The 273,883-nt window shown below is 39.7% G+C and overlaps 2 protein-coding genes and 1 non-coding gene across 17 annotated transcripts; 1 reads left to right on the top strand and 2 right to left on the bottom strand.

Moving 5' to 3' along the window:
- Nucleotides 1–14,049: 14,049 nt before the first annotated feature.
- Nucleotides 14,050–14,122, bottom strand: trnav-aac (transfer RNA valine (anticodon AAC)). The gene has a single exon. It is a non-coding gene; the product is annotated as a tRNA-Val (tRNA).
- Nucleotides 14,123–27,962: 13,840 nt separating this feature from the next.
- Nucleotides 27,963–197,883, top strand: mecom (MDS1 and EVI1 complex locus). 14 transcript variants are annotated; one of them, XM_056243344.1, is made up of 17 exons: nucleotides 27,963–28,431; nucleotides 97,877–98,229; nucleotides 174,527–174,643; nucleotides 179,115–179,217; nucleotides 179,301–179,547; nucleotides 179,826–179,973; nucleotides 180,378–180,558; nucleotides 183,577–184,972; nucleotides 185,074–185,161; nucleotides 186,871–186,897; nucleotides 190,554–190,720; nucleotides 191,693–191,770; nucleotides 193,094–193,263; nucleotides 193,376–193,520; nucleotides 196,864–197,091; nucleotides 197,178–197,349; nucleotides 197,439–197,883. In XM_056243344.1, the coding sequence occupies exons 1-17, from the start codon at nucleotides 28,395–28,397 to the stop codon at nucleotides 197,565–197,567; spliced, it is 3,786 nt and encodes a 1,261-aa protein (XP_056099319.1). In that variant the 5' UTR covers nucleotides 27,963–28,394; the 3' UTR covers nucleotides 197,568–197,883. The 14 variants fall into 14 exon arrangements, with proteins under 14 accessions (XP_056099319.1, XP_056099320.1, XP_056099324.1 ...); XM_056243345.1 differs by having other exon boundaries at nucleotides 180,381–180,558; nucleotides 185,071–185,161; XM_056243343.1 differs by having other exon boundaries at nucleotides 27,964–28,431; nucleotides 185,071–185,161.
- A 14,715-nt stretch (nucleotides 197,884–212,598) lies between these two features.
- Nucleotides 212,599–272,030, bottom strand: megf6 (multiple EGF like domains 6). 2 transcript variants are annotated; one of them, XM_056243341.1, is made up of 31 exons: nucleotides 271,709–272,030; nucleotides 267,827–267,961; nucleotides 259,282–259,391; nucleotides 259,108–259,212; nucleotides 251,413–251,535; nucleotides 241,787–241,909; nucleotides 241,047–241,172; nucleotides 240,815–240,937; nucleotides 239,922–240,044; nucleotides 239,553–239,690; nucleotides 238,356–238,472; nucleotides 237,647–237,769; nucleotides 236,788–237,021; nucleotides 236,561–236,692; nucleotides 235,013–235,141; nucleotides 233,856–233,984; nucleotides 233,618–233,752; nucleotides 233,406–233,540; nucleotides 231,264–231,395; nucleotides 229,430–229,558; nucleotides 226,133–226,261; nucleotides 224,511–224,639; nucleotides 221,787–221,918; nucleotides 221,203–221,331; nucleotides 220,956–221,084; nucleotides 218,490–218,618; nucleotides 218,106–218,234; nucleotides 217,885–218,013; nucleotides 217,306–217,431; nucleotides 217,104–217,232; nucleotides 212,599–213,687 (listed from the first exon to the last, which is right to left on the bottom strand). In XM_056243341.1, exons 1-31 carry the CDS (start codon nucleotides 271,792–271,794, stop codon nucleotides 213,623–213,625), a joined length of 3,942 nt encoding a protein of 1,313 aa, XP_056099316.1. In that variant the 5' UTR covers nucleotides 271,795–272,030; the 3' UTR covers nucleotides 212,599–213,622. The 2 variants fall into 2 exon arrangements, with proteins under 2 accessions (XP_056099316.1, XP_056099317.1); XM_056243342.1 differs by lacking the exon at nucleotides 231,264–231,395.
- Between the last annotated feature and the right edge of the window lie 1,853 nt (nucleotides 272,031–273,883).

Below are 273,883 nucleotides of genomic sequence, written 5' to 3' on the forward strand. Positions count from 1 at the left end.
TGTTAATTAGCCTACCTTAACTTAGAATCTTGCAGTCATAAACAGTGGATCATCTGAGACATTTTTCGTTTCTACATTCTGTTTATGTAATGTATTTGTAGTGTAGCCTACTTGCTAGACACATGTGCTGGAAAAACATGTTGGCAATGTTAAAAAGGCTAAAGTTAACACTGTTGGTTATTCAAATATAATGAATCATTATTTGATTGATAATATCCAAATAACAATATCTGGTAGGAGGGTTAAACTTGCTAGCCATAGGATAGACTACAAAATTAATCAACCATTTTGTATGCAGGAAAGACAGCATGAAACCACAACAGATTTACATTTATTCATTTAGCAGACACTTTTTATCGAAAGCGACTTACAATTGAGAACAATAGAAGCAGTAAACCGTATGGTTGTTCAGCATTTCACATTCCCAGGTATTAACGTGAGTGTGAGTATTTGTTAGAGGTAGGCCTACTGGAGGGTAAAAAGTGTTTATAATAGAAAAAGGTTATTATATTTATTTATTTAGATTTGTTTTGCTCCACAAGTTCTGAAAGTACTTCCTTGTGACAGTAGTTTTTGTTAGTGTAAATACTAATGTAGGCCTACATAATAATTTATGTTAAATAAAATGTTTGGTTGTTCAGCATTACACAGTCTCAGGTTTTTATTTTTTGAGAGTGCATTTTTGAGATTATACAGTTATACTAGCTCTTTATTGACAGTATACAGGATGGTGTATCGGGGTCAGGATACAATATAATGAGATGAAATAGATGGAGGGGGGGGGATGTCCCCACCAAAGCTGAGACCAAACCTACGCCCATGCCTTCATCCAAAGACTTCAGCCTAAACACAGTGAACACATGCTTACTGTAAAAACATTTAGATTAGAAAACAGAGTAATACAATACAAACACACCCGGTAACATACATACACAAGATCACTTACCATATGTATACTGTACACTAGTCACATTTTTTAATTTTAGAATAATTCATGTTTTTAAATGTTTTTGAAAGAAATTATGCATTTATTTGATAAAAAATACAGTAAAACAGTAATATTGTGAAATATTAGTACAATGTAAATGTAATGAAAAGCTGTATTTTCAGCATCATTACTCCAGTCTTCAGTATCACATGATCCTCAGAAATCATTCTAACATGCTGATTTTGAGCTCAATTTTTCACAATGTTACTGTTTTTTTTCTGTATTTTTGATCAAATAAATGTATGAGAGTGGTGAGCTTTTAAAAACGTAAAAAAAACCTTAATTAATCAAACTTTTGACCAGTATACGTATATGTTACAAATCATGCTGTTGCACTTGTACTGAGTATCTGAATATGGTAATTAGGTCACTCTTGCTCAAGTGATATTGCTTTATTGTAATGAAATGTTTGTCTTTGCAATCTGCAGGAACACACTTTAGAAGAGATTGCCTACAAATGAACTGACAGATTGATGGATGGAGGGATGGACAAACCAACAGTTTGATACATGAATCAAATAACCCGAAATAGCAACATACAGTACTAAAAGTGTAAATATTTAATGTCGAACCCCTCTTCTTCCAGAGGCAGTGAACATGGCCGGCAGCCCGTCACCTTTCTCAGCTCATGGGCTGGCGAGTGTTTACACTACTGAAGGAATGTGGATGAATCTCACAAATGATTTAACTCCTGAAATATCCTGTGAGTGTTAATCCCTTCTGCAGGGAGGATGTGTTGGTTTGTCCTCTGGCTGGTACAGCAGGGGAAGGAGTGAAGCTCACGGACAGAGAGGGATTAGGCTATTTCGGGCTCTTATCAACACACTTTGAATCTTTCTGCTCTGATTGAGCAAGAGAAAAACCTGAATAAAAAGGTTTTTAAATACAAAACTGCACAGTAGTACACTAGTCTTTTACAAGGCCATTTCTTTGCAAGTAATAAATACACAAACAAGCTCACTGCACACCTTTTTTTTACATTTTCCAAATTTCACGTGTAATGTTGCTGTTTAAACATGAAAACGGTCTGCAGCTTTCAGAGTAACAAAGTCCAATCTCAAGGGCCTTATTCTTTATATCAATAAGCACTGTTTCTGAAATCCCTGAAACACCTCCATTGTAGTCTTGAGTTTTCTTCCAGGAACGTACACGTATTCCACGTTCAAATAATTTCTGCCCAAGGCATATGCAAAAAAAAGGGTTGAGGTCTGGTTAAGTTGCATTAGTAGTGTGTTGTCGCCATGCCCAAGTGTTAGTAGTGTTTAAACCTGAGAAGCTGAAACTCATCATGGTAAGGGGCGTGACATTTCCGAAACACGCTCAAAGCAATCACAACACACCAATCCAGCTGACCTTTTCGGAAGGAGGGGCTTCATAGACCTTATTTACAGCAGCGCCATCTTTGATTTTTTACGGGAATGAAAGCGAGGCTGTGAGGGATAGACACACATCTCTTCAGTCGGTTGCACCACTGTTATTTCATGTGTTTCTGGATTGTTCTACTGACAAAACACTGCAAAAATGATAAGTGATCTAGGAGCTTCATACAGCTTTTTACCACAGCCATTGAAAACACGGTAAGTCTATCCCTCTCAGCCTCGCTTTCATACATGTCATGGCGCTGCTCTGAATAAGGTCTATAGAGACTGGAATTAAACAGAGCATTTCTGGCAGACTGGGAAGAGAGGTGCTGCAACGAATATGACAAATAGGGATAATAAAATGTATAGACCCCAAAAACAAAACCATGTGTTACATTTGAGAGCTTCATAATGTGACAGTCTGATCATAGACGGTTTATTTCAAAGTGTGTGCACAAAGGCACACATAAAACATGCAGGCACAGGTCGATTGCAAAGTCCGTTCTTCATCCCACATAGATGATCTCATCCTTTGTCGTTCATCATTCCTTTTGCTTACATTTGAACTGTGTCTTGGTCTGGGCAGATATCTGTTCCTCAGCCATTCTGCACTCATAATGAATTGTTTATGGTCAGTGCACTCTCACTGCTTTAGCATAGATCATCCTAATACACATTGCTATCTTTCTCTCTTGTGTCTATAAGGGGAAGAGAGAGAGAGAGAGAGAGAGAGAGAGAGAGAGAGAGAGAGAGAGAGAGTTCCCCCATTGATTTAGTCCTCTTCTTTCTGGACAGCACCTCAAACTGATTCAGTACAGTAATGGCATTAGATAGCTCACATATTAAGCTGACCTTAACTCACCCATTGCACTGAGCTATAAACTGCGATTGGATTGTACATTGATCATATAGATCACTGCTACCTTTCTGCTAAGACGCCAGAGACATTCCCTCTTCTCTTACTTTCTTTTATTTTTTTGTGTTTATGTTTAACTGTTTCTGTTTTCTGTGCCTGTGAGTGCAATTGTATTGAGGGACGGACCTATTTAAACCAAATTCTTGCTTGTTTATTAGGGCTGGGAATTGACACAAATTCCCGATTCAATTCGATTTCGATTCACAGGCTTGCAATTAGATTCAATTCTGATTTCAATTAAATTCGGTTTGATATCGATTAATTGGGCTATTTATCAGGCACATTTTCTCAAGGAAATAAATTATACAGGTAACCCAAGTTGGTACTTTCAAATTTCAAATTAAATGATTTGTATCGGCTACTTACATTTAAATTAATAATAATAACCTTATAATAATAACTTTTTAAATACATTATTATGTTCCTACTGTTTTTTTTTTTTATATATATAAAAAGTGGCTGTTATAAAACCATGACAGATTTATTCAAACATGCATTAAAAATCGAAGAGCATGTTAAGTAAAAAATAATATGAAAATGTAATATAGTGCTTACATTTAGAGTTAATTTTTCTTGCTGAATAATGAGTTTATGGACATTGAATGGCTTCTCTGAGGTAAATGTAACATTACGTGACTGTTACATGTCAGTTTGTTTCTGGACTCCATTTTGTGTTTCTTTTGTTCTGTTTCCCGCCACTCCTTTTGGTCTTTTGGTTCAGCTGTGTGTCTTCAATTATCTTGTTAATCAGTTTAATCAGTTCCTCCCTGTCACCTGTATATATTCCCTGTGATCTCCCTCTGTCTTTGTCGGTTCTCGTTTGTATTTGGTTTGAGTTGTGGTGTTCTCTGTTTTTTCTCCAAGTGATCAGTAAATATTTGTTCCAAGACATTCTCCTTCGTGCTTTCCTTACCACACCAGACCGTAACAGTGACATTGTTTACAAGCTGTTTTATTGACATCTTTTCGTGGTTGAAACACTGATTGAGCAATTATTTGAAACATGATACAGATTTTGGTAAGTTTTACTGTACAGAACATACCTTCTGATGTTCATTCATGATTACTTTGTGCTCTAAATAGTAGAAAAGAGGAAGAGATGATCAGTTCACGTGATTTGATAGAGTGCCAAAACCACTTTTATAGTTTGATTTGCGTAATAAAATTGACTGAATTTGAAAGCTTACTTTGTTTTATATTAAAAATAACAACACAATGCTTATTGTGATTTAGTGGATGGGAGGCACAGTAGCCTACAAAGTTTTGTTGATTCATAAACTGAAAAGACAGCAAGCAAACAAAAACACAGGACACACAACCATGCCCACACAGTCATAAATGATCATAATAACAAATAAATTAATGAATACGTCCTTGGACGTAACACTAGATAAATAAATAAATGAATATGTCCTATGGGACGTAACAACAGCATAGACTAAAAGATTGATTATTTGGGATTTAAGAATCTGTATTTTGCTTCATCAAAATGACAATCGATTAAAATTGAGAAATCTATATTTTTAACCCAGCCCTATAATTTATTAAATCTTAGCCAATGTTCAGAGCTTTGGTTTCTAAAATGTATAATTCAACCAAAAATACATTAAGTAAAAATATACATTTAGGTTTTTGGCATTTTTGGCAGAGATCCCAAGGCAGTGATTACGATGGAAGGAGCCAGGAGCAGGAGTAGCCAGGCGTGGACCCAGAGCACAGCCAGAGCCAGGACGAACTGATGAGGACGAACCAGGAGAGACACCGATGGTCCTGGAGGCCATATAGGGGAGCCATAGTGATAAGCATCCGAGGTGGAGCCAGAGTGCCTGAGGTGGAGCCGTAGGGAAGGCGGAGCCAGACGGAGCCGAACGGGTGGAGAGACAGGGTGGAGTGGACGGCTCAGAAATCCGTGTCATAGGCAAAACGACGTTTGACCAAGGCGGAGCAGGAGGGATGAGGGAGCCCGGTGGAGGTGGGAAGTGGTGTCTGGTGGAGCCGAGGGAGGGAGGAGCCAAGTCGGATCCGACAAGTCGACGGGCCGAGGTGGAGTGACAGAATCAGCAGCTGGAGGCAGAGCAGGGGATCTACTTGGCTGGGCGGAGCTGGAATACACACAATGGCTGATTTTGGAAGAGGATGCAGGAGAGGGAGGCTGAGTGGGAACTCTGGAGACACAGGAGACATTGTGCTGGACGGGATCGGCAGGGTGGGAGAAACAGGAAATTATCCTCTTGCAAATCATCAAATATTAATGCAGAAGCCTACTTCTCCCCCTCAGCAGTGGAAGTGTGGGCGGAGCTTCATTCCATACCTTCGAATTCCACAAGCTCACACAGCATCACACGGTGCTGGCGGCTCACGCACCTGGTTAGGCGTTTTGCGAGGCTCGGGCTTCAGGGCGATGACTGGCTCAGTCCATTTCTTCACTGGTGCTGGCTTGTGCATCGCGACACGCTCAAGCTCTCCGTCTGTGGTGGGCTCAGGCATCCTCTCCGTGCGGCGGGATGATGGGCTCTGGGTATGGAGTGAGGCTGGTGATGTAGCCCTCAGCGGGGCAGATGGTGCATGCCGATCCGTTATTCACCAGCACCCACTCCACTTCTCAGGGACCATTCACTAGAGGCCGTGCCTTGGTCTAGATCAAACGTGCCGCACAAGCCCTCAAAAGTGAAGCCAAAACGTCTCGATCGCCCCCCGGTGACCGGTCCTAGTATAGGTCATAAGCCCTGCCTCCCCATGTTATTCAACGGGACGTGAGACCAACTAAATAATTAAATTACACTTCACATATCTTTTTTCTAAAGATAGTTTCTGTCATTTACTGTAGTTTCTATCACGTTGATGTAATTTCAAGTGTTTGTTTTTAAAATAAGTTAGTTTTTAGTTAGTTATTTGATGCTATAAAAACGGTGCTGTGACATCATGATTGACAGCTGTGATTGACAGCTTCTCTGTGTGAAGTAGTCACTGAAGCACCAACGGACTTTTTTTCATAATGTTGACTATGTGGTTAGTAGTTGTATTTACCTTATTTTAACGAGGTAATGCAATCAGCAGACATCATTGGAGAGGAACGGAGCAGACAAGGCCAAAGTGCAGGGGCGTGTGCTTACGATTGATTCAGCGAGAGTGGGGGCGGGGCCTTGATTTCGCGGCTTTACTTCCTGCTCACGACTGCGCATGACTGGTCCCGAAAACGCTATACTGCGCAGACTCAAGTTCCAATATGTCAGCGCCATATCGGGACACTGGCGGCTTCAGTTCTCTCCAAGGGGGTAATCCACCAGCTGGAAACTGAAGTCTCCCCGGGGGCCGCCATTGGCTAACAAGCCTTCACCTGCTGTTAGCATTTCCATTGACTCCCATTCATTTTTGCGTCACTTTGACAGCGAATAACTTTACATATGAGACGTTTAAAGACTCCATTTGTCCATTATTTATTTCTAAAGAAACACGACAATGTATAAAAGGCTCTATTACCTTGTATCTTATGTTACGGCCCCGTAGAAGCAGTTTTTGTAAAAATAGGCTAACGATTACGTCATAACACGTGACTCTCTGTCGCACAGAAGAGAAATGACCGTAAAGACAGATGTAGAAGCTCACGCACAATCGGGGGACTTGGAGGCATAAAGTCAAGGGAGAAGCCCATATAGAGTCATAAAGTTGCTCCTGCTGCGAGCTCATGAACAGCTAATAGGCCTACTCACGATCTCCGGCTCTGCAAGATTCAGAAGGGAATGATTCAGATTCCTCTTGGCACCGCTACTAGAAGACGTACAACTGTCAGAACGGTTGCTCACATCACATCTACGTCTTCAAGCTCAGTTTGAGCATGCGCAGTGCGCTTGGCAATCAGGAAGTGTGTGCTTCTATTTGACTTCACTTTTCTTCGTTGAAGTCTATGGGGTCGCTGTGTCCATTTCTTTTACTGTCTATGGTTCTCTCCAATGGAAAAGAGCGAAGGGGCGTCGTCCATCTTTTTTTACAGTCTATGGTCTAGTGAGTTTGGCATGCCAAATCCATAAAGTCTCTAGTGTGGTCCTCCAGAGAACGGTCTTCCTGCTTGATGCAGAGCAGTTTGACAGCGGGAAGGTCCATTTGATTTGAGAGGGGCAAAAGAAAGGAAGAAAAAACTCATCTAGAGGGGGGAAAAAGGCCGCAGAAAAAATCTCTTTCAATAAGCAATAAGAACACGCAGGAGTATCAGAATAACAACTACACATTAACATAAACAATACCAGACAAAGAAACACAGGAAATTCCGGGAATAAGTACACGGAGGAATCAAAGATAAAATGGAACAGGTGTGGGTACTAATTAACAAAGAAAGTAAAAAAAGGGAAAAAAATTCAACCAAAACAGAACATAACATAACAGAGCATACATGTTAAATCTATGTTATTTTAGTATTATGTAGATATATAGGACTAATATGTATTAATTAGCATTAATCAGTTTCAATTATAATTTTTGTTTAAGTCTTAGTATTTTTGTTGTGCTTTTGTCATATTTCTAAATAGCTATAAAACATATTTTTTAAAGTTTTAGAAATTTTAGTAATTCAACAAACTTAGTTATTTCAATTAGTTGCAGAGGCAACATTTCTAATTTTCATTTAAGTTTCCTTAAGTTTATGGTTTTAATCTAATATTTATATTTAATTTTCATTGCATTTCAGTTTACAAAAACAATATTTAATAGTTTTAGCTTTAGTGAACAATAACAACGCTGTTAAGAGTTAAGCATAGTGTGAAATCACAGTTAAATTTAACTGGCTTAATTCACAGGCTTAATTTATATTTTATTTTGTGGTGTATATTTTTAGCTTTGTGATAGCCGATTGGAGAACTTCAGCTGAACTTCAATTCATTTCAAGCACTGGAGGGAACACTTTGATAATTCATTAGTGTGGAAATTGTTCACTGATACTGCTCACACTGCTGTTAAATCTCAGGAGATAACGGCCGCTTGGGAATATTAGAAAACGTAGGAATATTGCAATGGCTAAATCAAAGAGACACGGAGAAGTGCAGCTGTGGACTGAACAGAAGTTTCTTGAAAAATTAATCATGTGTGCTTTCTATTAGTGGAATCTGCATCTACCATCCCAAAGGGGATTCTCAACCGCTTTTTAATGGACAGCCTTTATTTAAAGAGGGCGAGAGAGGGTGGAAAGAGACAGAAAGAGATTACTCTAATCCATTCAAACACTTCTCTTGCTCACAGTTGACCTTATAGCCTTTCAGTATATCCAACCGACCCATATCACATTTTAATCTTTGTTCGGACAGTCCATCAAAGGAACGATCATCCTCCTAAGTAAAAGAATCTATTCATTTAAGGAGAAGAAATATGTTTTGCATAATTGTCGATGTGGGTAATGAGATAAGACTAAAGACCAGGAAGTAATCAGTTCAGACTAACGATTAGAGTGTAAGTGGATCTCGTGAGGGAATTGCATCGGGCTTAGTGTCTCCTAGGTTAGTCTGATTCTGTTTGCTCAATACTGTTGTCTTTACTCTGACAGATGCATTAAACCACAGTATGTCCATTTGTTTAACATGGTCTGGGGCTCCGGCTTTCTGAATCAAACCACAAGAGACGCCTGAGCAAAATGGCTCATTATACTGTTCCACAATTGCTGCCATCAACATTAGGAGATGTTTTGTTTCTCCCTTACTTGATTATGCTATATCATTCAAACACACACATACCGTAAAACTTCAAATAATAGCCGAGTCCCAAATAGACGCCTGTCTCTTTTACACGCCTGGTGTGGCTGCAGGTTTGGGTAAATAAAGGCCGGTCTCAAATAGAGGCCGGGTCTGTTTTTTAGTTTCGGGTTGTATTTAATCCTCAAAACCGCCAGATCGCCCGCTTTTTGGCGGCCGCCAAAGCACATTTTTGTCCCTCCAAAGCCTTTTTTTGATCGGCGAGTGATGTAGAATAGAATGACTGCTGCGCTTGACAGGGCGCGTTACGAGCAGAGAGAGAGAGAGAGAGAGAGAGAGAGAGCGCCCCGGCCGCGCGCGCGCACTCTCACGTCAACAACACGAGCGCTGTCTTGCTCTCTCTCCCTCGCGCATATTAATCAAAATCAATTGACGCGATAGTAAAAGGTCGGAAGACCGCAGTTTCACGTGGAGCATTTGGAGATTTTTAGAGATTAGAGACAGGCCTATACACTCAATGAACAACATCTCAACACTAAATTATAAAGGCCTGTCTCATATAGACGCCTGTCTCAAATACAAGCCGGTGCAGTTCGACGATTTGGGTAAATAAAAGCCCGGGCTACTATTTGAAGTTTTACGGTACACTGCTGAATGTAATGGACATGATTTGAAATGTTCTATTTACTATACAAACCAAAGATTATGCAGTGTTTGCACTGTGCACGCGCTTACCATATCAGGACTTCTGTAAGAGTAGACCGTAGAGAATTTCTCCAGGGAATCAAAGGCACCGAATTGGCCTTGGTTATATGTACTGAAACAGAGGTCATGAATCACCCTTGACCCCCATATGCCTCTTCTGTCAAAGCGACCCTTCCTATCGCCCATCCCCCCTTAGCCTATACATTTAGCACAGATGTCTTTACATTGCAGGAATTATATTTTCTCATTATGTAAATGGTGGGGAGAAATTGGGCCCTAAGGATATTGGCATTACTTTAGCATAATATGTATAGAAAATCTTTTAAACCTATAAAGCTTGTCACCCAAATTATTAATTTATGGTGTGCAGCTACTAAATTTTGACAAGCATCTCAAAGGGAAACCCTATAAATCAAAAGACTGAAATATGTTCAATAGTTCATTTGACAGCCTCCAAAATCATAGCTTTGGCATTGTAACCTTATTTTAACAGTGGTATTTAATCCAAGAGCACAGACACAGTAGCCTAACCTAGCCCATCATTACCATGGTTAGATCAATGTTCATTTAGATTCTATAAAACAAAACTATGGTATTTATTATTAATTATTGTTGCCTGAAAGCATTTAGAAACTATTAATGTGATGGCAGTATGTAAATTAGTTTATGTAGATAAGTGTTTCCTTATGTATTATAAACGTATAGCTGCTAGCCTATTTGTTTGTTTTTTAAACTGAAACCATGGTGAATTAAAGTAGGGGGAAGGTCTGGAAAGGTTTAAGTGCAACTCCATATTTTTATTTTTTGTTTATTTATGCTTGGCTCAGAAGGGTACATGGTGACGTTAATGCCAGGTTATGACGCTGTTACTGATACAATTTGCGCCAGATTCAGTGTTGGGGTAGTTACTCAAAAAAGGTAATTAGTTACTAGTTACTAGTTACTTCTGTAAATTGTAATGAGATTACTTTACTAGTTACTGCGTTTGAAAAGTAACTTCACTACTTATTACTTTACTTTCCCGTTTCTTAATTTATGGACAAATATCATAGCCCTATCATCACTTTGCCTGTCTACATAGTGTTTATTGTATAAATATATACAAAATGGCATGTAAAACCATATGAAAGAACAATATCCCTGTCTGCACAAGGAAATATATCTCACTGTAAAATCCACAAACAACAGGATAAAGGAGGCTATGGTGCGGTCATTTTAAAATGGGGTCAACACACAAGTTTTAAAACACAGGCTTTGGGAAACATGAGAATAAACTCTTCTCCTGAGAACAAAACAAGCTTTTTATTCGACTCATGGCAATAAAAATAAAAAATGAAGTGGTCAATGAAAAATAATAAAATAAAGGTCACTTTTACATTTTTGATCTTAATTTAAAATGCATTTTTCTTGGCGATTCAATAGTCGGCAGGGGAAGCATTCCTCTACAATGAACCCTGCAACAAGCCTGTTCATTTTGTTTTGTGTTACCTGCTGTGCTCCAAGACTTGAGAAGAGTTTTTGTAACAGCGTGCGCGGCGCCGAATCCGAGGATGAACGACTTCAAGAAGCCGAATCTGCCCGAGCATGTAGCCTACGTCTCACCGTGACCGCATCGGCACACAGTTTGCGTGTCTAAATCAGTTGCTTATGTTTACAAAATGAGCCTACAATAGCATAATAAGCATTTTTAATAGAAAGATCCATGTTTTATCAAATGTCCACGAAACTTAATGAAATGTTTAGTGAAATTAGAAACCATTTAAGAGATCGTTGATTTAGTTCTATAGTCTACATACATGTTTTTATATCCACATTTTGTTCTAATGTCACAAGTAATAATCTCAGGGTTTACTGGATTTTACGTACACGATTCTTTTTGTAGTGTTATTGGTGGTGATGTAGCCTACTAAAATAAACATCGTCACGTGTGGACCTTTCTTCTTCTCACCGTTGATTCCTGATGGTTAAGAGGACAATTACTCGAGTCGCCCCGTCGTTTCACAGAATAGTACAATGGCGAGCGCGTCGAGTATAAACGCCTCGTCCGTTTGGGGAGGTGCGCGTGCAGTCAGCGGAGACTCGCGCTGCAGAGACCCCCTGTCTCCGTCTCCGTCTCCATTTCCGTCTCTCCTTCGCACCGGCAGCTATGTCACTCAAATCGATCTCTATGGCAACGGTGCGCACGCACCACTAGACAGAACTTTACACACAAGCAAACACGGCTTGGGTAACGCAGGAAAGCGCGTTCCTATAGTATAGTAAAGTAGTGTAGTTACCGATATTTTTAGTGTAATGCGTTACTTTACTTCGTTACCCAAAAAAGTAATATCGTTACTGTAATCCGTTACTTTGTAACTCGTTACCCCCAACACTGGCCAGATTCTATGAAGGAAAACCTGCGTGCTTTGCTAGCTGCTTGCAGCTGTGGTTGCCATGGAAACGGAACTTCTCCCAATCCTTACCTTTTCCCTCGGCGGAAGGGGTGAGGAGGATGACACTTGGGCGTTGGTAAAAGACGGGCGAAGGGAAATAAGGCAACAAATCAGTCACAAAGTTGCTGTGTCAGTAGTCAGTGAGAAAGATAGTCGTTTGTCAGATCAAATAGCGACGTCCGATTCATGAACGAATTGATGTTGAGTCGACTCTTTTTAATGAATCAGTTTGCGGTTCACAAAATCGGTCTGAACCATAGATCTGAACCATGGTCTGAAAGCTATGGTCTGAACGATTAATTATTAGACGAGTCGTTTTTAATCAGTCCGAACAGTTCAACAAAGTCAACAACTCACTCTTAACTTTTAACGTTACCCGATTCTGCAACAAAAAATAACTGTAAAATTAGAGCTGTCTTCCAGAGATAAATAATAAAGATTCCTTTCATAATACCATTTGAATACTATTGTAGATAGCAGTCTTTATACCTTGGTAACAGGTCGTCCTTGTCCTTGCCTCAAAAGTTTATTCTTTACCAATAAAGTAAAATAAATATGTTTACCCAACTAAATCCTTTCTACTGAAATAAATTGCGCTTTTTTGTCACTCTTCTGAAAGGAAAATATAATTCACTTGATTTGGCCATATAACCAGAGAAATTTCAGTTTATCCAATTATGTAAGTGACTTTTCTTTCTGTTGTAAAGATGTTTTCTTTGACTACTCAAAACAAAAGAGAATATATTCAACAATTGATGTTTCCTGATAGCTAAATTTCACATACCTAAAAACTTTCCTTTATACAAAGTTGATTCTAGACAAGTATATGGAAATTATTCAAAGTTCTGTTAATCCTAAAGCAACAACTAGGCCTATATCCTTTGTGTCATCATAAGGTGTAGGGCAGGCTAAATTAATTACATTGTTATTGTTTTTGTTACCCTGGAAAAACGTCTGTATCTGCCTTAGCCTTAATGTTTTGTATTGTTGCTTATGTAGCTATAATAATAAAAAATTACCCGCTTTTTTTAACCAAACAATTCGAAAGAACCGATTCGACAAATAAGTCAGAACTCTCGAATAATGCGCATGCGCAATGATTAGGTCAACATGATTTGGGTTAGTGAGGATTTCAGCGACTGCAACTTGTATCCTTTTTGCCTGAGGTAATTTGGTGTTTACTCTAATACACTGATCCAGATACTAAGTTAAATGTAATATTCCTAATGACTGAAACCAGGAGTTTATGTCGTCGACTAGCCTATGTTCCAACCTTCCGACAATTCTTCCAACTAACGTTATAACTGAGGTAAGTCGATGAATTCTCACGGCGTGGTTTGCTAACTCTGTTTTATTAGATGCTATTTTAGGTTGTTGTTTGGCTGTAGTCATTGTATGTAGTACTTCAAAAGAACAATGATGTTTCAAGATGTATTTTAATTTTCCTATTAACAAATTATTTATGTAGCAGAGTTCATGGCCCAGAATAGTGTTAGCACTGTTCGTTTGAAAAAAGACATAAAGTTAATCAATCATAACGGGGTTGTGTAATTTATACAGAACATCAGATTTTAGAATGTAGAAACATGAAAAATGATTAAGCCTATGTTAGGCCTAAAACTCCCACAAAAGCGGAGTAAATGCTCGCGTGTATTGTGAGGTGTTGTCGCCATCCAGTGACTAAAGTCAGTTACTGCAACTTTATATTTTAACTTTACTTGTAACGTAGCTGTTGAATACGCCTGTTGAAAGGGCCTGCATTTCTCTCCCCGTTGACAATAACCTAACAGCTTATGGCACAACTTAACCTTGTCAACGTTGGTTGGATTTATAATGTTACTTATTTTCATTTATGGGGTCAGTGGGCTGTACGTAGCCTACATAGTAGGAGTGTTTGTTGTATGAAGTCGTCAGTCGGTCCTGTTGTATCATTAACATAGTGTGGTGGTATAAAAAACACAAAAGTAATGCTTGTTCCCGCCCGGTTTCGAACCGAGGACCTTTCGCGTGTTAGGCGAACGTGATAACCACTACACTACGGGAACTGAGCTGTGCGGCCGGCGGGGTGTGACGTCATTTTTGACGTGTGTCAGCGCCGGTGTAAGTTCATGTGGTACAACTGTTTTTGCGCATGAACATATTTCACCTGTCTATCTATCTGAGCACGAAAGAAATGATAGTGTTTACTATTTCAAACATTTAACCTTTCTGAGTGATCTGAAGGCACTCACCGTCAGCCGATTAGGCTATGTGACAGTAGTAAGTTACCCTAACTGTATGTCAAGATTCAGTATAGTTTTATCAAAAAACTTGCTTATGGCAAAACCGTGCAATAACTGAGAAAAGAAGATGAGTGCACATTAAAGTAGAATAACAGTGCAGAAAAGCATGCCATAAGATGTCAGATGTGTAACAACATACCTGTCCCTTGCTACTATACATGTTCAAAATGTGAAGTGCATTTAGGCGTGTTCCTTAATACAGTTGTATTTTGGCAGTTATCTTGATTTTGATACTTGAAAATTTTAAGCGAGTTTTGGATCCTTTAGGATTTTAATATCAATTGAACTTGTATGCATACGATACAATTTCATCCATCCTACTTATTTAATTGTGTTTCCAGTAGCTATTAGCTTAAATGGTTAGTTCACCCAAAAATAAATTAAATTAAAATTAAATTAAATAATCCCATAATTTCCTCACCCTCAAGACAACCTAGGTGTGTATGACTTTCTTCTTTCAGCCAAACAGAATCTGAGGTATATTAATATCCTGGCTCTTCCAAGCTTTATAATGGGAGTAAATAGTAGCTTGTTTTTTTAAAGGTGCAAAACGCAAGTCTCTGAGTTTTTGCAGAACTACGCCCACTCTGGTGACAAGCGAAACTGCAACCAGAGTTGTGCACACTCATGGACCACACGCATCTTTTATTGCAGGGCTCCAGACTAACTTTTTGCCTTGGTTGCACTGGTGCGCCTAACTTTTTTATTTAGGTGCACCAGCACAAAATTTAGGTGCACCCAAATGTTTCCTCGGCTCGCGTCGCCTTTAACGCCACAATTTCAAGCTCAGCTTTTTATCATGCTCCATATACATTCATATATAATATGTAAATGATTTTAAACAAGAATAAGGTGTAGGTAAATACTTTTTTTTTATTTGAAGCACAATTATACTGTATATACATTTTTTTTTTTTTTTAAGTGCTTCACTGAGCTGCCAAACTAACTATTTTGAGTCTCTAGCTCAGGCTCGGTAGGCTCTACCTCTTGAGTCGGATGCCATCTCCGACGAAGGACCAGGGTTTGGCATCTTACAGGGACTGGGGAGACTGGTGGCTGAAGTAGCTTCATGTCTGGGCTGTTGTCGGAGCATTGACCGGGGAGTAGGGATGGGTATCCATAAGGTTTTAACGGTATTAGTACTCTTACCGATACTGCTTATCGATCCGGTACTTTAACAGTATTCTTATCGGTTCTTTTTGTTTTATAAACAAAGATAAACATTATATAGGCCTACACAGTGCTTTAATTTCAGGAAGGTCTACTAACATTATACTGTTCAAGTATGGTCTAAAAAGAAATCTAATAAAGTAATCAAATGTAAAATAACACTGCATATTTTATCATAGATAGATAATGCTTATTAAAGCTGAAGTTATTAATTCAAGAGCTGTGAATACAAGCCGGTCATTCTGACATATTTTTGTGTACATTTGATAGTTTAGACACGCACATGAAACCCAAAGTATAATTTGCTTGTCTCGTTGGTCTGTTTCGGAGCGCGCGTCGCCTTGGGAACAGTATCTCTTGTGCAGACTTTTGTGCTTTTAATAGCTCTTTTTATTATTAAACGCGTCCCGCAATTTAGCAACAGTAGCTGGACTGCATTTTACAACAATCACGAGCTGATTCTGTCGTTAAGTTTGAGTTTTAGGGAGAAATGACAGCGCACTGCTGCGAAGGGAAGGAAGCTGCGCAAGACCGAATGTGGCTGTAGTTTTTAATGGTTTTACCTCTATATATTTTTTTTAATAATCTTTGGAAGCCGAAATCTAAAATAAAATCAGACTAATATCACAGACCTAAAGTGTAACCAGGCTACGTTTGAATATTTAGTTCTGCCGTCGTCACTCATTAAGCAGAGCTGTCGTGTTGTGCGCGCTGTGGCTCCGCGTGAGAGATCTCTCTCTCTTTCTCTCTTGGACTGCGAATAGCAAAAATGGTGTAATATTATTATACACAGAAAAGGCTCGCAAGATAAATTATTTTTTTTAAATAACGTCTTTATAGTAATAATAAATAGTATGTGTATTTTCGATACAGCGGTCTTTCAGAAGTTGAATACCGGGTTTCGGTATCCATCCCTACCGGGGAGAGTGTTGGGGGGAACAGGCCTACTTTTCTTAAAGAAAAAACTCTATGGGTCTATTTCTTTTCATTGTTCGTCGTCTGTTTTCTTGCGTTTCTTTTGCCGATGCTGATTGCCGTAACTGATTCTCTGGTGCTCAGGTCGCAATTTCAGTCACACAGCACGGAGCAGTGTAGGCCTACCACAGCCAATCAGAGGCAAAGACCCGCCCTATCTCCGTCTCTGATTGGTTTAGACCACGATATGATCCAACCATGAGTGTGAGTTCCGACAAAGGAGAACAAGCGCTTCGTTCGTGGAGAGGCAGCAGACGTGAGGACGTTAGGTGCACCGGTGCGACCTTGGAAAAATTTTAGTCGCACCCTTACAAATTTTGGTCGCATATGCGACCAAATTGGTCGCACTCTAGAGCCCTGTATTGGATATGTTTTATGTTTCATGTTGTACTAGGGCTGGGCGATAAATCGATTTTATCGATTAACTCGAATGTGTAGTTTACGCCGATTTTTTTTTAATGAAAATCGGTTTTCTCTTTAACAACCGCCGACGCGCCAATCTGGGCTCCCGTAGTTCCGACCGGGCTCAGCGCTTGCCATGATAGAGATACACAAACAACATGGCAAATGAACAAGCCCGCGGCAGCAGAAGCACACCCGCCGAAAACATTTACAAACTGAATCTGCAGGGCCGCCAACTCTCACGAGTTCACTGTGAGAGACGCAATTGTCACTTTTTACACGCTCTCACGCACACATCCATTTTCTAACGCAGAGAAACATCGCGAAGCAAAGATCAAGAGGACACTGACACCGACAGACTAGACAGAGCAGGTTACTATTGATATGAAACAGATTCTCAGCTCTCAGATTCGGTCAATTTTAATACGAAATTCAAACAATAAACACAGTTTTGGCGCTTGTAAATGTGACGTGAAAGATCGCTGACAGATCTCAGTTCAAGCGGCACATGAACCGATCATCTGTTACTCTTTACTACTAACTTACCCAAATGTAGCTAATAAAATCGATCGATCAGTGTTTTTCAACCGCGGAAAGATGTCCATAAAACAGCTGGAGAACAACATGTGTCACGTAACGTTACATTTACCTCAGGAATGCCTTTTAATGACCCATAGCACGCACGTTAGTTGGACTTAAAATAATTGCTATAGAGAGGAGTATTTTGCTAAATATGATAACTATATTACACATTTATTATATTTTACCTATATCATTAAAATATTATAACATTGTTTGTTATTATAAAAAGTGCATTATGTTTAATTTGAGTTAGTTTTAACCTTTAATAATAGCTGACAGGGCTCTCCATATGTTTACAGCATTAGGTGATTTATTTTTGGAGAACAATTAACATAACACATTAACGTATCTACTGTACCTAATATTTATCCAAAGGAATTGATATTGAATCAATATCAGAATCAAAATCACAAGAATTGAATTGAAATTGTGAAATTTGTGTTAAGCAATAATAAAAACAGTAGCATACCAGTCTTTGTACCATGTAAACATTGTGTTTATAGTTAATAAACTTGATACAATTATGTTTAGTTACCAAATAATTTGACAATCACATTAAACGTATTGTGATGCAAGTTTTTTTTTTTTTACACACCCCCCCAATCCACCCATTTTATGTTATGTTACATTTACACTATTTACAAAGACTATGCCTGCCCTCTTGTCTTTTTGGCTTGTTGTTTCTGATTACACTTTAATCCAGATAATATCCCAGAAGGGAATATCAAAACAAAATCAAGTTAAAACTTGTTTTGAACAATTTCTTTGTCATCTGCAGATTGATTTTAAGTAGGGAGAGAAAAAAAATCGATTTAAATCGTAAATCGGATTTTTTGTGAAAAAATCGGGGATTTTTTTTTTAGGCCATATCGCCCAGCCCTATGTTGTACTATTCTTCCGAACACAATTCCTAGTTTATGAAACTGTTCACTAACAATGGTAGTAAAACCAATTCTGATTGTACATGTATCTAGCTTACGCTAAAGCATTACACATTTTACGCATCGTCATTTGTTGTCATACATAGATTGGCCGTATCAAACATTAGAGACTGGGCTATATCTTACCGTTTTATCAAGAAAAAAGCCAACTGAGGATCCCGTTTGAGACCAAGAGCAGACCGGAGATCTCTCCATTTGTTGAATGCCTTCCCGAGGTTGACTCTCGTCTTACTTCGACGCTTGTCTGACTCCAATTTGGACCTTTTGGTGGCACTAGACACAATTTTTCTTTTCTTTACTTTACGTGGAGTTTGCGTTGGGGTTTGGAATGGACTACAAGCCGGTCTCTTTGAATCCATCTTCTACCTTTGACGCACGAATTGTCTTCGCTGATGCGGAGAATGGCGGCGCCGGCGAATACACAAACCTGCGAGACATAGCCTGGTGAGCGTGAACGCGCATGACGTCACGCCCAGTCTCAAATTCAAGCCCGAATCCCTCTTATATATTTTACTGTACAGGATTATAGAGGCAATCTCAGTGCGCAGAGAAGGGCTCATTCAGCCCATCAGGCAGTTCTTTAAGCATGTATAGGATAGAAAAACAGGTATTTTTAACATGAAAAGTTGCGCAATGCACCTTTAAGCCCAAAAAGTGCATCCATCCATCATAAAAGTAATTCATACGGCTCCAGGGGGTTAATAAAGAAAAAAATCCATATAACTTTATAAACTATAATCACTTGCTTCCGGTAACGGCCATACGTGAGTCTAGTTCCGGCTGAAGAGTGACCTCTGACCCCACGCATGACGAAGGATGTAGGCGTAGCGTAAGCTTTGACGCCTCTCATGGTTCAAACAAACAGGGCTGGACAACAAACTCAAGCTTCTGCGACATTTCTCTTTATAAATTCTCGTTTTAGACTTCTAATTCGTGACCGTGTTTTTTGTTTTGCTCTGTCCTCTGCGCCTCCGCGTTCGTCAATACGTCATATGTCGGGTAATTTACCGCACATTTACCGGAAGCAAGTGATTATAGTTTATAAAGTTCTAAATATGGATGTTAGAGCCGTATGAATTACTTTTATGATGGATGGATGCACTTTTTTGGGCTTTAAAAAACAAGTTAGTATTCACTCCCATTATAAAGCTTGGAAGAGCCAGGATATTTTATAATATAACTCCGATTGTGTTTGGCTGAAAGAAGAAGGTCTTACACACATAGGATGGCTTGAGGGTGAGTAAATTATAGGATAATTTACATTTTTGGGTGAACTATCCCTTTAATGCTTTTTCCCCCTATCATCACTGATTTGAGGATGTTGAAGTGGACATGAAGTTGGTGTAACTACTTTGAGAAAGCGTTGATTAATTTTGACAAGTGAATTTATTCCCTACATTTGTTCCTATAGAAAGAAAGACACAACCGGGAAGTGCCGCGCATCAGAACTGTCCATTTTTACTGGAATTGGGGATAAATAATTCTGTTCGACTGTCCCGATTGATTACTGGTCAAGAAGACTCTTCACGCTGGAGCCCGTGGGAATGGATGAGCACGGTGTTTATGTGCTTTAGGATAAAGGATTGCCTATAAAGCTGGCGAGGCCGCTCTCAGGGCCATAAATACGTCCACAGATTGTCTCGAGAGCGCATCGTAATCCTTGTTGATAGTCAGTTGCCGGGAAGGGTTGCTGCAAGCGGACCGTTCTCCTCCAATAGATGTCAATCAAACGAGTGTCAGTCAGGCTTGCAGGGATGCAACCGTTTTCACCACCCACGCAGGTCAAGTGATTTCTCTTTCAACGCTTATAAAGAGCATACACAGTTCTTATAACAATTATGAAACATTAAAAAGCCAAATGTTTTGAATGCATCTAAAATGATGTGTATTACACCGTGACTATTTCTGTCACTAGATGGCAGTAAAACTCCAATAATAATTCGTGTATCACTTATATCCAAGAGTTTTAAGGAGTTGTGTAGTCAACTCACTCATTGCATAATGGGACAATGCACCTTATGAATTCTGTGGTAAATGTTTAGTCCCAAAAACTCTCTAATCGCTTTTGGAAATGAAAATGCAAAGCGCTTCTCTGCAAACGCTTGATGCATTTGAACCATTTCGTTTATTAAAACGGGCTACTTATTAGGCTATTAAATAGTCATGCATAACACGTGTTGCCTTAAAACGTTTAATAAAAATGAATATTCTTCATTCCATGCTGTTATGATTTTCTTCATCCTCTATCATTATGATTCTGACGCTGTTTGCCTTCGGCGCTGCTTTTGTTTCTGTTTATTAAAATAGTAACTTCTATATTAGTTGATCGATTTAGTCTGACTGTTTATAGAACGATTTATTAATATCTTCAATCTCTTGCACGGTCTATTACAACAATACAAAAATCTTTCAAAATGCACATTAAATAAATGTACAATAATTAGACTAACATTTAAATAATTCCTGATTGCCTACTAGTTTTTCTTTTTCTTTACAGCAAGAGACAAAGGAATTGAAATTCTCTGACTGCACGAGCTCTTTCAGCCTTCAATTTCTCGCGAGCGCGCGCGCGCTCGGTCTAGTGTAGCGTGGGCATAAAATACAGACTTGGCTTGTGCAACAAGCACTTCAATTACTAAATACCCTTTCACTCAAAAGAAGCGATACACAACATATGAATGAATCAGATTTATTATGGTATAGCGATGGATTTTTATGACTGACGAACAGACATGCTAGATCAGCACAATGTCTTTCCCCACAGAGGAGTTTAATGAGAGTTGTTTTCACTGTTGCCCAACGATCAGCGTCTGTGGCTTGGGTCTCGTTTTACTCAGTGCCCGTTTAACGTCCGCGAGCACACCATATCCAGCCTGTTTCTAGAAAATCTGCTACTTTTCCATAACAATTGTCTTGACTATCAACAGTTTTTATTACCTTCAAAAGAAAAAGAAAAAATATGATAAATCATAATTTTGCAGTTGCTGTTGTATAGGGATGGGATGAAAAGTTGCTACTCAAGGAAATTATATGTTCGTTTGACATTGTTGGAAGTTTGTTGATGCCATTCAATTGGATCGGCTTTCCCCCGTTATTTGCCATTTTCATACATTTTCTTGTTAACTCGGATACTTTTAAAACCATTTAAGTTTGACGTGATGTTATTAACGTTGTTTTATTAAAGCCTTTTTCAATCGCCATTGATTTCACAGTAATCACACATTGTTGCTGTTGGACATGAAGCCACACCGCAGATGTGTAAAATACTGCTCGCCAAGCAAAGCCCTATATTTTCTACAGTATGCGAATTATTCAGTAACTTGCAGGGGATCCACATTTGTAAAGGAGTTTCAATAGGAAATCTTCATTGCAATCTGTTGTGGTTCGTCTTTTTGTCTTTTGGCGCCTCTATATTACTGGAACTTTTTAAACAAACACATATTTTCTGATATTTGTAAGTCTGTGATCAATTATGACATTCTGTGTTTTTTCTTTTTTTTTCACTGATGATGTCATTGATCGTCCGATGACGATTATAACTAAAAGTGTTCTAAAGCCTTAGCTGTTAAAATATTTTTCTGCCTTAAATTTTAATTTGACAATCAACTTGGATGTTTAAGCCATTTCAACTTAAACAAATTAGATTAAACTGGCGTAAAAATGAGTTGTCTTGTATGACTTCTAAAAAAAAAAAGTAAAAAATTGCTTAACATATTTTAATGAGTTAAAGCGACGTAAAAACACACGTTGTCATAACTTATTGATCATTTTTATTTATTTATTTATTTTATACAGTGCATGGTTACCGCTTTGCGCATTTCTGTTCGGAAGCATCAATTTATGCAGGCGACTACACTTAGCCTACTAACGTCTGTGGTACCTGAAGTGTTTCAAACTACAAATTAAACGTAGCCTATATATATTTTTTTTTAAAGTAGCCTATTTATAGATGGGCTCGCTTGATGTGGGCGAGACTGCACACCAAACAACCAATGCACAGTGTGCATAGCAGTAAAGTAAAAAAATAAATAATAAAATAAGCACTGAAATGTTTGCTGCAGCCCGGTCTACCCCCTCTCCCAGTGCCGTGAAGCCTGTGGTTTGGGAATGTTTCCGCTTGTTTGGAGCGGAGAGGGAGTCTACACACGGATGTGAAGAATGCGCTCGCGCTCGCTCGGGCTCCCGTTACGCGCGTCTCCTCGGAGGGGCAGTGCGCGCTGGGGCTGCTGGCTTTTCTTCCTCCTGCTGCCTGCATGCTATTTCCCCCCGTAATATTTTATGCCAAACCAACAAGCATTATGACTTCGCCGCGTTAAATAATCCCGATAAGTAATGCCAATATAATTATATTAATGAAATGACTGGGGTGAACGGGTTTTTACGGTCGTAAAAACTGGATTAATATAATTCTCTTACCCTTCTGACAGTGCTCAGCATTTTTTTTTCTGCATCATTTTTTTTTCTTTTCCTTTTTTTCGTGCCCCTCTTTGAGTAATGAAAATATATTAAAATTGCAAGTTTTAATTCGTCATATTTTTACACATTTATTTCTCTTTGGTGTTTGGTTAGTTTTAAAGTATAAAATTGTATCATTTTAAGAAGCCAGTAAGCTACTTTGATGACCACTCTATTATAATCACAAACATTGTAGGCTATAAAATAATTCACCCTATTTCACACGCTCCAATATCTCGACTGTTTTGATTTGGAGTTTGAGGGGCAGCCGACAGGATGTAGCATTGATAAATATCCCTGTTGATCACTTGATTGATTACCTCGCGCAAAGGTCACGCGGGCGCGCGGTAATTTCCTTGTGCCCGCGGCTCCCATTTCACTTTCAGTCTGGCGCGAGAGCACCCGACTTTACAAATTATGTTTTTATTTTAACCCTTCCCTTCCCTTTTTAACATCACCGACTCTCGCCAACGACCTCTGTGTGCCGTACATCAAACGACAGAAGAGGGCAAACCTTTAATTAGGTTGGAGTATTAATCACCGAAGGTAAACTGTATCCTCTCTTTTTGATGGGGTGGTGGATTTAAACCCGACGACAAGCTAATAATTTAGCCGCTTTTCCAAAAGGGCTCTGGCCTCAATTAATTTTCAATAATTACAGCCCACGGGGTCTTGACTGATCTTCACACCAGTGCGCCAGCCATCTCCGGCCGACGGGGTCAGAGTAGCACAATAAAATATGTACTGTGAAAAATAAGGACGGCGAGATCTTGCAAAGTGGGAAAAACAAAACAGGACTATTGACAGCAAGCCCATTCTTTCTCTCTGTTTGTTTGACATCGAGAGAAGTTGCATTGAGTTGTACTTGTTCTCTCACTTTCATATTTTATTTATTCCTTGTGCTACAATTGAAGACTTCTGTTTATTCAGTTTTCTTTGCAGACTTTGTTTCCAGATACAGTTACCTCACAACACGTTAGAATCCGTTTAAGAACATGAGTGCACATTTCTTTTGATTTGCAAGATCAGCCTAATTATTTCTTGGGGATTTTTGCTGAGTTTAAATTACAGACTGTGCCCAATAAATACATAATCAAATAAATATACATTTTTGTCATGATCAGTGACATTTATGATAATGGTGAGCTGTAATTTGGCAAAATATTGAATGACTGTTTTTGTTGTTTGAAGAACCTCTATTTTCTCTCATTTACTGTTGGCTATTCTGGTTTGTAAGTGCTGGTCAGCTCAGAGCTCAGAGGGGCGTGGACGGCAGCTGATGTTTGTTCTGCACCATTCATTTTTATGCAGAGTGATGTCAGATTAATTGGATCCGTTTTAGAAATACTTAGCAATCAATACCGCCAGTGAGAGGAAAGCGACCCTTTTAAAGGTTCACGGGCAAGGTCAACATGATGTCACGCGCTTCTAATTAATGGACAATTAACTTAATGACCCAAGAGTTTACAAAATTTTCACCCATCGTGAAAAACTAGTAATAAATGCCAAATAAAATTAAATAAATTAGATACTATAATGCTGATTTATTCGTTATCCAGGATCATATATCAAGATCATAAAAGGCCTATCCTATCTCGAGGGCTTGGAACCAGAGGGGCGTAAGTGGCATTTTGGGCGAAAATGAGTTCTACATATCAAATTAAAGGTCTTGATGAGCTCTATCTAGTTGTGCCAAAAAGACCTATCTGAGATCAAACTGTATTGAATAAAGCAACAAAACAATACAGACCTAACACAAAAGTGTGAGTAATGTTTGGAGCCAGAAGGGCGTAAGTCCACTTACGCCCTTCTGGCTCTGAAAAATACATGTAGGACCCACATTTTTGTTCAGAGCCAGAAGGGCGTAAGTGTAGTTGGTGCCCTAAAACTGCATTCAAAATGGCTGACACAACTGCAGACATGGAACTGTCTGAGGCAGAAACGATTTTGATGAATATTATGAAACAAACTGATGAATCCTACACTCACCTAAAGGATTATTAGGAACACCTGTTCAATTTCTCATTAATGCAATTATCTAATCAACCAATTACATGGCAGTTGCTTCAATGCATTTAGGGGTGTGGTCTTGGTCAAGACAATCTCCTGAACTCCAAACTGAATGTCAGAATGGGAAAGAAAGGTGATTTAAGCCATTTTGAGCGTGGCATGGTTGTTGGTGCCAGACGGGCCGGTCTGAGTATTTCACAATCTGCTCAGTTACTGGGATTTTCACGCACAACCATTTCTAGGGTTTACAAAGAATGGTGTGAAAAGGGAAAAACATCCAGTATGCGGCAGTCCTGTGGGCGAAAATGCCTTGTTGATGCTAGAGGTCAGAGGAGAATGGGCCGACTGATTCAAGCTGATAGAAGAGCAACTTTGACTGAAATAACCACTCGTTACAACCGAGGTATGCAGCAAAGCATTTGTGAAGCCACAACACACACAACCTTGAGGCGGATGGGCTACAACAGAAGAAGACCCCACCGGGTACCACTCATCTCCACTACAAATAGGAAAAAGAGGCTACAATTTGCAAGATCTCACCAAAATTGGACAGTTGAAGACTGGAAAAATGTTGCCTGGTCTGATGAGTCTCGATTTCTGTTGAGACATTCAGATTGTAGAGTCAGAATTTGGCGTAAACAGAATGAGAACATGGATCCATCATGCCTTGTTACCACTGTGCAGGCTGGTGGTGGTGGTGTAATGGTGTGGGGGATGTTTTCTTGGCACACTTTAGGCCCCTTAGTGCCAATTGGGCATCGTTTAAATGCCACGGCCTACCTGAGCATTGTTTCTGACCATGTCCATCCCTTTATGGCCACCATGTACCCATCCTCTGATGGCTACTTCCAGCAGGATAATGCACCATGTCACAAAGCTCGAATCATTTCAAATTGGTTTCTTGAACATGACAATGAGTTCACTGTACTAAAATGGCCCCCACAGTCACCAGATCTCCAATAGAGCATCTTTGGGATGTGGTGGAACGGGAGATTCGTGCCCTGGATGTGCATCCCACAAATCTCCATCAACTGCAAGATGCTATCCTATCAATATGGGCCAACATTTCTAAAGAATGCTTTCAGCACCATGTTGAATCAATGCCACGTAGAATTAAGGCAGTTCTGAAGGCGAAAGGGGGTCAAACACAGTATTAGGATGGTGTTCCTAATAATCCTTTAGGTGAGTGTATATTGAAGAAGTTGAAGATGAGTCAGAGTTGTTTGAATGCATTTCCTCACAAGAGTGATGACAGTAAGACATAATCATGCCTTGAGAGCCTTACCTTGTTAGCCTAGCCTAGCATGGCTAACGTTAATCCCATTGGTTTGGTCTGATCTGGCTAACTGTGCCTGTGTTCTGACAGAGAATATTCTTTTGAACTTTCTCATAATCTACTTTACCCTAGCCTTAAACTAATAGATTCAGGGCACTCATGTAGGATATTATATTAATAAATATTAATGTGTTAATCATTAAGGGACACAGCCACATGAGGTGAGGAAGAGAGATCAACTTGAGGGACACATGGAGACAGATGGAGGAAGTGAGTTCTGACTTGCATAGAAAATAAGTTAGAACATTACCTTATCTAATCCTTACCCCGAATTATTAATATCAGGGCATTCATGTAGGATATTAATAAATATTAATTATATAATTTAGGGACACAGCATGAGATGAGGGAGAGAGATGAGGGACACATGGAGACAGCAGAAGATGGGGAAAGAGAGACAGGGAGGGACACAGATCATGCAATTGATGAGGGACACATGGAGACAGAAGAAGATCGAGGGACTGAGACAGTATTGAGCCTGTTTAGGAGGGAGGGGTTGAAAGTGGCCAGGAAGAGGATGCCAACACACCACAAAAAGGAAGAAAAAGACAGAGAGATGTTGAAAATTGGAAAAGAAACCAACGTAAAAGGTTAAGAAATTCTGGCCAAGGCTACATTAATTCACATGGCATTCATGTTCCAGGAAGGAAGGTGAGGGAAAAGAACTAAAAAGCAAAAAGAACACGAGAGAACTGTCAATTGAATAGAGTATTGAAAAAAAAAGAATTGTAATGAAATCAATTGAACAACTCATGAATTGCCAATCAGAAGTGTGTTTAGCAAGTTCAGTGACTTTAATTACAGTCTGTAGTGTTCAGCAGATGCCCAGAATGGAAAGGTGAAAAAAAAATAAAAATAATAATAATAATAATGAATGAGTTAAATGAAAAATAATTACTTGTTCAAGTGTGATTCAAGTGTTAATTATTCAATCAATTCCCCTTTTGATCAATTATTTTCTGCATTGTTCAGCAGATACGCCCAATTTGTCCATAGAAGACTTGGAAATGTTTGGTGCCAAAAAGGCGTATCTGACGTTTTTGACATATTTTTTTTATTTTAAAATGTTTTAGAACATGTTCATTGTGTTAATATGCCATACATTTTTTACTTAAATACTCATTCATGTAAGTATGCCTGTGGTTGCAATTTTTGTGGTTTAAGGTTAATGATACAGGTGATTGAAGTGTGGTCAAAATTTTGTTTTGTCTCTCCTGTAAAGTTTGTCAAAAGCCACTTACGCCCCTCTGGCTCCAAGCCCTCGATCTAATGTTTTTAATTTGAGCATTGCTGGACATCGAGAAAAGAAGCGTCCCAAAGGCATCAGTGATCAATTTCCCTTACACATTAACAAAAATGGTCTGCGTTTAGAATATATATGCAGACTTAACTTATAACCTCTTCTTCCTAAAATCACTCAAAATCCATTTATCAACCCAATATTTTACACACCGGAAAATAATTGATTATCGGTTTCACTGTTTTTTTTTCTGTTTTTTTTTTCGTTTTTTTTTCACATCCCGTATGAATATAGTTGGTCGATAACCGATAGGAAATCATGGAGAGCAGAGCCAACTCCACATATTAATAATTGTCAGTGCCGCATGCAAGAAAAAAAAAACTATTCAACGGGCTGCCCTCGGTACCGACTGCCCACGCGCCTGTATGGCTGAGGGAGGGGGCGAGAAGTAAAAGTTTATCATAAATTCACAACGATGGTCAAATCTCAATTAAACAACATAAAACGTTTAATGAAAACGTTTTACAATAGTCATTTACGCGAACAGTGATTAATGCGTCTTCATTTAAAACACAAAAGACCGGGCGCCTTGGACGCTCGAGACTGCTTCATTATAATTAATGTCTCCGGTTCCTCGTGCACCCGGAGGTCGCGAATCGCTCCGTCCCGCGCCCACTGATCTCTGAAGATCTGACACGAGAGGGATCTCGCTGGCTATTGCAATCTGACAAGATCTGTAATACTTGGGTGATGAATCGTTCCAAACTTTTTGACGATGCTGGCAGCTCGGGGGTGTGCGCATGTGCGAAGGTGTCCAAACTGACAATGCTGGAGAGATAGTGCGTCTGGGATTGAGAATCACAGAGGAAAAGGGGAAAAGATTCGAGAAAAAATCCGACAAACCCACGCCGAAAGACTGGCATCATGAGGTCCAAAGGCAGGGCAAGGAAACTGACCACTGGTAGGTGCAACATCTCTTTTTTAGCCCTTTTCAAACTGCCATCTTGTCCATGTGTATGATGCATGGAAACATTTTAGCCACTAAACAGTTACAGTCAGCAGACCCCAGCGGTTTCAGTTGTTAGTAAGTTTGGAAGACAAGCTAAACGCGAACCGTCGCGCGCGCTCTCGGACATTTTAAACCTAGAATCGGAACTGGCTTATAAGTTGCGCGTGCCGCACAAACTTTTTAACTTTCGCATGCTGTAATCGCTCTCTCTTTTCGCGCCCCGGTGTTCGATAAAACAGCACCGTCCGTGCAAGCTTCTGCTGCTCCGGTCACATCAATTTCCAGCCGCGACTTTGAAAGCTTAGCCTCGCCTAGTCGACAACAGAAAGCCAGCTGCGGAGGCACGCTTTTAAATGCAAACAGGTAGCTTTCAGCTGATGTTGCAGCACGCAACCCAAAAAATGTAAATATATGCTAGATTAATAGGACTGTGGTTAAAGAAAAAGCGCTTTGAAGTATTTTGATTTGTAGAATTAATATCCTACGCCTTTTTTTCCCCCCTGTGTAATTGTTCAAACTGGTTGTGCAACAAGTGATCAAATCCCGTTATGATTTTTTTGGTCCGGTATGAAGAGCCCGGAGAAATGTTTTTGTTTGTTATGGCTCTCTAAACGGTCGACTGTAATCTTAGCTTTTGATTACGGGTTGCCTTCGGCGCTTGTTTGAGTTGACGTTCAATGCCACGCCACAACACAAGCTCAAACGCCGCAACTGAACATCAAGTAGTTAGTGGGACGTTGTTCCCCTCCTCATTGGATTTATTCGGAACGAATGTATTTCGCTCAGGTCTGTGAATAATTCGGCCCCCTCGCGCGCAGTAGGCTGCTAACTGCTGATTTGACCAATTTTTTTTTTTTTTTTTTTTTTTTTTGCTGTTTTCCAATAAACTCTCATTGTGGTCCACACCACGAAAATCCATGCAAATATTTCACATTTTATAATCTCAGAGCAGAGCTAAAAGTCTTGTTTTTGAAAGTTGAATGCACTTGATTCAATTAATTTATTTTTAAAGAATAGGTTAGATGGTGACAGCTGGTCAACAACTTTAATGTTGTCAGTATGTGTGAAGTTAACAAAGGAGGCAGTGAAAACAAAGTAAAGGATCATTTTGCTGTTGAATTATTGTTTCCTTTCCTGTCGACAGCACCGTGATGGGCTAGACACTGCGCGCGCTCCGTCTGGACAGAAACAGGGGTCGTGCGGGTCTTATCCGTTCAATAAACTACCTCTCGAGCCCTATGCCCTGCCATTGTACAGTGAGAGGGGTTTTTCTGCGCACAACAGCAACTTGTCAAACACGCTCACGTGCACACGCGCTCTCTCGTCCACACACATCTATGCCCAGACCAACGCAATTTCACTTTTGTATTTTATTTTCCTGTTGCTGCAGGTAGGGCAACTCATCACTTTCTTTAAGATTGCCACAAGTGTGCGGAATTATTATTCGAGAGAGGTTTCAAAACTACCTATATTTAAATAGGCTGTCATTGATATTGACGTCATTTAATAAATCACCATGACTATCACAACTCCACTATTATATGATTTTGCTAGAAAACGTAGGCTATTTTGTCCTCTTATCAAATTATTGATGGCTACTGAAAATCAACCAACCAGCTATACAATCTATGTAATTTTGAACATGTACATTTGCTATAGTAATTTTTTTTAAATTTGACTTTTATTATGCTGTTATACGCCAGCACAAGTTTTGGCTAAAATTCAAGTTGAGAGTAAGATATTCTCCAATATTTTTACAGACTTTCCCACCCTCTCGAAGCTCCAGCATCGTTATTTAGGCTACTATCTGAGAATATCGAGATAATTGTCAGGGGATGTATTTAAAGATTATTATTTACCCAAGATGTAAGAAGATTTCTACCTATTAAGTGAAAGGGAGAGAATGTTCTGGACCGCGCGCGTCCCGCGAGACTATGGCCTCTCTGGCCTAGCGCCAGTCCTGCACTATGTCAACATTGAATATTTAAATTCCCAGACTCCTCATAACGGGGCCCGTCTGCCGGTAAAAGCGCGTTCAGCGTTAGTCTGAGTATCTGCGGACTCGGTTTCCTTGAAGGGGGGAAAGGGGGAAAAAAAGTAATCTTCTCTCCGTGTGGCCTATGTGCGCGCGCGCTCACCGCACATCATTCTGGTTGCACGCGCTCGCACTGATGTGTGTGAGTGCTGGAAAGGTAATAAAAATCGGTCGTTTAGCTGGTGTGTGTGCACGACATGTTTTGTGAATTTGGCCAGCGGTGCCGGACATTTCACCTGCAAGGCCAACAGTCTTAAAATGTCCATAATGTTTTAACACGCCGTGCCAAGTGTCCTATATCCCTCAGCATGATGTTGCAGGTTTACTATGAATGGGGTAAAATTACACTTCACGAACAAGAATAATAACCTTGACCTGCCAGAAATCAGACTGTGCTGTCCGTTGAAACCCTACCCATGACATTCTGACGGATCTTGACACTTTAATTGCACTTTTAATTGTCTAGCACCATTCGTACACTTTAAAGTCTGACATATCTTTTATGAAAATGGTTTCATTGCTCATTGTGGATAATATACTTGTTCATGGATTAGATTAGAACTTTGTTGTCATTGTGCTGAGCTGAGGACAAGGCAATGAGATATGCTGTTAGGCGTTAGCATCTAACCAGAAGTGCAAAATTGTACTTAACTTGCAATTGAGGTAAAAGGTAATGAATGTGGTTCAGGGTAAAATATGCAAGATAATATACATATACATTCAAGCAATATGTAGCCTAAGTGTAAATACATTTATAAAATATAAAATAATTGGTTGCAATCGACATAGTAACTGTGTGGAGGAGCCTATGGCTATTATTTACAATAATAAGCTTGTTGTGAGGGGAAAGACCAGAAATATGCATACTTGCAATATAGTAACGAATGATTTGTGTTCAAGTTCATACAGGAGTAGCATTACATTAGCAACTCCATGCTCTGTGTGAACAATAAAACTGTTGATATATTTAAGATCGTGAAGATTAAAACCTTTTAGAAATATCATCAGTCGTATATTAGGTTTCTAAGACCAACCGTTCATTGTCTCAGGTGTCTGTGAAATTTCAGAATTTAAGATAAATTCAGATGCATTTTCCGTATACTAACGATCTGATTTCTCGTTTGATGATAACTGCATTTGATAAGCTGTACATGTTCAGCAAGACTTTTGATTGTCCCTTTGTCCCATTCAGCGTCTTCGACAGCTCCATCAGTTTCACGCCACGACTTTTGTTTTGACTTTGATGTGACTCACTTCACCGTGAAAGTGTCCAAACAACGGAAAATCAACTCGACGCTGAGAAGAGAGAGAGAGAGAGAGAAAAAAAAAATACCGAGCTCCAAATTTAACAATGTGACATTCCGCGTGAGTGAAGCGCGTGAGAATAAGCCCTGCGCGCGAGCATTCTCTCCGCCTGTCAGCGCGCGACCACAGTCCGCTTCTTCACAGACACGGGCGCGCGTTAGATTCCGCATTGTGCAATGGGCCGTGCTGTTGCGTCCCGCGTCCGACGCCCCCTGGCTCATTATAGAGCCTATTCAGGACGGGGTGAACGGATCGGGCTATTTAAAAAGGTGAGCGCGAACCGTATTAAACGCTCGTTCGTTGTCTGATACTGAATCTTTGGTGCTAGAAAAAAAGCCGTGTCTACCCCAAACACTTTTCAGACTCATTGGAGACGGAAGAAAGCAAGAAAAAGTGATTATATTGTCTTCACTTTTCAGACTGTGGAAATCTACAATGTTAACGTCTCAATTTTTACCTCTTGAGTAAATATTTACTTTACATCTCTCTCTCTCTCTCTCTCTCTCTCTCTCTCTCTCTCTCTCTCTCTCTCTCTCTCTCTCTCTCTCTCTCTCTCTCTCTCTCTCACACACACTCACCCCTGGCATGATATAGCCTACAACGTTTTTAGTTGAGTTCCTGGGATTGTGATGCTTTCCCTTGGAGAATTCCTGTGCCTCGAACTTGCATGCATGTCCACTCTGAAAAGATCAGAGAGTTTAAAACTGAAGACTTTTGTTTTTAGAGACAAAGTCAAAGTGACCGATGAGTTAATCTGGAGTAAAACGGTGAGCCGTGATGGGGTCAGTGTGAAACAAGGCTAGCGTTCCCAGGCATTGAGTGTGTGCATCTGCGTAAGACGGAGAGAGTTGCAGGCCACTGTGGGTCTTGATCATGATTGATCACATGTTTTCAAAGGATTGATTGATTAGCCAGAAGCTACTGGGCTTAGCCGAGAGGTCTGCTTATGTCCTGGGAAATTGTCCTCTTGTCTGTTTGTGTGAGATTTCATCTGAGAGAAAACAGGAGGAGGTGAGATGGAGAAGGAGATAATTATATGATGTATATATGATGATTCTTTGAATCGTGCGTCAGAGTGTCCCATAGACGCCAACGTAAGAAGTGATTTCCTTGTATATGTTAGGAAAGGAAGGACTGGATGTAGGTGACAATAACACAGTTACCCTCATCCATCAACACCCTTATAATACCACTACTTTCTCTCCTTCTCTTTCTTTCTTTCTTTCTTCTGCGCTCTCTCCCTCCCTAATGACTCAACGAGTGTCTGCGTCTGCCGAGAGTGAATTGAAATGGCCGGGTCAGCAGTTTATTTATCTTGTGCTCTGATTGGTCAGGGGTCAGGTCACATGGATGTTTATTTGGAGATTTGATTGGTGTGACTGATGGCTATGTCGTTTGTGTCCCACAGGGAATTATGGGGGTTGTTGTTCAGTACGTCCAGTCACTTTTTATCCCCGAGCGACAGGTCCTGAATCAGTCTACCAAAGCTCAGCCTTGACTGAAGTCAGCATGAACCGCATCAGGCCAGTCGAGTAATAAGTCACTGTCAAGCCAACACCCCCGAAACCATCAGATGTCACTGTTTGACTGGTCTTGACTCATCTTTACTTGTAGAGGCTGGATCTTTCAAGTCTATTTGCTCTGTTCACCATTATATATAAGGGTTTCACTTACAACTCTAAAAGTCTTCATAATATCTGAAAACTAAATATTTATATATATTTTTACATGTAGCCCAAGTTAAAAGAGCCAATATTAAGATTTCAATGCAAGTTTATTATTAGCCATTTTTTTGTATGTAAAATGACTTCCCTCAAAGTATTTTAAAACTAGATTAGAAACATAAGTCCGCCAACATCCAAGTCTCTGCCTTATGTCACATGCACATGAATGCCGCCACAATGTCATAATTACTGGCGAGGAAACTAAAGATTATCTTTGCTGCCCTTTGTTCTGAGTTTGGGGGTGTTTAATTAGAGAATTGTGGCGGAAGCAAATGAAGGAATTGGTCATTAATTAAGGTTTAGTTGTGATTAACTGCTGTTCCTCAAAAAAAGCAGCAATTAAGAGTTAAAACATGCAAGTTTCGTGGAGAGAGGGATGTTTGAGAAAACTACATCTCCCATCATTCTCTGAGGCTTCAGGAGAATGCATAGAGAATACATGCATCGTTTACTCTTCACTTTGCATTTAGGTTTTTTTTAGGTTTCACGCTGTACATTTATAAACTGGATTGACATTCTTATTTGCAGTGGCGATATCATTGATTAGATAAACACCACACGCAACCTTTTTACAAAGCGTCTCGTCTCGCACTTGTTCATCAATCGAGCTTGCATATTGTTCACTGTACCATCCAGATTGTCTTAAATAGACTTCCAATTAACTCATTCTGATTTGTCATCATTTTGATTTCCCTCAAGTTCTTTGAACAGCACTTGTCTCATTAAACATTCATGAGCATTGTAAGGTCAGTTTATGATTGGTTGCTTGGTACTAAAGGACTGGCCACTGCATGGTTTCATACTGTATACTGTTTGGAACAGCAGTGCTGAACCTGCAGAGCAGGTTTTCATAACCCAGGGTCAAAAGTTCAAGTGTTTGAATTCTAAATTACACATGTGAATCATTGCTTTAACTAGGGTAAAAGCAGAGTTTAAAAAGACAAGAGAACCTGGGTTCAAAGCAATGTGAAAAGAGAAAATTTGATGTCCGTAGCACAATAGCCCTTCTCATTTGAGCTGAAGGCCTCCTACAGCACCAGCGGAAGGTCAATGTAGCGTTTACATCCTTAAAGCTCTATAGATTAAGTGGAGATCAGTCTGAACCAGCATGAACAAGTTCCTATAGTGTGGTTTTCTGCAGGAAGAAGCAGGTCGGTCATTAGCAGATTCAGTCTATGGTGCCAGGCGGTCTTCATGGGTGTGTCCTCTATTAGTTAAATGTTTGCACAGAATTAATATTGTGTAGGTGTGTGAAAGAGAGTCCGAATGGGTCTGACGCGCAGCCTGGGTGCCGTACGGACATTGTGAGAATTGTGTGTGTGTGTGTTTGTGTGTGCGGGTTTGGGAGGCCTGGGAACCGTACAGTTGTGTTTACCACAGGGAAACCAGTACCAGCACAGAACAATGAGTAAAGCTCTCCCTGCCCTCAGTCCAAAGGTCAAACTGTCTCTGATAAAGATATGAACACACACACACACATACTCATACACGAACACACACACAAAGGCTCACCAGTGCACTGCCGACAGTCTGCCAAGGGTGTGTGCCAAGGTTGAGGTCATTATCTACAGACGGTCCCAATAGAAACGAAGCATATTTTTGTACTGTGAATGTGTATGTGTGTGTAAATCACACTTTATTAATGGGCATGTGTATTGTTGACTTCATTTGTCTGCTTGTTGGTTGGACGGGCACCTCCCTTGTGCCATTGTCTGTGTGCGTTTAGATGGAATCAGTATTCCTAAGAGTTACCTGCATTGTGTTTTTTATGTCTGTGTGTATTTCAGGTTGCATTGTACAGTATTTGCTGAGGTGCAAACGAGAGTTTTTATTTTTTAACGGATCTCCTTGGGTTCACACAGTTGTTTTTTGTGTTTTCTTGGTTTGCTGTTGTTCCACACATGTTTTATAGGGAGTAGACAACATTAAGATAGCACCTTTTGGCAATGTACGTTAGCTAATGATGTCGACCAACAGTCTTGTAGCAGGTACTAACCGCATTTGCATTTCCTGAAGGAAGTACCAGTTCTTGCAAGGCAGGAAAAGACTAGTTAGTTTTAGGTAAGGTCAGGGTTAAGGCTTTGCTTTTGTGTAAATGAAATGTCATGACATTGACGCTCATCTTTTTCTGTGCATGAGAATCAATAGGCTACATGAATGAAATGTCTACAGAAAACAGAAATAGAACAACAGCTGAATTCAGAATAGAATGCTAACATACCATTTCTACCATAAAGTTTGAATTGAGTAGGATCTTTGTGTGGTTGTACGGATCGGTCAGATAATATTCTGATGGTTTAATGGGTTGGTTCACCCCAAAATGAAAATTAATTCATTAAAGGTGCCATATGTAAAAATTGAGGTAAAAATATCCAACAAATGAGCTACACGTATCAAAAGAATGAGAAGAAATAAATGCAATGATGTCATTAAAAAAATGACAAGTTATAGTGCTGCCGAGATATAAACCTGAATTAGCATGCTAAATTACTAGCCCCGGCCCGGCCGGTGTCATAATACCAGTTTCGGCCATGGGAGGCGGTATGCGGGCAACATACATAACCACCAGCCAAACTCCAATACACGAATAACTCGCACGGCTTGTGGGCGTACTTGAACCTGTCAATACCGTCTATATGAGACCGGCCTTTATAATTTAGTGTTGAGATGTTTTCATTGAGTCTCTAATCTCTAAAAATCTCCAAATGAACTGCGGTCTTACGATCGTGTCAATTGATTTGATTAATATGCGCGAGGGAGAGCAGGAGGACAGCGCTCGTGTTGTTTGAAGACGTGAGAGTGCGCGCGCGCGGCCGGGGCGCTCTCTCTCTCTCTCTCTCTCTCTCTCTCTGTCTCTCTCTCTCTCTGCTCGTTATGCGCCCTGTCAAGCGCAGCAGTCATTCTATTCTACATCACTCACCGATCAAAATAGGCTTTGGTGGGACAAAGCGGACGATTTGACGGTTTTAGAAGATTAACAACCCGAAACTAAAAAACAGACTAGAGTAGGCCAACTTTCTGGAGGTATACTGCCCCCATCTGGTATGGAATATGTGGATTTTGAATTGATTTTTTTACACAAGGCACCTTTAAAGGGGTCATATAATGCCATTTTTGTACAAGCTAATATGATTCTTTAGGGTCTAAATTAAAAGTTTGTAATATACTTTAATTAAAAATTCTCATTAGTATTGTAAGAAAACACTTATTTTACCTGGTCAAAAACAGCTCTGTTTTCAGCACGCCGTTTCAGTGCATATGACTTTAAATGATAATGAGCTTTGCTCACTCCGCCTCTCTGTGCTGTGCGTACACCGTTTGTAACACAATAACCATAACGCGTTGTTCATTATAAACGTGGGATTATGAATTATATTGAGAACGTTGTACATAGAAAACATGCCGTAATGTACCCTGAGTGTAAACCGACTCATTCATCGTGAAGCATGCAAGCGATTTGCAAAGATTAATATAAATATTAATATAAAGATTAATAAAACGTTACACTCACTTTAGTTCTTCTGAAGGTTCAGCAGGAAGACGAATAGGTTCCGATCCTTTATTCAGGTGCAGCTTCTCAGCAAAACCAGCTTTACACTGATCCTCGTTTATAAAGCAGTCTGCTGAGAAATGATTCGGCAAACATGAGAGCATTGACGTTGCTCCTGGGGAATATTCCCTTCGAAAACAAACTCAGCCACTGCGTCTTCAGCGGTTCGGATTTAGGAACATTAAAATGACTGCTGTGTTCGTTATTGCACTCAAGAACAGAACACCACAATCGCTTAGACGCCATTCTGCTCATAGACAGTGCTCCAGCATATCAACAATGACTATGACTATGGACTATGATTGACAGCTCGCTCACGAGCGAGGGCGGGTCTGTGTTGAATCACTGCTGTCAATCAACAATCGCGGGAGGGGCGTCCGTTTTATTGACGTCACAAAAACGAACGGCTCAATTTGAGGCAGGGGAAAACATATAAGGAGATTAAAACAAAAACACTGGATGGATTTTTATCATTATATGATGGTTGCGTACAGGCACTGCCAACACACATTTCAGTACAATCAACTTGTAAAAGTGCATGTACCATTATATGACCCCTTTAATGACTCACCCTCATGTCGTTTCAAACCCGTAAGACCTTCTTTCATCTTCGGAACACAAATTAAGATATTTTTGATGAAATCCGGTGGCTCAGGAGGGGCTCCGTTGATAGCTATTTAATTAACACTTTGAAGGCCCAAAAAGGTAGGAAATACATGGTTAAAATAGCCATGTGACTTCAGTGGTTCAACCTTAATTTTATGAAGCGACGAGAATACTTTTTGTGCGCCAAAAAATATTGACTTTAGTCATTTCTTCTCTTCTGTATCTCCTACACGCGTGGTGCTCTCGTGAACGCGCGTCGGAGACTGATACAGAAGAAAAGAAATGACTGAATAAAGTCGATATTTGATAATGTTACAAAAGATTTCATTTTCAAATAACTGTTCTTTTGAACTTTCTATTTTTCAAAGAATCCTGAAAAAATTGAATCACGGTTTCCACAAAAATATTTTAAATAAGAAATGTTTCTTGAGCATCAAATCAGCATATTTGGATGATTTATAAAGGCTCATGCGACACTGAAAAGTAGTTGACTAGTCAACCATCTTAACCCATTCCTAATACGAATGTATGTACTGTATGTGTGTGTTAGTAATTATTGGCAAGGGTCTCCTCTCTGTTTGCCCGTCTGGATTCCAGCCATCAACAGGAATTAGTCAACAATTGCTTTGTGAGTGGCCTGATAACAGCCTGTTACACACTCTTTTTCAGAAAGTCCCCATCTTTATGTTCCAGCATGGTGTGATATCCAGAGGGTGTGGGTCTCTCTCTCTCTCTCTCTCTCTCTCTCTCTCTCTCTCTCTCTCTCTCTCTCTCTCTCTCTCTCTCTCTCTCTCTCTCTCTCTCTCTCTCTCTCTCTCTCTCTCTCTCTCTCTCTCTCTCTCTCTCTCTCTCTCTCTCTCTCGGTTGTGATGAACTCAAGTGAGAAGTTTAAGCACATATTGTTCGAGAAGGTCAAGGAACAGGAAAGACAAGAGGACATTTCAACACACCTTTTCATCTCTGTCAATTACACACACACACACACACTAAAGCCTTATTTGTACATGCCTATTATTCAATTGGAGGTCTGGTAAAGTTTTCACAAATTGATTCAATTCACAATTTATTTGATTAATTTTCTCATAAACCGCTGTTACACCTACAGAGCAAATGACTGTTTTTTTTTTCTTTACTAACTCAATCCCAATCCATTAAATAACAGACATCCTCTATTAATGGTAACTCAAACTTTGTTTGGAAGACTAATCCCATTTGAAAAGTGCTTAACTCTTTGTTTCTATAAGCCTAATTTGCTCTCTCTTCATACATGACCTTTCAGTTTGCTTTTAAGACATGAGAGCAAATATGACCTGTAGATAAACTAATTGAATAAATGAACAAATGACTTGAACCTTTTTGAGCACAGATGAAATATTTGCTCTATAAGCCAGTTTATTGTAAACCGTAATACAAATAGGCAGAAAGGTTTCCTCCATTGCTGTGCATTTTAACAATGGTGAGGAAGTGCTCCCATCAGCCTGTGATGATTTATCAATCCACTAACTTCAATGGACATTTTGATTGTTAGTCACCATAAAATCAAAATGGACTATTCTTATTTTTTTAAATGGAATTTTGAGGTATTATAAATAATTTATCTGTGCACGTCTTTTTATTATTATTCATGTGCCCTCGTAATCTTTAATCAAAATAACTTCCCCTTCCTCTTGCAACGACATCTATTCTTTTTTTATTATGATGCGGCGTGAGGGTGGGAAACCTGTCACTCGCATGGGATCGACCAATAGCGAACCACAACCATCCCGTGATCTAATCAATAGAGTGTGGCAGGGATGACATCAGAACACAGAAGACTTATTCACCGCTGGGTCCTTCGACATTTTCCTGTGGGGTTTTATTATGAGGTTTTTCAATTTATGTGTATAATAAAGCAATAGGTAAACATAACTTGACGATACTTTGCCGTTTTGTTGTACAACGTAAACTGCAAGCACTCACACCCCAAACCGTCTTCTCTAGTTACTTATTAGAAACATACGTTTTCAAATCTAAACATAACTGCTTCAAAATTCGCATTCTTGAGACAAAACATCAGAGTATCGTCAAGTTATGTTTACCACAGGCTTTATTTTACTCCTAAATTGAAAAACCTCATAAAACCCCACAGGAAAACCTTGAAGGAGCCACTGCCGAACTGGTCTTCCGGGTTCTGACATCATACCTGCACCACTCTATTCCCAATGGACAAAAACAAGTAGTTATTTTTTTTCTGGTTCGAGAAGTCGTTTCACTCGGATAAACGTCACAGTAGGAAAGAAAAGATCGTAACTTTTATTTCATGCTACTTTAAAATGTCAAGTAGTTTACAGGTAAGCACTCGTGACACTTTGAGCTAGAAAAACAATTGTGTCTTGATTCTTTCATCACCATCAACCTCCCTCGCTGGTCTGATCTGGCCTGAACCTGTTTTAATACGCGGTGATCTTTGACCTCTCAGTGTTTGTGTTGTGTGAACATTGTGTGCAGAGTCTGAATGTGATCCTCTCCAACTGTATACCAGGTCATAATGAGACTGAGTGTGTGTGTGTGTTTGAGTGAGCGAGTAAAGGAAGGTAACTCTGATTAGCGAGAGTCGTGTTACCTATGAAGGGGAATTCGGACGTGCAGTGAAGCCGGTCCATCGCAATCGGATCTTTTCCATTTCGACCCGGAGATGAGACGCGTACAGCCTCACATAGACTGAGGAAGAGGCCGAACAATAGAGACAGTAGAGATTCCCTTCCTCTCCCAGCGGCATTCCACAGATTCCCAGTGGCCGGAATCTGGTCCCAGCCCAGGAATCTGGCCCTCGCTCCGCGCTTTGATGAGCCCTGTTCCCGACGCTTCCTGAGATTGTGACTCATCTACAAACAAACTGAAAACAACCTGAGGGAGAGATGGAGAAGGACAGAAGGAGAGGGCGAGAGAGAAGAAGTGATGGAAAAAGAGAGAGACTGGACTACAGGATGTCCTGTTTTGATTAGCGTTAGCATCTCCGCTCCCCCTGAAGAAATATTATTCTAACAGTTTCAGGAGCACGGTCTTCACGCTGCTCGTCTTCCACACACACACACACACACACACACACACACACACACACACACACACACACACACACACACACACACACACACACACACACACACACAAACACACCCCTTCAAAGTGGCCAGATATTCCTTCTGTTAATTTGTGAATTGCATGTAACTGGATAGGAGCTGTGTGGTTAGCATAGAGGAACATGCTAATGTTGTGATTACCATTGCAGAACACAAGGACCCTACTGAAAAGATCAGTTTATGCGTGCATGAATTTTCAGGCTGGTTTACGCTGGTTAGTGGTGGTTTGGAGCTGGTCTAGCTGCATGATCTTACTAATGAAGCTGTTCTTTCATGGATATTTTTGCCTGTTAAACTAGTTAAGCCTGTTGGTATCTATCTATCTATCTATCTATCTATCTATCTATCTATCTATCTATCTATCTATCTATCTATCTATCTATCTATCTATCTATCTATCTATCTATCTATCTATCTATCTATCTATCTATCTATCTATCTATCTATCTATCTATCTATCTATCTATCTATCTATCTATGGCGTAATTTAAAACTTTAAGTTTGTATTTAAAAACAAATAATTTAATAAAATGATTTTTTAAATTTTTCATACTGTAACATTATTTTGATGCTGTGAGGGGGAAAACGGATCATACCAGCTTATCCAATTGTAACTAATTTAATTTAATTGAACATTTTTTATTTATACATATTAAAATGTTAAAATGCATTAATATATTATTATTAAATATATTAAGTGTTAAATTACAGTTAATATAGATGGTTGTTGAAGTATTGTTCATTGTTTGTTCATGATACTAAATGAATTAACTATTAACAAATTGAACATAGCCTATCGTAAAATGTAACCACTTGAACAAAATTACTTTGGACAAAACCAGGTAGGCCAGCTGGTAAACAATCTAGAACTGTTTGGATCAGCTTAGACTAGCTAAAAACTATGTCAAACCAGCTACAACCTTACGATGGTTTTAGCTGTTTTTTTTCCAGAAAGATGACCAGCCATGCAGCTGGGAGATGGAGACACTGTGTGTGTGTGTGTGTGTGTGTGTGTTTGACACTGTTTTACTGTAGTTCACTGCTCCCTATAGCCTAGGCCCCATGGAGCAGATGTTTGACTCCTTAGGGCCTCAACCTAGTTTCTCTCTGTCAGGCAGACATCAAGTCAGTGGACCCTAGTGTTTGCTGGGTCACTGGCAGAGCTGTGTAAATCTCTGTGTGTGTGTGTGTGTGAGAGAGAGCGCATGTGCGTCTTTGGAACTTTGTGTTTAGCGGGTCATCAGAGAAGCTAATGAATTTTATCTCGGTGTCTATCTCTCACACAAGCACACTTCTCTAGAGATTCACACTCCTGTCAGATCTCCCCGGCTCTGCTGGTGCCTTGCCTGGGTTGCAGTTTAAATTTAGCTCCCTGTCTGGGCCTGGCCTCCTGGGAGAGACGGATGAGGGGAGTGAAGACTGAGGAGGAGGAGTGCAGATCCGAGCAAACGGCTGAGAGTTTGGGAAAATGAGGGAGACGTCTCATGTCATTCGTCAGTGAAAAGAGATACTGCGCTGACATATAGTGAAGTGTCAGCCAAGCACAACACCACACACACACACACACACACACAGAGAGAGAGACACAGAGTTTGGGGTTGTAGCCAGAAGACAAGCTGGCAGACTCACTAGTTTAGGCTGATGGAATATATTTTAAATATATTATTGTATTAATATATTGTTGTCATACAGATGAAGACATAAATACACCAACAGTTTCTCATTTCAAGAATATGAAGTTGGGGTGTTCTGAATGATCAGTTGGATGATAATAGAGATTTTTATTACTATTTGAAATGGTTGAAATTCCATTTTATACTGTACGTTACAATGTTGTGATGCCCAAATTAACTTTTATAGCATGTAAAATTCTTTATTTTGACACAGTAGTAAAGAATTGTAAGTATTATTTTAGAATTATTCAAATAGGCCTATTAGGCTAGAAATTAATAATATTTTGAATTAGCATTTATCTATAATATTTCCATTTTGTATTTTAATTTGAGTTGTTTTTAGCAATTTAGTTACATGCTTTTGTAATTTTTTCAGTTGTTTTCTTTATATTTTCATTTAGCGTTCGTTTTAGTTTTAGTCATTTTACTTTAACTTATTTTATTTCAGTTAGTTGCCAAAGCAACATTTCTAAATTTCATTTACAATTTTTAAGTTAAAGTTTTATTTTTTTATATTAAAAATAATCTATCTTTATCTATTTATATTTTATTTCAGCTCTATTTCAAAAGCGAGTTTTAATCGTTTTAGTTAACAGTAACAGCAGTGCTTGGGACATGGCGCACTGCTTTTATGATATTTTAACTATGCCTTTTCTCATTCGTACATAGCAAAGACTCACTGATGTTCTCCTCTGGTTTGGGGCCAGCAATATTCTAGATTTCTGTGGCTTCACACACACACACACACACACACACACACTTTCGTCACACCTGTCTGGTCCCATACAGCAGCTGCAGGTGTGTGCATGTCTTTCTGTATGTGTGGGTACCATGGTTTGCCCATCAATCGCTGACAGCTGACAGTTTAATCTGAGCATTCAGTAGGTCATTACTGAGCATCGAGAGCAGCCAATCGCATCAGCGATCAATGACAAAGAGAGAGAGAGAGAGACCAGAGAGGGCAGCACGGGAAAGGATCAGCTCGCTCAGTGTGAGTGAGAGCGAGGTTTGTAGTTATGGATGTGAAGGTCAGTTTTGGGCAGTTGACAAACAGGCTGTCAGGTGCGCAAAGATAGGAGGTGAGCACACAAACTTTCCTGAGCCAGTAGAACAAGGCACACACACACACGCGCTCGTAAAATCTATCACTCAGATTTGATTGAGAACACTCTGGGAGAATTTAGTGTGGACGTCTGCATATAAATTCCCTATACAAGACCCTAATTGTGTCTTTGTGCATGTATTTGCGATTTTACATATATGTGTAATACATGGCATACATCAAAGTGTACTTCCTGGAAACCAGGTCACTATGGCACCCATCGGTTCATCCCCCTTTAGAAGGTCCTGGCTGCTTTGGAAACGACCCGTGGTAGTTAGGACCTTCCCATGTTTACATGACTCCCTAAAGACAGACAGAACCCCGTTAACTGAAGACATTCCTCACACTTTATGAGCGATATCATGTTTCATATGCCAATGAATGTCACTCTGCCAGCGTTCTCTCAACATTAGCTGAATATAACCAGGCCTGTTGATGGGCCTGACAACAGTTTTGGCCGCTGGTTTGCTCAAGCATTCCATCCTGTGTCACAGAGAGGGGAAAGAGAAAGACCAGCACAGACCATGAGAGCATAGGGTAAAAGAAGAAATGTAAAAAAAAAAACAAAAAAATTTTTTTTTTAAAGAAATTAATAATTTTATTCAACAAGGATGCAATAAATTGAACAAAATTGACTAAAGATTTTTACATTGTTGCAAGAGATGTCTATTTTAAATAAATAAATAAATATAAAATCAATATTGATGATAATAAACCGCAAATCAGCATATTAGAGTGATTTCTGAAGGGTCATGTGACACTGAAGACTGGAGTAATGATGCTGAGAGAATTAGCTTTACGATCACAGGAGTAAAGTACATTTTAAAGTAATTTCAAATAGAAAATTGTTATTTTAAGTTGTAATAATATTTCACAATATTACTGTTTTTATTGTATTTTTGAACAAATAAATGCAGACTTGCTGAGCATAACAGACTTGTTTAAAGAACATTAACAAATATTGTTGACTAAACTTTATAATATAATATAATATTATTTAAAATAATATAAACTACGGGGCTGTTGAATGCTTAAATCTGATTGGTTGACGAACGTTCTAAGGTGTGCAATTATTTTCAGGGAAACGCACGGCTAAAGTAGTTCCAGGCCGGTCTTGACCGCATTACAGTTCCATATCACTTCGCCAAATGATTTCAGTTATTTTAAAAGTCTTTACCGACTACAAGTTACAACTAGCCTGGTTAAAACCAGACCATTCTCAGTTGTAACTGAGTTATGGTCTGGCAAAGCGTCATAGACAAATCATTTCCAGAGGGGCGTCACCAACGGACGTCGCGGATAGACCTAAAACCAATCAGAGCGATGAAGGAGATGACGAATGCAGAGCGGCGGAGAAACATCTCCAAATGTTGTTCTTTGCTCGGTTTTTAACAAAAAGGAAACGTTCAAATCCCTTAAAACAGACGCGATAGCTGATTCGAACGAGTGATGTTCGACGGCGGCATCCATCTTTGTAATGTAGGCTACAAAATCTGCTTCAAAATCCCAGCGCTGTCGTCATCGTGTAAAGCCCGCCCCAACGTTTCTGATTGGTGCCGCGATTTCGGCGGATTGGAAATGGGCTTGAATGAGCTCTTTGCCAGACTAACTTTCAGAGCAAATCTAAATTTGACGGAAGTTGTCTGGGTTTTCCAAGGCTAAGTTACAACAGCAAAAGAATCAAAACCCACAACGACACTGACCAAGCAAATTAATTTAGTAGACAATAGGAAACGACAAATTATTTTCATGTTTTAGTGCCACAAAAATACTTTAATTTTATTTTGTACGGACAGCACATACTGTCTTTCTCACAATGTCTCTCACACACTCAAACGCACACACATACAGTACAGACACACACTCGCACAGAAACGTGTTGTCCGCGCTGCTATGGCGATTTTATCAGTAAAATACTTTAATAACTTAAAAGCTTCATGACAATTCTCACTAGCAATGTAATTACGTCGCTGATCTTGGAGCAGATAAACTTACAGCTTTGCTATTAATGATGAGGTAATTCACACGCGCTTAATCTCTCTCTCTCTCTCTCTCTCTCTCTCTCTCTCTCTCTCTCTCTCTCTCTCTCTCTCTCTCTCATAACTCATTAATAACTGCATTAGTCTGGTATCACTGGCTAAAGCCTCTGTTAGCTCTAAAATTGTTTTGTTAGCAACGGAGGCTTGGGATGAGATGCATAAGAAATTAGTCCTACACACAAAAGCTTTTCAAGGACAAAAACCTGACATATGTCTTGAAATACAACATTTGAATAATGTTTTGAGGTGTGGTATAAAGTTATATAATATAATACAATATAACTTTAAACAGTAATATATAGACTGTTAGAGCCTATAAGATGACTGCACTGTCCTTGATAAAGACAAAAATCCCTGTGACTCCAGTGCCGCCTTGTCACTGACCTTTGACCTCTTCGGTTTGATGAACTGACCATGAACACCAGGGTTCCCACTGGCTCAGTCTCTATTTCTTTCAAACCCTCCCCATGTTTTTATCTCTTCATCTTGCACTCCCTCGTCTCTGCTGGTCCCACATACATAAATCTGTTCTTTAACCATAACTCACTCTCATTTTTAGGAACAATGATGACTGATGAACTCCAAGAATTAAATAAACATTCCTCACCAAAAGTTTTAGTTTGAAAACAAAACAACTTTTTTTTTTAAGTGCAGCCTTTTGAGGTGCGAAACTTGATTCCGAATATTATTGTTACGGTCAACCAGTTGCACGAAACTGAGCATTATCAAACTTGTCAGACAAAAGAAAGAGAAAAAGACGATATCGAATGATATTTCACTCACGTCTCGCTATTTTATTTGATGTCGCCGTTTAATCGGATCGCTCTGGAGCAGAATTCCGCCCAGACCGAAGCGCTAATCCAGCAAATGGGAGTGTTTGGATCGGAGTGGCGCTATGGAGAAATGTAATTTCTCTTCTCCCTGATTTGATCAGGAGCGAGGGAGCGGGCGGACGAGTGTAAATGTTTAAAGAGGGAGTGGGCGAGGAAGGGGAAGGAGGGGAAATTCTATTACAGGTATTCCCCGCGCTCACGGCAACGCACGCAAAGCATTGTGGATGTTAATGCAATTCTCATTTCAGCAGCTGCGCTGATTGGCCGGCGTGCAGGCGAGGTGAGAAGTGATCCAGCTGATGTGTGTGTGTTTGTGTGTGTGTGTGTCATGCGTACGAGTGTACATCCTGTTTGATTGTAGAGTCAGAATGTCAAATCCATGACATGACATGATTATAGCTCCTGTCAATAGTGCGTGTATGTTTGCGTGTTTCGTTGTTGTAATAGTTTGATTAATGTATGTGTACGTCTTAAGCTACACAGAACTCTGGGATGTATTGATTTGTCTGGACTCAGCAGCACATTCATTGATGTGTCTGTCTCTGTGTGTGGGTGGAGGTCAGCTGTGGGTGAGAAAAAGGATTAATATATTTAATCGGCCGGTTTTGTGGAAAAAAGGGAGAAGGAGATGGACGTGGAAAGAGAGAGAGAGAGAGTGGTGTCTGTCGTTCTTTCTTAGGGTCTGACAGGGGTCAAAGGGTCAAGGATCTGCGACCTTTGGTGTACATGGATACTGCTATTGGTCTTAACATTGGCCTAGAATGAATCTCTGATTGGTGTTCTTAAAGGGATAGTTCACACAAAAATGAAAGTCTTGTCATGATTTACTCAACCTCATGTTGTTCTAAACCTGTGTGACTTTCTATTCACCGTGGAACATGAAAGAAGAACTTTTGAATATTGAACTGCTCATTTCTTTTAATATTTACAACAACAACAATAATGGAAGAGCTTTAAAGTATCAAAAAGCATGCAGATGCACCTAATGGAAAATATTGTAATATCATAAAAGTAGGACTGGGCAACAATTAATCGCGATTAATCACATCCAAAATAAAAGTTTGTGTTTACATAATATATGTGTGTGTTGTGTGTGTGTGTATAATTATTTTGTATATATAAATACACAGACATGCATGTATATATTTAAGAAAAATGTGTTATTAATATATCAAATATTTATATTTATATTAGGGCTGTCAAATGATTAATCACGATTAATCACATCCAAAATAAAATTTTTTTTTACATAATATATGTGGGTGCATTGTGTATAATTATTTTGTATATATATAAATACACACACATGCATGTATATTTAAGAAAAAAATATAATTTATATATAAAATATTTATATTTATATATAATATAAATTATATATAAATCTATATACAGTATATACATGAAAATATTTCTTAAATATATACAAGCATGTGTGTGTATTTATATATATAAAATAATTATACACAATGCACCCACAAATATTATGTAAAAAAAACTTTTATTTTGGATGTGATTAATCACGATTAATCATTTGACAGCCCTAATTTATATATAATATTAATTATTTATAAATATATATAATGTATATACATGCAAATATTTCTTAAATATATACATGCATGTGTGTGTATTTATATATATACAAATAAAATTTACACACATACACACATATATTATGTAAACACAAACTTTTATTTTGGATGCGATTAATCGCGATTAATTGTTGCCCAGCCCTACATAAAAGTGGTCCATATGACTTATGCACTATATTCCAAGTCTTCTGAAGCTGAACAACAGCTTTAAACTGACATTTAAGCTGTTATTCAATGACAATTTTTCACCTCCAGTAAAGTCACAATGACATCAAAATGTACAATTCTTATTTTTTTATGGGATATTTCAGTGTTTATTATAAAGGATTTATCAGTGCACATCATTATTATTTTCTTAAATTCTTGTGTCCTCCATAATCTTTAATCAAAATAACTTGCCCTCCCTCTTGCAGCGACATCTCTTCTTTGATGTGTTTTTTAGTGTGAGGGCGGGGCAACCTGTCACTCACATGAGATCGACCAATAGCAAGCGATCCAATCAATTCCCAATAGACAAAATAAAGTCCTGTCTTTCAATTTTTTTTCTTGTTCGATAAGCCGTTTCACTCGGATATACGTCACAGTAGATAAGAAAAGACTATTGCAACTTCCCTGGAGTCAGTAAGTTGAACTTGAGTACTGAATCATTCAAACTGGTTTTGAGAACTTAATCAACCAACTAATTGACTCAAAAATAAATGATTCGTTTTCATATCAGATATACAGCTTGTCTTATGCTCTCTCATGATCTAGTGTGGCTGCTAGTGTGGCTGTTCCACAAAAGGAAGAAAGTCACGTATGTTTGGAAGAACATGAGGGGGAGTAAATGATGACTGCGTTTCTGGAATCATTTACATTTGGAACATTTCCAGAAACTGCTGTTGTAAGACAATACATGTGGCATATCATGTTTCATAGAAAAATCTCACCTGATGACTTAATTTTTTTTTGTATATATCTCATTCTTCATGTTTTATGATTTCTATTGGCAGTGAATACACACTGGCAAAGATTAACATTTGACTTAGCATTGTTCAAAGCATTTTTTCCGCCATGAAGCTGGCTGAATGTTTGTCTAGCTTTTAAAAACGTGAATACTGTATTACCGGCATTAACATATGAGTGTGTTTAAGAGAAGGAATGAGATCGTGTTAATTAGAAATAACACTGGGTGAATCTTTAAAATCTTAAGAAATTAAATGTTTTTTAGGACAATTTTTACATTATTTTCATGACAATTAAGCACTTTTCCCCTTTCATTGTTATTTTTTATTAATAAAAAATATTATATGTCTTGTTTTTTTTTTTAACCCAATGCCTTTTTTTTTGTTTAGTTTAGTGACATTAGTCACATTCAAAAAATGTGTTGAGCACATGACAGCCCTGCATATAATATAGCAACAGAGTGTATTTATGTGCTGAAATATTGTAATATATTCACAAACCACTGGTTGAATTCTTCAGACTAAGCGTTTCAAGAGGACAGACCCCAGCGTCGGTTCGCATTACTCATTCTAATTCACCCTCGTCTCGTTCTGCACTTACTCTAGTTTTTCCCGTAATATTTCATCATGCCATGTTTTACGTTTCACTTTTTACTTTTTTAACTTTTTTTATATTGTTCTCCCTTTTACTAGTCTTTTTGTAATTTCTGTCCAATTATTTCTGTCCGTAGACTTCATTACTCATGTCCGTGTCAGACACCATCACACACACAAATCTCATTGGGTACACATGTCGACAAACATTGGCACATGTGGTCTCGGGCACAAAAGCTCATGGATGTAGCCGTGTTCACTCAAACACACACTCTCACAGGTATGGAAGTCATCAGCTGTGTGTCAGAGGTCAAGCTCATTATCCAGCTCTAGTGAAAACTTTCAAACCTGCATTTAATATGGGGCCGTGATATAAGCTCCTCTGTCTACACACACACACACACACACACACACACACACACACACACATCATGCTCCGTCTCTTCATATTTGCAGGTATAAATCACACAGGGCCCCACATACCACTTAAAACCCATTCCAAAACACACATGTACACACACTTTATAAACTCTATACTCTGTAAACGATACAATCTTCCTTTGCTCTGAATAATTTGTGAGCTATCTTTACGCATCTATTCTGAATTCCAAAACACTTTATTATAATTTGTGCATGAGGCATTTAGATGAGGATCTTTCAGATTGCTGGATTGGGGTGCGTGTGCGTGTGTGTGTGTGTGTGTGTGTGTGTGTTTGGCATGTACATGACGGGTGTTTCCTGACATTAAACATCTCTGCATAAAGCCATTAGAGAACAGAAGCTCTATTCATTCACACTGGCGTGATTAACACACACACACACACACACAACACAACCTCAAGCATGTACTTGTCCACACACACCTTTACACACCAACAGCCACATAAAAAAAAAAAAAACGCATTTTAGGTCTCTTATTAATGGCAAAAACTCGCGTATATACACATTAACAAATGATGCAGGATTGTGACATTTTTAAAATAAGTACAACCTGATTTGTCAAATGCATTTGTAACTTTAAAATTCACAAACGTACATAAACACACAAACTCAGAGGGCACCTTTCTGCAATATGGCTGACATAGTGACATAAAACAACCATACCTGTTCAATGGCCACCTTGGTGGTCGAGACCTGGCTCGTGTCTTTGTGTGTGTGTTGGCTGGAAACAGAGGAGCACAAAGACCAAACTGACACTGGACAAAAACACACACGACCTGTGCTCAAAGGGGGCGACTTTTTAACTGTAAAGCTAATTTTGGAATAGCTTTCTAGCATACTACTTTCTGTTTTCATCGTATTATTGCTGTCTTCACGTGCTATCGGAAATGTTCTGAAGCTGTGATTACGAGCTTGTCGCATTTAAGTGCTTTGTTGTTGGAAAGAACAGGAATAGTTTTGTTTAGCGTTCCATTCATTGACAACCATGAAAACATTCACCTCACTATCTTGATAGTCAGCTTGCTGATGATTCTGGAATTTCTGTCAAATACAGGCTATTTCCGCTGTGTAAAAAACGTACAATACACTTCAAATGATTTTTCAAATATGAAAATATGCACTACTTTAACGACAAGACAAGGCGATGTAGCTGCTGTGGAAAACAACTGGTAAAGACAGCCCGATCTCACGGCAATTCGTACGAATTTTACGAGGTGGCTAATTCGTACTAATTCATACGACCTCACTCGTACAAATTCGTACGATTTTTGCTAATTCGTACATATTTTACGAGTTACCAAATTCGTATGAATTCGTACGAATGACCTACCCCTGACCCCGCCCCTAACCCTACCCATCACGTGGGTTTAGACAAATCGTACGAATTCGTACGAGTGAGGTCGTATGAATTAGTACGAATTAGCCACCTTTTAATCACTCGTACGAATTCGTACGATTTTTGCTAATTCGTACATATTTTACGAGTTACCAAATTCGTATGAATTCGTACGAATGACCTACCCCTGACCCCGCCCCTAACCCTACCCATCACGTGGGTTTAGACAAATCGTACGAATTCGTACGAGTGAGGTCGTATGAATTAGTACGAATTAGCCACCTTTTAATCACTCGTACGAATTCGTACGATTTTTGCTAATTCGTACATATTTTACGAGTTACCAAATTTGTATGAATTCGTACGAATGACCTACCCCTGACCCCGCCCCTAACCCTACCCATCACGTGGGTTTAGACAAATCGTACGAATTCGTACGAGTGAGGTCGTATGAATTAGTACGAATTAGCCACCTTTTAATCACTCGTACGAATTCGTACGATTTTTGCTAATTCGTACATATTTTACGAGTTACCAAATTCGTATGAATTCGTACGAATGACCTACCCCTGACCCCGCCCCTAACCCTACCCATCACGTGGGTTTAGACAAATCGTACGAATTCGTACGAGTGAGGTCGTATGAATTAGTACGAATTAGCCACCTTTTAATCACTCGTACGAATTCGTACGATTTTTGCTAATTCGTACATATTTTACGAGTTACCAAATTCGTATGAATTCGTACGAATGACCTACCCCTGACCCCGCCCCTAACCCTACCCATCACGTGGGTTTAGACAAATCGTACGAATTCGTACGAGTGAGGTCGTATGAATTAGTACGAATTAGCCACCTTTTAATCACTCGTAAGAATTCGTACGATTTTTGCTAATTCGTACATATTTTACGAGTTACCAAATTTGTATGAATTCGTACGAATGACCTACCCCTGACCCCGCCCCTAACCCTACCCATCACGTGGGTTTAGACAAATCGTACGAATTCGTACGAGTGAGGTCGTATGAATTAGTACGAATTAGCCACCTTTTAATCACTCGTACGAATTGGTCGTGAGATAGCGTTGGTAAAGATTAGCTGTCTGATCACAGAATTCAGTTTTGACTGAGTTGTATGTGTTTGTGTGATCCACATCCGCAGCTTTAGATTTCAACCTAAACTTCATCCAACTTTCCCTCTTTCTGTCAGCCGGTGAAAGTTAGAGACAACTCCTTCACCACTTGGTTAAGATATATTGTACCCACTTAAATGATAAAAGCAGGTGTGAATGTGTCTGCTCAATTGTGTATGTGTGTGTGTGTAGTGTATATTTAACACAGTTCAACCAAATTAAACAAACCCAACAGGAGTGTGAACCATTTCTCAAATAATCCAACACCTCAAGCCACACTGATTATTTAATCAAAAATAAATCACAGTAAGACACTGTTTATTTCAAATGACGCGGTTAGACTTTGGCCGACATATTTCAACCGCATGTCCCGTTGTGCAAACTTAACATTTGTAAGTTCTGTGGCTGTGACGAACCTCTGTGCTCAAGGGGGCGATAGAGATACCGTTGTTCTTACTAATAATGAATGAATGAATTATGTTCTGACACATTTCTAAATATAAACCATGCATGAAAAAGAACCTTTTGCATTTACGTTCTTGCATACTTGAGTGTGTATCGACCTTACTGTCATCATAAAGAAAAGCTTTACCTTGTTTTTGTTTTTGCACCCGTAATATTTCTGAGAAAACATGACACTCCACTTCTTTATCTCCCTCGCTATGGGTGCATGAGAGTAAAAGTGTCTCTTTTCTTCAGTTATGAGGAGATTATGATCTGTGATTGTAGTGACTTCTAAACAGGCCAGCTACTGCATGCTGATTGGCTGATTGGCCTCTTTAAGGTTGACCTGATTGGCTGTGGCAGAGCAGCAGTACAGAGTGATGAAGGGCACGTAAGCAGAACGTCCACCTGCTCCTCCATCAACCCCAAACTGCTCAACCATCACACACGATTGTATGAAAGACACAGAGTATGAATAAAAGAGGAATACATATTTATATGCTTGAGACAAAGATAAATGTCCCTGCACGAAAAAAGTAAATATGTATATTATTATAAATACAATATAAATAAATGTTGTTCTTGCACAGAAATTGAAATAAAAATAATATATAAATGAATTAAATTGAATAATGAAGTAATTTCTAAATTTCTTTTTTATATTATCTTTCTCACCTCTTCAATCTATTTTTTTTTATTCTTCTCTCCTGCATTTTTTTCACTTGCACTATCCATCTATCCATCACTGTCTGATAATCCTCTTTTCCCCAACACTCCTGCTTTTTACACTTTTTGTCACTCTCTCAATCTTTGCACTCATCGGGACGGGGCCCCTCACTGTCCTGCCATCTCTCTCTCGCTGTGGGAAAGGCTAGTAGATGAGAGAGTGAGTGGAGGTCATTCTACGCCTCTTAGATTAGCCCCTGCTAAAGCGCTATTGTGCGCTGAATGCCGGTCTCTTCCTGCTGTCACTCAAAGGCCGGCTCCGCCCGCTGCCTCTTCTCTAAGAAGCTTATCTCCACTGAAAGGAAAGAGGGAATGGAGAGAGGGAATGTAATGAACCGTGTTTTTCAGCAAACGACAGAAACCTGGGGCTTGGAGGACAGAGGACAGCTGCAGCACACCCTCCCACACCCCTTCCTTTTCTCGCTGTCCGTCTATCTGTCTTTCTTTCACTCATTCTTTCTTTCCTCTTAATCTCCCACTGTCAATCCATCATTTGCCCCCTCTGTCAAAGTTCTGGCCAAAGTTTCTTAGTTCTGTCTATCTATCTGTCTATCTATCAATCTATCAGTCTATCTGTCTGTCTGTCTGTCTGTCTGGCCATCGTTCTATCTATCCATCATTCTATCTTCCCTTCTGTCTATCCATCTTTCTTTCTAGCATTGTCTTTCTTTTTATCTCGTTCTATCTACCCATCATATCTTTCGTTCTGTCTATCAATCATTCTATTTTTTGGTCTGTCTATCCATCATTCTGTCTTTCATTCTCTCTGTCCATCATTTCATTCATTATTCTGTTCCATCTATTCATCGTTCTAACTTGCATTCTATCTATCCACCGATCTATATTCTGTTCTTTCTAACGTTCCATCCATCCATCATTCTATCTTGAGTTCTATCTATCTAATGTTCTATGCTGGGTTCTATCAATCCATAATTCTATAGTTAATGTTCTGTCTTGCGTTCTGTCTTTCGTTTCATCTATGTATCATCTTTTGTTCTACCTATTCATCGTTCTATCTATTATTCTATAATGTTATCTGTCCATCATTCTATCTTGGGCTGTATTTTTCTTTGTATCTTTTGTTCTATATCTATTAATCTTTCTATCCATAATTCTATTTATCAATGAGTCTATCTTTCGTTCTATCTTTCCATCGTTCGATCTTGAATTGTATCTTTTTTTCTTTTTATTGTTCTGTCCTTCTTTTCTATCTATCTGTAGGTCTATCTATTCCTTTTTGTTTTATGTTAATAGTTTTCTTTCTTAGTCATTCCTTTTTATGGTCAAATAGAGTGCTGTCTCATGTATCAGTTCTTTCTGAGTGATCTGTGTGCAGTCAATCTGCAGGGTGCAGGAGTAGACTTTACTAGAGGGGGCACATTGTGTGTGGACATGCGTTTGTGTGTGTGTGTGTGGGGTGGGGGGGTTCTTTCTTTTTTGTGGATGTGCCTCTTGTTCCTGTTCAGCCGTCTGTGTGCTCCCGGGCTGCCTGCTGGTGTCTCGCGCTTTTTGTCTCGGGCTGTTTGAAAAGGGGAAAGTTTAAGTGCTGCACGTTCTCAGAGTGAGCTGACGAACGAACCGCCAGGGTTAAGCAGCAGGACCCATCTGAGTGTGTGTGTGTGTGTGTGTATGCCTGCCATTGCTCGAGGCATTTAAGTGTGTTTGCATGTACACATTTGTACATACAGTACTTGTCTGTCTGTTTTTTACCATATACAGAGTCACAAACTATAAATGAGACATCCATCTTCTCAGTGGCTGTCAACTTTAACCTTTAACCCCCATGGGTCAGTACATGGCCTGGCTCTTTCGGGCTGTGTCAGAGTGTCGAGTGGTTCAGGGTAAGTGTGTGTGTTGGGGATTCAATTTAAGTGATGTAATCATGCTGTGCTGGAGAACTCATCGGTCCATTTGGACTGTCCTGTGACGTGTGTGTGTGTGTTTGAACTAGGTCATGTGTGTTATAGTCTTTAGGGATGGCAGGAAAAGTCTTAAGGAAGGAAAAGAGCAAGCCTGTAGGAAGCAAATTTGACAAATTAGATCTCTTTAATAACTCTGTTGTTTCTTATGGAAGCTTGTTTCCCCCATGGAATAAAAAAAAAAGTTTTATCTCACAATTTTCCCTCAGAATTGTGTGATATACAGTCGCAATTGTGTGTTATAAAGTCAGAATTGCAGGATATAAACTAGCAGTTTTGACTCTTTTTCTTGCATTTCTGACTTCTTTTCTCATAATTGTGAGATATAAACTTGAAATTGCGAGAAAGTCAGAATTTTGAGATAAAAATCATTTTTTATTCCAAGCTTCCATAGTATCTCATAGACAGCAGAGAGGAAATGTAAAGTCTCTTCAGAAAAAGGCAGGAATCTTATATTTTGTACCTGTAGAGTTACAGAAGAGATCACATTAACGTATCAAAATGTGCTTGGATTTGCCAAGATAAGTATGCAAAAAAGAATAGAAAAAAAAATCAGAGATCTAGAAATGAACTCAATTTTTCACCAAATTCTACCAAAACCATTTTTCCATGTTATGTTATCTACATTTATTTTATATCCCCACACTCTTACTGTATGTAATGTTTTATTTTATATTTATTTATCTAGATGCATTTAATTTAATTATTTAATTTATATATTTTTATATATATATTGCATTTGGTTATTAATAACACGTAATTGTAATTTGGCTCAGTGTTTAATTAGACTGGTATCTGAATATGCATTTACAACATTTTCCGGACGTGTTTTGTTGTTAATATTTTTTAACCTATAAGCAGTTAATGATACTTTTAAGAAGTTTTTTGATGTGTGTCCTGAAGCCAAACCAGTTAAAACCTCTGGTCTAAGATAAACCAGCCAAAACACCAGGAAGCCTGACAGGAAAAATAAGAATCTTCTTTCTTCCCGTTTCCCACTCTTTTCTCGTCTCCTGTCCTCTCATCCGTGAGCCAGGGTTAGGTGGCACATTGTGTCGTGGACGCTGAGTGGATTTGAAGGTTCTTTTTCCGTAAACATGTGAAGGCCTGTTGAGGGGAACAAAGGAGTGGAGAAGGGCCTGTTTGGTTGGGTCCTTTTACTCTAAATGGACATTCTGTCCGCGCACGGCTCAGCCTTCAAAAAACCATCCTCACCCGCAATTACCATTTCTATCGGCCGGGGCCGAAGATTATGCTTTTGGGTGTTCGTCTGAATTTCTTCCAGTGGATTCACTCTCTGAATGTGACACGTTTTGTGTCACTCCACACACCCCTCGAGCGGATTGAAAAAAAGTTTTTCTCCGTTCTCCCTATCTCTCTTTTGCTTTAGAGGACACGAATCCTGCCTGTGAATAGATAGCAAATCTCCTCAAGGTTAAGACTTAACCTTCCCCTCTGTCCTGACTCCGCCCCCCCAGCCCTGCTCTCAAACCAATCAACATCAGATGATTAGTAAACAATGACTGGGTGTGTGACGGACAGGTAGGAGCCTCTGCGGGATTGGCTGACTTTGCTTTTGTGTCCGCTCGCTTCGACTCTACAGCACCGGCGGCGAGCAACCCACGTATTCACGACTGCGCACACACATACACGCAAACAAAAAGTGAAATTACTATTCAGTTGGAATGGTGCCATTCATCTTTGTCAAGTGCGGACGCGGTCCCGGCAGGCCCGCGTTAGGCCGCTCCCAGGTCCAAATTAATTCCTTGTTTTGCATCAGCTGAATTTGGACAAATCCAGGAGGATAGCGTGATTTCTCTCTCCGCCTGCCTCACGCTCTCGCCTGGTTTAATGTGGTAATTCTAACTGATTTGGCTGAGCGGACGCCGCGTGTCTGTGTCAATATTTACTGCCTAATTCACAAAGAGCAGGAGAGAGATATGAAAACAAAAGGAAAATAACCCAAATTTAGCAATGCAGGAGGGACTGAGCGAACCAAAGAGACGGAGAGAGAGAGAGAATACGCCTCAACAAATGAGGAAGGGCGGTAAAATGCATAGAAAGATATAGAAAGTGAAAGTGGGAGGGAAAAACGTGAAAGTTAAAAGAAGAATGAAAGGACAAAGATGCAAGACAAAAGTCACACAGATGAGTGGAAACGGAAGCAGAAAGTGAGAGAGCTTCGTTCTGTAGGACTGGGGCTCATGAACCGGGCCAGACCTGTTTCTGAGGGACACACATTCGATAGCAGGATTATTATGACAAAACGTAATTTGACCAGATGTGGAATCTGCACCCGCAGAAAGTTCTGCAGTTTCCCACTGAACTGGAACGCCTGCACTCTAAAAAATGCTGGGTTTTAACCCGATTTTGAGTCAAATATAGACAAACTCAAACATTGGGTTACAAATTTAATGAAAAAATGTAACCCAATGGCTGGGTTTGTCCATATTTGACCCAAATTTGGGTTAAAACAACCCAGCATTTTTTAGAGTGTGTCATTTAAAAAGTTTTACACATCTGTTGCACCTTGTTTTTTATTAAAGTCCCCATCCAGTATATTTTTATCCCTTAAAACTCATATTTGATATTTAAATGTTCTATCCTGTGAAAATAATACCTTCATGACTGAAAATAGGTTGAATGAAACTACACCTTTGCTTCATTTATTATACGCGGATCTATGAATATGCATATTAGTCCCCGCCTCCACACAATTTCACCAACTCAAACTATCTGATCCAGTTGGTCAACTTTAGTAAACGCTACACAATGGCAAGTGGAAATACCGGTTTAATTCAGCCATTTATGTTTGAACCAAAAACTGATTCAGAAGGAGAAGAGGAAGAGTGCATTATACAGGGTCTACAAGAGTATGTGTCAGAATGGTAATGCATTTTATACCCATAACGGTAATTGAAATGATTAGCCTTTGGCTTGACTCTTATCAAAAAGCTAATAATGTGTTGCTAATGTAACACTAACCATGTTCCCGTTCCCCATCTCAGTCAGACAGCTGCCTTCCAAAAATCTGAATCCTTAGAAATGCTTTGAACATCATAGAAAGTCAGTGGAGAAAAGCCCCGCCCACACATTGACGGGATTGGTTACATGTTTGTGACGGTAGGAATTAGGGGCGGTTTAAAACTGTGCATTTGAGACTTTCTTTGGTACACTGCAGTTTTAGGAGAAAATGTTCAGCAATGGTGTTGACTGATGGTCCCCACACGTCCCATAGGTTTCCGACCCCTGGTTTATTTCCTCTCGCAGATGAATAGATATTTTATATATTAAGTTATTATAGGAAGTTCCTGTTTATGAGTTTGGAAGCTGTAATTGGGATGTTGGTCACCACAAAATGGAGGCATTGGGCAATTTCATATTTCATAGCATGATGTGTCCTTGAACTTTTCTTTCTCCCAATATCAATATTTTTGGTTAACATTTAAATGAATTTTGCATATATATTGCATAATTTAGATGTTGTTACTGTTTTTCAGTGTTTCAATCACTTTTAATCTAAACCTTTGTTTTTTTTTTGCAGTTTACTTAAATAGTCTTGTACCAAATTTATTTTTTAATTAAAAAATGTGGTCTAAAATTGGATTTTTTTTTCAGATTTAGTAAATGGAGCATGTCACTGTAGAACAGGAAACAATTGCTTTCTTGCTATAATAAGAAACTTAAGCACTACTTTTTACGTACCAATGCAACAAAATGAGCGGTGAATGTTGCGTTCATACGTGTTTATCTCATTTATATATTAATTTCGTCATGACTTAAAGATTGATAACATAGCTCAATGGTTAAGTGTGAGGGAGACACAGAGGAAGACAAGAGCGAGGAAAAAATTGCTCCAGTAGAGGGCCATGGCCTCTCTCTCCTTTGTCTTTCTCTCTCTTTCTGTCTTTTTTACTAAACTATTACAGTATTTACAGTATATATATTCATATGTCTGTCAGTGACTCTATTCTAGTCTGCTGTCGGTGGCCTGTGCTCAGTGGGTGGAGGATGCTGCTGGCCTGTGGAAAGCATTTGCTGCAGGAGACTGTGTGTGTGTGTGTGTGTGTGTGTGTGTGTGTGTGTGTGTGTGTGTGTGTGTGTGTGTGTGTGTGTGTGTGTGTGTGTGTGTGTGTGTGTGTGTGTGTGTGTGTGTGTGTGTGTGTGTGTGTGTGTGTGTGGACTGCATATTTCAGGATATTCTCACTGGCAGATTTTGATGCTGTTTTAAAGAGAGGCTTGCTGGCTAAAAAGGGCTCCTGGGTTAAATTTACGGTTGTGTGAGCGCCCTGAGCCCTGATTTGTGATCCTCCAGTGTTTGTCTTCTGCGGATCCGCGATCTTATCCAGCGGATGGATGGATGACACATGTCCACCGAGGTTTGTTTACATGGCCGCTTTTTTTTTTCCAGGCCAGAAATATGATAGAGTGCAATTACTACAAATGTGGCCTGACTTCAGAGCTAAGGTCACCGGGTCAGGGGGCAAAAGCCATTTGCTGGCCCCCATGTGTATTTGGCCAGAGGATGATTCTAGAAGATGATATCTGCATGCACGTGTGTGTAGGCGTCAGATGTGATAATATCTGTGTGCATGTCAAGTCTCAGAGCCTGATGAATTTAAATTGACTGAAATGCTGTTTTGGTTTGAAATCTCTTAGTCAGTGATGATGTAACAATGATTGCTAGAAAGTTTTTAGAACGTATTTGAACATCTGAAGTAATTCAGCATCTTTGTGCCATAATAAACTAAACTAAATTAAAAAAAATCAGTCAATGTTATTAAATGTAATTTATTTTATTATATATACACACACACACACACACACACACACACACACACACACACACATATATACACTCACCTAAAGGATTATTAGGAACACCTGTGCAATTTCTCATTAATGCAATTATCTAATCAACCAATCACATGGCAGTTGCTTCAATGCATTTAGGGGTGTGGTCCTGGTCAAGACAATCTCCTGAACTCCAAACTGAATGTCAGAATGGGAAAGAAAGGCTATTTAAGCAATTATGAGCGTGGCATGGTTGTTGGTGCCAGACGGGCCGGTATTTCACAATCTGCTCAGTTACTGGGATTTTCACGCACAACCATTTCTAGGGTTTACAAAGAATGGTGTGGAAAGGGAAAAACATCCAGTATGCGGCAGTCCTGTGGGCGAAAATGCCTTGTTGATGCTAGAGGTCAGAGGAGAATGGGCCGAATGATTCAAGCTAATAGAAGAGCAACTTTGACTGAAATAACCACTGGTTACAACCGAGGTATGCAGCAAAGCATTTGTGAAGCCACAACACGCACAACCTTGAGGCGGATGGGCTACAACAGCAGAAGACCCCACCGGGTACCACTCATCTCCACTACAAATAGGAAAAAGAGGCTACAATTTGCAAGAGCTCACCAAAATTGGACAGTTGAAGACTGGAAAAATGTTGCCTGGTCTGATGAGTCTCGATTTCTGTTGAGACATTCAGTATTGAGACATTCTGTAGAGTCCGAATTTGGCGTAAACAGAATGAGAACATGGATCCATCATGCCTTGTTACCACTGTGCAGGCTGGTGGTGGTGGTGTAATGGTGTGGTGGATGTTTTCTTGGCACACTTTAGGCCCCTTAGTGCCAATTGGGCATCGTTTAAATGCCACGGTCTACCTGAGCATTGTTTCTGACCATGTCCATCCCTTTATGGCCACCATGTACCCATCCTCTGATGGCTACTTCCAGCAGGATAATGCACCATGTCACAAAGCTCGAATCATTTCAAATTGGTTTCTTGAACATGACAATGAGTTCACTGTACTAAAATGGCCCCCACAGTCACCAGATCTCAACCCAATAGAGCATCTTTGGGATGTAGTGGAACGGGAGCTTCGTGCCCTGGATGTGCATCCCACAAATCTCCATCAACTGCAAGATGCTATCCTATCAATATGCGCCAACATTTCTAAAGAATGCTTTTAACACCTTGTTGAATCAATGCCATGTAGAATTAAGGCAGTTCTGAAGGCAAAAGGGGGTCAAACACAGTATTAGTATGGTGTTCCTAATAATCCTTTCGGTGAGTGTGTGTGTGTGTTAGGGATGGGACGGTATGAAAATTTCATATCACGATTATAGTGACCAAAGTTATCACGATTATCAATATTATCACGGTTTTGTTAAAATGAGATGGAAATGTTCAAAAAGAACTGATGCTCACCCTGAAAACATTTGAAAATCAACAAACAAAAAATACAATTAGCAGCTATATGCACTTTTTTAAGCATAAACATTATATTAACATTAACATGGAGCCCTGAGAGTGAGAGGTATAAGTTTTCCTAGTGCAGGTTTTAATGAACTCGTCATTAAACCCTATCATTAATAATGATAATAACACTTATGGATGTATGACTGAATATTATTATTAGGCTATTAATAAATAATAAATCACTTTCTCTCTCTCTCTCTCTCTCTCACACACACACACACGCGCGCGCACGCACGCACACACACTTAAATTAACAAAATATGTTGGTTGGGTCAGGGTGACTAAACTACTGGAATACTTATAATGACTGTTGTAAATAGCAACGCACCACACAGCGCACATCCATGTCTCGGATCACCGTGGATGCGATCTCTGGTTTCATTCAAATGTGTAGCCTATGTCTTGTGTCTCAGTTTTGATTGTATTGAAAATTAAATCAGAGTAATTTAGTATTAATACTACTACAATATTGTTGTAGTGATCACATTTACTTTATGATTGATTTGGACACTGTAACTTGTATAATGGATTTATAAACCGGTAAGATTTAAAAACATTAAGTTAACCACAATTCAATATTTCATGTCCCTGAAATTATTTCTGTGGTAAAAAAAATAAAAAATAAAACTGTAATAAGTTTACTATGAATGAATACAATACATTATCCCTTAAATGTCACCCTTAATAGTTTGAATATGTTCGTTCGTCTTGGCTCAAATCCACTTGCTGTAAAACTTTTCTCTTCGCGGAAGCTTTGCAATAATTACAAGTGAGATAATGAAATAATTGATCTCCAATAAATTTGTCTAATTATTTGCCCAAGTTAGTTGTGGTATTAAGGTAAAAATTAACTCAGTGGGTGGTTGTCACGTAACGTTAGATGACTTAGCAGATTTGACGTGTTTACCCCTTTTGCAGCGACTTTCCTCTGGCAAGATTTGCAGACAGGGTGCCCATCCTCGATTAAATTGCCCTTGGGACTCTTGTAATAGCCAAAATACGACCATACCTCCGATTTTGTCCTCTTTAATGGCTGAAAAATCTCCCGTGCGCTGTCACTGCCTTCCGCCATGTCTTCTCGCGCAAAAAAACAACATTGCATCTGCGCGCCTGCTCGCGTCGCGCCTGCGTCAGACTGATTCTGGCTGGACAGGATTTACCGCGAGTTTTCAAAATCACGATAATCAAACACGGTTTTTATGATAATTAAATTTTAAACGATAATACTAACCGCCAGGACATTTTATCGTGGTTTATCGTGAAACCGGTAATCGTCCCATCCCTAGTGTGTGTGTATATATATATATATATATATATATATATACAGTATAATATACAGAGGCAAAACAACACCTGCCTAATATGGTGTTGGTCCTCCGTGTGCTGCCAAAACAGCGCCGACCTGCTGCGGCATGGACTATACAAGACCCCTGAAGGTGTCCTGTAGATTCTGGCACCAAGACTGTAGCACCAGATCCTTCGAATCCTGTAGGTTGCGAGGAGGAACCGCCATGGATTGAACTTGTTGGTCCAGCACATCCCACAGATGGTCAAGTGAATTGAGATCTGTGCAATTTGGAGGCCAGGGCGCAACACCTTGAACTCTTCATCATGTTCCTCAAACCAATCCTGAACAATGTGTCCAGTGTGCATTATCCTGCTGAAAGAGCCACTTCCTCCAGGGAACACTATTGTCATGAAGGGATGTACCTGGTCTGCAACACTGTCTGCAACAACCAGACACAGGTTTTTCCAGCAGAACATTGCCCAGAGGGTTACACTCCCTGCACCGGCCTTGTCGTCGTCCCGCAGTGCATCCTGGTGTATCACTTCCCCAGGTAAAGAGCGCATCCGTACACAGACATCCGCGTGATGTAAAAGAAAGGACTCATCGGTCCAGGCGGCCTTCTTTCCCTGCTCCAAGGTCCAGTTCCGACGCTCGCGTGCCTATTGTAGACGCTTTCGACGTTTAACAGGGGTCCTCATACGCACTCTGATTGGTCTGCACTCCTCAGCCCCATACACAGCAGAGTGCGATTCACTGTGTGTGTTGACACATTCCTCCCATAACCTTCATTAAAATTTTGTGTGACTTGTGCCACTGTAGAACTTTTGTCAATCCCGGTTCAGGCAGGATAGCCTTTGTTGCTCTCATGCATCGATGAGCTTTGGGCGCCCAACACCCTGTCACCGGTTTGTGGTGTCTCTCCTCGGGCACTGTTGGTAAATTCTCACCACTGCTGACCGGGAGCAACCCAAAGCCTTGCCATTTCAGAGATACTCTGACCCTATCGCCTTGCCATAACAATTTGGCCCTTGACAAAGTTGACTATCTAATTTTGACTATTTTATAAAAAAATGATCTTGTGTTGCTAAAGGTGTGCTGTGCTTATAGACAGTTTGAATGCAAGAACGCGATACTACCTCCCTACCAGTGTGGCCCAAAACAGCCGTTTTTCAGTGTAAATGTGTGGAACGGGACCAGATAGGCCACTCTGGGAGCAGCGCCACTGTTTGTGTGCATCATGTTTTTTGTGTGTGTGTGAATGTGTGTGTTCATGGTGAGTAATTTTCCTCTTCATTTCAAGCCTTTCACCCCCTCAAATGTTCAATGAATGAAATCTTGTGACAAATTATGCATTTTTTTCACCTCGTTGCCCCTCTTTGAGAGAGAGGGCTTATTGGTAAACGAATAATGAGAGTTTCAGCTCTTTGGTCCTTTCAATTCTTCACTTTAGACACCTGCATCTCTCGCTGTCCCTCTCCTTTCTCTTCCTCCATCTCTCTTTCTCTCTCCTCAAGTGCTCACTTTGTCCCGGGACGCGCCATTGTGCGCTAGAGGGCCCTTGAGTGTAGTGGTCAATGACCCCCGCTCTCGGCAGAGTGGGCTCAACCACTGGCCCACACAAAACCACAGATTCTTTGAGTATATACCCAGCATTCCCCAGCTATTAGACTATGTGTGCTGGGGTATCTGTGTGTGAGACAAAACACACACACACGCGCTGATGTGAATCAGAAAGAGTTCAAGCACGCAGGTTTTCACCATGTTTTTGTGTCTTTGCTCAGTGTGTAGTTCAGAAAGAGACACTCCTCTTCATTCCCTTGATTTTTATGAGATAAAGAGAAGAACCTCATACTCTCTGAGAGACGAGAGGGGGGAAACTGAATCTCTGGGTCAAAGAGCAATCAAAGCTCCTGTTTGTGTGTGTGTGCGCGTGCGTGTGTGTGTGCGCGCGCGTACGTCATGAGTTAAATCTGACAAATCTTGTTTGTGGAGATTTAGGGATGTCATTATTAATTTAAAAATGAAAAATTCATAAATAATTGTTTTTTTGTATTGAAATGTGACAAGTTCACTTGAACACTTTTTTTTATTTTAAAAAGTAAGAATTTTACATATAAAGGATGTTTTATCAAGTCAATTAAGCAAATTTAATGGCCATAAATATTTCCTACCGACGATTAAACTGTATTTTGCATGATGATTTTATTAATTTTGTTTTATTTTAAAAAAATATTACTTATTGTTAAAAAATATTGTTTATATATATATGGGATTATTTATCTCTTTTTTTTTTCATTATAACAGTGCAGGTCTCTGAAAAACTGGCGGTCACAAAAATGTGTTTTTTTGTTTGTTTTTTGTTTTTTCAATCATGTTTTTATTTTGGTAGAGGGTGTCAATGATGTTACTGGATGTCCCTATTGGGGATTTTGTCTGATTTAGCTCACTTCTGGTGGCACATTTTACCTCAAAGTATAGTTTGCTTAAAGGCACACTGTGGAACTTTTCAACCTTTATAATATATTACCAAAACCCATTGAGATGGTACATCGACTTACAATAGGTTGAATGACACGTCTGCCGAAGCCTGAAGGTGTCTGTATCGCTTTTACTAGCACTATGTAACTTCGGGTTTCGGGTAGGAACCCGAGCACAAAAAGAACTACAAAATTCGACCGCTTTACGGCATACGTCACTTCCCCCACCACCCCAACTTCCTCAAATCCTAACGTGAGAGCTCAAAGAGCTCAACTCGCGTTTGATTGCCGGCGTCTGTATGTTGTCGTCATGGCTGAATCAACAGCTACTCGGAAGAAAGCGAAGAAAGCAAAGATTTTGTCAGAGGAGACCAAAAAAAGAAAAAGGGAGAGTTTAAAATAAACATCGGCATAAAAGTGTATATAATGTAATATTTACTGCGAATTCGTGTAACAAAACTGATATAAGTCACAACATACTGCCGTATACAAATGTAAATGTTTTTTTTTTCCTTTCAGCTCATATATGTTTGTATTTGTGTAAAAGGAAAAACAAACTGAAGACTACAAATAACGGAAATATGTAGTGAGTTATATCAGTTTTGTTACACGATTTCCCGACTACTCGATTTCATCTCCAACCCATTGCAAAGAGATCCTGAAGACGTTAATTGTTTGCTTCAGGTGTGTTTGATTAGGGTTGGAGATGAACTGTGCAGGACAGACGATCGGCAGGAGCAGGATTGGGCAACCCTTTGCCTTGTCAATGCGACTTACCTGATCAGACATTGTTTTCTGCGTATGCTACTTTTATTCAATTTGTTTTCTTTATAGGATTTATATTATTAATCTTATATTTATATTATTATTTTGGTCAGTAGTGAATCGATTAACTTTCTCCAACATACAAATCAAATGCCGTCTGCACCATAAAGACACGGGAGGTTGACCGGTTGACTGTTGACTTTTGCGACAATGCTGCGGCGCTTGTGGCCTCTAGGGGCACTAGGCGTGAAAATTACAGGTCGAGCGTCGACCCTTTAAGTAAACCCACATGCGCACACATATTTCAGTACTTTTATAAATATATTTCTGTTTTATCAGATCATAACAAGCAACTCTGATGCACATTTAAGTATAACTACAGATCATAACAAAAGTCCTTTTTTCTCCAATAGTAATGTTTGCAAGCAACTCTAATGTGCTTTTGTAAGTATGCTCGTGTGTGAGAGTGTGTGTGCGGGTGATTAGACTCTGTCTCTGGTAATATCTGTAATGGGCAGCAGCAGATGAAAGGCCTGCCTGTCACAATGATGTGAATCAAACTGGATTCATCTGGAAACTATAAGACTTTTCACTCATTATAACTCTCACACACACACACACACAAGCACGCACACACACACACACACACGGGTGTTGATGTGAGGGGTGAGTGTTGAGCAGTCTTAGTCCTTGTGTGTGTTACCTGAATGCCGACCTGTTTCCTGTATGTCTATGTAAAAACATCTGTTCTCTCTTTGCGTATTCTTGCTACCTGTATGTGTTTTTAACTTTAAGAATGCACATCTGTTTCCTGTGTGTGTGTGTGTGTGTTCGTCTACGTGTTCGTCTGCTACCTGTGTATATGTGTGAATGAATGGACATCTGTTCCTTGTCTAATTGCTCCATTGTATTCAATAGATACTAAGCATTGTAGATAAACATTTGTAAAAAGCAAACATAATACGTACACGCTATGTTAATTTAGATAAACACACTTTCAAAGGTATTAGTTAGCTCAGGTGTTTTAAAGGGATAGTTCACCCAAAAATGAAAATTCTCTCATTATTACTCTCTTAAGTTGTTCCAAACCTGTATGAATATGAATGAATGCTGGTAACCAAACAGTTGATGGACCCCAATGACTTTCATAGTATGGAAAATAAATACCAGTAAAATATACCTGTATATTTTACCAGCATTCTTCAAAATATCTTCTTTTGTGTTCAGCAGAAGAAAGAAACTCATACAGGTTTGGAATAACTTGAGGGTGAGCAAATAATGACAGAATTTTCATTTTTGGGTGAACTATCCCTTTAAGCTTTTTAAAGCCCGGGACCCTCACATATGATAACACTATTGTGAGAGACTCCTCTCACCAGCATATAAAGGCTGCAGTATAATTTTTTCATGCATAAAGGCCCATTTATACCGTTAACGATGAAATGATAAACAGTTTTTTTTATATATATATATTTTGTTTTTTATATATTAGATTATATTTTATTTTATTACTTTATAAATATTATTTTTATATATGGGTTGGCAGCATATCCCGACTATTTGGGTAATTTTAGATGTATAAACCTTAAAAAATAAATAAATAACAGTTTTACTTTTTATTTTCCACTGTTAAAACTATGCTGTCAATAGAATAAAATAACTGTGATTAATGTCATGATTTGACCGGTCTTAGAAAGCAAACTAAAACAGAAATAATATAAAAATTTGTGTCAAAAATGATTACCAATTTCTTACTTTGACAAAAATTAATTTATTATGAATCTATAATAACCTCTGGGGGAAATTTCTGACCAAGCTTTATCAAATCGTTTTTTCATTTAACAATCTGTGAAGAAAGACTGTTGCTTTGACTGGCCGTGGGTTATTTATAGATGTATGATGTGATTGGCCGTAATGAGTCAGTCAGTGTTGTGTGGCGTGGAATTTGTCCAGTTTGTTTTTCTTTGCTATTTCTCTTCGTTACTGCACAGATAATCATCTAGCGCTCAGCACCACCTCTTCCAGACAATGATGCGGCCATGCCATGCCAAACCAGTGTGCGTGTGTGTGTACTCTGAATGTATATTATCTCTCCAAACACTCTGTGGACAGTGCATTAAATGTGTTTGAGTTGGCCGGAGGCCTCTTTCCGTGCGATAACAGTCCTCCGTTAGCGTCCGACGAAGAAAAGGAGCAGTAACTCTTTTGGGGTGCGGTCGCGTCAGTCACCATGACGATACCAAAATCAACCTGTCAGCCCGTCGGGACTGCCGGAGATGGGAGTGATATATAAAACGTATGTGTGTGTTATCCTGTATTTGTTGACAGATCTTCACACCCTGTTGATTAGCATCTTGAAACTTTCGTAGTCTGAGAGTGCTAATGTGTTAGCACATCAACTAAAGCTACACCCAACCCCACCGGACAGGGAGGAACGTGCCCCTTCACTCAATATCTATCCCAGACAGGCCAGTGGTTTTGCCAGGCTTGGAAGCTACAGTGCCAGGCCAAATTCAGCCACGATAGAGCAACAGATGTTAGTTCAGATGCATCCAGTTCATTAGGAGGGATTGAAATCATCTCAAGCAATATAATATTCTTATATTAAAAGAATTTCTTCAGTGTCACATGATCCTTTAGAAATCAATCTAATCAGTTGAATCATTTGACAGTTAAATCTATCATAAATCCGTGTCAAGACTGATTTTACGAACGATTCAGATAGAAATATGTCTTGAGTGTAGAGTATATCTAATTTTTAGCATGTGCTATGTATTCAAAATGTGTGTGTGTGTGTGTGTGATGGAGGCACTGTTCAGCAGACACTCAGTGGCGATGCCAGCGGGCGGAGTCGCGCTGTTTGGGGCGCCACAATGCGACTGTCAGTCTGCGGGACATCACACACTCACAACTCTCTCTCTCTCACACACACACACACACATGCTCTCGCAGTCTTCAGGACGTCCCACAGGAGAGGAGCGAGAGAGGTGCGAGTGCTGCCCCCGTCTAACCCAAACCATCCATCATGCTGACACGGTCTGAGAGCGGTGCGGGCCTGGGAAAGCCAGCGGCCAGCAGGCAGCAACACACACGCATGCCAGACCAGAGAAGTCCATGCCAGCTGCACATGTTCGCACTGGCCTCCGTCACACACACACACTGAAGTGTGTATGCTTGTGTTTAGTATTGGCTAGAGCATCTAAACTTCCATCTGAGGCTCAAATGTGACGTGCAAATGAGCTTTCCCCTCAAACGTGCCGTGCAAACATGGACTGAGACACATTTGCACATTTCAAGAGTTTGTAGATGCTTTGGGGCTTTAATACACACCTGTTCACCTGCTTACGCCTGAGATCAGATAGAATTTGGTTTATTTAAGTTCAGTTATTGTGTTCAGGAAGCTCACTGACAGCATCTTTGCCTGCTGGGACTCATCCCTTGAATGGAAGTTTATGGGACAAGACAAAAATGTGATGACTTTTTTGTTAAAGTATACTTGTATTCATTTATCCATACAAAGATGTGTGTTATTTCAGCTAAAACTTTAATCTTAATAGTATTTTTAGCTGTGAAACTACTGTTTTAGGCCAAACGGAATCCATATGAGTGGATTATTCTGCACATGAACAGAATAATCTGGTATTTTGCATGTGATAGACTTTCCAGCTTTACATGGTAATGACAGAAGATGCTGAATATAAGTTAACATAAACCTAGTTAATTAGCAATTTTTTTTATCTCATAACACTGTAAAAAAAAGTTGCTGCCTTATACATCTAAGTTGATTGTACTTAATTTAAGTAATTTCAACTTAAACTACATTAAACTGACTAAATAAAAAAATTAGTTGAATCTTGTAGAACTTATAAAAAAAGCATTGTAAAAACATATTTACATTTGTTTACATATGAAAGTATTACATATGTATATTTTCAGATAAATGTATATTTAAATGTTTATTTCGGTGCAGTTCCTTGCACCATAGACTTCCATTACAGTTGTATTTGTTTCATCGTATTTCCTCAATATAAGAACAATTATTGTGTAAGTATATGATTTTTTTTAACATTAGTCCTGTGTTAACATGTATAATGTTAAAGTTATGTACCTATATGGTGTGTAAAAAAGTGTGTATTTACCGTCCGGTTTAGTGCTTTGCCCCATTGACTTCCACTACAATTTCATTGCAGAAAATGCAAAAAAAAAAAAAAAAAATGTTGACGGTATTTTTTTTTAGTAATTTTTTTTCATTTTAATAAATGTCAAGACACTGAGATGACTTGAGTTGAAAAAATAACAGCTTTTATATTTAGACAATTACGTTTTAGTTGATTTAAAAAATATATTTATAAATATTATTTTGATTTAAAACTTCGATAAAAAAAATCGTTGATTAGAAAAATCAATCAAAAGTCAAGTCACCTTTATTTATATCTGTATTTACAATAGCAGCTTTAAAGTGATAACAGGAAAATAATGTAACAAAGATTGTTTTGGCTGTACAGCAGATCTAAGAAAGTTATTGTCCAGTTTGAGTAAGTTCAGTGTTGGTTCATTTCGGTGGTAAAAATCATTAGTTATTAATTTAGTTAATTTTTCTATGCAGCATCTCTGGAAAAAACAGTGATGTCATCATCCAGCTCAGTTCAGTCCTCATACAATGGTGTCAATGCAGGCAGATCAATAACATTGTTGAATATTAAAGAGAAACAAGGCTGCATTTTTGGAAAATGCTAAATTGTTTCTGTGTGAATAAATGAATAGTATTTTACTGTCAATTTCTTCATAGCATCGGCAACAATTCTAGAGGAGACAAGCACATGCATGCGTACACACTGTGCAGTTCATGTGGAAGTGATTTTGGGTAATAGGTCAAAGGTCATCTGCATTCAAACAGAGAATATCACCCCCAGACATGTATAACACACTCTGATGGAGGCACGTGTGAAAGAATGTCTGTGGCTTTCTGACCTTTTGAGACTCTGTTCTGGCCTATTAGTAAACAGGACATAATTAACGCTGTGAACAATAAGACAATATGGACAAACTCTAGCAGTTTGCATTGCATTGGCCTGTCTACATTGTGGCGCCTTCGAGTGTGTGATAGAGAGAGAGAGACAGGGAGACGACTCCTCCTCCTCATTAGAGTCCTCTCCGTGTGATCAGGAAGTGAGTTAAAGTCGGCATTAATCTGTCACTGGCCAGACCATCCTTGCCAGGGCAACTGTTTCCTCAGATAAACCCTGCATGGCCGTGGAGATCAGTGTGGTGACAGGTGCTGATTGGGCAGGAGTGGGAGGAAGCCCCTCAGACAGTCCTGTCAGTGAGGAGCAGAGAGGTCAGGAGAGTTCGAGACGTCTCGTCCTCTAATGAATGCTCTTGTTGGCATTGAAGTGTGTGTTGTGGCCTGTATAGCTGAGAAACTTGTATATACACTGCAGTTCAAAAGTTTCTCCGCATCATTACTCCAGTCTTCAGTGTCACATGATCCTTCAGAAATCACTCTAATATGTTGATTTACTGCTCAAGTAACATTTCTTATTATTATCAATGCTGAAAACAGTCGTGCTGCTTAATGTTTTTGTGGAAACTGCAGCACAGAGGAGAAAGTGTTATTATTCAAATACATAAATGTTTGATGCAGTTAGCATTTATAGGTAAGTAGTGTTGACAGTCTTAATTCACGTGTTAGCTGTACGTTTGTGTGTTTTTGAAGTTTAATAAAATAAAAGTCGTCTATGGGAAATGGGAACACACCCATCATTCACACTGTACTGCATATTCATATCCCCTTGTGTGTTTGCTTTGGCTAATTTGATTAAGCTTTCAGAATATAAATGAAGGATTTGTATTTTACAGTTTAAATCCATTCCACAGAATTTGGCAGATTTTTTTCCCCCTCAAAATCAACAGAAAATGCTGTGAAAGCATTGATGAAACTCGGATGTTAAACTTCCTTAGGAGACGTAAAAGAGAAACCATTTGACATAAAACAAGAATGCAGAGTTTGATCACGTGCGAGACGTTGTTGAGATCCCTTCGGGAGCTCTCAACGAGACACACTTGAGATTACAGGGCTGTGTTTCTCAGGAGGAAGGTCTGAAGAGCAGGAGACTCGCGTAAAGCTCTCCGTTTAATCAGGGAGAGACACAATTGAGACGTGAAAGAGATCTCATTTGTGGTTTTTCTTGCATGAACGAAAGCAGTAGCTGAAAGAAGACATGGATGGGTGACTTGATGAATAGGTAGGCCTATTACTCCTCGCAACAACTTACTTGTTGGGGCCGTTGGTTCAACAACTTTTCCCATAATCCTTCAAGGCAAACAAACGAGTGTGTTCATCGGCTGCTAAAGAAAGATAGGGAGGAGAGCAGAGCGAGAGAGAGAAAGAGTAACAGCAGGGTCCAATTCCTCCACTCAAGTGCTCCTCTCATGCAGTAGGTCTGATTAGACTCTCGCCCCCCGCCAGTTTGTCGGCAGGAACACGGCGAGCGGGACTAACTTCAAATAGGGCCAGCTCGCTCGGCCCAAATAAAACCTGACTGCTCCCCTCCCCTCCCTCTGCGTCGCTCCTAATGGACAGGGTTTAATCTCCCTTTCTCCTTCGGATATTTGAAGATTTCCTCCTGCCGCGGCCTGGCCGCCGCAGAAACGAATTCTTCTCGCTTTGTTGATTAAAACCGGCCGCGCTCCACCACCGCTTATCGGCCGGCGACGAGCCGCTCTTTTTAATTAAAACCAAGACAGCGCAAGTGTGCAATTAACAGCTGGTAATTACGCAGAGTCTCTGAAGTGCGCCTGCGCCGCCTCCGTTTCACTCGCGCGACGGACAAGTGGCTTTTTGATCTCTAAATGAGTGAACCCTTGTAATATTTGTTTTGTGGCAGATTCGGTGGGTTAATTGTGGCCTGTGGTGGCCCTCGCGCGCATGATTGATGTACCACCGGAGAAAAAGGGACATTAAAACTGTAATAGTCTATCAGGATATGCAAATCACACCTTCATGTTAACAAGCGGGCAGGAGCTGAAGGAAGTGTTTAATGTACGGGAAAAACAATCAGCCACTCTGCCTCAAACTGATTAGTCCATATGAATTTGAAAGTTTAATTAAGTGCCTCTAATACACAGCGTTTTGGAGAGTGACACATAACATTAAACCATTTGATGCTTAATTTTGTATCGTCTATTCTTTGTTGTTGTTTTAATTGCAGGCTCACAGGGTTTGAAATTCGCATCCGCTCGCGAGCGTCGAGAGTGTCATGCTACGCGGAGCTCTATCCCGAAGGGGGGCGACAGGCGTCGAGTTCATTTGAAAAAGCTTCGACTAATCAGCGGTGAAAATATTTCATGAGAAGCGTGCTCTTTCACAGCATCAAGCAGAACACTTGTTTGGCTTTAATTAGTATTGATTTCCATCTCTGAACACGGGCCTGCGAGTTGCTGTTTGTTTGTTTCTCTTTCTGTTTTTTTTTTGCCCTTTATCCGCATTCCATCAGTGTGAGAACAATTGGCGCCATTTTTCTTCTGAACAAATGTCAGCTGAATAACAGTTCTCGGCTGGACTTGAACTGTTTCTTGGCTATTTATAAACTAATTTTAATGAATAAAAAACAAATTATATATTTTTTTAAATCTTGTTTTGATTTACAAACTTTTAGTTTTTAATAAAATAATATTTTTTATTAGGGCTGTCAAACGATTAATCACGATTAATCGCATCCAAAATAAAAGTTTGTGTTTACATTATATGTGTGTGTACTGTGTATAATTATTTTGTATATAAATGCACACACAGAAAAATATGTTATTTATATATAAAATGTTTATATTTATATAAAATATACATTATTTATAGGCTACATTCAGTCTATATAAAGTATATACATGCAAATATTTCTTAAATACACATGCATGTGTGGGTATTTATGTATTAAAAATAATTATACACAGTACACACACATATAATGTAAACACAAACTTTTATTTTGGATGCGATTAATCGCGATTAATCGTTTGACAGCCCTAATTTTTATATTATGTTTTACAATTTTATATAATATATTATATGTGTGTGTATATATATATATAAAACAATTTTTTTTTTATTATTATTCTAGCATTTTTCAGATTATTTAAATATAAAGGTATTTGAAAAGGTATTTTGGTATAATTTTCTCTTGTATTTAGATACAAGATTCTAAATGTATTTAGAATTTTCCATCTGCTTATCAGACAATTTAGAAAATTGCCTTTTCTATTTACCTGAAACACCTGGATGTCAAAAGTTAATTAATCAAAAAAAAAGTTTTATATATTAATGTATTTAGAATGTTATTGATATTAATAATAAATTAATTTAAATAATTAAAATAAATAATTTAAGTAATGCTATTGAGGGAAAACTGATTGATATTAATATGATTGTTTTATTTATTTATTATTCTATTATCATAGAAGGTTTTGAAATAATAAACATAAGATTGTGTCATCTGAAAAGTATTACCTTTTAAAACCCATAAAATCTCTCTCTCTCTCTCTCTCTCTCTCTCTCTCTCTCTCTCTCTCTCTCTCTCTCTCTCTCTCTCTCTCTCTCTCTCTCTCTCTCTCTCTCTCTCTCTCTCTCTCTCTCTCTCACACACACTTTGTAAAACAATGTTTTCAATTAAATTTTTTCGTCTCTAAACAAGCCCTGCATATATGATGTGACGGGTATAAACGAGCACCTGTGCGCGGCTTTAAGGAAATCTCTGTTCACCCGTGAGCTTCATTAGGAGTGAGTTATGAACGCGAGCTGTTTTCTGCAGGTGTGTGTGACAGAACCCAGTCTCGTGGCACCAGGAGTCCGACGGGACGTAATAGAGTCATAACGTGACGGCTCTGAACGAAACAGACCGGGTTTCATATCAGGATTGATTAGTGCACGAAAAGTCATGCAATGGAAACGTTATGAATGTTGCATGTTTGAATTTCAACTCTTAATTTGAGGATAATTATTAGAGACGGCTGCAAAAAAATAATGCTAAAATAAAGTTTTATTGGTATACGGTAATACAGCCCACACGGATGCAGTTTTGGTAACTTTGCTAGAAGTGTTCAACAATTACAGCTCGCTAGATTTGATCTGAAGGCAGTCTGGGTTTAAAAACGTCTCTGGTCCTAATCACAAATCCACCTTTTCAAACAGAATAAAGGCAGAATGAAACGGGACCGATGCAGTCAGACCTCATGCAAGCCTTAGTTTCAATCCAGCGCTTCATAGAGAAATAAACAGCTTCTTGGACATGTGCGTGCTACAGTGTGTGCGTATTAGTTGAAGTGCATTACATTTCTGTTCTGGTGTGTGTGTGTGTGTGTGTGTGTGCTGGCCATTATGGCTGGGTTTAAAACAGAATGTCACTCGTTACAATCGGGCATGTGGCTTTGCTTAGGGAGCCTGTTCTCTCCAATTAGAAACTGACGAGAGAGACTGAGGCAGGGACAGGGGCCAAACACACTACATGGAAAGAAACTGGAAGCCCTGTGTGTGTGTGTGTGTGAGAGAGAGAGACAAACAGAGATAGAAAGAAAGAGATTGACTGTGTGTTTGTGCATGTGGTCACTTCTCATGAAGAATGCATTAGGGACGTTTCGCATGTGGGCCGTCGGTCCGTATGGTCGTGTCGTGTTTCTGTGGCGGATTAATAGAGGCTTCTGTATGTCATGTTCTTGTCGTTTACTCAAAGTCTCTCTGAATTTATCCATCAATCTATCCGTTACTCTTCCTTGGTCATCCATCCATCCGTCCGTCCGTTTAAATTTGGGTGGATTCTGATTGGCTGTCAACGTTTTTATCGTTTATAAGATGTAAAAAAAATGTTCTAAAAGTGATTCAAACGATATTGTTCCTCTATGTCATTAGCGTTATAGTTGTGTTGTGGACTTCGCTATTCTCGTAGACAGTTTTATTGTTGTTGTATAGTTTGGTTCAGTTCATTTGGTTTTGATAACGGACCAGCAAATCATGTTTTGTTCCGCACACAAAGCTATCATATAGTTTCTGAAGACTCAAGTCGTATAGAATATGGCCATCTGTCTATCCATCCGTCCATCTCTTCTGGAGATGTCATGGCTTTGCGTTTAAGTAGTTTAGAAAGGTATCTTTAAAAGTACGCACATTTTCCCATGAGTCTGGGACATTTCATTGAATGGTTTTGTGATTTAAAATGACCTTACTAAACGAATAGATCTTTCTTACTCATTCCTCAAACATGGTGTCGGTGTTACATGACTGACTGGCAGCGTTTAGAATCGAGGCAGCAGTTCCACATTTGTGTTTGTGTTTGTGTTTCATTGCACTGAAATACAGTCCCAGTATAACAGCGAGACATGTCGAGTCCAAACTCGAGCTGATTTTGGTGCGCTGTGTCATGATGGAAACACTATTTGAATCCATTAATCTCTAAAGAGAACTTCCATCATCCTAAATAGAGTTTAGTGTGTGTGTGTGTGTGTGTTTGGAGGTGGGGAGCTACATGAAGGCCTCTAAAGGAATGAATGAGGGGTATTTGGGGGGTTTTAATGAGGGTTTATAGGGAGTTGGACCCACAAAGAGAGAGAGAGCGCACTCACTAAAATGGAAGCCCGCAGTCATCTGGAACTCCACACGCCACACAAGGAATATCACAAAACCTTTAAAAAGCAAGACACAAGGACTCAGGATGTGTGCGACAATAAGACAACAAGATTGAGGGAAAAATTCATTGTCTATGTTCATAATGGAATACTAGGTTGCAGCATACTGAATACTGAATAGTATACTATAGGCATTTTATACACATTTAATAAATGTTTCAGACAATAGTACATGCTAAATTGTTGTCACATGACCTTGCATGTTTAATAAACAAGTGACATAGTTATCATCTTATAAAATAAATGGAAAAGTAAAATTTAGTTCAATGTTTTATTAATTATATATACACTGTTGATGGCTTCAAACAGTTCATGAGCAGTTGAAAAATGTCTACCAGTTCATTTGAGTTTAATGTGAGACCAAATATTCACTATAGGGTTCAAATTTGGACCAAACCATGAGCCTGATGGACTTGTGCTCAAGACACTTCATGGTTGTCTTTGCAATTTGGGCAGGAGCATTGCCTTGATGAAAAATAACATCTGATCATTCCTCTTTAGATTTCAACTTTTCATGGGAAGCAAGCAAGCCATTCTGCATTATTGTCCCGTACTCCAAAGCTCACCAATACCAGCAGCTAAAAGCCTCCCCACGCAACAGCACCTCTTCCTCCATGCTTCACTATGGCAGAGATGCATTTATTATTATAATTCTCCACAGATTTTCAGAGAAACGCTGCTCTGGAGAATCCCCGTGCAACTCGTTTTTCATTGTGAATCATCGCTCCACACACAACTTTCCATAATCTGCCAAAAACTTAATTCTGTCTTTGATGGTTTTTTGAGACAGCAATGGCTTTTTACGTAGTGCATTTACTTAAATTTTCATAATTTCCTCACCAATAATTTGTGGTTAAGACCACTAAAGACTTAGTGTTTAGCCATTTTGGGCATGGCCCTTTTTTTTTTTCTTTTTTTTTTTGCCCAGGAGTGTATATATATAAATTTGACACAGCCTATGTGCACAGTATACATACCACATACTGACAAAGAGGGTGAAGGGAGGGAGAGTCAGTTAGATCCTGCTGCTTTTGCCCCATTGTGAGATATAAACAATGCTAGTTTTGATAACCTTTGACCTTTCTGTATATGAGTCCGGCAGAGTAGACAAAAACCCCAAGCAGCTGCTCTCGAGAGGCTGGAAGAGCAGGAAAACTAAGGAAAAAAGAAAAGAAATTGAGTGAATGAGGGAGAAAAGGCACTAATTAAAGTGTTAATTAAATGAAGCTTTCTGCCCTCAGGCTTTTCATTTGCCTCTGTAGACACACACACACACACAGAAGAAAGAGAAGGAAACTGCCACTGTTAGAAATGTAGGTGTTGTTAATCCTGACATCCTTAATGTCATTTTTGACAGCAGACAAAGCTATAAAGCTGTAACATGAACTGCCGAGGTCAAACAAGTCAGTTTATATTTCCAAAGTGCTTCAATATAAACACATTAGCGTTGTGTGATTAGCCCAAGTATTTGGTCTTAACAGGATTTTAATGAATTTAGGATGGTAAAACTTCATCTTACAATAACGCTGTGCTTGTTCTTGTCGAGCATTGTTTATTTTGATTCGTTCTACCCTGTTTTACTTCTTTTTTTTTTTTGACTGTTATATTTGAATAGATCCAGACTCCATCCGTACCGAAGTGTAGCTTTTAGTCACTCCGAAATCAGGCGTTCCTTATCCATGGGCTGGATAATGGACATAATGGTAACAATCCAGGCCAGTGATAGCAACTCTCTGCTGTTGCAATGAAAACACAGGTACTTAGTTAAAGCGTATTGTGATAGTAGGGTAATCATGTGTCCTTTTTTAAGCTAACATTACAAAGCAAACAAGCTAGTGTGATAAAGCCAGTCCACAGCTAAAAAAAGCCTAAGAATAACTTTAAGAAAAGATTCTCAGAAAATGACGCTTGCAGCGATTAAATTACAATGCTACTGTTAGCTTAGCAGGGGTACAGTTGTCAACAAACGAGTCTCTAAATGCTAGCAATGCTGCTAAGTTTTTACAGGCGTAGGCTATAATTAGCAACAGTGAGAATCAGTTACAGTGTCTCTACAAACTTTTGTAAAACAGTAGGAATGAAGGAAATTTGTCTTATTGATGTGTTTTATTTGCTTAAAAGTGAATGTTTAGCATTAGCTAAATGTGTCGATCTCACTGCGAGCTGCCAATTTAGTTTGAAGTCATGAATCCACATCTAACAAACTATGTAGTAAACATTGCACATTCTGTGTTTTGTAGCGTCTCGCTCAGGATGCGACACTCAAGTTAAAAGTCTCATGTCTCTAGAACTTACTTTTTTCACTCTACTGCCCAGTGTCTCACATTTGTAAATGCAACAACTTGTTTTGTGTAAATGGCCCTTCAGAAGGTTTTGGTAACCTTCTCATTAAGTGATAAAAACATTATTTCTGATCATTCTAAGAAACATTCAGAATGTCCGGTTTTGTTTTAAGAAGAAGTTTCCTTGATTAAATGAGTGCGAAATGTTATCAGAATGTTACATTTTCACATTATGCAAATCTTCTCTCAAATGTAGTTTGAATGTAAACTAGCAATGTATGAAATGCTTCGAGATTTTTTTTTGCAAGACATCTAACACTGAAAAAACATGATTTTAACATACTGCATTAAACATTAGTTTAACTGAGAGGAATACCCTGTTCAGAGACCCTGATGGCTCTTTATTGTCATCTATGGCTCCATGAGGAACCTTTAACATCCATAGAACCTTTCCATTGCACAAAAGGTCCTTTATAGTGGAAAGAGGTTCTTTAGATTAATAAAATGTTCTTAGCATTAAGTAAAATAATGGTTCTTTTAAGAACTGATCAGTTTCTTTGCGAAACCCAGAATGGTGGTTCTATGGCATCTCAGCGAAAACCACCTTTTGGAACCTTTATTTCATAGAGTTTAAGGTCTAAACAATGCAGGCCACATTCTAAAACCGTTTTAGCAACTCAGTTTTGCATTATTTAATTTGACACAAATGGACCAGAAGAAACAATGTACTTCCGCATCAGCCAGAATCACTTAAACTTGGCCAGTCATTGGTCATTTAAATACATGTATATATATTTGATTGCTAGCGTTTTCTTATGTTTGTTTACTAGGTCGCTCTTAGCCAGTGGTGAATCTCTGGCTGTCGTACCACTAGCGTTGACCTGCAAAGGCAAGATGGTTGATTTGGACACAAACATCATTAAGCTTCCATTTAAATCTGCGAGACAAAACGATCTGCCTCAAAGACCCCTGGGAAAAGTAGTCCCCATTTTATGGCCCTGTTGAGAACTCCTCTTCCTTGATTGTGGAGTGTGTGTGTGTGTGTGTGTGTGTGTGTGTGTGTGTGCTTTCCCTGAGATGAGATGGATAAAAGTGCGGATTGAAGATGAAGTGTGTACACAGCATCAGTGTGTGAGTGTGTGCGCGCGTATTCCCTTCTATCTCCTGGACAGAGACAAAGGGCAGAGGCGAATGAGAAATGAAATGTGTTCTTACACACATACGCGCGTGTTTGGCCGTGTGATGTTCGGCGAGCCGGCGTGGAGATGTGTCTGTGTGTCAGATGCCAGAGTCAAGGGAGCAGGGCCATTTGTCATGCGGGGGGTTTGATTATGTGCGAGATCCCTCTCGCCGGGGCCGTGTGATCAGTGTTGACCCTCTCTGACAGACACTCCCCCTTCATTATGTCACCACGGCTCAGGTGTCACAGCGGCCACACTCTAACTGTCTCTCTGACAGCAGCACACACTCACCTCATCGCTCTTCTGCTGTCTTACTCAGCGTGTGTGTGTGTGTGGGGGGATGAAGCCTGATTTCTGAGTGTGTGTTTTTTTAAACAGGTTTGGATTACTTAAGAAATGAATTACATTACATCATTACTTTTTATATAAAGTAATGATTCTTTTGCGTTACTGTACTTTTCTGTCATGAAAAAGATTTTAGAAATGCGGTGTGGTAAATCGCTTTGTTGATTATAATGCGAGCGAACTTTCTCACGCTTTGACTATAGGCGTACGTGAATATGTTATGGGAATTGACAAGGTATTCGATTTGTATTTCCTAAGAAATTAATTAAATAAAAAGAAACGTAATGTGCATTGCAAAACTTGGAGAATTTGTCTTTGAACGAAGTCTTTTATGATCACCAAAGCTGCATTTATTTGATCAAAACTACAGTAAAACAGTTATATTGTGAAATATTATTACAATTTGAAATAACTGTTTTTCTATTTGAATATATCTTAATGTAATGTATTCCTTTGGTCAAAGCTGTATTTTCAGCATCATTACTCCAGTCTTCAGTGTCACATGATCCTTCAGAAATCATTCTAATATGATGGTTTGCTGCTCAAGAAACATCTATTATTATTATCATTGTTGCATACAGTTGTGCTGCTTAATATTTTGGTGGAAACTGTGATAGTTTTTATAGCGTTCTTAATTAAAATCTAAACGATATCTTTTTTTGGTATAGGTTTAGAGTGTAGTAATTATAACTCGCTTCATTTAAGAACAAAGCGAAGTTACCACCATAATCTAAAAACAAACGTGTGTTTCTGAAGCAGTCATGCATATTTTTTTTTTTCCTCTACAAGAACATCTATTAATTTTCATGTGTATAAATTGGCAGGGATATTAGCCGGTCATAGCATATGCTCAGAGCTCATTGTCTGTCAATAGCCTGTAATTTTTCAATTAGCTCTCATTAGAAGGCAAGGCTGTTGAAATCCCAACCTATGTATTTAGCCCCTGTGTTGTCCGTGTGTGTGTGTGTGTATGATTAGTGTGAAGGGAGAGCAGAGGTGACAGAATTCCTCCTCAAATATTTTGTCTTCATTTTTCTGGCACAAGGTCTCTAATTACAGAGCTCTACTTCATTACGGGCGCCTTCATGTTTTATGCATTCTGTTCATTTAGAGCTTTATTAACAAGACTGCGACCAGCAGCCGGCCCCTCACCGTCCCCGTGCGCGCGTGTGTGTGTGTGCAAGCTAGAACATGTCACCATTTTGTGCAAAGGACTTTAAAAAGTAAAAGTGTAATAAAACAAATCAATTTTTGTTTAGCCACACAATTTTAATATTTCAAGGTGTAAAAATCAACATGAAATCAAAATGTATCCTCAATACTTCTCTTAATTATGAACCATACATCATATACTAAATGAAAATAGTCATGATTTACTCACCCTCATGTCATCCTAAACTGGTATGATTTTCTTTCTTCTGTGAAAAGCACAAAATATATATTTGTGAAGAATGTTGAAAACTGTTTTTATCCAAGTCAAAACCGCTTTGGACCCCATTGACTTACATTGTATTTTGTTTTTTTAAATATTTAAAATTAAATTTGGAACAACATGAGGGTGAGTAAATGATGACCAAATTTTCATTTTTGGGTGAACTGATGAAGATTGTAAGGAATGCAACAACTAGTTAAAAAAAATGCATACCAACAACAAAAGTCATTTAGAATTAAAAGCGTTTGCCAAATGGATAAACGTAAATGTATATCAAAATGGACCCTCAACTAAACAAAAAATGTTTTAATACAATATATGATATTGATTAAACTAGGGATGCACCAATATGACAATTTTAGCCAATATCGATAACCGATCATTCTTTATATTTAAAAGCCGATGACGATATATTGGCCAATACATCTAAATCCAAATTTTATTGATTACAAAACTGATTAAATAACTAAAGTAAAGTACGTAAGCATATTTTGAACCAGTGTAAGTTTAAAAAAAAAAAATCCTCCTATGGCCAACTTTCCGTACCAAAAACAAAATTCGAATCATATTTCAAGCAATTCAAAACCATCATTGCAAACAGTTTGCATCTGAAGCATCTCAGCTAAAGGAAATAATCCAATATTTATTGGCGATAAGATATCGGCCTAAAATTCGAATCGGACCGATAACGACAACATTAAAAATGAACATATATCGGCCGATACCGATATGGTGGCCGATATATCGTGCATCCCTAGATTAAACAGTTAGTTTCATAACTTCACCATCATCGTGTTGAGTTTTGGGGTGGGGGTCACTGTGGTGCTCATAAGGGCAGTTTGGCCATTAGATGGTGGTGGAGTGGATTGCCGTCACATTCATAGAGGGAGTAGAAAAGGGCAAAAGGGGCATTTATGGGGGCAGATATGGAAGTAAAAGGAGTTAGGGTGCTAAGAGACGGTCGTACGTGTGTGTGCACGTGAATGGGGACCTTCCCGCGCTGAATCAAACCCATCTGCATCCAGCATTGAGACTGATGAGCCCAATTTGGCAGCCCGCACTTCTACACTGAGATTGATGGAGGAAGAGCGAGCGCGAGCGAACGGAGAGAAAGAGCAAGGGCGTGAAACGGCAGAGAGATGAGGAGAAATGAAAGACGGAGGTGAGCGACAGAGTCCAAAAGAGAGAGAGAGAGAGAGACGAAACGCTCGGCCACCCCCTCCCCACCTTAGCCGTCGGCGACCCTGTTCCTGTGGGGTGAATAAAAGCTAATAGGCTAACGCTAGCGGCCCTGACTGCTGATGCTGATGGATGTGGCGTGTCAGCCGCGTGCGAGCGATGGCTCTTTGATAAGACTTATCATCCACCTCACTCCATAAATATTTTATCAAGCGTAATGGAAATTGTCAAATCAATCTAATTGTGTAATACATTACTGGGACATCAAAATTAAACAAAGCACATATGCTATCATTTGGCTTTATGATCGGGCAGCCGGGTAGACGCCCCGCAGGGGCCCCGTGAGGCCCCGGGGCTGGCAGCACCGATGCTGGAAATATGTTTCCCCGGCGATGGCCGTCACCCTTGCGACGCGCACTCCATCACAGGATCAATTTCTCAAATGTGGACAACTGTGCCGTGTAATCAGGATATGGCCGGATGGCGTCGGGCCACAGTGTGTGTGTGTGTGTGTGTGTGTGTCTGTCCTATACCTGCCTGTGCTTTTCTCACCTTACCAAAATGATTAGAGAATAACTAGCGGGATTTTTGTCTTTGTCACGTCATGACAGTGCTTAATGGTTTGTGTATGTGTGTGTCTAAGACTGTATCGCTGTGATTCATCAAAGCACAGGCTGGCTGAACAGATACACAGGTGAGACAGGAACCGTGAGGTGGGACAGGGCACAACACAGCAAACTGAAAACAGATCAAACGGTAAGCGTGTGTGGCAGCTGACAGACACACACAGATAGGGTGAGATGCATACAACTCAAACGCTTACGCTGTGTGACAGTCAGTGAGTAGACAAACTGCTGGATTAAATCAAGGATTTATTTTTCTCTGCCCATTTACATTTTTTAATGCCCCCTGATTGATTTAAACGTGTTATCTCTTCTTATCATTGTGAGCATTTTGTTTTGAAGCTTTTCTGTCTGTGTTTGTGTATTTCTGTGGGCTGTTAGTGTGTGTCTTCTGTGAGTTGTGGCAGGTCTGAATAAGCAGTCGACTGGGATTGTGACTCATTAAATCAAATGAAACAGTCCAGCCCTCATAAAAACTCATCTGGCGGAGAGAGGGAGGGAGAGAGAGAGAGAGGGAGAGCAAGCATATGTTGGCTGTCTGTGGTTTGGGACTCTTAATGATATAAAGTGCTCTAGTTGATATGCGTGCAGTCGTGCTGCTCCGTCAATGCTATTGATTGTGGTTTAAGATTCCGCCACATTAACCCTAGTGTGTGTGTGTGTGTGTGTGTGCATGCATGCATACATCCCAATCCCCCCCCCCCCCCCCCCAAAAAAAAAAATTTAATCAGTGTTGTATTTCTCAATACAAATATCTAAACATACGTCACAATATACATGTAATTACAATTTGTTTTTGTTTTCAGAATATCATAATTTAAGTTGCTTTTTGTTTTTATTGTTCCCCGTTTGGGACTTTTTTTTTATTGTTTGAAACAGAACATTTTAAACAAAATTTAGTAAGAAACTGAGAAACAAAAGTGCTTAAAATGAGAAATGTTATTAAACAAACTTAATTCAAGATGTAGTCTGAAAATGTTATATAAATATATCTTGTTTTACGGATGTTTATATAGTTTTTACTGGAAAGCAAGGCACAAAAACAAAAGTTTTTTTTTTTTGCATGTATTCATTTAGCAAACGCAGTGTATAAAGATTTTAGTTTTTTGTGTTTTAATAGTTACGTCTGGTTGAAACACACACACACACACACGTAGGGTTTTCATGTTTTATGGGGACTCTCCAGGCGTAATGGTTTTTATACTGTACAAACTGTATCTTCTATCTCCTTACACTAACCCTACCCCAAAACCTACCCATCACACAAAACTTTCAGCATTTTTACATTAAAAAAAATCTGTTTTTCTGTTTGATTTTATATAAGCTGTTTTCCTCATGTGGACCAAAAAAAAACACAATGATTTCCGATATTGCCATTTTCGTGGGGACATTTTGTCCCCATAACGTTGGGTATACCTGAACCCCACACACAGACACACACACACCTCCCCCTCACTCTCACTGCGACTCTATCAGCTTCTCACACAAACATACATCTTTATCCAGTGCTTGTTGTCAGACAACATTAGATAATTAATAGGTCATTTGTCAGGCTTGTGAGAAACATGTTAAAGTCCCTCTGAGCTCCCAGGACACAAGCAGCTGTCTGCCGCACTTACACACACACACACACACACACACGTGCACATGATCTTTTAATTAATTAGCATTAGCAGTGATTAATAATGAGCCTCTCATGGCTGGTGATGTTTGCATATGTGTGTGTGAGAGTTTATCCGTGTGTTTAGGCAGTCACAGCGTGGCTTGTTGTACAGTGTTAATTGGTCGGCTCAGCATTGTGTATTAATGAAGTGTTGTTCCATCATCCACACTGAGCCGAGAGTCAATGACGATCCGAAACAATGCACTCATTAATTAAGATGCTCTTAGCGAGTCGCACAGGTCACGGTGTGTGTGAGGGTATGTTCGTAATGGAATACTGACGCACTGCTCACAGCATATGCTGCACACACTGTTTAAACATTGGAAATAGTTTGCAGTATGCAACATTAAACGTTTCAAACAGTTGTATGTTTTTTTATTTATATTATGTTTCATATTTAATTCAGAAAATGCATTTAGATCACAAACAAATTGAGCATTTTTAATTACATTTTTTTTTTTAAATGTTGGAATATTTGATAAAATAATGTGTCGAAGGAGGGAGGGTCCACTATGCAGTTCATACTGTATATTGCATGCTAATGTTTTCATAGTATGCAATATGCAACAATAAATATTTCAAATATCACTTTCCGCACCAGTTGCACCGCTCTAGCTAATGTATTTGAAAGTTGCAATCAGTTCGCTCTGAATATGCAAGTTCAAGTCTTTTGCATTGCATTGTGGGATACAGCATCTAATAGAGTGTGATCTGGTTTTATACTCCACATTTAGGCAAACGTAGAAGATAAATTGCGTATTCTGTGTCTAAAGACAATTTGAATACTGTAGAAATACACTTTAAATGCAATCAACTTCTCTGTATTTCAACTTAAATTGACTTTAAAAGTGAGTTGAATCTTGTATAAAACAAAGTTGCTTAACTTATTTCGACGAGTTCATGTAAAAGCATTTGTTGTCATGATTTACTGATGATATCATTTATTTACACTGTAGTAAGAATAAGATGGTTGTGTGTGCTATTGCTAAGAAACCCAATGGGAATAAAATACTAACTTAATGCCCAGTTCATACTGTATTTTAATAGCAGTATGCAACTGCAAATATTTCAAATGGTAACCCGCTGCACATGACCTGACTACTTTGTTTAATTCAGAGAGTGGTGTCCAGTTATCATAAACAGTTGATTTCAATTTTGTGTAAAAATGATATGAATCTCGTTACGTTTTTGCAGTCTGGCTGATGTGCACTGCATCATGGGATACCGTACCCAAGGCTCGGCTTAAATGCTACACCTTTTGTCAAATGCATTACGTCATCCGTATTCCATGCATAAGGAATATTCACACACTGTACGTCAGCATTGCAAACTGGAAAAACATGGTGCATTCCAAAGTGTTTTGTGCGAGAAAACCTGTGTGTGATTGAATGCTGAAGAGGGATTGTGTGAACGGTTGTTGAGTTAATACTGTTCCAGGTCTGAATCTTAAGGATTCTCACCCTGATCCAATGACGCTCTCATTCAATTGAGTGTCCGGGTTAATTATGTATTGTGCCGAGTGCTCCTCTTTCCCTCTGGGCAGTAGACTTACATCTGCTCTACACACACACACATAAACACACACTCTTTTTAAACATCCAATCAGCCAGGCCATTGAGAAGACAAATGTACTCATTTAGTCCTGCCGGTCTCCAGTGGCCAGCGAGAGAGCCGAGTCTTAATTCCGTACACAAAGGGCTTTTCGGGATCTGATGGCATGTGTTAGGGTTAGAATTAGGGGTAAGGGCTGTTCACACTAAGTTGGATGCAAGTAAATACATTACTAACTTTTAAGCCAGTTCATTTGAATGCTAATACATATCGCAGGTATGCCAGCTATTATATACCTCCTCAGTGGTGTCTGAGTTTTATGTTTGAATGGATTCATAAATGTCTGTTTGAATTATGTTTGGAAATGTGGGGGCACTAGTTCTTCAAATTGTTTGTGAATTGGATTGTAAACATAAGTTAAACGTGAGTAACACAAGTGCATTAACTTCTTTTAGGGACATTTTTTGAATAATAATTAAACAAAAAATCAAATGTTACTTCAAGCATTAATTAAAAAACATTGAATACAAAATCTCTGTATATGAATGTGAATTTGATATGTAATAATATTAAATCTTACTTTTAATGTTATCAATGTTTTTAAATAATGTCATTAAAATAATTAAGTGATTTCAATTTAATAAGCGAAATTGTATTTAGAACTAAACTATATGAATTTGGTATGTAACAATGTTAAATATTATTTTAATTTAGATCATTTAATAATTTGAATAGTTATTTATTAAATCAATAGATTATTAAATGAAAAAGTATACAATTTTAATACATTTTAAATAAAAATGTTTTTTTTTTTTTTTTTTACATTTTTAAAAGTAGATTTATATTTTAAATACAAAATCTTTATAAAGGAATACATTTCATCTATAGAAAACAGATGCTTGAATATGTTCTGTGTATTTAATGTGGCTGTTTTTTTTTTTTTTAAGATGTCGACAAAGAGATTAGGTCTGGTGTTGAACAAAATGAAGTTGATATTGATACACCGTAGAAAATTCATTTTAGCCATAGTCTTGGCTGGCTAATCTTCAGCTGGGAAACGGGCCCAGTGCGCTTGTAACAGCCGTCGTATTGTTTTGTTGCTTATCAGGCCGGGTTTCTCTTCTCTCAGCCCTCTGGCTGTCTCTCAATGAAGTGATAAATCCTGGAGCTGGTAAAAACGGCTCTTCCTGTTGTCAGTAGTGGCCCGCCCGGAGCGGAGGGGATGTGGAGGATACTCGGTCCATCCCGCCTGCAGGAGGTAGAGGAATGGGAATGCTGACGGATGTCTCTCTCTTCGGGTGAACGGTGGCAGGTGGGAGACGTTTATTTGGTTGTGCTCCAGTTGCCAAAAGTGGGAAATGTTGCTGCGTGTTGCTTTGTGGCGTTTCAAACCAAAGGGGTGAGTTGTCAAAAACGTTAAGCGTGAAGAAGGAGGTGTGCGAGCAATTCGCGAGAGAGTAAACAAAAGAGAAAGAGTCAAGGAAAAGGTTTGAGCCTTTTTCCGATCTTTTCTGTCTTAATCTGCCCTCTCAATCATGGCGTTTAAGGACTGATCTCAGCGCGGCCCTCAAGAACGCCTCGTTTCTATATTTACAGACTACAGCGCTGCAGGGTGAACGTGTGCATGTGTGTGTGCGATTCGCCGCGTGCTCTCTCGCTTTCGTCCTATAGGTGCGTGTGTCCCGGCGTCCGCGGGCGTTGACTGGGTCACCTCTCCATTAGGGCGTGTTGTCATGGTGATTAATGGCTGGTTCTATCATCTCTAATGCTGGTGGTAATGACGCGGGGTCCCGTGCCGCCCACAGTAATCGCGTGATGTATGGGCACAGCAGAACCCCGGAGCAGAGGTGAACACTACACACACTCGCACACATTCACACACAGCCACTGATGTTTACTCACAAAATTATAAGTAATGAACTGACTTGCGTGCCATAAGCGATACATTATAGCCCTACTTCATAATACACTTGGCATTAGTATTCCATTTAGATATGATTCAAACATGTTGATACATTTTTTAATTACAAATGATATCATCAGCATAATAATTTTATAAAAAGTTGAATTAAAATATTAACATGAATTTCAGATTTTTTTTTTTGTATTTAGTACATGCTCCTTTGTAATGACAGCGGCACTCAAGCTATATGGACTCCTATAAACCCTGATTCTCCAGCGGGATTTGAGAATGATCCAAAGAGCGTCTTGAGCTTCAGTGGATGCAAATATATCTAATCTTTTGTAGAAAAGAGATCACAAGTTTAGTGTCACCAATTTTGCTTTATTCGCGCTAAACCTTAAAGTCCCATGAATTCAAAATTTACCATACTTACTTTGTTTGCCTAAATTGATCGTTTTGTGGTGAACAATTCATCCATGCAAGTCAATCCACACAAAAAATGTTTTTGCCTTCGTAATCTTTAATCAAAATCTGAAATTTCCCCTCCCCTCTGCATTGGAGGACCTTCCCTGATGACGTAGGCTTTACGGTTTGGGTGTCTGCTTAAAGGGATAGTTCACTTTGAAATAAATTTTTGGTATGTTTTAGCTTACCTCAAGGGCATCCAAGATGTAGGTGTCTTTGTTTCCACAGTAGTTTCAATTTTGATATTTTTAGGTCAAATCGTTCTTGTCTGTCAGTCATATAATGCAGGTCTATGGTCACCACCTCAAAGAGCATGCACAGAGAAGTCCAAATTAAACATGATTTAATGACTCGTAAATGTAAGTACACATTGATGGCCTAAGACACGAAACGAGCGGTTTGTGTGAGAAAACGAACAGTATTTATATCGTTTTTACTTCTTGTAAACACAGCCACGTCCAAGTGATCTGAGGGCGCCGGCGCTTCGGTCAATCTCTGTTCTGTGTAAACAATGAGTGACGTACACGCGCGAGATATCACTTCCGGCACTTTCCGGAAAAGACAGAAGCGCCGGCGCCTCAGATCACTTGGACGTGGCTGTGTTTACCAATCCAGAACTGATTTAGATCCAATCAGGTGCTTGTTGGAAAAAAAGCCACGCCCACTATTTTGCCTCATTTAGTATTCCGTTTCTCTCGGAAATACGTCACAACACTGGAGAAAAGTCGTTTGCAACTTCCGGTTCACGGGGACTTTAACATAAAAAATATTGGTAGCACTTCAGTTTAGGGTCCAATTCTCACTATTAACTAGTTGCTTATTTCATGGATATTACTAGCTGTTTGGCTGTTTATTAGTTCTTATAAACCACATATTAATGCCTTATTCTGCATCCTGCATTCCTTATTCTTCCATATTCTACTTTCCTTAATCCTACCCAATACCTAAACTTAACAACTACCTTACTAATTTATGAGCAGTAATTAGAAGTTTATTAAGGAAAATCGTAGTTAGTAGATAGTTAATAGTGAGAATTGGACCCTAAACTAATATGTGACCAAAAATAGTAATAAAAAACAGTAATAAAAAAAAGAAGAAATATTTAATAACAAAATACATTATTTTTAATCATTTTATTTATAATATTACTTTTTAAATTTTATTTATAACTTTTTAAAATTTCCTAAATTCTACAAATGTAAGTAAAATTACAATTAAAATTAATTTAAAGAAATATTAATGCTTAATAGTAATAATTATTTCTAATTTTAATTCTTTTTATTTTTAATTATAAGATATTATTAGAATTGTATGCTTTTTTTAATTTTATTTTTTATTTCCTAAATTCTCCAAAAATCCAGGTTTAAGGAGAGCATGGTGCCTGCAACGCCAATGTCGTGGGTTTGATTCCTTAGAAATGCAACTGATAAAGTGTATATCTTGGGTGCGATGTAAGATGTGTTTTCACCTCTGTTGTGTTGGTAAACACATCTGGTTTAATATCACACCGTATGAAGTCTGTTGCTCGATATGGTCCCTGCAGCTCACACAGCTGGTGTATGAATTAAACACGCTACACTAATGAAAAGTTGAAGAGGATTGATTTGTCAGTGTGTTACGCTGATGTTTATGTATGTAAACTACATCCTTCAACCAGTGGTGGCCGTGTCATCAATCTCTTGTCCCTTCTATCTGTTTCTATCGCTCCATCCATCTTGTTTTTTTCTAAAACGTGTGTCATAGTAGGGGAAAATAAGCATTAACAATGAAAGTCTTTATACACACACACACACACATGCTTGTTCACCAATGCTTTAAATGCCACTTTAAGGGTGGAACGGGAAGTGATGAGTTATGTTCTGTATTAAATGACAGGAAATGCTCCTATTCTTTCGCATTTGCAGATTGTGATTGTTGGGTGCAAGTGACATCATCGCGGAGACATTTATAGGTCGTGTCACTGTTCCTTCTGTTCTAGAATGTCCCATTCTAATCAGGGATGTTCTATAGGTGACTTTTCCCAGAACAATAATATCCATTTATCTCACTGACATCATAATTGCTAGTTCGTGTCCATACTGATGTTATCTGCTCAATTCAAGGTGTGGTACTTTTGTTTAGAAGGATCCACAGATCAAGATTACAGGAAATCCTGGGTTTCTCACAGGCTTTACACAAGATTCTGATTTACGTTCGTGGTTGATAAATGTTCTTATCCTAATCGAATCAATTAATTCCAAGCAAATAAAACGAGAGGGAACTTCTGCAAAAACCTCACCTCTAACTCATGCCAAACCATATTCTTTATCTGCAATCTAATACACAAACCACGGCCGTTTTTAAGAAACAGACCTCGTTCTGCACTTCACGTCGGTGTATTTTTCTTGAGGGACGTTTACCTTTCAGAAATATATATGTTTATAGACCAAAAGAAATCCCCCGTACTGCTTTTGAGTGTCCTGCACCGTAGTGTTTTTCCCCTGGTTTCTTTAACAGGCAGGATGAAGCCGATCAGTTGGAGCCGCAGGAAGGGAGGGATGGCAGAGGAGGGATTGAGTTACCTTTAAAAGCTCAGGGTTTGAAGACTGCGGCCAACAAGCTTTCACTCTCTCTGTGGGCAGGGGCGATTTTAAATGGCACGGCTCGGATGATCATTGTGGCCTCTCGTGCTTAGCGGATCCACAGGCCTTTAACCAGGTCCTCAGCTGTCATCTTAAAGCATGCAGATGCGTTTCCCCATGTGCGTGTGTGTGCAACGCCACAGTCAAATATTGTAAAACGGCACAAGACGACATCTGGAAAGACTTAGCGCTCTCAGATCACCTGCGATTCAGAGTCAGGAGTAATATCTGTATAAAGCTGGAGATACCCATGTTTGTATCATTGGGAAGAAATATGAATTTAGACCGTGTCTAGACCACTCTTGTCTATTTGTTATTTTAATACTTTGCTATTATTACCATGACAACTTGCAAGAAAACCTCAGATACTATAACTTTTCACGCATTCAAACGTCACCCAAGCATCTTACTTTAGCACTCACTTCTTGTCTTTGCCATAAATCATAGGAACAGAAGGAAAGATTAACTGTTAATGATTATAGCAAATCTTTAATCTGTCAGATTTCTTCCTTTTATGAACCACATTGAAAAAAATCTATCTGTCATCACCCGTACTGAAATATGACTATTAAAGTCAACGTGATTTCAAAATGGATCCATTTACTCTCATAATGCTCGTTCCCGGACTTATTGTGCATAAATTATTGGTGCAGGTTATCCAGATGAAACATGTTTGTCTTTATAATCTTTTTTCGAAATAAACTACCCTTCAAAAGTTTGGGGTAAGATCTTTTTTTAACAGCCAATACTTTTATTCAGGGAGGACGCATTACATTGATCAAAAGTGACAGTAAAGACTTTTGTAAAGATTTTTATTTCAATGAAATGCTGTTCTTTTGAACTTTCTATTCATTAAAGAATCCTGAAAAAATTCCACAAAAATATTGAGCAGCACAACCGTTTTCAGTCATTTCTGAAGGATCACGTGACACTGAAGCCTGGAGTAATGCTCAATATTCAGCTTTGACATCACAGGAATACATTGCATTTTACAACATATTAAAATAGAAAACCGTTGTTTTTTTTACTGTATTTAGATCAAATGAGTGCAGCCTTGGTGAGAGACTTAACAGACTTCTTTCAAAAACATAAAAATAATGTTACCGAATACCGACCCTAAACCTTTGACCGGTAGTGTATAATAACTCTTCCTCAATCAACATTTCCTTCATGTTTAATATGCATGAGGAGTGTGATGTTGTTCCAATGAGCTTTTGTTGTAGGCGTGATAACAGGAAAAAATTTGTTGGGCTACATTGTTATGGAGAATTTGTAGCGCGAGTGTTTATTGTATATTTATCAATCATCATTTGTCGGATAATCTGGAGAAAGATGAGTAGGACCGGAGCATGTCTTCTTTAATATTTTTAACTCTAGCCTTTATTTATTATCTTTTAATTCCTTCAAATCACATTATTAGTGTAAATTATAACTCAGCCTTAGTGAAAAGAAGAGTCGGAGATGCTCATTAATGTGGCGTGGTGAGCAGAATGTCCGTGACTCTGAAGGCACCGTGTAGCGTAGAGCCCCACTGAGTGACAGGAATGTGAGGAGACAGGAAGATGTGCAGGAGCCCCGGCCCAGCCCTCATTAGCACTCACCACTACCTGTCACAACACGTTAGCCACAGCGTGCTAGCCACAGTATGTTAGCCCCTCCGTGACTTACGCACAGCAGGTTAGCTCCAAGCGTGTTAGCAACGGCACATTAGGTAGAGCATGTTAGCTCCGTGTGTTAGCTTTTAGCTGCTGCCTCTCAGGTCCCAGTGCGTTAGTGATATCGCCGGTTGAACTATGTTAGCAAACTCTTATTTAAACGCATTTGCCGAAAAGGTTTTGTCTCAAGAATTTTAAGTAAAAGCATGTTTTATGTCAGAGCTTTATCACCATGTTAACAGTCCTTGTGCTACCACTGCACCAGGGCTTCAATAAAGTTTTTAAAGCTGAAGAATTGATTATTTTCAAACAGGTTTCCCAACTCTGCTCGTCCCCTGTTGGATGGACTATAAAGAGAGTCCCGCCCCGAAACGCACGCCATTGGTTGCTGTGTGTTGGGCTAGTGAGGATATTTAAGGGTGGTTTCACACTAGCACTTTTGGGGCACACCTGGGTTAGATTGACATTAGAGTTTGGTTTGTTTGGATGATGTGATGTTTTCCGTACTCTGGTGAGCACATGCAATGTGAATGTAATACAAATACTACATTCTAAATACTATACTGGACGGTGCATTTTCCAGCATTAACCATGTCACAAGTACCTGAGTCCTCATAAAAAGAGGGGTTTGGAGTTCGGTTCATGTTATCTGGTATGGTTCACTGCTGATATGAATGCAGTCGTACTAAATTGCGCAAGTGAACCTCTATTGATGACGTATGATTCGATAAATCTGTGTGTATGTGTGTGTTCTCACTCACTTTCCTCTCATCTCTTTTCTGCTAACCTTCAGCAGAAATGGACACCTGCATTCTTTAGAACATTCGCAGCAAAAAGACGCAAGTGCCATTTGAAATCAAAACCAAATGTTCAAAAACACGAATGTAAAAGTGAGGTTAACAACACTATGCATTTTGCCGTCTTCTCCTTCATCATCCTTACCAAGCAACAAGGGTAAACAGCTGCTGTTTCACGATGCAAACGCACCACGGTTCTGACCCAAAGTGGGGGCAGGGGAGGGGGCAATCAAACACTGGTTCAGACCAGGCAATCGAACCAAGTGTGAAAGCTCCCTAAAGAGATAGAGCCACATTGTTTACACTTTTCGGGGAAACCATGAAATGGGTTAAAGTTGTATTTGCATAGCAGATTGATTGCTATAAAAGGAGGGAAGGTGTGCGTCCAATCATTAGCTGTTTCTCCACCATCGGGCCAAACCGTTCTCATTGCTTAACCATTCCATTCAGTGCCGATCTGGGCCAGCCGGCACGTTTACGGTTTCATTTTCCATTCGAGAGCTGATATCAGAACTCTTTTGAATGTAATACAAATACTACATACTAAATACTATACTGGACGGTGCATTTTCCAGCATTAACCATGTCACAAGGCAGGAGTGATAATGAAGTGGCTCAGAGATTATTACATTGAAATTTTGGAAACTCCTCGAATCTCAATGCCATAGAGAACCTGTGGTCAATCCTTAAAATACGAGTGGGCAAACAGAAGTCCACGAATTTTGATCAACTCTGAGCACTAACAAGGGAAGAACGGATCGCCATCAGTCAGGGTTTGGTTATGTGAAGCTGAAATCCAGCATACGTGAGTGAACTGCAGAGGTTTTGAAGAAGAAGGGTCAACACTGTAAATATCGACTCTTTGCATACTGAATACATATTGAATGTTTTGCCAATAAAACCCTTTAAAACTTATGAAATGGTTATCATTGTTGTTTTTACTGAAGTAGCAAACTTTGTGAAACACTAAATTTATGTCACTGCTAATACTTTTGACCCCATATGGCTATTAACAGGTGAATAGATTTGAATAATGGTGAAATGCTGTAAACTTCTGTCCATAAAAGTGTTGTAAATGATGTGAATGTAATTAAAGTGTACATAGTGCACGTTGCATTCCCGAAATGCATGTTAAACTCACAGTGCTTGCAGAGATGAAGTTTTTACTGTACATTACGTGTAAATGATCACAGTGTCGCTCTTTCCTCTGAAACTTATATTCTTCTGTCTTTGTTATATTGCGATTTCATTTTTTTCCCTATTCATTGTGCAGACCCCTTTATTTATTTTAATGTTACATTTTATTAATTATTAGCTTTTCATCAACTCACAACCCCCCTGCTTTTTCTCCACCAACCGCTTTGGGAAAGCCTGGTTTACAGTATAATATACTTGAGACCCAGAAGGGATGGTATTTAAGGACAGACAATATGAGGACTTCCCTCATCAGCCACGCGCTGGTTTTCCTCTCCGAGTTGAGCAAGAGGTCACAGGTCACCAGACAACATCCTCCCTGTATTCAGCTCATAATTAACCTAAACATCTACAGCATCCGCTGTTTTCACACTGAATCCTCTTCACTGGGGTCGATGGAAAAAGGAAGCATAAAAGTGTTTGGGGCTGCACAGTGAGTCCAAGGATCGGTCAGCTCTTCCCACTGGAGATCCCCCCTCCCTTGTATCCAAACAATCTAAAGCAGGCCTCAGGAGGATGATGACGGGGTGTAACCGGTGAGGCAGTGAAGATGATTATCACCCCAGACACCTTATCCAGTCTGGATTAACTGTTATCACAGACTCAAACCACTTTCCCCTTCCCTGTGTTTGTTCACCAGCTCTAGCGGTCAAATATTTTTTTATGGTGCTGTGTATATTTACTCGTATCTGCAGAGGTCGCATAAATGGGCTGGTTGTGGTCTGAAAGTATGGGTTTTCAAAAGCAAATAATAAGTACTTAACTTTTGAATAGTGCAGCAAGTGTACTGGTACAGTGTCTGAAAACATATTGCTGTTTGCATTTATAATTAGTCTTAGTGTTGAATATGTATCTTTTGCTAAGTTAATAGACTGCAACTATTTCAGTGGCCTTCAATCTGGGTTTTTTTTCCCCTTCGTTTACGTCCAGGCTACCTGTTATAATTTTTCGAAATCCCTATAAAGAAAGAAATGGGAAAAATACTCTTGGAACTGATGTTGTTTTCCTGTTTATTACTTATCTATATATAGAAAATTAAAATACTGTACAGTATATAGCGCATATAAATAAACTTGATTTACAATCCCTTCACAGTTACTGCTCTTTTAAAAAAAAGAATTTTAAACTTAAAGTTAATGTCCAACAACAAATATTTTGCAAAATAAATATTTTTGTCACAATATTGTGCTCTCTTTATATTGTGCAATGTCTGTTTGATGTTAGGATGTGCCTTTACGCAAAAAGGAAATACTTGCATGAACTTCAGACATTTTTAGATAAGTACTGTAAAATGTAAATGGGAAAGCCACGCTACACAATATGCTTATAAGATTGTGGAGCGTTTAATGCAAAACGTTGTTGTGTTTTTAACAACTTGAGTTGTACACTATTCCCTCAGCTGCACAATCTGTGACCTCCACTAGTTTTTCCCATATGCGTATTGTTTATAGAAAAGCGTAAGCCTATCTCACATCTATAAATTGACATCTCTCAGATTTGACTAATCGATAATGGAATGTTGTCTAATAATTTTCAAGAATTATCAATAGTTTTGTTTAATTGTTAAAAACATAAGAAAATGTATGTAATTTAAACTTGACAGTTGAACGCTATTGCCTGCTGTTGAAATGTAAGAATACATTCATTTTAATGTTCTTTAATAACATTGGAATGATAAAACCAGTGGGATTTATAAGCGTAAGTTCTCAAAGTTGAAGTTGTAATACAGTTTGTTTGCCACTAGAGGCACCAAACTGAATTGCTAAAATAAATGGTTTCTCCACTTTCCATTGGTTTAGTCAGTACTTTATAGGCCGCTTAAACTAGCGTTCTTTTTGGCGCCACTAGAGGCGCAGAAATTGTACATTTAAATAGCTGCTAAAGTCTCATGAAGTGAAATATTTCTGTCTATTCTCGTTTAGGAGATGGAGAGGACTTTTCTCTTTTCGCCTCTGATGACCTGGAAGAACTTGGAGTATCTGATGCAGATCCACTCCCATTGGCCACTGCGAGTGACCTTCCTTCCCCTGGCCTATCCGCTGATGCGGCCTCCCCGGTCGCCCCCTCCCCCTTCCACCCGTCGTTCCACGCTTCAATGTACCTGGCCGGGGGTGGGGTCGAATCGGTGCCCCCAGACTTTGAGGTCCGCGAGTCGGCCGTTACCAGAGGAAACCTGGGTGTCTGGAGCCGGAGGAGACTGGAGGTGGGAGAACGTCTTGGACCCTACGAGGGAACTTCAAGACACAGCCCAGAAAATGCTACCCAGGCATGGGAGGTAGGATCAAACAATGAACTTGAGATGTGTTCCTCTACTGTAGCCTTTTTCAGATAAGAAAATCCTCACACAGTTGGAGACGAAGCGTGCAGATAACATGGGCTCATGGGCTGCTGCTATGACTTAGGGTTTTACTGTCATCAGTTGCGAGGCAGTGTGATTAACCCTGGCCCGCATGTTTTATGGTGAAGCACCTCTACTCAGCTCTGTGATCTTACACTAACCCCAGTTAGCATTGCTGTAATCCCATTAGTCACAATTACTAGACAGGCTATTGGTCAATGTTATGCCAATTACATAATATAAATGTCTTTGAAAGTCTTTTTAATGCCACTTAAGTCTGAAAATATGTACAGAAGATTTCACATGCTTATTCGTCACAGTAAACCAGGGTTGTGTGCCATTCCGGAGTGATTTGAGAAATTGCGGCTCAGTTCCAGAAATTGGATTGAGGAAGAAAACCGAATTGCAATTTGAATTGCTGTCATTTTTAACTAGAGGAAAGTTTTAGTCGGACAATTGTCTGAATGTATTGCTTTAGTGCTCTGACCTCACTGATAGATTAGAGTGGTCAATTGTCCCTCTGTGATGTCATCACAGTGGGAGGAGTTAGACTTTCCAAACTCAATTAAAGCCCGAGGCTCATAAATCCTTCTTTTTAGCCAGGTTAAAGACCGCCTCTCCTCGCGACTGCCCTGTCTGTCAGATATCAGTCAGTCTACTCTCCCAGTCGAAACCAGGTCACAGGACAAGGCCAGAGGTCGAGTGTGGTCTTAGTCAGGGTCATTTTAGGCTAATTTCGCCTGGCTGGAGAGGTCGCAGGAGGAGTATCAGGCTAATTGAACATTGAAATAGACTCGTCCTGCTCTGACAAAGAAACAAACCCTCATTCTTGAAGAACGACCATTCAGTATTAAAGCAGTCAGGTTCATGATATTGATATTATCTGTAAAGTAGTCGCTGTAAACACACCTTGCAGAATTTGTAAGCTGTAGTTTGAGCTTGTTCACACTTTGGTGCCCTTTGAATTATATGTGTTCAGCTTTTATGATATGTTTATTTATGATTAATTCTGGTCTGCTCGGGGTCGGATTTTGGTCCTGTTTGTATGGCGATGATTTAAACGTTAATAATCAGTTCCAGGCTGTTTTTTAGAGGCGTTTTTGTCAGGACGTGGTATTATGGTTTAAGTTTGGTTGGCATATGTAATTATGGTTAACTTTGACTAAACGCTGTTGAAAGGTTCGAATTTGTTCTTGCGACTGCTCTTGTTGGAAAACAAAACTGGTTAAGCTTGCATTTTAATCTTCTGACTTTTTTCACTTTGTAAGTTGTTTTTTCCCTCCTCAGCATGGCAGAAATCTTACATGTGCAAACATTAGGTTTTAATATGATTGAAAAGGCAGCTGTCTCCCAATGGTAGATTTACAGTCTCTCGAGCAAGCACTCTCTCTCTTTCCCGCTGTCTCTCTTTCTTTCTTGTTCATTCTCTATGGAAGGAAACGAAGGAGGAAAAAAAAAGGGTTTCATGAATTTTAATCTATCTGTAATTTATTGCATGCTTGAATAATATGTATTTAAGAAACTGAGAAGCCACATAGAGAGAGAGAGAGAGAGAGAGAGATGGGGGGACGGATGACAGCGTGGCGCGGCAGTGCTGTATCACTATGTTTAATTAGCTGGCTGACAGCGGCCCATAACTCTCTCCATTAAGTAAATAAGTTGTAAAGAATTTATGATGAAGTGGCGCATTATTCAGAGGGGATATTCAATGATGACATGGACACATTAAATATGGTAAATGGCATTAAGCGTATCTCCCTGCCTTTCCCTCATTCTCCTCTGCACCCCCCCCCCCCCCCCCCCTCCCTCCATCCCGCCGAGTGAGAAGCCGTCAATATGCCAATATGCAAGAGACTGTAAAAATAAAATTGATTTGGTAAATGCGAGTTAAGATAGATCTGTTTGCTTTCATCATCAGTTTTGCTGTGTGGAAGAGTGATGTCACCGGCGGGGGTACGATAAAGACCGAACCCATCTGGAGGCTTTGATGAAGTGCGCGTGTGTGTGTGTGTGTGTGTGAGGGAATAGATGCTCAAAGCACAAGTGCTGTAATGTTTGTACACATCTATATGAGCCTGATTGTGTGTCTTTGTGAGCCTGAAAATGTCGACAGGTGTTTTGATTGTCAGTTTGTGTGTTTGTACTATTGTTTTTGCTTGTGTGATGGTGTACAGGTGTTTGTTTGTTAGTTTGTGTGATTGTGTGAAGGTCTTTGCTTCTGTGATTTTCTAATTGTGTAGAAGTGTTTGATTGTTGGTTAGTAGAGTTGCACAAAAAATTGGACATTTTTCTGATAAAATATAAGCAACTCGGATGCAGAGATGATTTGTTTGTGTGATGGTGTGCAGGTGTTTATGTGATTGTGTACGTTTTACTTTTGTTTGTTTTTTGCGATCAAGTGCCTTTTTTTGTGTGATTGTTTGCATGTATTTGTGAATTTTTGCAAGCACTTGTTTGATTGTGCCGAGGTGCTTGCTGGTGTGATTGCGTGCATATGTTTGTGTGATTGTTTTGTGTCTATATGCAGCTGAAAATATGTGTGCGCATGTGAGTTTTTGTCTGTAAATGTGTGTCTAGGACAACTTTTTATGTTTGCACAGCTGTGTGTGACATTGTGGATGATATGTGTGCGACATTGTGGATGATATGTGTGCACCGAAGTGATTTTTTGTGTGCAAATTGTACATATGGATCGTTTGTGTAGTTAGTGTATGTGCATGTGTGTGTATTAGAAGGTCCATAACTGACTACGAGGAGGTTTGTCACTGAAGAGGTCAGAAGCTCTCTGAACCACCATCATAAATTCAAACCTTTACTCCTTGTGTTATGTGTGTGTGTGTGTGTGAGTAATGAAAGCTGTTGAGTTACGAGTTGAGATGACTTCAGTAAATAAAAAACCACCTGCCTCACAAACACACACACACAAAGCCATTTTGCGTTGAGGTTTTGCAGCACTCTGGTTGTTTAGGACAGGTCACTGTATGTTGACCCTGCAAAGGTGTGTGTGACCTTATGTTGTGTTTGTGTGAATGAAAATAAGTGTGTGTGTGTGTGGCAGTGAGGGAGGTGTCCAGGAGCTTTTGTGCACCTTTTGAGTGCAAGGACATAGATGGAGGGGACGTAGGAGATTAGCCCCGTGTGTGTGTGTGTGTGTGTGTGCGTGGCTGGAGATTAAGAGTGTGTGTGAATAGGGGTGAGGGATTAGGCCTCCTCAGCATGCCTGTCCCCACACTCCTCCGTCTTTTCATCCCGCCATCCTGCTCTCCAACTTCTCTCTCTTTCTGTCTGTCTCTTTTGTGCTGGAACCTTCTCTTTCTCTCTCTCTGTCCCTTCTGTCTGTCACTCTCCCGCTCCCGTCCGCTCGATCTGTCAGTCTTTCTCAGAAATATTTATCCGCTCCTTGTCTTCCCTTATTCTTCCCTTCCGATATATATTCCTCCTCTCTTTTTCAGGGCCCGAAAGGAAGTTTAATCCCTGTCTCAGGGAAACTGACCTCACACACACAGGCCATTCAGATAGACTTCTAAAACTCATCTCATGTGTTTTTATGAAGCATTATGTTTTAAAGTATTCACTGAGAACGCTTCCACTGTTTCACCCGCTCATTCTCAGGAGGATAGAGAGAAGGTGTGAGAGAGAGAAAGAGGCTTCCTGTATTGGGACTCGACCGGCTTACAGTACACAATACTGGCACAGTTTCACTGCCACTGTTTAAAGACAACATGAAATCCACAAAGACTTTATTTACTTACTGTGCACAAAACAGCAGTACACATTATTCTAAATGAAAAAAGGAAATGTTAGCTTCTGTAATCTTTCAACAAAGTGTAATCATTTTCTCCAGGCCACGTAAATGGGGAAAAGTAATATTAACCAATCATTTCTTGACACCCTGACATTCAGTCAAATCCTGATGGATAATTAAAGGTGCAGTAAGCGATTTCTGAGAAACGGGCCGAGAGCCAAAACACACTTGTAGCCAATCAGCAGTAGGGGGCGTAAACACTCATTAGGTGGGAGGTGTGTGTTGCATAGCATGTTCGTGAATTTAGGGGTGGAGATATCAAGATAGGGGTGTGATCCTTTTAGGTAGGGGCGTGTTTGTTTTTGGTGATTTCAAATATCAACAGCATTTTTCAGAAATCGCTTAAAGGGATAGTTCACCCAAAAATGAGCCCATGATTTACTCATGATTTACCCTGAAGCCATCCTAGGTGTATATGATATTCTTCTTTCAGACGAATACAATCGGAGTTATATTAAAAAATGTCCTGGCTCTTAATGAGAGTGAATGGGTGTCTGTCTTTGGAAGTCCATTAAAGCACATCTATTCATTAAAGTACTCGACACGGCTCTGAATGGGTTAATAAAGGCCTTCTGAAGTGAACCGATGCGTTCGTGTAAGAAAAATATCCATATTTAAAACTTTATCGACTAAAATAACTAGCTTCCGGCAGACGGCCGTACGCATCAATTTACGCCAAAAGAGCAACACTTGAACTTGACGCACAACGTAATGACGGCAATTGACGCCTCTCGCGGTTCAAACAAACTGGACTGGGCAACCGCGTTCGTCATTACTTGTGCGTCAAGTTCAAGGGTTACTCTTTTGGCGTAAATCGATGCGTACGGCCGCTAACTCAGATTGTATTCGTCTGAAAGAAGAATGTCATATATACCACGGATGGCTTCAGGGTGAGTAAATCATGGGATAATTTTCATTTTCGGGTGAACTATCCCTTTAAATCCCACCCATTACATTTTGGATGCTACTGTAAATGTTTTGCAAATATTAGTTTCATGTTGTCTTTAAGGTGTGTGCCCAAGTGTTTTCATTACTTTAAAAGAATTTTTGCAATAAGTGTACAAAATAAAACACATTGCACTGATGACTTATATAAACAGATGGACTATATATATATATATATATATATATATATATATATATATATATATAATACATAGTTTAAACCTTATAATTTCGTCCTTGGTTTTGTGGATCTAAAGCTACGGTTCAGACTCATTTTTTTTAGGATTTGTCAACCCCGTTTACTTATAGGTGTAAGTCTCAAAATTAACCGTTCAAACAGCAACTTACAGTAGCATCTCAAATACTGTCTTTGAATGTGCAACAGGAGTCAAGCCTGTATTCTCTTACCAGTAACCATAGACAGTGACCAAAGTAGTAATATAAAAGATGGCGACATCCATAAAACTGAACTTTTGACACAATAAGTGACCAATCGAGCTGCGAGTTCATCTGTCAAATCTTCATTAACCGACAGCAGATTTTATATCTGGGTGGAGAGAGGAGCATTTGAGATTAAAAAAAAAACTGACAGGAGCAGCTCTTGTGGAGAACAGTGACTGGATCTAAAACCTTCAGATGACACACAGCTCATATCTCCGTCACTGTGAGTTACCAAAACCACGCATTAAACCAACACCACACGGTAGACACGCGATTGTGCAGCGAAGAGCAGCTCTCTCGCAATGTATAGTTGTCCAGTCCGGTTCCCTTCACACAGCGCAGGTTTTCCGAGAATGCGGTTGTGTGAGTCCTGAAAATGTAGAGGTGTGAGTTCGGTTATAGAATGAGGTTTTCACTCCCGTAAATCACTGGACTGTGTGTGAACGTAACCGTATTAAGGACTCAAATACAGAAATGACAACCGTGTTCTGCTGCTGCTGCGTGAACATGGCCTCAGTGACGCGAGCGACAAAAACAATGAAAACTTTTACAGACGTTTTTGCGACTTATGCAATTTTATCTCAGTGAAAAATGTTATCATCAGGGGAAACATTTTATCAACATAGATTATCTGTTTTACTCCGTGACACCATGTGGTGACACAAATGTGGAATATTTCTCATATTAACCACCAAAATTATTTAAAACTTTTTGTGATGGGTGCAATTTCTGAGAAACTGAGATCTGCTAATGTAAATCAACACAATTGGTGACACTAATTTGTAATATATTACAATGTAGATCACTAATATATTAGCGAAATATCCTAGAAACAAATATAAATCTAAATATGTCATTTTAATAATACATACTGTATGTGTTATTAATGTACATAATAAATACATACTGTACATTTTTATTTAATTCATTATGCTTTATTGTGTTATTTCATTACAGTTGATGTGTTTGTGACTAAAGACTATGAGAAAGCAAAAAAACAAAACGAAACAAAAAAAGATTATGAAAATCAGCTGGCTTACAAGACAGCAATTTTTGCTTCTCGCTCTCTCTTTGAGTTTCTCTGCAGGGTGGGGAAGCCGGGGGTTAAATGCTTGTAGAGTTGGTATACAAATACTTTTATAAGAAGGTGTGTGTGTGTGTGTGTGTGTGTGTGTGTGTGTGTGTCACAATGCCAGGTGAGGGGGGTGTCTCTGAAGGTCGTGACCTCATTAGCTGTGTAAGAATGGGGGGGTGTGTGTTTGGGGGGGGTGGGTGTACCTGGTGAAAAGCTCTGTGGGAAGGAGAAGGTGGGGTTTCATTAAAATGAACCCACCTCTTCCTGTCTCTCTCTCACTCGCTTTACACAAAACAAGAATGGCAACCTGCTGCGGGCTCTCCAAAAGACAGTTTAATAAACTCACACACGCACATAAGGAGACGCACATCTCTTCACACACTCATGAGGTTTCCATTAAAAATGTGGGAAACATGGGCAAGTGTATTTTGTTGTGGATCAATGAAACTTCACTATGCTGATATCAGCAAACTTTGCTTGAGGAAATCAAATTTAGTTGTTTTTAAGCTTTGTTTAAAACCCAAGCCTTCAGATTCGACCACAGAGTTGCTAACAACATGTTTATCCAAAATTGGTTTTGATAGCATACAGTGTTTTCACTGAAACTCAGTTGTACTCAGGATTTTCTTTCCCGTATTTTCCCCTCATCGAGAACACCAAACCAAGCGAACGCTAAAGCGACGTTCCAGACGTTTTCATTGGAAATCTGTTTACATCACATTGTCAAGCTGTCAATCACTCCGTCTGATGTTTGCGTAAGGGTTAAACGTAAAACGTGATCTCCAGTCATTTCTGGGGTAATTTACTAATTGACAAAAATAGTTCAAAAATAAGCAGATGTGTAGCAGTGACCTGGAAGCAGTTTTTCAGCAGACATGTTTGAGTCTTGACAGTGTGTTTTGATCTGCTGGGTTGCACTGGAAAGGACTCATGCCTCTCAACGTCATGTTCGTATATATAACATGGCTGAAAGCTGATGGAGAAAGTGCGTTAATATAAAGAAATTAGATTTTATTTCAAACATTCTTACTTTTTGCTATTGCATCAGCTCACACACTGTCTCGCTCCCTGTTCTGTCTTTCTCTCTATAGTTGTATCTCTAAATCTTTCTTTTTCTCTCTCTCTCGCCATTTTTTTTACTATTATATATTATGAAGTAGACTCTATTGATTATAACAAAGCTGTGAGGAATAAAAAATATAGTCTAATATAGTCTAAATCATACATAAAACCAATTTTACATAAATTGTCATATTCAATTCAGTGAAATTTAAGAAAATTTGAATCGTGAAACGTGAGTTGGGAAAATGAACACACATTAGATCATGCTGAACAGACTGTACTGTACTGTGTCTTACAATATTTTTTTTAATTTGTCAAATTAAATATGGTGTCTACACTGACTGACTAACTTTTTTAAGCTTCATTAGTAGTTTTTAAACTAAATTAAAGGTAGACATATTTGTAACCCTATCTACTCACACAGCTGTATCTTAATGTGACAGTGATGTCATTGCATGTGTGCATGTTTTGCATAAAACCAGAACATAAGCCTGGAAACTTTACAAACTTTCTTTAGAAATATGTATGTGCTTGTATTTATGTCATGGTGGGGACATTGACTTCTGTGATTGAATTAACAGAAATGGTTTCAACATTAATAATAATAAGAAATGTTTCTTAAGCATCAGATCAGCATATTAGAATGATTTCTGAAGGATCATGTGACACTGACGACTGGAGTAATGATGCTGAAAATACAGCTTTGCATCACAGGAATAAATGACATCTTAAAATATATTAAAATAGAAAACCGTTATTTTAAATTGTGATAATATTTCACAATATTAATGCTCTTACTGTAGATTAAATCAATTGTGAGCATAAGAGACTTCTTTCAAAAACATAACTTTAAATCACTAAACTTTTGAACAGTGGTATAAAGCTTATTATATAATCACTGCAAGCTCTAGCCATAACCATAATCCCTAAAAGAAAACATTTAGCTTTTTTTAATTACACATTATTATAATTACAATAACACATTATTTCATTCCCCAGAATGTTTTTGAGACAAATTTTCATATTATTTGTGCATAATTTGCATATCGGATCTGTAGTTCAATCTGTTCTTTCTCTAGTTTGTCCTCTGTTTAAACCAGTTCAGAACCCCCCCCCCCCCCCCCCCCCCCCCCCCCACACACACACACACACACACACACACACACACACACAACCAACAAACACACATTGATCATCTTTCTTTGGCTCTGTGTGAATTTCTGGTTTAATTTGCACACTGTTGTTTTAATATTATTTTGATCTAAACAGTTTTCTCAGGCCATACTGTATCTCTCTGTCTGACTTCTCAATCTGTTCCTCTCTCGTGCTCTGTTTCTCCCTCTGTTAACAAAGCACCTGAATGAGTGGAAAGTGTGTGTTTAATTGTGTGTATGTAGGGAGTTGTGTATGTTGATAAAGGTGTGTGTGTGTGTGTGTGTGTGTGTGTGTGTGTGTGTGTGTGTGTGTGTGTGTGTGTGTGTGTGTGTGTGTGTGTGTGTGTGTGTGTGTGTGTGTGTGTGTGTGTGTGTGTGTGTGTGTGTGTGTGTGTGTGTGTGTGTGTGTGTGTGTGTGTGTGTGTGTGTGTGTGGAGAGCGTGATTGGAGCTGACACAAGCTGTATTATCATGTGTTTCACGTTAGCCCGCTCTAAACTTCTGTGTGGGGTAGACAGTTCATACATGCCACTCAACCTTAACACACACACACACACACACACTCACCTCCTCAACTAAGAATAGAGCTCAGCAAAACAGATAGAGTTACTCAAACCTGAGGAAGGTGGAGGAGCAGAGAGGAGCCAGGACCAAAACAAGAAATTAAAGGAATCATTTCTTCATTTCACCTTCATGTTGTTCCAAAACCTGTGTGACTTTCCTGAACAACAAAGAAGACATAGATAATGTACAGGTCATTTTCCCCCCATGCAGTTACAATGAATGTGAAGAAAAGCTTTTCAAAAAGGATGCAAAACCACCATAAAAAATGGTCCAAATGACATTATGTTTTCTGAAATCATATAGCTTTGTCTGAGAAACAGGCCAGAATGTAGCTTATGTTCTGATAACTTTCTTGAGTAGTTGAGTCAGTGAGTTGAACATATCAGTTAAACAAAACGAACAAAGAACAAACACTTTGTTAAACGAACACAATAACAAAGACAAATTGATTCATTGAAATAATTCAGCTAAAAAAAAAAAAAGAATGTATAACCCCAGTCCTCATGTGTTGTAATTCTATGGAAAACAGCAAAATAAATAAATTCATTACACATTCGTAACAAGATGGGTTGCATAAACGACCATGAGACAGATGAGGGAAACATGGAAGAGAAAGTAAGACCGACGGACAGAGAGGAAACTGGACCAAGAAATGGAGAAGAAAGAGAGAGAGCGAGGGAGTAATCAGATTTTCCGGGTGGCAGCAGGTAGTCGGGGTAGGACTTTGTCCCTCCCTGGTCATCCTCTCGGATAACGGGTTAACACACACACACTGTGTCAGCCCTGATCCATCAGGCAGGATTTTTCCTGGTCCGTGTGTCTGTAATGTTAGGACAGAGATCTGCTCTAATTGTTGTGGCTGGTCAAGACGAGTTACCATCTCGGGCTAACCACAGGAACAGCCTCTCCATCGGTTAACCCACCAGATTATAACCCTGACATCCTGCCATCCACAACCTTCAAAACAACCCCCCTAGAGAGACGGGGAGAAAGAAAGAGAGAGTGAGATGTTTTTGTGTGTGTGAGAGAGAGAGAGAGAGAGACTTCCAGTTTTTCTTCTTAAATAGAGCGAGAACACATCCATCTTCCCGCGTCTTCAGATTGTCCGGACTCTCTTTTTCTCCTCCATGGCGGCGCCCTTCTTTCCTTCTTTTACTTTTCTTTATGACAGCCATTGTAACCTCTTTAGAGCGATGGGGGGGAAGCCGCGCCATTGGCCGTCGCTCCTGAGCCCGGTTTGATTGACAGCGGGAGTCCGGCCAACTGCCACCCAGGACACCCAGCCATAAATCATCAGCTATGGAGCGCGCCCACTTCCTGAAGCGCTACCGCTGCCTGCAGGGGACAAAAAGCCCTTTGTGGGGGATTTTATTTGGGGAAGAAGGTTTAGGAGGTCTTAGGACAGTTTGCCAGGGCCAACCACACTGCCTGCATCTCTGAAAAGTTGGAGCTAAAAGTTGAGAGAGACTGTGCTCATTGGCCACTCTTTGCTCCTCTGACACTAGCAGCTCTTCCAGGCGCCCCCCTCCCCCCCCCCCCACGTCTGCTGAGCCTCAGACCGACACACACATCAGTCATCCAATTAAAACACACAACACAAGCACCAGACCCCTTTAGATCAAGAACAGAAAGAACTCAAGAACTGAAGAAAGTTCAATCGGACTGCTTTCTTTAATTTTAAAATTGGGGAATCTTTGTATCATGGAAAACAGGATAGAATAAAAAATGTAGTACAGTGTGTCAGTGTACCTTCACGACGCAAAGCTTCCTCTCCATACCATTTGTGACCTGCTCTGCCATTTTGAGCCAGAATTGGCAACTACGCAGGAATGTTGAGCCAGAACATTTTGAGTTTTATGCCAAAAGAAAACTCTCAAAAAAACTTCTCCAAACTGCTAATGTAATTGAGATTTAAATACTGGGTTTAATATAGCCCTACTATTTGTTTGTTTGTTTGTTTGTTTGATTGTTTATTCATTTATATACAAATAAAAATTGAATTATATGATAATTAAGCTGTCAATAATAAAATAATAATAATATATATATTTCTGGCTTAGTCAAGTTGCGATACTGAACAGGACCACATGGAGACAAAAAACCTTAAACCAAACCTCATTGATCTGACTGCATTATATGTGCAGTACATGAATGCATGAGGGCTCATGTTCTTAAGAAACAATGACAGAATATGACAGAGCTCGTATCTTAAAGCTAAACAGACACTGGAATACAATGAAAACTGTCCGAGAGTTGCTGTTCTGAATATTATCTTTTTTTTTTTACTCGTTAATTAAAAGTTATTGCATGCGTTAACGTTGACAGCCCTAATATATAAATATATTTTATATATATACACTCACCTAAAGGATTATTAGGAACACCATACTAATACTGTGTTTGACCCCCTTTCGCCTTCAGAACTGCCTTAATTCTACGTGGCATTGATTCAACAAGGTGCTGAAAGCATTCTTTAGAAATGTTGGCCCATATTGATAGGATAGCATCTTGCAGTTGATGGAGATTTGTGGGATGCACATCCAGGGCACGAAGCTCCCGTTCCACCACATCCCAAAGATGCTCTAGTCTATTGGGTTGAGATCTGGTGACTGTGGGGGCCATTTTAGTACAGTGAACTCATTGTCATGTTCAAGAAACCAATTTGAAATGATTCGAGCTTTGTGACATGGTGCATTATCCTGCTGGAAGTAGCCATCAGAGGATGGGTACATGGTGGCCATAAAGGGATGGACATGGTCAGAAACAATGCTCAGGTAGGCCGTGGCATTTAAACGATGCCCTATTGGCACTAAGGGGCCTAAAGTGTGCCAAGAAAACATCCCCCACACCATTACACCACCACTACCAGCCTGCACAGTGGTAACAAGGTATGATGGATCCATGTTCTCATTCTGTTTACGCCAAATTCTGACTCTACCATCTGAATGTCTCAACAGAAATCGAGACTCATCAGACCAGGCAACATTTTTCCAGTCTTAAAACTGTCCAATTTTGGTGAGCTCTGGCAAATTGTAGCCTCTTTTTCCTATTTGTAGTGGAGATGAGTGGTACCCGGTGGGGTCTTCTGCTGTTGTAGCCCATCCGTCTCAAGGTTGTGCGTGTTGTGGCTTCACAAATGCTTTGCTGCATACCTCGGTTGTAACGAGTGGTTATTTCAGTCAAAGTTGCTCTTCTATCAGCTTGAATCAGTCGGCCCATTCTCCTCTGACCTCTAGCATCAACAAGGCATTTTCGCCCACAGGACTGCCACATACTGGATGTTTTTCCCTGTTCACACCATTCTTTGTAAACCCTAGAAATGGCTGTGTGTGAAAATCCCAGTAACTGAGCAGATTGTGAAATACTCAGACCGGCCCGTCTGGCACCAACAACCATGCCACGCTCAAAATTGCTTAAATCACCTTTCCCATTCTGACATTCAGTTTGGAGTTCAGGAGATTGTCTTGACCAGGACCACACCCCTAAATGCATTGAAGCAACTGCCATGTGATTGGTTGATTAGATAATTGCATTAATGAGAAATTGAACAGGTGTTCCTAATAATCCTTTAGGTGAGTGTATACTGTATGTAGATCACAGTTCACAGACACATTCTGGGGACACCATAGATTTATATTACATCTTGTGAAAAGGGGCTTAATATGTCACCTTTAAAAATTAGGTTAATACAAGCTCAGATGAAAAACAACACATGACATATTATACAGTGTCATTTTTTATTTAACAAAAACTAGGCCAAAATGGAGAAGCCATGTGTGACAAAGTAAGTACACCATTACTGCTTCCATGGCAATTAAGAGGGTAAGTAGAAGTCAGGCACTGATAATCAAATGTCTGATTAACTGATCATCAGCAAGTGTGATCACCTCTATAAAAGCAGAAGTTTGGGCAGTTTGCTGGTCTGGAGCATTCAGGTGTGTGTTAACACAATGCCAAGGGAGGAAAGACATCAGCAATGATCTTAGAGAAGCAATTATTGCTGCTATCAATCTGGGAAGGGTAATATGGCCATTTTTCAAACAATTTATCAGTCAATCATTCTACAGTGTGGAAGATTATTCACAAGTGGAAAACATTCAAGACAGTTGCCAATGTTCCCAGGAGTGGACGTCCCTGTAAATTCACCCCAATGTCAGACCGTGCAATGCAAAAAACCCAAGAACTACACCTCAGACTCTACAGGCTTCATGACAAGTTCATGACAGTACAATTAGAAAAAGTATGGCATGTTTGGAAGGGTTACCAGGAGAAAGCTTCTTCTCTGCAAACCTAAGCCGTGCTGCCATGTTTTTTTTTTATAAAGTTGCATCTGAATAAACCACAAGACTTCTGGAACAATGTCCTTTGGACAGACTAGACCAAAGTGGAGATGTTTGGCCATAATGCACAGCGACAAGTTAGGTGAAAACTAAACACAGCATATCAGCACAAACCCCTCATACCAGCTGTCAGGCACGGTGGTGGAGGGGTGATGATTTTTGGCTCGTTTCGCAGCCACAGGACCTGGGCACCTTGCAGTCATTGAGTCGACCATGAACTCTGGTCCTGGTCTGTGTGACTATGAACTCTGTATACCAAAGTATTCTAGAGTCAAATGTTAAGCCATCTGTCCAATAGCAAAAGCTTGGCTGAAATTGGGTCATGCAACAGGACAATGATCCCAAGCACACCAGCAAATCTGCAACAGAATGGCTGAAAAAGAAAAAACATTAAAGGGGTCATATAATGGTACATGCACTTATACAAGTTGATTGTACTGAAATGTGTGTTGGCAGTGCCTGTACACAACCATCATAAAATGATCAAAATCCATCCAGTGTTTTTGTTTTAATCTCCTTATATGTTTTCCCCTGCCTCAAATTGAGCCGTTCGATTTTGTGACGTCACACGCTCGGAAGCCCCTCCCACGATTGTTGATTGACAGCATCGTTTCAACACAGACCCGCCCTTGCTCGTAATCATAGTCTGCGCGGACCGGCGCGGTCATTGTTGATATGCTGGAGCACTGTCTATGAGCAGAATGGCGTCTAAGCGATTGTGGTGTTGTGTTCTTGGGTGTAATAACGAACACAGCAGTCATTTTAATGTTCCTAAATCCGAACCGCTGAAGACGCAGTGGCTGAGTTTGTTTTCGAAGGGAATATTCCCCAGGAGCAACGTCAATGCTTTCATGTTTGCGCGAATCATTTCTCACCAGACTGCTTTATAAACGAGGGTCAGTATGAGCTGGTTTTGCTAAGAAGCTGCTCATGAAAAAAGGATCGATACCAGCTATTCGTGTTCCTGCTGAACCTCTAGAACAGCGGTTCCCAAACTTTTTTCCTTGCGCACCCCCTTCTATGTCCCAACCGGGTTGGCGCACCCCCAATCCCCACTTAATTTTTTTTTTTTTTTTTAAACGCAACAAAGCTTTGTTTTATTGTCATATAAAGACTCATGTTTTATCATGCTCAAATAACCAGAACACACATGACAATAACAACATAAACAAAGTTTCAATATAATGCAACAAAGCTACGCACAAGCTTCCACTTTTAACCCTTTCACACCAATGCGACCGTTATTTAGAATTTGTCACTTTAATGTTTCCATGGTGACGCGTCATTGCTTGTCACGGGACACAGCGCAACCACAACACAGCGCTGAATGAATGAGGATCTGCTTTTATGTCATTTTTCCTTTTTATCAAAAATATTCACAAATGTATTAGCTATAGCATGAAACACTGATATTCCGATTGTCAAATATGTGTAAGTGGACGCGTTGTGTTGTTTAAACGCCTTCATAACGATTGCGTTAGTTGAGCTGTATGCGCGATGGGCGACGTCATGTTAGTTTGTGCCACAGTTCAGAGAAGAATCGGATCTGTTGGATTTACAACACGTCAGTTTCTCCCCTTCTCACGAAATACATGAACGTAAGAGGCTGGTGAACTGGGAGAAGAATAGGGTAAAATGTGAAGCTACGTTCTACACAATGTTTATCTGATATGAATAAAACGTGTCATCTTATAATAAAAATGATTATTATTGCCTTATCCATAGATATCAGCAAAATCAAAATCATTGTTTTGCTAGTACTTATGTATATTTAAATGTCTGAAACTTAAAATAAACATTATGTGGTTGAAAACACTCAATAGTTGTGATATAGGCTATGACAGCACTGGCTAAGCGCCAGCCAACGCGCGAAAGCACATTTGAAGCTTTTGAAGCAGCTGCTGTCTTATACGTTTCTATTAAAAACTAACAAATAATAGTTTTTTTATTTAAAATATAAGCGATTACAAAGGAAATGTTTACAGTTCATGTTTTTTTTTTTTTTTTATGGAAAAAATCCCATTTAAAAAAACAGACCGCCATTGCATTTTTCCTCTCGCGCACCCCCTGGTGACAGCTCGCGTACCCACACTTTGGGAATCCCTGCTCTAGAACAACTGAAGTGAGTGTAACGTTTTATTAAACTTTATATTAATATTTATATTAATCTTTGCAAATCGCTAGCTGCACGCTTCACAATGAATGCGTCTAAGGTTTACACTTAAGGTACATTACGGCATGTTTTCTATGTATGACGTTCTCAATATAATTCATAATCCCACGTATATACTGAACAACGCGTTATGGTTATTGTGTTACAAACGGTGTACGCACAGCACAGAGAGGCGGAGTGAGCAAAGCTCATTATCATTTAAAGGCATATGCACTGAAAAGGCGTGCTGAAAACAGAGCTGTTTTTGACCAGGTAAAATAACTGTTTTCTTACAATACTAATGAGAATTTTTAATTAAAGTATATTACAAACTTTTAATTTAGACCCTAAAGAATCATACTAGCTTGTACAAAAATGGCATTAAATGACCCCTTTAAGGTGTTGCACTGGCCCAGGCAAAGTCCAGACCTCAACCCGATTGAAGTTCTGTAGCGGGACCTTAAGAGAGCTGTGCATAAACAAATGCCCACAAACCTAAACAAAATTTAAGGAACATTGTAAAGACGAGCGGACCAAAACTGAAGAAAATGATTACTTCAAGTTATTGCTGCTAAAAGTGGCTCTACAAGTAATTGAATCATAAGGTGTACTTGGTTTGTTGCACATGGTTTCTCCATGTTGGCTTTATTTTTTTTATATTTCATGTGTTGTTGTTTTTCTGAGGTTGTATTTACCTAATTGTAAGACCTGCTAAAGTCCAGGAGATTTTGTATTACTGTTTGACCTGATACTTAAAACCAACCATATAATTCAAAAGGGTGTACTTTCTTTTTCACAAGACTGTATAGTCTAAATGAAAAATCCCAAAATTAAAATATATGTATCAAATAATTACGATATATTACTTTTTATATTTGTAAAAAAATTTTTACTAAATTGACAGTTTCGGATCAGACACTTTGTTGTATCAAAAATAAATGGTCAAAAAAACATTTAGTTAATATTGTGTTTCTACATAAATTGCTCGTTGCAACTTCTGACTACCAATTCTGAAACACGTCACATTTATGGAAACTAAGCTGCAACGACATGGTCCGCCCTGATGAAAAACAGTGTGAACTACGCTGGTATACAGAGGTGATTTACATATAGAAGTCTTAAATGTACAGTAGCAAAAACAGCCTGTTTAAGAGGTCAGATAGAAAATGAATGATGAAATTATGACTTTTTGGGGCAAGAATCCTTCACTAACACTGTAAGTGGACTTTAGGTATGAAAATAATATAGAGAAGTTTACAATACACCCCTTTTAATACTTTTTCGTCCCTCTCAGTGGCATACTTCTAAATGCTGGAGGAGTTTCAGGAACATTTTCCACGCAACAATTAAATCCTCCATTGAGTTGAGCCGATGCCTGACGGTCAGGTGTCGCTGGAACTGAACTGATTGTGAATTATCTGCTGTTGTGGTCAAAATCCCTGACACGAAGGTGAACCTCCCTCGACAACAGCAAGATCTCCATCCCTATGTTTTCACTCATCTCTCCCTCCTTCTCGCTGTCTGTTTTTCTTTTTCCGCTACGTTGTCAGACAGAAGGAGAGACGGGCCTGTTTTCTTTTTCAATAGAGATCTGAAAGAAAAGGGATACGAAAGAGGGAGAGCGAGTGAAGGAGAGAGCAAGATGTGACCCTAGAGAGGTACAGACGAGAAATCCCTGACACCTCCGTAAATCTGGACGTCCTGTGTCCACCCTCCACTGCGTGTGTGTGTGTGTGTGTGTGTGTGTGTGTGTGTGTGTGTGTGTGTGTGTGTGTGTGTGTGTGTGTGTGTGTGTGTGTGTGTGTGTGTGTGTGTGTGTGTGTGTGTGTGTGTGTGTGTGTGTGTGTGTGTGTGTGTGTGTGTGTGTGTGCCATGAGTGTCAACCAGCCGCAAGAGGAAAACATTCCTGTGTGGTTCTCACACAAATTCAGGAGGTTTGCTCTGAAAACAAGGCCTTTCCTCACTGCTTTCAGCCTTTCTCTTCCTCTCTCTCTCTCTCTCTCTCTCTCTCTCTGGCTTCAGCTGTCCTCCACAGACTAGGCTGGTAGAGGTGAGGATGAAGGTTTTCATTGTGCTGCTGTTGATTCTGCATTAGGCTTGGTGTTTAGCTTTTATGATGAATATGTGCTTGAGTCTGTGCTGTTATTTTGCAGTCTCTCTGGCTCTGGCTTTGGCTCGCCCTCGCTCATCTCTCTCTCTCTCTCGCTCTCTCTCTCTCTCATACACACACGCACAAACACCTAGAGTTAGCCACATTAGCCTGATTTTTCACCCAAATGGAAATGTGTGCTGTCACATGGCCATCGCCCCTGACGATCTGCTGTCCAATCACTCACAAGCAGCCCGCCGGCCCCGCAAATAGGCCTGTCACTCTCCCCGTCGGCACAGTAACATATGGTCCATCATTAAAATGGGGGGGGGGGGAGGTCCAGCGGGTGATGAGCCCCCTGCCCCATCAGGTGTGTGGACACAGACACACAGACACACACACACACACACACACACATAAACACAAGTGTGTGTTCATGTTTGTGTGATGTCCACTTGTGTATTCAAAAAGATAAAGTGCCATTTGTAGTATTTTGGACATTTGCCATGGTATCACCATGTTTTGTGGACATTTACCATTGTAATAATCACGGTACCATGGTATTACTCTGTGTTTTGCACTTTTACCATAGTGGTATCATGTTGTTTGTGCATGAACTACTGTAATGCTGTTTTGCTTTGTGATGTTTGGGATGTTTTCATGGTATTACCATGTTTTGTGGACCTACTTTAATAATACCATGTTTATTTGGACATTATTTGGACCATGGTGTTACTGTGTTTTGCACTTTTACCATAGTGGTAACATGTTTTTGTGCATATACCATGGTATTATTTGTCTTACATTTACTGTGGTAACAGCATGGTTTTCGGAAACATTGTCTTTCTGCACATTTGCTATGGTAATACCATGTTTTTGAAATGTGGTAATAGCATGGTGGTATTTGAATTAAGTTGGGGTACCATGTAAATAACATGTTACAATAATGTAGTAATTCTATACTATGGTATACCAAAGTAGCATAGTTTTACAATCTAGTACCATCTATGCACCATAGTACCGTCACAGTACTTTTGTAAGGGAAGGGGAAGTTCGTGTGTGTGTGTGTGTGTGTGTGTGTGTGTGTTTGTGTGTGTGTGTGAATGGTGGCCTTTGGTGATCGTAAATAAAAGAGCTGTAGTTGAGGAGGAGATAAGGCATTATGGCTATTTACACTGAATCACACTCACTATCCATCAACACACACACGCACAGATACGGGTCCGATCCAGCCGTGTCACTCTTATTTATGTGTGGAGCTCTCAGTAAGGCTACACTGGGGTGTTATACTCAATGGGGCTATCCGTTTCTCTCTGTGTGTGTGTGGATGAGATGATGATGATGCATTCTGTTGTCAGGGAAACAATCAGCAAGGCCGGTCGTTACGGTAACGGGATCACCATGGATGCCTGCTCGGTAAATAACACCTCCATCGGCCCGCCGGTCGTCACAGAGACAAATGCCGGGCTTTTAATTAGGCTAATAAAATAGGAAGAAAGGGCTGACGGCTCGGAGTGGCTGTCAGTTACTGAAGATACATCACAACACGCACACACACACACTCGAGCATCCGAGTTACTGAAACCTCAGTGTGTTGTGCAATAACACACACACTTGGTGCTTACTGAAAACGCACATTAGATGTTACTAGGTTTTTTAGACTTGTCTTGACGGAAACGAAGTTCCTCCATTCTTTTTCGTCTGTACTTTTACTTTGGCTCCATCCCAATTTGCATACTATTATTTACAATATAAAGCTTTCAAATCATAGAATGTTGAAAATAGTAGGCATACAATGCAATAGGTGCATGGTTGGCATAATATTTGCATTGTATTTGTGTAGCGTGAATGCTTTTTAGGCTGATATTACCCACAATCCTTTGCTTTTGTGACAGTTCTCTATCGACATTTTAAGTTGAAGAAAAATGGCAAGGAGAGTGAGGCCAACGCTGCCACAGCAGTTTTTAAATGCATGAACCTGAAAGTTAAGTATTAATGAATTTAAATGTAATGAATTTGGCTAATGCTCACATGCAAACGCAAACAGTTTGTGACAAAGGCACTTAAGATAAAAATTTTGGACATAGTGTGTCCCAATACTACCATGGTGTTGCATACTTAATACTCAAAAGTAGGCATTTCCCATAACCAATGAAGTACATAAAGTGAAGTGTGTAGTATTGGTCTTTTCAAACTTAGGTAAACAACCCTGGGCTGTCTTTTTCATGTTTCATACTATTTATACTTCATCTTGGGTCAGTAATGAATCTTAGTGTAGTCACATTTTGGGATTTCACTTTGTAAATTTGTAAACTTCAGTTTAAAGTTCTTATTTGCATGTTTATTAGCTTAATAACATTCATTTGGACCAGTTCAGCACATGGTTTTAAGTTTCTACAACTGCACACAGCTCATGAATATTTAATGAGGTAGACACTGAGGCAGTTTGTGATTGGTTGCTTAACAGCTCACTGCAACATTCCAGCACATTATCATTTCAGACTGCATTCTTTTGGCATCATAATTCTATCTGGAGCAGCGCTTTTTATAACCATTTTAAAACTTAAACGTTGCATTATCTTGTCTGAAATTGGCTTTAGGTTTTAAAAAGACGTTAATGTGAAACAGGATTCAACCTTTCTCTTTCTTGCTCTCAGTTTTTCTCTCTCACACACAGACGTCTTGTAGTATTTCCAGACCCAAGTTTTTTCAGCTGCTTCACTCTAGACCTTCATTTACCAAAACTAATTGAAATAAAACTCTTTCCTCCTCCAGCTTATGTTCACAACACTTCACTTGTCACTATGAATGACCCAGTGTCTTTCTGCTGTGTTCGTCAAAAGCTGCCCGGCAAAGTTATAACGTATGTCATCGGCTCGGGATATTTTTTCGAGGACTAGAATATTTTAAAGGTGATAAAATAACAGTTACAGGTAATAATAGAGCCAGACGAGTCAACTAAGGTGATGAATTCAACTCGAGAGGTAAAAAATGATGTAGTATGGAACAAGGAATTGAGTTTTTAAGGGCAGAAACTAAGATGACTACATTTCAAATGCATCTGACCTCAACATCTTGCATAGCCAACAATGACATTGTGGCTCATGCGGATCTTGTTCCATAAAACAACTTTAATGCTCTTAAACCACGAAAGCAGCATCAGAAATACAGGCCTTATTGCAGACAGCTAGAATAGGAACGTCTGTCATTTGCAGAGTTATACTCCCCACTCCTAACCACTTGAGTGTTTGTTTAATACTTTGGTTCAAATGGAATTTCTTTCAGCTACCAACAAGAGTAGTATTGATTTTATCATTTTTAAACCCATTTTTTTCTTTAAATTCTGCAGTCTTAACTTTTTTCACCTCAAGGGCTAGTGATAGAATGATACATAAACCAGAACAATAATTCATCATTTTTTAGATTATAGTCATCAGCTGGTAACATTGTTCATTTGAACCAATTTACACTGTTCATGTCAGCTCCAAATTCTACTGACAGATTTGTCAATGATGGATTGTTAAAAAAAGTGAGAGCAAGAATAATAACAACAAGAACTATAATAATAATTATAATAATAATAATAATTATTATTATAATAAAATCTGGTCAAGTGGCTTCTCTGCTGAGATGTATTATATAATATTAGATTAGATTATTTTTATTATATATTATATTATATTGTTGTTTTTTATAATAAAAATATTAACTAGAATTATTATCGATAAAATAATTTATACAATTATTGACATTCATCAATAATTCATAATAATTAAAAAAATATTAAAATCTATTTTTTATTTTTAAATCTATTAATTCAGCATGTTTTTGTACATCTCATTTCTCATTGAATTGTATTCTATATTGAAGTGTATTATATATATTGAGTTGTGTATCCGCATTATTGGTCATAGGCCAGGCTGCTCTCTAGTTCTAGTTGTATCGCCGTTGCCCCGCAACACTTGAATAAAACATTTATTTGAGTAAAAGCATCTAAAAATGACAATTTTGTCAAATATGTAGATAATGACTGCATAATGGACATAGGTAGAGTTGCTGTGGATGTGTTGGCAGAGTGAACGAGAGAGGGAAGTGTGAGAAGTCAACAGCAGAAGCAGGCTGGCGTTTTGCCACTCGTGAGTTTCTTATAAAAGTTCTGATATCGTGCTGAATATAAGTGCAGGAATGGCTGCGGTCCAAATCTCTTTCTTTCTCAGTCCTGCTGTACTAAGTCCCCCTCAGCACACCCCAGATGCTGGAAAAGAAGGAGCGAGGGAACATAAGAACGGAGGAGTGTGAATAGAGGAGTGGAGCTGCCTGGTCCTGATAACAGCATCAGGCTTTAGGTCCGTAAACACATGGGCTGTTTGATGTGCTCTTATCGAGAAAACTTTAAACACTGAACCAGCCACATCAAATTCAGCCATTAATCTACGCTTTTATTAAATTATAAGTTTTGAGGCGAAAACATGGGGGAGAGGTGGCGTGCACATATTCAGACACTAATCAAACCCCCTAATGGCTGTTAAGCATTAAATGGTTGTTTTTCTATTTTCATTTGATGATTGTTTTTCCTCTCTACACACGCATTAAAGCAATCACACACGCTTGGGACAAGCATATACTCTCTCCAGTGATTGTTGATTGAATTTTAAGAGCTCTGTACTGGGGTATTAAAGCAGGACCAGATAGTGTGTGTTCTCAAGCTCAAAGTCTAATCATAAAGTGATCAGAAACTGGATAAAGCCCGACATCATAAAGCAGCTGAATGTTACAAACCCGAATGACTTTATTTATTCTGTAAACACAAATGGAGGTTTTTTTTTTTTAATTAGCCTTTATTTACTTTTATTTACTTGTACTTTGAGGTCCTTTAATGCAGTTTGTGTGTGTGTACTGTAATGTAAACCTAGGAGATCAGGTGAATTTATTATTATTATTACTATTATTTACCTTATTTTTCTTTTCTTTTTATTGTTTTAGTTTTATAATTTAAATGGTTATTTTATTTATTTATATATATATATATACACACACACACACACACACACACACACACACACACACCTGTGATGTGAAGCACTTAGAGGTTCCAGGTTTGTCCAGATTCTTATTCCATATTCCAAAAGATAGAAATTAAAGGATTAGTTCACTTCAGAATTAAAATTTCCTGATAATTTACTCACCTCCACGTCATCCAAGATATTCATGTCTTTCTTTCTTCAGTCGAAAAGAAATGAATTTCAATTCTGAAGTGAACTAATCCGTTAAGGTCGTTTTTCAGTTTTCTGTAAACTGGTTCTTTGATGAAAGAGAGAGAGTTCTTTTACATTCTCACAATAAAAACAGGTTCATATGGGGTCATGTGAGGGTCATGAACTCGTGGTGGCACTGTTTAAACTCGCCTCCACAGAACGTGTGTAGAATCCCTAAATGATGTTACATTATTAATCGCAATATGAATTTTGTCACTAAAATTTGACTTTGAGTTGACGAACAACAGAATTATCATATTGTAATAACCTCACATGTCACATCTAGGCAAACTGCAGTAAATCTGAAGAATATTTTTGTTAGACGTTATTGTAGTGTGAACAGGAATGCTCTGTATGTCCGTATTATTTCACTGTCTGCGTAACAGCGCCTCTTTAGCATCTCTTTGACCTTTGACCTTTAACCCCACCAAAACGGGCTGCACAGTCTGAACCCGCTGTCATGACAACAGACCAGGGTCATGACTGGGTCGCCGTGGCCAGCGTACAGTAGCAGGGAACGTCTCTCCTTGACAAACTCGCACATAAACACGCTCTTTACACCGCAGTAATGATGATTCCCCATTATTTCGTCTGCTCTCATAAATAATCAAAGCATCCAAAGAACCCCTCGTACCCCCCCGTTCCTCTTCTCTTGTCTCTTGTTCCGTCTCTTTTGTTAGTGAGGTGCGAGAGATAAATCAGATGGTGTTAAAGAGCGCATGAGGAGAGAGATTTAGTGCTGGAGACATTCCCGCTCCTCGCGCACAGCAGAGGGAGTTCATTAAAGTCTCCGCATGGAGATGGGCTTAATGCTGGATTTACCACTGACAGGTCAATACATCCACACACACACACACATTATCTCTGAAGAGGCCGGGCTGCGGAAGCGATTGTGCGGATGGTGAGAAAGAGGACATGAATGCGATATGATGCACCTGTTATGTTTGAATGTAAGACAGAGAGAAGTTGGTGTGTAAAGAGCTTTTGAAATGTCTCAGTATAGGACTTTGTGATTTCAGAAATCCAGTGTAGTGGCATGGTGTCAGAGGATGACTTCGTTTGGGAAACGCGTTAATAGAGAGATTAATTAAGGTCTTTTATTGATTTCCATTGAATTATTTCATTTAATTAAAATAACTTTATTATTAGGCCAGAGAAGGAAGTGTTATAGATTCGCATTAAATTATGTTAATATATTATATTGTATTGTTATTGCTTCATCTGTATGCCAAACTACCTCTTACACTAATTCTTTCCCATCATCACACTTAGTTGTAAACTGTATGGATGAGTGAAATTCCACTGCAAAAAAAAAAAGAAATGTTGCTGCCTTAAATTAAGTACAATCAACTTGGATGTTCAAGTCATTTCAACTTAAATTGCATTAAACTGACTTTAAAAAATGAGTTGATTCTTGTATAACTTTTAAAACAAAGTTGAAAATTGCTTGACTTATTTTGATGAGTTAAAGCAATGTAAAAACATATGTTGTCATAACTTATTGATCATATACATTTTTTAAAGTGTATTTACCATCTTGCAATAGCTGGTTGTATTGTGCACAATTCACCAGTATAGATTATTCTAAAAGACACAAATAAATTCATAATATTCACGTGATTATATTTAGTATCTCTGTAATCTGTATGAAACCATTTTCTTTTCTCCTGATGTAACCAAGACAAAATATGTGAGAAAAACTATTAATATTAAATATCAAAATGTTGACCGATAAAATCTTAGCATGACCTCCATGGTCTAAAGTTTTGAGTCCCGCCCCATATTTCTGAAGTTTATGCTAAATATTCCATCATACCTGCAAAGATGTCACATTACAGAAGTGAAATGTGTTGCCAGTGTGATTTTATGTTGACTTTGCACATTATGGATGTTTTAAAAGTAAGTAAGATGTGAAATAATGAGAATCTATAGCAGAACACACACATGAAGGGCATCATTAAATAGTGAAGCTGTTTATACGGCCAATGTGGGTGTGTGTTTATACTGTATTTGTACGTGTTTTATAAGGTCACTCATAGGTTACATTTTATGCCGCATTCAGCTTTGAGGTTTCCTCGTGTCTGAATAACCCCACCAGCCTGGCAAACACACTCACACACACTCTTCTGCTGGGACTCCCAGTGTGGTTGGGCTTCATCCAGCTCTTCATTCCAACTTACCATTCCCGTCAAACGCACAGCGTTCCCGGGAACATCAGCCCTGAGGGAGACCCTCACACACACACACACACACACACACACACACACTGAGAGAGCTGAGTGAATCATTCCTTTTACAAATGCAGCATTTATTTATGACTCTGGCTGAAACGCTTGACCATAATAATGTTGTATGTGTGTATCACAGTTTAAAGATGGTATAAATTTGTGTAAATCACAAATCAAAGTCTTCACGTCTCAGAATTTGAAAAAATAACAGGACCGATTCATTCTGCTTAATTTATTTGGATGATTCATAGCTTCATAAATTATTGAATTAATACAAGTAAGTTCATACATATTATTCTAGTTCATTGCTCAGAGTCATTAATAAAACCCCTGACAAATGCACACACACACCCTTCATTGCATCTGTCCTGCCATGTTTTTGTGTATCCTGTCCACGTTTTGTGTATTATTTTAAAAGATAGCAAATTAATATTCCAAATCAATGTCTTTATTCTTCTCTCTCTCTGTGTGTGTGTGTGTGTGTGTCTCTGTCTCTCTGTCTGTCTGTCTGTCTGTCTGTCTGTCATGCATGTGTGTGTGTGTGTGTGTGTGTGTGTGTGTGTGTGTGTGTGTGTGTGTGTGTGTGTGTGTGTGTGTGTGTGTGTTGGAATGCTCCGTCTCACACACGTGAGAATGTTTTGCTGCCGGCATGCCTCTCAAGGCTTTGATAATGGAGGCCCTCATTAAGCTTGTTAGCGCTCTGCTGTACGAGTGTATCTCAGCGCTTAATTACAGCTGGTTAGGAGAATGCCAGTCAGAGGCATGACTCGCTGTGACATCTGAGCGGACAGGAGATCTGCTGCCCAGCATCACTCAACACGTCCAGACACGCACATCCAGTCCTTAACATCACTTAACACACACAGAGCTGAGGCCAAGTTTTAAGGCATCATAGATGTGCTTCAAAAGCTAGACAATTGCTATCTTTTAAAGTAACTTGATTCTGCCAAATACTAAGGCAACATCATTCAATATTGTGTGTGTGTGTGTACATATTTTTTTCTATTACTTAATGTATTATGTACTATTATGTAACATTTTATAGTATATTTATTTTATATTTATATTACAGTATGGTGCAACATCCTAATATAAAACTACAGAAATCAAGTAATCGAGTAAATTGAGTGTGTTTTGCACTCTTTGTGTGGTTTTTGTAGAGCGCTAAAAATCAGGCACTTTTGAGTTTCGATGATTGTTAGGATGCAGCCTTAGGGTACGTTTACACGACAACGGTATGCTTAAAACAGAGACGTTTTTCCTTTGAGTTTTCCGCGTACAGACGACGCCATTGTCAAAACGATCCCCATTCACACGGATCCACGAAAACGACTAAAAACGCTGTGTTCTGCTGCCAGGCCATTAGATGGCGATGAAACACTATAGACTGAACACGTAATACGCATGTGCATGACATCATTGTTTTCAGAGATTCGCGTTTTTGTTGTTTACACTGAGACCGTTTTCAAAAACTTGCGTTTTCAGCCACCCAAAATGGCGTTGCCGTGTAAACGGATGGCCAAAGCGCATAAAAAGTTGTAAGTTTTTAGTTGAAAACGGTGCCGTGTAAACAGCCCATTAGAAGTCAGCTGTCTATATCGGCAGTAGACAGAGGCAGCTCACTCAATTTAGGAACTGAGCTACAAACATTCAGTATGCACACAATCAGTACTTACTGCAACTTCACTTAAAGCAGCACTAAGTAGGAATTCCGTTTTTGTCAAACAGCGACCCCTAGAGTCGCTGTGGAGTACTTGTACTGTCGTGAATAGCACTCACGCAGAGATGGCTCGCACTCACGGCCGGATCCCCTCCCCTGTACACCGGTACCTGTTCAGTAGGATGGACGCTGTAACGAGTGGAAATAAGGTGTGGCCCCTTTAAGAGCTACGCGCGCCCAACACCACATGTATACGGCGCCGGGTTATTTATGTTTGATGCTCATTTTATCAGAATTTTATCAGATCTGTTTTTTGCCGTAAAGCAATTCGTTACCTCGTGAGACCTGATATCACACGATACTTCCTAACACTGAGGCCGGCGGCTCGCCGGCCCAAAGTTGCAAGGGTGGTTTTGCGGCTCACAGGCACCAGTGGGGTGCGAGACGACCACCATTCAACACAAAATCAGTAATATAAAGATTACAATGACTCCAAAGCTGTTCGGTTAAGGTAAAAAAGTTACTTAGTTCACCTTTAAAGAGGCTATATGTGTTTTTCTGAAATTTAAACTCGCGACTGACACCTGTGGCCAAAAAACAGAACTGCTCTTCCTTTCTGCTCGCTCTCGCAGTGCTCGTACGTGCACACTTCACAAGTCACCTGCTGCAAGGAGGTCAACATTATGTTTACAGAGGTAAGAACAGTCACAAAATCGTAAAATCCATTGGACTGCTTGCGAGTGTAGGCTACTTGCTGACTAGCGGTGGTGGCAGAGTGGTCTGAAACGTTTAACATGAACGCGCCTGACGTCACATCCGCAGACAGCGAGGGGAAATCCGACCCGACAGAAAATAGGAAAAATAGAATACAGGCTTATAGTTGCACCCATTGTGAGCGGACAAGGTGTCAGTATGCTCATCAGGAGATGTTTGAGTCATAAATGGTCAAATGAAAAGGCTATTGTTACGTTTATTTTTGGGAAAAGTTACATATAGCCTCTTTAACATGACCAAAACTACCCTAACATACACATGCACACACACATTTACTACTTAACATAATTTAACACAGCCAAATCTGCTAGTGCTTAACATCATTTAGCATGCACACACACATTTATTAGCTATGTCAGTAACTTTGCATGAAGGTCATTTTTTATGTTATTTTACTACTGTATTGATCGTGTGTGTGTGCAGATGTTCAATGATCATATGGTTTTCATCACATTACATTTTAAACAGTAGTTCAGTTCTGCTCTCTCTCCTCTCTCTGCCTTTTTATTGTTATTTCTTCATTCTCAAACTTTCTGATCAGTTCTTTCCCCTGAAATTCACTCTTTGTTCTCTTCTTCTCCTCTCCTCCCTCTTGTTTTCCTTCTTCTGGCCTTCATCTTTAAATCTGGATGGTTTATTGTGTGTGTGTGCCAGTCCTTCTCTCTCTCTCTCTCTCTCTCTCTCTCTCTCTCTCTCTCTCTCTCTCTCTCTCTCTCTCTCTCTCTCTCTCTCTCTCTCTCTCTCTCTTCTAATCACAATGTCATGTTTTCAAACTGGCTAAATGGATCCCTGACTCCTCTTTGTTTTCAGCCTCAAATATTTACAGCAGGAGTTATCTGAGAGTTTGTGCCAGAGTCTGCGAGCCAGAAGTGTGTGTGTGTGTGTGTGTGTGTGTGTGTGTGTGTGTGTGTGTGTGTGTGTGTGTGTGTGTGTGTGTGTGTGTGTGTGTGTGTGTGTGTGTGTGTGTGTGCGCAGCAGTGGTGTTCTGGGAGCTTAATTGAGATCTCAACGTGACAGCCCTGAACACTCATAAATTACAATGTGTTGGCCAGACAGGCCTGGTTATAGTACTCTCACAGTCTCTGTGTGTGTGTGAGTGTTTGTGTTTAAAAAAATACACATCTCAATAACTCAATAAAGCTCCGCCCCCACATACATAGTCATCCATTGAAGTTTTGTATGGTTATTTGGCATTTTAAGCTTCTGTAAATCGGAGTTGTTGTTTTTTACTTTTTCTTTTCTTTTTTTCATATAAACCTGTAAATAAAGTTTGAGTACCGTCATTTAATTTTAGGATAATAATAATAAATAAAAATATTGATTTAAATCAGTTGTAATGGAAAATTGCATGAATTTTGTTAAATTTTAATATATTATGTTCCTTTATTTAATTTGTATGTTCCTGTTTTTTATTTTAATATATTTTAAATCCCTGTGATTTCAAAGCTGTATTTTCAGCATCATTACTCCAGTCTTCAGTGTCACATGATCCTTGCTGCTCAAGAACATTTCTTATTATTATCAATGTTTAAAAAACAGTTTGATATTTTTGTGGAAACGGTGATGCATTTTTTCAGGATTCTTCGAATGAATTCAAAGTTCTAAAGAACAGCATTTATTTGAAATAGAAATCTTTACTGTGACTTTTGATGAACTTAATGTGTCATTGGCCCCAATGTTCTGTGTTAACATGAAGAATGCGTTTTGTTTTGCTTTAGAGTTAAAGGAAATGTCTGTAAACTTAATAGATCATTTCCTGGCTAAAAAATTGGCAGTACCTTTTATGTATTTTTTTCCTTACATTGTATATACTAACCCAAATGTACAAACACTGTGCACACTTGTATGTGTGTCAGTAATGTTGAGTTTAATTTTAGAAGCTGTAATGAGAATGATGTCATCAGTCCCTGCTTCTGAAAACAATCTGGCAATCTGGAAAATGTCAATCTCTGTCTCTCTGTGTTTGTTAAAGTGGGTAGTGCTTCTTAACTACCCTCCACACATGAAACACACATGGTCCACAGACTGAAACGCACAGTCAAACATGGAAAGCTTCATACACACCTCATCACGGCAACCGCGACACCTCTCCTGTCACACTCTCTGGAAACCTGCAAAAAACATTCTTTTTTAATCACATATCTCGATCTCGTTTCAATGGCGTTTTGTCCTTGTAACTTTAACCTAAACGTTTCATCGGCGCCAGCCTGTTAGCTAAGCTATCTGACTTCTTATTAGCATATATTAATCAATTACCACTGATTATTCCTGACTTTCGGAGAAGTCCTCCACTGAAGCAGTAATCCAGTGCAAGAAACAGCATAGAGGGAAGACAGCCACTACAAAGTGAGCGCTGGTGCGTTGGGCGGTAGCTATGTCCTTGTTACGTATGGTAATGCACTCATAAAACTTGCGGGAACAGGAAGCCAGCGCTTTATAAATGACTAATTAAGATAACGAGGAAAGATGTAGTGGCCATGTCATTTCAGATTAATTCACTTATAGAAGAGATTAATCTCATGCTCAAAGGCAACGATTGAGACTGAAGATGATTCTGGAAGATTAGAGCTGTCACGTACATGCTAATGCACATCAAGTAATTGTGTGATAGATAGCAGGAGGTCCTGCCATCCATCACGCTATCATATCGCAGAGCTATCCCTTTACAAATAGGCCTGTTACCATGGCAAGTGCAAACATTGAGTGCTACAGTGTATTCATTTGAAGCGCCACTGTTATCAGAGTGACATAGAACGATATTATACACTTTTGGAAAGAGATCTCATATTAGATCATTGTGATTTTACTGTTGTACCTATGGTAGTACTATGGAACAGTTCTTAAGAAAGAAAGAGTTATCTGTATGTAAAGATTTTAAAATAATCATTTTATGTTAATTAATTATAAATAATTAACATAAATGATAGAAGGATAATTTATTTGTGCAAAAAAAAGTGTCTCAATGGACTCTCTTTTTGTTTATTTGAATCTTTTTCATAAATCATTACTATTAGTCACCCTTTATGTCTGTCTGTGGGCTTTGCGAATATTTAACCAATGAAAAGTGTTAGAAAGAGCTTAGAGCCATTGGCTCCGCAAACTGTCAGTCAAACCTCATAACTCCGCCCACATCTATTATAGATGAAGTATTGCAGGCAGTTTGGAGCGTCTCTGCTTGTTTGCAATGCAAGGATAAATAAAGAACTGGTTCTTTGAATAAGTACAGTGTTTTCTTTATTCAAGAAACACTATAGACTAATGCTGTGTGTGTTTGAGGAGCGGAGAAGAGTGTCTTTATCATTTGTCATCGACTCATAGCCAAATACTGTCTGAAATAGCCTATGTATCACTTCGTCTTTCATAACATGCGATTTCTGGTCAATTGACAGAAGAAACCGAGCAGATACGTGCTGTAGCTTCAGTAAACTTTATAACCCGTAAGTTGATGAAAACGTACTGCCTCAAACGCCGCTGTTTTAATGAAGGACAAAACGCATGGCTGAAATTCACTGGTCAAAAACCTCGTAACTCCATTTGAGCTTGATTTTGGTCAAATGTTAAGAATATAATGACACATAGTGTCTGACCACATATATAAAGCCACAATATAAACTTTGACAACGCAGTGTTTTTTCCATTTCCTGAAAAGTAGCGTTTTTGAAGATACAAGGTTTCCGCTCGACAGTGACGATTGATTTATATATACATATAATTACGCATTGATTGATTTCTTTATTTACTTAATATCTTGTGGGTTAAGACATAAACAGCTAGACAAGAATCTATGGGAAAAATTTTTTTGCATATTGCCTGACATAAACACACATGAAACCATATAATATGTATTCACACTCACATATGCTTCTTTACCTATTATACACACAATCAGCCACTCAGTCTCTCTCTCTCTCTCTCTCTCTCTCACACACACACACACACACACACACTCAGTCTCTCAGACTGCTGCCCCGGGGCAAGCAGTGTAATGGGATCCTGAGTGTTATTTTTTGCAGAATAAAATAAATCCCACTAATTAGCATGTTAAAGTGATTGATGGGATCGCAGGGCCGTCTGTGAGCGGGGCCGCTCCGCTTCGCGAATACAAGAAGGGGGAGAAAAAAGGGGAAAAGCCAGAGAAAAAAGGTTTAGGAATGAAAAGAAAGCTAAATGAGTGACTAGTAATGGGAGAAAATAACACAGAAAGGAAATACAAAGAGGAAATATACTGACAGAGAGTAAGAGAGAGGTTATCTGAGAAAGAGAAAAAGATCTTTTTTCTAATCTCTGCAGTTCTTCCCTTTCTCAGCTTTGCTGTCTTTGTAAACGCATCTGAGAAGCGCAGAATGTAAGGAGAACGCAAGAGAAAAAACAGTCACGTACAAGTAGAATGGGTTTAATGAAGGGAGAACGGGAGAGTTTGGGAATCCGATACGGTAACTTGAGCGAGTTTGTCATCTGTCTGTGTGTTTGTACATGCACCTGTGTTTAAAGTGTCCAGATTAGAAGCTGACCCTCCAAAAAGGACTGTGATTCCCTCTCGCATTAACACGCGGCTCACGTTTCTCTGCTGCCTTTATGCTGAAGGTGTTAAGCTGTTTAAAAAGCACATATCCACTTTCTGAGCTCAGTCACACACACTGTGAAAGTTTTTTTTTTTTTTTTTTATCTTTCTACACCTGTGTTGTGTTTTTACACATTTGTACTGTAATTTAATTCTCTCCTCCACCTCTTCCTCCTGGTCTTTCTGCTGTTAAACGTCTCTCTCGAGTCTTTAAAGAGATAGTTTACTCAATCACATTTTAGTCCAAACCTGTATGGCTTTTTTTATTTTATTTAATGTAAGTCAATGAGGACTGAGTCTGTCAGACTCCAAATTTGTCAAAAAGCAAAATTAAAGCAGTCTATTTTATTTGTTTGCTATATTAAATTTGTTTCTGAAGCCGTACAATTGTTTTGTTTGGGGAACAGAATGAAATTGATGGAAGACAACGTTGATTCTCTCATATCTCATGACTAGACGTCAGTAACATCAATAGCTGCATATTTATTCTGCAAAAAAGGACATTTTTCTGTTTAAATTTTGGTCTGTTTCTCACACAAAACCATTGTTTAGCATCAGATGAAGCAAACTAATCTAATGGGTTGCTTTAATGATACTTTCATGGTACTTTTTTGTCATTTTGAAGATTGACTAAGATATTTTTTAATTGTATCAGCTTTTATTATCTTCCTAACAAAGAAAGTCATATAGTTTTGCATTGACGTGAGGGTGAGTAAATGATGAGAGAATTTTCAGTTTGGGAAAATTGTGAACTGTCCCTTTAAAACTGATGCCCAACAGTAGCAGCTGAAAAGACATGAAGCAGACCAGGGATGGGAAAAAAGAGAGGGAGATAAAAGGGGCAATAAAGAAGAGAATAGAGCAGATGAAAGGATAGATTAGGTCAAAGGTCAAGTGCATTCCATCAGCGCCCACTTGACTTATTGAGACACAACAATAAGCCAAATCACTGAGAACACACACACACTCACAACCCTCAGCGCAAATTGATTCTCGACTATATGAACCACTTGGAAGAGCCTGCAAACCTTTTCTCTCGCTCTCTCTCTCTCTCTCTCTCTCCTTCTCTCTCTCTCTCTCTCTCTCTCTCTCTCTCTCTCTCTCTCTCTCTCTCTCTCTCTCTCTCTCTCTTTTCATTTCTATAAACAGTCTGAAGGCAGGGAGCTCATGCTCTGGTTTTCTTTTCAAATCTTCTTATTGGCATGTTGCTGCACTAATGTATGTTCTTGGCAAAAAACATGGTTAAACTAAAATTAAAGTGAAAAAAGACAATATAAATTATAAACACATTTAAGTTTATAATATATTTTTTATTAAATATTGTATTTTTAACCTGCATCTTTCTCTTTGTCATCATCTCTCTCTCTCTCTCTCTCTCTCTCTCTCTCTCTCTCTCTCTCTCTCTCTCTCTCTCTCTCTCTCTCTCTCTCTCTCTCTCTCTCTCTCTCTCTCTCTCTCTCTTTCTTGATTAAACAGTCAGATGGCAGGAGGCTCATCCTTCTTTCTTTTCAAACACCATCTTCTTATTTGCATTGATGCTGGGTTAATGCAAAAGGCCAGAGAGAGTGAGTCAATGGAACTCATCCAAAAACACACACACACACACACACACTGAGTTTCCCCTTGGGTCCAAGCACACTTAGAGACCTCACAAATCCAGCGTCACTGACAACAGTTAGGTCAGCCTAGATAAAGAGGATCCATTAGGGCCAGAGAGAGAGAGAGAGGGTGGATGAATAGAGAGAGAGAGAGAGAGAGAGAGAGAGAGAGAGAGAGAGAGAGAGAGAGAGAGAGAGAGAGAGAGAGAGAGAGAGAGAGAGAGAGAGAGAGAGAGAGAGAGAGAGAGAGAGAGAGAGAGAGAGAGAGAGAGAGAGAGAGAGGGTGGATGAATAGAGAGAGAGAGAGAGAGAGAGAGAGAGAGAGAGAGATGTGTCAGTATGCTCATAACTCTAAGAGAGAAAGTTTTGTTGTTGGGGTCCACATCACATGTGTTTTAATTAACTAGTGTCATTAACGGCCTAATTTGCATAGACAACACGTTTGGATAGAGTTGGTCTCAAGGGTCCTTTAAGTCATGCTGTACATTAGCCCTCTCTCTCATTCAAGTTTCAAATAGCTTTATTGGCATGGTGAAAAAAACAACATTATATATAGCCTACAGTACATACAAATGTACATACATATAGACACAATATAATGAGAATGACTTGAAAAGAACTTGTTTGTCAAGACCAGCTTCATTGACTGCTTGCGAACAACGTCTACTTTGACCCACCCTCAAACACTGTACTGTAGTTGTAGCTGAGACTGGAAGAGTTTGGTTTGTGTTGTTGACATGCCGAGAAGATGCTGTTTTCTAACCTGCGAATCACTTTGCTTACATTTCAAAAGGATGAGGACTCATGCTGGGATTGATCTGTAAGCAGTAGACCAATCACAACAGGACTGTCTGACCAATCAGAGCAGAGTAGACCAATCACAACAGGGCTGTCTGACCAATCAAAGCAGAGTAGACCAATCACAACAGTGCTGTCTGACCAATCAGAGCAGAGTAGACCAATCACAACAGGGCTGTCTGACTAATCAGAGCAGAGTAGACCAATCACAACAGGGACATCTGACCAATTAGAGCAGAGTAGACCAATCACAACAGGGCCATCTGACCAATCAGAGCAGAGTAGACCAATCACAACAGGGACATCTGACCAATTAGAGCAGAGTAGACCAAACACAACAGGGACATCTGACCAATCAGAGTAGAGTAGATCAATCATAACAGGGCCGTCTGACCAATCAGAGCAGAGTAGGCCTATCACAACAGGGACATCTGACCAATTAGAGCAGAGTAGACCAATCACAACAGGGCTGTCTGACCAATCAGAGCAGAGTAGACCAATCACAACAGGGCTGTCTGACCAATCAGAGCAGAGTAGACCAATCACAACAGGGACATCTGACCAATTAGAGCAGAGTAGACCAATCACAACAGGGCCATCTGACCAATCAGAGCAGAGTAGACCAATCACAACAGGGACATCTGACCAATTAGAGCAGGGTAGACCAAACACAACAGGGACATCTGACCAATCAGAGTAGAGTAGACCAATCATAACAGGGCCGTCTGATCAATCAGAGCAGAGTAGACCAATCAAAACAGGGACATCTGACCAATTAGAGCAGAGTAGACCAATCACAACAGGGCTGTCTGACCAATCAGAGCAGAGTAGACCAATCACAACAGGGACATCTGACCAATTAGAGCAGAGTAGACCAAACACAACAGGGACATCTGACCAATCAGAGTAGAGTAGATCAATCACAACAGGGACATCTGACCAATTAGAGCAGAGTAGACCAAACACAACAGGGACATCTGACCAATCAGAGTAGAGTAGATCAATCATAACAGGGCCGTCTGACCAATCAAAGCAGAGTAGACCAATCACAACAGTGCTGTCTGACCAATCAGAGCAGAGTAAACCAATCACAACAGTGCTGTCTGACCAATCAGAGTAGAGTAAACCAATCACAACAGTGCTGTCTGACCAATCAGAGTAGAGTAGGATCTCGGAATAGATGGGTTTAGAGAGACGACTCTTTTCAGACTCTTAGGCCTCGTTTACACTGTCAGTGAAATGTGACCCGATTCCGATTTTTTACTCGTATGCGACACAGATCGGATGTGTTCTATGACAGTGTAAACAGGAAAAAAACGCATGCATTCGGATATTTCGAGATCGGTTTCAGGCCTCGTTCATATGTGGAAATAAATCAGATGTAAATCGGATATGTGCCAATGCGACTGTCATGTAAACAGGCAGATCGGATTTTCCGAGGCATTAGGCTGCGTCTCCGCGGTTTAATGACAAGAGAAACCCAGACGCGCATCTGCGGATGGACGGATGGCCCGATGAAACATTCGTCGTAGGAGAGGAATGTGGACACACGTTGACACAACATATCAAAGGTTGGCTTGCTCATCCTAAAATTTCGGACCCACTGCTCCTCGTTAAAGCCCGCCACGATCTCATGAAAGTGCGTTTATTGCACGATTTTTTTTTCACGTGGCATTTACGCCAAAAATATAGCTTTATGGCGTTTAATACGCACGTTTACAGTGCGTATCAAATGCAAGCAAAAACTATTTTTGGCGTAGGCTATAAATGGCATGAGAAATAAAATTTGTGCTATAGATAGGCTACTCACTTTTATGAGATCATGTTGTATGTTCCCACCTGTCCTGAGATCTCGCTGCGCTTCGTCCATCTGAGCAAGAAGACCCCTTTAAACATGCGCGATGTTTCAGTCAAGTGTAAACACATGACTCGGATATGGGTCACAATTTAAAGAACGTGTAAACGGACGGTAAAAAAAATCGGATATAGGCAACAAATCAGAATTGGGCATCAAGACCGGCAGTGTAAACGAGGCCTTAGAGAAATGAGGTGGTGTGCAATGTATATTATTAGAAAGTGAGATGATATGTTTTTGGACTTTTGATGTAAACCTATAGCCTGACTTCGTCATACTCATATTCTAGTCAGAATGTGAGTCTGATACTACTCCATAGGGCTTTGATTATGTGGCGTGTCTTAACCGAAAAAACTCTGCACTCAATTGGATAGACCTACAACCAATCAGAGCAATTTTATGAGCTACGCAAATTGTCAACAGAACTCAACTACACGCACGCTGGAAGAAGCAGTAAAATAATGAGTGTTGCTTCTTTTACTTGGTCCTACAAACCACAACGACCACAGGGTTTTCATTGCGTCCCATCTTCTTAGCGACCATCGGAGCAAGCTGATAAATAAACTTTTGCTGAATCCCGTATTAAGAACGGCAAACACATCTTTCCGATCGACAAATGCCTTGATTGCAGTCTTTTAAAATGAATGCGCTGTCGATTTCTTTTACAACGGACGATAGCGGAATCTCTACATCTCAGTTCTCCAGCTGCAGTCATCTCTGAGGGAAACCAGTTCAACCCAAGCGCTCTTTGATAACGTGATGATTACGTAATTGCAGATCATCTGTCCATCATCGTATAAAGCCCGCCCTGGCAATTTGATTGGCCCGACCAATTCTGAACCGATCATTATTACTCCTCAATGGATCGAGTCCAGACCGAACTTCCCGACCAAAAAAATGTTGTGGGCGGGGTTCGGGCTGGCATCCAGGCTAGTAAACCTATTGTACGAGACCAAAATTAAGAACATTTAAAATAGCATAATGGTGCACTTTAATAATACAGCAAATGTTACAAAGGTTATGCTTCACTATTTACAAGTATTTAATGCCAGTTGCACGGTCATTGGTCATTTTTATTTTCAGGTTGGTGGTCCTGTCCCACTGGCTACCCACAGCTCTCTTTCTCTTCTCCCTTTGATGACCGTTCTTGCCTTCTACTCGCTTTTATTCTGTTGTGTTTAAAGTTATAGCTGTTATGCTAGAAAGGTTTTGTGTGTGTGTGTGTGTGTGTGACTGCGGCCATGTGGTTTAAAGGTTCAGTTAATAGTTCACTCATAGCTGTGTGTGTAGCTGACTCATGGTCATGCATGGTTGTGGCATGTGGTTTTTCTAACAACTGATGCTACAGTAGCATAACGGCTCGGTCAAGTTTCTGCTAGGCAGCCGTGAGATTAAATGTGGAGCAAATGGAGATAATATACTACACTAGAGTTTCAGAATGTCTCAAACCGTGCTTAGAATGGCAAAGATAGCAATGTCTGCCATCAAAACTCTGAGATGTCCATATGAAGATGTCAATATCATTCAAAACAATCAAATGTTCCTCTGGGTCCATTTGTCTCTCTAACCGTCTCCATGACAGTTTGAGTAACGATTGATTACCTCAGTCTCAAAGTCTCAATGGTCTCAAAGTCAGATAGAGACGTGAGCGAGTGTGTGTAGACGTATGTTAATCGATGCGTCTGTAGGTAATGTCCTAAATCTGGAGCTGGCGGGTCGATAGATGCTGATTGGCTGTAAATCTGGCGAGCAGACAAGTTGCATCATTGCTCGTAATCAAACTCTTGGGTAAAATGATTACAGACGGAGTTTGTTGATCCACAGAATTCTCTATTTGTCATGCCAATAAAGTTTCAGTGAATTTGATATCGTTGCCAGACGAGGATGACCTCCAGAAACGAAGAATGAATGCAAAGCAGACAAATTGAATTGACACCATACAAACGAGAACCATCGGATTCGTTTGAACGTTCAACGTTAAACATAAACACCGAACACTAGAGTCGATTTGCACTTCAGAGAGCGAGTTCCCAGGCAATGTACTTGAATCTCTTCGAAAAGTGTTGGTGTGGCTCTGCTTCTATCAATTATTATAGAGTAAACACTCAAATCTTGACCGACTAGATTCAGTTTGTCCATTTTGACCTTTACATAGAGGAAATGGCTCTGAAAGATGCCTGTATTTCTGTATAATTTGACTTTCATGGCTTGTTTCATGTTCAAGGTTTGTTTGTGTACAGAGCATGTGTTGCTAACTTTAAACTCTACTAAAATTAAGTCTTAAAATAAATAATAAATAAATCTGGACATTTCTGTGTACACTTTCTAGTGGTGAATGTGTCAAAAATAATTTTTTCCCTCTTTCTTTTTTTGCTGTTCATTGTTCTGATCAGTTCTTGGCTGATTAAATCAGTCATGTTCTTTGCCAAATTGAACAGAATTTGTAGCAACTGGGAATAGATTTGATTATAAATGAATCTATTTGTAGTTCATATTGTCCTGTTTATATGTCACCCTGATCTCTTTGTACATGTTACACATGATGGCTTTTGTGTATTATGCATGTGATATGATTTTCATTTGCGGTGGGATATGTTTTAGATTTACCGCCCATCACATGTGGACACGTCTGACCTGTGTGTTCTGTAGAGCAAAGAGGACAGCCTCAGGCAAACACACACACACACACACACACGTATCTCAGATTACACTGTATTGATTAATACTTTTGTAATCATTTTTCTGCACGGCTCATAGTTTTGTTTCTGTATAGGAAATTGTGTTTTAAAAATGTTTGCATGACGAGTGTGTGTGAGAGCAGTAGTGCGTTCGGGCAGCGTAACTTTTGTCTGTGCATGTACCATCGTGTACCAGTGTGGGCCGGGAACTACAGGCAATGAATGCTGGCACAACGTAAGGTCACCGTGTACCTTCTCACACACACACACACACACACACACACACACACACACACACACACACACACACACACACAGTGTTCTCTTTTTTTCATTCTCTCACTGGCTGTGTGATAGTTTATATATGTTCACTCTCTTCTAAGTGACTGGTAGAAAGTGTCTGCCAGGAACACATGTATAGAGGGAAGGATGTTGATCTGCTCAAGAGTTTACTGACTGCCTGATCTGGATCTCTCTTCAGTCGAGAAGAACATTAAAGCTTCAACACAGAAGCAGATTTACTCGCTCATGTACTCACTACAGCATAATGGACAAATACAAAAAAAAAAATCTAATGTCTATCATTCTCTCACTCATTTTTCCTCACATGCATGTACAACATTTCTGTACTAAATCTGTATGTTATTATATGCCTTTCTATCTATTTATCTATCTATCTATTTATCTATCTATCTATCTATCTATCATCTATCTATCTATCTGTCTATCTATCTATCTCTGACTATGTATCTATCATCTGTCTATCTGTCTATCTATCTCTGACTATCTATCTATCTATCTATCTATCTATCTATCTATCTATCCATCCATCTATCTATCTATCTATCATCCATCTATCTATCAATCTATCATCTATCTATCTCTGACTATCTATCTATCTATCTATCTATCTATCTATCTATCTATATATCTATATATCTATCTATCTATCATCTATCTATCTATCATCCATCTATCTATCAATCTATCATCTATCTATCTCTGACTATCTATCATCTGTCTATCTATCTATCTATCTATCTATCCATCTATCTATCTATCTATATATCTATCTATCTATCATCTATCTATCTATCTATCTATCTCTGACTATATATCTATCTATCTATCTCTGACTATCTATCTATCATCTATCTATCTCTCTGACTATATCCATCTATCTATCTATCTATCTATCTATCTATTTATCTATCTATCTCTCAGTAACTATCTTCTATCTATCTATCATCTATCTCTGACTCTATCTATCATCTATCTATCATCTATCTATCTATCTAAGTATCTATCTATCCATCTATCTATCTATCTATCTATCTATCTATCTATCTATCTATCTATCTCTGACTGTCTATCTATCATCTATCTATATATCATCTATCTATCTCTGACTATCTATCATCTATCTATCTCTCTGACTATATATCCATATATCTATCTATTTATCTATCTATCTCTCACTATCTATCTATCATCTATTTATCTATCTATCTATCTATCTATCATCTATCTCTGACTATCTATCTATCATCTATCTATCTATCTATCTATCTGTCTGTCTGTCTGCTGATCTCGTTCTATCTTGCATTCTATTCTGTCTATTGTTCTATAATATAAAAATATAAAACAAAATAAAATTCTATCTATCTGTCTGTCTGTCTGTGTATCGTTCTATCATTCTATCTAGCATTCTTTTGTTCTGTCTATCATCAGAACACAGCTATATCCTTTAATAAGCTATGATATACATTATAATTTACTGTATTATGTGGTATCTATCCATCCATCGTTCTATATCTCACGGTTTGTTGTTCTATACCGTGTTCTATTAATTAAGTTATATCTATTGTTTTATTGTTCTGTCTAATGTATCATCTTTTTATCAATCATTCATTCTATCATTAACTTCTTTTTATTTTTGTCTCTCTGTTTTTATCAGTCTGTCTGTATGTCTGCCTATTCATTTTTTATTTGTGAGCATCCCCAGAAGCACTTTTTGTTACTTAACTAACTGTTTTCCGTGACAATTTTCTGTAATTGTGTACCCAGAACAGAAGTATCAAAGATAGATCTGATGGATCAAGCTACCATACTTCCATGATCTGACAATCCAATCCAGTGTGTGTGTGTGTGTGTGTGTGTGTGTGTGTGTGTGTGTGTGTGTGTGTGTGTGTGTGTGTGTGTGTGTGTGTGTGTGTGTGTGTGTGTGTGTGTGTGTGTGTGTGTGTGTGTGTGTGTGTGTGTGTGTGTGTGTGTGTGTGTGTGTGCTGGAGTGAGTTGTCAGGAGGGTATGGGTCATTAAGTTGGTGTCCTTTGTTTTGTCAGTTTGTTTTGTTGAGCCCTGCTGTACTGAGTAAAACCAACCAAGCTGAAAATTGTCTGCAGCATGTTCAACCCCCCCAAACACACACACACACACACACGGCCTGGAGTGGGAGGGCGCCCACTTCCCCTCATTCCAGCCACTTCACCCTAGATTGATCACAGATCAGCCTACACCTCCCTGTCTCTCTCTCTCTCTGTCTCTCAAGTCTAGATGTAATCAGGCTGTTTTTGTGTCACATTGTTGCAAATACAGTGTTTCCAAAATCATAATTGTGACATAAACATGGATAACTGAACAAATAATCTTTACTTAACCAGCTCAAATATCTGACTGTGACAGTATTTATTAAAACAACAAGCCACATGAGTGATTTCATTCTAATTGATTACATCACAACATCATACCGCTATAAATGGCTGTGACAGACCGGGTGTCTCATTAATCATTAGTCTTATTAATCAATGCAAACATTATTGTTAGATAATTTAAGGGAATACTGCAAGTTTAAAGACTTAGTCTATTCAGAGATATGTGAGTTATAATAAGGATAGGTTATCAGAGAACTCCTATAAGGTGCAAACATTGCCCCTAATTAGAAGTTTTGGAGGACAGCGATTTCTTTTGTTGCTTAATTCATTTATTTGACTATCTTTATTGATAAATGCTATATCAAGTTTTCATTCTTTAAAAAAAATCATTGTTGTGGATTCATTGTGGCTTTGACTCGAAGCATTGAATGTTTGGTATCACTTAATTTTACAGTCCTGTTTTGTGTGTGTGTTTTAAAAGTAAGTATTTATATTGCATATATATTGCATAAAACTTATAAATAAAGTGTTTCTCATTGGTTTTCTCCTCTATAATGTTATTCGGTGTAGTAATTATTTGGAAAAATATCCCTCTATCACCCAATTACACTTTGACACACCAATAAATCAAAGCACGCTGCTAATAACAGGACTTTAATTTTGGCTCGTTTTTCTGAGCGTCCATTTCCTCTATACTTTTCTTTTCTAATCTTTTTCTAATGAAGTGTTTTCACCTGTTGAACCGCACAAAGGACACTGCCCCTGCATTCTGGGACGCCCTGGAGGTCCCGCTGGGAGCCAATGAGAATTTGCGGAATCTGCGAATGATCTTTATTGTTGCAGAGCAGCAGGCCTGTTACCGGGGCGCTTTGATGTGCCGCCAATCAGAGTGCAGATTTTAAATATGTGCACATGTCCAACAAACTAGAGCACAGGGACCTGGAATACATCACTGTGTGTGGAATAATTAAACCCGGATTCATGAGGGGGAGCAGAAAGTGCCAGAAGTGAAGAGAGAGAGAGAGAGAGAAAAAGGAAAAACAGAGTTCAATCAACAATATCTGTCTTGGTGACACTTGGCTTTAATTCAATTGGCTGTATTTCCAAGTGGACCAGCCAATCGTATGTAACCAATCTTAGACGCCATGTGCAGGCATAATATGGCATATGGTATACTCTACATTTTAAAAGAATAAACACTATTTTAATTTCTTTGCTCATTATTTTACATTGAACATTATTTGGATAGTAAATGCAATCGAATAATTTCTTTGAGAAGGTTGTTTTTCCAAAAAAATATACAGTGAAAAACAAGAGTATTTAACTAGTTAAAAAAAATAGTTAAAACTAGTTAAAAATTTCATTTGAGTCACACCCATTGATGATTCGAATTAATTTGAGAACTGGTTCATTAAAAGTCACTAAAAAAAAAAAAGAGTTCCCAACACTAAATAAAAGTATGTGAGAACAGCTGCTGAAAAATAAAGGAGTGAGAACTTAGTTTACTTGTAATTGCCAGTTTTTACAATTTGAAGAAAAGGTCTAAAAAGAAGACAGGTACTTTACTCTCTTGAATTTCACTTTTGCGAGTGTGTTTTTCACCCTTTTCTTTATAGGGTATATTCACAGGATGATAGTGTGTGTGTTGAAACTCTAGAGGATGTTGCTGAGTGTGAAACTACTAGAATTTCACAACATTTAATTACGCCTTGCAGAGTGAGAGGTCAAAGCAGAGTGGATCTTCCTGTTTGTGTGTGTGTGGGTCAGACTCCTGTGACCTTGCATTTGCCCTCATAGGGGCCAGTGTCTGTCTGTCTGTCTGTCTGTCTATCTATCTATCTATCTATCTATCTGTCTGTCTGTCTATCTGTCTATCTGTCTATCTATCTATCTATCTATCTATCTATCTGTCATTTTAGCAGTGGTTTAACGTCATGATCAGACATAATTTATAAATTCTGTTTCCATATGTCAGACTTCACGTCACACATCTTTTTTATCTTCACCTTGTCACTCGCAGCAGCTGTTTGTGATGTTCTCTCTGGTTTAGCCCCGTCCTGTCCAGGTCGAAAATGATGCGGTGTGTCTTTACACAGGGTTTAATTTAATTGGCGTATTTTTCTCATATAAATGCTTAATTGAAGTGCCCAAGGCAGCGCTGCTAAAGTCAATAAAAGACTGAGAATAGGCTTTATAGGGCCTGTCTATGCCTGTAATTAGAGCCTCCAGGCACAGCCAAAAATCTCTTAAATAAATGGTTATGCAAGAAAGACCTGCTGAGAGAGGGGAGGCAGGGAGCGAGTGAAAAAACCATTAGAGAAGGAGAGAGAGCGAGAGAGAAGACAAATCATCATCTGTACGGGCACTTCAGGGATGGCCTCATCCTGACAGCAGCGTTACCACACACGCATTTACACAACTGTGAAAATAAAACAAGTGAAAAGTGGGTAATTCATAGTCAAAGCAAAGGACTGAGAGGGTGAGAAAAAGAGAGGAGATAACACACAAACCTTTGTAAATATAAATGAAATATGACGAGAGGGATATAAGAAAACAGGAAGAAAGGAAAACTGTGAAAAGCAGGAATCCCTGGATGAAACCTTCATTGCACAAAAGTTGCTCATGGGATTTAATGGAGTTTTCAGCTATTTTCATTTAAATATTTTTCTATCAGTCTTCAGGAGAAATAAAAATAGACCGAATTTGCCGACATACAGTGAGATTTAGCGCAACTCAGTAATATTTAGTAAAGTAATATCTTTGAGCACAGTTTGAGACATAAGGTTTTTGAAACTCTAGTCTAGAGTAGCAGAAAACTCAAAAGTCTTCATTTGCTATCCATTTAATATCATCATCTCTGTCTAGGAGCGATAGATGGATATCTGGAAACAATTTGATGAGAAATGTTTGAGTTTTCTCACTTTGAGATGATGAGATGCCTTCTAAAACGCTAGATAGTCTTTTTCTCTGAAGAAAATCTCTCCGTTTAATCTCGCTGCTGTCTAGGAGAAACATTTCAGATATATAACAGAGATCTTATGATCTTTCTTTCCTATGCGTCTTTGTGTTTCTGTGACATTTTAAAGTGACCTTGATGTGTGTCCACATCTCTGAATGAGTTTGTTTCTCCTTAATGAAAACGTGTGTGTTTCTGGATCACTGACATCCCAGAGTTAATTGCCTGGAACGGTGTGTGTGTGTGTGTGTGTGTGTGTGTGTGTGTGTGTGTGTGTGTGTGTGTGTGTGTCTGTGTGTTAAAATTCTTGTTCACTTGAGGGAATACAGGTTTCAGGGGAAAAGGGTTGAACCAGTGTAATGTGTGTGTGTGTGTGTGAAAGTTTGTCGAGTTGGGTTTCTTAAGCTCCCGTATCCACTTACCCTGATTGAAGCGTCTCAAATGTGGCCAGTGGAGATGCTAAGATGAGATGAAATGCTAATTTTGATGGCCGTTTCAAACGCACCACCAGCTGCTCTGCACTACATCACGAGCCGAGCAGACAAATGAACAATATTTCTGTTTTCATCACATTGAGTCGCACATAACTCAACATTTTGCTGCAACTTCAGCTATTTATTGACGACAAATATGCCTTGCTCTGCAGCTAGCGTGTATGTGTGTGTTTGATGATAGATGATAGCGTTTGGAGCAGATACCTCGCCAGGAGACCCGAGCAGAGACCAGCCAGGCCAAATTCTGCAAATCCCCACAGACCACCCAACACTGCAGCCACTGTTCGTGCGTGTGTGTGTGTGTGGTGATGTGTATGATAGCAGCGCTGCTCTCTACATGCTCATGTCTCTTAAGTGTCGGTGTGTGTGTGTGTGTTCACACTGTTGTCTGTGGGTGTTTGTTTTTTCAGTGTTTTTTTGTGAGGACGTGAAAGGCCTCGGCCCTCGCACACACATGGACACACCGTTTGGCGCCAGACAGGCGCTGTATCTCCTCTCAGGGATGTTGGGGTCCGTGGGGATGGAGGGAAGGCTCGAATGAAGGAGAGGAGAACAAGGGAGGGACGGATAGTGGGTCAGATTGGCATGTAAGAGCGGTTCTGTTCTGTTATCAGCTTTTAAAAGTCTGCCAGAGACCGACTGCACATTAGAACCTTTGTCTGGGCTGAGATGTGTGTGTGGAGGGGCTAAACTTCTGAAAATATGGTAAAACATGGACTTACTAAAATAAAAATCAATAAAATGGTTCATATTAGTGTCTTAATTTAAGTACAGAAATGCCCTAAAGTGTCTGTAAAGGTTGGCTTTAGAAAGGATTTTAAAAAGATTTTTAAAGCAACTTGACTTAAACTAAAACAGGGTTGTAATCCCTCGTCACTTTTACCTTTTTTTTTTTTTTTTTTTTTTTGTGTGCAGTTTTTGATGTTAATTTTTGCCATTAATTGTTATTGCTTTGTTGTTTTGGTTATACAGTACATTTAATCAGTATACAATCACCAAATCATCATATTAGAATGATTTCTGAAGGATCATGTGACACTGAAGACTGGAGTAACGATGCTGAAAATACAGCTTTGACATCACAGGAAAAATACAACATTGTTAAATATATTAAAATAGAAAACTGTTATTTTAAGTTATAATATTACTGTTTTTACTGTATTTTTGATTAAATAAATGCAGCTTTGGTTAGCAAAAGAGACTTTCATAAACATTCAAAATATCTTACTTACCCTTACTTAAATCTTACTTAATTAAAAAATTTTGTTGAGGTTGACAATTGTAGTCACTTTGTTGTATGGAAGCTTGTTTCTGCCACATGATAAAACATTATTATCATAATGTTGTCATTATCATTATGATCATAATGATCATTATGATCATTATCAACAAAGATAATTGTGACTCTTTGTCTCACAATAGCAAGAATACATCTCACAATTCTGACTTTTTTATCAGAATTGCAAGATATATACTCACAATTACGAGTTAAGTCAAAATGGCAAGATATAAACTCTCATTTGCGAGAAAAAAGTCAAAATTGCAAGATATAAACTTACAATTGTGAGGGGAAAAAAGTCCGAATTATGACTTTTTCTTGCAATTGCGAGTTTATATCTCGCAATTCTGACTTTATAAACTTGCAAATGCGAGTTTATATCATGCAATTCTGAGAAAAAAAGACAGAATTGTGAGATAAAAAGTCGCAAATAATTTATTTTTTATTCTGTGACGGAAACAAGCTTCCATAGTGTTGAGCTTTTTTGTTATTGCTGCCAAAAAAAATCACCTTCCGATTAGATATAGTCACTTTTACTTTCATTCATGTAAACGTTTCTCAAATATTGACACAATCTGAATTTTTACAGAAGTAAATTAGTAACTGTTCTTGAGTAATACATAACTGTAATCAGTTTTTACCGATTCAGTGAAAATCCTTCTTTCTTTTAGACTGATTGAAGTGCTGATTTTTGCCTCATCAGCAGTTTGCATTGTCATACACCTCGTGTTCACGTGTCGTGTGCCGGCCTACAGCATCTGAGCATGTAGAATGTTGGAGCCAGTGGAGGGCGAATGGAATGCTCCGGTCTTGAGGAATGCTCTACAGGAGAATGCAGAATGTTGCTCTGTATTCCAGATTCTATTTTCTGCGCTCTGGAAGCGTGCTGTGGTTTACACACAGAGGAGTGGAGCTTCTCATTAGCCGCACTGCTCTGCCTGATTGCCCTATAATGACTGACCTGAGACCAGTCCTGTAAATCTGCTGGATTATCTTCCAGGTTGGGCAGGATGATCCCGGTTCAGCATCTCCCCACGGCTTGTAATGACAGCCTTCTTTCAGGACGCCGAGTTTCTATTGGCCGGCATTCAGGCTTAAGGGGTTACCGAGAGTTCCCCTGGCACCTACACAAACACACACTCACACACACTTTTGGATCCGACCCACAGTCGCTTTGGTCCAGTTACAGTGTGCCAGGACCAATGAAGTGTGTGTGTGTGTGTGTGATTCATAGCACAGGACCTGCAGCACTTCTGGATCGTACCGTAACACTCAGATCCTTCCTGCTTTAAAACATTGGCCTGAGCATCTCAAAAGCTTAATTGTGCTGCAAAAGGTTAAATGAGTTTCAGAAACTGAAATATTGGGCAAAAGAAGATACTGTGAACCGGGAGTATAGCAGCCGTTTAACTTTTTAATGACAATTTTTCTACGTTTGTCACCCCAATTTTTTAGAGATAATCCTAAATCGTTATATTGACTGAGCATCGTTTGGATGAACAAGATTACCAACCAATTTTCCTTTCTAAAAAACAGTTTAAACTGATATCTGTTATATATATCAAAGTGTCCCTCCCACTTTGTAGATTGTTTCTATACCCCTAATGAGAACTTCACTTGTTTTTAGGGAAAGATGATGTAAAATTTTGTTATTTTTTGGTTCAACCCACCATGAAATTCTCAAAACTTCACTAAAGGGGTAACTAGGCATATTTCTATAACAATATCTTTTTTTAAATCATCCTAACAGCCATAATTTCATCAAAACATTTTAATGGTTTCTGTCAACCGCCCACAGCAAAAACATATCGGTTCGAAAATCTCACTCAATTAGCTGCATATTGAACATCAAACATGTTCTGATTGGCTCTAAATGTGTCCCTTTGTGTAGTATTTCATTTTCAGGGTTGTAAGAATGTTCAGAAATGTGGACGGGTCATATTATAAACCTTATCAGCCTGACTCATGAATATTAATTAGGTGACATAACATTCAAACAATAGTTTCAGCTTTGTTCTACTTTTTTTTTTTTTCACATGAAAACCTTAACAGCTAATTTCTCTTATAATTTATATGCAAAAAAAAAAGTTTATTTCCCACAAAAAAAAGGATTCTTATTTAGAAAAAATTATTTGACTTTCAAAACTTGTTGCATCATGTCTTGTTAGGACTCTGTGTAAGGAACATGCTATCTTGCTTCACGCGTTTTCTCACACTCTGTCGTATGCTTGTCTCTGTTTATTGATTCTGTTTAGCATGTGTGAGTGATCTATTTTTGCGTGTGAATCTCTTTTCCTTTCTTCCAGCGCTGGCCTCCGTTTGACGTGTCAACCTTTGAATTTATCTCTTTACTGTACTTTAATCTGTCCTTCAGGCAGGGAGAGGGGCAGGCCGGGGCGTGTTGTTCTGTTTCTCTCCTCCCACCTTTGTGCGGCTCACCAGGGGTGCGCTTACTTTACCCGCCTCCAGACGCAACCTTTGTGCCCGCAAGACGGAGCCCCCTCGGGGCCGGTCTGAGCCAGGATGTAAAGGATGCGTCTGTATATCTGTATGTGTGTGAGAGAGAGAAAGAGAGGGGACAGGAGATTAAGTTTTGTCTCTTTGCTCTAAAAGGCCAACTGCCAAAACATATAAAAATCGGATTCTCCACACAGTGCCATCTTAAAGATCCTCTCGTTCACTTAGATACACCGCCAGTACCATCCCACTCTTTTCAGTTACGGCCATTCACTCAGATAAATACCCGTGGTGCCAGCGATGCTAAAGATTTTCAAATATCCCACCACAAAAGTACAAAAGATTTCTATTTCAAATAAATGCTGTTCTTTTTCATTTTCTATTAATCAAAGAATTATTTAAAAAGAAAAAAACATTTCTCGGTTTCCACAAAAATATTAAGCAGCACAACTGTTTTCAACATTGATAATGATAAGAAATATTTCTTGAGCATCAAATCGGTATATTGCTTAAAATGCTTAAAATTCAGTTTGGTCATCACAGGAATAAATTACATTTAAAAATATATCAAAGTAAGAAAATATTACTGCGCGTGACAGAGTTTTTTCCAAAACATAACAAGTATAATTTTTTTGGGTAAAACTTTACTGTGTTCTCGTTACACATTACATGTACTTATTATAGTAATAACTATACTATAAATTAATTAACTACACTTGTAAATTATGCATAATTGCATGCAACTAACCCTAAACCAAACCCTATTCATACTCCTAACCCCTATAGTATGTATGTACACGTTATTACCCAGCACTTAAAGACATAGTTCACCCAAAAATTAAAATTCTGTCATCATTTACTCACTGTCAAGTTGTTCCAACCCTGCATGAGTTTCTTTCTTCTGCTGAACACAAATGAAGATGTTTTGAAGAAAATGGGTTGCTAAACAGTTGACTTCCATAAAATGGAAAAAAAAAATACTATGGAAGTCAATGTTTGGTTACCCATATTCTTTAAAATATCCTCATTTGTGTTCAACAGTAGAAAGAAATTCATAACTATCCCTTTAACTGTATAATTACACTGTAACAAGAACACCTTAAAATAAAGTCTAACCATTTTTTTTTTCAAGAAATGAAAAGGAACAGTGTCAGCTGATGTTCAAAGTTGTATTCAAACCCATATTGCTTATATAAGCACCAATTAGTATAGTATGCCATATTTAACCCACTAGGCCATATCTCTGTCATATTTACAATTACTTGGAAGAATCTTTCATTTAAAGCAACTTAGAGTGCATTCAAAGTTCATGTTTTATCAGTATATGGAATCCCTTGAAACTGAACCCATAACCTTAGCGTTTCTGGTGCCATGCTCCACCAATTAAGCCAAAGGAACACCTTGGTAATGTTTGGATGAGTTTATTTACACATTTGCTTTTCATACTGAGGATAGGAGACATATTATTCCAACAATAACACACACAGACACATTTTTATCGTATTATCCGTCCTTTTTTTCTGGCCTCTAATGGTTCTGCTGCCAGAGGGCACACCCTCGACGACACCAGGGTCACCCGGGCGTCACAATGTCACGGCAATGAGCTTTCACCTCTGCCTGTGGCTCCAGGCGGGTTCCAGAGATCAGGGACTGAGTGTGTGTGTGTGTTTTGAATTCTGATTTAGGATGTTCTCAGGTTCAAAGGTCATAATTACATAGGGTCAGATGGATTACCTTTCACTTAGTCACACACAGAAATGAAAAAAAATATATAGAGAGAGAGAGAGAGAGAGCAAAGGTATATGTATTAACAGGGTATATGTGTGTTTATGTGTTTTCAAGTGTGTTTACATGTATTAATGTGTAGTTATGTGTTCGTATGGGTTTTGGTTGCATGTGCATGTTAGTGTGTTCATGTGTGTTTGTGTGTCTTAGTGTGTGTGGTTATGCATAAGTGTGTATGAATTTGCTGTGTGTGTGTGTGTGTGTGTGTGTGTGTGTGTGTGTGTGTGTGTGTGTGTGTGTGTGTGTGTGTGTGTGTGTGTGTGTGTGTGTGTGTGTGTGTGTGTGTGTGTGTGTGTGTTGGAAGAGCCTCTCCCCTCCTCTGAATGCCGTCTTTGAGCAGTACTTTGCGGATTGGCCTAACTCAAATATTTGCTTTCTGCATATTTAATATTTATGAAGTCTGAGACAAATATTGAGCCATGCAGTGAGTGATAGACAGAGGTCAAGTACAGGAGCAGCACTGCGTGCACTTCACACAGATAGATGCTGTACTACTTGTGAGGGCCAAATTGTTGAAAATACTGAAAAATATCGAAAACTCACTTTTGAGGACATTTGAAGTAATCATCCTTATAATAAAGCCTCATAAATCATGTTATGAATCAAATCTATGGAGTTCAACAGGTCTGTGTGTGTTTCATGTTTGGCCTATACTAAATGATTCATAAGTGAAGTAAAGTTGAATTTTTCTTACTCTAAAACGGCAAAACATCTTTTTAAGGGTATGATTGGGGTTTATGTTGTGTCCTCAGTTAGACAGATAGGTAAATATGTGTGATTCCTCTCTTTTTAAGCTTTAAGAGACTCAACCCACATTACAGAGTCACTCTGACCATACTGTTTACACACACACACACACACACACTATAGCCTTGTTTGCTCAAAGACCGTCATGTAAATATGACACAGGTCAGTAAACATCAATATGAATGTCTATATTCTACATTGATAACAACTATGAGCACAGTCAGGTTGTTTTGTGAGAGTTTGTGTTAGCTGTTTAAATGTGTGCAGTGTCAGCATAACTAAAGCTTGGGCCTCAGACTGTTTTTGAATGGCAGATAACATTACCACACACCCACTCTCACTTAAAAACACTAAGATATCATATCAGTTATGTCATTTTACTCTATAGCCATACTACTTTCAGCTAAACACACACACACATTTGCCTAGCTAAATTAGGAATTATCTTTGGAGAAGGACATTTTTGTCCAATTTTTACAACTGCGTGCTTAAGGTATAGGCAAGTAAACCAACACACTCACGCTCTCACATACATATATAAATATCTCAATCCAAGACCATGACGACATTCGTACGGAGCTGCATGACCTTTTTCTCTCTTTCTTTCATCTTTTAACTCTCCACTATGTTCTTTTCTTCTGTTTTTCTTGCTCCAATAAGCGCAAGAATGTCCACACGTCACGTTTGAGATGTCTTCCTTTGTTCCCGCAGGCAAACAACTCGCCTCTCTTTCGACATTTTTTCGGTTCGGACAGGATGAAACGAAATGAAAAAGAGACAATATTCGGTGATGATTGGGTTGGAGGTGGCGGAGCAGAACTCAGATAGCGGCATAGACGTGTAGTCATGGATAAAGCAGGTGTGCGGTAGCGCTCGTGGACAGGGTGGGTGTTTAACGGATGGATAACACACAAACACACTGTATCATCAGTCCTTCTTTCAGAAAAAGCCATTAAACTGTTAGCTAAACGACAGCTGAGACTGCATTAGCAACATCGCTGCTGATTAGCATCTACACACACACACACTCGTGCAAACGTGCGCACGGTTAGTCTCGGCGGAGCTGACCTGTTGACACGCCGATCGGTTTGTCAGAGATGGATGGAGTGTGTCAGAACTGTGGAGGAGGAGTGTAAAAGACTTGGAGAGGAGGAGGAGAAAGAGAGAGTGACAGAGGAGCAGATGGATGGGTTTAGGGCATTTACAGAGATGGAGGGAGGCTGTTAAGGATGAAAAGGTGGAAAGAGACAAAAGATAATAGACATGTGAGAGTTTCAACCGAGAAAAGAGTCTGAGACGTCACTTTTTCAGTTATTCAAACTCGTAAAAGCTTCAAAGGGACTTCGAAAAACGAATGACGGAAAGTGTGTTTGCATCCCGTCGACGGCAGCTGGAAGAGCAGATCTGTCTCTTTTATACGTTTGTTTCCTGCCTTCCTCAGATAACATTGAAAGTAGAGAATGCGAGAGATAGAAAGAAAAGAATGAAAGCGTTTAGAGCCAAAGCAGCCTGATGAGAGGCGAGATATAATCATCATCCTCCTCGTGTGTGTGTGTGTGTGTGTGTGTGTGTGTGTGTGTGAACAGACGTACAACCCTCTGTGTAAAGGTGACGACATGTTCATGAAGTTTAGCACTGTTCCTGAAAGAGACATGTCTAACACACTCCATCATGACGTCCTCTCACAGCATGTCTGGCAGTGTGTGTGAGTGACTGTTTAAACAGATACACAGGTGTTTTTACTGATTTCTATCATGATAAATTACAGCCTACACATTTGAGTGTGTGCGTGTGTTTAGAAACATAGTATCTTATTTTCCAAGAATAGGATATACAGTACAAACACATTAGCACAAATAGCAAAAAAAGTTCAGTCAAACAAAATACATTTAATTAACATAACAAATGGTTTAAATATCTAAAAAATGTGGATCATATTAGAAAAATCATGTAAACACAAATGCCAAAACAAACACATAAAATATAAGTAGAAGTAGAAGAAACAGACAGACATAAATAGAAAGACAGACAGATGTAGATAGATAGATAGATAGATAGATGGATGGATAGATAGATAGATAGATAGATAGATAGATAGATAGATAGATAGACAGACAGACAGACAGACAGACAGACATAGATAGATAGATAGATAGATAGATAGATAGATAGATAGATAGATAGATAGATAGACAGACAGACGTAGATAGATAGATAGATAGACAGACAGACAGACGTAGATAGATAGATAGATAGATAGATAGATAGACAGACAGACAGACAGATGTAGATAGATAGATAGATAGATAGATAGATAGATAGATAGATAGATAGACAGACAGACAGACAGACGTAGATAGATTGATAGATAGATAGATAGATAGATAGATAGATAGATAGACAGACAGACAGACAGATGTAGATAGATAGATAGATAGATAGACAGACAGCCATAGATAGATAGATAGATAGATAGATAGATAGATAGATAGATAGATAGATAGATAGATAGATAGATAGATAGATAGATAGATAGATAGACAGACGTAGATAGATAGACAGGCAGACAGAGATAGATAGACAGACAGACAGACAGACAGACAGACAGACAGACGTAGATAGATAGATAGATAGATAGATAGATAGATAGATAGATAGATAGATAGATAGACAGACAGACAGCCATAGATAGATAGATAGATAGATAGATAGATAGATAGATAGATAGATAGATAGACAGACATAGATAGATAGACAGGCAGACAGACAGAGATAGATAGACAGACAGACAGACAGACGTAGATAGATAGATAGATAGATAGATAGATAGATAGATAGATAGATAGATAGATAGATAGATAGATAGATAGATAGATAGACAGACAGACATAGATAGACAGACAGACATAGATAGAAAGACAGACAGACGGAGATAGATAGATAGATAGATAGATAGATAGATAGATAGATAGATAGATAGATAGATAGATAGATAGACAGACAGACAGACAGACAGACAGACAGACAGACAGACAGACATAGATAGATAGATAGATAGATAGATAGATAGATAGATAGATAGATAGATAGATAGATAGATAGATAGACATAGATGGATAGATAGATAGATAGATAGATAGATAGATAGATAGATAGATAGATAGATAGATAGATAGATAGATAGATAGATAGATAGATAGATAGATAGATAGACAGACAGACAGACAGACAGACAGACAGGAAAAGAGTGTGGATTTGTGTCTCGTCTGTTGGTATTGTATCAGACCTGGCACAGTTGTCTGGTTACACATCTTGTTTTCTCCACATTGTCAGTGAGCTTGTGGAGTTGTAAAGAATCTCTTTTGATCATCTTATTGTCTGCTGCTTACTCTTCTGATGCCTCTTTATTGCTTTTGTATCATTGTGTTCTTTTGAAGTGTGTGTGTATGTGTGATATGCAGATGAGTGGATTCAGCCATGAGAGTGTGAGAATGCTCTGATGACCAGGTTCCGCTATGCCACTCTGTGTTTGTGAGTGTGTGTGTGTAAGCGTGTGTGATTATGAGAGCAGACAGAAAGTCTTGTCTCTGTGTAAATCCTTCTGTTCTCAATTACCAATGGCAGCCAGTGACACTCACAAAGACTGTGAGAACAATAACTGCTGGTGTGTGTGTGTGTGTGTGTGTGTGTGTGTGTGTGTGTATGTGTGTGTGTGTGTGTGTGTGTGCGTGCGTGTGTGTGTGTGCCTGTGCGTGCGATACGTCAGTAACTCATATCTCTAATGGCTGATTGTCTTCACTTTTTTCAATAATTTTTACTTACAAGACAAGTATGTGCTTTATTATCTATCTGTCTGTCTGTCTTTTGTTCTATTTATCTGTCTGTCTATATATCTGTCTGACTGTCTGTCTATCTATCGTTCGTTCGTTCGTTAGGCCTATGTGTTTTTGTCTATATGTTCGACAATTGGTTCCTCAAAGCTAATGTAACTTGCAACATACAATCAAATTTATATTATACACATTTGTCTAGACATCTTTATCAAATGGACCCCAGTAATGCGGTTCGGCGTCTGTGGCACAGATGACGTGTTCTAGAAACCTCTGCAAGTGATTTCTGTAACAGTGTTTTTACATCTGACTCCTGTCGTCTGATAGATAACAGCAATCAACAAAACTATTCTCTCCGCTTCCAAAACGAACATCTGCAGTGTCTGGTAAATAACCAGCTGCAGTTCAGCAGTGCTATTTCTGAGACGAGTCAAAATTAAGCCCGTGGAGCGCTCCAAAGCCAACTTTAGCCTGCAAAGGAAACAATTACTTAGATCCAAAGTTGATGACAAGCTTAAGTTCCAAACATGAGGTTTGCCTAAACGCATGGTCTTTTGTGGAACGAGGCTTGCTCGAAGAAAGAGAGATGACATGAGACAGAAGGAGAGAGAGAGAGAGTGAGTTCATGAGAGGATGAGAAGTGAATGTTCTGACCCAAACTCTGCCCTCGCTGTCGTCCATAAGATGGATGGACTGGGCTTTAGAAGGACTCTAAAAGTAGATACACACATAAACACACACAGCTCAATATAGACCAGTGTGGCTCATCATTCTTCAATAGACAGAGAGAGAGAGGAAAGTTCCCTTAAATATCAAGACAAGAACTGAGGAAATTGATGGTTCAAGCTGAACGATGGACAGACGAGAAAAGAAATTTGAGAAATATGTAGGGAATTAAAGGATAGATGAGGAGAGATGGAATAAAATCAGAGATGTGTTCCAGAACCTGGTGCGGCCTTATAAAGCAGCACCCTAAACAGGGCTCTAGGACGATTCTAAGGGCCACGCACTTTTGGGGGCCCCAGAGATCGATTTTATTAATGGAATGTGTGCGGTGGGGGGCCCAACCTCATCTCAAATTGTTAGCGGCGCCCACTGATTTGGCAGCAACTCTGTACTGATGACGCAAAAATACATATAACACAAACATTTTTGGTCTAAAATAGTTTTATAGTATAGCTTTTATTTTTTTTATAAATATAACTATATTCTTTATGAGTCAATTTATTAATTCTATGATAATTCATCAATGTATTTATATATTGAATATGTTTCATAATCAACATTTCTCTCGCATCAACTGCCATAATGAATTTATTTTTTAACTATACAAGTTTGTTGCAAACTGGGATTGCATTACATAAAATACCATTTTACTATGGTATTTTGGACTTGCACTGTGTTACTATCATAGTATTTTGGACATTATACTGGTATTTTAAACATGTACCACCACAGTACTTTTTGTAAGGAATTGTAGAAGTCAGCATAATTACTTTGTGTGTGCGTGTGTGTGTGTGTGTGTGTGTGTGATTGGTATAGCAGACGTGCCCTGCTGTTTTATTTCTTCTGTAAAGCATGCAGTTCGGCCAGCGTTGAAGCAACGTTACATTGAAGTCATTGCAGCGCTGCAGCTGAGACCACAGGAATGCAGCTCTCTCCTTCATCCTCCCTCTATTCACTATCTTTTTCTCTTTCTACTCCCTGTTTCCTCTCTAGCTCCTGTCTGTCCCAGTCTCTACAGTTAGCCCAGGAAAAAGAAGCTGTCAGTGCAGTAACAGGATCTGCGGGGTCTTTGTGCATGTCCAGTGAAATGAATCTCACACACACACACACACGTGCTGGTCTTTTACCTGTTTGCCTCCCATTTCTGCCGCTCTACATGTGTCTCAGCTCTGGGCTCAGCTGCTTCCCACTTCGGATGGATGTTGGTTTTGTTTCCTTGTAGCCTCAGATGCCCAGAATTAATTTGAAAATGACACTCGGGAGGGAATTTACATCCTTAAACTGATCCAATTACATCTCTGTTCTCCTGATAACAGATGTGTTGGGATACACCCATGGGCGCCAGGTCTATATAAGGGGTGTAAATAATTTATTTATTAAAATAAATAAATAATAAAAAATATATATATATATATATATACATACATATATAATTACACATACAAAAAAATTGTTAAAAAAATACTCAAGAATTTCCTCTCTGCTTTTAATAGTCCGTTGCGTTTTGTATGTAATTGCTGGATTTGAGAAACTTTGCGCAGGCCGTGGAATCATGTCTTAATAAAAGAGTTTTCCAAGAACCGCTCACATTCGAGCTTGTGTCTTAAAGTTTACCAACCAATTGCCTCAAGCACAAATAAATATTTTGGGTTTTTTTTGTGTTGTATATGTGCAATATTCAGTGTGTGCTACTTGTGGATGAAGGGAAACTTTGACCAGAAAATAGGCCTACACATACAGGTTTAATTTCTTCGTTGTTGTTTGCAGAATTGAATGTGCCATAAGTTAAACAAACCTCCACTTAGTTGCAAAATAAACTGCATTATGCTGCTATTGTAATAGTTATACTGTCATTTATTCAAAGTCTGAATTATAGAGCATAATTGCAGCCCTACATTTTTGTGCAGATTTAGGGGCTGTTTGCACACCGCTTTCAACTAAAAACAGAAAACTTTGATAAAATAAAATAAAAACAGAAAAAATCAATTCTGCCATTTATTTACACGACAACAGCGTTTTGGTCTGAAAATACAAACTTTTGAAAACGAGTCCGTTATCGTCTCTATTTTTCATGCAAATTTGTGAAAACGGTGATGTCATGCGCATAAGCGCATAGTGTTTCTTTACGAAGTGACATCGCCCACTACTGGCCTGGCAGCAGAATGCAGTGTTTTTAGTCATTTTCGCGGATCAGTGTGAACGAGATCATTTTGACAACGTTGTCGTCTGTGCGCGAAAAACGCAAAGGAAAAAGTTTTTAGTTTTAGTACATCGTTGTCGTGTAAACATACCCTTAAATTACTAGTAATTTAAACTGTATGGTAAAAACACACTTTTTACATATAGAAGTTTTAAATGTACAGTATCTAAAACACCCTGTTTAATTCTGGAAGTCAGAGAGGTAGAGAAAGTTAAGACGTTTGGTGCAAGAAACCTGACTAACATTAGAATTGAATGACACAATATGGCATCTTTAATATGCAATGATGAGCTTTTTCTCACACTCTGTTCTCTGTAAAACAGCTGCTTACTGAATGCTCAGACTCCATATTGAGTGTGTCTGACAACCGTGTGTGTGTGTAGGGGATGGTAATGTCTTTAAGAGGTCTGTTTGAGGGATTTGAGTTTATCATGTGGATTTACATGCATCATTTACTGATCAATCTCCCCAGATGCAAATTCTGCATTTCTCCGTGGCTCATCGTTATTTTGATATCAACTCATCCGCGGAGATATAAAAAATGTTGAGAAGGAGCGAGACGGGGTCAGAGAGTTAGACAGAAGCACATGAGATATTTATTCTTTAGCTATGATGGAGACTTTTCATTTGACTTCTGTTGTTTTTTATGCTGAGCTAATGATATTTTCGATCCCCTTGCTTTAACTCTTTCCCTCATACAAACATTTTTAGATTTTCATTATTTAGTATGTTTATTAAGTGTTTGCTGGTCCTGACAGTGTAGTTAATTTGAGGTTTTACTATCCTTGTTGAGGCAAATCCTGACACAAACACGCTGAATGTTAATGATCAGAATGGGAAATAAACATTTTGCCAATGCAAAGCTGCCCGGTGTTGTACAAAAATGTCCAATTTTACCTGCTACTTAGATTTTTTACTAGCGAATTTAATTTTGTGTTGGACAAAAACAGCCAATAAGACATGCACATTAATGTTTTTAATATATTCTTCTTTTATTATATCACATTATATATTCCTTCTTTAATTGCCCATCACTGCAAATGCAAAAAAAACGTGTTAAATTCCCTCCCTAACCATAAGACCGCCTGAACAAGAGAAAGCCAATGAAAATTGAAGATATTACTCACGCATACGCACACATTTTGCCTTTAGAAATGCACTCACTCTTAAAACTGACTTAACTGTGCTCAGGTTTACTGAAAGAGTTTTGTGTGTAAGTTAATTAAGCTTGATTAATGGTGTGTGTTTTCGCTCTTGTGATATCGGTGACGACACAAAGCAGCGTTCGGCCATGTCAGGCTCAAAGATCACTTACCCACACACTCTCTCATCAATCACACACACACACACAGAGCCGTGTGCAGCCTCGTCAAGCTCCACAAACACTGAATAAGTGTTTATGTGATCACATGTGATGGGTCCCCTCTTAGTAACACACACTGTCATCAATCACAAACACATACATGCTCACATACGCTACCAGCTCCTTAAATTATCTCCTTTACTCACTATTTTCCCCTTTTTGTATCCCATCGTCTCTCTCTTTAACATTTATCTCTTTTCATAAATGTTTTTGTCATGCTTTAAGGCCTTTTGGCAATTTCACTGTCAACATATCTCTTGTTTCTCTCTTTCATTCCCATCAAGTTCACATTTTCTCTCTTTTTTTTTCTTTCCCCCCGCTCCTTCGTTCTCTTTTTCTCTCCTTTTCCTCTCCGCTTTCCTTTTTATGTGGAGTTGCCGTAGGCGGCATGGCTGGCCGGCGAGGGTCACCAGAGGGAATTCTGGGAGCTGAGGTTCCAGTCATCCATTACCCTGCTTGTTTCTCACTCTGGCAGCCCTGCGACAGGGTTCTATTAAGAGCTCTTACACACACACACACACACTCATGCATTTGATCAGCGCTTAGATTACACTCTAAAAGCGCTGGACACACACATCACACTGTGTCACAGACAGCCTCAGGCTTCACATGCACATAATGACATACAATATTCCACTGCAGTTTTCCTCATTATGCATGTAAGCATGTATTTATATGTGAGAGTGTATGTTCAGGTGCAGGGAATGTTTTTGTATTTTAACCCGGACTTGAAAATGTAAGAGAGGGTGAGAGAATATGAGAGCGTTATAAGAGTAATGACAACATTTGTTTTGTGTTTGGTTTGTTTCTTTAAATTTGTTTAATAGAATGAGACTGGTCCATTTAAAGATACCAGGAATATTGACCTTTTATATATAGGCTATATATTGAATGAGAGGCTTATTGTGCATGGTTTATTGATTGTTTTGTTTTGTATTATCTGAAAAGAAAAGAAAATTGACAGTAAAGACGTTTATAATGTTACAAAAGATAAATAGTACAGTTAGTACAATAGTACAATAGTACTGTTTTTCCTGTTTTTTTTTTTGTTTTTTTAATCAAATAAACGCATAAAAGACTTCTTTCAAAAGTCCCTGAACTTTTGGGGCAAACTTTTTGTAGCATATGGCTAAACCTACGGTACTTTTTTGGCCACTTTATCATCTGTCAGGTGAAAATGTTAACGGAAGTTAAATGTGTGCGGAATGCCATTTAATTCGGTCTTTAACTGTTTACTGTTAAATGTATTGGCAATTAAAACTTCATTATTATCCAATGAATAGACAAGCCCCCTCTTGCTTTGCTGTTTGGGAACCCCACAAGTACTATCATTAAATCCACATATGCATTGATTCACACACATGCACCTACACGCTGACACACATTCGTATTTTATACAGACGCAACCCAAACACAATATTTTTTTCTCACTTTTGACCACATAACACCTGTTCTTAAAGCCTGCGGTAAACTTTAAAGCTCTGTACATCTGCAGCATACATCATAAACCTGCGACCAGCAGACATAAGTACATCATAAACATGAGCCAACCCTCACACACCTCACAGCTGCCCCTGAGAGCATCGCAAACACACACCGCTTTATAAACCTCTCCTCTTTATTATGACATCATAAACATGAGCCCTATTCCAGATTCATCCATGTGTTCACCGCTGTTCTTTTAGAACCTGTGAAAGAAAGGATGGAAGCAAAAGAACAGGGAGGGAGGGGAAAAGGAAAAGAGGTATGAGGAAGCAAGGAAAGGAGGGAGAAAGAAAAGGAGTAAAGGTGGAAGGAAAGAAGACAGTAAGGAAAGAAATGAAAAAAGAAAAGGAGTGAAGTAGGAAGGAAGGGAGCAAGACAGATAGGAAAGAAGGAAGTATGGAAAGAGAGAACAAAAGAAGGGACAAAGAAAAAGCAGGCAAGGACAGAAGATAAAAGGAGTTCTGAAAGAAGGAAGCAAGGAAGGAAGGAAAAAAGGAAGAAGAAAGGAAAGATAAAGGAAGGAAGAGAGGAAAGGAATGAGGGATGAAGGAAGAAAAAAGAGAAGTATAGAATGAACTTCCCTATAGGAAGGAAGGAAGGAAAAGGGGGGTGAGGAAGCAAGGAAAGAAAGAAAGAAAGAAAGAGAAAGAAAGAAAGAAAGAAAGAAAGAAAGAAAGAAAGAAAGAAAGAAAGAAAGAAAGAAAGAAAGAAAGAAAGAAAGAAAGAAAGAAAGAAAGAGAAAGAAAGAAGCAAGACAGGAAAGAAGGGAGAAAGTATGGAAAGAAAGAACAAAAGAAGGGGAAAAGAAAAAGGAAGCAATGAAGTTCAAGGGAGTTCAGAAAGAAGCAAGGAAGGAAGGAAGGAAGAAGAAGGAAAAAAGGGAGAAGAAAGGAAAGATGAATGAAGGAGGAGAGGAAAGGAATGAGGGCAGGAGAAAGTATGGAAGGATGGCATGAACTTCCCTTTAGCAAGAAAGAAAGAAAGAAAGAAAGAAAGAAAGAAAGAAAGAAAGAAAGAAAGAAAGAAAGAAAGAAAGAAAGAAAGAAAGAAAGAAAGAAAGAAAGAAAGAAAGAAAGAAAGAAGAACGGAAGAAAAAGGAAGCATGGAAATAATGAAAAGGAAGAAAAAATAGAAAAGAAATGAAGGAAAGAAAGAATTAAGTACTCGAGAAAGAATTAACTGTAAGTCTAAAAGGAAGAAGGTAGACAAAAAGGAAGGAAAGAAGACAATAAAGAAAGAATGTAAGAAGGAAGTACGAAAGTTTGAGAACTATAGAATACTTGGAGGAGAGATTGAAGAAAAGAAGGCGATGGAGTGAAGGAGAGAGTGGGACAGTTAAAAGAGAGACGACAGCTCTCTTGTCAAACAGAGCTGCTGTGTGCTCTGTGTACACACACTCCACATCTTCATAATCACCCACTTTCACTCCTTCTAAACAGCTGACTCACAGAGAGAGCAGGGGTCTCGCTGCCGGGGAACTGCTGGGATTCACGTTTGGACAGATTTAGGCTTTCGGGGTGAAGGGAAGCTTAACACCAGGACATTTATGGATATTTGTGAGATATTTTTGGAGGCATGTGCACTTTGGCTTGTGGTGTGCTGTACTTTGTACTGTTTGCTTATTGCAGGCGATTTTGCTCTAATAAACAAAAGTAGGGTCAGGGTTTAGGGAACATTTGGGTAGTTAATTGTTATATATATACACTCACCTAAAAGATTATTAGGAACACCATACTAATACTGTGTTTGACCCCCTTTCGCCTTCAGAACTGCCTTAATTCTACGTGGCATTGATTCAACAAGGTGCTGAAAGCGTTCTTTAGAAATGTTGGCGCATATTGATAGGATAGCATCTTGCAGTTGATGGAGATTTGTGGGATGCACATCCAGGGCACGAAGCTCCCGATCCACCACATCCCAAAAATGCTCTATTGGGTTGAGATATGGTGACTGTGGGGGCCATTTTAGTACAGTGAACTCATTGTCATGTTCAAGAAACCAATTTGAAATGATTCGAGCTTTGTGACATGGTGCATTATCCTGCTGGAATAGCCATCAGAGGATGGGTACATGGTGGCCATAAAGGGACGGACATAGTCAGAAACAATGCTCAGGTAGGCCGTGGCATTTAAACGATGCCCAATTGGCACTAAGGGGCCTAAAGTGTCCTAATAAAACATCCTCCACACAATTACACCACCACCACCAGCCTGCACAGTGGTAACAAGGCATGATGGATCCATGTTCTCAATACTGTTTACGCCAAATTCTGACTCTACCATCTGAATGTCTCAACAGAAATCGAGACTCATCAGACCAGGCAACATTTTTCCAGTCTTCAACTGTCCAATTTTGGTGAGCTCTTGCAAATTGTAGCCTCTTTTTCCTATTTGTAGTGGAGATGAGTGGTACCCGGTGGGGTCTTCTGCTGTTGTAGCCCATCCGCCTCAAGGTTGTGCGTGTTGTGGCTTCACAAATGCTTTGCTGCATACCTCGGTTGTAACGAGTGGTTATTTCAGTCAAAGTTGCTCTTCTATCAGCTTGAATCAGTCGGCCCATTCTCCTCTGACCTCTAGCATCAACAAGGCATTTTCGCCCACAGGACTGCCGCATACTAAATGTTTTTCCCTTTTCACACCATTCTTTGTAAACCCTAGAAATGGTTGTGCGTGAAAATCCCAGTAACTGAGCAGATTGTGAAATACTCAGACCGGCCCGTCTGGCACCAACAACCATGCCACGCTCAAAATGGCTTAAATCACCTTTCTTTCCCATTCTGACATTCAGTTTGGAGTTCAGGAGATTGTCTTGACCAGGACCACACCCCTAAATGCATTGAAGCAACTGCCATGTGATTGGTTGATTAGATAATTGTATTAATGAGAAATTGAACAGGTGTTCCTAATAATCCTTTAGGTGAGTGTATATATATATGTGTTTAAAAGTCAATAAGAGTTTTTCGAAGAAATTAATACTTTTATTCTGCGAGAATGCGTTCATTTGACCAAAAGTTGCAGTGGCATTCATAATGTTATACAAAAGATTTCTATTTTACATAAATGATGTTCCTTTGAGCTTTCCATTCATCAAAGCGTTCACTGTTTCCATGAAAATATTAAGCAGTACAATATTTTTTTTACTTTGAAAATAAAAAGAAATGTTTCTTTAGCAGCAAATCAGCATATTAGAATGATTTATGAAGGATCATGTGATAGAATCATGTGATGGGTGCTGACAATTCAGCTTTGCCAACATAGGAATAAATTACATTTTAATATATATTAAAATACAAAAATTATTTTAATATTATTATAGAATATAATATTATAGAATATAAGACTTCTTTCATTTTAAGATTTTTTAAATCTTCATAAGATTTAATCTTTTTTATAATAATACTTCATAATATTTTATAATATTTTATTTAAACTAAGCAATCAATTAATTTAGAAACCAGAATGAGAATTATTTATTTCTAAATGATTAACACCTCTAGTAATGAATATTAATAAACTGGGATTGGCTGTATAAGATTTTCAAGCTAATAAAAAAGTGTCTGGTGGACATTTCCTTAAATGTATACGCACTGTAAAAAATTCTATGATCAATAAGTTATGACAACATATGTCTTTAAATTGCTTTAACTCATCAAAATAAGTTAAGCAATTTTCAACTTTTGATATATATATTTTATACAAGAATCAACTCATTTCAACTCAAGTCAGTGTAATGTAATTTAAGTTGAAATGACTTAAACATCCAAGTTGATTGTACTTAAATTTAAGGCATAAACTTTTTCTTACACTGCTTTGAAGATGCGATCTGTGTGTGTGTGTGTGTGTGTGTGTGTGTGTGTGTGTGTGTGTGTGTGTGTGTGTGTGTGTGTGTGTGTGTGTGTGTGTGTGTGTGTGTTAATGAGAAGAGAATGTGTGGGTAATCAGTAGCCGTTTCCCGTCTCACCGTCTGCAGGGCCTCTCTCTCTCTCTCTCTCTCTCTCTCTCTCTCTCTCTCTCTCTCTCTCTCTCTCTCTCTCTTCAGCCTTTGTGTCAAACTCTGTCTTCTGACAACTTTAGGGAAACTACCGTCTTTGGTATGGTCAGTGTGTTTGTACATGTATAAGTGTGTGCCTATTTCTGTGCTGATCGATATTTCACGGCGATACAGATGTTCATCCACAAGAGAGAGGGAGAGAAATGTATCAATGTTAGTTTATGTAAGGAGAGCGTGTTTATGTTAAGTTCGCTGACGCTTCTTGCATTAGTACATCATCGCAGTGGAGACTAGAGAGAGAGAGGGATGGAAGAAAAGAGCAGAGGAAAGAGCTTTGGCATTGTGTGAGTAATGCAGAGAACGCGGTGAAAGATGAATGAAGAGTTATGCCAAGAGAAAAGATGGAAGAGTGAAATATAGGAGGGATGGAGAGACGAAAGAGGGAAATAAAGAGGGAGAGAGAGATGATCTAGTCATATCCCAGTAGTGTTCCATCACCCCAAACTCACAATAAGCATCGATCCACCTGTACCTGAGTGTGTGTGCGTGTCCGCTCACCGTTGTCTTATTCGCTCTCTCTCACACACACACACACACATGATTGATCACTGAATCAGTCTCACCAACATTCAGCCATAAAAGCTATAACTGGCCCTCATAAAAGCAGATTTATCAGGCCAGGCCTGCCCGGTGCCCGCACCCCGCCCAAAAGCATGTGACACCTTCATGATTGGGCTGGAATTGAATAAACCTGCACTATTGACGCCGATGTCTGACAAGTCAATCAGCACCTGGTACACACACATGCTGACTTAAGCATGAGAATGGAGTCTTCTCAAAGACTGTTTTTGTGTTTCTGCATACATTGAAATTACAAACTCATAAACGCAAGCACGTTGTGTCGCAGCGCTTTAGCGTCTTGGGTTAAATATAAACCGACTCTAACTTCACTCCCCTTTGAAGCTACTGAAAACCAGCGAAGCTCGAAATAGGAGTAACCAAATCTCACTGCGACAAGTTAATTAGGCCGAGTTGTCTTTTTATCCTCTTTGAAATGTAGCGTTCCGTTAGTTCTGCTTGCAATTAAACCTAAGGGTGTCCATTTCCTTTTTAAACGCTCCTTAGATAAACTCTCAAACACAGCCTTCGGAGAAGTCCTCAGTAAAAGTCGCCCATGCGCAAAAGCCTATAGGAATCCAATCAGGGAAAAAGATCACAGGCCTGGAGAGGAAATTGGTCGTTTATTCTTTTCCTCAAGCCTACAATGAGCATCACAGCTAAGTGAGAGGAAATCAAAGAAACATAATGTTACAATAATAGGCTATGATTTACATTATCCACCCATAATCCCATTTGGCTTTTTGAAATATCGAAATGCCATTTCGAAGACCGCCAAATCATGCAAACAAATTGGCTTCTATTTGGCAATCTTTTTAGTGCTCGCGATTTGTCACCTTGTTTGACTTTTGCTCGTAATTAAAAAGGTGCGAACGCATTATGGTGGCAGCCAAAATGAAGAAGCACATCAGTAACACGTGCGCGCCTCGGAAACACCTGCGTTTGCGGGAGGAGGAAAGAAATCAGCTTTTAAAGGCTTTTTCCAGCACTAATGACATCAGTTTAAAAGGTGGCATTGAAAAGATTGCGTAGCGCGCTAAGTGCCTCTTACATGCGTGATTATTAAAACGTGGACCTGACTGTTTTAATGGCCACCGTTGCTCCACAGGAATTTCATTTCCCGCTCGGTTTAAGACACCGAGCGACGGCCTGTGGATGTAATGAGCCTTTTTTGTGGTATCTAATTTCTTATTACGAAGGTGTATGCGAGTGTGTGCGTGTCTGGTCCTCCTGCCGGTAAGCACACCAGATTGGCCTATCTCTCAAATATTAAATATTAGGCTTTAAATTGGACACGCCATATGGGAGAGCTCGCTGCTCCCTCTCAAGTGCATCACACATCAAAGGCTCTCAGACAGCTCAATAAACGTAATGAATGCTCTACACCCCCGCCTCGGACCAGAGGTGGTACGTTCTAGTGCGTTAGCATTAAAATAGTGATATCTACAGACCTTTAACCCTGTAAAGCCTGGCATATGAAATAATAGGCTGAAAATTTGAACAATTTATTGAACCTTTAGGCAATATATATATATATATATAAACATTTGTTGTTGAGTATCGTATTTCATATATCTGGATTTTATTGCATAGTGTGATATTCGGGAACTCACCTTAATTTTATTCAGAGCCCCCCCCCAAAAATATGTAATTTGGTGCAGATGCCAAAAAGTAAGATGAAATTCTGATAGCTTGTAATGCAAATCAATGAGATCCTTATAAAAGTATAACAGACTACTTGCATTAATGCATTTAAATATCTATATCTCCCAAAAATATGTCTTAGTAAGATAATTAAATGCTTTGTTTAATGATAAAAGTTCATAAAACATAATGCAATGCAATACAATGACTGAGAGATGTACAAATAAGAACGTCCTGATTTTGCAGAGGTAGACGTGTTCCTGGGTCAACATGTTTTGTTGATCCCTGAACAATATTCCTGTCTGTAAATTTATTCCTAACCATATCCCTACCCTTAGACCTAACCCTACCCATAAATTATCCCAAAAATCAGAGGGAAATGACAGGTGAATGACACTGATGTAAAAGCACCTAACCCTGGTTGTGAACCTAAACTTGACATAAACTGTAAACTGGTCCCTCAAATCTGATTGGCTGATTTGAGTGTTGTTTCAGGAACATGTTGCACTTGGTGAAATCAGGTTCTGCGTACAAATAAACCTTCCTTAAAAGACTGTTGTATCATATTTGATACTCACATTTTATTATTTTTCTAAAAAAGTATGTACGAGTAAACCAGTAAACCAAGTAAATGTTCATCTTGAAATATTACTAACAATATAATAGTTATTCTTACACTTACTTTATAAAAATCATTAAAGATTTCAAAGCAAAAAGACACATCTATCACACACTAAGGTTTTTAGAAGGCCTTTTACTTGCTAAAAAGTATGAATTACCAATCAGAGGGCAGGTATTATGTATTGCACAAATATTTGATTGTGTTGATAGTTTAGTCTTTAGAAATTTTCAATATCAAATATGATACAGTTAGGGTTCAAATTGGGACTCCCTACAGAGTCCAATAACATGTCCTCCCAAACCCCTGAGATGTCTATATGTGTGTGGTGATACTGTGGTAAATGAAGTTTATGAAATGAAATTTCCAGAGTGTCCCATTGTGTTTAAGATTCGCTCGTCCTGCTCCCGCCTCACCTAATTTATGTTTTAAAAACGTTACCTCTGACACTGCTGTGGACTTTATTGCACCCCACGGCCGGAATACAGTGCGGGCCATGTATGTGTGTGTGTGGAAACGAAAGGGAAGTATCTGTGATTACCGCAGCCCCGTATCATAAACCCCTCCTCTCCCCCGAGGTGGCACATTCCAACGGTCGGCCGTGTGCCACGCGGTGCCTGAGGCCACACTTCAGGAGAGAGACTTCTCAACCCCGAAAATCAGCGGTGTGGATACAAGTCCGGCACTTCCCACCTATGTTTTCTGAGAAAGAAAAAAAAGTGATCCCCCCGTGGCCCTTATAAGTCTCACGGTTTGAATGGCGCATTGTACTGCAGACTACTGGTTCTGTTTTAGGCCTGCCTGTGTTATTGCGCCCGAGTCACGTCTTGTCATTCCCGCTGTCAAAGCAATTAACTTCATGTTAGCCAGAGAACACAATCTTTCTGTTTCACACCCGACGGTCTGGCGCATCGGATCCCGCCACTTACACGAACTCGTTTCATATCCAAAACATAAATTATGCTTGTACTAACCGATCCTCCTAAGAAGACCGCAGCGACTTTTTAGGTTCTTAATGACGAATTGAAAATGTATGATGTAACTATAAAGTGGAGCGGACTGCATTTAAACAATCAGTTTTGTCATCTGTGGTAGCTGTTTGTTCCACACATATATAAAGACTCAATTATTCAGTGTGTAGGTGGAAGTTTTGGGAGCTCAGCCAGTTTTGTTTTCTCTTGGCTGTGTGTGTGGAGATGAAACATAGGCCCCTCGTCACACAGCCGGGCCCCAGGGTCCACGGGGGCCACGACGGGTGAGACTGCACAGACGGGGCCAAGATGATGGGGTACTAATTCAACACAACTCATAGGGCTCACTCCTGAAATAGACGGCAGAAACACACTCTCTCTCTCTTTCTCTGTGACCCTGGCGAATGAAAATAATCTGAAATAATTAGAAGCGAGCCAGGGACCGGGTGAGAGGGTAAACACGGCGCAGGCGCGGCGGACTAAGCCAGGGCACCTCGGAGGAGGGGGGGGGGGGGGGGGGGGGGGGCGCTCTGACCCCGTCCACATAAAGCTGTGATTTATGGCACGCAGGGCGCAGCAGCGGGGATGCGGTACCTCTCTCAGAGAACCAAATTACCGAGGTGGAGATTAACACACGCTCTACGGGCCTACTTCCAGATCCGAGGAAATTTTTTATTTACATTTTTCCACTTTCATTTCCTCCCTTCTCTTAATGGTAATTGGTTGGTGTTAGGAAAGAGAGCTCTCAAAGCCCCTCAAGAGTGTTTTATTTTGGGATACAGATGGAGAAGAGTGGCAGTTTTGTGTGCCACGCATGCAAGATTTTTTTTTAAATGTCAAAACTTGCAGAATTGTACTGACAGATGTGCCAGGCTTAATACATCATCTTGTGAATTTTAGACTTGATCTTATTTGTTTGTTCAATTTTTTTGCAACCAAAAAAATGCACTGGAAAAAAAGAAATGTAATATTTGTATCCATGTTGGTTTCATACATTTTAGAAAAACATTTATACCACTTTCATCAGATCTTGGTTTATTGATTGATGATTTTGAAATGTCAAATAGCTATTAAAAGTACTAAAATACTTTCCTTGCAACCTGAATGCATGCGAGTTTTAGGTGTTACATTTGAAAATATGTTTTTCTTGGCAATTTTTGAGTCATAAAGTTGTTTTCTAACTCCATTTATGAACAAAACATGCCTTGAAAGGTCAAAATGTGACATTACACTGTGAAATATGATATGATCAATAAGTTATGACAACATATGTTTTTACATTGCCTTAACTCAATTTTCATCTTTTTTATGTTGTACAAGATTCAACTCATTTTTAAGGTCAGTTTAATGCAATTTAAGTTGAAATTACTTAAACATCCAAGTTGATTGTACTATGTTGATTGATTACTGTGGACTAAAACTTAATGACTTTGGCATGCAGTCAAAGAACTCCTCTCTATGTTATGTTTTGCTTGTCACATGACATACAACATAGCTTCCTGCTGGATGCTTCACACTTTGATTTGGATTAAACAAAATTTTTAAAAAATCGTTTTACAATGTCCAAACAGTTATATCACCTACACGTTTTTTACTTTAAACCTCACAAAAAAATATCAAGATGACTTTTAATTCAGAAACGTTAAACATGTTCATCATAGAAGAGGGGCAAGTCATATTGCTTTTTTTTTTTTTTGACCCATTGTGCACTGCAAAATGTTATTAATGTTGTTGGTGATGACGTTGTTCTTGTTATATTTAGCATTAGTAGCTATTTAAAATTTATGAAGCTCTATCTAGCCACCTTTAAGAACATTATATAGCTTTTTTCATTAGATTTTCAAGCTATTAGAGGCAAACAAAAGATGACTAAGTGGTAAGGAGTCTCAGCCCCGGGCTCTTAAATTGGTCGGTTGGAGCAGTTTTAAATGAGTTTTGCTTGAGCCCATTGATTGAGTGGCCCCGCACTTTAAATTAATAGCTGGTTGTGGAGTCCAGCGTCTGCAGGGAGGAGTGCAAGCTTAATGCAGCTTTTCGCTCCTGTCAATGGGAGGTCTATCTCGATGAATGGTTGAACTATTTCATGTGGATTTGGCTGCGATATCCCCCCCCTCTTTCCCGTTAGGATGTGCAGGAATGCACCTCGTACACAGTGTTTCCATTAGAGCGCGGCTCCGGGGCCGAGGGAGACCGCGGGGAGCAGCTCCTTCTCGGCGTCAGTTTCTCGCCCATCTGGGATTCCCCTCCGCACAAGCTTCAGCTAACGGCTTAATGCGCGCAGTCTAGAGCCTGTCCACTGCAAATAAACAAACCCGAGCTGCAGCGCTGCCTGCCTGCAGACTGACAAAGCAATTGCGTCTGGAAAGCGTATGCATTGGCTGCATCCAAACTTTAGCAGATTTTATGTTGCGAAACAAAAATACAAGATGCAGCTTTAAAGTATTTCAGAACAAACAAACAAATAAAAACAAGTCATAGAAAGATTTTGACGCTGCTTGAAAGCAGTTTCTCAAAAAAGAAAAACTATTTGTTATTCTGTTCAAAGTGTTTATGAATACATATAAAACGCCAAACATTTAAAATCTTATGAAATCCTTCGAACACAACATGTTTTGTAGTAGGCTATTTTTCCTAATCGTCACAGTGTGGGTCAATGAAGTGACGCTCTTTATCCTGTTTGGATTAGATCAATCAAAAACGCGTTATAAAGTAATTCATACACACAATGTGTGTAGTATAAAATCAAAAATGTGGGGGAGGGGGGGGGGAGTTTAGTCAATAAGCTATGAGTAGCTTGGAACAATCAGTTGTTGTTGTTTTTTGTTTGTTTGTTTAAAAATAATCGGTAGCCTATAGCATTTTTGTTTTTTAAATGTTATTAATAGCTTCTAAAAATGTAGCTACATCAAATGAAACAAAGTGTTTGTGGCGTATCCAACATGCAGGAAGCCATTTTGTTGTCTTGTGTGAAGAACTGAGAGGACCACTTTACACGTCGTCCATTCAATTAATTTTTAATATCACCTTTTAGAAAAATAAATATGAAAATGCACGTATTGTTTGATCACATGATTCATGACGTTTTTTAGAACATTTACTTGTTACATCACCACATTTTCAGTCAAAGATTACATTTTTACACTGTAAAAAAAATCAATAAGTTATAACAACATATTGCTTTAACTTATCAAAATAAGTTAAGCAATTTTCAACTTTTTTATGAGTTAGCTATACAAGATTCAACTCATTTTTCTAATGGAATTTAAGTTGAAATGCCTTAAACATCCAAGTTGATTGCACTTAAAAAAAAATTTTACAACTTTGACACGTTTTAAACTTGAGGTTTTTTTAATAGTATTTCTCCTTAATATCATCCTATCTTTAGCTATTTGTCATTGACCCATATGCAGTCAGCTGTAACATTGTAACATGCTAGTTTAAACAAACACCAAAACAAAACAAAAAATCTACTATCTAAATGACAGTGCTTTTATTGAATAAATTCATATAGGGTCGGATTAAATTCTGTTTTATTGAATTCAATCATGGTTAAGCGTCGAGTTGCATTGTAGGTCGTTCCTGCGATTTTCTATTTGGAGGCAATACAACTGAATCTTTCATGTTCCATCTAGCAATTTGACGCCTTAATGTGTACGGCGTAGTGTGCAGCAATTTCCCAGCCGTGAAAAGAAATGACTCCCGGTCTCGGTTTCTCCACAGCTCCGCGCTTGACTGATGCGCTTCCCTCCAGAGAGAGCGAGAGGCGGGCAGTTCTCTAAATAATAGTCTCTCGACTTCACGAATAGCTATATCGAATTAAACATTTGTGCCCATTCAAATACTGCCTGCAGGTTTCTCCCTACACATATGACATTAAACAACGTGTCACCAATGCAAAAAAAAAAATGCAACTTCATTCCTGAGGAAAGCGGAAAGTTTTCCTCCCCTGTTTAACCCGGCTCACTACGCCATCTACTGGGACGGACGAAAAGTGACTCTTCAGGAGTTGCCCCTGCCCCGTGGGCTCTCTTACCCCGTGTTACCCCTGGCTTGGTACAGATACCACCGGCCCTTTTGTTTATCTGCTATCGCTTCCTCCTTTTCAGAACAATTGAGCTGAGGAGCCTCTATCACCAGCCTCCATCAGACCCCGGCGAGGCCAGGCAATCACTTTCCCAGATTACTTGTATTTAATACACAATGCATCATAAACCAAATCCCTCATCCTGACAGGGAGAAAATAGAACAGCTCATAGCTTGAGCTTTCCCAATTTATGGCTAAATTAAAAAGGCTTCCAACAATGGACAAGTCGAGGAATGGCAGGAAATCGATGCGCGGCGGACCGGGGTCTCTTTGCGGTTCTCAAGGAGCGCGGGTCTATGGGAATCTTTGGCGAGGGCCGCCGTATTTACACATGATTTTTCCTGTCCTTCCTCCGCGTCTGCCCTGCGATTTCATTTAACAATGGACATTATCTGGACCTTGAGTTCAATGTCAAAGATAGGCCAGGGAAGCATATTCATCTTCATCAGAGTCATTAGAGTCCCGTCAATGGACTGTGCTTCTTACATGCGCTGGACTCTTCAAGAAAATGTCTCTTTTCTCTCTCTTAAGGGTCTGATAAGAATTTTTTTTTTTAAGGTTTTAAAGTTATTTAGAAACTCTGATATGGGGAATGGTTTATCGAATAGTGTTGGTTGCTAAACCACTTGCTGAACCTTTATTTTTAAGACATAAGCTATATTTTTTTTAAAAAAATAATATAAGCTAGCCTAGGCTATATGCTAGTGCAAAACAAATAGTGCATGAGCACATAAAAATGTCTTTATTTAACGCATTTAATTTAGCGGAGATGCTGTTGAAATGGTAGGAAATAATTGTCCTGCTCATAAAAAAAACTTTTTTAAATCGTGTAATAATGATTTGTGTGGTTTTGTGTATGGGAAGAAATGGGAGAGGATTTTCGTGGGCTCGTGACTGGGAGCAGGTGTAATGTGCATGAGGGCGGAAAAGAAGAAAAAAAAGTAGGCATACTATTTGAAGAGGTAAAGTATAGCATTTTTGTGTTTACTGAAGCTAAACATAAATGTTATTTCTCAAATTAGTCGTAATGTTAGTTATACGTCATTTAGCTTTAAAGAAAACACTGGAACAGAGTTACACCTCACTGCACTTGCACTTGCACGAGCCGATCCCTCGTTCTCGTGTCCTTCCCCCGCGAGCAAAGCAAGCTGGGAGAGAAAAACGCCGCTGATTTCATGATTGCTGGATGGCTTCATCAAAGCGGGGAAATTCGGGTCTATCCACGAGCAGCCCCGTCCCGACCTCGCGCTGACCTCGCCTCTCCGCGAGCGCGGGGGAGCCTCGCGCAACTTCCGACTGGTGGACACGCGAGACAGGTCCCCCCCTCCTCCTCATCATCCTCCTCCTCCTCCTCAGCGCATCTCCCTCGCATGGGACAAGAGAGGATCCACTTGAACGGGACAGACAGAGACACTCCTACACGTTCGGATCACTGAAGGTGGACGATTCCTCCTGCTTGTTTCTTGTTCACACTCTTGCGCTCGCGATCCGATGCCAGGAAGAGGGACAGTGAATAAAACCGCCAGTCAGACAGATCAACACCTGGGGACTTTCAGCCGTGGGAAGAACGGACTGAAGTTGGACAAAGTTGTTGTCCGTGGGGAAATTTAGCGTCTCGTCCACTTGATAAGAGCAAAACGAGAGGAAAGAGGCGGTGATTTTTTTTTTTCTCTTCAACGAGAGACACGGGATACATGCCGCAAAACACAACGGGCGCGTACAAGCTTCATTCGGGGCTGTTGTGAGTTTTTTGGTGGTGTTTCTTTGACTCATTCTTCCCAGTGAGATTTCCGTGGGGTTCTTAAGGTAGGCGGTTTATGTCCTTATATCAACGTTTCTTTCTGACAAGCCGCGAATTAATGGTCAAATAAAAGTCCATTCATCCTTCACCTTTGAACTTGTTTAATTGTATCGAAACGAAGGGCTTCGGTTCTTTTCTCTGAAGCGTAACGCTTTAAACGCCTTGCTTGTGTGTGTCGCTAAGATCTTTAGCTTTTTTTTCTTGGTATTCACGTTTCGTATTTTTGTAGTATTTGGGGGGTATTTTTCTGAGTAACATTTTATTGTCTATTCTTCACTTAGTAGCATTTGAGTAAACTTATTTTCGTAGCGATATTTCACTTTTTTGTTGTTTGAAACAATTGTGTGCATTCGTCAAACGAATATTGTTCAATGAAAGCAGCAGATGGGTTCTTGTCAAGACAATAGAATATATAAAAATGAAAGAAGGATAATTATAGCTGATAAATGTTTCTAGTTTTACGAGTTTAGTGTGAAATAAAAACTTTTCTTTTTCTAAAAAAAAGAACATTATTTTAACAGTAAGTTTCTAGGCTAAATGAATGCACTTTTGCTACATAGCCTAGCCTGCATGTTTTCTGACGTTTTGTTTTTATTTATTTATTTTAACCCAAATTGTTTGTTCCTATAGGTATTTTTTTTAAGTGTGTGAAGTGTATCAGTGTTGATCCAATTGATTTATTTGACCTTAAATTACATAAACTCGGGGACAAAATATTAAAGAAATGTTTCGTTTGCAGTTAAAAAGTAACTGTCGCGTTTTTTCTCCGTTAACAATGTTTTCATATTTGTTTCACATCATGGAAAGAGCGAGAGAGAAAGTGAACTGTTTGGCAGCTCTGGAAAGATAAACCCGTTATTCTGTTTCGAGATGTTTGGCAGAAAGTGTAGTGCTGACTTGAAAGTGTCTTTATGAAATATTTTTGTCTTTGCAAAATCATTTTGTTTGCATGCAAGTCTGTTTAGAACATTTTAAGCTTTTCCATTTTCCATTTAAATGCAGCTAAATTTGTATTTAAATAGTAAAACCTTTCAAATGTTTGACAGGGGATATGTGCTGAAAATGAAATAGACTAACTACATTGAAAAATTATAGAATTTATGCATTTAAAATAGATTTTGTCCATTTCACAAAACAACACTGGATTATACAATACTCAAAAAATGACTGTGGTGTTGATGTGTAAAACTTATGTGGACAGACATCAGTGAGTAGATCCACTAGATGATGTTTAAGATGAAGTTAAGAATTTTGTTTTGTTTGTGACATTCGCTTGATGACTAGACAGTAAAGCTAAAGAGTCTGTGAGAGGGAGAGAAGTGAAGTGTGCAAAGATTTTGTCAGAGCCTGTATGAGTGTTTTAGAGAAAGTGTGTGTGTGTTTCGATAAGTTTGACTTATCTGTGTTGCCTCAGTGGGTGGCATGAGATTTTAGTCACTGCACAGTAATCTTTAAAAGTTCAAGATCAAAGACTGATCTCTCGTTCTCTTTCTCTGTCAGGGCGAGCAGACAGGTTTGGATGGGAGCATATGTGATAGCAGGAGCTGGCTAAGGCACGTCCAGATCTCTCCATCCACCCACCAACACAACCTCACAGCCTGCCAGATACATGAGCAGGTACGTGGAGAACACACACACACACACTGAGCACCTGCATGGCCAACATAATGAAGTGTTTAAAGGTGTTTCTGCTATCTTTAATAGCAGATTCCTTCTGCATTCTCGTTCTGCGTGTGTCACTGTGTTTTTGTGTTTTGGTCTTTTGTATCTTGGCTGCAGCGTGAAGGACCACAGGCCAGGATCACACACACACACCCACACACACTCTCTCGGTCAAGCATGATGATAATCACACATTTTGTATCTTTGCACTCGGATATGAGGGACGATAAATTCCTGAATCCTTGTGGAGTGAAAGACAGTGGGAAAGAGACTCAAAAAGAGAGAGAGAAATGAGTCACGTTCAGTATTTTACACACTACAAAATGTTACTGTTTACCTTTTATTTTCTTCTTTAATGGTTGAACCAATTCTGTGAGATTAGTTTGTCCGGTTTTGCATGTTTAAATTGATAACTTTTAAAAATTAAAGCTTTTATGTCCATATTTTGAGGATAAATTGAGTGATCAAGTTGGATTAAGTTACACTGGATGAAAGTTATAGTCAGTTATACTGAACTGAGTTTGACTGGATTCAATTAAATTGTAAACTGAGTTGAGTTGGTCTGAATTGAATTGAGATTACATTGTGTTGAGTTGTGCTGGATTAAATTGAGTAAAAATAGGGTTAGGTCAAGTTGAGCTGGATTCAATTAAGTTGAGCTGGATTAAACCTATTTTCATTGAGTTGACTTGGACTGGAAAAAAATAAGATGAGGCAAAATTAAATTAAGATTAGTTATAGCAAACTGAACATGACTGGAATGAATTGTGACGAGTAAAGAGATGGACTGGATTCAATTTAGAGTGAGTTGATCTGGACTAGAGACATTGAAGTAACGTTTAAGCTGGATTGGGTTGAGTTGAAGTTATGTTATGCTTTCTTGAACCACTACACAGCAAGGATGAATAATCATGCAATCAGTTCATACTATCAGGATTATCTTGGTGAGATCACACTCTTCTGGGCATCCAAATCACACTGTGAGATATTCAGTGGACACAGTCATTATGAAATTAACTTACCATTTGCCTATCTGCAGATAACAAAGGGCCCTTGAAGCACCAGTCGGCCTTTTCAAGTGAAATGACGTATGATGAGGATGCATTCAGATGTTAAACAGGCCAATTGTACTTTTCCATATTCAGCTTTACAAAATGAGATCCACTAGAAGAATCTAATCAAAACGTTTCTCAATCTCAAGTGTGTTTTTGATGTTTGACCAGCACATGAGTGAGAGAGCAAGACAATATGATGGCTGGGAGGTCTAGATTTTCTAAATATTTTACTTTTCTAAAGGGTTACATAAAGAGAAACTAGAAGAGAGAGAGAAACGGAGGAAGGGAACCTGTTCAGACACAGCATTTTGATATGGGCCATAATTGTTAAACTATGACACCCTGTCATAACAAAGAGCTCAGCTTAGACTTTATGGCTTCCGGCAACCCACATGTTTTTATAATCACGCTGTATAGCGACAAAACCTGGAGAGAGAGATACAAAAGACTGTTATCAGTTATCAGTCTTCAGAAAGAATAGTAAATTCTGTTTACGTGGAGGTGAAAGAATGTGCTCTTCTTTTTCAAAATCACACTCTTAATATATTCCTTAATATGTCACCTAGACAAATAAACAGGACAAACTACCAGATGGGTTTTGATTTTGCTATTTAACAATGACATTTTATTTAAAATTGAGGAAAAAGATTGAGCGTGAAACAAATCATTTAACTTTTGCTTTTTAATGTTTAACTAGTTGAAGTATTACTAAAACAATTAACAGGAACAAAATCCATGGCTGGACAGATATTGATCGACTTGGACACAAGGAATGCTGATTGGCCGATTATTCCAGCTTATCACTCGTCACCTTTTCACTGGACCTGGGGAAGGGGAAAGGGGGATTTTAGTGTGAGGCGTTGGTCGGTGTGAGAGTGTTTTTCATTCCTACAGTGCTGAACGAAGGATCTAATGGACCTGTTTATCAGGACATCAGTCGACTAACATCCGTTTCTCATAGACACTTACACAATAGAGGCAAGCTATGTGAGTGTATGTGTGTGTGTGGTGCTTGTATATGAAGTGACCTCTCTTACTTGGAACACAAGAGAGAGGAAAGTCTTGCGCTGTTTGCTTCAGTAATCGCTGAAGTCAAGGTAACGAGTATCTAGTGCACTTCTGAGTGCCCTGAAAGTGCAAGTGCCTGTGTCTCTTAAAATCTTGTAGTGATAAGACCTGAGGATAAACCCTTAGGGATTTGTCGTCTTTGACTTGACTTTGACTTCTTTGTATGGGTCAAAGATTGACAAGGATCATATTAAATTTCCATGTAGATTGAGGTATAGGTATGGGATAGGCTGACTCTGTGTTTGTGTGTGTTTGTTTAAGGTAGACTCAATTGACTTAATCTGTTATTGTAAGCCACTGAAAGCTTACAAGTTTGCAACCTTCACTTATCAGTTAGTTAACCTAAGTGACATTCTAACCCAGATACGTTTACCTAGTTATCTAATAGGCTTTATGTTGAGTATCACATGAACAAACAGGAAAACTGGTCTCATCAAAAAAAAAAGCAGTTTGAACTGATGGACATAGAAGAAGAAAAATGAAATAACTTTTAGATATCACTCTGCATATGTGATGGGCATCAGTTATGCTCATCTTTGCTCACTCCTTTGAAGGCATCTTGACTAAAACAGCACATACAAAAGACCTGAACCGGAAGTGATGCGACCTGTTATACAGAATACAGAAGTTTGTTGCTCATAACCCCCATGAGAACGTTCCAAAATTTTAATGACTATAGACTAACCTAAATCCTATTCCCTGAATAAATAAAAAAAATGTGTTTCGATACCATTTTATTTATTTATGAGTAATATTTATCTGATAACTTCCAGGAAGGGAGTATTTATTTATTTAGTTTTAGTATATTTACTAAGAATGGTTCATATGTATATATTTATAAATATATATTTTCTTGATTTCTTTTTACATTTGGGAAAATCCAGGAAGTATTTCTTTATTTTGGTTACACATTTTGTTATATTCATTTTATGTATTAATTACTTCTTTTATTTCTTTTATTTTTGTTTTTTTAATTTCCCTTTGGGAACATCCAGAGTGGATTGTCACATCTAGTTTCTTCTGGAGTCAGTTTTGTCTAGCTATAGTGACATTGTATCACTCATCTTGATATATTACCTTCTGTTTGGTTACCACTCAAAAATCCTCCTGATAAGACACATTCATTCTCAGAACATAGTATGTGAGTGTGTGTTTGCGCACGCAGCCAAACACACACACACACAGACTCTTCTGTGGCATCTGAAAAGACCTGCAGGTTGGCACTCACCCTTGGCACTGAGGATCCAGGCCAGGGCCCAGGAGGGGTTGCCAGGAGTGACTCCCCTGATCTCTGAGCTTGGCTGGTTCGCTACGTCCCCGGGCCAACAAGTTGTACGAGTGTGTGTGCCCGTATCATTCACCCCACAGCCCCTCGCACCACATTTGAACAGCTCTGCCATTGTCTCGTACTCACAATATTATTGTGGCCCTTTGCTCCCTGCCTTTGTGCGCGAGTGTGTGCGATAAAAACACACATACACGCAAAGAAACAGGGTCGGTTGTGACATTACAAGTACAAGATATCAGAGATCTGCAGGAAGGCACCAGAAGGGGTAGACGGGCTGTGGAAGGTTGTGTGAGAGACTCTGTTCTCATGTCGTCTTGAGGGTTCTGCTAGTTCCCTGTATTCTCCTGTTAAACAATAGAGCAGGACTCGGTCCCTCCGTGTCCCCCATGGCCTGCTGGGTCTTGTGTACACACACACATTATGACTGTGGCTTTTCCAAGAGGTTTCCAACTCACGATTGCCTTTCTCATATTATTAGAAGTTTTTGTGTGTGTCTGTCTGATTGTGTGGCATCTCTAATAAGAATGCTCAAATGTCACCACCGGACTGCACAGGAAGTGAACCGTCTAATGCCTTCAAGGCTTGCCAAAAATAACACCATCCAAATAACACAACAGTTTCTCCCACTACCTATTGTGTTCACACAGGAAGTGTGTGTGTGTCAAACAGATAGGTCTCCGTTCGGATCCCTTAACACCATCTCTTTCAAACACACACACACACAAACTCAAGCTCAGGTTCCCATCATTGTTTGTCCATCAAAATGTGTTGTCGTTTCAAATCATCATTTATTTATTTCACATGCTCGTAAAATATGCTGCTTAATATTTTTATGGCTTTTTTTTTTTTTTAGGATTCTTTGATGAATAGAAAGTTCAAAAGAACAGCATTTGGAAATCTTTACTGTGACTTTTGATCAGTTTAATGCATCCTTGCTGAATAATAGTATTGCTTTCTTTCAAAAAGTAGTGTATCAGTGTTTTGTCCCATGTGTAACGTCTGTCTCTCTCTCTAGATCTTTTACCGTGTGGTCCGAGAGGTCCAGCCGGGTGAGGAACTCTTACTGTTCATGAAGGCTGAGGAGTTTTCATGTGAGACCATGGCTCCAGACATACACGGTGAGTTCGCACTCATACACACATAAACACACACACACACGAATACACTCGCTTGCTAACTCACTTTTTGTGTTGTCCTGCAGAGGAGCGTCAATACCGCTGTGAAGACTGTGACCTAAACTTCGAGTCTGGTTCAGAGCTGTTGGACCATCAGAAGCATGCATGCGGTCCCCCGCCTTCCTCCGGCTTCAAGCTGTCTAAACAGGGTCTGCCCAGCGCCGGAGACGATGCTGATCTCGACCCGCTGCACCTACGCTCTCTCCCTCTAAACTTACCCGGCTCACCACAGGAGTGTAAGGAGTGCGAACAAGTCTTTCCTGATGCACAGAGGTATTTTTATAGTACTATTTTTATTTTATTTTATTTTATTAGTTCCCAACACAAATATTCTAACAGTATAAGCTAAATTTCAACTGTAGTCCCTTATATGAAGCTAACTGACTACAGACTAATTCTAACCATTCCCCAAACAATATTTTCTTTTTTTAGACATGCTTTTAACTTTTGAGAACAGCCCCGGGGATGTCTCTAAAGAGATTTAGCTCCCTCCTGATTTGAACCCAAACATGATGAAATCTAATAAATCTGTCTTTCTCTTTTTCTCTCAGTCTGGACACTCACTCTCTGTCTCACTCCGACGAGAGAGAGTATAAGTGTGATCAGTGCCCGAAGGCCTTCAACTGGAAATCAAACCTGATTCGCCACCAGATGTCACATGACAACGGCAAGCACTACGAATGTGAAAACTGCTCAAAGGTAGAGTCCAGACATTAGCAAAGACATTTGTGCAAAAACAGGTGTCTCTTACTGTAGCTCACTTTTCCCAAATCTGTTACCTCAAACTCAAGCAAAAAAAAAAAATGGTGCTAAATGCAAATAATAAAAAGCAACTAACCGTATAATCATGCATAGTTAGGAGGATAGCAAAATAAATAGGCTTATCAATGTATAAAATGGAGGTGAACATTCTTTGTTGTGATGCATCAAAGGTTGTACGTCCAGTTCAACTCGACTGTATTTTAGAGCATGAACCTATAGATGTTTTTGTTTACGTTTGTACAGCATCTACATCCTGAAGCAAAACCAGTTGAGATCCAGAGTCTAATATCTGTAGGCTGTGTATGTAAACTTCCTCCCTGTATTTCTCTCTCTTTACCCAGCAGGTGTTCACAGACCCCAGTAACTTGCAGAGGCACATCCGCTCTCAGCACGTGGGGGCTCGAGCTCACGCCTGCCCTGACTGCGGCAAGACCTTCGCCACCTCCTCAGGCCTTAAACAACACAAACACATCCACTCTTCCGTCAAGCCCTTCATATGTAAGTCACTCAGACCCTTCATATGTAAGTCTGCATGCTTTCTACTCTGAACACCACACTGCAGAGCTGGAGAGCTCCAGCATCCTTTTGAAATTCCTGCCAAAGTCTGAATGTTTGATTCCGGATTCTAGATAGCTCCACTCCACTTGTTATAGTCGTATAGTTTAAAGACAACTATGCCTTCAATGTACTTTAAATAAAAGCATCTATTAAAAGTTTTTTTGAAATCTTGTTTTTTTAAAAAGACTGGTGGAGCTCTCCGGCTGGCCTGGGTTTTCCAGCACTTATGTTGATGTCAGATCATCCTGATCTTGCACTTTTTAAAGTCAACATGAAACAGCATTTACTCCCATTTTACTTCCAAAATGACACATTTCACAGAAAAACAATATTCAGGCAGAAAAAAAGAAGAAGAAAAAAACGTCTTTTTTTTATACAGTACATCAGGAATGAATTAGATTGTGAAAAGTGGCAGTCAGAGAAGTGAAGCTGTTTCAGAGATTACGCTTTTCTTTATAAAACCATGGACTGATGAATCATGCCCAGGAAGACCAGGAATGTGCATTATTAAATAAAATGGGGGTAATTTTGTTCTCATGTTGTCTTTAACACAGGGTACTCAGAATTAAATAACCAATAACCAACAAGTATACTAATATTATACAGTATCTTAATTATTATGAATATTATTATTATTAATGTTAAATTGTTTAATATTATTAGTTCATATTTATATCTAATTAATATTAATATTATTTTTAATTCAAAACAAATGTGTGATGCTATAACCTAAAGCTACTTTTTTTGCAGGCTAGGATGTTTGATGCACTGTGTTTACTGACTGTGTGTGTTTGTACTGTATGTGTGTGGTCTCTGTTTATGTGTACACTCCATTTGTGCTGTGGTGTGTGATGACTGATGATTCACTTTGACTCTTTTGATTCTCAGGTCAAATCTAGAGTAAATGCTACTGACTATATTTATACATACCAACAAAGTCATGTTCTTATAATCATATCAGCTTTGAATCTTTTGGTACACTCAATGCATGGTTACCCTCGACTTTCTTACAATGCTTGTCAGTAAATCAGCTCTGCAATGCCAGTGCATGACCTTTGACCTCCAAACTCATACGCGAATGACTTGAATTCTTAATCTCATCCTGCATAAATACCTCACTTTCCCTCATAGAGCTTTAAACGTCTTAAACCGTACTGCTACCTCTGAACTTTGCCCAATTGAACTTCTTGCATTGACCCTCGGAGTGCTGATCCCACACACAGATCGTGTAGACGTCCCCCCCAAAACCACCACATATCAGACAGTAACTAGCTTGCTAACTCCATTCCTGGAAAATCACTACCACATGCAGCCCAGCTCATACAGAGACTAGCACACAGCCATTTACAGCAATCAGCATTTGAACAAGCACAGCTAACAACACTTAATGACCTCGCAACAACACACACACCGAATACACCACACACATGCACTTTGATTCGTACATAGGCACAGCTATGCTCTCTAGTCAGCTGCCTCCATAGCCTTATGTTTATAATAATTAATAATATATTTCATTCAAAACTGAAAAGTATTAATAAAATATCATTCAATTAAATTGTACTTTGTTTCAGCATTCCAAAATTAGTCACTTATAAGGTTTCATGTTTTGAAAACAGAGCTATAAACTCACTCATGTGCCTTGGTTTGCATGTATGTGTTCATATACTTCATTCCGCATTTGCTGAGACAAACATTGACAAAAATATAGCTAATTATGTTAAACTACAAGAGAAAAATCTCTCTTTTACACAAACACTCATGCACATTTATTTTACTACTGGCTGTTCACCACTGCGGAATGTGTTTATAATATTTTGTTACGGTTTATTAAGACCTGACAAAACACAGCACTCTGAAGTGCCCACAGATCTTCCCTCACACACGCCCCAGATTTCACACCTGTTCATCCGAGTGTGTCCAGTTGTTCACAATTATAAAGCGATGTGTGTCTGTGTGTGTGTGTCTGCTGTGCTTCCTGAATTTACAATATCCAAGCTGTAAGTATGTGTGTGTGAACAAAAAAAGCAAAATGTCATATTTTTTATACTCATTCTTGTGTTGGTCCAAACTTGAAAGCATTTCTTTCTTTTTTACCATACAGTGAAAGTCAATGGGGTCCAATGTTGTTTTGAACCCCACTAACTTTCACTGAATGGACAAAAAGAGTTCTTCAGAATATCTTCTTTTGTATTCTGCGGAAGAAAGAAAGTCATATAGGTTTGGAACAACATGAGGGTGAGTAATAATTTTCTTTCCTTTATCTTTAAGTCTTCCTTTTACCTTGCACTAATATTTACTTCCCATCTCTTGATCAGTCTGTGTGAGTGGCCGACTCCATAAACACATCCCGCGGTAGAACCTCACACCTCATGCAATCTGACAGGGATTAGCAAAACCCCCCTGCTAGACTCCCTAGCTTCCATAAATTAAAATAAAATGTCACGTTTGCAATAAGATATGTGATTATGATGAGAAATGCGGGTGGTTAAAAGGCTTCATTTCACACTAGAGGTGTTAGATTGGTAATGTATAGGGTGATTTTATTACTTTCAGAGTGTGCGTTAGGGATTTAACTGTATACACTGTCGTTAGGACGGAGTGTGTGTGCAATGACATGAACAAGAGTTTAGGATCCATCATGAGTTTTCAAGAATGTTGTGTGAAGATTGAATAATGTGTAATGATGTGAGATATATGTGTGTGTGTGTATGATAGACAGAGACGTCGCTTGGTCCATGGGAACGGACCTGCGGGAGAGGATTCATTCAACTCTGTTTCCTTCTCACGCTTAAAATAGAGCCATTGTGATGTCCTTGTCTGTGTGTATGTGTGTGTGTGTGTGTGCACCTGCGTGTGACATTGCATTCTTTTAGCTGCCATCCTTGCTTATCCTGCATTTTTGTTTGTTTTGTTAATGGATGTGTGCGACAAGCCAAAACCGTCCTTTTATGCCGTATGTCCATGTCTCACTGTCTTTAGGTGAGGTCTGCCACAAATCTTACACGCAGTTCTCCAATCTGTGCCGCCACAAGCGCATGCACGCAGACTGTCGCACTCAGATCAAGTGCAAAGACTGTGGCCAGATGTTTAGCACCACGTCATCCCTAAACAAGCATCGGCGCTTCTGCGAGGGTAAAAACCATTTCGCTGCTGCTGCAGGAGGGTTATTTGCCCAAGGCATGGCCCTCCCTGGCACCCCTGGCCTGGACAAGTCCGCACTGGCTGGAATGAGCCATGGGAGTCCTGGTTTAGCAGACTATTTCGGGACAAACCGGCACCATGGTGGGCTGACATTCCCAGCAGGCCCTCCAGCATTCCCATTCAGTTTTCCAGGACTTTTCCCATCGGGACTTTATCACCGGCCCCCTCTAATCCCATCCACATCACCCATTAATGGCCCTCCGAGCACTGAACTACGGAAGAGTCCACTGGTGTCCTCACCCATCCCTGGGTCGCATGACCTCTTGAAGAGTTTACGCAAGGATTCGTTCAACGGGGAGGGCGAGAGCATGGAGCGTCAGAGAGAAGGATCCGTCTCCAAGCCGAGGCACGGCGGGAAGATGAGCGACCAATCAGAGAGTAGTGATCTGGACGACGTCAGCACTCCGAGTGGGAGTGAGCTGGAGAGCACTTCGGGTTCAGAGTTGGAAAGTGAAGCAGAGAGCGACCGGGAAAGAGTGCGGGAAAATGGGAAAGGGCCGAAAAGGAAATCCAGTGGGTTCAGCAATGCCCAAAGCCCAACTCTTGTTAGCTCCAGTAGTAGTAGTAACACCAATAATGGAAAAGACTTCCCTGTGCCAGGGCTCGTCCAACCATCTTTGGATGAGCAAACGGCTGTTTCCGGTGCCGTTAATGACTCGATCAAGGCAATTGCCTCCATTGCTGAGAAATACTTTGGTTCTACTGGACTTGCAGGCCTGCAAGACAAAAAAGTTGGGGCATTGCCATACCCTTCCATGTTCCCTCTATCGTTCTTTCCTGCCTTCTCTCCATCAGTCTATCCTTTCCCTGAAAGGGAGCAACTGAGACCTCCAGGCCACAAAGGGGAGCCAGAAAGCCCTCCAGTTGAGGGTAAAAAACTTAAGGGCAGAAATGCTGAATCACCTTTTGACCTCACCACCAAGCGGAAGGAAGAACGTCTTGCGGCCACCTGCGGCCCTTTGAAACCAGAAGCCTCACATGTACAATCAGCCAACCAGGATCAGCCGCTGGACCTCAGTCTTGGCGGGCGAAGTCGAGGAAAGAGCGTAAGAGGGGAAGAGTTAAAAAAGATCCCTGTCTTTGGAGAAGAGAGGGTGGAACCAGAGCCACCCAAAGCCGACCCATCCCTCCAACACGCAAGACCTACGCCTTTCTTCATGGATCCCATTTACAGGTACTGTCAATCACATGTGCTTCCTACTGTGTTAGAGTAATGGAATAGATTTAGTTCGGTTAAACTCGCCATGAGAACTGATAGAAATTTAACATCAGCAGGGTTGAGAAGAGAAAGATGAACGATCCATTCGAAGTCCTCAAGGACAAGTATATGCGGCCGGCTCCTGGATTTCTCTTCCACCCACAGGTGAGATTTGTCAGAATATTTTCCCACTGCTGACTTGATTTTATTTTATTACCTCATCCCCATAGTCCTGCACAAATCATTAGCCTATTTTCAATTGGCTCTTTCTGTGCTACTGGAGTCAGTGTTAACGCAAGCTGTTCTATGACTTTAAAGCTTTCTCATCTGTTAGTTCCCACCAATGTTAACAAAAAAATTCCACGGTAAAAGCATCAAGCACCTTGTTTTACACGCACAATTACCTGATAAAAAGCACCATTTAAAGTCTAGATGTTTATACTTGTGTAAATGAGAAGTCTTTGGGAAACATTCATCCTGTATATCCCATTATTTTACTGTAATGACAAATTTCAGTTTAGTGTATTTCAGATGCAGAAATCGCTTGCAGCTTTAAAATCAGTTCAGTACATTAACCAAATTCGAAGCAATTTTAAACGCTAACATAACATTACTTGTCCAATTGAATGCAATTTCCAGTATTGACCAAATAACTCCTCGTGATGCTAGTATTGACATAATAGCTACAGTATGTTGGCAGTAGCTTTACAGGGCCCCAGTGTTTTAGCATTAGCATAGCGACTCCTATGTTCCACCGTGTGGTTCTTTTACCGAGTGATCAGGTCCAGATGTGAGACTCAGGCAGGGTGGGAGCTTTGTGACACGTCTCTGTGTGGGTGTCTTTGATTATGATGTCACAATTTGATACCCTGTTAAACTGCGAGACACTGACCCATATCCCTGGATGGTGTGTGTGTGTGTGTGTGTGTGTGTGTGTGTGTGTGTGTGTGTGTGTGTGTGTGTGTGTAATGAGTGATTTTGTCAGAGTATAAGCGTGTGGTTTTGTGCCTGAGTGTCTATGTAACCTCATTTGTGTGTATTAAGTAACCTGTCTGCTCTATGTCATTGTGTTTTCGCTATCAGTGTTCTGTAAAAGTAATACATAGTTCTCTCATATAAACCCACACACACATGTCTGGTACACATAAAGACCCTGAAACGCACACATAGACGCTTACTGGTGTAGTGTTTTACTGGCTGTTTCAGGACAGTGTTTTATGGGCTGTTTCATTGGCCTGATTTATTCCCTGTGTATGCTTTGTGTCTGTGTGAGATAATATCCACATGTCCCTGACACACTGCCTAACGAGGTGACCTATCAGCATCCACTTTACTGCACTATGCTCACTGGACTCTCTAATCGGCACCAGGGATACTATTGACAGCACAGACGTATTGTGGGAAATGCAGTTTACAATGTCAGTAGAGTAGTAGAGCAAAATACAAACATTGGGAGATCAAGTGGATTGTTGGGGAGGGGCGGACTTATTAAAGTTATTTAAGTTTCAATGCTTTTATGGTCCGAGCACACCAGTTGCATTTTAATGAGTTCATAATTATGATACAAATATTATTGTTATTATTGTTGTTGTATTATATTCATATTTTACAATATTTATTAAATGTATAGTTTTTATTTATCATTAGTCTTCAGAACATTTGATGAAATAATATATTTTCTATTTTCTTCCATTCCAACAGAAGAAGAAAAAATGATAGTAAAAAGAATTAGACAACCACTGGATAAAATAAAATAAAATAAAATTCTATAAGTGTGGGATATTAACCTTTACTAAACATCACATTGCATAATCACACACGATCAGTCTGATTCTTGATTTTGATATGCTGTTTCCCTTCTGTCCTGCCCCCAGTTTCGCATGCCTGATCAGAGAACATGGGTAAGTTACTCCAAACCAAGTCATTCATGTGCTTCCTCCACACACACACACACTCACATGCTTAATAATTTCATGCAAATCACCCTGTTGCTACATGTACATGTACACTGCCGCTCAGTATTAGCGTGTGTAATGCATCACTCAAATAAACAAATGCATGGACCAAAGCTGCATTTCCACCGTCGGGCCGAAAGGGTCTAGGAACAATAAGGAACGGCTCCAGTTATATTTCCACTTGAGATTTGTTCGGCACGGCACGATTACAAACCGTTCTCAGCCCGGACTTCTCATCACGGTTGGCGAACCGTGCCGAACCGTGCTGGCTGAATGTGTGTAGTGACATCGCAACTCCGGATTGGTCACTTGTCTGTTGCCTGGCTAACAGTTTCTCTTTAGCTGACTAAGTGCGCTATTTGAGCAACGTAAACACATATTAATAATAACATTTATTTAATTTAATCACTATTTACATCTCATAGCATCTGTAAACTCTATAAGACTGATGCATTTGTATTACATTCAAAAGAGCTGTGTTATCAGCACCACAATGGAAAATAAAACCATATCCGCACAGGCTGGGCTGGATCGGCACGGAATGGAACGGTTAAGCAAAGAAAACAGTTTGGCCCAATGGTGGAAAAGTGGCTCAAATCATACCTAAAACAGCTAAATCTGGTCCAAAGTCAATTCAGAGAAGATTATTGTTTTGTCTGTAAACATCCGTTCTTTTGCACTTTTTTTGCGTTATTTGTTCAGTGCATGGCAACAGATTGATTAGTTTTTTGGATTTAAGTACAATAACAGCACATTTGATCTTCTATATATATAAAAACACAACTACTCTTCAAATGAAACGCACTCTGGTTGAACAGTGGAAGAATGTCTTTTGACTGTGCCCGTGTGAATGAATCTGCTGTTTATGTGTCATTTGGTGCACTCATGTCTCCGCTCTTGTGTGCCAGTGTGTGTGTTAACCAGACAGAACAGTTGTTATTTCTGATGGCTACCACTGATAATGCAGTGAATTTGATTATTTACATAGAGAGAGTAACAGACCACGGCTCTGATTTGGGGTGGCGACACTCCCCGTACGGCATCGCATCACTGGACGGGTAACAGTCTCTCTGGGACCCCTCTCTGAGCGTGTGTGATAGCACAAGAGGGGGTTTCCAGACCCAAGACATCTGGTACCCTGATAAGATCAACAATTGAAAAAGCTCTTACTAATGAAGGGCCTCTCAGACACACACTACTGAGAATGGGCAACTCAACAGCTGCCCTACCACAGCGAGAGAGATGGAGAGGGTGAAGGCTACTTAACCATCCAGGAAGTCCATTCCTTGCCGATCACAGATTTCTTTGGACTTAGTTGTTACAGCAATCATAGAGATACCAATCTATGGTAATATGTTTAGACTTCAAGGACCAATCAAAATGACTATAAAATATGCATGTGTGAATGTGAGTTTTTTTGGACCAAACCTCTGTCCCGGAGGAAGGTTTTATTGCTCTTTCGTACCTTAGAAGTCTTAATGGAGTCTGCTATGGTTCGTGTAACTTTGTCTCAGATGTTTCTCCTAAAATCCCTAAGGAGAAATTAAAATGGACACAAATGTGACAATTGCTGACATACTGTAAAATCATAGAGCTATAAAAATTAATGTTGATAGTATAGTGCAGATCATGTTCGAGCTCATATTAAAATCAACTTTTGATTGCAGACTTTGCTATTTTGGCAATTATAAGCACAGTTTGAGACATTGTTGATATCTCTTCTGAAAATCTAAAAGAGTCACATGAAATTACTAGGGTATTTCATAAGTCATAAAAGCAGGAGACCTGAGCAAAAATCTTTATTTGGTCCGCATTCAATCTCATTGTGCAATGAAACAGTACTGAAGAGATAATCCTATGGTGACAAATGTTCACCGAAGATACAGTAAATCTGTTAAAACTAAAGGGAAAATAGGTTTATCAATTTCAGTATATATTTACTTTATGAAAGAATATATATATCACTGTATATTTATATAGTGTATGCACTCATTTAGATAATTAGATAACTAGATAAAAATGTGTTTCTCCAAGTGTTGTGATTTAGTGGTCTGGCTGATGAGTGAAAAATGACAATGTTTTGTTGAGTTTGAGATGCTAATAGAGTGTAGCCGAGCATTAGTTGAGAGAGACAGCACATCATCTAGATATATGACAGTAGTTTATTAGATACACTTCTATCCCTCCTCTCCGTCTGTGATTTATGGAGAGAGGGAGAGAGAGTTGGTGTCAAACAGGTCTGACACTTCACATCCTCCCGGAGGATGTGATCCTGACGTTCCAATGGAGAACTTTAACTCCCAGCTGTCATTCCTCATCAAACGTCCAAATTATCTTGCGTGTTGATCTTTCTCTCTCTTTCAGTGCCCCATTCTTTGTCCTCTCCTTTCACATAAATACTTGTAAATGTAAAGATGTATCCCCTTTCTTTCTTTGATTTTTTGAAGAAAACACTGCAAAACATCTCCAAGATCACCAAGATGAATTTTTTCCAAGATTGTCTAAGCAATGCCATCCACACTAGTTTCATTTTACTTGTATGTCAACAACCTTTTGTGTCTATTTCATTCATTCCTACAATAACACAGAACTCGGGTTACTTGGTCTTGGAGGAACTTGATGAGAAATGAGACAGAAAATCTGAGTGCAATTTGAGACCTTGTTGAGATCAAGCAGGAGACACAAGCCCCCATTGGCTCTCCATTGGTTCTAAGATAAACTTTCTTTCCTTCTTTCTTTCTTAAAACTTCTCTACTGTATTTTCTACTGAAGGAAACAGACTTTTTTTGCGTGTTTATGTATGCAAGTCTGTATGTGTGTGTGTCATGTATGTCTTTCGCTGTGAATCAGGACTGATTTGTCACCAAAACCTGAAATAAGTAAAGGGGAAAATTCAATACACACATGAAATAATGCAAATCCGCTGTGCTCTCTGAAAGCCCTCACTGTTGCGCTGTGGTTGATAGGCCCGCTCGCCTACAGGGACCCCCACCCCCCCTCCCTCAGCTCCGTCCCCTCCCTCTCCTTCCTATGATATCATTATTACTGCTGTCTCAGCCTTGATCAGTAATGTCAACATCTTTCATATTGACGAATGTGCTGTCTGCTCATATTGTGCACTGAATGCTTTATGGCCAACATAGGACATGAATCACTCCTGCTCTTCAGTGTGGCTCACACACACACACACACACACACACACAGGCCTTATGTTGTTCTCATTCTCTGGCTGACACACACATGTAGCTCCTTCCCCTTTGAGAGTGTGTCCATTTCTGAGGAAAGCAACTGTTAGGCTTAATTAGTAAATTGGCAGCAGTTCTTATCCACATGAATCTCTCTATGTGTGTGTGTGTGCTCATGTGTGGTCCATCTTATAACGTGCATTGTTATTTGTGTTTGTGCGCCAAAATTGGACATTACAGATCAGTGAAAGCATTTCACACTGTTTTCCGATAGTGAAAGTTCACGGTCAGCGTTTTTCCCCCACACATCTGTGGTAGAACGCAACTGCATGTCAATAAATGCGGGTAACACAGTGGGGATGTGTGTCCTTAAAGACCTCACAATGAGGTAATAAAACTTTTCTCTGTCCCTCGCAGATGTCAGCGATTGAAAACATGGCCGAAAAGCTGGAATCCTTCGGCTCTTTGAAGCCAGACGGCGGTGACATCATGCGTTCCGTTCCCTCCATGTTCGACTTCCGGGCTCCACCCACCACCCTTCCTGAGACACTGTTACGCAAGGGCAAAGAGCGCTACACCTGCAGGTAACCATGATGATGAACATCGACTTCCTCTTAGAACATTATGGCCATATCTTATTAAAGAAAAACTTCAATTATCTACCTTTTAAATACCATGAGTGAAACAATATATATATATATATGTATGTATATCCACACACACACACACACACACACACACACACACACACACACACAAAGTGTTGGGTAAGTTACTCTAAAAAGTAATTAATTACTAGTTACTTATTACCTCCTCAACAGTGTAATTAGATAACTGTACTAATTACTCTCTCTAAAAATTATCACATTACTTATTACTAATTACTTTCTTAATCCCGTAACAACCTCGACCAGTTGAACAATACAAAGATAGACATGAAACTGCTCATTTAATTCTTTCAAATAAATAATATGAAATTGCATAAATTATTCTTGAACTGACCAAAGTATTTAAAGGGAGAAGGTTACATTAAAAACATACATTTTACACTGCAGAAAATGCTTTTATTAAATACTTAGAATTTTTGTCTTGTTTCCTGTCCAAATATCTAAAATTTCGTAAATCAAGAAGCATTTACTAGATAAGTAAAATGACATAATAAATTCTGTCTTGTTTTCTGATAAAATAAAATCGTTTTAGCTTATCAAACAAGAGTAATCAAACAAAAGAATCTAAAAACATTATAGAGTAAGTGAACAAACAACTAAGCAAATTGTATAGTAACTAAACAAAATATCATGGTTGTCATCAATACCGGTATTTTGTGACACCCTTAAATAGTTACATTTAGTATATTACTGGTATTTATTATATAGTGATCATGTTTATAATAACGTTTTGTTTGTTTCATTAATAAGATGTTTCAGTAAACATGTGTTTGATGTTTAATGAGTGTTGACAGCACTGAGCATGGAATGCAGGGTGTTTTGGGAAGCCTGTTTGTGTGTGTGTATTGCTGAGTATTGTTCCTGGAGATCTGTTTCCTTCCCCTATAGATACTGTGGCAAGATATTCCCACGCTCGGCCAACCTTACAAGGCATCTACGGACACACACAGGAGAGCAGCCTTACAGGTGACACACTCTCTCACACACACTAATATATGCAGTTTGATGTAATCAATTATTCACATACTTAGCAAATAGCATCAGTCGACAATGCATGAAAAGAGGTGTATATGGACCAGTGTACTAGAATTTCGGATGAATCCGGGAGTATTACTGAGCAGATATGGGTAATGCCACGGGTCCGTATACTGCAGAAATGATACACATTCGGATGTATGTTATTGAGGTATTCTTTCGTGCAATGGCAATTTGTTGCCACGGATCAATGCACCAAGAAGCTAAATTGAAATATAGTAGCAGAATGTCATTTCTGTTTCAGTGTTTTTCAATAATGTCAGTATAATCTGTACACAATATATATATAGAGTGTGTCATCAAAGATCGAGGACAGTTTGAGATATTGTTGAGATCTAGAGTAGAAAAGTAAGAAAGTGGTTGCTTTTGAAGTGAACTGTTCTTCTATTCACCACAGAAGACTAAATGTTCTGTCAGTGAATACTTGGAACTATGATGGAGATTAAATTTGTGATTTTTAGGACAGGGAAAAGTCATGGAATTGAATAAAATCCTAAAATATCATGGAAATCTCTCTAGTAAATGTGATTTTTGTCATTTATTCTTCGATATATGCAGTTATTGTCATTGGGAAAGAGTGAGGTCAAGTCAATGAGGGTGAAGGACAGACAGACAAGGAGACTGAAAGAAGTATGTATGAATAATAGAGGCGATGAGTGCCGTACAGCTGTGGGCCAGCAAAGGCAGCTGGGTAATTAGGCCCGTGTTTGGGCCTCAGACTCTTTCAGGGAGTATTAAAATACTGCACAGAAACAGGCGTGCGCACACACTGCGTTTGTGGTCCGTCTGACCACAGGGGAGGTTTGTACAGGGCTGTGTTACTTTCCAGATAGCCTCAATCTCCTCGTGCTGGCAGGGCTTTAAACGAGCCGGTGATCAGCCTTTAACTACAATTTAATTTCTATTTTTTCTGTTGCTTTTGGGGGGGGAGCGAGACGGAGAGAACGAGGGAGAGATAACGGGTTCCTGGGAGACGCAGTTTAGCGCACAACTCCACGGTCGAGGGGAAGATACGATCGCGTAATCATACGGGATAATTCTGCGTGAAGAGACTTGGCACATGCAGCCGTTTTCAAGGCAGAGGGAGGATGTGGACGAGAGAGTTTGAGTGTTACTGAGTTGGCCAAAGATTAGAGACAAAGAGTTCACGACCACTCAATCACCCCGCGTGTGTGCGAGACAGATAAAACGAGAGAGTTTGATTTCTCGTGTCTGTATATTGCATTGTCTAATTATGTACATATGTGTCCGCAGATGCAAGTACTGTGATCGTTCGTTCAGTATTTCATCGAATCTTCAGCGCCACATCCGTAACATCCATAACAAAGAGAAACCCTTCAAATGCCACCTGTGTGACCGCTGCTTCGGGCAACAAACCAACCTGGACCGGCACCTCAAAAAACACGAGAATGGTAATTTATCAGGTATACACACATATATATACATATATAGTTTATAATTTTTTATTTACATTTGTTAGAAACTGTTAATGGTTCTATTTTTATTTATTTAATGAATGTTGTATTTTATGTGTAGGCACGGCGATGTCGTCGCCCCGTTCAGAGCTGGACAGTGGCAGTGCCATCTTGGAGGACAAGGAGGATTCGTATTTTAACGAAATACGAAACTTCATCAGTAACACGGCACGGAACGCCACATCTCCGTCACACTCCGAGGAAGGGTAAACGCCATCTTCTTCCTCTGGTACACTAATACCACAGTGGTACACAGTGTTCATATATAGACTCTAACTTTTAAACGCGAAAACGTCTTATTTGTCATCAGAGCCTGGGCTTAGTGGTTAGTGAATGTGCTCAAACATTGAGCCTGTACAAGTGGAGCAGGTTAAAATCAATCTTCACATCGGCTGTCAGTCCATTTCCTTGTCAAATCTGACTATTGTCAAATCTGACTATTTTATTTTATACTATTATTAATGTATCAATTTTATCATATTTTATTAGATAATTATTTCATGTTTTTATTATTTTTTTAATATTTTATTTAAAAACGTTTATTTTTATTTATTTATTGCAGTCATTTTTATTTATTTATTTATTTATTGTTTAAATTCAATGTATGTCAGAAGTTAGACAAATGTTTTATGTTAAATTTTAGGTATTCACATGAAAACTCAAACTTCAAATCAATATCTTACCGAAAACTGCACTCAGTCATCATGTGCAGGTTCACACACACACACACACAAGCAAACTCACCCGCAAACGGAGCGTCCATTAGGCTGTCAGTCATCAGTTGGCGCTAGTTGCCTGCGGCAGAATGGAGGTTATTATACACAAACATTACTGAACACAACACTTCTCATGCCTTATTCATTAACCCTCACCTCTGAGTGAATACCATCACATGAAAGGAACGGACTTATATCGCAGTGTGTATTAACCGCACATGTGAACGTATCTGTGTGTGTACATATATTCTGTATGGTTGTTAATCATTACCCTGTCGCCTGCGGTTTTTAAGAGCAAAGATTGGGGCAGGTCTCCAGAAGGACGTGATTACTGATTGGACGATTGCGAGCGCGTGCAGAACGCTGTTGACTTTTGGCTGCGTGTGCGTACATGAATTTTGCCATCTGCATATGATAATTATCGCTGATCATTTCCCAGCAATGATCATCAGGTTGGATGACGGTTTAAATGTTTGACCTGGTCATCCGTGTGTGTGTGTGTGTGTGTGACAGATTGAGTCAGATAAAGATCTTAGGTTTTTTGATTTCTTCATTGTTTCATTAAAAGGATCCTAGAGTCATTTCAACATCGACTGTGTGTGTGTTTGCGCGCGTCCCACATCTGGTCCCAACATGTGTTTTGTGAACAGGAAGTAGGTGTGGGAGAGGAGGTCAGAGGTCGCTGAATGTTTCCTGTCAGAGTGACTGCTCCTGATAGATACTTTATCCTCCACAAATTACCACAGCTCTCTCTAATTAGCCGATCTGTTTTCATCATCACGCTAGCGTTGCCTCTCTCTCGTTCTCGCGGCATTAGCGGGGTGCAGAGTGATGAGAGGAGGTGATTTCTGGGATTATCCGAGATGTGAAAAGGGTTAACCCTCGCGCAGTTACACTAATCCGAGGAAAGAACGGAGGTGAGAGATGAAGCCTAGAGGAAAATGTTACTGCTCAGATGTTGCTCTTTTATAGCTCAGCAGACATAATGGAGAGTTTCATTTAAGTATCTACTTTGTCTCAGATTTCATCTAAAGATTGCTAACATACAATCACAATATTGAGCTATAATATCAGTTTGGATAGCTGACCTAAAATGTCTCCTGGAAGATAAAATTAGACTTTATTTACAGATGGATGCAAATGGATGGATGGGTGGGTTGGTGGATGGAACGATAGTAACATGATTGCAAATATTTCTTATCAAATCCTTCCAAGATGAAATTTATTGCATTAATATTTTCTCTCTCTGATCCATAATTTCTGGCTCATTTCCAGATGAGGTTTCTTTAAACATTGTTATTAGTGACACCGGTGGCCATTAAGGGAACTGCAGCCAGCAACTTCGCTATCGTGCGCACGTAACGTTCAAGAGACTGAACTTGATTCAAGGCCCTAAAGTGCTTTTTTTATTCTTTGCTTAGAAGTAAAAAGAAGTCGGAAATATCGTTGTAGTGATATAACGTTAACGAACATCCAGATACTTCAACGCTGCTGAGAGCGATGCTAGAGGAATATGTAAATATGTGCCTGCGCTTTTCTCTCAATAACAGAATAAACACACAACAAAAATGACAGTGGTGAGAAAACAGCTGTTAAGAAAGCATCTGATCATAGCAATGTGTATGTTTGCATCAGCTCTGAAATTCACCGGCATTATGTCGACACACATAATAATAAAATTACACTATTATGATAGTTTGGTTAGTATGTTGAGACTATAAAATACAGATCTTAGACTATAGTTTGAGTTAATCTCTTTTCATTGCATGACACATTGACATTACAGTACAGAATGGCTCTTTCGGCATCATCCTGAACATTGTAAGCATTCGTTTCATGTGTCATAGAACGGAACAGAGGTTATCGGGCGTAAACATCACTCACATCCATTTGATTTTCCCAACAAAAAAACTGAGTGCTTAAAAAAATCAGTCTACAGGCTTTCAAAGAAAAACTAGGAAGTTGGGGACGGTCTCGTTTTTTAAGTTTCATTACAAGCTGTTCACACACTGCCAATAAAAAAGTGATAAATACATGGAAATTCTTACATATAGCCCCTTTAATAGATATTCTCTTATTGAGATCTCTCGATTAGATGGAATCTTTCTCTGAGAAATTTTCATTGCAAACATCTGTACACACAAACTTATATTTTCTTATCCTCTCTGTATTTGCAATTTTTCCTCCCTGTTTTTAACGTTCGGATGGGAAATTGCTATTTTTAAGTTGAGGAAAGAGTAGAATCAGGACAAAACGAGTGATTCAGCCTTAATGTGTCTCCTTTGGCTGGCGTGTGTGTGTGTGTGTGTGTGTGTGTGTGTGTGTGTGTGTGAGTTTGGATAGCTGGCCTCTGTCTCTGTGGGGAAATGGCTGCTTTGGCAGCTCCTTCTCTCCACTCACCAAATGGACTGTCAGCTAAATATTTGGCCTATTAGATGAATTGGAGATAAAGAAGAAAATAAACTAGGGAAAGAGGAGATGTGAGCTGTCTGAGTGAGAAAGAGAGCTGAAAATAAGTGAGAGGAAGTGTAGAGGCCTGCTGTCTAAGTGCCCCGCCGATGGGCGGCTCGTTTCTGCCAACCAGGGGCCCTCGTAACTGATGACAAACAGTCTCTTTCTCCAACACACTCGCCCTCTTTCTTTGAGCATTTCCTCTCATTTAGAAAAGCGTGGGCATGTGGTTCTGCTTTTTAAGGTGGTTTATTTTTTCGAGAAAAACAGAACTAGGTTTCAGCGCTAAATGATTTTCTTTCTGTAATCAGGGATTGGCGTATCAGTCAAAAACTCATGCCTGCGTAGCGTCATTACAAGCGATTCTCTCTGTTCTCCATAGGCTCAACGGCAGTCATTTCGATGCCGACAAAGCCCCGCCTGGCCAGGAATCACGTGACCTGGACGAAGAAGAAGGGGAGGAGCTCGGAGCGGAGGAAGAGGAGGCGGAGAATAGCGACTGCGCCAGGAAACCCAGCGAGCCCAGCAGTCTGGACCATGACGTCATAAACGATGACATCGATTTCGAGGGACCAGATGATCTAGAGACCAGCAAATCCTCACCACAAAGGTACGCGTACAAAAAAAACACCTGAAGGTACTTGTTATATCCATTCATTTTTCGGTTGTAAAAACGAATCTCTGCATCGTTTTCAGGTTTAATGAGGATGAAGATGATGAAGATCACAGCAGTTTCTCCACGCTGGATCACATCCGTCACTTTAGCATGGAGGACGGGGATCTTAGCGACGGTGACGTCGGCAGCTTTGGCCCCGCCCACCTGCAAGAAGGCATTAAGCAGCCTCTGTACAGGAAGTCTAAGTCACAGGTATATCACCGTGACCGTAGTCGAATTGAGTATCAGATTTTCCATGAATATAGTTTGTGTATTTGTAACTGTACATCTCTTGTTTATAGGCATATGCTATGATGCTGTCTCTAGCTGATAAGGATCCACTCCATTCGTCTACCCATAATGCCCCGATGTGGCACAGTTTGGCCCGCGCTGCAGAACCCAGCGCCATTCAGTCTCTCAGCCACGTATGACACCTCCGTGTAACCATGTGACCTAACTTAACATTGTGTTACACTACCGGTCCACACACACACACACCTGCACAAGTGCCCAAATCCTCATATGCCATACGCACTAAGATCCCATGTACATGAACAAATTATCGATTGACTGTTTGATTGACTTATTGATCAAGTACAGTTAGTAGGAATGACAGTAGTGTCAGTAATTTCGATGGTGATGATGAAGACGATGATGACAATAGTAGTAATACGTAATAATAATTGTATTTATTCTGTCAAGTTCCAATGTTTTGCACAGCAGTGGCAGCTGGTGAACGGTTTTTGAGATTGTCATGTTTGTGAGTTTTGTCCGCTAAAACCGTAGTTACTAAGAGTAACAGATAAGAGTCTTCCACAAGACGGATGTGATGGCAGATTATTCAGGCGCAACCGCCTGCCGGCCTGTGAATATATGTAGAGTTAACAACATCACACACGCAAACACAAATACAGACACACAAATCACAATCATGTGTGTTTTTCAAGCATTTGAACAGTTTCTTTTACAAACTTATGCGAGGGGTCGTGGGGTTTAGTGTTTCTCTTTTAAGATATTCTCCAGAAGTTTGTGAATTGAAAAACGTAAACAGATTAAAGGTGTGACCTTTAGACCTCTCACTGACGCTGCTTGTTAAAAAAAAAGGGAGTAAGGAGCGAGACAGTGACTATTTTCAAGTTCTGTCCAATTAAAGCACTGCATTACCTTCAACCCACTTTCCCGCCAGTTTTGTGCGGAAAACAGACGCTCTTTTTAAGTCGTTTCTTTTTTAAGTTTGGAAGAGTGGTTGTAAAAAAAAAAAATGCTAGCAACTTTTTTTTTTTTGTAAATTGAAAAAACTAGTGTAAGAACTGAATCTGTAGAATTCGCGTAAAGGGCATTTTATCGTTTTCCATTAGGTGGCGAACGATACCACTAAATAGCCTGAATGCTAGTCTTTAGCTTCACCGTCCTCGTGTGTCTTTCATTTATAGACAATCATGGGTTTGTTTGTTTTTTCCCTTGTTGTTTGTTTTTTTGTTTTTGTCTCGCTTTTTTTTTCTTGGTTGATGTCTCAATGTTATTGCTGTGTATCTTGAAAGTTGTATTTATTTCTCTGCAAACTGTAGTTTGTTTACTGAATAGCACTGCTCTCAAGCGCCCCCTTGTGTTGAAATGAAGAATTTCTCACTGAAAAGTTTGGGGGACGAGACTCTACTGGGGTTTGTAGAAGTCTGAATGCCAGATAGTATTAAACGTTCCATCACAGCTTATACTTCTAATAAAACTGGTAAATGATATAGATATTACTAGGTTTTTTTGTATGACAATTTATTGATTGAACTGTAAAATCTATAAAAAAAGGACAGAAGAATAAAAACAGCTGATATTATTTCTTCTTAAAACGCATGATTGGTCCAAGCTGTACCTGACATTTTCTATGGTTGTCTGCAAGCTTGTGTGACGTTTGGGTCCATGTTGATTTCTTGTGCCAAACCTTTGAGAAAAGCCCGATTTTGTTTATCCTCACGAGGTGAAGGACCAGATCTTTCCTATTTCACTTTGTTTGTTTGTTTGTTTTTTTTGTCGATGTTTATAATCCCATTTTTAAAAGTAATCAGTGAGTTGAGGTACTTCTGTTTTAATGCTTTCTACAATGTAACTGTATTGCATTATAATTCAATACTGTGGGAGGAGTTACTGAGAAATAAAAAAAAAACTCCTGTGTGGGCGTACTGTGCACTCTCCGAATGTCTCTGTCTCCCTTGATCTCTTTACCTCATCAGGGACATACAGGTCCTTCTCAAAAAATTAGCATATTGTGATAGTTCATTATTTTCCATAATGTAATGATAAAAATTAAACTTTCATATATTTTAGATTCATTGCACACCAACTGAAATATTTCGTGTCTTTTATTGTTTTAATACTGATGATTTTGGCATACAGCTCATGAAAACCCAAAATCTAAAAAAATTAGCATATCATGAAAAGGGTCTCTAAACGAGCTATTAACCTAATCATCTGAATCAACTAATTAACTCTAAACACCTGCAAAAGATTCCTGAGGCTTTTAAAAACTCCCAGCCTGTTTCATTACTCAAAACCGCAATCATGGGTAAGACTGCCGACCTGACTGCTGTCCAGAAGGCCATCATTGACACCCTCAAGCAAGAGGGTAAGACAGAAAGAAATTTCTGAACAAATAGGCTGTTCCCAGAGTGCTGTATCAAGGCACCTCAGTGGGAAGTCTGTGGGAAGGAAAAAGTGTGGCAAAAAACGCTGCACAACGAGAAGAGGTGACCGGCCTCTCAGGAAGATTGTGGAGAAGGACCGATTCCAGACCTTGGGGGACCAGTGATGGTCTGGGGTGCCATGTCAGCTGCTGGTGTTGGTCCACTGTGTTTTATCAAGGCCAGGGTCAATGCAGCTAGCTATCAGGAGATTTTGGAGCACTTCATGCTTCCATCTGCTGAAAAGCTTAATGGAGATGAATATTTCATTTTTCAGCACGACCTGGCACCTGCTCACAGTGCCAAAACCACTGGTAAATGGTTTACTGACCATGGTATTACTGTGCTCAATTGGCCTGCCAGCTCTCCTGACCTGAACCCCGTAGAGAATCTGTGGGATATTGTGAAGAGAAAGTTGAGAGACGCAAGACCCAACACTCTGGATGAGCTTAAGGCCGCTATCGAAGCATCCTGGGCCTCCATAACACCTCAGCAGTGCCACAGGCTGATTGCCTCCATGCCACGCCGCATTGAAGCAGTCATTTCTGCAAAAGGATTCCCGACCAAGTATTGACTATTGAGTACATAACTGAACATAATTATTTGAAGGTTGACTTTTTTTTTGTATTAAAAACACTTCTTTTATTGGTCGGATGAAATATGCAAATTTTTTGAGACAGGAATTTTGGGTTTTCATGAGCTGTATGCCAAAATCATCAGTATTAGAACAATAAAAGACCTGAAATATTTCAGTTGGTGTCCAATGAATCTAAAATATATGAAAGTTTAATTTTTATCATTACATTATGGAAAATAATTAACTTTATCACAATATGATAATTTTTTGAGAAGGACCTGTAATGCATGCATCAAGAAAATGAGGCCTATTTGTAGGACCAAGATTGTTTGCATGTGACCGCATTTTTTATTTTACAGAGCAAAGGTTCCTGGTGCCACTTGATTTCGCACAGACGATAAACGCTCAACGCGCAGCACATCTTTCTTGAGAACGGCATAAAACCCTTTTGATACCAGCTCTCTCACACACCCACTCGTATTATTTCACACCGAGACGCATAAAAATGTCGTTCACACACACTGGCAGACAGACACAGCGCGAGTCTGATCCCCGGTCATCACTCTCACACACAGGCCCACTGTCCCACAGCCAGCGAGAGTCTGAGAGAGAGAGAGGAGGGAGGCAAGAATGCGCACTGCACTCGTTTGTTTGAGGGAAATGATGGATGAGGTGGAGAGATGTGATGACCTGGCTCATCGCTCAAACTCTCAATGAGAAACAACATTCGACTGACATCTCTCTCTCATTGTTTAAACGGGATCCAACTTCTCCGGCCAACCCGGTCACAATCCCTCGTTCTCACCCTCATAATTCTCCCTCTTTCCTTCCTAATCATATTCCCCATTGTCTTTCTTTTTACATTTCCAGAGGGATGCCATTTTTATCACTCTCTCTTCCAGTCCATCTATTCTTTTCCTCACCCTGTTATTCTCTTTCTCTCTTTCTGATTTGTAGTGTGTGAATGCCATTGTAGACAGAGGGGTGATGACTGCTGGTCTGGGATCGAGGCTTTGTGTGTTTGTATGTGATGAGAGGCAGGGTGGGATTTGCTTGGGAAAATTAGTTAAGACCTCTTTTGTGTTTCCTGTCATTTTCACTCAAGATAATCCCGATTTTGTTGTCCCTGTCTGCCTTACGGGGTTATAGCGACACTGCAAAGCAAAGACAAAACGCAGTAACTACACGGTTATGACTGAAATATCAAGTCTCTCAACCCTCCCAAAAAAATACAATTTCATAATTTACTCATTTACTCTTCTGCAGAACGCAAGATGATATTGTGAAAAATGTCCATTCAATAAAAGTCAACAGGGTCCAATGTTATTTTGGACCCCATTGACTTTCATTATATGGACAAAAAAAATCTTCTTTTGTGGAAGAACATGAAAGTGAGAATTATCTCAGAATTATCATATTTTGGGTGAACTATCCCTTTAAGGCTGGTTTATGGAACCCCTAATGGTAAAAAAATTAGATGGGAGGAAATTTTTTTTTTTTTATGCATTGGTATTCTCTCGCCAAAGAAAAACTTCATTTGCAAAACGTTTGTAATTGAAATAACATGAGGTGGGTGAAAACATTAGGCCCATATTTTGTTTTTGCAAGGAGAATGCAAAGTTTCTTTGAGGAATGCATTGAAATAATTTTTTCTCCCATGTCATATTTATTTCATCACCATGTCCCCTTATAAATGCTCCATAGGTTCACACTGATCCAACAAACAAACCAAATTTAATAATAAAATTGGTTTGGTTTTATGAGACTGTGTAAACTAGCATGAAAATGTATGTCAAATCAACAAAAATATTTATTTTGCGCTAAAACAAACAGCTGGGTGTGACATATTTGACGCTTGTTAAAATTGCGTTTATTTGAGAACAAGGTAACACTTCACAATAAGTGACCTATATTAGTTACCATGAAAAATATGTCTAAAGCATTTATTCATCTTATTATTAATTTCAGCATTTACTACGACATTATTCAAGTCAAAAGTTGTATCTGTTGACATGATTTAATGGACCTGCATGAGCTAACATAAACTAACAATGAAAAGTTGTAAATTTTGTTAACTACCGTTACCAATCAAATACTGTAACAAATGTATTGCTCATTTATGAATTGATGTTAGTTAATGCATTGGACCTAATGGGACCTTTTTGTACAGTAAAGTGTTGCAGAGACCAAAGTTTTCCCATATTTAAGTCGAAACTGAAATGTAAGGTACACAGTAAAAGCGGTGTCACACTCATTGATAATTGATGACCCGCTTTTGGTCAGTGCAAGCCGTCAGTCTCTGAGCTCAGCGGGGCGTCCTGCTTTGATGAGGTCATCATGGGTCAGCCAGCTCTGATGAGGTCACAGCAGGTCGTCCCACTTTGATGAGGTCGGCTGGATAGGGGTTTGTGGGTGCTGTAGTAGGGTGAAGGTGATAATGGGTCTACAGGGGAGGAAAAGAGGCCAACATGGACCATTACTGACCAGCTGTTTGCCGTGTAAGTCTGTCATGTGCGTGCGTGCGACGGCGTGAAAGATCACAGGCCGTGGCTTGTGCGGGGCAGCATCTCAACACTGTCAATATGAGTGTGTGTGAGCCCCTCCCGAACACACACGGTCACATTTGTCCTCCTCAAGGGAGTGTTTGCGTTTAATGGTGGGATTTCCCATTGCTCTCATCAGAGTGTATGGATCTATCTAATGAACTAATGAGTCTTTTGGCATAGGTACAGAACACACACACACGACATCCCACTCTCATGTGTGTGCTCAAACACGGGCCCCTCTCTTTTATGTGGACTGAAACATGCCCGTACACTCTGCCACCACCCCACAGTGGCACGGCAGCCCGGGTCGGGACATCTATCATGAACCCTGAGTGCAGGGTGTGACACTGCTGACACTCTCTCCCTGATTAACTTGGCACTGCTACTTGCCCCCTTGCCAGAAGAAACAGCACCCACTGTGCTTAGGTGCGGGCTGGCACAGACGGCACTGTGTGCCTTTCATACATGATGGACATATAGAGAGTACCATCTTTAAAGGGATTTCTCTTACAACAATAAGCCATGAGTAACTGTGTTCTTAAAGGTGCAGTAAGTGATTTATGAGAAGCGCTGTTTATATTTTAAATCCCCAAAACAAACATGCCCCTACCCAAAAGGATCACACCCCTATCTTGATAGCTCCACCCCCAAATTTACAAACACTTTATGCAACACAGAACCTCCCTCCTCATAAGTGTTTACTGCTGATTGGCTAAAAGTGTTTTTTGGGGCTCGGTCCGATCCACTTTCAACAGCGTTTCTCAGAAATCCCTTAAAACATGGTTGATTCTTAAGAGCCGTTCACAACAAGGACGATAACTACAACAATAACTTAAACTATAAAAAAAAAAATTAAGTCTACGAGAATATAGCGAAGGTCACACCTACATAACGAAGTTGGAATCTTTTTCAGAAGAATTATTTTCTCCAGCTGATGCACTATAACAATAACATAGACAGCGAATCAGAACTTCAGTATTGTTAGAGTGAAACAGTCGGGTTTCTCAAGGTATAATTTCCATTCATTTTCTCCATATAGGGAAACTGATTTTTAATGATAAATTGTGCACCTTTAAAGACAGCATAGCCTACTGTGAGCTACAAGTTTGTTAATCGATGGAATTTGCTTTTGTTGAAGCCGTCAGCCTGCATTATTTTAGCTTATTTTTAAAACAATCGTGTTTAACAGCGGAATTTGTGGTAAAAAAAACTTTACCCATGATGCCGTAAAGAAAATTCCACCAATCAGAAAGTCGAAAAAAGCTAAAAGTGAAAAAATAGCTCTAAAAAATAACTTCTGTTGTGTCACGAAATGTAGTTTTAAGAGTTTTTTAAGCAAGAATGTAGTTATTTAGACCTCAAATATGTGACTAATATATAATCATAGTGCCTATTTTACAATCTGTTTGTTTACGCGCTTTCGCAGATGTGAGCTCCAGGCCGTCAGCAGCCGTTCAGTGCTCATGTACCCAATGAATTACATGTAATTCATTACAAACTGTAATGAATTATTTTTTTCATTGCACCCCTAATATATATATACACTCACCTAAAGGATTATTAGGAACACCTGTTCAATTTCTCATTAATGCAATTATCTAATCAACCAATCACATGGCAGTTGCTTCAATGCATTTAGGGGTGTGGTCCTGGTCAAGACAATCTCCTGAACTCCAAACTGAATGTCAGAATGGGAAAGAAAGGTGATTTAAGCAATTTTGAGCGTGGCATGGTTGTTGGTGCCAGATGGGCCGGTCTGAGTATTTCACAATCTGCTCAGTTACTGGGATTTTCACGCACAACCATTTCTAGGGTTTACAAAGAATGGTGTGAAAAGGGAAAAACATCCAGTATGCGGCAGTCCTGTGGGCGAAAATGCCTTGTTGATGCTAGAGGTCAGAGGAGAATGGGCCGACTGATTCAAGCTGATAGAAGAGCAACTTTGACTGAAATAACCACTCGTTACAACCGAGGTATGCAGCAAAGCATTTGTGAAGCCACAACACGCACAACCTTGAGGCGGATGGGCTACAACAGCAGAAGACCCCACCGGGTACCACTCATCTCCACTACAAATAGGAAAAAGAGGCTACAATTTGCAAGAGCTCACCAAAATTGGACAGTTGAAGACTGGAAAAATGTTGCCTGGTCTGATGAGTCTCGATTTCTGTTGAGACATTCAGATGGTAGAGTCAGAATTTGGCGTAAACAGAATGAGAACATGGATCCATCATGCCTTGTTACCACTGTGCAGGCTGGTGGTGGTGGTGTAATGGTGTGGGGGATGTTTTCTTGGCACACTTTAGGCCCCTTAGTGTCAATTGGGCATCGTTTAAATGCCACTGCCTACCTGAGCATTGTTTCTGACCATGTCCATCCCTTTATGGCCACCATGTACCCATCCTCTGATGGCTACTTCCAGCAGGATAATGCAGCATGTCACAAAGCTCGAATCATTTCAAATTGGTTTCTTGAACATGACAATGAGTTCACTGTACTAAAATGGCCCCCACAGTCACCAGATCTCAACCCAATAGAGCATCTTTGGGATGTGGTGGAACGGGATCTTTGTGCCCTGGATGTGCATCCCACAAATCTCCATCAACTGCAAGATGCTATCCTATCAATATGGGCCAACATTTCTAAAGAATGCTTTCAGCACCTTGTTGAATCAATGCCACGTAGAATTAAGGCAGTTCTGAAGGCGAAAGGGGGTCAAACACAGTATTAGTATGGTGTTCCTAATAATCCTTTAGGTGAGTGTGTATATATATATATATATATATACACAGTACTGTGCAAAAGTCTTATGCACATTTATATTTTCACCCCAAAAAAATGGTAGCCAGTTTAAGCCGGTTATTTATGCAGTATCTTTTGCTGTAGCGTGTCAGTAGGAATTATTATCAGTTTACATTTCCAAACATTCCTTTTGCCATTATTGTAATAATCCAGTGAGATTTTTGTATGTACAAGGAGTCTGACAACAGCCTGTATGATCCACACAGAGATCTGATCTCACCATCATCGAATCTGTCTGTGATTACATGAAGAAACAGAAAATCTGAGACAGACAAAATCCAGGAGAACTGTGGCAACATCTCTAAGACACTTGAAGAAACCACCTTGCAAAGCTACAGTGCTGTGAAAAGTTTTAGGCACTTGCGGTAAGGTGAGGATGCTTTAAAAAATAATGTCAAATAGATTTTATTTATCAATTAACTTCTATTGACTAAATCAAATCAATATTTCGTGTGACCAACCGTTTCAAGAGAAAATCCTCTGCTCTCATCCAAAAACAAACTCGTGCATAGTTAGTCCCCAGACACTTCTACATTATTTGGTTCAGTGATCTGATAAAACAACAAAATATTTTGGGTTTGGTGAGTTGGGTTCAAGATGGGCTTTGTGCACACAGGGATAAAGTACCACATGTGTACAAATACATATACTGCTGGATCTTTAATGTTGTTTTCTGCTGGAGGTCCAGGAGATCTTGTTATTTGGATACATGGCATCATGGAATAAAATAGCAACAAATACAAAAATTAAAACATGACTGCATCTGCTGGAAATATCATAATAGGACTTGTTTGGATCTTTCATCAGGACAATGATCCTAAACAAACATAAAAATCAACAACAACAAAAAAATGGGTAATGAGCACAAAATTAAGGTTCTGCCATGGCCATCCCAGACCCCTTCCCTATAAAAACCTAAGAGGAAATTGTATCAAGTTGTGAATCTGAAGGATCTGGAGAGATTCTGTATGGAGGAAATGTCTCTGATCTCTCGTCAGGTGTTCTCCAAACTCATCAGGCATTATAGAAGAAAACTCAGAGCTGTTATCAAGGAGGTTGCAAAAAGTATTGAATAAAGGGTGCCAATAATTATGGCCAATGTGTAATAGAGTTCATGATACATTTCATTATAAGATTTTCTCCCCATTTTCAGTTGTTTTACTTCAATCAAAGGTTAGGCTTCATGATCTATCTGAATTTTCTGTTCATATTTGCCAAGGGTGCCGAAAATTCTGACCACTGACAATAAATGTGTCTTCTTTTAAACACAATGTTAGGCTACTCTGAAGATAAACATGCAGTATGTCTAACATTTTATGTTCGAGTAGAAGAACAAATATCTTTAATTTTGTAAACCACATATCAAGTTTTAGGTCTAGATATTTTAAAAACCCAAACTCAAAAAAATGTTTAATGACCCCTTACTGTTCTTTACCGCACAGCACAGCATGTGTAGCTAGATCTAGAGATCATGATCAGATATAAAAAGATTAAAAAAGTTTTTACTTTAGTGAATGATTAACTTGTCTTACAGTTGGCACAGACCAAAGACCATGTGATGACCATATGATTATATGCCCTCCAGTGAGGTTTCTTCTTTCTTCTTGTTCTGGCTGGACACGTGACAGCTCGTAAGCGGCGCGGAAGGAGCGGCAGCCCCGTTAAAGAGTGGCGGTTTCATTCGGGTATTTGTTGTGATCCCCTGGGAAACGGGTCATTAGCGTTATTGATGGGCACTCAGTGCGAGCGGCGGATGCCGCCATGCATATGGTTTTAATACGACAAGACGTGTTAGGGAGAACGGGTTACTGTTTAAAATGCCTCAGAGGTCCGTGGATCTGACGTAGCGCCGTTTACGCTGGAATTGGATAAAAAGTCAATTATGCACTTGGAAACTCACTTAGTCTACCTAGATATCGTGCATGACGCACTGAAATTAAAGGTTGCTCATCGACTATAGTTAGGGGTTTATTACTATAATTTGAACCCTAAAGATATTTTCACTGGTTTTACTGCCACATTTCCTTGCAGTAATGTGCTGATACACCCACAGTGCCACAACAATCTAACACACAATCACAATTGTCTGATTGAGCACCATTACTTTCAATGTTCATTTTTTATAACCACATTCGGAAGACTATTATCACGTGTGTTAATAACAGGTGTGTGCTCAGTTATAGGGAAGGCCGGGGCTAGTTGTCACAACGTCTCTCAGTAGCCTGGGGTTTGAATCCAAGTCTTTTCACTTAGCAGTGGTTTTGTATGTTGTTTTGGAAGATCTAAAAAATCAGAATAATTTTGGTAGGCTGTACATTCTGTCATCCAAACTGAAATTGTTGTTTCATATTTTGTGAAAAGCTGTTGGGTAAACAAACATAATTTAGACAAGATCCTGCATAAAAATACAAAACTCTGTACAAGTTTCTCAATTTTAGGTCGGGGCACATTTTTATTGGAGAAAGTTTTCACATGTAGCCTACTATTTAAAGTGTTACAATGTTTGCAATTTATTACAGTAATTATATATTTGTTGACCAAAAAAAAAAACATGGTGTTTCTTATTCGTTTTATGATCTCTTTTTCATGGTCACTAACGTTGAAAACGTTCAATAGAAATTGGACCTACAAGTATTATGACAACTAGCCCCAGTGTCCCCTAGCTTCCACACGAATAGTAAAACAGATGTGGTTTGTGGCTCGTCAGATTCGTCGAGTCGAGTGTGTCCGAGGTTCTGGCTTGACCACCGGCACTACAATCCCGCATCGGGCGCCACCTAGTGGCCCTCCTCGACCCATGCTGATCCTGCAAGAAGCCCTGCTCATTGACATTCACCCAGAACCTGCTAAATGATCCCTGAATAATTTAGATTAATGACGGGGTCTGTTAAAAGAAAAAAGTATGCCAGTGCTGTTTACGTATAGCCTACACACAGAGATATTGAGTGTTGATTTTTTTTCTTTACTGAATCGAGGGGATTTCCAGTGTCTAATGTGGCGTTCACATAATTCGTTCTTGGGTCCAGTTCAGTATGTGCTGTTTTTGATTGTTGGTCAATTTGCTCATGTCCTTCTGTGTCCGTTGAGTTTCGTCTAAGAGTGCCAAGTATGGAATTAATGGAAATCATAAGGTAAGCTATTAACGATTCTGGATACTTAAAGGGGGAAAAAAAGAAACGACAGATAGGCTATCATAAAACAATTCTGAAAGTGTTTAGGCTACACATATTTTTTACTTTTCACATAGGCCTACCTTTGGGAACTACGTGTTAAATAAAATATTAAATGAACAAAAAAAATGCTCACATTATTATTATTTTTTAATGAAAAATATTGGCCTATCACTGACAGGCATGCATGAACCACCCAGTAACACTGATTAAAGTCTAAAGATTCTTAAAGGGTTGGTTCACCCAAAAATGACATGTCATTAATGACTCACCCTCATGTCGTTCCAAGCCCGTAGACCTCCGTTCATCTTCGGAACACAGTTTAAGATATTTTAGATTTAGTCCGAGAGCTTTCTGTCCCTCCATTGAAAATGTATGTACGGTATACTGTCCTTGTCCAGAAAGGAAATACAGACGTCATCAAAGTAGTCCATGTGACATCAGTGGGTTAGTTAGAATGTTTTGAAGCATCGAAAATACATTTTGGTCCAAAAATAACAAAAACTACGACTTTATTCAGCATTGTATTCTCTTCCGGTTCTGTTGTCAATCCGCATTCACGAGTCCGCAGTGACGCTGATGACGCTGATGACGTAAGACGCTGCTGACGTGTGTCTCTGGTGCAGATAAATATGGCTGGGCAAAAAAATGCATGTCTTCCTCTGTGTCGAAATCCTAAGACATGTTTGCGAAGGTTGTTTTGTTCGTCTCCCTCAGACTGTAAACGAAGCTCGGGCGCACCGGATTACACGTCATCAGCGTCACTGAACGCGGATTGACAACAGAACCGGAAGAGAATACAATGCTGAATAAAGTCATAGTTTTTGTTATTTTTGGACCAAAATGTATTTTCGATGCTTCAAAACATTCTGACTAACCCACTGATGTCACATGGACTACTTTGATGACGTCTGTATTTCCTTTCTGAACAAGGACAGCATACCGTACATACATTTTCAATGGAGGGACAGGAAACTCTCGGACTAAATCTAAAATATCTTAAACTGTGTTCCGAAGATGAACGGTGGTCTTACGGGCTTGGAACGACATGAGGGCGAGTTATTAATGACATAATTTTCATTTTTGCGTGAACTAACCCTTTAAGTAGGCTAGCCTACAACATAGGCTAACAGTCATCGTCGGACATGACGAAAGCAACAATCTCGGTTCAGTGACTCGGACTTCTTAAGTGAGTTATTTGGCTCATTAAATTTGACTCATTAAAAAGAACAGGCTCAAGATAATTCATTCGCGATTCGGACTAGCCTGGCCTAGGCCTACAGCATATCCTGTTCCTGGTTTAAAAATATTATGGCTACACATTTGTTTCTGTGTGTAGCCTACTGTACACTTGTATTGTTTGTTTTCTGTTTCCACGTACTATATTGCCTTGCCTTAATAAAAATAAATAAATAAATTTAAAAAATCACTAAAACAACCGAATCAGAAATCGAATCACATGGCGTTCTAAAAAGCGCAAACAGAACATTATGGAAATTACTCGGTTCCAGTATTTAAAATCCTAAATTCAGTAACGCTCAGTTTAGCAGTTTTTGCACGCTGACACAATTTAAAAATTTTCGCGAATGAAAACGAGGCTGTGATGGATAGTCTAAGTTAGTAGTCCCGCCAACCTTCATTAAATTGTAGGCCTACTGTAGGCCTGAATATAGGGAGGGGGGAGGGGTGCTGTCCAGCCCAAAAAAGGTCCATTCCTCAAGTGTCGAAAAGATTAATATAAACAAAGTGCAACAAGTACACAAACCGATGATGAAGTTTTTACACCCTCTGAGATGCGTTCACAGACGGGTAAGTGTGGGAGTTTGCTGATTCTCATCTCCAGAACAGCTCTTTGGCATTTAAGGATTTGTTGTTTCAGTCCAACAAGTGGCCCAAATGGTGCGAGACCCCATTGAGTTGATTTCCCTCGGTCTCTCTTCAGTTTTATCGCCGGTTCAAAAAGTCACGGTCCTCCGGGAACGGGGCAAGCGCAGAAAGAGAAGAGCCTAATCTCTTCGGTGCAAAAACACAGCGTGGCGATAGCGTCGCTTCGCTGACACGCGTCATTTCCGTGCTAAAGTTCCCGTCAGATCGCATCTGATCTGACCTCTTCAATGGGTTCTTTCATCACAAAACCACTGATCTGGCCATCTTTCAAAACGCAAAACTTGTCTTTGCTTATTATCTGTGTCACAAGCCTGGCTTGTGTAATTGTATAACGTCCATGCACAAAAAAAAACTTGTTTAAAATATCATCAAAACGAACAGTGATAAAACTGACACATAGGGCATGTTTTATGCCTGGCCGTGTCTAACAAACCACCGGCGCCAATTCTTTCCTTTGCAAGACAGTCATTTTAAGAAGATATTTTAATCGCAGTTCATATTTATCTGCATGCCTCAGTTTAATTATACTTTTTATTGAACACACAGATTGGTAACTGCAAGGACCGAGGCCAGGGCAGTAAAGCTAAATGCATCTTAACGCCGTCCCAGCAAAATTGCATTCGCCTCCTTCAACATTTCGCCCAAGACTACAAAACTGTGAAGATGCAATAAGCAACAGCTAAATAAGAAGTCTGCTGGCTTTGTGCCGTATGGCTCTAGTGACCCTGACAGACAAGATGGACCTTTGTCCAGTCGATTGTCCTTATGTGCCACCCGTCCGCTGATCAAAGCTGGTGTACAGTATCATGGCCACCCAGACCGTGAATAGATGGGCTACGGCGATCTGTTTGACTGGACTCAGGTGTGTGTGTGTGTGGATGGATGGCCTCTAGAGCCCTGTTTGACTGGAAACAGGTGTGTGTCATCCATTGCTGGAGGCTCGGGCTGATAAACATTATTGGAGAACATCTGTAGGCTGTCACAACACGGTGCGGCCAGCGGAGCCCCGTCCCATCCATCAGACTCAAGGGCTCCGTCCACCGACAGCCCCCGAGCTTCCATCACTCACGCCGGGCAGCGTGCGTCAGGGCGTAGGGGTCCTCGCCTGGCTCTCCCACCTGCAGTGACGGTCCGCTGCACTTGAGAAATGCTACAGCGATGGTGCCAGTGACAGAGACAAACACACACACGCATGTAGTGGGCCTGTTCCACTCAGGTGGGCTGACAGGTGTATGGTGACCTCTGATACGTTTGACCCTCCCATCTGAGAGGTGCAGAGGAACATGCTATCCACAATGTCCCACTAGCTACATATCCTTGTCCTACAAACAACGTTTCACTTGGGTGATCAAAAATAATAGCATGTGCGCGCTTGACACTGATGTTTAGATCTTTCTATATCTATACAAAATACATTTACTTGAGAAGCAAAAATGAATTAAAAAAATAAGTGAGTTTATGCTTAAACCAAGGAAAAAATCTGCTAATGGGGTAAGGAAAATAAACTTAATTCAAAGGGAAACAATATAATTTTTCAGCACCCCACTGGCATATTTTTAGTTTTAACCTAAAACTCACTTCTTTTTGCTTTTCAAGTAAATCTATCTTGAATTAAGAATGTGTGGATATTTACTGCCGAACAGGACACAAATACAGAGTAAGAAAATGATTTTTACAGTGTAAAGCTTTACAGTATAGTTAAAACAACACACATTTTCTGTACAAACATATTTAATTCAAAGTTTAAGAACCAATAGAGCAAAATCTGATAACATCCTGAGAGGAAAAAAGACAGAACCGAGGAACAAAACTTTTTACAGCATTTTCTTTACAGTAAAAGACTGTTGAGTGAGCGCTAAGAACCGTAATTTATAAAGATTAGACTTGTTTGGCATGTAAGACGTCTTTCGGAGAAACTGTCCGTTCGGTTTACAAGGATCAGATTGTGTCTAAATCCTGTCGGACAGCTCCGCTTTAACAATTTACCTCAGATGGCACGATGATGGGTGACAATGCTGTGAATATTTACAGTCAGGCTGTCGCAGGAATCACATCGCAGGACATGCATCACACTCACAGGAGCCAACCAGATGGATTTGAAAAGGATATCTATAGCAGAAATGTTCCCGATTCATGCTACATATTACTTTAAAAATACAACATAAAAGTACCATAAAAGAGGATTTTATAGACAATGTCATAAAAAAAACTTTAAATTTAGAGTTGGTGTACATTTACAAGGTCAATTTTAGACTGTGTATGGTATGTATGGAAGGCTGTAATCCCATTGAGTGTTGCTGTATTCTGATGTGCCACTTTAGTGGTGTATTTGTGGTATGTACTATAGAAATGAGCGGTTGAGGCTTCACTCTGATCCCGTAATAGAGAAGTTTGGTCTGGGTTTGTGGCTCGGTGGGCGTTTGGCCGATCGGATGGTGTGGCTTGACTGTCTGATGTGGGACTTAGCGAGTGTATACACACACAGAGCTCAAAAAACAAGCATTTTTAAGTCGCATCAAACTAGTCCACCATTGTGTGTGTGATATTCCCATTAAAACACTAGTTCATAGCCACAATGTGTCCCTTCTCCAAAGACACTCATACACACACACAATCATTGACAGTCTGTCAGTGGTCTTGTGTGCATCCAGAAGGGATGTTTGTGTGTGACTGTGTTTTCCTGCATTGCTTCCTCGTACTAATTCTCCTGTGGCTTGCTCGTCTGGGGGAAAACACACAATAATAACAAGTCACATAGATCCTCACACACTCATTCACCCATGCCACTCGCCTTCTGGTGGGATCTCAGAGGAGAGTGTGTGTGCTTGTGGACTAGGAGTGTGAAACACGCCGTCGCCTCTTCTGTACGCGAGAGGACACATGATCTATAGAAGCACCTGAGAGAAAGACAGAAAGTGATTATTGCCACATCTGTACTGAATGCTTTTGATTTCTTTTCTATCATTGTTGGTATATTATTTTAGGTAATAAGAGGATATGCCATATTCTTTTATGTACCCCATTTTAAGATTCACACACTCTTTAAATTCCAAGTGTCGTAGTCATAGTTGCAATGAAAAAATGTGAATGACAAATAAATAAATAAATATGTATACTGCACGAAATAAATCAATACATGAGGAAATGTCAATGATAAATACATATTTATACTCCATTAAATAATTTTGAATAATAAATATGTACTGTACATAAATAAACAAATGCAGAAATAAATACAAGTTGTATTTTAACTTTCATGCAATTTAGTCAAATTTATTTATTAATTTACTAATGTATTCATTAAATTAGTAATAATATTAATATATTAGTTTTATTTATATATTTGTATATTGATGTACAGTATTTATTATTATTTTTTTCATAACATATTTATTTATTTCAGAATTTTCACTGATATTTCCTCCTCAAATATGCTAAAGAGGTGGTTGCCATTTTATCCCCACTGGCTGATTGATCACAGAACATGAAGTTCGACTAAAGTCCTCCATAAAATATATATGTTTTATAATATAAAATAAGTACAATAAACAAAAAGAAAAGTTATGAGGAAGATGAGAACATATCCTAACAGTCTCAAAAATAAGTTGTGAAAAGTATCTTTAGGGGATGTACAGGTTTAGAGGTTTACACACACACACAGTCATACATTCATGAACTTACATACACTCATTCACAAATCTCTCTCTCACACACACACACACACACTGTGAAAAGTCCTGCTGTGATTCACTTAAAATAACTGTCAGAGAGAGGCGCCGTTACACAGACAGGAGGCCCTTAACAGCTCAGGGGTCTATCAAACTGAGGCTGACACACACGTTGTCACACACGCTTTCAGAAACGGTCAGGTTTGTGTCGTGACTGACAGGAATAAAGAGAAAAGTCGAATTCAGGGAAAGAAAGATGCTGAGATGGTGAGGGATAAAAGAAAGAGAAAGACCATACAGCTGACTCGCACACACACGTGTACTTAAAGGAGAACTCCGGCGCAAAATGAACCTTTGGTCTAATTACACATTGTTACCTAGTCAACCGTTATCTGAGATTTGTTTTCATGATTATCGAATGTAAATAGTTTTATCTCTAAAAACAGTTTAGCCTATAAAGCTAGTATAACGCTAGTATATTGGGCATAGTGTAATGACAAATAAAAATCGCTTGTTAATACCACTAACAAGGCTCAAAATAGCCCCACACTAACACGGTAGCATAATGAGGGTCCCTACCTTCAAACCGAAGCTTTGAGAACTTTGTCAGTGTCCAGACAGTTTAATAAGAAGATATTTTATACATACAGTCAACTTCGCGTATACAGGCAGAAGCCATCTTTGAAATACAGTCTCTACCAGTCGATCTACGAACGCCGATCCAAGCCTGCTGTTCGCGCTCACCTTATCACAACTTATAGCTCGTTCACATTCTCACCAGCGCACTTGGATCGGGTTCGTACAGTGGCGTAACGAGCCAACACCGGGCCCTTATGCAGGATTATCAAGGCGGGCCCCCTACTACAACACGTGATGACGCAATGTCCACGAGTAGGCTTTTGCATGCAATGCAGTGGCGTAGGTTTGATTTTGAAATTGGTGGGGACGGGGACATCAATGTATACATATATTTTAAGTTTTGATCGAAATTATTGCTAGGGATATATCAGTTTCACTGGATATTGGTAGGGACATGTCCCTAGCCTCCCTACTAAATTCTACGCCCCTGCAAGGAGCTGTTTACACCTGGCCACTTCATGCTTTTTCTGTGATCGTATAGCTATCCGATCGTGAAAAGACCAGGTGTAAATTCCCTTCGAAACGCATTCGAGACGGATTTGAATCCGGTCGCTCAAACCACTTCAGGAGGTGGTCTGGGCCGCATTCGAGACGAAACTGGACAAGTGTAAATGCATCTGGTTGTTGAAACCACATATGTCAATTTTACTCCTCTAAAAATGCTAAAAAAAATAAACGTGTGAGAGCGTGTTATAGGCTATATGTCATAGTCAGATATGACGACGCTTCTGCAACAACACGCATCACCGCAGATGAGCATCTATCAAGCCAACGCACAAACTATCGCAAATCAGAGTGAAAGTAAGTCGCAGACGCTCGCTTAACACACAATCATCTTCATTAAAAGTTAAGAAACGAAATGATCTTACCAGTACTGTTGCCGCTCTCTCTAATTGCGGTCTTCGATTTAGAAATTTTAGCTGATGATCAATAAAATGCAGCTTATCTGTTGCTTTCGGTGACCTGAACTCTATTAAATCTGCATATAGCGCGGAAATTGAAGATCGGATTTATATCTGTTTTGCAAAAACACATTTATGTGACCAGCTGTAAATGGAATCGTTTTGATAAATCAGTAGCTATCCGATCTGAGAAAACGCATGAAGTGGCGCGCGCGTGTAACGTTAAACAGCCGACCCGGGGATTCCCCAGTCCCAGCTCAAAACAAATTACACCAAAATCCATGATTGTTCGTTTCACACATGTATTTAATGATCTGTAAAATATGTTGTTGTCATTATTTATTTAAAACAAAATCGTGATAAAGTAAAATGCGATCAAACTAAAAGTAGTAATATGCGATAGGGGGCCCCGGCTGTCAATCAATATCTTCCAGTCAAGCGGGCCCCTGATTGGTCCGGGCCCGTAAGCAACCGCGTACCCTGCTTACCGATAGTTACGCCACTGCGTTCGTAGATCAACTGGTAGAGACTGTTTTTCAAAGATGGCTTCTGCCTGTATACGCGAAGTTGACTGTATGTTTAAAATATCTTCTTATTAAACTGTCTGGACACTGACAAAGTTCTCAAAGCTTCGGTTTGAAGGTAGGGACCCTCATTATGCTACCGTGTTAGTGTGGGGCTATTTTGAGCCTTGTTAGTGGTATTAACAAGCGATTTTTATTTGTCATTACTCCATGCCCAATATACTAGCGTTATACTAGCTTTATAGGCTAAACTGTTTTTAGAGATAAAACTATTTACATTAGATAATCATGAAAACAAATCTCAGATAACGGTTGACTAGGTAACAATGTGTAATTAGACCAAAGGTTCATTTTGCGCCGGAGTTCTCCATTAACTAAATAAAGACATGCCATACACTTCTACTGTTACAAGTGGACTAATTTATATAATAATAATAATAATATATATTATTACTTAACATGTCAAATCAACAGCCCTCATTTTTATACTAGATATTTGATCAGATTTTGCAAACTTCTGGGGACAATTGTATTCCCAAAGTATAGCTAAGTAATCCCACACACACATACACACCCTCACCTTCCTCACAGGTGGGTCCCAGCCAGGTGAGAGGACATGAGCAGTGACCCGTGCGCTGGTCACACTGGCCTCCGTGTGCACACTGACACAGGAAAGAACAGCCTGGACCATAAAACCTGCTGTCACAAACTGAGAGAGAGAAGATGAAGGTTGAAGTTTGATGTAAGGTTTGTGAGAGTGTGCGTAAGATGTTTGAGTGTACCTTTCTCGCAGTGTTCTCCTGTCTTTCCCGGTGGACAGAGACACTGTCCAGTGGTCGGATCACAGGGCGCCCCATCACACTCACAGAGTTCTGCACAATCATGCCCAAAACGCCCAGCGTCACAACCTGTCATACAAACACACAGTCAGAGAGACCATCAAACTGCACATACAGTATGTGCACACAGCAAAACAGAGAACCAATGCTGCTTTTGTCAAATTGTAAAGAACCATATTTATTCATAAGTTATATAGACAAAATAGACTCATGAACGTGCAAAAAGAGCTTTTTTTCCAAGTTTTTCACTGAATGATGACATAACTGATGTCTGTTCGCCATCTATATTGTATGGGTTTACACGACTTGGGATATAGTTGTATGATATTGTAATAGTGCTTTTTTATTATCTTGGTGCTTGAGTGCCCTTATTCACTTTGATCATATTGAGAATATACTACTTTCTTAACAAAATTCACTTTTTGTTCCACTAAAGAAAGTAAGTCATGAATTCTCAGATGAAGTACCCATATTAAATTTCATGCTGATTATGTAGATGTCTTAAAAGCTGAGATGACTTACGTTTTTCACACTGTTCGCCATGGTAACCTGGCAAACACACGCATTGTCCGGTCACATGATCACACAGGTGTCCATGTTTGCAGTCACATGACTGTGCACAGAGCTTGCCAAAAAAGCCAGCAGGGCATCCTGGAATATGGAACCATTTCATATATTTCTTGCTCAGAAATGCAGCAAACATGATTCATTCTAACAGTAAAGATGATAAGTCCATCACTCACTGTGTTGGCAGGCGGAACCGTAGTATCCAGACGGGCAGGAGCAGCATCCCGTAAAGCGATCACATGTTCCGTTATTCTGACACACACACTCTTGCTCACAGTTCACACCATAGTGACCTGGGACACAAGCTATCACATGCACACAAAAGTATTTATTCTGAATGCATTCTGAATTACAAGTGTAATTGCAAACTTTAAAGTGTTTATTTTATTCCTGGTTATGTTAGGATGCAATTCCATGCCCAGACAGCAACATAGTGTCGGCCCAGATACGGCCCACATCTGGTATGTGTTGATTCCACGTGTACCAGATCTGGGCCGACACTATGTTTCTATGTGGTACTAACTAATCACATTGTTTTGTGTATTTGTGTGCTTGTTCACCTTTTTCACAGTGTTGTCCGGTCCAGCCCAGCCCACATCTACACATCCCCTTCACAGGTTCACACACTCCTCCGTTCGCACATGTACAGAAATTCCGACACTGCACTCCATAGCGCCCCCTAGGACATGCTGCATCCAGGACAATTCCACATTTAACAGCAAACACAAATACTAAAAAGCTGTGCATAAATAGGAGATAAAAGTGTTGTTTTGTTTCATTATGTAGCAGCACATTACACAGGATGTCTTGACCATATCTGAAAACTCTGTTTTTCAGCAATTTGCATGGATCTGTCTTCAATTTGAACCACATGAGGATGGTTTACCAAGCACTGATTAATCCTCATCCAGCACTAAATTATACTGTCAACACTTAATTTCCACTGTATATCTCATTTTAGCCTGAAACCATACTTATTCTTGTACAGCAAAGGAAAACAAAAGTACATTCGTCGACAATTCATGTTCATTAGTCAACAAAAGCCCTATTCGATTGAGGATGGTACATTTGTGTTTCACAGGAGTTCACTACCATTTAAGAATTATTTAAATGTAACTTTTTCTAAATGAACTAAATGTAAATAACGAATCAATCCACGATCAATCTTCTTTGTCCTACCTTAATTCACTGTGGTAAGCCTGTTATAAGTGTTTATATTTTAGACCCGCTAAGATGGTTTTCACGGGAAATTGTGCACATGAGTCTCCTCATATCCGTAAATAGTTCGTACCGTGTCTATTAATGGGTAAAGCTGCAGTAACATCTTCAGCTAGTCAGCTTGAGATGCTTTCCATCTAAACTGATTATATCTCTTAAGCCTAGTACTAGTAGTGAATGTTTTAGAGATGCAAGATAACCATGTTCATCAAGAACAATACTATCAGCACAGCACAGTCAAGCACAACCAAAACAATATTCTTACGCAAAATCTTACGCAGTTTTGTTTTTTAACCGCCAGAGGGCCAAAAGTAACAGTGTACCTTTACTTTCTTCTATTAATCATACTGTATATATACATAACATTATATCACATATGCCACATCCAGACATCAGAAACTCTTCCTGAGAACCCAAATTCCATCTAAATCAATGTATGAAATCAGATGAAGATGTTATGCTAATAGTTTTAACTTTTCATCCAATTAGTCATTTAGATAGTATTGTTCTTTCTGTCAGTGTGTGTGTGTGTTCATTGTTATACTGTACTATACCAGGACAAATATTTAGGCAGACTTTCCCTTAAGCAAAACACCCCATCTTTGTATCTATTAACTATGTCCTGGTCCAGATGGAAACTTCCAGTAACAACAAGAGCACAGATGGCATTATTTTCAAATAAACTCTGAATTTCTCAATTACTACAATTAGCCCAGGCCCTCTCATCCCTCAAAATGCATTTAAAAAACTAGCCACACATGCAATCGCTCGATTACAAACAGCCACACACACGTGCACAAACACACACACACGCCACACACAAGTTTACTTAAGCTCTAGATCATTAGTGCAATGGTAAAGTGGGTCTGATTTGGCAGCGCAGCTAAAGAGCAATCATGTTTCTTTGGGTAATTTAGATTGGGAAAACAATAAGCCGATCGCTTTGATTCGCTTGCTTATTTATTTGTTTCCTCGCCAGCAGATCCGCCGACACGGAACATAGAGAACCAGCTACTTATAGTCATCTCATCTGTAAACATTAAACATGGCGAACGTAAGCAGTGGCACGTCTGCGAGATGTTCTGAGCCGGCGTTTTCAAGGAGGCTAAGAAAATCCCTCCTGGAAAGTCCCGTTTCATTCCAGCTGATGAGTGATGAAACACGAAGATTAGGAATCTGATCTCTCGCTTCTGTTCTTCAGGAAAAGGGGTGCTGCGATCAAATTCCCTCACGCAGGAAACTGGAGAAATTTGTTAACTAAATATTGTAAATAAGCCCTGGGAGAAAATCAGGAGGACAAATAGTGCTTATAAGTGCAAGACTGTGAGACGCGATATATTTCGGTGTTGTTTTGCTTATGAAGTCATCATAACACTAACGGCTTTCACGTTCTAACGAGATGTGAATGTTGTAGGTTTGGGAGGGAGGGATCATGGATGGGTGAAGACAGGAAAAAAGAAGAAATTAATGACTGAAAGGTTGGAGAAGTTGGCGAGATAAGTGGTGAAGATAAAATACGAGGAAGAATAAAAGGGGAAAAAACAAGTTTTGCTGTTAAACATTTTTTTTTTAAATGTGTTATTTGAAATAAATCTGAAATAAAAAAAAAAATATTAGATAAAAATAAAATAATAAAAAATAAATGAAAGATTAACAGAAATATTAAATAAAATGAATAAAAATGAAAAATTACTAAAACTTAAACTGAAATGAAAATATAAAAATAAAAGCTCATTAAAAAAATTATAAATACTATAATAATAAATAAATAACATTAAAATAACACTGCTATCCACAGAGACATATACCTTGTTCGCAGGACGGTCCTGTTCTTCCAGAGGCACAGTTACACCTCCCAGTCTCTGGGTGGCACTGTCCTCTCTCGCCACACAAACACACCTGAGCACAGTCTCTCCCGTAGCGACCTCTGGGACAACCTGAGAGAGAAAGACAGAAAATATTATCTAGAAATGCAGAATGCAACAGAGCGGTCTCAGCATAGACCAATGATTAACCACAGTCACTCGGGCCATCGATTGAGCATCAGGTTCTTACTGGTGCTGCAGTTGGGTCCCAAGTACCCTGGCTGGCAGATGCAAGAGCCTGTCCTGAAGTCACATCGGCCTCCGTTGGCACATCTGCACCTCTTCTTACAGTAGGGGCCGTAGGTGCCCTCTCGACACCCTGTGAGGAGCAGGAAAGAAAACACGGGAGTGTATCTTTGATATACACAGTCCGCTAGTAGTTGTCATTTATGCTACCTAAACATGTTTCGTTTAGTTGAGTTCTTCTAAAGCACCCTGGAATTTATAGGTTTTCTACACTAAATACAGGTAGATTTTAGCACACTTATAAAACACAATAACATACAGAAACATTGGGGTCAGAAGAAATCTTTTGTAACATTATTCTTAAAAATTATTTACTGTCACTTTTGATTCATTTAATGTGACATTGCTGAATAAAAGTATTCATTGCTCACAAAGAAAAAAATATTTCTGACCCCAAACGTTTGTATGGTATGATTATATAACCATTTTCTATTAGCTCAGCTTGTAGATGAGCTGTTGGTTTGGTTGAACAACTATGAAAACAACTTTATTAGGTCAAACAGAAGAGATTTGAGGAATACGTCGTACTGAGATGACAGCGGTTGCCATAGTATCCAGGTAGACAGCTGCATTTCCCCGTGACGCGATGACAGCTGTACTGATCTCCAGAACAAGTGCACACTTGAGAACAGTTCAGGCCGAACCTGCCCTGAGGACACACTGAGAAAGAGGGAACATTAGAACCTGACACAATACATACAGGGATGATGACTTTAAGAGCATGTGTGAGTTTTCCACAGAAATGTCCAGATGTCTAGACACATTCCCGAAAAGGCATCAGGCCTCAGACAGGAAGGAGATATGATATGATATGATATGAAGGGGAGGCTAGACATTTCACGTAACGTCATTCAAACATGCTTACATTTATACACATTCACATACGTCTAGGGTATCTGACAGAAGACAGGGCTTATGATTGTGTTTGTGGGTGTGCGTCCATTACATAGAATTTGCCACACAAATGCATATCACACACACTGAAACATGAATATATGGAAATACATATATTTAAATATCTATATTCAGGGCTGAACAGTAAGGATGTTTTCCACCAAGTCGGATGAGTGGTTTAGATCTTATAAATTTATTATCTGATACTGTATATATATAACAATGTTATGTTATTATACACAGCCAAAAAAATGGTGTACTATTTATCATATTTGCATAATATAGTGTACAGTATATACATGGCACACATAACGTGCTGAACACACTGGCCTGACAAAAGACAGGTCTGGCAACTGGCCTGAAAGTCTCTCACACTGGCCTCAGGCCATCAGATGATCCTTATTGTCAAGACTAATACAGATCTGTGTATGACCATCTATATATGTGTGTGTGTGTGTGTGCGCGTGCATGTGTGTGTTCACCCCACCGGCATGTGTAAGAGATAAGCTCAGACTCCAGACTAAAGAGAATAATTAGACTGTTGTCATTAGCCGTGTCTACTGCAGTGTGTGTGTGTGTGTGTGTGTGTGTTCATGTCTGTTCCAGACTTCTTATCCTTACACAGACAAAACAAAGCCTGCTGTTTGAGTTGGCCGCTCAGCGCTAACCTTTATCAGATGTCTCACATCCACAGAGAGAGAGAGAAAGAGAGAGTGAGAGAAATGGAGGGTGTTGAAAGAGAGTCGGGGAGCAAAACCCCAGCGTGTGTAATAAGAGGTCCAAGTTTGTGTGGGGCGGTTTGTAGGTTTGTTTAGCGTAGTTTTGAATGCAACAAAATGTTGCTGTAAATTTAAAAAAAAAATCTTAAATTAAAAATGGATGTCTGTCTTTTCCTCCCTTCGTTTGGATTAAGCTGGTCATATGAATGGATGTATAAATGGACAGATCATTGATTCTTCAGTCCCTCAACAAAACAGGCAACATTTTCATCTATTATAATCTAGCACTAATGAATTAACTGAATCTACAATATAATTTTAGATTTACACCTAAAATCGTGTATTAAATACAGCAGACATTTCTTTTGCTACAGTTTGAAGACCTACTTGAATTGAGAGAAATTATCTAAAACACACAAACAAATTCTTTACCAATTTTGACAGAAAATATACAGTAAATAAGCACAATTGCATTATATATACTATATGAGGACTAAGTGTAATATAGAAAAAATACTAAAATATTAAGCACAACTGGTTTTAACTTTCATGATGATAATAATAAATGCTTCTTGAGCAGCAAATCAGCATATTAGAGTGATTTCTGAAGGATCATGTGACACTGGAGACTGGAGTATAGATTTGAAAACTGAAAATACAGCTTTGATCACAGGAATAAATTAGATTTTAAAATATATTCAAATAGAAAACAGTTATTTTATATTACTATAACATTTTACAATATTGCTGTTTTTACTGTATTTTTATCAAATAAATGCAGCCTTGATGAGCATAAGAGACTGTTTAATATATTTGAAGTACTGAGTTATAATCTTACAGGGAGATTTAGAGGTAGAATGTGTTGCTATTTTAAAAACTGTCTTAAGAATCAGTGTAATATATGAAATAGAGTCTTACTCGTCTCACAGCTGTTCCCAGTGTACCCTGCAGGACATCCACATCTGCCTGTCACATGATCACAGGCCATGCCCACAGGACAGATGCATCTTTGCTCACAGTTCCTACCAAACCATCCAGATGCACAGGCTATGCACACAACACGCAGACGGTGAGAGAGAAAGCAGATGGATTGTGGAGTGAGCGGCCCGCGTTCACCCATGTGAACATTCCAGTGTGTAATGGAGACAGAATACAGTAATTTGTGTGATGACATGTGAATCGCGGCTATCAGTGCTTACAAACTCCTCACTATAAATCACTATAATCACTTACATCTTACTAACTACAGCCAAATAAAGCGCACTGAGTGAGTCTGTGAGAGAGAGAAAGACAGATGTGTTTATGAGTATATAGGGTCTTTGGGTGTTGAAGCATGTGTGAATGTGTTTTTTGTGTTTGTTTGTTGACTGTCTATTTGTGTACATTCAATAATAATACTACATTAAATATGAGTACATACGTGTTTTACATGTTAGTGTGTGTAAGTACGTGTGGTCCTTGTATTCCTGACAATGGGGACCAAATAGATAGTAATACCAGTCATTTTTGACCATGAGGAAAAATGTAGAAAGTTTTCTGTGAAGGTTGTGTTTAGGGTTCGGGGATAGAATATATAGCTTGTACAGCATATAAATCATCATGTCTATGGAAAGTACCCATAAAACGTGTTTTAACTCACTCTGTTGGCAGCTGGTTCCTGTCCACCCAGGTGTGCACCGGCACTGGCCGCTCACTGGGTCACATGACCCTCCGTTGTGGCAGTCACATGATTGACTGCAGTTGGTACCAAATATACCCGCTGGACAAGCTACAACACAAACACATATATTAAACAAATCAGATTTTTACTAATCTAAATATGCAGTACTTTGCAAAACGCAAAAATGTTTGTCTTCATTCACTCACACATGCATTTATTTTTAGTGAAGAAACTGAAGATGATCTACGCTAGATGTTACAAATAAAGCAAATGTGAACTTTTAGTAGGCTATGTTGATTTATGTGAAATTAAAACGGTCATTTATTCATTTTCATTCATATTCACATTTGATTGTAAATCAGCTACTAATACACTACCGTTCAAAAGTTTGGGATTGGTAAGATTTATTATCTAATGCTCACCAAGGCTGAATTTATTTAATCAAAAATACAGTAAAAACAGTAATATTGTGAAATATTATTACAATTTAAAACAACTGTTTTCTATTTGAATATATTTTAAAATGTAATTTATTCCTGTGATCAAAGCTGTATGTTCAGCATCATTACTCCAGTCTTCAGTGTCACATGATCCTTCAGAAATCAATGAAAATTTCAAATAAAAAAAGAAAGTTCAAAATAACAGCATTTATTTGTAACATAAAACATTGGACCTTTGCTGAATAAAAGAAAACAAAAAAAATGAACCACAAACCTTTGACCGGTAGTGAAATTATATTATACATCTTATAAATGAATGTTATTATTATAAAGTGTAGCAGGGTTGAACAGTGTGACATAAGGTAACCCAAGGGGAAATATGAACCTGTGAAGTGTAAAAAGCCCTTATGTGTCCAGATAACAAACCTATCTACACTATTTCTAAACACTTCATTTGATGTCTGTAAGGGGTTTGTATATGGCCTGAACGCATTTGCTTTAGCAGACACAAATGGCAGGAGATTTTGCTACTGCGAAAAAAAAAGAAAAAAAAGAGAAAAAGTGGATGCAAATCTAAATAATGATTTGCACCCTTTGAAAAAAGAGGACCACAAAGCTAACTAATAACATCACTCGACTCCAGAGAAGTTTCATCACAGGCGAGATTTCCCTGCAAAGCATGTCATGGGAAAGCCAGACGTAAAAATGCAACATCTGAGAGAGGGATCTTTAACACAAACCTCACTTCATTAAAAAGAGAGAGAGAGTGAAACAGAAAGAGAGATAAATCTTTATTGGGCCCCTGATCTATTAAACTACTGACGGGAGATCGCATGAGAAGACGGATGGTACTAAACCAATGTGCCGCAGAACTCTCTTAAAAAAGCATCTTACCCTAATAAAACACTGACAGACACACAAACGGAACACTCCTAAAAAGCATCCTTCCACAGTAAACATGGATGCATTTAACCTTTCCCTCTCTTTATTCACACACACACATACACAAACACATGCTTTAAAAACTACATCGAATGTGTCAGCGAGCTGATAAACAGTGTTTGGGTGAGCGATTGTAGGGTTATTTCTGTGCGAGGATGCGGCGTTCAGCCGGAGATGAGCCTCCAATCACACCCCGTTTTAATGATGTGGGCGGCTTACCCAGAATGCATTGCGGCGGTGCCCAGCCAGGGGTGCAGCGGCAGGCGCCTGTGATGTGGTGACACTGGGCCTCATTCCCGCACTGGCACATCTGCGCACAGTCCTCCCCGTAAAACCCAACAGGACATCCTAAGGAGGAGAGAAGATTTGAGTCAGCAGCGTCTGTGTGTGTGTGTGTTATAATGTGTGGTACATCATTGGAAAGTCATGCTCATAGATCACCCCCCAGAGGCATCAGAGAGCCAACAGAGTGTCAGAATTCTGATTCGAATATAATTAGGTTACTGTTTTACTAGTATCCGCGTGGAATTATCCATCTTTCATCCCTTCATCCTGCTCATCTCTCTTTTTCATGTCTCATTACCTCAGCGTGTGAACTGCCCTCATCAGCATTGATTGCGTGATCTCATTCGCCACATGTGCGGCACATCCTCACCACAACAAAGTCAACGTGTGTGTGAGGAAGACAGACAGACAGACATTTCGAGGAAACTAGAACACCAGCTGAGCCCACAGGTTCACTGTCTGGGTACCGAAATATGCCTCCTGTGCAAATATTCCCTGAACTGCTTTTTTTTCACCTAAAGCTCAGGGTTTGCATCACACTTCATGCAAAACTCCCATGCAAAATGTAGTGCACCTGGCCAAAATGGTGTTTAATGCTTTACTGAAGCAGTTTTCTTGGCCAGGGTTGTTTATTTATTTTTTTAAATAAAAATAAAATAATGGTTTAGCAAATATAAAATGAAAGTGTTTGATTCATGAATGCTAATTAACAAGAAAAAGCATTTGCAAACCATTTTATTGAATGGTTAAGTGAAAAACTGGATTTTTTTAGCCCAGGTTTTTCACCTCACACTTCATGCAAAACTCCATAAGACATCAAATCTAGTTCACCTGGCTAAAATGGTGTCAAATGTTTTAAAGAAGCAGTTTTCTTAGTTTTAAATAAATAAAATAAAATAGGGGCTTAGTTCATTTAGTTATTCTAAAACAATATTCAACGAGACAAAAACTTGGTACAGACTCCACTCTACTGTCTTTCATTCACACACACACAAGCAAATGAAATCGCAATCTCTCTGTATGAACACAAGTGTAGACAGACATCCATACAGCGACGGCGCATATGGCACGCAGACACGCGCGATCACAAGAGATCGGTCTAGTCTTCCATCAGCCTGATAAGATCTTGTAAAGCGCGTGTGCGTGTAACGGCAGCGGATGGTTGTGATCGGACCGCAGCCGGTAAAATGTGTTTCACGGCTGAGGCCCTCAGAGATGGAGACCGATGATAGCACTCAAGAGCTCGCTAAAGACCCGCCACACGTGTGTGTGTGTGTGTGTGTGTGTGTGAGAGAGAGAGAGTCTGCTGTTATTCAGTCGGGTTGTATGATTAAGAAGCATGGAAGACATCTGAGCCTATGGAACATGAGTGGAACTGCTGGCTACATCCAGATGAACTACCGAGTTGAAAACGTCCCAAGACGGACGGGTGGAATTGTGGTGCCTATACGGAGACCTGATCTCTATAGTCAGGCCCTGATTTATTAAAGATGAAATCTGTGAACGTAAAAGTCCACTATAAACTAAAACAATCTGCTTTTATGCATCTAAATCAATGGTGGTTGAGTTGATCCAGATGGAGATGGAACGCTAATGGTCCTCTAAGACCTGGTTTTGCCCCGTCCAAATCTCCTTTGTTGGCTTCAATTGACTTTAGACAGGTTTACTATTCTTTTCCCCTGCCGTGCGGAATCTAGATCCGTTCTGTCGGCCCTGGTTATCATGTGAATGATAGTTTGCTGCACCCTCAACCACATCAAATGGATACAAGAAGTTATTTTGGCTTACTTTCTTTCTCTACAAACTTTTTGTGATTAGGAAGACACTGGTTATGCTGTAGAGTTTTTGATTCACTAAAAAAGAACTGGTTGAAAAGAGTCATTTGTTTGTGAATCAGACTACATTCGTTGTGCTGCCTGTTTTTGATCCATAAAAAAAACACTGATTTAAAAGTAATTTGTCCATGAATCACACTACACTGGTTGCACTAAATGTTTTTTATTCTCTAAAAAAGGATCGGCTCATAAGAGTCACTCATTCGTGAATCAGACTACACTTGTAGTGCTATGTATTTGATTCCTGTTCGCTCATTGAAACACTCATCATCACACACAGTCGAGCAACACAAAAACACACAAACAACATTTGCACATTTGTGTTATAATGGCCTCAATGCACGGAAACTAAAATCATAAGTTTAAAAAACATCTACAGGATGTTACTAGATGATCTGGTTTAAAGAGTCATTTGTCCATGAATCAGACTACACCGGTTGTGCTGTACTGTATATTTTTGATTCACTACAAATAGAACCAACTCATTTGTTCCTGAAATAGACTACACTGGTTGCACAATTAGGTGTGTTATTTCTTTCAGTCCGCTAGGACAACTCAATAGATGCCAATATTCAATAATCTTTTATCTCACCACATGCAATCTAGGCTGAAAACTGGGGGCTGTGCGGTGTTAAATGGGTATGAGCCAGATGCCTGTCCATGCATCTTGTATGCGTGTGTGTGTGTGTTTTACATGTGCAGGGTTTTTGCTAGAGTTTTTTTTTTTTTTTTTGTAGTTAAGATAGGAGTCTAGCGTCTATGTTTGGCACTGTGTGTATGTCTGTGCATTGTGGTTTCCTCATAAAGTGCACCAGCTGCATGTGGCTGTCTCATTAAGCAGAGGATGCTGTCATGGATCCAGCAGGGTGTGTCTGTGTGTGTAAGTTTGGGAGATGTTTTGTCAGTGGCTCAGATCAACCACTAGAAGGCAGATACGACAGGTCATGGAGGACAAAACCTTCTTACATGCTTCTAGCTCTTATTAACCAGATATTTTTTTGAAACATATGATTTCGGTTTCCTGCATTGATGTCATTATGACACACCAAACAAACTAAACAAAAAGTTGCCTGACTGTGTGTGATGAGTGAGCGTTTCAATGAGAAAACGGGAATCAAAAACATTCCTTTTTACACACACTCAGATTGCATGATGGGTGGGTTGCCCTCCAAGACTGATTGAGACTTCCTGTTTCCCTGGTGAAGAAGAGGCCCCAGTGCATTAGGGGTATGAAAACACTCTTCACGGTGGAGAAAGATAAATGGCCAGGAAAATACTAAATAATGTGCATTGACAAAAACGTTGTACTGACAACTCTGCTGATTACATAAATGTGATATTTGCGGTATGTATATGTAAATCATTCTGAATTTGAATGCATTTGTTTGTTACTCACTCTTTTCACAGTGTGATCCCAGCCAGCCGGCGGTACAGGTACAAGCTCCGCTGATGTGGTCACATTCGGCACCATTCTCACACTCACACACTCGGTTGCACTCGGCTCCATACTGGCCCTCAGGACACTCTGATGATGATGATGATGATGATGAAGCATCATAGGAAATACAGATTCAGGACACATGAACAGAATTTACTGTTTTGCGTTTCACAAAGTTTGCTGCTTCAGTTGTTGTGGTGTTGATTCACATTGTTTCTAGATTATGGTGTAGAGTGATCAGAGGTAATACAATTTTTACTTGTTACCATTTGTAACCCTAAATGTTACTGTTTTTGGCCCTGACACAAAATGACCAGCTAACATCATTTCACTAATCATATCATCAGCACATGGGAAAGTGTGTGAATGAGTACTAGTCAGGTAAAATCACTCTATCATTCTGATTGGATTATAAGAGCAGGCTGATTTTTTATAAAAGGAGGGAAGAAGTGCGTCATTGTGTTCTTGTGTTAGCATTGGTTTCCTCCAACGAAAGACATGCAGCCACTATTGATTTGCATCGAAATGGCCTCACATGCAAGGAAATTGCTGCAAAGAATATTGCACCTGAAAGAACCATTTATCAGATCATCAAGTTCATCTGCAGGAAAGAAGGACTCAGGACGTCACAGACTGTCCAGCAAGAGCCAGGACCGTCTCTTCCTGAGGAGTCAGATAGAGAATCATGACACCGGAGCTGCTCAATATCGGCAGTGGGTGTGTGAATCTGTACAGTGAGACTTTTGGACAATGACCTGCTGTCAAGAAGGGCAGCAAAGAAGCCACTTCTCTCCAAGAAAAACATCAAGGACAGACTGAAATTCTGCACAAGTACAAGGATTGGACAACAGAAGACTAGTGCAAAGTTATTTTCTCTGATGAAGCCCCTTTCAGACTGTTTGGGACATCTGGAAAATCTGGAAAATTTACATTTTGGATCCGTGGCCAGTCAACTCCCTGGATCTTAATGCCATAGAGAACCCGTGGTCAATCCTTAAAATGCGAGTGGGCAAACAGAAGTCCACGAATTGTGATCAACTCTGAGCACTAATAAGGGAAGAACGGATCGCCATCAGTCAGGGTTTGGTTATGTGAAGCTGAAATCCAGCATAGCAGAGTGAGTGAACTGCAGAGGTTTTGAAGAAGGGTCAACACTGTAAATATCGACTCTTTGCATATATTGCAAATCTTTGAAAGCCTTTAAAACTTATGAAATGCTTATCATTGTTTTCCAGTATACCATAGAAATGTAAACAAATAATCTACAAATACTGAAGCAGCAAACTGTGCGAAACATAATGTATTTCATTGCCAATACTTTTGGCCACGACTGTAGAAATGTCTTAGCTTCTCGCAGTCAGATCAAATGAGAAGTAAAAAAATCATGTTAAAAATATAGAAAGCTGTATCTGTAATTACTTTCACAATGCACAAAAGGTCAAATCAACTCCACTGCATTGTGGGATACAGTATCTCACACACCGCATAGTCTTTTTTACATTAGCCTAATATTGTAGGTCCTGTGTTTATGAAATACCTATTTGTTTCCTAAATTTTATATACTGTGCACATTATGCATACCAAAAATAGAACTAGTATGAGTAGTATATGTAGTTTTATTATTTTGACACAAGGTGGCAGCATTTGCATCTTAATTAGCCTCAGATTTAACATTTGTACCTGAACTTTTACATGTTGTACCATTTAAATATGGCACAACGTGTAAATACCAGAATAAGACTCTGAAACAAGGAGAGAGAAGGAGAATGAAAAAGCAACAGAACAGACTTACTCCTGTCACACTGATCGCCAGTGTATCCAGCCTCACACACACAGCGCCCACTGCTGGCCTCACAGGTTATTGCATTACTGCCACACCGGCACACATTGGCACAGCCTACGCCCCAAAAACCTGCCTCGCACACTACAGAGTGAGGATGTTTGTTATCAATGTGAACAAATCAAAACATGCATAATTGAGGTTTGAGAATGCAATTTGTAGGCTATTTTTATTATTGTCCTGTTGAAAGTCTTTTTTTATGTTATTTATTATTGTCATACTATTATATACTATTACAGTAGGCCTATAGCCAGCTTCACACTCTGAGAACAAGACTGAGAGAGAGAAAGAACCGCAAATTTAGTTTGTTCAGTAAAAACAGCTTTGGTAGGCTAATAGACAAACAGAAACACTTAGCATTACAGTTCCAACAGGGACAAGATTGTCTGTCAAGTAGTCTATACTGTCTGAATTCACTCGCTCTCTTTTTCTTGTCCTAGAAACTGTAAAGCGCTCTCCCTCAACCTCACTTCAATTACCCAGAATCACCCCTGAGGATGGGATAAAAGGGCCTGTTTTAGCATTAAGACCAAGCTACGATCTGTTTTAGCCATTAAGACTAAAACATGTATGTCGTTAAGTGATCAAGAAAGACATAACTAAAACAGACACTTCAAATATGTTATTAAAGCATGACGCTCTTTCCAAATTCATTCGTTTCTCTCTTCAGTGAACAGAGGGAAACCCCATTTATATCCACACACACAGTGTGTGTGTTAATATATCATTTTCATAACATAACGGAGATGTAAAACATAAATCTAGCTACATAAACCATTTATTCCGTGACTCACTCTTTAATACAAAGCTACTGAGGCTGAGCTGAACTGAATTGACACTATGAAATGACTGCCACTTACAGCTGTCAGTGTGTGTCTTCATGTGTGAGTGTTTAGTGCATCTGCTCCTTGGGATTTAAACGGGACATATTGTCTGATGATTGATTGTTCACAGTTGATCTCTGATGCAGACATTATTGAGCTATTAAAATAACTGAGCCATTAAATAAGTTCTGTGCACCGACATCTGACAATCACTAGAGGGCGATGCAAAGCCATTATTGTCCCATTTGAAAAGTTAGCAGCCCCTTTCTGATTTACATAAAAAAGAGACATCTAAAATACACTCAGTAAATCTATTCAATTTCTGTATCTGTAAATGGTCGCAAATTAGTGCATATTTAATTAGATAATGCCTTGTTTGCATATTTAAAACTGGTGAAGTATGGTCACATCCTTCTAGGTTTTTTTTTTACCCTATTGAACTGGGGTGTCTGTCTTTAATTCAGTAAGTAGTTTCCAGTTATCATGTCTTAAAAAAAATATTTTGCATTTTTACTTTAATTATCAGATGAAATCATAACTTCATAAAGAGATTCTAAAATTGCAACTGTTATTAGTTTACGTTTATTGGGCCCGTACACTCTTACGCGCCCAATAAACGTAAAGTAATAAAAGTTGTAGTAAGAGTTGTAGTAAGAGTTGTGGTATGCTATTTCAAACTCAGCTTAAACCGCATTGCATTGTGGGATACAGTATTCTAAACACACTAAATACATTTTTAAACGAGTAGTTTGCAATACATATACTTTGAACAATAAAAGTTGTCAAAATACAGTAAAATGTGAAATATTACAATTTAAAATAACAGTTTTCTATTTTAATATACTTTAAATTGTGATGATAAAACTGGATTTTCAGCATCATTACTCCAGTCTTCAGTATCACATGATCCTTCAGAAATCACTCTAATATGCTGATTTGCTGCTCAGGAAACATTTATTATTTTTATAAACGTTCAAAACAGTTGTGCTGATTAATACTTTTTTTTCAGGATTCTTTGATGCATATAAAGTTCAAAAGAGCTTTTATTTGAAATAGAAATCTTCTGTAGCATTATAAATGTCTTTACTGTTACTTTTTGATCAATTTAGTGCATCCTTGCTGAATAAAAGTATTAATTTAATCAAAATAAACAAAATCTGACCCCAAACTTTTGAATGGAGGAGTACGAACTGTTCATATACAGTATACAGTAAGTAATAGGTCAGTATTCCCTTCTGAACGCAGATCGCTGTGTGACTGTGAGTCTTACCCAGCTGGCATTTCTCTCCTTGGTATCCGGGTGGGCACATCTTCTGGCACTCTCCGGTTTTAGGGTCACACGGCTCCCCGTCAGAGCAGTTACATCGCTCACGGCAGCCATCGCCAAAGAGACCGTCAGCACATTCTATACATGAACACGACATATATCTCCATGTACCTGTCTGACACAACTGTTTCTAATGCTGTAGAAACATCACCTACCTGCCAGGCAGTGTTCGCCATGGTAGCCAGGTTTACAAATGCAGGTGCCTTTCAGGGGGTCGCAAGAGAGAGAGTTTTCCTGCGAACATTCGCATTCCTCCGAGCAACCCGCACCATGGGTCCATTTGGGACATGCTAATGTAGAGAAACACTATTTTACTACACCTCAAAACAACTGAAAGCAGATAAGTAACCATTTTTGACTGTAACATACTATCCTAGCATGATAAATACTTACGCAGGTGGCAGAATTTGCCATATTTTCCGGGTGTGCAAAGGCAACCCCCATACAGACGATGGCAGCGTCCATTATTGGGGCAGTTACACCTCCTCCGACAGAACCTCCCATAGAAACCCTGCGGACAACCTGATGACATCACACACACACGGTACATCAGTGAAATCCCACAATGTTCCTCTGGATTTCCACAAAGCACATTACATCAGCTCTAATCAGACAGGAATTTCAGAGACAAGCAGTTGATGGATGATGTGATGAAGACAGAAAAGGCCAAGGGCAAACAGAGAAGAAGAAAAGTTTAAGGAACTTAAACCCAAGGGCTCCAGCTAGTCTGGGATCATGCTTGCCATTTATTAATACATTTATTCATTTAGCAGACACTTTTGTGACTTTTTTTGGGTCATACTGATAATAAAGGAGCCAACAAAGTAGATAAAAAGATTCTGGTATTATTGTATTCTTGTTTTCATATTTTTTTATAGTCTCTTATGCTCAGCGAGGCTGCATTTATTTGATCAAACATACAGTAAAAACAGTAAAATTAAAATATTAATACAATTTAAAATAACTGCTATTCTAACAGCTCCACTGCTTAGTATTTTTGTGAAACCTGCAATTCTTTGATAAATAGAAAAAGCTCAAAAGAACGGCATTTATTAAAAAAATAAATCCTATTTTAACATTTTCAATGTCTTTACTGTCGCTTTTGATCAATTTAATGTGTCCTTGCTGAATAAAAGTATTACCTTCTTTCCAAAAAGTTTCAGGACCCAAAGAAAATTCACTCTCATTTTTTAACCTAAAAACATTGCCTTTGAAAAAAACAGTTTCTCTACTTCTAAAAATGACATATATTGTGTTGTAATTGGACTGAGACCCGTGTAGACTATCAAACCAGCAGCAGCCCAGAAAAAACAAGAAAAGAGGGAAAAAAAGAAATACCTCTTCTTATATTCCTCTCTTTTCAACACAAGTCAACATGAGTCGACAGAAAAAGGTAGCATTACAAAAGTAAAAAGATATTTTTATGAATAATGAAATATGACACTGCAAGTAGAGAGGAAAGAAGAAACATCACAAGCCATGAGAATTGGAAGATGTTTAAAAAAACACAGTTAAAAGTGAAGACAAGACATAAAGCTTGTGTGCTGTACCGTTTTCACAGTGCAGACCTTGGACCCCTGGAGGACACAAGCACTTCCCCGTCACTGGGTCACAGCGGCCCCCATTCTTACAAACACACAGACTGTTACACTGAACACCATATGTGCCCTCAGCACAAGCTAAAAGAAATACAGAAAGAGAGAGAGAGAATGCATAAGTAAATACATGTTTAGGGTTCTCAGAGGAACCAGGGGCCGAGAAATATACAGCAGCCACCGTACTTTCTGTTGACTTTAGGGTGGATTAAAAATGAAACGGTATGGAAAATTCAAATCGCGCTCCTGTGACTTTACAATGATGGGTTTGGAGGTGCTCTAAGGACTGCGGCTCTCCAACATGCTGTCAATTTATGTTATAACTTAGTTGAGTTACAGTGTCTCTACAGGAAGTACTTTGCTTAGAGTCATTGAACTGCTCTGCTCATTGGATTGATGGGATTTCTGTATAAGCAAGGGTAAGTACAGCAGGGAGCTGTACATCAGCTAGACCGGGGAAGAAGAAGAACAGGAAAAATGGCACCTGTAACTCATTATATACTGAATTTAGGTCTTATATTCTGTCATGTAATCTATGAATGTGGTTCTTTTGTAAACATACATTGCCCAGCCCAAAAAAGTTGATGGCTGGATTTAAATAGGCAAATGCTTAAGAGTCTATGATTGGATCATTATTGCAGTGATTATTATGTTTCTAGCAGGTTATATGTTTTGCAACAGTTCTTCTAAACCTAATTGATGGAGTGTGTAGCTTTTCATTTCTTAAACAACCATGTAGGAAGACACATCATAGCCATATTTCAGGATGAAAATGTCAAGATTCATCTTGCTCAAATTGTGAAAGAATGGTTAGGAGGGAGCATGAAGAATCATTTTCACACATGAATCGGCACCTCTGAGTCCAGACCTTAAATTCAGTGAAAGTCTTTGGGATGTGCTGGAGAGTTCTGGACTCTTGCACTGTCAATACAAGATCTTGACCAAAAATGTATGCACCTCTTGATGGAAATAAATGTTTTGATGTTATATTTAACGCCCTACTATATAATTTACTCCAACTATATGACTTTTTTCCAGATATTTACCTTGATTTCCAGTCTGGATGATTCAATGTTAGTTGGCGAAAGTCAGACCCAGTCTGCAGATTTTGAGCATTCAGAATTACGTAGAAAGATTTTTGCAGATTCCATCCGGTTGGAGGAGTCGATTACACTACGCATGTTTCTTCTGTTGAACACAAAAGAAGATATTTTGAAGAATGTTGGTAATCAATCAGTTGATTTTAGCCATTGACTTTCATAGTATGTAAAAAAAAAAAAATACTATGGAAGTCAATGGCTACCATCTAATGTCTGTTTACCAACATTCTTCAAAATATCTTCTTTTGTGTTCAACAGAAGAAAGAAACTCATACGGCTTTGGAACAACTTGAAGGTGAGTAAATGATGACAGAACTAACTATCCCTTTAAATTGAAGCTGTATTTCTTTAATGCTTTAGTTCAGGTCAGAGATCAATGTTAGTAGAGAATAAACACACTCACTGTCATTACAGGTGACCCCAGTCCAGCCGGGCGCACACACACAGCGATCCTTCTCTAACGGACACACTCCTCCATTGGCACAGTCCTCACAGCTCACACTGCAGTCGTCACCGAATGAGCCCTCCTCACACACTGATACACGGAGATCAAGATATAGTTATGTGTCCTTTCCTTTTTCTGTGTGTTTGTGTCACAGTTCTGATTTTACTGTTCCTAGTTTCTCTTACTACTCTTGCTGATGATGGTCAGCTCCTCTCTCTGTTCTCGGTTGTGTGGGTGTCCTGGGTAGTAAGTGTGTGTGTCATCATCATACGGTCCGCTTAAAGCGGCGGTGTAATGCAGCAGTTGAGGGGGGCGACGGAACAGCAAGTCCGGCAAACGGAGGACCTCAGGCTCATCTTCACTGCCAACCACGTCTTCCTCTTCCTCCTCCTCCTCCTCCAATTCCCTATCATACAGAGCTAAACGCACAAAACGAGACAGAATGGAAGAGATGGAAAAGAAAAGAATAGAGACATATACAGAGAAATAGAAATTAGGGTTATTATAGATAACTAAAACTAAAAACAACTTTAAAAACAATAAAACAATAGCAATAAAAAACAATAAAAAAATACTTTTGTTACTTGAATTAAAATAAACTTAAATAAAATAACATAAAATATAAAAAAAACTTAAACTTATGTAAATTATGTATTTTTAATGCCAAGGCTACATTTGTAAAACTGAAAGAAAATTTCATAACAATTATGTAAACTTAAAAAAAAAAAAGACATTCTTTATTTTCATTTAGTACTAGTACTAAAAAAAACAAAAACTAATACTGAAATAAAATGTTATTACAATTATAAATAAAAAACAACAAAATTATAACATTAATTAAATTTAAAAGAAAAAAGAAAATATTAAACAAAAATTAATAGAAAATATTAATAAAAACTATAATAGTACCTCAATGATACTATAATAACACTGATAGAGATTATATAACATTTCACCAACTCAAAACTTCTAGGTGTCAATAATACTCTGATTTACAACATTTTGTAAGGTCAGCACTAAACAGCCAATCAAACTTGTACTCACGTGAGCACGATTTCTGGTCATAGTCCAGTCTGAAGCCCACCTGACAGAAACACTCATAAGAGCCCAGGGTGTTTACACAGTACTGAGAACATCCTGACGTCTCGGACACACACTCGTCAATGTCTGAAGAGAGACATTCATATTAAAACAGCCTTCATGTTAACAAAAATGTGTTCAAATCAACTTTAAATAGCCCCTTTAGGAGGAAAACTGGGGAAAATAGATTAATGTGTAAGTCTATAAAGTTAAAGATGTAGTTCAGCGTCAATTTAAGACTCAATCTGTGATTAAGAGAAGGTCAAACGAGGAAGACATTATACTAAGCACACACACACACACACATTCGGCCTCTACTTCATAAACGCCAGAGGAGAACTGGCCCCGACTGAGCCTGGGTTCTCCCAAGGTTTTTTTTTTTTCCATTGGGTCATCTGATGGAGTTTTAGGACACCATCGGGTCTCTTGATGGAGTTTTTCGGTTCCTTGCCACTGTTGCCTTTGGCTTGCTCAGTTGGGGATATTCAAATTAAATGACCCATCATACCACTGATCAGCTCTACCAAACTTGGATGACTTTTTCCAGTAATAAACAAACACTGTTAAGTTGTTTTGATTGATACTGTGAAGCAGCTTTGATACAATCTGTATTGTGAAAAGCGCTATATAAATATATTTGACTTGACTTGACTTGACACACACACACACATACCATCACATGTGCAGCCGTTGGGTGTGTATCCAGGTCTACAGCCACACTCATAGCCTCCTGGGTAATTTTTACAGAAGTGACTACAGCACGCCTCCCCATTTTCACACTCATCCGTGTCTGTAGACGGCAAACACAAATTCAGAAACATTTTCACTTACTGACATGAGAAAAAAAAATCCACAATGTAACATTAAAACTAAAAAGCAGGCAAGTATTTAAATAATGTATGTGTAGACAACACAACAATCACACAAATTATGTTTCTATGTTAGGTTAATCTTGACTTTACATAAGACCATCAACATTTGTGAGATTTATTCCAACTTTACCGTTTTGAGGCATTAAATAATAGTGACCTGTTATGTTGGATATAAAATAGTACTGTCAAATCGATTCATCACGATTAATCAATCCTAAAATAAAAGTTTGTGTTTATTTAATATATGTGTGTGCATATATATATATATACACACACACACACATATATATAATATATATATATATATATATATATATATATATATATACACACTTATATTATATAAACACAATCTTTTATGTTAGAATTGTTTAATCGCAATTAATTAATTTTAATAAGTAAAATGATTGTAATTCAGATGTATCTTTTTCATTGGGATTGTTATTAGATTTGTCTGTCATTATACAGTTATTCAACTAAATTGCAAAAATGCATATATTTACAGAGAATTATTTAAATTAATATTTTTAAAGAAATTAATACTTTAACTAAGATGCAGTAAATTTATCAAAAATATAAAGTTAGAACATGTATATTCCTACAAATTTCTATTTCAAATAAATTCACTTCTTTTGAACTTTCTATTAATCAAATAATCCTGAAAAAATGTATCAGTTTCCACCAAAATATTAAGCAGCACAACCGTTTTCAACATTGTTAATAATAACAAATGTTTCTTGAGCATCAAATCAGCATATCAGAGTGATTTCTGAAGGATCATGTGACACTGAAGACTGGAGTAATGATGCTGAAAATACAGCTTTACCATCACAGGAATTTTAATTTGTAATATTTCACAATATCACTGTTTTACTTCTTTCAAAAACATGTAGCTTAGTGTATATATATTTGGTAGAGTAATTCATAATATAAAAACAACTACATTTTACGTAGTGAAGAATTTGCTAGAAAACCATCAGGCGGGGCACGTACTGTACCTATGCACGTCTTGAGGTCCTCAGCGAGCTGGTAACCTTGGTTACAGGAGCACAGGGGCCCGCTGGTGGTGTGCTCACAGTGATGAGAGCAGCCACCGTTGTTTTTCTCACAGCCGTTCACGATCTCCATCTCTATACCTGCAGAAAGCGTCACTCCACGTTAGAGTTTCTACAAGGTTTTCTAATCACTGATTGGTGCATGTCAAATACACTGACCAATCACAGACTGTTTGGCTCCAGTAAACTAATTCCACATGTCAGTGAACTACTGAGATAATCTGATAATAGTTTCCCAAAGTGTTTTAGGCTTACACCGAACATTATTTTAAAAGACTCACAGAACATGTGTTAATGTGTATGTGTACTCACGATAGCACTGTTTCCCATCAGCACCCAGCTCGAATCCCGGATTACACACACAACGGAATGATCCCGGCACATTAGCACAGCCGTGAGCACATTTAGCCTGACCAGACACACATTCATCAATGTCTGGGAGAGGAAACGATTGGGCAATTAGGAAATATGGCAGTGTAAAACTCACTACTAATTTGTGTGTGTGTGTGTGTAAGCATGGCAGTGTATGTTTTTGCACAGCAGGGGTAAGAGTCTCTTCATGGGGTCTGCTGAAGTCTCATAAAGTCTGGACATAAAAAATTAGGTCCAGACAAACATGTGTACCCATGACTATATACTGCCCTGCACACATAGTAACTAACAGCAGGCTTGTTACACTAGCAGTGTGTGTGTGTGTGTGTGTGTGTGTATTTTATCTATAAAATTAAATAAAATTAAAATTAAATAATATAAAAAATAAAAATAAAAAAATAACAAAATAATAAAATAAATAAAATAAATAATAAAAATAATATAATATAATAAGACAAAATAAAATGGCATACAATAACTATGTCTGTAAGGCCTAAAATAACTTTCAAACTTCAAGACTTCGTCAAGTCTATTTAAAACAACATTTTTAACATTCAAGCAAACAAACCATCAAAGTTCGTCTTCACAAGCTTTCCTTTCTTCTTCTTAAAATTACACTTATTTTATTTCATTTTAATTCTACTTCCATAGCACATACATTTCTGGGAAAGAAATACACAATATTTACTCAAAATAAAAAGAACAAAATACAAATTGTCTGTAATCGGCTATGGATTATTCTATTGGTAGTAATTGAAAATGACACAAAACAGTGTCTAAGGTGGCACAAGATAAGCATTATTTATCTGTAAAAAATGTCTGTGTACACAAACCTTCACATCTCCTAAAGTCGGCTTCCCGTCTGTATCCTGGTCTGCAGCTGCACTGCACCTGTCCATTCACATTACTGCAGATATGAGAACATCCACCATTACGTTCCTTACAGGGATCCTTCACTGAGAGAATAACACAGTACACACACAAACAGACAAGTGTTCACATAACCATCACAATATTACTACAGTAAAAACCTAAGTCAAAGATGGCGTATGCATGTGAACTCACATTCACAGTGTTTTCCGTCTCCTTTGAGCTGGTAGTTGCTGCGACATTCACACTTGTACTGGTCGTTTCCCAAATCGACACACCTGTGTTCACAGCCGCCATTCTTCACGGAGCAAGAGTTGGCCACTGGAAAACAGCCACAAACAAACAGCAACTCAGTGCTTTCTTAACACTCCTTTGCTAACGCTCTTACGACCATTTGGTTACAATTCGGTTCGGTCAACCCAGACATTTGACTGCCAGATAGATTGTAATGGCAAACTCAGATTTTCTGTTTGGACAGGAAGAAAAAACTTTCATTGTAAAGGGAAAACATTTCTGAATCAAATCCAGTTTGGAGTTTGTGTATATATTAAGAGCTTTGGAAGGTTCTCATTCCTTCTCTCTTGCTCTCTGAATGATGATGTTTCCATGTCGTGTCTGAGCTGGCAGATTTACGGAGCCTTAGGGGACAGGTCAGCGCTGTTGTCTCACTGTGATGACATCGCCAGGCCTGTCACAGAGTGATGATGACACATCCAGACTCCAGTAAAACAGGATAAAACAGGCTGTTTTAGGTTGATGAGATCAGCAGAACCAGAGCTCAACTAGCTGTGTTTACGCTGTTTGTTGAGCTAGCAGAGTTTTAGGCAGCCTGCTGTTGCTCTCCTTCCCAGAATGCATTGCTATAGGTGATTCACAGATGCTACTCAAGATACATGTGTGTTTGTGAGCATGTAAGCGATTTGTAAAGATCTTACCTATGCATGTGCGAGCATCGGCGTGCATGCGGAAACCCTCTCTGCACTCACAGTGGTACGAACCCAGTGTGTTCACACACGTCTGCTGGCAACCACCGTTCAGCTCCTCACACTCATCTTTATCTGTGGGGACAACATGCATGAACACACACATATGTAACAAATAAGACATTGTCTACCTTCACTTGAATTAAATAAATTTGGCAGATAAAATCTGATCGTCTTTCTTTCAATAAATTATTTATTTATTTATTTAAAGAGGACTATTATGGGTTTTTTTACATTTTCAAATTTCTTTAGTGTAATGTTGCTGTTTGAGCATGAAAAAGGTCTAAAAAGTTACAAAGCACAAAGTCTATCCAAAAGGGAGCTATTCTCTATATCAGGGGTCCCCGTGTAATCACGCCACCTTCACAGCTGTCTTCCAGTGCCCTGCGAAGTCTGACCTCCCTGTCGTGATATAGGCACGGACGAAGGAGTCCTACTTAACACAGGAATACCAAGGTACACTGGGAAGCATATCTCAGGGGAGATATGCCGCAGCATGCCTACCCGTAGGGAGGACTTAAGAATACACATATGGCCCGAGGGGGCTACATATGGAGGAACACTGGAGTGACCAGCCCGTGGGGTGGCATCTACTTTCAACTCCAGGAGTGGCAAGGTGGCTTGCCGAGGGAAAGACACATGCTCAAAGAGGCTTACAGTGGAAATACACATGTGGGGGTTACTCAGGGGAGGAACCATGCACACGGAGGCACCTAGCCGACGCACAGGCAATAGACACTGGCGCCAGCGTCAACAGTGCTGGAGGAACTCAGGGCTTTAGAGAGGAAGGCTCACCTGAGGAAATATCGCACGTATCCAGTCCGTGGAGTGGAATGGCGAGCAAGCGAAGACACCTGAGCGGGTCCAGTACTAGCTAACTGAAGCGAGTACATGAGAGGACACAGGCTCCACTCGGAGATTATAAAATCTGGCGAATGTGTTGGGTGTCGCCCAGCCTGCAGCTCTACAGATGTCTGCCAGCGAGGCGCCATGCGCTAGAGCCCAAGAGGAAGCCACACTCCGGGTGGAGTGCGCTGTCACACCAAGGGGGCACGGTCGGCCTTGCTGTTGGTAAGCCAAAGCAATGGCGTCCACTATCCAGTGAGACAACCTCTGCTTTGAGAGAGCCTTTCCCTTCAGTCTCCCACCATAACAGACAAAGAGCTGGTCTGAGGTCCTGAAACACTGCGTCCTGTCTACGTAAGCACGGAGGGCGCGTACTGGACAGAGCAGTGCCAAGGCTGGGTCTGCCTCCTCCAGGGGCAGCGCTTGCAGGTTCACCACCTGGTCCCGGAAGGGAGTGGTGGGAACCTTGGGCACATATCCAGGCCGGGGTCTCAGGATCACGTGAGAGTATGCCGGCCCGAATTCCAGGCATGCTTCGTCAACGGAGAATGTGTGCAGGTCCCCTACCCTCTTGATGGAGGCCAGTGCAACCAGGAGCGCTGTCTTCATTGACAGGAGCTTAAGCTCAGCTGATTGCAGAGGCTCAAAGGGAGCCCTCTGCAGGGCATTTAACACCACTGAGAGGTCCCAATAGGGAACGAGAGGAGGGTGAGGAGGATTCAGTCTCCTCGCTCCTCTCAGGAACCTAATGACCAGGTCGTGCTTTCCCAGAGACTTACCTTCAACTGCATCGTGATATGCGGCGATAGCGGCCACATACACCTTCAGGGTGGAGGGAGACAGCCTTCGCTCCAACCCGTCTTGCAGGAAGGAAAGCACGACACTGATCGAGAATCTCCTGGGGTCTTCTCGGCGAGAAGAGCACCAGTTGACGAAGAGGTTCCACTTCAACGCATAGACATGTCTCGTGGACGATGCTCTAGCGGAAGTGATGGTAGCCGCCACCGCTGGTGGCAGGGTACTCAAACCTGCCTCGTCCCGTCCAGGAGCCACACGTGGAGTCTCCAAAGATCGGGACGAGGGTGCCATAGGGTCCCCCGTCTCTGAGAAAGGAGGTCCTTCCTCAGAGGAATTGGCCAAGGAGGTGCTGTCGCGAGGAGTATCAGTTCGGAGAACCAGGTCTTGGTGGGCCAGTATGAGGCGACCAAAATGACCTGCTCCATGTCCTCCTTGATCTTGCACAGAGTACGTGCGAGAAGGCTCACTGGGGGAAACGCATACTTGCGTAGGCCCTGCGGCCAGCTGTGCGCCAGTGCATCCGTGCCGAGCGTGCCCTCGGTCAGGGAGTAATACAGGGCGCAATGGAATGAGTTGTGGGAGGCAAACAGATCTATCTGTGCGTCCCCGAACTGGTCCCATATCAGCTGGACCGACTGGGGATGGAGTCGCCATTCGCCAGAGGTTGGCCGGAGCCGTGACAGCTCGTCGGCTGCAAGGTTCCGCACTCCTGGAATGTAAATAGCACGAAGGGACCTCAGGTGCTTCTGACTCCATAAGAGGAGGTGGCGTGCGAGTTGCGACATACGGCGAGAGCGTAGACCACCCTGACGGTTGATGTACGCTACAGTCGTGGTATTGTCCGAGCGGACAAGTACGTGTTGACCCAGGAGCAACGCGTGGAAGCGGTGCAGGGCAAGGCGTACTGCCAGCAACTCGAGGCAATTGACATGCATGAGGCGCTGGGGTCCTGTCCAGGAGCCCGCGGCTGCATGTCCATTGCACATGGCGCCCCAGCCCGTGGCAGAGGCATCTGTGGAGACAACAACATGCCTGGAAACTCGTTCTAGGGGAACTCCGGCCCGTAGAAAGCTGAGGTTCCGCCACGGGGTGAAGGTCTGACGGCAGGTCGGAGTTATTGGAACTCTGAGCGTACCGCGATGCCATGCCCACCTCGGGACCCGATCGCGAAGCCACAGCTGAAGCGGTCTCATATGAAGCAATCTGAGTGGCGTTGCCGCAGCTGCGGATGCCATATGCCCCAGGAGCCTCTGAAAAAGTTTCAGTGGGACGGCACTCTTGCCCTCGAACTGTCGAAGACAAGTCAGCAGTGAGTGTGCGCGCTCGCTCGTAAGCTGCGCAGACATACCGAGAAAAGAGATCCTCTGCACGGGGCAAAGTTTGCTCTTCTCCCAGTTGACCCGAAGGCCCAGACGGGCTAGGTGCCGGAGCACAAGGTCTCTGTGTTCGCAAACCTGATCTCGAGAGTGAGCTAATATTAGCCAGTCGTCGAGATAATTCAGGATGCGAACCCCGTGTTCGCGTAGGGGAACAATGGCTGCCTCGACGACCTTCGTAAAGACGCGAGGAGACAGAGCCAACCCGAATGGGAGAACCGCGTACTGGTATGCCTGCCCCTCGAAAGCAAACCGAAGAAACGGTCTGTGTCGAGGTAAAATGGAGACATGAAAGTAGGCGTCCTTCAGGTCTATCACTGCAAACCAATCCTGTGGCCGCACGCATTCGAAAATGCGTTTGGCGGTGAGCATCTTGAACGGCAGCCTGTGAAGGGAGCGGTTCAAGACGCGCAAGTCCAGGATTGGCCGTAACCCACCGGTTTTCTTGGGGACAATGAAGTAGGGGCTGTAGAACCCTGACCTCATCTCGGCTGGAGGGACAGCCTCGATTGCACCCTTCGCCAGCAGGGTAGCAACCTCCGCTCTCATGACCGGGGCATTGCCACCGACCATAGTAAAGCGGACTCCCCTGAAGCGGGGAGGAGACCGTGCGAACTGAATCGCATAGCCGAGCCTGATAGTTTGGGCGACCCAACGGGACAGATTGGGGAGCTCTAACCAAGCCCCCAAAAACTGATCCAGTGGAATCATCCGAGCCACAGGCGTCCCCCCGGAGGGGCAGCGAAGCGGAGTGACCGGCACAGGCAAGGGTGGCATAGCGGCCCTGAGCGTGTGCACAGCCAAGCTCCACGCCCTGACAGAGGAGACCAGGGAAGGACCAGCGTTCCACGGGGGTCTGCTCTGCCAGGGGTCTGGCGATAGAGGGGGATGAGAGTGGTGTGGTCCGGGGACGGCACGCACTGTCATCCTCGCCCTCAGGGACAGAGGAGGACGAGAGTGGCGAGGCACGGGGGCGTCGCGCACTGTCATCCTGCTCTGTGTGCTCAGTGATGGTGTCAGATCTTTCTTTAACCACAATAGGGTGCTGCCCACCCGTGGGTGAGCAGCGGGGAGTGGAGAACAAAAGATTCTCCCCCGGCCCTCCACCGGGGGAAGGAGGGGGCCTGCTACCGCCTCCTGGGAAAGATCCGATGCCATCACTGAGCTGCCCGTCTCAGAAACGCCGCTTAGCCTGGCGTTTAGCGGGGCGCGGGGCCTGAGGGGGCTGGGGCGCCTTCCTGCGGCTTCCTCCACGATGCGGCCCGGGTGAAGGCTGCTGCTGGGGCCGTGCGGGAGGGGCGGGAGCCACAGGAGGGCGCCCTCGGCGGCGAGCAGGCTGAGGCGTCTGTGCCGACGGCTGGGTGGAGGCAGCAGCTGGCCGTCGGGGCAGAATATGTTTAATCGCCTCAGACTGCTTCTGTGCGGTTGAAAACTGCTGGACGAAGTCTTCAACCGCTCCGCCGAAGAGGCCGGCCTGGGATATGGGGGCGTCGAGCAGACGAGTCCGCTCAACGTCCCGCATATCGGCCAGGTTCAGCCAAAGGTGACGCTCCTGGACCACATTAGTGGCCATCACCTGACCCAGGGAGCGTGAGGCCACTTTCGTCGCCCGGAGAGCGAGGTCAGTGGCGGCACGCAGTTCGTCGAACGTCCCTGGGTCAGTCCTGCCCTCGTGCATGTCTCTGAGCAGCTGGGCCTGGTAGACCTGCAAGGTGCTCATAGCATGCATAGCAGCAGCCGCCTGTCCTGCAGCTCTGTGAGACCTCGCCACCATAGATGACGAGAATCTACAGGCCTTGGACGGGTGCTTAGGATTACCACGAGAGGAGGCGCTCTGAGGACACAGTTGCATCGCAACAGAGCGCTCCACCGGGGGAATCCCAGTGTACCCATGGGCAGCTGCGCCATCGAGGGGAGGAAAGGCGGAGAAAGCTGACGAGCGTTCACGGGAGGTCAAAGGAGCCTTCCATGATCTCGACAGCTCCTCATGCAGCTCCAGGAAGAAAGGAATTGGGGTTGGCTGAGGCCGAGAGGCGGCAGCCGCACCCAAAAACCAATCGTCCAGCCGCGAGCGCTCGGGGCAGGGCGGAGGGTTCCACTCTAGCCCGATGCTCACGGCTGCCCGGGACAGCATGGCTGTCATCTCGGGATCCGACACGGGCAACGCTGGGACTCCCGAGGGAGGCAACGCAGCCGCATCCTCACTTCCCGAAGAATCGAGCCCACCTTGTGATGCCGCGATCGACATCGCGTCCTCTTTTGGAGCGCCGAATGAAACACGCGGAGCTTCCGAAGAAGCGCCCGCCTGAATCACCGCGGCACTCGCGGGTTGCAACACAGCGGAGGGGGGCGTGGTCCGAGGACGCATCGTCGGATTGCTGCACACCGTTACCCTCAGATCACCCTGTCCCCCAGCCGAACTACCACCTCTCGTGGAGGAAGCAGGACGGGTGGTGGACGCGGGGACTCTCACTGATAGATCATTGAGTCTCAATCTAAGTGTTGCGATGGCCATGTTCCCACAGAAGGAACATGAGTCATCCACGAGCGCTGCTTTAGCGTGCTCAAAGCCCAGACACACAAAGCAGCGCTCGTGCCCATCAGAAGATGACAGATATCAACCGCAACCAGAAGATCACGGGCGAGACAACTTTAAAAAGACGTGCCACGTGCAGCTCTTTTAGGAGAGGAAAACTCTGCAATGCTGAGGCGACCAGGGAGAAAACACAAAGTCTGGCAGACCACTGCACAGATCGCAGGCAATGTGAAGACTCGCTGGGTACCGCCGTCACACCAACACTGGAGAGTTCGCTCGTCTCGAAGAGGTGAGTCACTTGTAAACTCAGGTCTTGTGGCTGTGGAGTGAAGAGGTTCTCTTGGCTCCGAAGCGAAAACATGATCTGCTGTTGCAGGTGTCTCTCCTTAAATACTCACGCGGTGAGGCGGAGATACATTATGCAAATTCCGCAGACCCATGGCATTTCTTTGCCATTGGCTCGTTTTTTAATACTCGAAGAGGACTGGCTTTCTAGCGAAACCCCCATTCTCCGTCATCCGACGTAACTCGGAGTGACTACGAAAGGGAAACACTGTTTCTGACCTCACTAAAATGTTCCTGCCCAATTCATGCGCAAAATAAAGGAAGCGAGGTCTAGTTGAGTTGCGTTACTAGTGTGTTTTCGCCATGTCCAAGAGACGCTGTTTTTTCCCACCTGGATCTAATGCAGTTATGGTTGGGGCGTGATATTTCTGAAACCCGCTCGAAGCGGTTAACCAATCACAACACACTGAGTGAGATGACCAGTCAGAGCACACTTCGCTTTTTGGAAGGAGTGGCTTCATAGAGACTGGAACTAAATAAACCATTACTGACAGACTGTGAAAAGGGGTGCTGCAACAATGCAACAAGAAAGAAATTTTAACAATTTTTTTGAACACATTATGAAATCAATGTTTTTCTCCAAAACACATATGCCATAATTATTGGCTCCCTGTTATTAAATACTTTTTGCAACCTTCTTTTTCCAAGATAACAGCTGAGTTTTCTTCTATAATGCCATCACAACTGTAGTAGACCCCAAAAACAAAATCAAGACTTTGTAAAAGGGCATAATAGGTCCTCTTAAATTTGATTTGTCTCTAAATTCATTCATTCGTTCATTCATTCACGTAATGTCTAAATATGGCTGTGGGTCAAAATGCAACAGCATTGGAGATCGTTCCTGTTAGGGGCTGTGTACAGCAAAAAATAAATCCAAGTGGTAAAATCACTGGTAAATACAAAATAATAATTAATATATTATTTTATAAATAATTTAATCAATGATTTTCTGCTAGTAAGCATGGTACTTGGAAAAAAATGACAATACGGGTACTTTTTTGGAAATATTACTTTTTCGTTCTGTTCTGTATGAAACATTATCATGTTCAATGCATTAGAGATTTGCCATAAATCGTAATAGTAAAACTGTCAGTATGAGGAATGTGCTTATATACATGAGATTAATGGTGACCAGCCTTGTTTCATGCCATACAATTCTTTAATGCTTTAACAGATGTTTGCTTTTAAAAACGTATTTAAAAGAAGCCTTAGGTAAAGTTTGAGGGGAAAAGTGTAAGGATTGTGGAGTTATGGATAAGTCTGTAGTGAACAAAAGTGAATTCATCCTATACATCCGCTTATGACATCATAAGAATCTCTATTTTTTAAAACACAGATTTCCTATCATAAATTCACACTGTCAGAACAGAAATGAGCTGTCAGATCTCACTTTTGTTTTTAGGTTTTTGTATTGAAAATATAACTTTGTTAAAATGAAAATTGTTTAGAAAATTAACAATGACAACTTTAAAATGTCAAACTTTTGAATTCTCAGAGAAATTTGCTATGTTAATAAGTTAGCTGCTGTATGATACCTGATCATTCATTCCTAAGTAATTACAGCATATACTGTAACATCTGCTGAACACATTCACATATAATGTACTAATTCAAACTGCTTTGTCAAAGAACTCTGTCCAAGATCAACACAAGTTACTTCACTGTAATGATATATTGTTGAGAGCCATTGCAAATGTTCAAAAATACATGATATTGTAAAGCTATTTGAGAGATCATTTACAATTTTCTCAGTGTTACATGGGTTTTGTCAGACTCTTGCATGGGATGAATTCCTACAGATTCCTACATGTATGCAGTCAACTATGGGTCAAGTGCTGTACTGCCTGCCCCATGACTGGATTATTGAATGTGGTTCATTAGCAATAATTAAACCTTCTGACCCTAATGAATTCAATTACAGCCATCTGACTATTTCCCAAAAATCGAAAGCAACCATTACAGAGTCAGAAGATGCACACATGTCATGTTACAAGACATGAAGACTATCAAATATCAATTACAAAATACCACTGTGAATTTACAATAAATTACTAGATAGTGGATATAGTTGAAATCATAAAAAAAAACATCTTTCAAACAAACTTCCACATTTTCTTCAATATTTGCCCATGCAAATAAACATAATCAAATTATTAACAGTTCTAATTTAACCAGCCTTCATTGATTTGAGTTTTCTATAGTATTTCTTCATCAGAATGACCTAATAACAGAACTGCTGCAGCTCTGTGTTATGTTCTCTCTTTTTCTAGCTAGGCTGGCGTCTGATTTAAGGCTGCTCTGTGCCTGCTCAAAATTCGGTGTAAAGACGTAATGCTGAAAAAAAGCAAAAGCAAGACTAAATGATGCCTGCTCTGACCCAACTTAGCCCCTAGTATAAAATTTACTATTGAAATTGCTGTGTAAATATATTTATGCCAGCAGCATAAAACAGTCTTTGTAAAGACACCTAAGTGCATCTGTGCCATCTTTACGGTGTAAATGTGGCATCTCTCATACACCTGTTTCCTCACCTGTAGCCTTTCAGTCCAGCAGGACCTGAGACAGCAGGCAGGATCATCATCCCCACACTTACACACTAACAGCTGAGATGGACACAGATGTAGAACCGTCTCTCTCAGCACATTCAGGCACTACTGCCCACACAAAGCCCATTATACATCATCTTTCATCTCATGATGAAACCTAGCCAAAACTAATGGCCTAAACAAGCCCCCGATGCACTCACATGCACAGGATTGATTAAAGGGTAATTCCTGGATTACATTAACAGAGAGCATTGCAAACTACTCTTTACTTACTTACTTTACTTAATTTATTTATGATCATGACAGTTCAAAGCATTATTACCTGGTCAAAAAAGTCTCAAAATGTTCTTCATCATCATGAAAGTTTATTATCTGCATCCGTTTTAAAGCCATATCAGTCTAAACTTCTGATATATGGTTTTCTGAATGTCAGAAGGCGCGTCCCGTAAGTATAAAATTAAGTTCTCTTTCACGTCGTATTCTGTCAAATACACACAAGTTCACATGAACGCAGTCGGTTATGTCTGTGAACGTGAACAGCAGGTAAAGAAATCGCATGTGTATATTAGATCTGTGTATTAAAGTGAAAGCACTACAGTATCTACTGCTAAATATGCTGATAATATGAATCAAACAACTAAAGAAAAACAGAAAATCACTCACTGCTCCTAATTGAATAACTTTAGTAGCTTTAAAAAGAATTGTTAAATGCTCTGGCGAGGAGATAAACATGGCGGACTGTGTACAGCTCACTCAGGGCGGGTCTATGCTAATAGGGCGGAGTCTGTCAGCAGTCGTGGGCGGGGCCTAATTATTTGTGAGGTCACATATGCTAGAATCTGCAAACGGCTTGTTCTGAGACACTGCTTATGATTTATGTGGATTAAAAAAAAACAGTGGGTGGATTTTTACCATTATAGGGTGGTTGTGCTGACACAAATTTATGCTCAAACACCATGTAAAAGTGAATTTTGCATAATAGGTCCCCTTTAATTTACTGCTGCTTATTTTTAGATATGAATAATGTGGGCTCCTTTCTCGAATGTTTGTTTTAAGCGGGTCACTCTGATTATAGAGAGGTTAATTGTCTTCCGAAACATAATATAAACACGGATGTGAGTGTGCGCTTACCTTGGCAGGATTTCCCATCATCTCCGAGTTCACTACCATCAGGACACCTGCAGTAATAACTGCCGATAGTGTTACAGCACGTGCCTTCACATCCGCCATTCTCGTCCGCACACTCGTTTATATCTGAAAAGACAAAAGAAAGAAAGAAAGAAAGAAAGAAAGAAAGAAAGAAAGAAAGAAAGAAAGAAAGAAAGAAAGAAAGAAAGAAAGAAAGAAAGAAAGAAAGAAAGAAAGAAAGAAAAACCCTGAGCATCCATGTAGACTATAACAATCTTTATATTGTGTTTTGGAAATTAATATGCTAATAATTTCCTACTAATATTTTACTTTAAATCCATCTGGAAAATCTGTCTTTCTTTATCCATCTACTTCCTCTTTATATTTTGATAAGTTCCCTCTCTCCAGCATGCTGGTTAGATCTGTGAAAGACTTTCTGTAAAAATGTTTCCTGTCTCATGCCATTGTGCGTCATTTTAACATAATTGTAAGAAAAATGTCATCACACAGACATAAACAGACAAACCACACAAACAAACCCACTTATATAAACCCCCACACACACAAACAAACACACACCATGCAGCGCTCATACTCAGGTAATAAGTACAAGCTGGTCCAAACGGCTGCCTTCTGCTCGACAGGTTTGCGCACAAACTTAAAATGGTGAAAGCAAAAATGTTTCGCAATAAGTTCATAGAAACTTATCTTATAAATCAATCAGTAAATACAATTATTTGATAGTGTGTTTTCTGCAAAGCCTCAGAAACCAAGGATGGGTCGCCATTGCAAAGGTTCAGGCCACACCCACGCTTGGTTTCTAAGGCAACACAGCATCACCAGATGAACTTCACATCTGACTATAATTTGAACATCAACTATCTAATATTATAAAAAATCTGTATTTTTAATGTTATCAAATGAGAACATATATATATTTTCACCCATCTCCATCTGTTTTCTTCTTTCTGTTTTCTTCTCTCTAACAACCTTTGACTGGACGACACGGCACTGACCTCAAGCAAACATCCCATAATAATACAGAGTGCTGACAACATCTTTCCTGTGGAAAGACAAGGACAGATTTACAGATGTTCTGAGACGTTAGGCGTTCTAACTGTGGTGCTGTCCACTCGCTTATACAGGTTTGCAGAGAAAGATGCCAGAATTTTCTATGCCTTTAAGTGATTTCACAAAACTACAATGTGTTTGCTGTGGCTAAAATGTGTGTCTTGATAAGGACTGACATGCACGCTGAAACACACACACAAATACATCTGAGAATAAACATCCACTCCGCCATCTGTTCAGCTTGTTTAGGCCCCTGTTTTCTACGTTTCACACCTGGTGATCGTTCTCTTTGTCTTTTTAAATCTTTCTACCTCTAGATCTGTTTTGTATCCAGACCTCTGCCATTAATCTTGCTCTGGCCCTGACTGGGAAACAGGAACAGGGAACAGAACGATGAAAAACATCTAGAAATAAAACAAGAATAAACAACAGGAAATGGAAAGCAAATGGAAAGACTATTTTAAAAGGTTGTTGAACTAATTCAGTTTGTGTTGTGTAATATTTAAACATTTATATCTTTTAAAGAGGGTTTTGAGCTGAACATATTCTGTATATTGAATGCCACAAATAATGTACAACACAGACATGTATTGTATTATTGTATTCCACTGTAATGCTTTTCTAATGTTTTTTTAAATTAAACATGAGCAAGACATGTATTTTACCATTTTCTCCCCAAATCCTCACATCTCTTTCCAGGTTCGTTTTCACACGGATGCTTTAAAATGTAATTGTCTCTTCTTTCACTTTTAATCCCGATTAGCTGTGTTTACCGGAATGGTTAAAGCAGATAAATTTAACCAGGAATTTGTTAATGCTTTTACACTTTTAAATGTCCTTTTAATGTTCAATGGCTGAGAGGTGAGTAGAATAATGTAATTTCACTGTACCCAGTTTTTGAAAACACATTGCTTTCATAGAGCGAACCTTTCGCTGATTGTTTACAGTTTAATGGAAGTTACTCCCATAATTCTGATATCTTGCATGGTTTTTTTTTTTCATTCCACTGCCCTGTGTCTCGCATTTTTTAAATTCATTGTTCAGTCTAATTTGAAAAAAATGTAATATACCCAACTAGTTGAATTTTGCCCGGTTAGATAAATCATGATTTCTATGATAAAATCTTTTGTTTTGTTTTGTAATTTGTTGATCTTTGTTGCAGATAAAAAAAATGCTAAAAAAAAAAATGTAACGTTTACAAATAAATTAAAATATCCTAGGTTTGAAAATATACATACATTTTAAAAATAAATATTTACAATATTTTATATTTTCAAAATATTTTATGTACCTATTTGTAAAATTTTTAAAATAAATATTTACAATATTTTATATTTTCAAAATATTTTATGTACCTATTTGTAAAAAAAAAAAAAAAAAGTTATATATACATATATTAAAATTGTCACTAAAACTGTTTCTCCCCATTGCACAATGTTATTCTGAGGTGTTCTGGTTGGTTATTGGCTCAAGTTAAAATGGACCAGCTCCCAAGACTCCTCCCATGAGTATTTTAATGTATGGGATTTATGACAATCCATTAATTCATTCAGCTATATAAAACACATCTCTTACTGACTTCCATTTAAATACTGAGATGTATTACATATAAACTGATGGCCTTAATTATTGGGCCAGAGCGATCAGAGGTGAACGGAAATCTAATAACCATAGCTATCTTTCCTGGGATCTCTGATGCGTTCTGCAGACGACACCTGACAAGACCTCACAAGGTCCCCTACATAGTGTCTTTTTCCCCTCAGAAGTAAATAAGAGGATTATTGTCACAGTTAGACCTTTTAATTTAAGATATAAACTCGTACTGCTTATAAATGCGCAAATGAGTCTCAAAGGAAACATAACACAATAAAGATTGGGTATTTTCATACTCTCTTATTCCTTTTACTTTGTCTCAATGCATGGTAAAGTCATTTGGTTATCTCTCAGGGTTATGAATGCTTCGAGGAAAAGCAGCAGTTTCTCATGAATATCCCCTGTCCTTTCATTGGGAAATCCTCTTTAATGGGTTAGACAGAGCAGTTACAAAACGTTTAAGCGAACTGTGTGTCCGATCAGAGAAAAAGATAGTTTTGCGTATACTGTAACTGTACAGCAACTGTCTGCCCGTCTCTCAGCGTCTAGAGGCACGTGTCTTCTGTTGTATAGTGATCACACAGATCATTGCATTTGGCCCTGTATTATCCTACATAAACACACATATATCCAAACCAGGCCTCACATTCAAGCATGACTTCTTTTCAAACAGCAAGGGACTTTAAAACATCTGGCAAGCATTTGCACATTAATTACGCATTTCCGCAATTAACGGATGATCTGTATACAGCTACCAACAGGATGTTTCAATAATCGATCAAATATTAAGTTACAGGTGCTTTACTGACTCCATGAAAATAACTAATTATGAAGAGAAAACAAATTACCACCATTTTGGTAATCAAATATGAAGATTCACAAACTATATAACCATGACTGTGTTTCAAGCCCTAACAAGCCTAGTAGCCTACTTAGACAAAATGTGGTCAGTAAGAGGTTTTTTAAGTCTCTATGTTCCATTAAAAACAGCAATATTGTAAATTATTACAAATTAAAATAAATGACTGTCTCTTGGTCAATTTAATGTGTCCTTGCTGAAAGTATCAATTCAATTAATTATATCAATTCTATAAATATATCAAGAAGATCCCTCTAAATATTTCAACTGTTTCTCCTAAAGAACAAAAATATTAAAGACCATATCGCATTAGTTAATCTCACTTTTGTCTCTTCAAGAGTTTCAGAAGAGATCTCAATAATGTCTCAACTGTGCTCATATTAGCCAACCAAAGTCTGCAATCAAAAAACCTTCCAACTTATTATCTGCACTATATGCTATCAAGATTCATTTTGTAGCGCTCTACTTTTTCTGTGTCAATAATTTGTGTCTCTATTTTGTCTATGTATTTCTCCTATAAGGAATTTTAGAAGAAACATGATCTGAGATAAAGTTGAAAGCACCATTTAGTCTAAGTTTCATGAATCACTAATAAGCTAAAATAATTTTCCTTCAATAACTTGTATTTCATTTATAACACTGAATATTGACAGCTAAAGACAGATCTTTAGGGGTCTAGAGGGTTTTGTGTTAAAAGCAACAGAACATTCCAGCACACACACACAACCGGTTCATGTTTCTCCACAGCAGGATTTGGTTTCTCTGTCTCTCAACTGAGATCACCTGCTGAGTGGAGACGGTAAATTCATTTTCTTCTAAGATCTCACTTGAATAAAGTTTTAAATGTTCCAGACTCACTCAAGATATAACCTTTTGACCAGGAAACTCACTCCTCACTCTCAAGGACACTGATTTCATTGCCAGAGCGTCCTGCAGAAGTGAAGTTCTTGTTCAAATAGGAGTTTCTCACCAAACCAGCATATGGAGCATATCAGTACGACTTACACTGAAAGGTCTGTCCATTCTGGATAAGCAAGCTTTTGAACAGAAAGTAATCTATCTGAGGACCTCAATCATAATTAGTTCAGAAAAGGTGAGTGAACTGAAAGATAAAGACATAGAGCAGTGAGAAAGGGGAAAACTGGAAAAACAATTGACTCTTTCTTAATAAATGTTCCGGGTCTCATTGTGCATGATTGATCAGGACATGTTATTCTGAGGAAAAATCTTTCATTAAAACTGAATGTTCTTTTATACTGACATAATCAAGGCCACGCAGACAGGGGGGAAACAATATTTGCCAACAAGATCCTTATATTTTTGACGCTTGCTCATGCAGAAGTCTGTGCCATGATGCTACAGTGCCATAAGAAGAACATTTTGGTTTCCCAAAGAACCTTTCAAATCATAAAAGAATGATTTTAATGATCTGAAGAACCCTCTTTCACTAAGAAACTTTTGTGCAATGGCACGGTTTCATGGATGTTTAAGGTTCTTAATGGAACCATAGATGCCAATAAAAAAACTTTATTTTTAAGCATGTTTAAAGCGTGTCAGGGTTTTCTGACTGGGTGCTATTAGCCAGCCAAAAAAAAAAAAAAAGTAGTGCCGCAACTAACAATTATTTTGATAATCAGTTAATCTGTTGATTATTCCTTTGATTAATCAGATGAAAAATCCAAAAATGATTAATTATTAAAAAATGTACGGTATATAATTGCTGTCCCAATTCTGTCCCAATGTTGTCTTCCAAGAAACAAATACAGTATATTAAATGCATCTATTTTGGCAATGTCGATGTACAATATTATATTATATACATAATATATTATACATGTACAGTACATTAACACTCAAAATTGTGTAACATTATGAACCATTAAAGGATAGTTCATCCAAAAATGAAAATTCTCACATTATTTACTCACCCTCATATCATTCCTAACATGTATGACTTTATATCTTCTGTGGAAAACAAAAGAAGATATTTTAAAGCATGTTTGAACTTTTTTGTCCATACAATGAAAGTCAATAGGGTTCAAAACAACATCTTCTTTTGAGTTCTGCAGAAGAAATAAAGTCATTCAGGTTTGGTATTCATGAAGGTGAATAAATTATGAAGGGATTTAAATTTTTGGGTGAACTATCCCTTTAAATGAAATGATGCCTTTCTGCATTCAAAGCAGTGAGGCTGGGTCTGTGTACTGAAATTATAAAGATGTCAACTGGACTATATAAGAATATAATATATGGATATCTGTGTGTGTCCATGCAAAGAATGTAAGATATGTGACCCAATTTAAAGAGGTGCCTAAACAAGTTGTTTGTGGATCAGTAACTCTTGAACTCCTCAATACTCTGTGGTATTCCATGGAAGTATGCAGAGTCAGGACCCTCAGTGGGGTTGTAGCTCTTAACTCCAGTGTAGAGCAAACAAGATGGAGGAAAGGAAACCCTCAGGCAAACTGTATCAAACACACTCAGTACACACAGACACATCTTTAAACACTGTCCGCTTAGCACATATTGTAAACCTGTAAACAGGGAAGTTGCAGTAATGGACAGTGAAGAGCTTGTTTCCCACGCGTCTCTTCAACCCCACCAGGAAGAGACTGTTGTTTAATAGAACAACACAACTTTTACATTTTTAAATGGAGAGTAAATGAAGACTTTTTGCAGCCTTCCTCAAAAGACTTCAAGACCAAATGATCTGAGATCTTCTGACCAAATTCATTTTCTAGTTTGTCAACAATTGTCTCATATGTGTCTATTTTCATTTCTTCTAAGCAATTTGAGGAGAAACATCTGAAACAATGTTGAGACTTGATTCAATTAATACTAGTTAATATATCGGTAGCACTTCCGTTTAGGGTCCAATTCTCACTAGTTGCTGCTTATTAGCATGCATATTACTAGGATATTGGTTGTTTATTAGTACTTATAAAGCACATACTAATGCCTTATTCTGCATGACCATATTCTACATCCCTTAATCATACCAAACTTAACGACTACCTTAATAACTATTAATAAGCAGCAATTAGGAGTTTATTGAGGCCAAATCATAGTTAATAGTTAACAGTAGTCTCTGTTCTATTAAAGAGCGATTCAATTGTCCTCTAATATCAAAATAAATACCTCTAAGGCACATGTGTCTCATTTTTTGTTCCACAGAAGACAGTAAGTCCTACAGGTTTGGAACAACATGAGGGTTTAACTTTCTGATTCTATGAATAGTATTCCCTGCTTTCTCTCTCTCAGAACTGAGACGTGACCAGTGGCTTTTAAACACAGCAAATCAGTCCAACAGGAAAGGGCAGATGAGCTACAGCGTGTCCTGGGCTGCAGTGGCAGCGTCTATTGAAAGAGAGCACTGTAAAAACATTCTTCCACATGCACATATACACAGTCTCAGAGTCAAATGAGCTTAATGGGTTTACCAGTCCAACATGGAAAAGACATTTTTCATCACAGTCATTTCACCGTCATACTGTTTAGCCATTAGCCTTCTGTGTTACGGACATGCAGAAGAAAACTTTAATTTTAGAAACTCTGGGAAAGCATTTTAGGAGCACAAACCTCCATCTCAGCACAAAACCGCAGCAGGAAAGCTGCTTTAGGCAGATCACACACACACACAAATCAATGACTAAACTTAGAGGTTTACTGTTAAGACACAAACACGAAATCTCATTCACATACTACTGTGTGTGAGGCTTCTTCAATGCTCAAAGGCATATTTACTCTGCTGGTTTCAATTGAAGTCAAACTCTGCTGTTAAACAGATAACCAGATCTGGTAAACCATGTTTACCACCAGAACACATACACTCTCATTCGACACCTCACAGTGTGAAAACCTCACATGTGCTGTCAAAAAAAACCATGAGAGACAGAAACAAGTGAGAATCTAACAAACCACAGTGACGTTTGCCTGAGAAAACTCACAGGTGGTGGAAAGAGAGTGTGGGAGGAGAAACACCAGGGAAACAAGCTTCAAAGACACCAATTGACCTCGACTTAGACATATACAACACTCTTGCATCAACACAAACTCATATGCATAAACGCAAACAGCCTGACCCATGCAGCAGACCTTTTGAACATTCAAAAGATAAATAAGCCACTATTCAGGCGCTGAAACTTCAACCCCTTCAAAGGGCATGAAAGACTCACCGTATTGGCAGCGCGTTCCTTCGAACCCTTCTGGACACTGACATAGCTGATCACTGGTCTCAGAGCACATCCCACCGTTAAAGCAGGTACCAGAAGAACACACTCCTGTAGATAACACTGTTCAGATACTCTGTATCCATAACACACACACATATACAGTGTTATGATACTCACTATGAAGACAGCCTCTCTCTTCCCCTCTCTGCATCCATCCTGGGCAGCACCTGTAGACTGTTTGCATCTCCATACTGTACACCTGCCTGTACACTGTATAATAGCCTGTCCTGAGATAGACATACAGAGGGAGAAATAGATGCAGAAATAGAGTTAACAGGTTATTATGTGTAGAGGCTGATATGGGCCTAATGCGACATACATACCGTAGTATAATAAATAAATTGTTTGACGATGACAAATGAGACATGGGCCTACATAACATTGCTAAAATAAATGGGGAATGGGTTAGATGTTAAAAACATTTAACCACAAAATATGTATTGTTCATTCTGTGCTCCGGAAATAACGTAATAACAGGAAGAGCCGTCAAATTATACAGTTGCTATATACTCTAAACGTGCTCACAATACTTGACTAATCTTCCGATTGTTGAACCTCTTTTAACTTGACTATAGGCGTCTTAAAAACGTGATCATAATGCGCAAAAAAACGCAGAAAAGCAGCCAGACGCGGCGCAGTCTAGCGCGTTTAAAAAGCAGCATAGTGGAACAAAAAAACGATGCATTCTGTGAGAAGAACCTAACCGATTTCTGAACGAGTCGTTGGCTTGAGTCGAGTCTTTTCAATTAATCTTTTGAACCAGTTCACAATACCATTCTAAACAATTCACAGTGCAAGCGGTTCTCTAGTGGTTTTAAATCTTTTAGATGCAAAATATGATCATTCTCGTGACCCCCTCATGAGATCCCCTTCGTAAAATTGTATATAGCTAAAATAATTAATAGTAACATTGTTTGGAATTAGTTTCTATTGTTAAGTTATTGTTAAAGGTGACCTATAATTCAAAATTGAATTTACCTTGGTATAGTCAAATAACAAGAGTTCAGTGCATGGACATGACATAGAGTGAATCTCAAACTGGACTGTTTTCGCGTTCTCATTTAATTCACGTTTATGAAAAACACCCCTGAAAAACGGTCGGTTCTCTTACGAGAGGTTCTCTCGTATTGCGTAAGCTAGCTTACGCTGCGGGAAAGATTCATCTTTGCTGAGATATTGAAGCCAAAAAATTATTTCATAATTTGTATCCATTGACAACGCAGTTCCTCTGCGGCAGACCTAGAGCAGGCTAGCTAGCAGCTCATTGGTTCGCTCAGAGAGAACTGCTTAAGCCTATGGGAGAGCGGGGCTGAACCCGCTTCCAATGAGAGGCGCCCGCGCGCTCATTGCGTCATGGCCCGCCAGAATGGGCGTGGCTATGGTGTATATAACAGTCTCTCCCAGGCTTATATGTTGATTCATTTCATCTTCAGCAAGCTGCACGCTTCTGCTGTCCTGAGAAAAGCCGTCGCCGTCGAGAAGGCATCACTCTAGCGAGCTCCCGGACCCTGAAGAAGCCGGCCGTCTTTGCCACCTTCAGCCGCCCTGCAAGCTAGCGCCATCCGACGACTGTATCCTTCTCTTTTCTCTTTATATATCTAAAAGAGCCGAGCGTCTTTTTAAAGATGTCTCGTTTTTCCTCTCGAGGACGGAGACCGCCATGTCATCTGCGCTCTCTGCCTGGGACTCGAGCACGCAGAACTCGCCCTCGCGGATGGAGGATGCGACTTCTGTGAGAGCCTGCCGTTGTCGTCCCTGCGGGCACGACTTCTGGCAGCAAAATCCGCTCCCGCGTCGCCTCCCTCTTCGCCGCGTAAGAAGAAACGCCGCTCCCAGAGGCCGCCGGAGCCCCCTGCGGAACCATGCGGGCCGCCGCCGCCGCTTCCCGCTTCCCGCTTCCCGCTCTCCCTCCCCGCCCCTGCCGGACATACAGTTGCCGCCGAGTGGCCGCTCTGTCGCTTCCGATGTTGCCGCGGAGGAGAAGGATTCCTGTTCACTGCTCGCATCAGACAGTGAAGAATGGTCATCTCTCGGATCCACGAGAGAGTCGGCGGGGATCCGCGCCGGGATAGAGGAGGAACTAATGCGCCTCCTCTCACGGGCCGTCGAACGCCTCGGTCTCGAGTGGTCTCCTCCACCCGAGCAGGCCCCGAACCGGATGGACGGCAGCTTTTTTCATCTGCGCTCGACCCCCGCGTGCAACCGGGCCGCCCCATTCCTGCCTGAACTTCACACAGAGCTGACGAAGTCCTGGAATGCCCCGCTCTCGGCTAGAAACCGCTCCGATATATCCGCCTCGCTGCGCTCGGTGGACGGAGCCGCCGAAAAAGGTTACTCAGCCATGCCGCCCGTTGAGGACTTGGTCGCCGCACACCTCTGCCCGCCCTCTGCTAGATGGCGCTCTTCCCCCACGCTTCCTTCGAAAGCTTGCAGAGCGACCTCGAGCTTTCATGCTCGCGCCTACGCCGCCGCCGGTCAGGCCGCCGCAGCGCTACATTCTATGTCTGTCCTCCAAGTATTACAGAGCGATATTCTCCGTGAGTGGGCCGAAAGCGGTAGAAACCCCTCCCCCGCTGTCACGGATCTGAGAAGTGCTACACACCTCGCCCTTCGCGCCACTAAAGCCGCCGCACAAGCTCTGGGGAGATGCATGGCCAGCCTTTGTGTAGCCGAGGGACACTTATGGCTCACGCTCGCCGACATGGGAGATTCTGAGCGCGCCGCGTTTCTTAACGCGCCCCTCTCCCCGACGGGCCTTTTCGGATCTGCTGTCACGGGAATCGTCGATCGCTTTTCCGAGGTCCAGAAAGCTACTCAGGCGATGAATTTGTTTCTGCCCCGCCGCGCTAGCTCTTCCGCGGACCGCTCTCGCGAGCCTCCTGCCAGAGATCCACCACAGCGCCCCCCTCCGCAGACTCAAACAGCCCAGCGCAGACAGGGCGGCCGCCCTCGCTCTCGCTCTGACAGCCGCCGCAGACCGCCGCCCCCACGGGGCCCGCGACCTAAGATCACGCTGAAGCCTGATCATCAGAAGTCTGCCTAGCAAAGTTAAGAAAACGACGGTGCTCTCCCGCTGCGGCCGGACCGCCGTCAAAGCTTCGCCCTCTGCCAGTCCCCGTTGTTTCGCCGACTGCTGTAGTGTTGACCGCCACAAACAAGCCGGTGTCCCAGCCCGCTTGCGAGCGACAAAAAGCCGTTTTTACGGCTACCCAGAGAAATCTCAAAAAGAGAAAATTTGCCAGTTGTGTAGAAAATGTGCCCACAATCATGTGCTCACCCATACACACAAGCATAACATATCCCGTGTCTCTATCAGAGCCCCATCACATGAAACGGGCACAGCCCGCTCTAATATCAGAGAACATAAACACGCCCACGAGCTCGTGCGCGTGTCCCCTCTCTGCTCGCTCTGTTTCACGGCCCATAGACTCCTCTCTGAGTGCAAATCCCGTTGCCACACACATTCAAAGCGCACCCACACACTGTGTCCAGCCCGCTATGTGCAGCAATCAGGGCGATATAGCCATTCGGCCACTAGCCGCATGCTCCAAAGCGTGGGAAGCCATTCCAGGCATTTCCCCGTGGGTGCTAAGCATTATAAAGAACGGCTATCTGCTACAGTTTCACCGCCGCCCGCCTCGTGCGCGCGCGCGGCTCGAATCTACTGTCAGCCCGCTGGCCGCCGGCACGCTCTGCTCAGAAATTGCGACGCTGTTGCAAAAGGGCGCCATAGAGAGAGTCCCACCATCTATGACCGAGTCGGGGTTTTACGGCCGTTATTTTCTGGTTCCCAAGAAAGACGGCGGCCTCAGACCGATTTTAGATCTCAGGTCTTTGAACAAAGTACTCATGAGGAGACCGTTCAAGATGCTCACTACCAGGAAACTCCTCGCGCAGGTGCGATAAATCCAGATAAAGATCCAGATAAATCCCTGTCACAGGCCATTCTTACGTTTCGCCTTCGAGGGTCATGTTTATCAATACGCCGTTCTCCCGTTCGGCTTATCCCTGGCGCCCCGCACATTCACGAAGTGCATGGATACGGCGCTCGCCCCCCTGCGGAGCCAGGGGCTGCGCATATTGAATTATCTGGACGACTGGCTGATTTTGGCCCAATCACAGACTGAGCTTCTGTCGCACCGCGCAGTTCTCCTCGACCATCTGAAAACGCTGGGCCTCTCTGTCAACTGGACAAAGAGCTCCCTTCAACCCAGTCAATCGATTTCCTTTCTAGGAATAGATTTGAACTCGGTCACGATGACGGCTCGCCTGTCTACACAGCGCGCGCGCAGTGTACAGCGACTGGCCGCCTCGTTTCAGATGGGCACCCGCACACCTCTGAAAACTTTTCAGAGGATGCTGGGTTACATGGCCTCAGCCTCCGCTGTGCTTCAGCTGGGCCTTCTGCACATGCGTCCGCTTCAGTTTTGGTTAAACAGCCGTGTACCCCACCGCGCGTGGAACACGGGCCGCCAGCTGATCAGAGTTACGCAGACATGTCTCACGGCGCTGCAGCCATGGACAGTAGCAGAATGGTTTCGACAGGGCGTCACGATGGGGACCTTTTCCCGCCGAAAAGTCATCTCGACAGATGCATCCAACACGGGTTGGAGTGCAGTCTGCGAGGGCTCACCGGCCTTCGGCCATTGGTCGACACAGGAAAGCCCCGTACACATAAACTGTCTGGAAATGCTTGCGGTCGAGAACGCGCTTTCGCGCTTCCTCCCGCTCATTCGGGGACACCACGTCCTGATCCGTTCGGACAACATGGCTGTGGTCTCCTATCTCAACCGTCAGGGCGGTGTCAGGTCCAGGAATCTCTTCCTACTGACACACCGCATTTTAGTTTGGTCTCAGAGCCGCCTGCTCTCGCTCAGAGCGACGCATGTGCCGGGCCATCTGAACGACGGTCCAGACATACTGTCCAGGAACCTCATCTCCTCAGGAGAATGGTCCCTGAACACACAAACGGTCCAAATACTGTGGCGGCTATTCGGCAGAGCAGAGGTGGACCTCTTCGCGTCAGAAGAGAACGCTCACTGCCCAATATTTTTCTCAAGGAGCGAGGACGCGCTAGCCCAGGAATGGCCTCGCCGCCCGCTCTATGCATTCCCTCCGATCGCTCTGCTACCACAGGTAATTCAGAGGATCAGGGACACACGCCACTCGGTGCTCCTCATAGCCCCGCGTTGGGAGAGTCAGAATTGGGTTCCGGAGCTCACTCAGCTGTCACAGACAGCCCTGTGGCCCATCCCAGTCAGAGCAGATCTCCTCTCTCAAGCTCGCGGCACGATCTGGCACCCCCATCCACGGCGCTGGGCGCTACATGCATGGGTGATCAACGACTATTCGTCGATTTGCCAGAAGGAGTAAGAAACACTATCATACAGGCTAGAGCACCTTCCACGAGAAGGCTCTATGCGTCTAAATGGTCTGTGTTCTCAAAATGGTGCACCGACAAACATCTGGACCCACGGTCATGCGAGGTGCCGTCTTTGCTTGTTTTCCTTCAAGAGATGCTGGACAAGGGCAGGTCCCCCTCCACTCTCAAGGTTTACGTGGCAGCCGTCGCGGCGTTCTCTGAACCCCGACGCGCTCAGTCCCTGGGCAAAGACGAGTTAGTCATCCGCTTCCTCAGGGGAGCTAAGAGGATGAACCCTCCGCGCCCCCCTTCGGTTCCTATCTGGGATCTTTCTATAGTTCTCGAAGCTATGAAAGCACCCCCGTTCGAACCGCTCGAGTCTGTGGACCTAAAATACCTCTCGCTCAAAACCGTTTTTCTGACGGCTCTGTCCTCAGTAAAACGCGTGGGGGATCTTCACGCGCTCTCATCCAGCGCCGCGTGTCTCGAGTTTGGACCGAATGATTCTGTTGTCATTCTCAAACCTAGACATGGCTATGTCCCGAAGGCGATTGGTACCCCGTTCAGGGCTCAGATTATTTCCCTATCGGCTCTGCCTTCATCCGATAGTGAGCGCAACGCCAATCTCCTCTGCCCGGTGCGGGCTCTGAGATTGTACACTACGCGCGCTGCCGCGTTCAGACGCGCTGAGCAGCTTTTCGTGTCGTTTGGGGGGCGCACCAAAGGTCTGGCCGCCTCTAAACAGACACTGTCTAGATGGATAGTAGACGCTATCGCCTCTGCTTACGCATCTAAATGCCTGCCCTGCCCTCTGGGCATCAGGGCGCACTCCACTAGAGGCATGGCCTCATCGTGGGCATGGTCCTGTGGAATTTCCATTCATGACATTTGTGTGGCCGCGGGATGGGCCTCCCCGTCCACTTTTGTCAGATTTTACAACTTGGAAGTTCCCGCCTTGCAGGCAAAATTACTAGCTGTCTAACAACCAGCTCCCTAAGAAGCTGCATTACTGGGAGTCCCTCACACAACCGGTTCGCCCCTTGTGCTCTCCTTAAATGCTTATACACTTCATGTGCCCGCTCTGCCGGCCTCATACATGCTTATGTATACACTTCATGTGCCCGCTCTGCCGGCCTCATAATACATTCACTCCACGTTAAAAATCCCCCGGTATCACCCTGGGATTCATGAGTGGATTCATAGCGCGCACGGCGTTGACCAGGTGTTCCCGCAGCGTAAGCTAGCTTACGCAATACGAGAGAACCTCTCGTAAGAGAACGAATCGGTTACCTAACGTAACCTCGGTTCTCTCTAGAAGAGGGAACGAGTATTGCGTTCCCGGCCGTGCTTGCGCTACTAGCATTTCGCTTCACGCTGAAATAAATCAACATATAAGCCTGGGAGAGACTGTTATTTACACCATAGCCACGCCCATTCTGGCGGGCCATGACGCAATGAGACCGCGGGCGCCTCTCATTGGAAGCGGGTTCAGCCCCGCTCTCCCATAGGCTTAAGCAGTTCTGTCTGAGCGAACCAATGAGCTGCTAGCTAGCCTGCTCTAGGTCTGCCGCAGAGGAACTGCGTTGTCAATGGATACAAATTATGAAATAATTTTTTGGCTTCAATATCTCAGCAAAGATGAATCTTTCCCGCAGCGTAAGCTAGCTTACGCAATACTCGTTCCCTCTTCTAGAGAGAACCGAGGTTACGTTAGGTAACCGATTCGTTCTCCACACAATACCGACTGTGACGCAATAGTCGGGATCATTAATATGTACGCCTCCAAATATTTGCATAATGCCAGCCCTCAATGCCAGGGGGAACTGCGCAGCCGAAGCATGGCAGTTGCTCAGTGTGGATGTACACATGAACACAAAAGTATTGTTTATTTTCTCTGGAAATTTTCAAACATTTCACCGACGAGTGTTTCCTCAACTTGCGCCAATACAGAGCTGGCCTCGGATCGAGCTACCAAGCAACACTTTCTGATGTGTAATTGTTCAAGTTCAGACAGGTAATCTTTCTCTCAAAATCGTTCAATACTGTTTATGCATCAGTAAGTCAAGCCAGTGACTAAAATATCAGCTTCACATCGTTTCTTTTAGTAGGATGAAAATAATCGTATTTAAATTGTGAACAAATTATATACAGAAAGCGATCAAAGAACAATCTTTCCACACAGCGCGAGTTTATCTGGACACTTGCCAAACTCGTTATGAAATCAATGACGCACGTTACTGCACAACGAAGCTCTTACTGTATTTACATCATCGTGTTTGCATTGGTGACAGCAGAGAGAGTGCAGAAACTGCTTTGCAATGATTAGATCTTCATTCTCGCGATCAACACACAGTCATCTGCTCAATGCTCATCACGGCAACATTTTATGTGATGGGAATAGATCTAAATACTTTAAAAACATCTCACGATTCGTTAATCTCGATAGCTGTTATAGTAAAAACGTATAATAGCAGTAGTAAAAGTATTCGGGGGAGAGAGTTTCACATGTAATGCGTTGCTATTTCATATGCAAGCATGTCAGCCAATCACAGCAGTGGCCGCGGTTACACTGAATCCCACAGAGACACGCCCCTTCAAACAGAGTGTTCAAATCAGAGGCTAAAAGCAGGCTAGGAAAAATGCCATTTATTTCTAAATTATGATTATTTTTTATCTAAAAAACATACTAACATTATAAGGGTAACCCAGGAAACATTATAAAATAATAAATAAATAAACATTCTAGGGCACCTTTAAACTATTATTAAGTTTTTTTGTACTTCCATAGTACTGCATTATTTTGCAATATATTCTTTCTTTAAAACTTTTAAGCTATTTTTCTCCTGTTTCAGAGTTACTGTCGAAGTTACTGTGTTTTGCCCAATTTTCTTGGTTAAATTGATCAGCAGGTCCGTATTCAGCATGCCAGATTGAAGTCTTATGGTTAATAAGAACATATGTTGACGAAGAGTGTGAAAAGTTTAGGTCTGCTTTCAGAGGAGCAATAGTCGGTTATTATGACTCGTATTAAATCACCATGTGCAAATCACTTAACCCCAGATTTCCAGAAGAGCTTTCAAATCAGTGTACTTAAGTCAATGGAAAGCATCTGCTATGGTAATTGGCAAATTTGGTACTAAATGGTAGGAAAGCAAATCTCTTAAATAAAACTCACTGCTCTGACTTAAGAGATTATTGTTTGGGGAAATAGTAATAAGAGGAAATGATTTAAAGGATAATGACTGAGAGATGTTTAAACATGGAAATTGTGTAAATAGTTTTTGTTCGAGTGTGTCTCACCTCCTCTCGTAGCCCATACACCAGTGCTGAGAAGAACAGCCCTGCCGCCACACCTTCACCATACGGGTAAACGCCTGAACACACGGTTGCCTCACTCCCAGCATAGACATCTCCTGCTCCTCACACACATTCGGCCTGAGAAACAGTGAAAAAGTTTATCAACTATACTTCAATACATATTTATACTTTTATACTTTTAAACCCTATAAATGAACCTCAGTGTTTACGTGATGCGTAACACGAGAATGAACCTCATTGGTTCTTGCTGAAGCTCAAACTTGCTGCGTAACACGAGAATGAACCTCATTGGTTCTTGCTGAAGTTGAAACGTGCTGCGTAACACGAGAATGAACCTCATTGGTTCTTGCTGAAGCTCAAACTTGCTGCGTAACACGAGAATGAACCTCATTGGTTCTTGCTGAAGTTGAAACGTGCTGCGTAACGCACGAGAATGAACTCATTGTTAACTATTTTCTTGTATTTTTAGTACATTACTGGCAGCATGGTTGCCAGCAAGTTACTGTATTTTGATTTACAGCAATTGTACTGTAATTCAATTTAGCACTGTAAACTTTTATTTTATTTTGTAAATGGGTCTGCTTCTGTTATTTATTATACGATGTTGTACTGTAATATCTATATTGGTACATTACTGCTAAATATAACTTTAATTTTCATAATATTTACTATTAATGATAATATAATTATAATATAGTTTTATTTATAATTAGAACTTCTGCTACCCATCAATGTCCACAAACACTAGACTTTTTCATCCCATTTCATGTTAACCCTGTGTAGTTATTGTTTTCTAATATTTGTTGTTTGCATGGTGTCTTTTTGTAATCTCATTACAATGACAATAAAGCTCTATTCTATTCTATTCTATTCTATAATATGTAGTTCTTACAGTAGCCTTTATAAATCTATAGGTAATATTACAATGCTACTGTACTTCAAAATAACATTGCAAATCAAAAGACAATACAAACAATGTTATTGTCAAAAATAATTTTTATTCAATCATTAAACTTGGCTGGGATGACTTTGAGGGATACAGGGACTGGAACCTAGTGAAGATCGGACTCCTCACTAAAAAAAAGACACGACACAGCCTGAAAGATGACATGTGTGCGTTGATGTTTATATGTGAATAATTGCCTAAATCTGTTCAGCATATAAAGTGATCGAGTCCCTTCAGAAAGTTTGGACTAAACCGCTTAATACATATGGATTCGTTTTTACGATCTCTTTATGAACTTTTTGAAGCACCAAAGTGGTAGTTGCGTGGACTGTCATTGGAGGGATAGAAATTTCTCAGATTTCATTAAAAATAACGAAAGTCTTCAACGACATGAGGCGTAAATGATGACATCATTTTCATTTTTGGTTGAACTATTCCTTTAGAGTAAATCAATTGCATATAGGGGGCACTTATGAGCCACATTTTAGACTTTTAACATCAGCTCCTCTTTTAGTGATGTCATAATTAGCAATTTTGTCATAAATGCTCACAGAAGAACATATATGTGGGTTAGCATGTGTGCACCAGCTGTCAGCTGCAGTAAACAGACATACGGATACCAATATGCAAGTGTTCCTCACTAAATACTGGGATAACCACATATTCAGGACTGGGGACAACATGTTATAGTTTTGTCTATAAAAAAAACACTGTATATTTTGGGGGGGGTTAATTGCATTAAACAAAAGAAAATGTGGCTTGTTCTTATAATTTATAAATGTATTATTTGATCACAACACAAGGCTGTACAAAAATCTATAAATGATATAATTAAGCTCTGTTAATGATGACACTATGATCCATTAAAGAAATAGATCCAATGATCTTGCTATTATAGATCTTGTGGCTGCAGAAACAGCTCATTTTAGGATGTTGACAAAATGTTTTCACAACTTGTAAAGTTTAATTCTCTAAGAACATGCTGAACCACAGATCCAAATGATCAGTTGCACCAACACACACGTTTACAGTTAAATACTGAGATGAGGGCATACATACCACAACTTCTGTTGTTTTTACATAAAGCTGCTCTTCAGGGTTATTATCGTTAACCAAAACTAAAACCATAAAAAAAAAAACATTACTTGAATTAAAAATCAATTTTAACTGAAATAAAATAAAATAGGCTATATGAAAAAACTTATTTTATTTCAGCATGATGTTCACCAAGGCAACATTTCTCACTGTCCTTTAGTTTAAGTTGAAATAGCCTAACCAACTAAAACTAAATAAATTAAAACCAATAAATAAAAATCAATAAATACTGTAGAAATTTAAACTTTTTTTATAGAAATTGTTGCCTTGGAGTACTAAAATAACTAAAATAAAAATAAATTAAATTAAAATATAAATATAAAAAAAATACATAACAAAATTACTAAAATTAAAATGAAAACTGAAATTATAAAAATAAAAGCTATAATACCAAAAATAAACCTGCTGAGTTATTTTCTCTAATTTGTAGAATAAAAAAGTATACTTTTATTTATGAACAGATTTTTCAATTGAGTGCACCTAAATATTTCCAGGGGGAGGATTTCTCAGATTTAGACCCTTTTTTAGGGATAATTGTGGCACTAAACTACAGCTAAGAACATACAAACTCAGCTTTCATTCACTTCTCAATACACTCATATCTGTCAGAATCTGTTAGTTGATTAATGTCTTTCTCACTGTTGTCCAAAGGTTAGAGCACCTCACCCACAGCTCTGAATATGGAATATCGCTGAGAATGCATTTCAACTTCATAAATACATCAGGACAGTTGATTTGTTTGAATCCGTCTGTGACAGTCTTTTATTTTAGTTGAGCGAGTGTGGTGAGTCTGGGCTCTGGGTCATGTTCTCTCTCAGGTCGTTTCCTATGACCATCTGGGCACATCCTGAGTCAATTATGGGGCTCTCAGATAAACTGCACAGTCACACGCCGGATCAGCCCTGGAGTCAGTGTGTCAAACACTCACTGGCCTCAGTCACGCTTTACATATTTCCACATTTCAAATTTGAGTCAAGTCTATTTGTAACTGTTTCAAAGCAAGTTGTTTAGGTGAATGTATACATTTAAAATACGGTCTTTACAGAATAAGTCTTTACAGAATAAATTAAATAATTTAGTGATCATTTATGTTTGGCTATAATTTCACATTTTAAATGGAATCTGGCGCTTTTGGCGACACCTAAAGGGCATCAAAAAATAACACATTAATTATCAGTGTCACGTTCCACATTATTGAGCTATTGGTACCAAAACAAATAGCTTACGGTAAGAAACCAAACGGATTAATTATTAGTATTGTTAATAGTAATTTAAGGCATTACCAATGTTACACCTAAGCGACAAGAATAGATCACGACACTGAAACTTTTCATAAGCGAAATGCTTTAAATCGATTCAATTACATTTTCTTAAAAACACAGGTGACGTGACACATTTACCTGTTGAGCCATGGGCCTAGCATTCAAGTAGCACTTTATACTTAAATCACAAAATATAGACTATTTTTAGAAGTTTTGAAGTATTTTGAAGTCCATGCATATTCTAGGCAATGAAAATGAACATATAGCCTATTAATTTAAATGTCAAGACTGTTTTATTATATGAATGTAGGCCTACATTATAGGTAAAATGTAATGTTTGTTATTCTTATTAATGTTATTAAAGTTTAATGGTAGCCTAATGTTTAAGACAAATGTTTTCTTTGAATAGCCTGGGACAAAACACATGTTTGTTTATAAGCCTATATGTTTTGGTTAAGTTTTAGATAAGAATTTTCCGTCTTCATATGCGAATTCAAAAACAAAACTTGATGTAAAAAGTATAATAGAGTAGGCTATGTTGAACAATATAAGATGACTCACATGTCGGGCTGCAGGTCCAGTGATGCTGCGCCGTTCAGAGACACGAGCACACAGACACAGCAGAGCAGAGCCACGGAGCAGCACATCGTTTACTACAGCATATCCACATGCAGCAGACACTCTTCAGGATCCAGGGCCCCGCCGTCCACCTTAAAGGGTCCGATCACTTCATTATACACGAGTAGGTTAGGGCTGTATATTTTTGTGAAAGCGCTAAACGTTTTCTCCTCGCAAACTGAAATAATCGAGCATCCTAGTCCTGGAGCTTGTATCCTCAACCGGGAGCACACTGAGACAGACTGGACAATCGCTCAGCGCTCTTCCCACCACACACACACACACACACACACACACACACACACACACACACACACACACACACACACACACATTCAACCGTTAGGGGCCACGATGGAAACACCGCTCAAAATATTTAGCGGTTGTTTCTCAAGTTCAGTGTGATATGTGTATAGCCTAAGTTAGCCTAGGCTACTCTAAAAAACTTGGATAATTAATTAGGTTATAGTTGGTTACTATAATTAGGCTACATCTTTAAAAATTAGATTAGCCTAATGTAGGCTACTAATTCTCTCTAAAAAGTAGCCTACTTATTTAGTGTTGGGGAAAGTTAAAAGTAGGCCTAATGCTCCTTAAACACCTTGGGGTTGCTGGTTTGATTTTTAATAATAAACTTTTTTTTTCTTTTTTTTTAAATGTAAAGGCTCTTTCGCACCAAAAGTGAAATAAATAAGCTTTCTGCAGGATTGCAGAAGAATAGGACGCAGGAGAAGAAAGTACCACAATCTTATTTTAGCACAAAAAATTAAATGTGATGCCTATATCTTTTTTGCTTAGTAGCTATGCTCAAGGTCAAAAGCAAAGACATTGGTTAATAAAGTGAGAAATACATAAAGTAGGCTATTTTATATGCTATTTAATTATTGCAGAGTTGTGTAATATATTCAACAGAATTGAGTTTGCATTTCACGTTTTATTGATTTAGGTGAATACTGAATCTGTTTTTGGGGAAGTGTGATGAGTAAATGCTCATATTTAGTCTAATAACCATCATGTTCACAGCACACACAACGCCTCTGCACTTACGATTTCTCTCAATATGGGGACAGGAGAGCTGTCAGTCAATGGGAAAACAAAGTTACTCAGATATTTTGTTGTAATTTTTAAAATAAATGCGTTACTTTACTTTACGTTACTTTACTTGAAAAAAGTAATCTGATTACGTAACTTGCGTTACTTGTAATATACTTGTAATGTAACTTGTATCCCCAGCACTGCTTATTACTATTTCCAAATCCCTCGACCAGTTGAACAGTTCAAGGATAGGCATGAAACTGCTCTTTTCTTCTTTCAAATAAATATAATAAAATTGCATAAATTATTCTTGAACTGACCAAAATATTTAAAGGGCAAAGGTTACATTAAAAACATACATTTTATCATTAGACGTTAACTTTTTATGTTAAATCCACTATTGTTTAATATAAAATTGGTCTAGTAGCCTATTTACTATAAATGTAATTACATCAGAATAGGCTAACTTTAATTAAATTATTAAAAATAAATCAGAGTAATCCCTTACCTATTCTTTTATCCCTTATTCAATTACAGTAGGCCTAATTAATTTGCCTATACTAATGATTTACATTAATGACAATTTAGCATTTGTGGTAACACTTTACAATAATAGTACATGAATAATCATGTACTAATACCTGAATTAATAATTACTTTACTATGAACTAATGATGAGTTAAGACATGTACTAATGAGGAACTAACCTTAACTACGACATGAGTCATATGAATTCCTGCATGAATATACCACACGTTAGTGCTTGTTAATTAATGCATTAACTAACATTTCGGGGTAACCTAAATCAAACTTGCTTTAGAAAATGGACACATTTCGTGGCCCAAAAGAAGAGCAAGAACCCTAACTGACTAACATCCGACTGCATTATGATATAAAGACAGTAAACCAATCCATAAAATAACCACATAAATAACCATCATCTGTGCTAACACTGATTTTAATTTAGAAAATTGCATCTGTTTAATGGATATATTAGTGTAGGTATTTCACTCTTGATGGCAGCAGTGGAATCACTTAAAACAGAATGAGATTAAATTGTTTTTAATGATGAATGCATCCTTG

This window comes from Rhinichthys klamathensis, unplaced genomic scaffold (genome assembly GCF_029890125.1).
Source record: "Rhinichthys klamathensis goyatoka isolate OS25496 unplaced genomic scaffold, OSU_Roscu_1.1 h1tg000786l_1, whole genome shotgun sequence".
NCBI lineage: Eukaryota > Metazoa > Chordata > Actinopteri > Cypriniformes > Leuciscidae > Rhinichthys > Rhinichthys klamathensis.

Excerpts from the sequence above, each read along its gene's own strand:
- megf6 (XM_056243341.1), bottom strand. The coding sequence starts at position 271,794 with ATGTGCTGCTCCGTGGCTCTGCTCTGCTGTGTCTGTGTGCTCGTGTCT. Across the intron at positions 259,392-267,826 it reads TGTATGGGCTACGAGAGGAG|GACAGGCTATTATACAGTGT; the intron begins GTGAGACACACT and ends TGTCTATCTCAG. Across the intron at positions 240,938-241,046 it reads AGACGGAAAACACTGTGAAT|TGAAGGATCCCTGTAAGGAA; the intron begins GTGAGTTCACAT and ends TTATTCTCTCAG.
- mecom (XM_056243343.1), top strand. The coding sequence starts at position 28,395 with ATGAGGTCCAAAGGCAGGGCAAGGAAACTGACCACTG. Across the intron at positions 184,973-185,070 it reads TTCATGGATCCCATTTACAG|CAGGGTTGAGAAGAGAAAGA; the intron begins GTACTGTCAATC and ends ATTTAACATCAG. Across the intron at positions 193,264-193,375 it reads CGAGAATGGTAATTTATCAG|GCACGGCGATGTCGTCGCCC; the intron begins GTATACACACAT and ends TTTTATGTGTAG.